The sequence below is a fragment of the Pseudorca crassidens genome, chromosome 13, assembly GCF_039906515.1.
Source record: "Pseudorca crassidens isolate mPseCra1 chromosome 13, mPseCra1.hap1, whole genome shotgun sequence".
Classification (NCBI taxonomy): domain Eukaryota; kingdom Metazoa; phylum Chordata; class Mammalia; order Artiodactyla; family Delphinidae; genus Pseudorca; species Pseudorca crassidens.
Window position 1 is genome coordinate 42,950,012 of NC_090308.1, and position 240,016 is coordinate 43,190,027.

Below are 240,016 nucleotides of genomic sequence, written 5' to 3' on the forward strand. Positions count from 1 at the left end.
CTCTACTACTCAAAACCTTCCAATAACTTCTCATTTAAAACCAAAGTCCTTGCAATGATTTGCAAGGCCCTCATATATGGTCCCTGTCATTTCTCTGATTTATCTCTTACTACCCTCCTCTTTGCTCCCTTTACTCCAAATGCACTGGCCCCCTCGCTATTCTGGGTGCTCCCTCTTCAGACCTTTGTACTCCTCTACCTGGATCACTCTTCCCTCCCATATCCATAGGCTTCTCTCCCTCACCTTCTTTAAATCTTTGCTCAAATGTTATCTTTTCAGCAAGCCCTTGAATAACCAACTTGCCTGACCAAAATTCCAGACTGACTCTGGAACTTCCTATGTCCCTTCACTGCTTCATTATTCTTTATAACCTTCTTAATACCTTCCAATATATTATAAAACATACATTTTGTATAATTATTTGCCTCCTTTATTAGAATGTAAGCCTCATGAGGGATGGTTTTTTTTCTGTTTTGTTCACTTCTGTTTTTCCAGCACCTATGCCAGAGACATAGCAGTAAGTATTTACTGAATATGAATACACTATAGGCGCGGTTTAATACGCTTCTTTACCAAGAAAGGAAAGAATCTACAGACAAATGAAAAGTAACTTTGATCAATTGCCAGGCACTGAGACTAATTTAGATAAAGCATGCCTTAGATCAGAATTGCAAGTATAAATGATCCAAGTTCTCTCTACATTTCCTCAAAAGCACTGAACTGATACATAATCAGTTTACCTTTGATAGTACCTCAGGAAATGGATAATAGTCTATCAGCACACATATGTTTATGATTCAACTTTATTTCTTGTTTCTAACTCTCATTCTCTACTTTACAGATTTAAAGAATTATATACATTTATTTCTACAGTATTTGAGGACAAATTGATGGATTCAAAGAGCTAAATGATGCTGGTCAATTGAGTCTAACCAACTAGGATTCTATATAGCAGTCATAAGTATATTGTTATCTTTCTAAATAAGTTACCTGTTACATTGTCTTTTGTAACCATAACAGAGGAGATTTTACCTGTTTGTTTTCAATAGCTCTGTTATCTCTTTCTATAAGTAAACTTTGAAAAAACCCTTCAGTGATTGCTTGCCAGCTGAAGCAGCCAGATCTGCAATAATTCACCAACCTGGTTTAAGCAAATTTGTCTGCCTTTGTTTGAGGGATTAAATCTGTTGATTATCTGGACTCTCAAGGGAGAAGAGCTGAGCTTGTCTCTTACATAATGTCTTATTTCCCACTCAAACTCACCAACCTCTTTATTCTGCCTATATTGATGTGAAACCTATAAAGGGAAATACTCCCATTCCTGAGCAATCTTGCAGTTTTTCCACTAATAACCTGTTCATATGACAGAGTTTCTGAGTTTGTTGTCTAATTACTTATCATTTACTTTGGCCTGTTCCTGCTACTGAACTGAAACAAACTGCTACATGTGAAGCACATATAAAAAGTTATTTATCCTTAAAACACAGACATGTGACATTCACAATGTGAACTGTGAACCCGATGGAGTATGTTGAGAACAAATAACAGGTCATGAACAGTCTGTTGGATCTATAATCAGCCAGGTGCTTACTATTCCACCTCATTAGGAGTAGAGGGTGGAGAATGAATAAATAGGGGAGCAGGTATCACTGATTCCCCAAACAAATCTTCCTTCTGAGATCACAAACCAGAGAAAACCAATGTGAACTTGGAGTTTCTGCTTTTAGCTTGTGAGTGGGATTTACCAATATTCAGCTTTCAGCGTTCCCCTGGGTGCTGCAGGTTCCTAAAGTTACACGCACCCAGCCGAGAAGGGCAGTCTAAACTGTAGCCACCCATTTTTGTGCTGTTCCAATGTACTCATTCATTTGTCCAAAAGCTTGTTATTGAGTGTCTACCATGTGCTAGGCCCTGTAAAAGATACTGGATATAGCCAAGTAACCCTATGGACATAATCTCTATCTTTATAGAGTTTTAAAATATAATGGAGCAGATGGGCAGTAAACAAATAACTAACTGTGAGAGATATTAATAAATGCTGTGAAGAAAATGAATAAGTTCTCTAAGGAAGTGACAGTTAAAGCCAAAACCCAAATACAAACAGGTTGAAAATACTCTAGTATCAACATCTGTAGGGTAAAAAAAAGATTATCTTCAGACTTTTTCAACTTTGAGCTCAACACAGTAACCTAAGAAGGAGTAGGTTTCTCACCAACATAAGCATCTGTTGTATGCAGAATACTTATTAAGGAATGTGGGGATACAGGAGCACAGTTTGCCAATTCCTGAAGAAAATTTATTTTATAAATTATGCATTATTTATTTACCATAGAGAAAAGAGAGCTAAGCACTTGTCTTGGACTATGTATGTACACATCAAAAAACTGAAAAGTAGGGCTTCCCTGGTGGCGCAGTGGTTGAGAGTCCGCCTGCTGATGCAAGGGACATGGGTTCGTGCCCCGGTCCGGGAAGATCCCACATGCGGCGGAGCAGCTGGGCCTGTGAGCCACGGCCGCTGAGCCTGTGCATCCGGAGCCTGTGCTCCACAATGGTGAGAGGCCCGCGTACCACAAAAAAAAAAAAAAAAAAAAATACTGAAAAGTGAGATGTTCACTCAATCAACTAATTGTATCAACAGCATGAAAGTAGTGATTCAGCAGATTTGTTTTTCCAATTTAGCTTGATATTGAAAATGGCTTTAAAGCATGTGTAACTTATACAAAAGATGAAAGCCTTTTAACTTTTTTATAATTCCACTGAAGATAAAATATAATTTGAAATTTGAGATTCAATTAATACATAAAAAGAAGTTGAGGCAATGATTGGATACTGAGGCAAATCCTTTGGGATTTTGATCTCCTTGCCTATTTTACAATTAGGGATGAGCTGGGTGACAGAAGTACTTTTATAACTGGAAGAGTAATATCAGAGCTAAAAGAGAAGATGATGAAATGCAACATTACCATTCCATGTGAGATTATGAAATGTAGATCTAAATGGTAACCTAAATTATTAAAGTTCTCCTCTTAAGAGGGAAACACACACACACCCTCAAATTACAACAAAATAATTGTTTTAATAACAGCATTTTTTGCATGATTGGTAGAAAAAAATAAAATGAAAATAGCTTTGAAAAATGAACATTTGGCCTGTTCTGTTCTGAACTAATGAAACAGTATAGACTGTTTCTGCTGCTTAACTTCACTGGAAAACAACAATCCTTCCCTTCATTTTGTGGCAAGTAAGGTAAGCAGGCCTGGTCTTCTTAGGGTGGTGAGCTAGTTGTGCTCTGCTTTGCGATGGATGAGAAGTACTTTGTGGGTCTTTTGACTGGTGGTGTTAAATGATGAATGGGTATCAAACAAATGATGAAGTTCTTGGTGGAAGATTAGTGGGGATGATTTGAGTTACAAATAGGTAACAATAAAGGCAGGATCATTATCTCAGGAAACATTCCTGTGTTTCCTGGGAAGCAAGGCTCAAGTTAGTCATAATAGACAGTAGTGCTTAACTTCTCTGGGGGAAACAGACTCTGATAATCTGATAAAAGCACTGAATGCTCTCCCCAGAAAAACCCATATATGCATGTTCACTCAAACTTTTTATGCAATTTTAAGGGATTCACAGACTTTTATGAAGTCTATCCATAGACATCCTAGGATGACCTGAGTAGGATAATATCCTCTATGTTGAACATTAAAGAAAATTAATTTCCTAATGCTAAAACTATATATTACATAAAAAAGTGCTAGGAGAGAAATTTCAGTTACAGACAGGAGTACAGCAGACAGGGTATGATGGAGCAGAAGTGTTGCAGTGATAACTGACAATTCAATGTGGAGTACACAGTGATGGAATACTGAGACAAGCTGAGTAAGTACAGGGGAACAGGGGACCCAACAGAGGAAAGATTGCAAGACGACCAAAACTTGACTCAATTGTTTTATAAGCTTCTTAAGAACCAACTCTAAAATTATTGATATATTTGAAACCCACCTAAACAAAATCAATTACTTAGCTATGCAGCCAACTGGGTCCACTGGGGATTTAGGCCTCTGCCATCTAATTTTACCTCTAGCTGAAGTTTGCTGAACTTTGTGACTTACAGTACAATGGTATCCCTCTAGCATTCAATGCTGCGTAAGCATCGTATTAATTGATAATTTGATTTTTGCAAGTGAATGATAATAGTAATAGGCCATCTAAGATGCTGATCATATCTAGTGACTACTGTAGCTCAGATTAGCTTACTGGGGCTGTAGTAAGTCATCCCATCGAAGTGCTACAAACTAATGATAGAGCAAAGCACCCTTACTCATTGATTTTACATCCCTTACTATACTTGTCCCAACAGGGCAATGGTGTCTTTATAAGAATTACTTGGGTAGTGCTATCACTTCTGTACTATTCCCTTTAAATAATATTAGGCAGATATCTCTTCATATAAAGATAGTCACAAAGAAATATAGAACCTTGAGATCAAAAGGAGGAGTAAGCTACTGCCATCAGTAATTCATCTCTCAAAACTTCTTCCAGTTTTTGTCTTTCAGAAACAGTTAAGGCTAAAAAAAAAAATCTTTTGAAATAGTAAGACTTATTGTTGTCATTTTTAAGTCTTTGTAAATTGCAGAAAATGTACAGTAACTGTAGATTAAAACTGATGGCTAAAAGTTTTGTCCCTAGTCCAAAATCAAATCTTGATAATAATAGAAACTACAACAATGAGGATAACGTGTCCAGTGAAATTCTGAAGTAATTAGTATACTCTGTATCTTCCTTCACCCTGAACTCAGTAATGGATTTATATTTTAGGGAGACAATAACCAGCTAATGGTTCAATTATAAACATCATCATTTCTACCAGGCATGCATTTAAGATGTTTGAGAAAGAGCTCTGAACAATGATTTAACCAATTGTGGAAAGCATTCCAAATTCAGGAATTAATAACTTTCAGTTTGATTTTGGGAAGGGGAAGGAGGGAACTGCTATGTTCTGAATGTTTATGCCCTCCCAAAATTCAGATGTTGAAACCTAAGCCCAAAGCTGATTGTATTAGGAGGTGGGGCCTTTGGGAAGTGATTAGGTCAGGAGGGCAGAGCCCTCCCAAATGGATCTGTGCCTTTATAAAAGCAACCTTGAAAAAGCTCCCTTGTCGTTTCCACCGTGTGAGGTTTATAGCAGGCTCTCGGCAGACACTGAATCTGCCAGCGCCATGATCTTGGACTTCCAAGTCTCCAGTACTGTGAGAAATAAATGTTTGTTGATTACAGGCCACCAAGTATATGGTATTTTTGTGATAGTAGCCCTGATGGATTAAGACAGGAGCTACTTATTGAGTGCCAACTAGAATATAGGAGCTTTACAAAGCAAGCCAGCTCAAGTTTCAAAACATATCCATGAGATAGAGTATCTTACCTATTTTATATATGAGAAAATTATTGCTCAGAAAAGTTCTCATTTTATATATGAGAAAATTATTGCTCAGAAAAGTAACTCATTCATGGTCACATTCATGGTCACCCAGTCTGTCAGCTTCTGAAGCTTGAGCACTTTCTGCCACATGACACTGAATTTTACAGGACAAAGGCTTTTGAAAACTTTTGTTTTCCTACTTTCAGAAGGCTCCTTTATAGAAACAGATTTTCCAACTTAGATTATAGTTATTAAAATAAGAAAGTCAGGGGCTTCCCTGGTGGCGCAGTGGTTGAGAATCTGCCTGCTAATGCAGGGAACACGGGTTCAAGCCCTGGTCTGGGAGGATCCCACATGACGCGGAGCAACTAGGCCTGTGAGCCACAACTACTGAGCCTGCGCGTCTGGAGCCTGTGCTCCGCAACAAGAGAGGCTGTGATAGTGAGAGGCCCGCGCACCACAATGAAGAGTGGCCCCTGCTTGCCACAACTAGAGAAAGCCCTCGCACAGAAACGAAGACCCAACACAGCAAAAATAAATTAATTAATTAATAAACTCCTACCCCCAACATCTTCTAAAAAAACTAAAAATAAAAATAAATAAGAAAGTCAGATAACAAAGACCCTAAATATTGTTAAAATTACATCCTAAGAGATCATGGGCATAACTTTTGTCACTGATTTTTCAAATAAATGTCAGGTCTGAGCAATATGGTCACATGAGGGTCATATCTTCCAAATCATTCTGAGTTGCTTAATACCTATTATATACTTTTGGTAGACAATTATCTGAATTTCTTATTTTTTAGTATATTTTTACCAAAATCATCTTTGAACTTATAATCATAGCAGATCTTGGAGATATCTGAGCAAAATAACTAAATTCATGAAAACATAAATTTAGCCAATTGCACACATACACAAATGAATAATAAAGATTAATTAGGTAAAATGCAATTGCTAAACATCTGAAGAGTCTTCAGACTCCTGTATATTAAACTTTCTGGACAACTGAAGTTCACTGGATTGGATCCTAAGAGGAATTCCGGCCGCTAGTAAAAATGGTAAGACTTAAGGAAACATGTGACACCGTGTGAAGGGCTGTGACTTCTCCACCCTTCAGCTGGCACAGGTCCACACGTCAATGGAACCTAAGGATAATTTCAATGATGAAAAATATCATAATTGCCACTGGACTCTTTTATTTTCTGAAATTCTTTTAAATGTATCTGCTACCCATCAAATAAACTGGATGTATTAGATTTGGAATTGCTTGCCCATGATATATTCCTCCTTAAACCAATGTTTGAAAAAGACTGATTTTAAAAAGTAAATTTAAAATTTTTTAACTTCTTGATAGTGCCAGTTACTGAGGCTTATCTATCTTCTGTTAAATTCTATAAGATATCCACAAAGTCATGTTAGTTCAGATTCTGAAGCACTGAGAACATGTAGCCTGAAGAGTTCCAAATGTATAAAAATAGAATCCACAAACAGCGTGGAAACGTCAATGATCTATGACAGAACTTTCTTGTTCAAAGCAAAATACTACTACATCAGACAAGTTTCATCTCATGTTTAGTTTTGCCCATCACCACAGAAACTACTTATTTCTAACACATGTGAACTCACAGTGATAAATACCTAAATATAACTGAAATTCATTTTTTACATAGAGCTTTTCTGGGGAAATAAATTTGGAATGCTATTTTTCTAAACAGTTTATAAGCTACTTTTCAGCTTTTGTGCCTTGAATGTGATACCTCGGAAAATGCAAAACTGTCCATTTCTTTTTGTTTTTTTTAATTTTTCAGAATTTTTTAAAATTTATTACTTCTAAAATTTATTTTTATTTTTTGGCTCGTTGGGTCTTCGTTGCTGCACATGGGCTTTCTCTAGGTGCAGTGAGCAGGGGCTACTCTTCATTGCGGTGCGCGGGCTTCTCACTGTGGTGGCTTTTGTTGCAGAGCACGGGCTCTAGGCACGTAAACTTCAGCAGCTGTGGCACGTGGGCTCAGTAGCTGTGGCTCGCGGGCTCTAGAGCGCAGGCTCAGTAGTTGTGGTGCACGGGCTTAGTTGCTCCACGGCATGTGGGAACTTGCCGGACCAGAGCTCGAACCCGTGTCCCCTGCCTTGGCAGGCGGGTTCTTAACCACTGTGCCACCAGGGAAGTCCCCAAACTGTCCATTTCTGAAGAGGGATAACTTTCCCAAACTGCTCCCTCTTGAAGATTCTATATCTTACTTCAAAAGAAATGCCAGCATGACTCAAAGCCTTTGACATGTCAGTTGAGTAAAAGATGCTTTCACAGTGAGGAGCTGTGTTTCTAATTCTATCAGCTTTACCTGGCATTACTGCCATCACACATCAACAACGGAGTGTGAGAAAGTCTGCTATGTTCTTATTGGTGAAGAACTGTTTTGACTGTCATCAAGGATGTGAACACTGAGTGTTTCTGGCCCTTGACACTATCCAATACGTTATATGGTGTTTACAGGTGAAATAAGAATGATGTTGCTGGCACTCTGTGAGCTCAGTGATTCCTCAGAACTCGCAAGAAGTGAGCAAATGAGATAGAAACATGGCACTACTGATAGTACTGATTACCTGTTTTGTGATTATTTTTGCTACTTCCCAGCCTTGCTAGACCCCTGGTGACTTTGTGGCTGCCACTTCTCCAGGGCACATCATGATTGGAGGTTTGTTTGCCATTCATGAAAAAATGCTGTCCTCAGAAGACTACCCCAGATGGCCAGAAATCCAGAAGTGTGTTGGGTGAGTAAAGCTTCAGAGAACACATTTAGATTTCAAGATTATGCAGTGAGATTAGGGCATGTAAATGTTTACTTGTATTAACATCTAAATTATTTTAACAAAATGTAAACTCATACATTTTTAAGTTGCATAAAGTTAAGTCTTGCTATTCTTCCTTACAAGAAAGATATATTAGCGCTATATGTATAATCAACCTCCAAGTACAGAGGCAATGAATGCTTCCATTCATATATTTATTTGGATTTTGCCTATAAAGAATAACCCCTGAAGTCACAGGAGAAAACCAATAAGACACAGTAGCCCGTCCACTACAAGCATAAATAGCACAATTATATTCCTATCACCCACAGATGTGGGTTGTTTCAAACATGGATCTTTATTTAATTCTTTGTTTAAAATAGACTGCACTTAAAATTTTTCTCCATACTAACATTTTTGTCAACACTGTATTTATTTCATTCTTGAAATCGTCTAATTCTTTCATAATGAATTAAGAACCCTACTTCAACTCAGAATGTTCCTTCTTCCTTGATGAACACTTTATATTGTGAAAGCTTGACTGTAGACATTTGTCACGGTGTATTATAGAAAAATAAAGCTGGATGGAGGATACTACAGATGGTTTTCTTTAAGGAGAACAGGCTATTTGAATTCTAATTTCAGTTTGGTGACAAAGTAATTTTGTAGATTTAGGCAAATCATTTAAACTCTCTGAGTTTCAGCTTCTGATTTTTCTCTTCTGTAAAATAAGGGCCTGGATAACTTTTAAAGACAGGCAGCATCAGCTTCTGTTGCTATAGCAATGTGATCCCAGTGCTTCCTTCTAACTCTCAAATCCTGATTTCTATCTTGATACTTTTGTATATAAATTTAGTCTCCTCTTTTCCCCTCCTTTTTTTTCTTTTTTTAATCACAAAGTGTTTGGCATGCCCTCTATAAATGCTTTCAGGTGAAATGTGATCCCACATCACTCTAAGATTCCTTCCTGGCATTAAGTTGGGTAATTTGAGCTACTGTCATCTTAATCATTGATTATCAGGAATACCAGTGAACACCCTGAAATAGCTAATGAGGATTTTTCAGAGCACTAAATAGACACTGCAGATTTAAGGCCCACAATCATAGGCCAACAAATAAGGATGGAAAATGATTTAAAAAAATCATTTGGTCTAATAAGCAAATTTATTCTGGAAAAAAAAAGTCACTGAACATCATTTTGCTTTACTGTCACTCCTTGAGAGAAACAGTATTCATTCAACATTGAACAACTATTTATGAAATGCCTACATTACCTAGGTCGCATTCTAGGCATAGGAGATCCTGAGGTAAACACCAAAGGGGTTCAGACTCTCATGGAGCTAACATGTGGGAGACTCTGAAAATATTACACATTTTATTTGCCAGACAATTCATTACTTTAACCTTTCTTCTTTGTTTCTTTCTTTAAATTAAACACTTAATGTTCATTGCCAAACTTCACATTTAGATAGTCTGTAATGACAAACAGCATTATCCAAATATTATTTAATTTATCATGACTAAATGAATTAAAAGAAACTTGAAAATATCAAAACCCTGAACAACAATATCCCCTTTTATTCATTCAAAAAGTATTTATTGAATTCTTACTCTGTATTAGGCACTGTTTGTAAACTTCTGTATAGAGTGGTGGGTGAAATAAACTTAACAGTAAATCAGTAATTAAACAACTCAATGCTCTGGAATAATCACAAGTCCAGAAACCAACTGGAAAAACCCGCTAAAAGGGGAAATACCTATGCCTTGGAACTGAAATAGTGCATGTTATCTAGGAGAAAGCTATTGTGCGTTTACCCAGAGCCTGTTTTATAAGTCATTCTTAAGAGTCTTATTTGTCTGCTTTCCAACCACAATAGATTAGCCTCACAAAAGTAAAAAAAAGGGAGAGTCTATAAAAGCAGATTCTTGGACAGCAATAAAATGCTGACATCTAACTACAAAAACATCATCATACTGTAGAATACTAAACTGAATATTCAAAATGATCCTGAAATTAACCACGAAAAGGTTAAATCCTGTTCTGTAGACTCCATTTGAGAAACTGTGGGATCCTATATACTCTTTTTTTTATTTATTTTTTATTTTTGGCCTCACAGCATGTGGGATCTTAGTTGCCCAAACAGGGATCGAACCTGTGCCCCCTGCATTGGAAGCACGGAGTCTTAACCACTGCACTGCCAGGGAGGTCCCCTTATATACTCTTGAGAAAGGTTTCCATCAAAAACTATTTTTAAATAAATAAAGTTTAGATCCTTCAAGAGATAAGTGTCACCAATTCATAAATTGTCTATTATACGGCAGAAATGAGAATAAAATAGGATATCATCATGTCTGTAGAAGAGTTATGTTCTAATTTCAAAAAAACTTGTTTCTCAACAGCTTTGAAATATCAAATTTTCTTCAAACTCTTGCCATGATACACAGCATTGAGATGATCAATAATTCAACACTATTATCTGGAGTCAAACTAGGGTATGAAATCTATGACACTTGCATAGATGTCACAGAGGAAATGGCAGCTGCTCTGAGGTTTCTAAGTTCAACTGCTCCAGAGAAATCGTGGAGTTTAAGTGTGACTATTCCAGATACATGCCAAGGGTTAAGGCTGTCATAGGTGCTGGCTACACAGAAATAACCATGGCTGTCTTCCGGATGTTGAATTTACAGCTCATGCCACAGGTGGGTTTTGTTCTACCTCCATACTTTGGGTTTGATCATATTCTTTATCATGAAAGGATCAGGGTAATCTGGGAAACGAGTGGGGGAGGTGCTTTTACTTTAACCTTTCTTTCTCTTCCGTAAAAGAAAAAAAGAATGTGCCCTATTATGGATAGCATAGTGATCAAAGCACTAAGGGAGTAGTCATCCCTCAATCTGTCAGGTCTAGTTTCTGACAGTTTTCAGTGTGATTTGGATAAGACAGAAACTTCTGATCACCTCAACTGCCTTGTTTCTAAAATAACATCAGTCAGGTACCATGAAGAAAACTGCAGGGGAAGTGAGGGGTAAAGGGGTGTGGAAGTCAAAGAAGACTCTCAAGGAGGTGACGTTTAGCCTGAAACTTGAATGAAAAGGGACAGTCAAGAGGAGAGTACCTAGGCTGAGAAAGCAGTAAGTACAAAGTTGAAATGTCCAAAGAATAACAAAAGGTCAGTATAGTTAGGTCAGTTTGAGCAGAAAGGAGCAGAGTAAGAGATGCATTTGTAGAGAGGGGTAAGGGCCAGGTCATATAGCATCTTGTAAGCTGTGGTATGGTTTGCACTTTGTTCTGAGTATGATGGAAAGGCTTTGAGCAGAGACTGTGAACTACTGAGCTTCCTATAATGCAAACCATTAACCAGGAAGTAAGCAAAATGGTCTCTGAAAGACCAAAGTGTGTATTAGACAGCCCTGCACTAAGTCCTTGCACATTACTCAGAGTCAAGCAAGCTCTCTTGGCTTTGATTTTGAACGAATTAATCTTCATATCACATCACTCTGTAACTCACTAGGTCATTACTTTCTAAGATCAAGGAAGATTAGAAGCAAAATGTTAGAAAAGGCTTATAGTCAGATTATCAAGAAATCACCATCTGATAGAAGTGAACAGATAGAAATATATACATGTATAATATAAGTACATAAGAATTCAAAATATATAACTTTCTGGAGCTAGACTAAGTAAGTGCATATACCCATATAAGACTCTGAGAGTTCCATTATATTATAGCTTAGAGAAGTTGATAATGAAAAGTTTAAGTCCAAAACAAAACAAAACAAAAAGAACTATTCCCCCAAATATCTCAGAGATAAGGCTTTGGCTCAAAATTTCTAGACTACATATAAAGTTAGTTAAGTGACAAGTAAGAAAAGTAGACTATTTTTAACAATGGTTGTTTAATGTGAAAATGTAATTTCCATGATAGACCACACAATAGGAGAGGGGACTCTCTGTGGTAACACGGATTTTGCAGAAGCCCGGGCGGCACAGTGAAGGTGAGCATAGTTATGTCAGGTACTGGGAAGGGAATTAAGGTTTAGTGAATGTCCACTGTGTGCCACTATCCATTTAAAACTTCTCCTTCAGTCTTCACAAGAATCCTGTTGTTTCACAGGGAAAGAAGTGTTAACTAACTTTGCCAAATTTATTGGAGTCAGGATTCTAACAGTTTGTTTGACTCCAAAGCCTATTGTCTTTCCCCCATACCATGTAGCTGCTGTAAATAGTAAAAAAAAAAAAAAATCACTGAAGAAGTGGCACAGTGCAATTGCAGCTGTGGAAGGTAATAACCCTCCCTAGAATAAAATCACCAAAGCTGTAAATTAGGCAAAACTTTGCACACATTAGGGAGGTCTCCTAAAATGCTGCTGCTCTTTTGAGTAGATTAGGAGTCCGAAAACTATTGAATGTATAGCCTGTGGGTCAAATGTGGCTCTCAAGCTCTTGAGATGTCAAGTTAAGCATGATTTTTAAATTTTTTAAAGGTTGTAACAAAAAATACAAAAATAATACATGACAGAGACCACACATGACCAACAAAGCTTAAAATATTTTACATCTGGTCCTTTACAGAAGAAAGTTTGCTGACCCCTGGACAGATGATTATTTGTCTGGATGATTTATTTTACCTAGAATAAAAATCATCAAAGTTGTCATTTATACACATTTTGAACAAACTAGGTGTCTGAAAATTCATTTTGCTTATTTGACTGGCTGCATTTTCCCATATTTATCTCTAAGTATTTAAAAAATATCCACTATTGGCCCTGGCCTGAGATATAAGATAGATATAAATGGATATAGGAGTGTAGATGGAGATTTAAGATAGAGCCTAAACCCTTGAAGGGCTTATACTATACACAGTACCAAATGATTGAAAAGCAATGACCCTCAACAGTCACCAGGTACTAAGTATCATGATTTAAGCCATTTATAAAGTAGTTCATTGAAGGGGAAGGATGGAAAGGATCAAAGGATTTAGAAAATGTTATGGAAACTCACAGAAATCAAAGAGAAGAATATCTACTATGAATAGCCACCTGCAGCTCATCAACACCGCAACTAAAAGTTTCTGTCCATTTCCAGGTGAGTTATGAATCAACTGCAGAAACCCTAAGTGACAAAATTCGCTTTCCTTCATTTTTACAGACTGTGCCCAGTGACTTCTACTAGACTAAAGCAATGGCCCACCTGATTCAGAAATGTGGATGGAACTGGATTGGCATCCTAACCACAGATGATGACTATGGACGACTGGCTCTCAACACTTTTGCAATTCAGACCTCAACAAATAATGTGTACATAGCCTTCAGAGAAGTTCTCCCAGCCTTCCTCTCAGATAATACCATTGAAGTCAGGATCAGTCAGACACTTGAGAGAATCATAGCAGAAGCTATGGTTGTGGTATTTCTGAGTCAGCTCCATGTTTTCAATCTCTTCAGTAAAGCCATTGAAAGGAATATAAATAAGACCTGGATTGCTAGCGATAACTGGTCAACGGCCACCAAGATCACCGCCATTCCTAATGTTAAAAGGATTGGCAAAGTTGTGGGGTTTACCTTTAGAAGAAGGAATATGTCCTCTTTCCATTCCTTTCTTCAAAATCTGCATATGTTTCCCAGTGATAATAACAAGCCCTTAAATGAATATGCCACGCTCAAGGCTCTGCCTGTGCATATACTAAGGACAGTGATCTGAGTCAATGCATTTCCAACTATTCTCAGGGGACTTTGGCCTACAAGGCTAACGAGGATATAGAAAGGAACTTCTCGCTGAGAAATGACTTCCTGTGAGATTACACTGAGCCGGGACTTATTCACAGTATTCAGCTAGCAGTGTTTGCCCTTGGTTATGCCATTTGGGATCCGTGCCAAGCTCGAGACAGTCAGAACCCCAATGCCTTCCAACCATGGGAGGTACTAACCCACATATCTGAGAAAATTCCCCTACCATCATTTCTCTCCTTTCTTTAATCTGCAATATTTACATAAACTGCTCTTAACTGTATTCCTTTTATAAGTAGATACTTGCAGTGTTTGAATAACCTGAATTTCTATCACTAGTTCTTTGTTCTTAAGGATAATAGAGTTTTTATTTTACCTTCACCTCCTACTCTGACCCACCAAAGTCGTGTTCTTTTAATTTCCAAGAAGACTCTGTTGATAGTGCTCTTTTCCTTTGGTTTATGTATTTGTATCTGATCTTGCAGTTTTTCAAAGCTTCAAATGATTATCTCTTTTGATGCTCTTAACAAACACAAGACCAGGCATGTTTAATGATCCCTTTTATTATTGCTAAATATTATGCATAAAGAAACTAAAGCTGAAAGTACCAGAAATACGACTCTCGTCTGGGTCTTCTGACTCCATACCCTCTGGTTTTCGTGGTGTCTCTGGTGGTTATAGTCCTAATGCCTCCAGTTATGACTCTTACTTAGGGCAGTCTCCCTAGGACTCCAGTCTTCTTCAAATGAATGTTGTTAGGTCAGTCGTAACAAGTCCTATGATATCTCAGGTTTAAATGAACCACTAATTGTGTAAAAGAAGTCTTTCCCTTTCTTCTCTTTGATTAGTTTGTAGAAACTCTAATTAAAGCATAATATGGCCCTATTTAGTGAAATTTTTCCATTGTGTTTTTAAAATGTTCATAAACAAGGCATTTAAAAGCAAACTGCTGCTTTATATGATAAATTTTACTCATTAGAAACAAATTTCTCACTAATGTGTATTCAAAGCCAAACGTGTCTGTCTTAAGGTAGAATCATGTTCCAAAAAAGATATTTATTTTACATTTGTTAGGGAAAAAAGGTAAAAGGGAATAAGATCCAATTCTTCTGATCACATAAGTGAATGTCCATGGCAAGCTGTTTCTACTTTTTTCATTCTTACTTTAAACACCCACAAACACAAGCTCCAAGTGATAGCTTACATCTGGGTGAATCATGTGATGGTCATAGGGTGTTTTAAGTTGCTCATTTTAAAACAAGTTTTCACCTTGTAAATGCAAGGCACGAAAAACCTAATGAAGAGGTAAGACTAGAGATTAGAATTTTTACTTTTAATTAAAACTCTCTTTAAAATCTGTGTGTATACACACACACACACGCACACACACACATTTATATGTCTAGTGATTTTTACTGTTGTGGCCTCTCCCATTGCGGAGCACAGGCTCTGGACGCACAGGCTCAGCGGCCATGGCTCACGGGCCCAGCTGTTCCGCGGCATGTGGGATCTTCCCGGACCGGGGCATGAACCCGCATCCCCTACATTGGCAGGCGGACTCTCAACCACTGCGCCACCAGGGAAGCCCTGTCTAGTGATTTTAAGATAACTGTTTGAAAGCATACTCTTTGTAATGTAAAACTTTAATGAGGGATTGGTTTAAAAAAAAAAAACAAAAAAACTCTAAGTGGACCAACATAATGAAACCACTACATGAAATTTTAAGAATGAGAGGTTGAGAAAGAGTAATGGAGAGAAAATAGACAATCAGAGACAGATGGGATAAAGGGGAGGAGCTATAAAAAGACTCATAAGAGAAGAGAAGTACAAATAGCAATAGCTATTTATCCTCTGGGAAAGTATTTTAAGTCAGGAGTAAGTCTCAAACATTCTGAGGAAAAATCTCGAGAAAGTATAATTGAAGCAGATCTTCTAAAATGTTTTATTTAAACACTAGGAGCCTGGGGTCATTGTTTATTGCCCCCCACCCCGGGAACATGGTAATCCAGAACAAACAGAAACAGACTGGGAAGGAGGAATAGGGGAGTGCCTTGCTCCTTTGATCACAAGTGAGCCATGTCTATGCCAGAATTAATTGGACAAATAATGCAAACAATTGTCTTTTTAGGAAGAAATCTCCATAGACATTAAATTTAAAAGATCAGCAACATTTAGGGTCACTAATCAAAGATATATTCCTAAAAATTATTTTGTCCCCTGGCAAAATTCACTAATATTTAAATAATACTTTCTGAATGATTTTAGATTCAAATAACTTTAAAGGAGTTAGTTTTTTCCAACATTTGAGGACAATCCTTACCTTGGCTCCACATTTGGTGATGTCTGTGAGCAGTACTCAGGGATAGCACAGTCATACTTGTTTTATCTCAACAGATTTTTTTTTATGTTCCTCAGATGTGTATGAGAATACCACCTCCTTGTTGTGAACAGCGATTTTGGTTTTCTTTTTTGTTTTCCTCTACTGTGGATGTATATATACAAGGTAGTGAGTGATGTATGTGGGATGAGAGAATGTATAATAGTCAAACTACTCTTTACACAATTATTTGGCAAATATTTGTTGGGTGTCTCAATGTTCCAGCCATTGTGTTGAGTGCTGAAAATATTATGGAGAACAAGACAATTCTCTCCCTAAAGGAGTCATGTGTCTAGAGGAGTAAACAATCAAACAATTAAGGAGCTGATCACAGTGCAGAATAATGCATTACGATGTTTCATATAAATACAAGATGGTAGAGAAGCATATAATTGAGGAAACTAATCCAGCATTAGCAATTCAGAGAACATTCTCCAAAGATCATGACATCTCTGGTGAATATGATAGATGGGTAGGAGTTAAGCAGGACAGAAATTCCCCAGCAAAGTCACAGAGAGAGAAAGCATGGCATCTTCAGGGATCAGAAAGTAGTGCCATAGAACTGGAGTCTTTTGTGGAAATTACAGGCAAATGAGAGTGGAGGGCTAGTGAAGCATCCATCATCAGGGCCTTATCAATCAGAGCGTCTCAAACTTGATTACCTGGTAATATGATTATCATGCTGATGCTAATTCAGTAGTTCCAGTGTGGGGAACCTGAAAGTCTGCACTTCTAACAATCTCTCAGGTGATGCTGATATTGCTGGTACAAAGACCATCCTTTCAATAGAAAGTCTGCAAGCTATGTTTAAAGGTTTGGACTTGAGAGAGCAAAGGGGAGCCAATTAAAGCTAGTTTTAGACAGAAGAGTGATGTGACCTGCTTTCCATTGTAGAAATAGTATTCCTACTGCAATGTAATTGACTAGAGGAACACAAGACTAGACAGAGAAAGACCAGTTTGGTAATCCAGGCATACAATAAGGATGCCTTATACTTCAGGTATAAGTGCTACAGGTACTAAGGGTGTGACAATGAGGATGGAGAGGCATATACTTAAGAGGAAAGACAAAGAGTATTTGGAGATAGATTGGATGTAAAGAATGACAGAGAAAAGCAAAGATGTCGCAAATGATTCTAAATTTGGGCAACTGGTGCCATTTATTGAGATGGAAACACAGAGAAAAGTGAAGGTCCAGAAGTGAGAAGAAGTATTAAGCATTCCATTTTGGACATGTTGAATGTGAAGAACTTATGAGACATTCAAGTGTAGTGGTCCAAAAGTCAGAAGAGACATGAGGACAAAAAGGGAACGATTGTGGAGCAATGAGGAAAATAATAACTAATAATTTTTAAGGCCTACTATACTAAGCATTGACACACATCATCTCTAATCTTTAAATATTATGGTAGAGTCACCGATTCTTGTTCATTACACTTCGTCCTAAAGAACTGGCAAGAAGAAGTGTTACTGGTGACTGAGAATTGCAGCAGTTTAGAGATGGAGGGGACCTCAGCCATAAGGGTCTGGCCCGTGGGCACTCATAGAGTTAGCGTGAAACTGTCCCAGCCTTAGTCATGTGCGTTTTTGCTACACCATGGAAAAGTTTACAAAAGAAAAAGACATAGGTTGGGTACCAGACAGAGATGCAAGGCTGCTTCCTTGCTAGTCTCTAATTCGCTCACATAGATACCTCTTTTCACAAGCACAGCTCACTTACGGAGATGTAGTGGACAGCAGAGAGGCTGGGGACATGGAAAACAGCATCAACCACAGCAGCTTAATTGGAGTGGTCTCCTGACCTCGTGTTTTCAGAAACAGGTCATTACCATACAGAGGTGAATTATATATAATCATGGAGATGCAAATCCTACTCTCTAAATATTTTAGAGTCAAGTTATGATGAGTTTCAGAGTCTTGATGAAAAATAAACAAATAATGGATGGAAAAGGCCTTAAATAGCTTAATAACTGTAAGCATTAATGTTCAAAATTACCTTAATCCAGAGCAAATGTTCGATAGAATATTTAACAAGTGATGAATGTACTGTTTTGTTTGCCTCCACCCTCTTTCCTGTAAGAACAAACATGGAATTGTGCTAGTTTATTTACATCATACAATGTTATCATTATTTACAGAACGTATATGTGTCAGAAATTTACCCTGTAAAACCTGATTAAATGGAGGAAAAAACTGGTGGAAATTATAGTTCAAACAAAAGAATGGAAGAGGATATGCTCTCTAAACAACTAAGTTCCTGGGGCTTACGTGTGTATATTGCTTAAGGAAGGAACAGAAGAAAAATCAATACACAGGTAGAGATGGGAACATTGAAGGCAGGGCTTTACTTGTTCTATTTTTGTTCCCTCCATATTTTTTGTTCCAGGCAATTGCTGGAATAAGATTTTGTCAGTTAATTCTACCACCTTAGATCTGACATCCTGCTTCTTTAAAGCAATACTAATTAATTTGAATTGATTAAAAGAACTAAGAAACCTGTGAGGACATATAATAAAATCAATATACATGCTTAGAGATTTTGCTAAAGTGATATTTGGTTATTGACATGACTACTGTAGCTAATATATTTACTTAAAATACAATTTGATTTTCTTATATTCTATTTGCCAAAGGGGAAAAAAACTGAAGGAAAGAAACACTCATAAAAGGTTAACTAAGGGACTTCCCTGGTGGTCCAGTAGTTAAGACTCCACGCTCCCAATGCAGGGGGCCCGGGTTCGATACCTGGCCAGGGAACTAGATCCCACACACCGCAACTAAGAGTCCACATGCCGCAATGAAGATCCCGCACGAGGCACCAAAGATCCCACATGCCACAACTAAGACCCGGCACAGCCAGACAAACAAATAAATAAATATTTTTTAAAAAAAGATTAACTAGGAAGAAATAGAATAAGAATAACTCTATTCAAATAGAATAATTTCAGCCTTGTTCCATAGATTTTGCACCCAACAAAAGCCACATAAACATCACAGATATAGATGCACGGGACCGTGGAGCCAGAACTCAAATGTTTCCCTCCCTCCCAGTCCAGTATTCTTCTCCTGCAGCACAAGCTCAATACGGCTGCCTCATTTGTCAGTAAAACATTTTCTGTTCTAGCTATATTGCATACAAGTTCTCACTGAACAAACTGGGTAACAAGAAAAGTACTTTTCCATTATATTTTTCTCAAGTTAAAAAAAATCATTTTCTGAACTAAATTGGAAATAGAATTTAGAGATCACTTTACTATACTTTCCATTACTGAAACAGACTTGAAAACCATTGGAGATGAGAAGATCTACACGTCCCACCAAACGAGTATGGACTTAGAAGGCAGACACTAGCAGTTACCTTGGGCTCACCAATTAAACTTCTCAGGTAGGGACGCCCCTCACCCTGCCCCAAGAGCAGGGTGCTGTTGTTACCGGACTGTTGCCCAGGTCTGTAGTTCTGTCCCCTCAGCCTTCATTTTGGGGCTGGTGAGCATGACAGCTACTGGCTTGGATTACCTACTCAGACTTGGCCAAAGGCCCAGGCTGATTGTGACTCTAGAAGGAAAGGACGAATTTCCTGCCTTCCATAACTCCAAATGGCACAGGGGTGATTGCTTTGAGTCAGAAGGAAAAAAACAATGAGGAGAATTTAAATGAATATATTGTTAGGTGCAATGGCAAGACCTCATAATGAAAGTCAAGATGTGTATCCTCAGATAAGGTCCTTCACCCCTTGGCTGGGGTCCTCCTCTGAGAAAAGAGGAAGACGATCCCTGCTCAGCTTGCTTTGCTGAGTTGTTATGGAGTAAAAGGGCATCACAGATTTGAGTATTAGCATGTAATGTATGAATGCCAGGTGACTTTATTAGTTGGTAGATGCAAAGTATTTTTATTTATTTGCACAACATCCCTATTAGCCAATAACAGGTACTTAAAGGTATTAAGCTAATCTCTATTAACCCTTAATCTGTGCCATATACTGGGCTAAAGTGCTTATATCCATAATTACATTTAATTCTTATAATAATCATATTAAGTAGGTTTCATTTACCTCAACTGTGGCCCAGAAAGAAATTGTAACTGCCAAGATCACACCACTAATGAAATATGGAACCAGAATTAGAGAGCCCAGGCATCTGCCCCAGAGGACCCATTAATTCTGCAACGTGGAGAAAGTAAAGATGGTCAGATTTCAATTTTGTAGGCTAGAGAAGCTACCTCCATAAACATTAACTTGCTTTCTCAAATTCACAGAGCAAGCCTTTGGCAGAAATTCTCAACATTTCTCAAATTGTTGCCTAGCAGTTAAGCACCTTCTCAACTAATTACCACACTCACTGATCCAGAATGTCCTTTTTCCAATTTTTAAGTGATATTCCTGTAAGGCAGTGTTACAGTTGGGATAATGGATACACTTACAATATTTCTATCAGTCTTCGCTTCTGTTTTTATTGTTCATAGTTACTTGATGTACTGAAAAAATGTGACGTTCACAGATGGAGGGAGTTCATTTCATTTTGATGCCCATGGAGATATGAATACTGGATATGATGTTGTGCTCTGGAAGATCAACAGCCACATGACTATTGCCAAGATGGCACAATACGACCTGAAGAATGATGTCTTCATTGTCACAGACCAAGGAACAAAAAATGAGTTCAGGAATCTTAAGGTAATTTTGCTGTTGGCTGCTGTGTAGCATTCAAATCAATTGGTACTTCAACTGCGAAAGTCCTTGACCCCGCCAGGACCTCCAGTGGTCCTACTGCCTGTTCTCTGTCCCCAACTTCCCTCCTTAAATTCCATAGTCAACTTGTATATCACTCCCTTGTACACACCCTCAATTTCCTTGCCCATCTCTCTCTTCATCTTATTCATTGGACCGAAGTATAATCCTGGTTATATTAATCAGTATAGCCCCCATGTAGCTGAACTTGGCAAAAACAAGCAAAAAAGAAAAAGAAAAAAACCCCACCTACCTTGCTGACTGTTCTCATTTAAAATTCATGATCTCTAACCTCCAGTGGGTCCTAAATGCTATTGGGCAATCAGACTATTACCCTAGCCCATAATCTGTCCACCTTCCTAGATGGCTTTTTATACTTTCTTTTCTCTCCTTTGACTCCAACACATCTTCCCCATCTTCACTTTCAGTGGACCCTGCTTCCTATTTGACTAACAAAACTGAGACAATCAAAAGAGAACTCCAGTGTTCTGCTGCCACCACATCTGTGCCTGTATCCCTGCTTTCCATCTGGCACTGTGGATGGACTGTCTATGCTCCTAGCCAATGTCAGCTCCTCCAGTTGACCTCTGAACCCCAACCCCTTTTACTTACTCAAGGACATTGCTCTGGCAATTCTCCACTCTCTTCTGCACCCTCAAGTATTTTCTGTGTTATTTAAACAGTGATACAAACATGCTGTTTTTCCTCCCATCTTAAGAAAAAAACCGAAGAACTCCATTGACCCCCCACTTTCCCCTCCATATACTACCCATTCCTCGATTTCTCTTTACTGCAAAACTCCTTGGAACAGTTGAATATATTCACTGGCCTCAATATCTCTCCTCCCATCATTCTTTTGAACTCTTTTCAGTCCATCAAAATTCTTTCTCTCTAGTTAATAAATACAAACATCATCTTACTTCACTTACTGGCTAATTATTCTCCCTTCTTTATTTGCTTCCACAACAGCACACTCCCTTGGTTTTCTTCCTCTGTTTCTGGCCACTACTTCTCAGTCTCCTTTGCTGTTTCCTTACCATTCTTATTGCCTATAAATATTGGTGGGCCCAGAACTCAGAACCGCTCCTCTTACTGGTCTGCACTTTTCCTTAGTGATCTCATCCAGGCATTTAAATAATGTCACTATATAGAAGGCAGATGACTCCCAGATTTTTATCTTCTGAATTTCAACTCAAGTAAATATACAATTGTCTGACTGACATCTCTACCTGGGTGTCTGGTAGTCATCTTAACTAATTATCTCCAAAACTGAGTTCCAAAAGCTACCCCCATTGCAATAAATGGCAACTCCCTTCTCCTAGCTGCTCATGGAAAAATCTGGTGGGATCCTTGTCACTTCTCTTTCTGTCACACTTCATATCCATCCTAAGTTATACTTTCAAAATGAGTCCAGAATCTGACACTTTTGTCCTCTACTCTGTTGCTACCACCCCACTCCAAGCTAGGATCACCTCTCACCCAGATTCAGAGAGTAGGTTTCTAACTGCTCCTTGCTTCCACTCTTAGCCCCTTCAGTCTGTTCTTAAGACAGAAGCCTGAGTCATCCTGTAAAATATCATGCTCTGCTCAGAACCCTCCCTATACATCCTATTTCTCTCAGAGGAAAAGCCAGTGTCTTTAAACACCATACATTACCTGTCACCAGCACCTCCCTGACCTCATCTCCCACTACCTTCCTACAACCCCACGGGCTTTCTCAATCTTCCATACATGTCTTCCCTTCTCCTAGCTCGAGGCCTTTTACCTGCTGTTTCCTTTGCCTATAATAATCTTCTCTGATGTCCACATGGTATACTTTCTCACTTCCTTTCTGTCTTTCCTAAAATGTCACCATCTCAGGGAGGCCTTCCCTGGTCACCTTATTTAAAATTGCATTGTCAACCTAATACTCCTTCTATACCCTCCTGTCTTTAGTTTTTCTCCTTAGCACTTATCACTATCTAGCATTCTGGACATTTTGCTTATTTTTATTTTGTTTATTGTCAATCTTGTCAACTAGAACAGAAGGCCTCTGAGAGCATGGAATTTTGTATTTCATTCCTTACTGTGGCCCCAGTAATTGCAACAGTGCCTGGCATATAATAGGCCCTCAAAATGTATGTGTTCAACGAAAGAATGAACATAGAAATGCTTTAAGCCACTATCTTATTCTAATTTTCCCTGTCATAAATTTCAGTTAAGTAAGGTACTTTTTCCTTGAAACACAGAAACGTAGCCATCCTTCTGCGTTCTCAAACTTTCATCATTGTCTTCGTTATCATCACTATCATCCTCACAACTACATTGTGAACCCAGCACTCTGCTAAACACCGTAACTCACGCTGGATTTTTTAAACCATGCTGTGACTCATTTTATTATTGAATATAGAGAGGATTCCCTATTATAATTTCTGCAAGAAGTGCTACTTTTAACCGTTACCAAGACATCTCCAGACTTTGTAGGGGAGACACTAAATGTGGGGGAGATGATAGGATGACAGATAACTGAGTGGGGCTTTTAGGGACTAAACGGAAGGGACTGACAACCATGAAAAGAGGGACAAGGCTTCCTTTCTGATGGAAACACCCATACATATTTCAAGGAGGTAGAGCCAGTGTGTACTGAGTTCCGGGGCTACCCCTAATAACCTAGTGTGCAAGGCCCCAAATCAGTGCTTGTAATGAAGCTCTAGGAAGTTGAGAAAACAGAAGTACAAGTTAGATGCATAACCAAGGCTTCCAGTGGTGACCGAGGCAAGAGGAAACTTGCCTATTTTATTTCCACTGGGCATGGGTGAGGCGAATTGCTATACAAAGGCAATGGCTGTCTAATAACTCACAGTACTTTTATCACGTACACATTTATAAATCACACACATATTTCTATTTTCTGGTAATTAAACTTTTCCCTATAACTGTATACAAAGAGTTTTGGTGGGAAAAGCGGAGGGAAAACAGTTGGTCACAGACTGGTCTTTTCCTCATTGTAAACATCCTCAGGAACGTTGAAGAAATGCCATACGTACACAGCAGTGCCTGAAACTATTTGCCAGGAACTCTTATGTAAGTGTTTCCTTGTCCTTGGTAGTAACATTAACTTGTCAAAGAAACGTTCCTTGATATTGTTACCACATCTTAACTGTGGCTTAGTTTTCTTATGTGAAAAAATGATGATAAAAATGCTTGTTCTGTCTACCATATAAGGTAGATCTACAGAGATAAAGATTTACAGAGATAATGCACGTTAATGTGTTTTGAAAGCTATAAATCACTATTCGAAAATATTATTACTATCCTCATCATAGTTGTTATTTGTTTTCACAACAATCTTGTGAGGTCAGTAACTATTACCAAGGAGGAATTTAAGGAACAGAAAGATTAAGTGTCTTGCCTAAAGTCCACAGCTTTTTGGTGGCCAAGTTGATGTGAATTCAGACACCCTAACTAGCTGCTATACCATACAAATCCATATACACTGCAAATTAGGGAGAAAAAAGGTTTCCAGAGTTGTATATCAACACTTATTTTCATGCCTTTGACCTAAAATGTTTAAACTTTTAAGGAGAGACATTAAATAATCTTACAGCCATCCAAGTATCAGGTTAGAATCATAAACCTGTTTCTCCAGTGGGTCAGTCAAAACACATACAGAACAAGAGGAAAGGGTATGTTCCACACAGTGCTTACTCAAGTAGAAAAAGATATTCTTGGACCTTCAAAATTTGTTAAATTTACTAGTTTGGAAATAGGAATTATTATATTCTGTAGATGAAACAGTAATTTAGAACACCTGGTTTGTCAGTATCTATCACAACTGAAGACAGTCTCTGACTTAGCAATTCTCCTGATAGAACATTTAGACCTCAGAAATAAATTCTCAACTACATAGAAATACATGATATTCCTTGTAAAAATCCTTATAAGAATAAAAAAATTTTAACTTCAAACAAGTTAAATGTCTATAAAGAATTCATTAAATAAATTATGGTACATTTGTTCAATAAAAGACTGTTCAGCCACTTGAAAAAGTGAAGTAAGTTTATACGAACAGCGACTAAAAGGCCCTGCCATCTATTGTGAATGATGGAAACCAGTTGCAGAATAGTATAATTTTTGTATACATACTATATATAAAGATTGGGAAGACAAGTATCTAACTGGTAATACTAGTTTCCTCTAAAGGGTACATGATTGAGCAGACTTTCACTTTCTGTGTTTTATTACTGTTTGAATTTTAATTACAATGAGCATGTTTTACTTCAGAATAAAAATTTTAAGAAAAATAATTTCTTAACCAGCCCATTTGCTGATCTGGTATTATTGCAATGAAAATCATGAAAAGCTGTTTTATATAACAAAAATAGAAAGTAAGTGGTAAAGAACATTCTAAAAGAGAATAATAATGATAAAGGTGGGAGAACTGCCAGGAGTCAGTAGTTCTTCCAGATAAAGTAACAATAATTAAATGATGCAATATTGAAACAAAAACAAACATAAATAAAATGGAATCTTAAAATCCAAATAAACCCATTTATATATTATATTTAAGCATTCAGTAAAATAAGAATCACATAATTCCAGGAAAGTGACTATTATTTAATAAACAGGGAGGGATAATTGTAGTGCTGTATAGGGAAAATTGATTTAGATCGAAAACTTATACCCCAAACGAACTCTATGTCAGTTATTTGGTCACAGAAATGCAAAAAGAAAAAAAAAGTAAAGCATTAGTTACCAAAAATAAAGTTATGCTAACATATGAAGAAACATCATAACATTGGATTACTTGGACATTTTGTGTGTGTTTGAACTATTTCCTTAAGTCAACTTCCCAGAGTAAAACTGTTGGTGTGCTCACGCACACACACACACACACACACACACACACACACACACAACACACATTTACATGGTTCTTGACAGGAGTTGGGAATAAAATTCAGAACACATGTTTTGAAAAATATGAGAGTACATATTTAGAGATAGAATTAAACAAAATATCTGAACTAAAGCCCATCCAGAACATCATATATTCTGTAATTAATTACAACAGGTAAAGTTAGAAACAACCTACGTCCACCATAGAAATAAAATAAATTATAACATTTCTTTATAACTAAATATTAAGATGCCACATAAAAAGATAAATATAAAGATTAGGCTGCAAAATGGAAATGGTTTATGATCTATAAGTGAAAAATTTTAGATGTTATGGGTACTTTACTTAATAAACATTCTAAGGAAGCATAGAGAAGCAGAAAATATTTGTGTTCAGGATGTGAGAATATGGGATAATTCTATGTTCCCTTTAATGTTATTTTAATAATATGTTATACATTTAAATATCATAATGGAGTATACTGAAATGTACAGATGATAAGAATAAGATTGTTCCCATCAACTTGCAATTCTATTGCCACTAGTTAGGGCGAAAGTAGACTATGAAGTAAATGTAATAAATGTGAACTGGATGCCCTAAAGCACAGCTGCTATCTAATCCAGTTTTAATTGTCTGGAGGCTGACAATTAATTTAATTGTCTGGAGGCTGAGAAAAATCATGAAAAAAAGCAATGCCTGAAACCACATATGTTTCTAGCAGAAAAACTATCATAGAATGTCTATTAGATTTACCTTTGGGGACTGGGGGTTGTGACACTAAGCTCATAATTTGCTTCCAGGCACAGCACATAACACTTGGTAGCTCAGACTCCACACTGGCAAAATGGCTATATTAAACCCACTTTTTCTTCTGATACTTGAGAATAGTCTATGCTTAGAATTTTTAACGACCAAAAAGAAATGAAAAAAAACAGAAAGTACGTATATTTGAGCTGCAGAATACAGACTGTGAGCTAGTTGAGGGCAGGAACAGAACTCATCCTCTTCATATGTATCATGAGAATTTAGGAAAACTTCCCTACTCTGTAGGTGTGTATTAGTAGAACAATTTGGAATACTGTTGCCACCTAGTGGGCAATTATATTTTTACTTTTTATTTATGGTCAATAGTATAACAGGAACTAGGACCCTCATGGAACACTTCTAGAACAGCTTCATGATAAACACTTATATAGATGTTCCTGCTTAATTCAATACTAATGAATACAAGCATTAAACTAAAATATATTTTTATTAGTTTACCAAATAAAGTAATTAAGAAATGGTAATGTAAAAATATATTCTTAGGAGCGAAGAAGTTACTTTTAAATTGACTCCAAAAAAATTACAACTTTTAATTTTGGCAGGGCAATAATCCCTCATTTTCAACTTATATACATTTTTTTCCTTGGGGAAAAGTATAGAAATTGCCCTTATAGAACTTGCTCTTTCTTCCTAAATATTCAAACTATAATAAATACATATGAACAAAATCTTCACAAAAAATTTAAAAACTTTTTCACCATTTATTCATTCATTTAATATTCCTTGTCGTAGCCTTTCCCTTTTCACTTAAGGAAGATCCTTTACACTTCTGTAAGGTCAGTTTAGTATAGATGAACACTTTCAGTTTTTTCCCGCCCTAGAAGCTTGTTCTCTCCCCTTCAATTATGAATGATAACCTTGCTGGGTAGAGAATCCTAGGTTATAGTTGGTTTTTTTTTTTCTTTAAGCACTTTAAATATGTCATGCCACTCCCTTCTGGCCTTATAACTCAATTTTTTAATAAAACACTTACACAACTATCAAGTGCTTCGATGGACTCTTAGAGCAGTCCAGCTTTTTATGAACTAGGTTTCAAGATTTTAAATGACTACTAGAGGAAGCTAGGAAACACTTCAAACTCAGAACATGATGTTTGTAACAGAAGTAAAGACTACTTAACATTTAGGTACCTATGCCTCCATTCCTATTTAACCTTTTTTGCATCATCTAAACAGAACTTTGTTATTGAATCAATGTTTCACCCTGTCAGTGTCATAAATTCTTTTGGTTTAGAGTTAGCATTTAGTCAAAGTACACATGGACCTTCCAATAACAAGTATATATTCAAGGAGACAGCTGTTTTTGATACTTTTAATGCTTTATTTTTGGACAGCCTAGCAGGGATAACTCTTGGATGTTTTGTAGTACTAAGCTTTTGAGAAAAGGTGTTTAATCTACACTTTCTGGTTGAATGAAAGAATGAAGGAATAATGAACAAATAATAGCTGATTTTTAACCTCTATAACATTCTCTCTCCTAGGCTATACAGTTTTAATCTTAAAAAATTTCGCTAGATTTTGGGTTTTTTACCCAACCCAGACCTCTTGTTGGAGAGCTCTGATAATTTAAATGATTTGTGGTATTAGTGCCCTGCCAATTATCCTTAACAAATTCTGTTGTTAATCTTCATTATCACGATCATAAATAGTAAATAATAATTAAGTGTCCATTTGTAGATAGTGGTGAAAGGAGAAATATGAAAAAAAAACTACCTGAGACTCTGTCATCTTAATCAGCTATGCCTAGATATTATTAGACTTCACCTTGGAAATTAGAAATCGGTATGAGTAGCCCCAAGTAAAAAGGTTCAGAAGAGAAAAAAGAAAATTATTTTGATAAGTTGATTTTTTAAATTCCTGAATAGGGAAAACATTCAAATAGGCCAGTTCTCTGTCTCCAAGAAAACATGACCATATAAACCAAGAGAGAGACAAGCAGCTGAGGGAAGCTGAAGAACTGTATGAAGTCATGTAGGACAAGAGGTAATTGTCTTAAGGGAATATAAGGTGGCATCATTCACATCATGATTATGAAATAACAACCCTTCTTCAATTGTAACTATAGAAGTAAGGTATTATATTGTACACTTATAATGGGTAGGATTAATTTTGCAAAACCACTTCCCTATACGTGTATGAGGAGGGTGGCGTGGGACACGGAGCTGGAGAAGCACTGGCAAGTCATCATAAAAGGCTATTGCAGGATACAGATTTGAAGCACATAAAGTCATAATTGTGCCTCAAGTGTGAAAAGTCTGTAGCAAATTCAGTGTTGGGGACCATAAAATCCTCACTTTTTCATACAAGATTATTACTAGGGGGCTTCCCTGGTGGTGCAGTGGTTGAGTGTCTGCCTGTCGATGCAGGGGACGCGGGTTCGTGCCCCTGTCCGGGAGGATCCCACATGCCGCGGAGCGGCTGGGCCCGTGAGCCATGGCCGCTGAGCCTGCGCGTCCGGAGCCTGTGCTCCGCAACGGGAGAGGCCACAACAGTGAGGGGCCCGCGTACCGCAAAAAAAAAAAAAAAAAAAGATTCTTACTAGGAATTTTGGAGTTTGAAATTGATCACGGGAGCCAGAGGATGCTCCACCAAAAATGATTAGCAATTACACACAATCTGACATATATGAGTCTTAACAGACATTCAAGTAGGCTACAAAAATAACCTTTCAGCCAACGAATGTGAGAGACATGATCATTGCAGATGCCTCTTCACCGTCCTGGGGGCAGTTTGCATAAATAGTACTTCATAAATATGCATATATTTCAGATTTGCTATTTCTAGAACGAATACAAGCTATGTATTATTGAAAGTATGAAAGGTTTTGATCAGTGCAGGAGCAATTAATCCAACCTGGTTTCTTCTGAATGTATTTTTTCAGACTAATGTTTAGAACAATGAGACAATAAGCAACTCAACCAGTCAGAACTCAGCCATGCCCTGATGAGCGCTGGTCACACACACAGTGCCTACCCAGCTATACAAGCCAGAACTAAACTGTGATGTCAATTGATAGTTGTTGTGCATCACTATTAGCATAGAGTAATTCAATGTAACCTACCTACCTGTGCTTAGTGACATTTTAAACATCTAGGGATATGACAAGGGCATAGATTTGAATCAGACTATGCAAAATATCAAAGCAGAAGACTTTGAAAGAGTCCTCCCTGCCTCATTATAATATTTTTTCAGGTCGTTTCTGTAGTCTGTGGATAGGGATGTAGGGTGCAGGGTTAGAAAAAAAAATAGGAAAGAGATTGGCGCCATGAAAGTTTTATACGATAACATCCATGTTTTAGAAAACTATCTCTGGAAGCTAGGCAGAGAAAGGATTGGAGAAAGAACTGACCAGAGATGAGGAAAATACTTTGGAGGTCATTACAATAGACGGTTGAGAGAGAATAAAATACTGAACTACAGCAATGAAAATGGGATTTAACAGGAATAACATGAAGAGCTGTATATAGATCTTTTTTGGGGGGTTGAGATCTCATTTTGAGCTTTTGCTGGTGTCCTCAGCACATGCTTAGTACCTAGCAGGTAATCAGGCGCTTGCCTGGACCACCCACTTGATAAGGTTGCCGGAACCACTGGAGGCCACTGTAAGCTGGGTCTGCAGGGAAACTGTCACTTTAGTAACTTTCCCTACAGAGAGACTAGTAGGGGATGGGAAAGCAAGTTAGTTAAGGTCCCTCCCAGCTCCTCCTTTGGAAGCAAGGCATTTTCTGATGAGGGAATATAGTGCCAGCCAGACTGGGAACTTCTTGGGGACTGCAGCAATCTTTGCATTTCCTGCCTTAGCCCAGTGCAGAGCACACACTAGCTTTCAACAATAAAAAATAATAATAATTTTTAAGTTACCACACTTTCCACTTAATCTATGAAATCACTTTATTTAAAAATTATTCCTAGCTATAGCAGTATACCTTAAGAAGTAAGTAAATTAACTGTAGGAAATGGGAACATAAACCATACTAATCAAAACAAGCCTTGAAGGAACAAAACTGTAAATAGTATATGCAAATTAGATGAACCATTGGACTGAGAAATAACATAGTACAGAACGTGTAAACTGAAACCACTGTGGATTAATAATAAACTCTGTGAGGAGCAAAGATTTTTGTATGCTTACCTGCTATGCTGTAACCTCAGAGCCCAAAACAGTACCCAGCACATAGGAGACATTTAATGAACATTTGTTCAATGAACAAACGAACTGTCCTGGTTTAAAAGAAAGAAAGAAAGGAATATAATTAGTTTTTCTTCTATTAGAAGTTGATTCGAGTTTTTGTTTTTGTTTTTTTTTTTTGGTTGTTGTTCCAATTCTAGAGCTAAAGAAAACATCTCTCATGCAACTGTGTTTTTTTTTTAATGTAGAACACTGCCGAATAGTGATATTTTAATTGCATCAGGAACAGAGAACAGAATGCAAACTGTTCTTTCTCTCATGACATAAGCCACGATTCTCTTGCCCTGTGGTTCTGCAATGCTAGAGAAGCTTGAGAGAGAAAATCATGTGTAGATACCTGATATTTGGTTCTCTCCAGGGAAATAAACTTATTTAGTTAGTTTAATATTCCTTGGTTATTATATATATAAAATTATAATATATTATAATATTACAGTAATATATAATATTACTGATTGGCTGTTTCACACAGATGTTTTTCTCTAGCTCTATGGGTATTTTCAGTGATGTGAAGAAAAATAAAATATTAAAGGAGAAAACAACACATTTGAATAATGGGAGAATTTTCAAGTAGCATATTCGTGCAACCATCAAATATTATCTATGGCAACGTACTTTTTCAGGTAGGAATTCATTCTGTTCATCATGCAGCATGTCCTCAAGTATTCAGTCTTTTCTTAAACTAGCCCAGATAGAGTCTATTTCATTATTGAAGATTTTCATTCATTTTTTCATCTATTTAACAGATTAAAATTAAGGATCTACTAAGTGCCAATGTTTCAGCTACACTCTTAGGGAGCTCATTGCCTCCTACAGTTCCCTACAAGAGATTTCATGAATTAAAATGCCCTTGTGTTTGGGGACTAGTTAAAGAATGTGAAGGGAAAGAAACATCTTTGAAGTGTTATGAACGTACCAGGCACATTTACAGGGGCATCTCTAACCATCCTTTTTAAATAGCGTCCACCCCCATGCCTGCTTACTTTTTTTCATCCTGCTTTTTTTTTCTTCATCTACTAATCCCCACTTGACATTGTTCACTGCTCTATACCCAGATCTGAGAAGTCGCTGGCATAGAGTAGGGTTTTTTTTGTAGTTGTTGCATGAACGAACTTGAAAGGAAGCAACTCTTATTTTACAAATGAGACCAAGACAAATGACTTAAATGATTTGCTTATAATTGTGTAACCCTTAAATCACAAATTAGGGGATTAAACCTTAGTGTGAAGGCAAAGCTCATGGTTCCTTCCACAATTGTGTCTCTAACTGCATATTTCTTTACTGAGATATGAATCTGTCCTCTTTTGTTAAAACGCCATTATGTGAAAGACGCAGAGTTACAGAGATCTTGCCTTCAAGAGCCTGGACAGTCTAGTTAGGAAGGAAAGAAATATGTGGGGATCCAACTAAAAGTAGGGCAGTGTCTGTGTTGGGAAGGGACCTCCGAGACAGTAAGGAGGAGGGTGCGGTAGCCTGGGGCTGGGTCCTGGAGAGCACTTTAACGTGGCTGGGGTCTGTTGTCCCTGGAATGTGAGGAAGTAGACTAGGTAGATTCCTTCGGAGTAGCCAGCTTTCCTACAAGCCCTTTCTCTGAGTCCCTGTTCCCATTTAGATACCAGAGAAACGTGGATTCTCCCCTCTTTTTGAGAGGGAAGATAGAAAAAAAGCTCATTTTGAAGGGAGTTTGAAGAGTTTGTGGTCTAAGAAATAAAGAGGTGGAGAAAACCAGTGGTAGGAACTGAGGTCGTTTTACCTGGAAAAGAGAAAAGGACGGGAGTGGAGAGTGGGGTGAAGAGCTAACTTCAAAAAACCTCTTCATGGGAAAATCAGAAGTTCGTTGAAAGTCCTGACACTTACTTGGTAAACATCTGAAGCGACCTGAACTTGAAGGCCTGACTGTTGCCCTTCTCTGGAGGAGAGAGTTTAGATTTATTCTCCTGGGCACCAAACAGTGGAACCTAAAAAGCTCTGACGGAAACTCGTTTCTACTCCACACCAAGAAACGCCTTTAACACGAGCGGCACGGAGCTGCCTCAGGGGGAAAGTAGTCCCGCCGTCAGGTCGCTACCGGGCCCCGCCTGGCGACCGTCTCAGCCCCCGTCCCGGGTCGCCGGCTGGGGCCGCAGTCCGGGAACCCAGGAGGCGCACGACAGACTCCGGCTGCGCATCCGGGGCTCCCCTGGTAGCTGCGCGGGGCGGGGCAGGCGTCCCGGGAGCTCGGTCCCTGGCTCCGGCTGGGTTTCGGCCGGGAGACCAGGGCGCAGCTTGCTCGCCAACGTCGGGCGCCTCCTGCACCTCCGCCTGGGGCGCATCCCCCGCTGCGCCCCGGGAGCGCCCCCAGAAGCCGCGCGGCTGCCCGTCACGTCTCTCCGGCCCCCCCGGTCACCCCCAGTACTCCAGCGGCTGGGCCCCCGGCGGCTCAGAGCCCCCAGGCTCCTGTGAGCAGGGACTGGGAACGGCCTGGGAGGGAGGGGTCCGCGGAGAGGCGGACGAGGAGCCGGGGCTGGGGGACGGAGGCGTGAGCGTGCACTGGTCTCTGTGCCGTCTCTCGGTGCCTCCGTACATCCCTGTCGCTGTCGCAGCAGGGAAGGCCCATAGGGTCCCCGCCGAGCACAAGCCGTCGCAATTAGACAGGGAAATCCTGCTGTGGACCGGGCGTTTCACAAAGATGGAGGAGATCCCGCCTCGGACTCCGTAAGTGTGGCCTGTGCCCGGCCCGGGTTGCGTGCGCCCGGCAGGGTCGGCGCCGGGCCTGGGGATCTCGGGGTCCATCCACTTCCCGACCAATGCGCACCCTGGAGCGGAGGCGGCCGCGGAGCCACACAGGTCTTCACAATAACACCTACCACCTTAAGGAATTTACCCACGCCCCCCGAGTGCGGTTAAATGCCAGGCTCCGTGATTGGGCTGTGGGAGCTAAGCTAAGCTTACAGAAAGATTCTTGAAGTCGGGTGAAAATCCAGAAGTTCAGTGGGCACTTCCACCGTCGCTTAGATGCCCGCCCCCAGCGAGCTCCGGGCCATGAGACAGTGGAGTATACTTAGGCCAAACGGAAGGCACCGGCCTTGCGTGCACCCGGGTGGCTGAGAGGGAGAAGGGCTCTGGCCTGGGAGGGGAGGGCGGCTCCCTGAAGCACCCAAGGAAGCATCATGGCTCGAGGGGTGGCTAGAGAGTCTCTGGGAAGAAGCCACATCCATGTGACCTCCTCTTCTGGGGTGGGAGATGTCAGGTGTACGCGGTCCTGCAGCCCTCTTGAGTACGGGTTTACTCGGACTGGGACCCACGGCGCATCAGCGTCGCTGGCCTCTTCCTCATCCCAAACCCAGGACAGAGATTCGCTTAATAAAACTTAAGCTGAACTTCAACTCCAGGGTAAATTTAATATTTTTTTTTTAAAAAGTAAATGTAACCTGTAAAAACCATCTTTCTACAGCTTCAGTTTATGCAAAGCCCAAAAATCTTCCGGGAATTTTACAAGGCAGTGGTTACAAGGGGAAGGAAGGAAACTAAGGATAACATCAATCTACTACTTTTTGAACTGATCTCAAAAAAAAACGGGAGACTAGAACTATAAAATCAAATAAAGATTTCAGATGTTCAAATATTATATTTATATGATGTAATCAATGCCTATTAGAATGGATAATGGAAACTGGGCCTACATCTTGTGCTGTGCATATTGCCTACACTTTTATTGATTGTTAATTTATTAGTCACCAAAAGCATCTCAAATAAATGGAAAACAAAATAAGGCGGGAAATGTTCATTCAATAATGAATTCTCAAACATTTTTATTCCTTTCTTGTATCAAATTATTTAATGAGGAATGGACATGGAATTTGAAATAACATGGAATTTGAATTCTATTTTCAGCATTTATTCAACCACGAAGATGTTTTTTAATATTATAAAGCAAATTTTGTTTTCCTTGAGATCTATAGCCTCTAAACTAAAGACTTAGCCCAAAGAAGAAATTAGCCCCAGAAAAGCTTAAAAAGACCATGCTCAGTGTTTTTGGATTTTGAATTCTAGTGCTACACAACAGAGTAATCAAAAATGTAAAGAACCTGCATTATTGTAAATTAATGCTTGTCAAGAGAACCTAGATCCATTTTAGCATGGCTGCATATGTGAAGAGACCCATTTTACAGAAATAATTTAATTTCCCCAGGATCACAGTCAAAAGAAATATTATAGGGCTTCCCTGGTGGCACAGTGGTTAAGAATCCGCCTGCCAATGCAGGGGACACGGGTTGGAGCCCTGGTCTGAGAAGGTCCCACGTGCCACAGAGCAACTGGGCCCATGCGCCACAACTACTGAGCCTGCGCTCTAGAGCCCGTGAGCCACAACTACTGAGCCTGCGTGCCACAACTACTGAATCCCGCGTGCCTGGAGCCCATGCTCTGCAACGAGAGAAGCCATCGCAATGAGAAGCCCACGCATCACAGCAAAGAGTCTCCCTGGATTACCACAACTAGAGAAATCATGCACGCAGCAATGAAGACCCAACGCAGCCAAAATAAAATAAAATAAAAAGAAATATTATAAACAGAAGAATTTAACTTTGAGCAAGGTGCCTAGAAAAAGTATTGTAGTTTTGGGTTGAAAACATGAAAGTATTTGAATATCTTATTATTTTCTATAATTTTTTAAAAGCATTGCTATTTAGGAGAGCTATGCCTCCTAAGCTAAGTGTTAGATTTACAATATAAACAGCTTTCATTTTTATGCTTTTAATGGACATATAATTAAGTGACCTATAATTTTTGGACCATACACTAATGATATTTAATAATAACTGTACTTTTTCTTTTCTTTTCAGTGTTAAACTAATTTACACTAATGATATTTAATAATGACTGTACTTTTTCTTTTCTTTTCAGTGTTAAACTAATTTGGTATAGCTGTTCAAAGCCAGATGGATGGGTAAAAAAGATCAGATCTTTCAGGTTCCATCTGGAACAAAAGTCAACAACAAGTATAATCTAATAATGTGCTAAAATTCATCTGTTGACAACTACCTTCAAACTTACATTAATCTGCCTAAAATCTGAGGAAAGCAGGCTAGATATTGGTTTTCTGTGTTCTTTCAACTAGTGGAAAGTTAAAGAAAAAAATTTTCATTTTTAAGAAGAATTGCAAATTGTCTTCCTGGAATTCTTTTTTTATGTGACTACATTCTATTTAAACTTGACAAAGATAAAAAATACTGCTGAATACATTCTCAAAAGTCATTCTTTAATTGTATGTATTTATAAACTGCCACTTCATGTTACTGCAAATTGTTAAAATTTATTTTATCATAAAGGCCTACAGGCATGATTACTTTTGTAACACTACTTTGCTAAAATCTGGATAACTTGCATATAACTTTATTAATAAATAAGACTATGCAGTATTCAAGTAAGCATATAAAATGTCAGAATAATAATAAGAAAATGAAGGTGTGTTTGTCTTTTCTTCAACAAATCATTGTGATTTTGATCACTTCTTTTGAAAACTTCATGCAGAAGCCACGAAGGAAACACCCTAATAGACATTCTCACAAAATATATAATGTATAATAGCAGTATAATAAGAGTCATCTTCACAAAATGTAAAATAGTCTCTTTAATGGAGTCAGGATGGGAGGGGGCAAGAAGAGATTTGGAGGCTAGTGAAAAACCAAAATGACGAAAATAAGTTTTCAGAAACAACCTGTTCAAAACTGAAAACAAAGCCCACTTAATAACACAGGGGCCAAATGAACATGAGTCACAGACATACATAGGCATTAATTCTTACTTTTATCCCAGTCAGTGAAACAAAAATAATGGAGAGTCAGGTCATAATCTCCAATAGTTATATTTTGAACAGTTAGAAACCAAATATACTGCATTGTCATTTCATAGTGGCTAACATTATTTAGGACCTGAATAAATACCTGTTAACTTGAAATCGGTAAGATAATGGGCTAGCATTTGGAAATATTTCACATCTGCCATTTGCATTCAGGGACACTTTTGGAATATTTACATAAAAAATCATTGTTTATTATGCCAGTCAGAAAATCATATTGCTTTAATATAATTAACAGAATACACATCTTGGTTTAGGCCAGAAACGATAGATGCTGCAAGAAACAAAGCGCGAGTGAAAGCTTGTTACATAATGATCGGACTCACAATCATCGCCTGCTTTGCAGTGATAGCGTCAGCCAAAAGGGTGAGTACCTCTTTAAAGTAAAGATAGACTTGTGAATTTTAAGAAGGATTATGAGCTTTGTTCTCCTTTGGGGGATTATTGCTGTTTTCTCAATGTAAGAACAATTTCATCTCAGACACCTTAAGCCACCTGCATATATTTATCATACTGGAAACAGCATTGTTCATGGAAATTTGAGTCGACAAATTAACTATATGGACAGGAGGGACGGAAGTTTGTTTCCATTTATAAGATAAGCAAAAACAAAAATAACAGTTTATAACATGGTTAAAATCTGCACAGGAAGAACTTTGTTGTATGAAAGTTATCCAGACTACATCATTCCTTAAATCATGAACTCAGTTAGCTATTGCATAGAATCATGAAATAGTTAGAAGTGCAAAAGTTGGAAATGATGACCAAGGCGGGCTAGTTTGCCTGTATCCTGTGTATAAGCCCTTTCCTTGTCATCTCCAATATGTAGTTTCTAGAGGGGAATTAAGAGCTAATTACTGTCTAATTTTGCTTCTTGCTTCCCCAGATTCTTTCATCTGCTGATCACTTTTTGCCATGAAGAGCAGCCCCACAAATATTGGGAGATACCTGATACTCCTCTGTGAGTCATCTTTTCTCTACTCTTAATTTCTCCATCCCTAACAGCTTTCCTCTATTTTGAGCTCTCCTCTGGACACACTCCACTTTATCAGTGTCCCTCTTCATTGTGATACCTGCAACTGAGTCCCTTAGCGTGCGATTATAACCTCTTTGTTTTTGAACACTGCATTTCAGTAACACAGCCAGAGTTGGAAATAGATTTTGGCAGCCACATCACACAGAATAGTTTGCCTGGATCCGTCTTCACTCTCTAGGCACATTTAGCCAATGACCATTCTGCCTAGACCTATGGTCCTGCTCTTCTTTACTTCTCAGGTTTTCAAGGGTATTTGAGCCCAATATTTCACACAGGGACTTGGTCTTCTGAGCTTACTGATGTTATATACATGTCTACTCATTTCTGTTGGCTCAGCAAAGAGCTTATGCTTTGAAATTATTCTCATCAAATGGAAAATTTCTTAAATGTTTGCTGGCTGAACACTTAAACATAGAAATAAAGAAATTCAGTCATCTCTTGTTTTTAACCTATCCTAGATAAAATGACTGTCTACCCAGTTGGTGATTCTCTAGCTCCTAAACGATAGATTGGATTTTGATACCACCTGGACCCTCCGTGTTTCATACCATCCTCCCTTGGTTCCTTATGCTTCAGCCACACTAGTTCTTTTTTGTTTTTTAAGGCGTCAGACCCTTTATTCTCTCTAGGCTTTCCTTCCTTCTCTTGGCCTTACTGTAGCTGACTCATTCTCCTTCTTCTCAGTGAGAGCTTCCGTGACCACCCCATCTGAAATGGCCTTGCTCAGGCACTCACTATTTTATTATCTTTCCAACTGCTCATGAGTAAGTCGTTATATACCAGCAATCCTGTTGACTCCACTTAAGACTATATGCACAATTGGACCACTCCTCACCATCTCTCTTGATATCACCCTGGTCTGAAATAACCACCATCTGTTGCCTAGTTTATTGCAGTATCTTTTAAATGGTCTTACTCTGTCTCTCTTGCCTCTCTCCAATTCACCTTTCATTTTGAATAATTAATGCATGTACCCTAAATAAGATGGTGTCATATAGAGATAGAGAAATGGTTAGCAATTTGAGATGTATTGGGGGGTCAAAAGGATAGAATTTTGTGGTAAATTCAATGTGGGAAGAGGAGAGAAAAAGGAAGAATGACATCAAAACTCCTGGGTTTTTGCTTTGAGCACCTAGGTGGATGGTGCTGCCATTTGTTGAGATGTCTAAGGCTGGGGAAAGAACTGATAGGCATGACAGGCAAAATATGTCAAGTCCTCTATTTCAGATATACTGAATGTGAGATGCATATTAGACTTCCATCACTATCTATTTTTATTTTTTCCGCTAAGGACTTTGTATGTTCTTCAGTCTGAGGACCTATAGCTTTCCTCACTTCTGAAAAAGTCTAAGCTGTTATCACTTCAAATATGGCCTCTTTCCCCATTCTGACTATTCTTCCCACCTGTTAAAAATATATGTTGGGGGGAGACCTTCAAGATGGTGGAGGAGTAAGACGTGGAGATCACCTTCCTCCCCACAAATACATCAAAAATACATCTACATGTGGAACGACTCCTACAGAACACCTACTGAACGCTGTCAGAAGACCTCAGACCTCCCAAAAGGCAAGAAAATCCCCACGTACCTGCATAGGGCAAAAGGAAAAACAGAGACAAAAGAATAGGGATGAGACCTGCACTTCTGGGAGGTAGCTGTGAAGGAGGAAAAGTTTCCACACACTAGGAAGCCCCTTCACTGGTGGAGACAGAGGGTGGGTGGGTGGGGGAAGCTTTGGAGCCATGGAGGAGAGCGCAGCAATAGGGGTGTGGAGGGCAAAGCGGAGAGATGCCTGTGCAGAGGATCGGTGCCGACCAGCACTCACCAGCCTGAGAGGCTTGTCTGCTCACCCCCCGGGGCAGGTGGGGGCCAGGAGCTGAGGCTCGGGCTTCGAAGGTCAGATCCCAGGGAGAGGACTGGGGTTGACTGCGTGAACACAGCCTGAAGGGGGCTCGTGCGCCACAGCTAGCCGGGAGGGAGTCTGGGAAAAACTCTGGAACTGCCTAAGAAGCAAGAGACCATTGTTTTGGAGTGCGCAAGGAGAGGGGATTCAGAGCACCGCCTAAACGAGCTCCAGAGATGGGCGCGAGCCGCGGCTATCAGCACAGACACCAGAGACGGGCATGAGATGCTATGGCTGCTGCTGCAGCCACCAAGAAGCCTGTGTGTGAGCACAGGTCACCATCCTAACCTCCCCTCCCGGGAGCCTGTGCAGCCTGCCACTGCCAGGGTCCCGTGATCCACAGACAACTTCTCCAGGAGAACACACCGTGTGCCTCAGGCTGGTGCAACGTCACACCGGCCTCTGCCGCCACAGGCGCACCCCACATTCTGTACCCCTTCCTCCCCCCCCCCCGCCTGAGCGAGCCAGAGCCCCCAGATCAGCTGCTCCTTTAACCCCGTCCTTTCTGAGTGAAGAACAGGCGCCCTCAGGTGACCTACACACAGAGGCAGAGCCAAATCCAAAGCTGAGCCCCTGGGAGCTGTGAGAACAAAGAAGAAAAAGGGAAATCTCTCCCAGCAGCCTCAGGAGCAGCAGATTAAATCTCCACAATCAACTTCATGTACCCTGCATCTGTGGAATACCTGAATACACAACGAATCATCCCAAAGTTGAGATGGTGGACTTTGGGAGCAACTGTAGACTTGGGGATTGCTTTCTGCATCTAATTTGTTTATGGTTTTATGTTTATCTTAGTTTAGTATTTACAGCTTATTATCATTGGTAGATTTGTTTATTGATTTGGTTGCTCTCTTTCTTTTTGTTTTTAATATATATATATTTTTTTTCCTTTTTCTCTTTTTGTGAGTGTATATGTGTATGCTTCTTTGTGTGATTTTGTCTGTATAGCTTTGCTTTTGCCATTTGTCCTAGGGTTCTGTCTGTCATTATTATTATTATTTTGCATAGTTTTTAGTACTTGTTATCATTGGTGGATTTGTTTTTTGGTTTGGTTGCTCTCTTCTTTCTTTTTTTATTTTAATAACTCTGTTTTATTTTATTTTTTCTTTCTTTCTTTCTTTTCTCCCTTTTCTTCTGAGCCCTGTGGCTGACAGGGATTTGTGCTCCAGCTGGATGTCAGGCCTGAGCCTCTGAGGTGAGAGAGCCAAGTTCAGGACATTGGTCCACAGAGACCTCCCAGCTCCACGTAATATCAAACGGCAAAAGCTCTCCCAGAGATCTCCATCTTAGCACTAAGAGCCAGATCCACTCAACGACCAGCAAGCTACAGTGCTGGACACCCTATGACAAACCACTAGCAAGACAGGAACACAACCCCACCCATTAGCAGAGAGCCTGCCTAAAATCATAATAAGTCCAAAGACACCCCAAAACACAACACCAGACGTGGACCTGCCCACCAGAAAGACAAGATCCAGCCTCATCCACAAGAACACAGGCACTACTCCCCTCCACCAGGAAGCCTACACAACCCACTGAAACAATTTTAGCCACTGGGGACAGACACCAAAAACAACGGGAACTATGAAAATGCAGGCTGCAAAAAGGAGACCCCAAATACAGTAACATAAGAAGAATGAGAAGACAGAAAAACACACAGCAGATGAAGGAGCAAGATAAAAACCCACCAGACCTAACAAATGAAGAGGAAATAGGCAGTCTACCTGAAAAAGAATTCAGAATAATGATAGTAAAGATGATCCAAAATCTTGGAAATAGAGAAAATGCAAGAAACATATAACAAGGACCTAGAAGAACTAAAGATGAAACAAGCAACAATGAACAACACAACAAATGAAATTAAAAATACTCTAGATGGGATCAATAGCAGAATAACTGAGGCAGAAGAACGGATAAGTGACCTGGAAGATAAAATAGTGGAAATAACTACTGCAGAGCAGAATAAAGAAAAAAGAATGAAAAGAACTGAGGACGGTCTCAGAGACCTCTGGGACAACATTAAATGCACCAACATTCGAATTATAGGGGTTCCAGAAGAAGAAGAGAAAAAGAAAGGGACTGAGAAAATATTTGAAGAGATTATAGTTGAAAACTTCCCTAATATGGGAAAGAAATAGTTAATCAAGCCCACGAAGCACAGAGAGTCCCATACAGGATAAATCCAAGGAGAAACACACCAAGACACATATTAATCAAACTGTCAAAAATTAAATACAAAGAAAACATATTAAAAGCAGCAAGGGAAAAACAACAAATAACAAAAAAGGGAAAACCCATAAGGTTAACAGCTGATCTTTCAGCAGAAACTCTGCAAGCCAGAAGGGACTGGCAGGACATATTTAAAGTCATGAAGGAGAAAAACCTACAACCAAGATTACTCTACCCAGCAAGGAACTCATTCAGATTTGATGGAGAAATTAAAACCTTTACAGACAAGCAAAAGCTGAGAGAGTTCAGCACCACCAAACCAGCTTTACAACAAATGCTAAAGGATCTTCTCTAGACAAGAAACACAAGAGAAGGAAAAGACCTACAATAACAAACCCAAAACAATTAAGAAAATGGGAATAGGAACATACATATCGATAATTACCTTAAATGTAAATGGACTAAATGCTCCCACCAAAAGACACAGACTGGGTGAATGGATACAAAAACAAGACCCATATATATGCTGTCTACAAGAGTCCCACTTCAGACCTAGAGACACATAGAGACTGAAAGTAAGGGGATGAAAAAACATATTCCATGCAAATGGAAACCAAAAGAAAGCTGGAGTAGCAATTCTCATATCAGACAAAATAGACTTTAAAATAAAGACTATTAGAAGAGACAAAGAAGGACACTACATAATGATCAAGGGATCGACCCAAGAAAAAGAGATAACAATTGTAAATATTTATGCACCCAACATAGGAGCACCTCAATACATAAGGCAAATACTAACAGCCATAAAAGGAGAAATCAACAGTAACACATTCATAGTAGGGGCCTTTAACACCCCACTATCACCAATGGACAGATCATCCAAAATGAAAATAAATAAGGAAACACAAGCTTTAAATGATACATTAAACAAGATGGACTTAATTGATATTTATAGGACATTCCATCCAAAAACAACAGAATACACATTTTTCTCAAGTGCTCATGGAACATTCTCCAGGATAGATCATATCTTGGGTCACAAATCAAGCCTTGGTAAATTTAGGAAAATTGAAATTGTATCAAGTATCTTTTCCGACCACAACGCTATGAGACTAGATATCAATTACAGGAAAAGATCTGTAAAAAATACAAACACATAGAGGCTAAACAATACACTACTGAATAACGAAGTGATCACTGAAGAAATCAAAGAGGAAATCAAAAAATACCTAGAAACAAATGACAATGGAGACACGACGACCCAAAACCTATGGGATGCAGCAAAAGCAGTTCTAAGAGGGAAGTTTATAGCAATACAATCCTACCTTAAGAAACAGGAAACATCTCAAATAAACAACTTAACCTGGCACCTAAAGCAATTAGAGAAAGAAGAACAAAAAAAACCCAAAGTTAGCAGAAGGAAAGAAATCATAAAAATCAGATCAGAAATAAATGAAAAAGAAATGAAGGAAACAATAGCAAAGATCAATAAAACTAAAAGCTGGTTCTTTGAGAAGATAAACAAAATTGATAAACCATTAGCCAGACTCATCAAGAAAAGAAGGGAGAAGACTCAAATCAATAGAATTAGAAATGAAAAAGGAGAAGTAACAACTGACACTGCAGAAATACAAAAGATCATGAGAGATTACTACAAGCAACTCTATGCCAATAAGATGGACACCCTGGAAGAAATGGACAAATTCTTAGAAATGCACAACCTGCCAAGACTGAATAAGGAAGAAATAGAAAATATGAACCAACCAATCACAAGCACTGAAATTGAAACTGTGATTAAAAATCTTCCAACAAACAAAAGCCTAGAACCAGATGGCTTCACAGGCGAATTCTATCAAACAATGGGAATAGGAACATACATATTGATAATTTCCTTAAATGTAAATGGACTAAATGCTCCCACCAAGACACAGACTGGCTTAATGGATACAAAAACAAGACCCATATATATGCTGTCTACAAGAGACCCACTTCAGACCTAGAGAGACATAGAGACTGAAAGTAAGGGGATGGAAAAAGATATTCCATGCAAATGGAAACCAAAAGAAAGCTGGAGTAGCAATTCTTATATCAGACAAAATAGACTTTAAAATAAAGAGTATTAGAAAAGACAAAGAAGGACACTACATAATGATCAAGGGATCAATCCAAGAAAAAGAGATCTCAAACTCTTCCAAAATATAGCAGAGGGAGGAATACTCCCAAACTCATTCTACGAGGTCACCATCACCCTGATACCAAAACCAGACAAGGATGTCACAAAGAAAGAAAACTACAGGCCAATATCACTGATGAACATAGATGCAAAAATCCTCAACAAAATAGTACTAAACAGAATCCAACAGCACATTAAAAGGATCATACACCATGATCAAGTGGGGTTTATCCCAGGAATGCAAGGATTCTTCAGTATATGCAATACAATCAACGTGATACACCATATTAACAAATTGAAGGAGAAAAACCATATGATCATCTCAATAGATGCAGAGAAAGCTTTCGACAAAATTCAACACCCATTTATGATAAAAACCCTGCAGAAAGTAGGCATAGAGGGAACTTTCCTTAATATAATAAAGGCCATATATGACAAACCCACAGCCAACATCGTCCTCAATGGTGAAAAACTGAAACCATTTCCACTAAGATCAGGAACAATACAAGGTTGCCCACTCTCACCACTCTTATTCAACATAGTTTTGGAAGTTTTAGCCACAGCAATTAGAGAAGAAAAGGAAATAAAAGGAATCCAAATCAGAAAAAAAGTAAAGCTGTCATTGTTTGCAGATGACATGATACTATACATAGAGAATCCTAAAGATGCTACCAGAAAACTACTAGAGCTAATCAATGAATTTGGTAAAGTAGCAGGATACAAAATTAATGCACAGAAGTCTCTTGCATTCCTATACACTAATGATGAAAAATCTGACAGTGAAATCAAGAAAACACTCCCATTTACCATTGCAACAAAAAGAATAAAATATCCAGGAATAAACCTACCTAAGGAGACAAAATGCCTGTATGCAGAAAATTGTAAGACACTGATGAAAGAAATTAAAGATGATACAAATAGATGGAGAGATATACCATGTTCTTGGATTGGAAGAATCAACGTTGTGAAAACAACTCTACTACAGAAAGCAATCTACAGATTCAATGCTGTCCCTATCAAACTACCACTGGCATTTTTCACAGAACTAGAACAAAAATTTCACAATTTGTATGGAAACACAAAAGACCCCAAATAGCCAAAGCAACCTTGAGAAAGAAAAACGGAGCTGGAGGAAGCAGGCTCCCAGACTTCAGACTATACTACAAAGCTACAGTAATCAAGACAGTATGGTACTGGCACAAAAACAGAAATATAGATCAATGGAACAGGATAGAAAGCCCAGAGATAAACCCACGCACATATGGTCACCTCATCTTTGATAAAGGAGGCAGGAATGTACAGTGGAGAAAGGACAGCCTCTTCGATAAGTGGTGCTGGGAAAACTGGACAGCTACATGTAAAAGTATGAGATTAGATCACTCCCTAACACCATACACAAAAATAAGATCAAAATGGATTAAAGACCTAAATGTAAGGCCAGAAACTACCAAACTCTTAGAGGAAAACATAGGCAGAACACTCTATGACATAAGTCACAGCGAGATCCTTTTTGACCCACCTCCTAGAGAAATGGAAATAAAATCAAAAATAAACAAATGGGACCTAATGAAACTTCAAAGCTTTTGCACAGCAAAGGAAACCATAAACAAGACCAAAAGACAACCCTCAGAATGGGAGAAAATATTTGCAAATGAAGCAACTGACAAAGGATTAATCTCCAAAATTTACAAGCAGCTCATGCAGCTCAATAACAAAAAAACAAATAACCCAGTCCAGAAATGGGCAGAAGACCTAAATAGACACTTCTCCAAAGAAGATATACAGACTGCCAACAAACACATGAAAGAATGCTCAACATCATTAGTCATTAGAGAAATGCAAATCAAAACTACAATGAGATATCATATCCCACTGATCAGAATGGCCATCATCAAAAAATCTAGAAACAATAAATGCTGGAGAGGGTGCGGAGAAAAGGGAACACTCTTGCACTGCTGGTGGGAATGTGAATTGGTACAGCCACTATGGAGAACAGTATGGAGGTTCTTTAAAAAACTACAAATAGAACTACCGTATGACCCAGCAATCCCACTACTGGGCATATACCCTGAGAAAACCATAATTCAAAAAGAGTCATGTACCAAAATGTTTATTGCAGCTCTATTTACAATAGCCAGGAGATGGAAACAACCTAAGTGTCCATCATCGGATGAATGGATAGAGGATGTGGCACATATATACAATGGAATATTACTCACCCAGAAAAAGAAACAAAACTGAGCTATTTGTAATGAGGTGGATGGACCTAGAGTCTGTCATACAGAGTGAAGTAAGTCAGAAAGAGAAAGACAAATACTGTATGCTAACATATATATATGGAATTTAAGGGGAAAAAATGTCATGAAGAACCTAGGGGTAAGACAGGAATAAAGACAGAGACCTACTAGAGAATGGACTTGAGGATATGGGGAGGGGGAAGGGTAAGCTGTGACAAAGCGAGAGAGTGGCATGGACATATATACACTACCAAACATAAGGTAGATAGTTAGTGGGAAGCAGCCGCATAGCACAGGGAAATCAGCTTGGTGGTTTGTGACCACCTAGAGGGGTGGAATAGGGAGGGTGGAAGGGAGGGAGACGCAAGAGGGAGGAGATATGGGAACATAGGCATATGTATAACTGATTCACTTTGTTATAAAGCAGAAACTAACACACCGTTGTAAAGCAATTATACTCCAATAAAGATGTAAAAAGAAAAAAAAATTGGAATGCTCAGAAAATAGTCATGCTGAAACCCTAAACAAAGAATATATTAAATTTTGCCATGCTTTTTTAGAACAGTTTAAGAAAACCACCATAACTGAAAGGGAACAGGAGGGATCCCTCAAAAGTAATATTGTCCAAAGTTTAAAACTCCCAGTTTTTAAATAACAGGTACTTTGGGGAATTGCACATTAAATTCCCTAAACTGCCTACTGTTTCCAAATTTAAATATTTATTCATAAACTAGTGAACACTCCAAGCTCTTTACTTGGTGGAGTTGCTCCCAATCAACATTTTAGTTCTGGTAGTGCTATAGAGCAGTGCTTGCAAGTGCAACTACTTGAAATTTTTATTTCAAAACAGAATGGAAAATTGAAATGTTAAAGTGCTACTAATAATGATATGATGTATGTATCTCTTAAAACTTAAACTACTGAAGCAAACATGAAAATCATTAGATGTCCTGAAAGGGGGGAATCATATGCTTATTTAATTTCAGTGGTAAACTGTTCAAATATGAAAGGAAAAAAATGAAAGAACAAATATACAACTGAGCAAACACATAATTAAAGGGTATACTTAAGGATTTCTGCGATGGGAACTCCACTGCGTGTGTAAATCTATTGTTTGACCTGTACATTATATTTTCATACATTTTCAGGAATTCATTTCCCACTAAAATTGCTGACCACTTTACTGGGAGCAAGAAACCCTAAAAATAATTGATCCAATTAGTTTCACTACTCTGTGATTAACATAGTTTCAAATACTGAAGGAAATGACGCCAGCCAAAACAAACAAACACCCCCCCCCCCACAAAAAAAAATGAACAACAGAAAACCATGGTAATGGAAGAAGAAAAAAATAAAAACAGTAAGCTAGGAGGGCCTAAGCTTGGCTACTGTGTGATTTTGTGTTTCACAGTATATTAAGGAAGTTAAATCAGACATTCCCTCGTATTTATGAGGTTTAAAACTCTAAGCCTTAAATAAATGCATTGTACTGCATTAAAATAACAGAAAAAGAAAAATAATCTCAGCTGAAACATGTGAATGTCCCACTAGCTGCCAAGACTTGAGCTACAAAGATAAATTGGATATGTTCCCCGTTACAGCTGAATATACAAGTTCTAAAATAAAAGCAACATACTACTTTATCAGATAATGCTACCAATGAAATCTTACTGGTTTTAGAAAGGGGATGGAATTTTAATGAATCAGGGCATCTATTTTTGCTTTATTAGGCATATACAATCATAAGTGAAAACAAATGAAACACATATAAATGCAATCGTAAAATAGTATTTTATTATTTTTAATATAGTGCTGTAACATTTCATAATATTGCATACTACTCAAATGTTGGTTTATTTAGTTTGGCAAGAATATCTTCCCCTCATCCCACTTCCCAATTAGAATTTAAAGATGCATTATCCTTTTAGAGATCCATCATATTGGCTCCTAATATGTTACATTTCATAAAACAGTAATGCTATGAACTAAAATGAGTAAAGGCTAACAACAATTACTTTGATTTCACAGTTTCACAAAGCAGCCAGTAGATTGCTGAATTTAGAACAGCAACAAAAATCCACGAAGACTTTGTATTATAATTACTTTATCCATAATGCTCCTTCTTGAGAGAAGAAAAAATATGAAGGCAAAGGTAATGCTTTGTCCAACAAAAGTCCTTTATCCAAAAAAATCAACCTTTATCTGCAAATAGGTTTTACAGTTACCAAATGATATGCTGTTTCTGTGCCAACAGATTTTATCACTTTTTTTTGGTTTTTATTTTTTGCTTGCTTGTTCTAGTGCTACCAGCAAGTGAACAAAATGACACTAAAAATTAAGTTCTAGGAACAATTTTCAAAATAAAACTTAGAGTAAAAAAACCCCCAGGGCATTGAGTCAAGTACTTACAAATATAAAACAAGTAAGCATAATTGCATAGATTAGCTAGTAAAAATTCAAATTCAGACAAAAATAAAACACCGAATTTAATTCAATAAATGTAAAGGACTCTTTCAAGTATTCTCTTGATTTTTACATTAATGTTGCATGCATTGCCCTTTTACAACATGTTTTCATTGTTTTTTTTTTTTGGCACAGTTTCTCTCGGATTAAAATATAATAAATCTTAGGAAAGCAAGTTGAAAAAAGAAAATTTTTCCCACAAGGGTCAGTGAAGATTAATGAAAATACATTTTGGAGCATTTAAAATAGTACATTTGAAAAGAGTAGTCATATTAAAAAAATTTGTAGGAACAAAGTATTTGCTAGTATTGGTTCAATAAAGTCATCACCACACCAACTATTACATATTACCCCTTGCATTCACATCTAATCAAATTAATTACCCAAGTAACAGATCCAATGAATTAAATATAATTTTATATATAAATGCTTAAAATATGGTCAAATTCTATACTTAGAGATATAATGCTTATTTCACTGGCAAAAATTTAAAAATCCTCCCCTCAAAGGTCATTCTATTATTTCTATTATTTTTCCTTCTGTAAGAACTATTTTGTTTGAAAGACTTAGCTTAAAGATTTATTAATGTGACTACAGGGTCCTCAAAAAAAAAAGCAGGCACAGCTGGTTAGTTTATGAATTATGCTGCATTAACAAGTTCAATTGATTAGAAAGAGTGGAACACCCTGTCACCTGATACTTATAAACTATCTGCATCACAAAAAAGTGTTTATCTGATAAATTCACCATCAATTTGGTGATCTTTAATATAACTACCCTGTTCTTTTGAATATACATATACTGAACTTCATAACTTCTACTACAATAAAAAGGGCACAGATACAATCTTCTACTTAACAATATAAAAGAGGTTTGGCAGATGCAGTCAGCACTGTGGACACCATTTAAACCTGTATTGTATAGCTTGTAGGTTTTTAAGTGTCTTGCCAAAAGCTTAGTTTCATGATATTTAATTTACAAAGTGTCATACTATTTAAAAGTACTCCTATATACATTTCCTTCTTGTAACATACCTCTGATTTCCAGCAGAAACATTATAAATGCTATCATAAATGAAATCTTCTTTACAGAATAGACTATGAATCATATCAAAAATGCTTTTAGTTCCCATCTTAAAACATCAGTAAACTAATTTTTAAACAAGTATTTTAGGTATACAATTGGAAATGTAAATAGCCTGCACATAACTATAATAATGAAAAGACTGATTCAACAGTACCATATCTGCTTAGAAAACTACCAAGTATAGTACTGTGAGAAAAACACACAGACACACACATATATATGTACCTGTAAATAAATATATATATATAATTTTCTATTGAAACTTTTTTTTAAAGTTTCACAGTATGAAGAGGTTTTTGCTGTTAATACATAAACACATACATTATATTGACAAATCTGATACAAATGTAATCTAATACGATGGTTCATTAACAAGCAGCAGTTTGACCCTTTGAGGATCACCAAAGGGGAAAAAAATCCTAATATAGGGTTCAACCAATTAAAGAATCCTTAGTAATTTTCATGAATAGCATCCTTTTGTGTCCAAACCATTAAGTCCCTTTAATAAAATTTAACACATAACAAGGTGATTTCTTCAGGAGAATTTTGCCATTCAAGTACCTAAGTTCATTATTACATAGAAAGTGAAACTTTTCAATTACTGCTCTGAAAAATCAGAGAAAGGAATACAGTATTATTTTTGCTATGCAGCACTACTTTAGATTCATGATGGCATCTCATGATGCTCTTTAAAATGAGCAGTGAAAAAATAATAAAACACTATTTCAAAAATGTTGGCATATTTGGTCAAAATACAAAATATACTAATATAATAGCATTTATATGTTAAAAACACAAACATTTAAATGTTGTGTAATCATTTTAATGTGTTCAACATGAAGAACAGCTTCTTTCTTCACAATTGCCACATTTTAATTGATTATCAGTACAATATTTCTTCTGTATTTTATAAGTAACTTTTACAGGTTTTCTGTAGTAATTTTTTTTTTGCAAAGTATAACTTACAGCACAGTGATTTATAATTTAAGGTAATAGCTATTTTCACATTCTAATTTAGCTTTTTCTCTGTTTCATGCTTCTGAAGCTCTTTTGTTTTGTTTTTGCTTTGAGAGGTAGATTTAGTAAAGAATGGGCATATCAAACTTACTGCCAAAATGCAATTATCGACAGCTGTACTGCTAATGTGCAGTTTCTAAGAATGCTAGAAAAATTCAGAACCATTATTGTAATACTTTACTAAAGTTTTCCTTTTCAGGCTTAAATTATTAAATAATCTCATAATGTATTTAACTGTTCACAAATAGATACAAAAAAAACAATGAAAGACATATATACAGGCACACCAAAATAACAACAAAACTATAATAAAAGGTTGCATATGGATGGAAACTTGTTTTGTTTTGCTTTTTAAAAGTGCATTAACGTCTCTTTTTTGTTCTACATAAAAACACATCAAATATTCCTAATGACATTACAAGAAAAGGGAGATATCTGAAGCTACCCTTTTTAGCCATTAATTTTTCCTCCTACCAAGTTAAAGTTGAAACCCTTCCATTGGTGCTTCCTGCTGCTGAAATACAAACTGTTGTTGGTTTTCATCCACGTGAGGTACAATACTGGAGTCGTCATCTTCTACACCAAAGTAATGTTCAATCAGATCAAAAGCCTTTTGGTAAATTTCCTGATTTTCATGACTTTGAAGAAATTCGATTTTATCCAGGCCTATTAACGCAAAGCATATGTCAAAAACAAAGTTGTTACTCGAATTTCAACATACATTTAAGTCAAAATAATGAATCAATAGCATCCATCAGTCCACTGGCAATTGGATTGTTATTTTTATCTAATTAAAAAGATGAAAATATAATTTTTAAAGGTTACTTTCCATTTACAGTTATTACAAAATATTGGCTATATTCCCTGTGCTGTATACTACATCCTTGAGCCTATCTTACACCCAATAGTTTGTACTTCCCACTCCCCCACCCCACAGGTAACCACTAGTTTACTCTATAAGAGTCTGCTTCTTTTTTGTTATATTCACTAGTTTGTAGTATTTTTTAGATTCTACATATAAGTGATATCATAACTTTAATCTAATTTTTGCACATACTGATAGCCAACACTTATGCCTTATACTTCAAGAATGAAAGAATGGGGCAATGTGGTATGAAGAATAAGCACAGGCTGGGGAGTAGGAAGATCATAGACTCCACCCTTCCAGTTGTGTGATTTTTCCCAAATAAGTTTGGTTCCTCTGTACTTTAGTTTCTGAATTTTAAAATGACAGTTTTACATTATGTAACTCCACAAGTTGTTTCCAGAGTAACTGTGCTAAATAAAAAGCACAAAAAGGGAAAGCAACAAAATAAAAAGAAAAAAACTAAAATACAAGCAAGCTACCACACAAGTTCTCTCACAGAATGAGCCAAAAGGTATCAATAAGGATAAATGAATACTATTTGCAAATCCAATACAGCCTATAAGTGAAACTGAAAAAGCTCATTTCAATAGTATAAGGAGAATCTACAGTGCTCTAGTTTATTGCTCACAAGAAAATAATCTACATACAAGTCTGGGTGATGCTAAAAATCTTTTTCACTTATTACAGATAAACCTCTTCAATTATATGATTGCAGGATATAAGGAATAAGCAAAGTAGTCATATCTATATACAATCATAGAATAGCCTAAACTCTAGTATAACTTGGGATCAAAATAATGATTGTAGTAAGGAAATATTCTTATATCAGTGATTGATAACTTTTATTTATATGATGTTTTAACCATTGACATTATATAATTTGAAATAAAGGCAAAGTGATCTCCCAGGCTTGGTTCAAGAATCACAAATAAAAGCTTGACTCAACCATATAATATAATAGGACTTAAGACAGAAAGTGAATATTTAATGGAAATATATTGAGAGGAAAAAATACTGACTTAGATTCATGTGTTATCCTAAAATAAATTCCATGTGAGTTAAGTTAAATATCTTAAGACTCCAATCAGAAAAATCTAGCCAATAAATAAAATAATTTTCATCAAATCTCTGTGAGGACAATGACTTTGTAAACTTTGAAGGAATAGAATATTAGGCTGAACCATTTATTAATTATAAAAGAACACAGTTTATCTCATTAAATTAAAAAGGTAAAAAGGATGGGAGAAAAGCTGTATTAAAATAAACTATAAAATAAAATTCAAATTTTTACAAAAAATGACAAGTTGGTAACTGGACAAAGTATAATAAAGATGTAATTGAGATAAGGAAATATACTAACACATGGAAAATACACACCACTTTCTACATGAAATAAAACAAGAAACACATAAAAACAACTTGGTGGTACCATTTTACATTGGCTAAATCAGCAAAATCAACAAAACAAGTAAGAGGCAGTGACACTGCCAAGTAACATGCCTTCAGAAAGCAAAATGAGAAAACATATCAAAAACTTAAAAAGAAGTTTGTGCCCAAGCTCAGCAATAATATCCTTGAAATTTTATCCCCAAGTATTAACTCAACAGAAGAAAAATATTAATAAATATTATATTTTTGTATATTTTGTATTATTTGTATATTATAAATATTAAAATATATTAATGATATATTTTTAATAAAAATATTAAAAAATAAGCATCAGAAAGATGTTTATTTTGGCATATGTAAAGTGCAAAACGAATTGGAAACAAACTAATGGTCAACTACAAGAGTGTGGCTAAAACCCCACATAATATGGCTAAAACAGCAGGCAACATTCTCTTTTTATAACATTATGTGGCTATTGCAAATCACAGAAAATTATGCAAATCATAGAAATTATGTATTGTTTGGAGAAAATGTAAAATTTCTCCAAAATGTTGAAAGTAGAACACCAAACTATACATGGACTGCAATTATATCAATGTAAACTAATTCTGCATAAGGACAATGTAAAAAGGATGGTAAATAATAAAAAGAAATTGTTAGGATAATAGAATTAAGGGTAACTAAAAAAGAGATATCAAAAATATTATACTGCTTTTACACAAAATATTTTTATAGAATTAGAGGGGCAAAATGCCTATGGTAGATAATTAAGAATTGACTAACTCTCAACAAAGTGGGTATATAGTGAATGTACCTTAACATAATAAAGGCCATATATGACAAGCCCACAGGTAACATCATACTCAACAGTGGAAAGCTGAAAGCTTTTCCTCGAAGATCAGGAACAAGACAAGATTGTCCATTCTCATCACTTTTATTCAACATAGTAATGGAAGTCCTAGCCAGAGCAATTAGGCAATAAAAAGAAAAGTCATTCAATTCAGAAATGAAGAAGTAAAACTGTCACCATTTGCAGATGACATATTATATACAGAAAATTGTAGACCCCACCAAAAAACTGTTATAACTAATCAATGAATTCAGTAAAGCCACAGGATATAAAATCAATATACAAAAATCTGTTGCATTTCTATACCCTAGTAACAAACTATCAGAAAGAGAAATAAGGAAAACAATCCCATTTACAATTCCATCAAAAAGAATAAAATGCCTTGGAATAAACTTAACCAAGGAGGTTCATGAAAGACCTGTACCATGAAAACTATGATGAAAGAAACTAAAGAAGACACACATAAACAGAAAGACATTCTATGCTCATGGATTAGAAGAATTAATACTGTTAAAATGTTCATACTATCCAAAGCAATCTACAGATCCAATACAATCTCCATCAAAATTCCAATGGCATTTTTCACAGAAATATAACAATTAATCTGAAATTTGTATAGAACCACAAAAGAACCCAAATAGCCAAAGAAATCTTGAGAAAGAAGAACACAGCTGGAGGTATCATGTTCCCTGATTTACACACTATATTATAAAGCTATAATAACCAAAACAGTATAGTATTGGCATATAAGCAGATCAGTGGAACAAAGTAGAGAGCCCAGAAATAAACCCACATATACAGTCAATTAATTTATGACAAAGGAGCCAAGAATATGCAATGGGGGAAAAGGACAGTCTTTTCAATAAGTGATGCTGTGAAAATGATAGCTACATGCAAAAGAATGAAACTGGACCACCATCTTACACCATACTCAAAAGCTAACTCCAAATGGATTAAAGACTCAAATGTAACACATGAAACCATAAAACTCCTAGAAGAAAATATAGGCGGTAAGCTCCTCGACACTGGTCTTGGCGATGGTTTTTTGAATTTTGAAGTTGATGCCAGAAGAAAAGACCACAAAAGTAAAGATAAACAAGTGGGACCACATCACACTAAAAAACTTCTGCACAGCAAAGGAAAACATCAATAATATGAAAAGATAACCTATGAAATGAGAGAAAGTACTTGCAAATCATATACCTGGTAGGGGCTTAATATCCAAAATATATAAAGAATTCATACAACTCAATAGCATAAAACCAAACTATCCAATTAAAAAATGGGCAGAAGATCTGAATGGACATTTTTCCAAAGGAGATACACAGATGGCCAGCAGGTACATGAAAAGATGCTCAACATCATTAATCATCAGGGAAATGCAAATCAAAACCACAACAAGGTATCACTTTACACCTGTTAGAATAACTATTATGAAAAAGACAAGATAAGCGTTGGCAAGGATGTGGAGAAAGGGAACCCTTGTGCAGTGTTGGTGGGAATGTAAACTGATGCAACCACTATGGAAAACAGTACAGAGGCTCCTCAAAAAATTAAAAATATAAGTGTTGTATAATCCAGCAATTCTACTTCTGGGCATTTATCTGAAGAAAATGAAAACACTAACTCAAAAAATATATGAACCCTCATGTTCACTTCAGCATTATTTGCAATAGCCCAGACATGGAAGCAATCTAAGTATCCATCAAAGAATGAATGGATAAGAAAATGTATATGTATATGTGTGTGTGTGTGTATATATATATATATATATATATATATATATATATTCCACACACAGTGGAATATTATTCAGCCATAAAAAAGAAGGAAATCTTGCCATTTGCAACAACCTGGATGGACCCTAAGGACATTACAGTCAGTGAAACAAGTCATAGATAAAGACAAATACTGTATAATATCACTTATATGTAGAATCTAAAAAAACAAACAAACAAACAAAAAACGAGCTCATAGATACAGAGCACAGACAGATTGGCGGTTGCCAGAGGCAGCAGGTGGGGGGTGAATTATATGGGTGAAAGGGGCTGCCAAAAGGCACAAACTTCTAGTTTGTACAATCTTTGGGGAAGTAATGTACAGCAATGGGGACTATAGTTAATAATACTGTATTGTATGTTTGAAAGCTTCTAAGACAGTAAATCTGAAGAGTTCTCATTACAAGAAAAAAATTTTTAACTATGTTTCATGACATGAACTAAAATTATTATGCTCATTTTGCAGTATATACAAATATTGAATCACTATGTTATATACATGAAACCAATATATCACTTGTATCTCAATTAAAAAAATTGATAGTAATTATAAATTTTTGACTGCTTACCATATGCTTCTTCAATGAGGGCACAGTATGGATTAATGCCTATTCCATTCTGCTTACATTCTTGTTCTCCAAGACGTAAAATATTTTCAAGTCCATTTAAAGCCACTTGGACTATTTTAGAGTCCATAACAGTCAATAGGTCACAAAGTGGTTTAATGCAGCCTAAGGCTACCAAATACCTTCAGAGTAATTAAAAAAAGAAAAGTGGGGAAAAAACATTTTAAAAGATTTAAATAAATATTATTTATAGCAATGACATGAAAATATTCTTCAGCGAAATGCTACATAAACAATTAAGTATTCCTATACAATCTAAAACATCAAAAAATTTAAATTTTTACTTACATAGGAACCTGAAAATTCTTACTCTCCTAGTTTCATAATTTAACATAATTAGCAATAAATGGTATTACAAATATTAGAAAAAAATACATGCAAGCAAATTGGTACTTACACCTGTTTTTGCATAGCATATGAGCACTAAGAATAATGGGCTCAAGGTTTATTTTTGGTTTTGATTTTTATGGTTAGTTGGCCCATGAAACACATGGAGTCATATGGGGATAGGTAGAAATGAAGATGGAGAAGACATCTAAATCAAACTTCAGGAAATTTCCCACAAAAACAATTGTAGTTAATGTTCTAAAACATCTGCTATGTTTCAGAAGCATAGACGGCTTCTAGGAGCAAAACAGGCCATGTTGTGAATAATTTTAATAAATAATGATCAAAAAACTATTCTACTCATTTCCTAATGCTTTTTTCCTTTTCTAGTTGTTATTAGCTCCTTAAAGTAACTGATTTGTTCACTTGGCAAAAAGTCCACATTAAGCATGTCCTGAAGTCCATATTAAATATGCTCTAAAGCCAGGCTGCATGGCTTCAAGTCCTAATTACACTCCTTATTAGTTGTGTGATTTTTGAGTAACTTCTCTGTGCCTCAGTTTCCACATCTTAAGTGGGAATAATAATAGTACCAAACACAGAAGGTTGCTGTAAGAATACTGCAGGTATTCAGTAACAGTTTCCATCCCCCCACCCCCTGGCTTTTTTAAATGTGCATACCTTCACTGGAGCACTCACTTGCCATATACTATTATTACTGTGACTGATCAAATATAATTGCTGAATGAATAACTATCTCACAGAGTTATAAAGTTAAAGAAAAGAAAATACTTGAAAGTATCTGATGCACTGCTGATGCTCAATAATTGAAACGACTTAGCACAACAACTGGCACTCAGTAAATATTAGTGATATGCATGCTGAACCTTATCTGAGATCAAGACTTCTTCCCATATATGTAGAGTTAATGAAATAGTGAAAACTGGCTAGAAAAATAATGATCTCAGTTTGGACACCTGATTCATACTAATACTTTTTTTTTTTTTTTTTGCGGCACGCGGACCTCTCACTGTTGTGGCCTCTCCCGTTGCAGAGCACAGGCTCCGGACGCGCAGGCTCAGCAGCCATGGCTCACAGGCCCAGCCGCTCCGCAGCATGTGGGATCTTCCCGGACTGGGGCACGAACCCGTGTCCCCTGCATCAGCAGGCGGACCCTCAACCACTGCGCCACCAGGGAAGCCCCATACTAATACATTTTAAGGAATAATATACGGAACAGACACAAAGATGAAAATAAATGGAAAAAAATACAACTGTTTATAGGTGGACAAACTTTGGGCCCCTAAGCACATAAAAATAACACCAGCATTAAAAAAAATACAAGTTAGAACAAATGAAAGACCTTGTTTTATTACTGCTTGTATTCATGACACAAATGAAATGGAAATAATACTAATTAAATCAAAGAAGAGGAATGGAAAATAAAAAGCAGACAGATGTTATCAACATGTAGAGATATGAATCTGAGAAAAGAAGATAACAGTAGAAATGAAGGCAATAATAGACAATGATCTCCCAATAAGTAGATTTCAAAATCCTCTACATGATTTGTAAAATGGCATAGCAGACTGACTTCTTGTTTTATAAATTAAGAAATAAATCAAATATGCATTAGAAAATATTTCCTAAATAGTCACTTCAAGAAACCTAAAAAGTCCTGAGTTTCATGAAGGGATCCTCAGAACAAGAAGATTCTGTAGGAAGTCAGGCTTTTATAGAATTGCAAAGTAGAATTTTGCTATCAAGGAAAAAAGAGTAAAAGCAGGGAATTCCCTGGCAATCCAATGATTAGGATTCTGTGCTTCCACTGCAGAGGGCATGGGTTCTATCTCTGGTTAGGGAACTAAGATCCCGAAAGCTACAAGGTGCAGCCAAAAAAAAAAAAAAGAGTGAAAGCAGAAGATGAAAAGAGATTTAGGAATTGATAATAAAAATTATAATAAATTATAATAATGATAATAGCTAATCTTAGTACAGACCTTAACGTTTAGGCACCATGCTAAAGCACTTTAAATGTACAAATTACATTTAATTGTCAACATACTACCACAAGGTACTATCCATTATTGAATCCATTTAAAAAATGAAGAAAACTGTGGATTAGAGAGACTAAATGACTTTGTAAAGGTCACACATCTTTTATTAAAGGAACAGGATTTGAAAGCAGGCTGACTTCAAAGCCCATATACCTATTATTTATATTGTTAGTAAAAGAAACAAATAAACAATAAAAGGCTAGAATCAAAAAGCTATCCTAAGAAAAAAAAAGAATAATTTATGGAAAAATAAAAGTGAGATACTATCCATAGGTAAAGCTAACAACCAATTAGGAATGTCTGTTTCAATTTTATTTTAAATAAGTGGATATTTAAATTTATTAGCCATTTTATAAAGTTACATGCATGCGATTTTAATGACCTAAAAAATACTTAATGCCTATGATAGTATATTTTTCAAATTAACACAGGCTTCTTCGATTTTTTTTTTTTTTTTTGCGGTACGCGGGCCTCTCACCGCTGTGGCCTCTCCCGTCGCGGAGCACAGGCTCCGGACGCGCAGGCTCAGCGGCCATGGCTCACAGGTGCAGCCACTCCGCGGCATGTGGGATCTTCCCGGACCGGGGCACGAACCCGAGTCCCCTGCATTGGCAGGCGGACTCTCAACCACTGCGCCACCAGGGAAGCCCTCTTCGATTTTTTAAACCTCTGATTTTTCATAAGTAGTCTGCCAAGGAGAATGATGTTAATTATACTTTAAATGAAAAAAATAAACCACTGTGAATGAATAACTGATATAACAAATGCTGTCATTTCATATTAGAAATGCTTAAGAAACTTAGAAATAATGTTTTAGTTTCATCAACAAATAAAAAATATGTATTATTTGAAATTTTGTCCTATTTACATTTATAAAACAGTTTAAAAAATCTGTTTCACACCTTATCTGTTCTGGAGTGCCTCCTGATGTCGCATTAGTTATCGCCCAAGCTGCTTCTTTCCTGGTGCGAAACTCTGCTTTCTGAAGAATCTCAATTAATACAGGAAAAATATTTGCATCTATAACACCCTGAGGAGAAAAAAATAATCATAATCAATGCAAATACTATTTTAAAAATATTAGGAAGTAGATGAATTTTGAAACTTGTTGGCTTTAAAATGACTTTTTGGAAACACCTTTGGAAATATTTTATTTCCAATCTTCCAACAAACTTTCACATACTTTCTTTTTAAGACTGGAGAATATATTAGCAGAATATAAATTTTAAAGATGATAAAGCACCAACATATGATTGATCAAAATGCATTAGTCATCACTGACTCAAGGAGCTTGATGGGACACTAATAAATCATTATTTAAAAGCTTTGAGAGGAAGATCATTGCCTAACTTATATTTAAGCCTAATAAAATTCAATCCCTTTTTAAAGACTAAACGTCAGGCACGGTACTAGAATGCCTACTACAAGTAAATGTTATTATTTTAAAGGAGGAAAGTCCAGTTTTTAAAACACTTTTCAAGAATCTTTTAAGAATCTTTTTTTAGTAACTCACTAAAAACAAATCACTGATAAAATGCTGACTTTCGCCCAAAATGACTCCTGAGATCTTCAGATCTGAAAGGTATTTACCTGAATCTGAGCTCTATTTCCAGCAGTGATGTTTGAAACAGTCCAGCAGGCTTCTTTTCTGATTGACTCCTTTGAGCTACTCAATAAGTGTAAGAGACAGGGTAATGCAGAGCAATTTAAAATTACCTAAAACAAACAACAACAACAAAAAATGGAAATAGAAAGTTTTATTGGAGAAAAACTACACAAAAATATACTAATTATTTGGTACAGATGAACCGGTTTGCAGGGCAGAAATAGAGACACAGATGTAGAGAACAAACGTATGGCCACCAAGGGGGGAAAGCAGGGGGTGGTAGTGGTTGGGAGATTGGGATTGACACAGCTACACTAATATGTATAAAATAGATAACTAATAAGAAACTGCTGTATAAAAAATAAATAAAATTCAAAACTTCAAAGAAAAATACTATTTAGAAACACAAAAATCATTCTGCATTAAAAATCATTAACTGCATTGAGAAAAAAGAAAAAAGCAATTCCTCTCAAAGTAAAACTTAAGCACTTGCTGTCTTCTACCCTCCCAATTTGCCAAAAGTTGTTCAATGTTGGTGTAGTGAGGTGCCCTGCTCTCAATCCACTCATCTGCAAATAAAAGCAGCATATTCAGAGGTGTGTCCTTCAAGTTTACAAATACATGCACAGTTCGACTGATACAACTACTTGAAGAGAGATTTAGTGATTGGTCAGCAACCATCCTCTAAGTTTTGCCAAATGAAAAAAATATACAGGGAAAAATATATCTGTCTATCAACATATCTCAAACAGTCTGAAAGTATCTAATTCCATAACTGTTACGAAACCTTAATGTGTATAAGTCTGTTTGTTTCATTAAAATGTTTACTGTTCCATTTTCCATTTTCCTTTTCTAAGTAAGTATAGTCTGCTTTGTCTCTTTACATTCTTTATTCCATGGCAAGATTAATTATGTTCCATTTTCACAGTACCCACAATGATTTACATTAAGTTTACTTGGTTAAAAACATATGAAGCAGTGCACCGAAATTCTGCTCAAAACAGTGTATGTTTAGAAGTGCATTTTATTTTAAAGAGCTATTTTAAATTAATAACTATCAATTTCTAAAGATCTGTTTGATAACTAAGGTAAGTATCTAAATATGACCTTAAAATATTAAAACTGAAAGAATGTAGATTAGAATAAAAAGTTTACTTTATGATGGCAAACAAAGGAGGATTTAATGTTTCAGAGTTTAAGCTTCTGTCTTCAAGAAAGACCACCCCACATCTGAAGTCAATCTGACAACACACCTTTTTTTCTTGACACCTCACCATCCTCCAAGATAGGCAGACAAAGACACACACACACACACACACACACACACACACACACACACACACACACACACAGAGTTAGTTACCAATCTGGAAATGTTTCCTTGCTATCATTCCTTCCATTCTCATAATCAGTCTTCAATTTACTATAAAAGGCCCTTCCATTTCCAACCCCACTTTTAACCTATTTATAACCAATCACCATCTCACTAGCAGTTTCTTTACCAGTCAAGTTTCACGCTTCTTAAACATAACTCACACGTCTGTCTCTGTACCTACAGTCACATGAATTTCTTCTAGTCTGCTGAAATTCTTCTCCACTTTTAAGATTTAGCTTTAGTTCCAACTCCTTTATGGAATCTACAGAGTTCTCAGCACACTGATCTCTTTTTTAAATTTTTATACTATTTACTGACAAATCAGTTCTCAGCAAACATACTACCTCAGGTAATTTGCTTTGTTTCAATATATATTTTCTCCTCAATTGAACTGTAAACCCCTCAAGAGCTGAACTCCTATCTTGTACTTCTTTACATCAATATAGGTCTAGGATAGTGCTTTCAGATAGAGGTATCTGAGATGGATTGCTTACTATCAAAAATATGCTTACTGTCACATTGTAGATGCCTGCATAATTATGGTAATGATAACATCTTGATTAATATGTAATCAAGTGGTATGAAACATGATAAACTTCTTAAAGTTCATTATGTCACCAGTTCATCACATTAAAGTCTGAACTCACCTGTGTTTGTATATCATCACCAGTCACAATATTACCAACTGCTCTTAATGCAGGTGATACAACTTTATAATCATTGTGCCTAAAAGTAATAAAAATATGAACTTACATACTATACTAAAATTTAAAGAAAATTTGCAAAAATTGTACAGAAAATTCTTGCATACTCTCTACCCAGAGATCCCATTCAAGTTTCACTAATTATCTCAGTAATATTCCTATAACAAAGAATCTAACCCAGAATCACGTGTTGCACCCATGTCTCTCTAGCCTCTTTCAACTCAAAACAGTTCCTTAGTTTTCCCTTTGACAATCACAAGCTAGTTATTTGGGAGTTTTTTTGTTCAGTGATTAAGACCAAGTTATATGCTTTTGGCTGAGGTCACAAAAGCTATATAGTCTTTTCATTACATAGTATTGGATGGCATATGGTATCTATTTTGTCCATTATAGTGGCACTGGCCTCTGGTCACTTAAGATGGTGTCTCCCAGATTTCTTCACTTTAACACTACTGTTTTTCCCTTTATAATTGTTTTGTGAAGAAATACTACTTTTAGACTATGTAAAATCCCATTCCTTAACCTACTTTCACCATAAGTTTTAGCATATCTTGATATTTATTGTCTGAATTATTAATAATTATTAGTATTGTTGCTCATGATGATTTTCTAATGCTATCACTTCAACTATGTGTCTTTTCTATCTATTGATCTATCTACTTATTTTAGTGTGGACTCATGGATTCCTATTTTATTCAATAAGTTATGTTACTACAATTTATTTCAATGCTCAAACCATCCCAGGTTTAAGCAGTAGGAGTCCCTTCAAGTGGACTTCTGTGGGCTTTTGACATTTCTCTATTCTTTGAGTACTCATTACTTTCTGGGTTCATCTTATTTTTTTCTCAGTCCCAGCCCTGGAGTTAGTCATTTCTTCAAGAACCTGTTAACTCTATGTGGTGGAGAATAGTGTTTAAAAACCAAGATTTATGCATTTGGTGTGCTCATCTTGTTAGTACAGATGTGTCACTGCTCTCAGGCCCCTAAGAGGACACATAACATATATACACATATATTTACATATACATTTTTTTCTATATCTATCTTTTTATGATGAAAGCCATGAGTTCACACTGATACCTCTATTTCAGATCTAATAACACAAGATTATTTTGGCTTTTCTCCTTTTCATATGTATATCTCCATTTTCTAAGAATAAGAAGCTGGCTTCCATGATCATAATCTCTCTATATATGACCAGTCTTCTGATCCAGCTAAGCTGCTATCCTATCCCATAGTGTGTTGGCTCCAACCCCTGTTCCAGCCTGCTTACCTGCTCTGCTCTAGTGGGTGCCATCCTTAACCTGGGTCCTGATCTGATCCCCCTGTTGGATCTGCCTTCCCATCCTCCTCAGATGCTGTCCTCAAGCTAGGGCTACAACCCCTTATCGAACCTCTCTTTTTCTACCATCTACCTTGTTTAGGCCTACCTAATGGTTTTCTGACAAAAGAAGAAAGGATGAAAGATTATACACTTTTTTAAAAGAAGAGGATGAGGAAACTACAATATCTTTCTAAAACAAGTTTTCTTACAACTTTTTAACTTCTTTGTAAAGCAAATCTGTTCTTTTTAAAGAAGGTAGCAATAACAGCCCAGCAAAAAGAAACATGATCTTTAATACAAGTGAAATACTAAATGCTTTTCACTGCACGGACTTAAACACAAATTAATTACTGTAATGAACAATTAACTAGATTATTGGTTCTGTGAGAGCAGGAACTGTATTCCATATATCACTAATACATTGCACAAAACTAGCAGGTAATAGGCATTTCATAAATACTTGTTGAATTAAGTCCCGCCCATTCCTGAAGAGATTAAAACTAGTAAAATTCATTAACAAACTGATTAGTTCCAAATAGAGGATATAAGAACTAAGTTTAAGGGTCAAATTCTCAGTATTATAGCTATTCTGCAGAGTGGACTTGGTAGCTTTTCAATCTTTCCTGAAGATAGTGATTCTTGAGATGTTTAGAAGGCCATTACTCTAACTGCTAAACTTAAAACACAATCATACACTTATTAACCATAAATTATAGTTACATCAAAAGTTCCACCAATCTTCGACAGACTCCAGAATCAATGACAGCTTGAATTTTATCATTGGATCCATCGGAGAGATAAGAAAGGGCCCAACACACATCTGCTAATACATCTGGGTCACTGCTAAACAACAATCGTGACAGGACATTTAAGCAAGGTGAAACCTGGAAGGGAAGAAAGAGCCAGTATTTAAAATTTTTCTCTATCTAAAACAAAGTTTCTTTAGGAAAATTGTTTCTACTCTGTTTAAAATGAAAATTTAATGCTACAAAAATACCAGAGAAACTAAGACATTCTATTGTTTTAAAATTATGATCATGAAAACTATATATAAATATGAAACTGATTAAGATTCCTATTTATCTTATATTGAATAAGATATGTGGTAATTTAAAGTTCTTAAAAATAATTAAATACGTATTTGGGATGCCCTGTCTATGTCCAAATCATACACACACACCCTCAATGATTTAAAAAACAAAGTCCTACAGAGTTCTAGTTTTAAGAAAGTAAAATAAAAGCATTTGTTTCTGGCTTCTCAGAAACAAGGAAAAGAAAAAATAGCAATACCAATCTCATCTTTGAGGAGTCCAGTAGACATTTATACCTGACCACAACTGGTGAACTACAGAAACTGAATTTTGGGGTATCAAGCATAGAGGAGGTTGAAATTAAACACTGGATTGGAAACTATAGAGATTAAGTAAAAGTTACATACTGATTGAATTGAAAACTTCCAGCCCTCTTGCAATTCCCAGCTCCCAGATCTCCAGTGGTATTACCTAGTCAACCCAATCTACCCACCTTCCAATAGGAGAGTGGAAAATCTGTCTCTAGAGAAACAAAACGGTTTTAGAAAACATACTGAAATTTTGAGTTCCTCATAGAAAATATGGTTTTGCTGCCCAATTATCCTACAATGAAGCCCATAAGATAACAAGCCTGTACACCCATCTTCCAATCAGCTTTTTAGTGCCTGCCTCCTGAGTATTTCCAGCGTGTCAAGGATCACCAGATATATGAGGAGAGCCTCCAGTAGGAAAGAGATCAAGACAAACAAACAATAAACAAAACAAAAATGTAGACAGACATCAGAAAAAAGAAAACTTCCAAAATTATAAATCCACAGATAAGAACATTTGCTGAAACCATAAAAGAACAAAATTCTACATGAAGATGAGCAATCAAAGAACAAACAAAATTATTGTTGAGAATATAAAATATGATTGTGGAAATAAAATTTCAAAAAAATCTGAATGATAAAGGAATCTGTCTCATAGAAAATCACAGAAAATTTACTTAACAAAAGTCTTAAGCCCTATTAATGTGATATTACACTGTAAGTTTGGAATATGTAAGTAAACAAAAAAGACCAAGATTCCTAACTCTAAAGAGTTTACATTTTAGAGGAAGATTTTTTTTTAAGTTAATATAAATAATAAACACATATTATGTTAAAAGGTGTTAAAAAATGAGAGTAAAATGTGGGGGTCTGTGGCTGGGGGATAGTGATAGATTACACTAAATACAGTAGTTAGGGTAGAGCTCATGGAACAGGTAACTTCTAAGCAAAGACTTAAAGAAGAGGGAATTAAGTAGATATTAAGCAGTGTTGTAGGGCAGTGGCTCTCAAAGTGTGGTCCATGGACCCCCTTGAAAACTTTAGGGGGTCTTTAATGCCAAAACTATTTTCATAATTATACTAACACATAATTGGCCTTTTTCATTTTGTTGACATTTGCATGAAAAATATAAAAGAAATGGTGGGTGTCATACAGAGTGAAGTAAGTCAGAAAGAGAAAAACAAATACCGTATGCTAACACATATACATGGAATCTAAAAAAAAAAAAAAAAGGTTCTGATGAACCTAGGGGCAGGACAGGAATAAACATCCAGAGGTAGAGAGTGGACTTGAGGACACGGGGAGGGGGAAGGGTAAGCTGGGAAGAAGGGAAAAAGTAGCACTGACATATATACACTACCAAATGTAAAACAGATAGCTAGTGGGAAGCAGCTGCATAGCACAGGGAGATCGGCTAGGTGCTTTGTGACCACCTAGAGGGGTGGGATAGGGAAGGTGGGAGGGAGGCACAAGAAAGAGGGGATATATGTATACATATAACTGATTCACTTTGTTATACAGCAGAAACTAATGCACATTGTAAAGCAATTATACTCCAATAAAGACATTAAAAAAAAAAAGAAAGAAACGGTGGGTAAAACTATCAGCACATTTGCACAAATCAAAGCAGTGATACCAAAATGTACCACAGATCTTTGTATTCTTCATGTCCACACACTTGTAGTTAAAAGTGGGGAGGAAGAATAACCTTGAAGAAGCAGTAAAAATTACTAATTTTATTAAATCTCAACCCTTGAATATATGTCTTCTGAATATATTGAGATAAAATGGGGAATACACATAGAACACTTCTGCATATCAAAAAAGTAAGATGGTGATCCCCAGGAAAAACACTCATTTGAGTTACAAGCTGAATTAGCTATTTTTTCCCATGGGAATATCATTTTTACTTAAAAGACTGTTAATCGTTACTCAGTCTTAGATATTTGGCAGACATTTTTTTTTGGAAAATAAAGTGAGCCTTTCCATTGTATATCTTTTGATTTTATGTATGTGCAAATATTGTCTAGTCAATAAAAAAAGTAATTACTAAAAAAAGAGTAAAGTCCCTTTAATCTCTAAAACTCTATAATAAGGAGACTTAAAAGTTTATGTAGACAGATTCCTTAATTTTTGTATTTTACAAATACCTTACTGAAGTTTGGAGGAGGATTTTTGCCTCTACATAAATTTGAGAGGGCCCATACTGCATTTCTGGTTGTTGTAAGTCTGTTTGAATTTGTTAATAACCTGCCAAGAAAAAGAAAAAAGGAATTGTCACTTTACATTCATTTTTCCTCTTTAGCTGTTTTCTACTATCATAACATAAAAATTCTTAATATATTTTAGAAGGAATTCAAACCGACCTGGTAAAATAGGAAAAGGAATTTTTAAAAATTCATTATATTTCCAGAAACAAAAATAAACATATCACAGCTCTATTTTGAAAATTTTAAAAATATGACCTGAATGGATTCTTATAAGATATAAAACATGTTCAAAATAAAGAGTGCTATGGTAAACTGACTTATTAATTTCTATATATTTTAAAAAGAGTATATTATTAGATTACTTTTTTAACCGTGAAAATAATACACTACACAAATTCATGAAGTAAGAACTACAGAGTCAAAGTGAATGAAGATCAGCTGTTGAGAAGAGATAGTTTGTTTTCTTCTGTTTTGTTTTAAACAGATTGCCTATCTTAGTATTTTCATCTGCAACCTGCTATCAACCTGCTAGAAGTACAGAGAACCTAGCTTTAAAAAAAATTCTTGTTCTGGAGTGACTTCAGCAAAAATGGTAGAGAAGGGAACTCTGGGGGCCTATCCTTCCCCAAAACACCAAAAAAATTTTGCAAACTCTGTCAGAATCAACTTTATCAGAACTCTCCAAGAAAGTAAAAGTTCACAATAAGCAAGTAAACTTTTAATCAGGAAGGGGCTGAAATGTGGTAGGAGAGCTTTCTGGCAATATAACTTGCCTTTGCCCAATACCCTCCCCAGCCTGGAAGCAGCCTTGAAGACAAAAGCTGGAGTTCCCACTGTGAGTTCTGGTTCCAAAAGGGGCTATGGAGACTTGTTTCCAAGGAATTGTGTTTCTCTGTTTTGACCTGTCTGGGTACTCCCTGAAGGACCAATGAAGGGCTTGCCTTTGTTTTGCCTAACCAGGAACTCTCTCATTAAGATGAATGTCTGATTTGTCATCAAAAACCATGGTGGACAGAAGGCAATAATATATTTGAAGGGCTGAAAGAAAACTGTCAAAGAAGAATTCTATATCCAGCAAAATTACACTTCAAAAATGAAGGAACAACAAAAGCTGAGGAAATTCCATCACTAGTAGATCTGCTTTATAAGAATAACTATAATACCTAAAATGTCCTGAAATAAAAGGACAATAAATAATGACTCAAGGCCATATGAAGAAATAACATAACTAAAAATAACTACACAGGTAAATGTAAAAGGCAGTATTATTTTATTTTTGGTTCATAATTTCTCTTTTTTCTATGATTTAAAAGATACATACATAGAGCAATAATTACAAATCTATGCTAATCTATGTTTAATAATGTAGCTTGTGACAACAGTAACTTATTGTACGACAGAGATGTAAAGGAACAGAGTTTTTGTATAATATTGAGACTAAATTGGTATAAATTCAAAGTTGTTGTTAGTTTAAGATGTTAGTTGTACTCCTTAACCATTAAGAATATAACTAAAAAATATACTAAGAAAGAAATGAGAAGTAAATCAATACAGTATATTACCAAAAAAAAGAAAAATCAATTAAACACAAAAGAAGGCAAGAAGGAAGGAACTGAGGAACAAAAAAAGATTTAAGCCATAAGACACATAGAAAACAACAAAATGGTAGAAGTACTTCCCCATCAGTATTTACACTGAATGTAAATGGACTAAACTCTTGACTTAGAATTAAAAGGCAATGACTGGCAGCATGCATTTAAAAAAAACAGAAATAAACAAAAACAATTCATGAACCATCTGTAATGCACTCACAAGACACTCCTTTTATTTATTTATTTATTTTAATTTGTGTGTGTGTGTGTGTGGTACGCGGGCCTCTCACTGTTGTGGCCTATCCCGCTGCAGAGCACAGGCTCTGGACTCGCAGGCTCAGCGGCCATGGCTCACGGGCCCAGCCGCTCCGCGGCATGTGGGATCTTCCCGGACTGGGACACGAACGTGTGTCCCCCACATCAGCAGGTGGACTCTCAACCACTGCACCACCAGGGAAGCCCAAGACACTCATTTTAGATTCAAAGATACAAACAGGTTGAAAGTGAAAGGGTGGCAGAAACATTCCATGCAAGTAATAATCCAAAGAGAGCCAGGGGAGCTATACTAGCATGAGAAAAATGGATTTAAGTCAAAAATTGTTTAAGAGATAAAGAAGAACATTATATATTGATAAGAATGACAATCCATCATGAAGTTATAACACATAGCAACAGAGCAAGCATACAAAGCAAAAATTGACAGAATTGAAGGGAGAAATAGACAGCTATAGAATCATTGTTAAAAACCTCAATATAGGGCTTCCCCAGTGATGCAGTGGTACACTCCATGTTAGATCACAAAGCAAATCTGATATATTTTCAAAGATTGAAATCATATAGAGCACAACGAAATGAAACAAAAAATCACTAAAAGAAGGAAAATTGGAAAATGCACAAATATGCGGAAATTAAGTAACATACTCTTACACAACCAATGGGTCAAAAAAACTTCCAAGGAAATTAGGAAATACTTCGAAATAAATGAAAATGAAAACCCAACATGCTAAAACCTACAGAATGCAGTGAAAGCTCAGAGGAAAAATTATAGCTGAAAACACCTACATGAAAAAAGAAGATCTCAAAAAAATATAACATAAACCTTCATCTTAATTAAGAAACTAAAAAAATTAGAGCAAACAAAACCCCAAGCTAGCAGAAGGAAGGCAATAATAAAGAGCAGAAATAAATGAAATAGAGAAGAGAAAAACACTAGAGAAAATGAACTAAATCAAAAGTTGATTCTTTGAAAGAAAAATCAACAAAATAAACTTTTACCTAGACTGACAAAGAAAAAAAGACTTAAATTAGGAATGAAAGTGGGGATATTACTACTTATCTTTCGGAAATACAAATAATTATAAGAGAATACTATGAACAATTGTAAGCCAACAAACTGGATAACCTAGAAGAAATGAACAATTTCTCAGAAACACATAAACTACCATGACTCAAGATGAAACAGAAAATCTAAATAGATACATAACAATAAAAGATACTGAACCAGTAATCAAAAACTTTCCAATAAAGAAAAGTCCAGCACAAGACAGCTTCACTGGTAAGTTCTACTAAACATTAAAGAAATCCTTCTCAAACTCCTCCAGGAAATAGAAGAGAACATTCCTACCATTTTCTTTTTTACATCTTTATTGGAGTATAACTGCTTTACAATGGTGTGTTAGTTTCTGCTTTATAACAAAGTGAATCAGTTATACATATATATATGTTCCCATATCTCTTCCCTCTTCCGTCTCCCTCCCTCCCACCCTCCCTATTCCACCCCTCTAGGTGGTCACAAACCACCAAGCTGATCTCCCTGTGCTATGCAGCTGCTTCCCACTAGCTTATCTTTTACATTTGGTAGTGTATATATGTCCATGCCACTCCCTTGCTTTGTCACAGCTTACCCTTCCCCCTCCCCATATCCTCAAGTTCATTCTCTAGTAGGTCTCTGTCTTTATTCCTGTCTTACCCCTAGGTTCTTCATGACATTTATTTCCTTAAATTCCATATATATGTGTTAGCATATGGTATTTGTCTTCCTCTTTCTGACTTACTTCACTCTGTATGACAGACTCTAGGTCCATCCACCTCATTACAAATAGCTCAGTTTTGTTTCTTTTTATGGGTGAATAATATTCCATTGTATATATGTGCCACATCTTCTTTATCCATTCATCTGAAGATGTACACTTAGGTTGTTTTCATCTCTTGGCTATTGTAAATAGAGACACAATAAATATTTTGGTACATGACTCTTTTTGAATTATGGTTTTCTCAGGGTATATGCCCAGTAGTGGGATTGCTGGGTCATATGGTAGTTCTATTTGTAGTTTTTTAAGGAACCTCCATACTGTTCTCCATAGTGGCTGTACCAATTCACATTCCCACCAGCAGTGCAAGAGTGTTCCCTTTTCTCCACACCCTCTCCAGCATTTATTGTTTCTAGATTTTTTGATGATGGCCATTCTGACTGGTGGGATATGATATCTCATTGTAGTTTTGATTTCCATTTCTCTAATGATTAATGATGTTGAGCATTCTTTCATGTGTTTGTTGGCAGTCTGTATATCTTCTTTGGAGAAATGTCTATTTATGTCTTCTGCCCATTTCTGGATTGGGTTGTTCGTTTTTCTGTTATTGAGCTGCATGAGCTGCTTGTAAATTTTAGAGATTAATCCTTTGTCACTTGCTTCATTTGCAAATATTTTCTCCCATTCTGAGGGCTGTCTTCTGGTCTTGTTTATGATTTCCTTTGCTGTGCAAAGCTTTTAAGTTTCATTAGGTCCCATTTGTTTATTTTTGTTTTTATTTCCATTTCTCTAGGAGGTGTGTCAAAAAGGATCTTGCTGTGGTTTATGTCATAGAGTGTTCTGCCTATGTTTTCCTCTAAGAGTTTGAAAGTTTCTGGCCTTACATTTAGGTCTTTAATCCATTTTGATCTTATTTTTGTGTATGGTGTTAGGGAGTGATCTAATCTCATACTTTTACATGTACCTGTCCAATTTTCCCAGCACCACTTATTGAAGAGGCTGTCATTTCTCCACTGTACATTCCTGCCTCCTTTATCAAAGATGAGGTGACCATATGTGCGTGGGTTTATCTCTGGGCTTTCTATCCTGTTCCATTAATCTATATTTCTGTTTTTGTGCCAGTACCATACTGTCTTGATTACTGTAGCTTTGTAGTATAGTCTGAAGTCTGGGAGCCTGATTCCTCCAGCTCCGTTTTTCTTTCTCAAAATTGCTTTGCCTATTCGGGGTCTTTTGTGTTTCCATACAAACTGTGAAATTGGAGGACGATGTTGGCTGTGGGTTTGTCATATATGGCCTTTATTATGTTGAGTAAAGTTCCCTCTATGTTTACTTTCTGCAGGGTTTTTATCATAAATGGGTGTTGAATTTTGTTGAACGCTTTCTCTGCATCTATTGAGATGATCATATGGTTTTTCTCCTTCAATTTCTTAATATGGTGTATCACATTGATTGATTTGTGTATATTGAAGAATCTTTGCATTCCTGGAATAAACCCCACTTGATCATGGTGTATGATCCTTTTAATGTGCTGTTGGATTCTGTTTCCTACTCTTTTGTTGAAGATTTTTGCATCTATGTTCATCAGTGATATTGGCCTGTAGTTTCCTTTCTATGTGACATCCTTGTCTGGTTTTGGTATCAGGGTGATGGTGGCCTCGTAGAATGAGTTTGGGAGTGTTCCTCACTCTGCTATATTTTGGAAGAGTTTGAGAAGGATAAGTCTTAGCTCTTCTCTAAATGTCTGATAGAATTCGCCTGTGAAGCCATCTGGTTCTAGGCTTTTGTTTGTTGGAAGATTTTTAATCACAGTTTCAACTTCAGTGCTTGTGATTGGTTGGTTCATATTTTCTATTTCTTCCTTATTCAGTCTTGGCAGGTTGTGCATTTCTAAGAATTTGTCCATTTCTTCCAGCGTGTCCATCTTATTGGCATAGAGTTGCTTGTAGTAATCTCTCATGATCTTTGTATTTCTGCAGTGTCAGTTGTTACTTCTCCTTTTTCATTTCTAATTCTATTGATTTTTGTCTTCTCTCTTCTTTTCTTGATGAGTCTGGCTAATGGTTTATCAATTTTGTTTATCTTCTCAAAGAACCAGCTTTTAGTTTTATTGATCTTTGCTATTGTTTCCTTCATTTCTTTTTCATTTATTTCTGATCTGATTTTTATGATTTCTTTCCTTCTGCTAACGTTGGGGGTTTTTTGTTCTTCTTTCTCTAATTGCTTTAGGTGCAAGGTTAGGTAGTTTATTCGAGATGGTTCCTGTTTCTTAAGGTAAGATTGTATTGCTATAAACTTCCCTCTTAGAACTGCTTTGGCTGCATCCAAAAGGTTTTGGGTCATTGTGTCTCCATTGTCATTTGTTTCTAGGTATTTTTTGATTTCCTCTTTGATTTCTTCAGTGATCACTTCGTTATTCAGTAGTGTGTTGTTTAGCCTCCATGTGTTTGTATTTTTTACAGATCTTTTCCTATAATTTATATCTAGTCTCATAACATTGTGGTCAGAAAAGATACTTGATACAATTTCAATTTTCCTAAATTTACCAAGGTTTGCTTTGGGACCCAAGATATGATCTATCCTGGAGAATGTTCCATGAGCACTTGAGAAAAATGTGTATTCTGTTGTTTTTGGATGGAATGTCCTATAAATATCAATTAAGTCCATCTTGTTTAATGTATCATTTAAAGCTTGTGTTTCCTTATTTATTTTCATTTTGGATGATCTGTCCATTGGTGAAAGTGGGGCGTTAAAGTCCCCTACTGTGAATATGTTACTGTCAATTTCCCCTTTTATGGCTGTTAGTATTTGCCTTATGTATTGAGGTGCTCCTATGTTGAGTGCATAAATATTTACAATTGTTATGTCTTTTTCATGGGTCAATACCTTGATCATTATGTAGTGTCCTTCTTTGTCTCTTCTAATTGTCTTTATTTTAAAGTCTATTTTGTCTGATATGAGAATTGCTACTCCAGCTTTCTTTTGGTTTCCATTTGCATGGAATATCTTTTTCCATCCCCTCACTTTCAGTCTGTACATGTCTCTAGGTCTGAAGTGGATCTCTTGTAGACAGCATATACATAGGTCTTGTTTTTGTATCCATTCAGCCAGTCTGTGTCTTTTGGTGGGAGCATTTAATCCATTTACATTTAAGGTAATTATCAATATGTATGTTCCTATTCCCATTTTCTTAATTGTTTTGGGTTTGCTATTGTAGGTCTTCCCTTCTCTTGTGTTTCTTGCCAAGAGAAGATCCTTTAGCATTTGTTGTAAAGCTGGTTTGGTGGTGCTGAACGCTCTCAGCTTTTGCTTGTCTGTAAAGGTTTTAATTTCTCCATCAAATCTGAATGAGTTCCTTGCTGGGTAATCTTGGTTGTAGGTTTTTCTCCTTCATCACTTTAAATATGTCCTGCCAGTCCCTTCTGGATTGCAGAGTTTCTGCTGAAAGATCAGCTGTTAACCTTATGGGGATTCAAGGGAATTATTTTTATTTGTTTTTCGCTTGCTGCTTTTAATATGTTTTCTTTGTATTTAATTTTTGACAGTTTGATTAATATGTGTCTTGGTGTGTTTCTCCTTGGATTTATCCTGTATGGGACTCTGTGCTTCCTGGACTTGATTAACTATTTCTTTTCCATATTTGGGAAGTTTTCAACTATAATCTCTTCAATATTTCCTCAGTCCCTTTCTTTTTCTCTTCTTCTTCTGGAACCCCTATAATTCGAATGTTGGTGCGTTTAATGTTGTCCCAGAGGTCTCTGAGACCGTCCTCAGTTCTTTTCATTCTTTCTTCTTTATTCTGCTCTGCAGTAGTTATTTCCACTATTTTACCTTCCAGGTCACTTATCCGTTCTTCTGCCTCAGTTATTCTGCTATTGATCCCTTCTAGAGTATTTATAATTTCATTTATTGTGTTGTTCATTGTTGCCCGTTTCATCTTTAGTTCTTCCAGATTCTTGTTAAATGTTTCTTGCATTTTCTCTATTCTATTTCCAAGATTTTGGATCATCTTTACTATCATTATTCTGAATTCTTTTTCAGGTAGACTGCCTATTTCCTCTTCATTTGTTAGATTTGGTGGGTTTTTATCTTGCTCCTTCACCTGCTGTGTGTTTTCCTGTCTTCTCATTTTGCTTATCTTACTGTGTTTGGGGTTTCCTTTTTGCAGGCTGCAGGTTCATAGTTCCCGTTGTTTTTCGTGTCTGTCCCCAGTGGCTAAGGTTGGTTCAGTGGGTTGTGTAGGCTTCCTGGTGGAGGGGACTAGTGCCTGTGTTCTGGTGGATGAGGCTGGATCTTGTCTTTCTGGTGGGCAGGTCCACGTCTGGTGTTGTGTTTTGGGGTGTCTGTGGACTTATTATGATTTTAGGCAGCCTCTCTGCTCATGGGTGGGGTTGTGTTCCTGTCTTGCTAGTTGTTTGTCATAGAGTGTCCAGCACTGTAGCTTGCTGGTCGTTGAGTGAAGCTGGTTGTTGGTGTTGAGATGGTGATCTCTGGGAGATTTTCGCCGTTTGATATTATGTGCAGCTGGGAGGTCTCTTGTGGACTAGTGTCCGGAAGTTGGCTCCCCCACCTCAGAGGCACAGCTCTGACTCCTGGCTGCAGCACCAAGGGCCTTTCATCCACACGGCTCAGAATAAAAGGGAGAAAAAGAAGGAAGGAAGGAAGGAAGGAAGGAAGGAGATAAAAGAAAATAAAGTAATTAAAATAAAAAAATATTAAGAAAAAAAATTTTTTTAAGTAAAAAAAACCAAAAACTGACGGATAGAACCCTAGGACAAATGGTGAAAGCAAAGCTATACAGACAAAATCTCACACAGAAGCATACACATACACACACTCACAAAAAGAGGAAAAGGGGAAAAAATAATAAATCTTGCTCTCAAAGTCCACCTCCTCAATTTGGGATGATTCGTTGTCTATTCATGTATTACACAGATGCAGGGTACATCAAGTTGATTGTGGGTATTTAATCCGCTGCTCCTGAGGCTGCTGGGAGAGATTTCCCTTTCTCTTCTTTGTTCGCACAGCTCCCGGGGTTCAGCTTTGGATTTAGCCCCACCTCTGCGTGTATGTCGCCAGAGGGCATCTGTTCTTCGTTCATATAGGACGGGGTTAAAGGAGCCACTGGTTCGGTGGCTCCGGCTCACTGAGGCAGGGAGAGGGAGGGGTACGGAGTGCGGGGCGAGCCTGTGTTGGCAGAGGCCAGAGTGACGTTGCACCAGCCTGAGGCGCGCCGTGTGTTCTCCCGGGGAAGTTGTCCCTGGATCCCGGGACCCTGGCAGTGGCGGGCTTCACAGGCTCCTCAGAAGGGGGTTGTGGAGAGTGACCTGTGCTGGCACACAGGCTTCTTGGTGGCGGCAGCAGCCCCCTTAGCATCTCATGCCCATCTCTGGGGGTCCGCGCTGTTAGCCGCGGCTCGCACCCGTCTCTGGAACTCCTTCAAGCAGCACTCTTAATCCCCTCTCCTTGCGCACCAGGAAACAAAGAGGGAAGAAAGTCTCTTGCTTCTTTGGCAGGTCCGGACTTTTTCCCGGACTCCCTCCCCGCTAGCCGTGGTGCACTAACCCCTTCCGGCTGTGTTCACACCACCAGTCCTCTTCCTGCGCTCCGACCGAAGCCCGAGCCTCAGCTCACAGCCCCGCCCGCCCCAGTGGGTGAGCAGACAAGCCTCTCGGGCTGGTGAGTGCTGGTCGGCACCGATCCTCTGTGCGGAAATCTCTCCACTTTGTCCTCTGCACCCCTGTGGCTGTGCTCTCCTCTGCGGCTCCGAAGCTTCCCCCCTCCTCCACCCACTGTCTCCGCCCGCAAAGGGACTTCTAGTGTGTGGAAACCTTTCCTCCTTCACGGCTCCCTCCCACTGGTGCAGGTCCTGTCCCTATTCTTTTGCCTCTGTTTATTCTTCTTTCTTTTGCCCTACTCAGGTACGTGGGGAGTTTCTTGCCTTTTGGGAGGTCTGAGGTCTTCTGCCAGTGTTCAGTAGGTGTTCTGTAGGAGTTGTTCCACGTGTAGATGTATTTCTGATGTATCTGTGGAGAGGAAGGTGATCTCCACGTGTTAGTCTTCCGCCATCTTTCCCCGGCCCGCCATCTCCACAACTGTCGCAGCTTTGGCCGCTGGGACCCCTCCAGATCCGGCAGCCTCAGTGAGGCCGCCCTCCCCTCGGGCTCCGGGGCAGTTCTGTGACAGTGGAGGAAAGAGACACCAAGCTGCGAGTTCCAGCTGTGCCCTACCTTGTTTTATGAGGCCAGCATTACCCTGATATCAAAGCCAAAGACACCACAAGTATGTATGTATATTCCTAGTAGATACGAAAGATCTTTAACACAATTCTAGGAAACTGAATCCAGCAACATATTAGAAGGATTATACACTATGAACTAATGGGATTTATCCCAGGAATGCAAAGATGATCCAATGAACAATAGCAAACAATATAATACACCACAGTAATAGCATGAAGGAAAAAAACATGTGATGGTGTCAACTGACACAGAAAAAGCATTTAACAGATCCCAACACCTTTTCATGATAAAAACATTCAACAACCTAGGAATATAAGGAAACCACCTCAATGATAAAGGTTATTTATGAAAAACCCACAGCTAACATCATTCTCAATGGTGAAAGAGTGATAAAAAACAAGACAAAGATACCTGCTTTTACCACTTTTATGCAACGCTGTACTGGAAGCTCTAGCCAGAGCAATAAGGCAATAAAAATAAATAAAAGGCATCCAAATTGGAATGGAAGGACTATCACTATTCACAGGTGACATGACCTTATATATAGAAATCCAAAAAAATCCACAAAATAACAAATAGTGCTAATAAATGAATTCAACAATGGTGCAGGATACAAGATCAACACACAAAAATCAACTGTATTTCCATACATTGGGTACTGAACAAGTCAAAAAATCCAAGAAATAACTGCATCTAAAATTGCATCAAGGAGAATAAAATACTTAAAGATGAAATTTAACCAAGCCCTGTACAATAAAAACTATGAAATATTGTTGAAGAAATTAATGAATACTTAATTATATTAAAAGATATTGCATGTTCACAGATGGAAGACTTGATTTTGTTACAACAGAAATACTCCACAAAGTGATGTGATATACAGCTTCAATGCAATCGCTATCAAAATGCCAATGGTATTTTTTAGAAATGGAAAAGTGAGGCATCAAATCTGCATGGAATTACAAGGAAACTTGAACAGCTAAAACAACATGGAAAAAAAATTTGAAGGTAAACTGAAGGACTCACACCTCCTGATTTCAAAACTTACCATAAAAGCTACAGTAATCAAAACAGTTACTGGCATAAGGACAGACGTACAGATCAATGGAACAGAATGTAAGAATCCAGAAATAAACTCACACATGGATGGTCAACTCATATCCACCAAGGGTGTCAAGACCATTCAATGAGGAAAGAACAGTCTCTTCAACCAATCATGCTGGAACAAGTGGATGTCCACATATACCTCATGTCATATTAAAAAAATAGCTCTAGATGGATCAAAAATGCAAATATAAGAGATAAAACTATAAAACTCTTATTAGAAGAAAACAAAAGGGTTTCATGACCCTAGATTTGGCAATGATTTCTTACAAATGACACCAAAAACATAAGCAACAAACGAAAAAAATAGATAAGTTGGACTTCATCAAAATTAAAAACTTTGTGAATCAAGGAAATTATCAAGAGTGAAAAGGCAACCCAGAGAATGCAAAAAATATTTAAAAATCATATACCTGACAAGAATCTATCCAGAATATATGAAGAATTCTTATAACTCAACAACAAAAAGACAAATAACTGAATTTAAAAATATGCAAAGGAGTTAGATATTTCTCCAAAGAAGATACACAAATAGCCAACAAATGTATGAAAAGATGTTCAGTGTCATTAGGAAATGCAAATCAAAACAAAATGAGATACCACCTCACATCCACTAGGATGGCTTAAATCAGAATAACAGACAAATGTTGGTGACAAAGTGGAGAAACTGGAACCCTCACACACTGCTGGTGGAAATGTAGAATGGTGCAGCTACTGTGGAAAAAGTTTGGTGGTTCCTGAAAAGTTAAAGATAGCGTTACTACATTACCCAGCAATTCCACCGGTAGGTAATATGTAAAAAGAATTGAAAACTGGTGTTCAAACAAAAACTTGTACACGAACATTCATAGGAGTACTATTCACAGTAGTCAAAAGGTGGGAATAATCCAAATGACCATCAACTGACGAATGTACCACAAAATGTGGTACATCCATACAATGGAATATTATTTAGCTATAAGAAGAACAAAGTATTGATACATGCTACCATATGAATGAACCCTGAAAACCATATGGTAAGTGAAAGAAGCCAGACACAAAAGGTCACACACTATAATGATTTCATTTATACGAAATATCCAGAATAGGTAAATACATAAAGACAGAAAGAAGATTAGTGATTTCCAAGGACTGAGGCACTGGAAAAAGGGGATGTGACTGCTTAATGGGTATTGGGGTTTTGTCTGGGGTGATAAAAAGTTCTAGAACTAGACAGTGGTTATGATTGCAAAACACTATGAATGTACTTACTGGCAGTAAATTGTATACTTTAAAATGGCAAATTTTATACTGTGTATATTTTATCACACACACAAAAAATATGTTCTAAAGGTTTTCCTATAAACAGTCTTTGAAGCCTCCTAAAACCATAACTCATTTAGAAATAAATTAGTTACACTGATTTTCTATATCAGGGGTTGACAAACTTTTTCAGTAAATACTTTTGGCTTCACAGGCCTTTCTCTGTTGCAACTATGAACTCTGTTGATGTAGCATGAAAGCAACTATAGACATTAAGTAAGCAAACTGATGTGACTGTGTTCCAATAAAATTTAATTTTCAAAAACAGGGGACAGGCCAAATTTGGCCTGAACACTGTAGTTGGCCAAGCTGTGATGTATACTATTTTTCTTCACTTGTATTAATGGGATTATTATGAGAAATTGCAAATCTTTTCTTGTCCAGATTTGCTGTATTGTAAATTAAAGTTGAATTAAATTAAAACAACAAAGCTATATCAGTATAGAATGTCCATAGACGCAAAAGGCTTATATTTACTGAGAATAAAACAAATTGAAACTCCCCAAGGCAGAATTGATAAAACCATATTATATTAATAGAAATTTTATGTATACTTAAGCATTAGCTAAATGTGAATTTTAGTGTGAACTACAGATTATCCATCATCTTTTTTAAGTTAATACCATTTTTCCTTTTGACCAACTACAGTGAGAACATCTGGCAGCTAACTTGACATTACTTCCTTTTTACGACCTTTCTCAATTTTTTAATGAACCTTTGAAACTTTCTAAACCTACTCTTTTTCTGAAATTTATTATGTTTATAACCAGGACTACATAGCTGGGTACTATTTGTCATTAGTTTTTTTTTTTTAGTTTGGTTTCTTTATTCATAATTAAAAGCTCCTTAGAACATTTAAAGGGATTAGAACTAATAAATACTTACTGCTTAATAAACCATTACCAACTTGAGATATTAACAAATAATAAAATGACCTAGAGACAGAGAGCAAAAGTGAAAAGAGAAACAAAGTGCTCACAGTTAATCTACAAACCATATAATCAGGCCAAAAAAGTCTCAAATTGAAAATTTAAGAGATGTTTTTAATAGTATGAACTTCAAAATAACTCTGATATTGAACCCTGAATCAGTGTTTTCCTTCATGGCTCAACTAAATTCTCAAATACCATAAAGCTTAACTCTGGATAAGCCCAAAGTAAATGAAATCACAAGTGGTTCAGTGGCCTCCACATAGTAGGTACTCAATGTTAGCTGAGTGAAATGATGCTGAGAAATCCATTTTGTCCATGGAAAGTTATACTCCCTAAAATAATAAAATATCTTTTACAAAATCATATCTAAAAATTTATTCTTCCTATCCAATTTCTCAGTTTGGAAAGGATGGAGAATGGGCTAGAAATGATAAGAGTAAAATTTTCCCTTTCAATTAGTTTTTCCTTTTTCACTATTTACCACTGGCATTTAGCCTAAATAAAAATCCTCTTAGTAAATGATAACCAACATAGATAAAGAAACCTATCTTTCAAATAATTTTATGTCATTTCTGTAAAGAACCTTACATTACAGGGTAATGTCTTTTTTAAAAAAAGTATAAGGTATTTGAAAAAGAAACCACTAGCTAAGTCATTTTAAGTAAAATTCTAATTCTGAAAGAAAACTCTGTTCTCTGAACATTTCAAAATCAAATATGAAAACCTGACACCCTCAATACATCATCTGTTCATGTATTAAATACTCCCTGCTTTAGCAACTTTTATTGTATTAAAAACTACTACTTATCCTTGTTTTGTAGAATAATTATATTAGCAGAGTAAGCATCAAGTAAGCAAGGACCACTGTGAAGTGTGGCTTAAGAGAACATAAAAGACAGATATGATACAATTGGAAAATTTTTGTTGTTGTTAGTTTTACGTACTTTCAAGCTCTTTCAGGCTTGGATAAACATAAGCGAAATTTAAAAGTATCATTGAAGAACTTAATTGTGTATGTAGTAATATAGTGTAGAAAACAGTCTGCTTTTCCCAAAGTAGTATTTAATCATGATAACTTAAAGTACTTACTCTAAAAGAGGTGGAAGTATTTCACAATTCAAAACAAAATCTCTGCATTCTGCATTGTCACCAGCAATATTACCAAGTGCCCAAACAGCCTTAGAAAAATAAGAAAAAAAGATTCTTTTATGACAATATCTTAAATAAGATGCTCTCTCTTAAGAATGAGATTTTAGTGTAGAAGGAAAAAAGTGATAGTTTTCAAGATGTTAAAACAAAACATGCTAGTAGGAAACAAGAAAGGAAAACTTTAAAAGTACCTTTAGTAATATTTTTAGTCAAATTGAAGCATAGGGCATTTAAAAACTTTTTCTTACATTCTAGTGAAATGTTTATTCTGTTCAACAAAGTGATAGTTTGTCTACTCTGAATCTACATGGAGAGACAAAATAGAGTTGACCCTTGAACGATGAGGGGGTGAGGGGCACCAAGCCCTGCACAGTCGAGAATCCATGTATAACTTTACAGTTGGCCCTCCTTATCCAAGGTTCTGCATTTGCAGATTCAACCAACCTCAGACTGCATAGTACTGTAGTACGTATTTATTACAAAAAATCCATGTGTAAGTGAACTGCACAGTTCAAACCTGTTGTTGTTCAAGGGTCAACTGTATATCTATATTTAGTGAATCTTCCAATTACCTATGCTAGAGGTTTGCTCCTATGCCAAGGAATCCACTCACTGGGAAGGGACTGACTTGTAAAAGAAAAAAGGACAGACAATGCATAGGAAAGGAAGGTAAAGCTAATGTGAGAATTGGCTTGAATTGATGCTTGAAAATAAGTTTAGAGTTAGTCCAGCTTAAATAAATGGTAGTAAAAGATTATTCAAATATTAAATTTCAATTAGATGAGAAATTACACAGATGCAAATGATCATTATATTCTCATTTCAAGCTTTTCATATAAGTATAAAAGTAGACATTAAGTTACTTTTTCAATTGGGAAAATTTTATTTTAACATCTAAAATATGCATTAATATTTTTAACATCTACTCCAGACCTACGCTTATTGTCTATTTTTTTAAGAAAAATTTTTTAAAGTGATGATATTTTGCAACCTGTGAAGTATTTTGTTGGTGGGGATATAAATTTGTTAACATTTTTGGAAGTCTACTTTGAAATATGTAATAAGAAATTTTAAATTTTTTCTTTGACTGAGTAAAGTCATTTTTCCCTAATGAAATAATCGCGGTACATATATATGTCAAGTCATATTAATATCAAGACCGATATACAATGATGTTCATCACAATATTATTAACACTAATAAGCTAGAAATAACTCAAATGTACAACTATTGAGGAATAGATAAATTATGGTACCTACCTGAATGGATAATGAGTAATCAGTAAAATTTTCTTGGAAGAATAATTAATGCTGTATGCAAAGGCTCTCAATACTAGTGTTAAGTGGGAAAAAAATATACACATAAAAATATAAATATAAACAAACAGATGGAATGGTAGAGAGATCTACAGATCAATTTGCATGAAAATGATCCAAAACGAAAATATAAAAACATTCGACTTTCTCTGGATGGAACAAATTATATGTGATTAAATTTTCCCTGTTACAACAACTATGAGAAAGTTTAATCTAAAATGGTTCATTCAAAATAATGTGATATATTAAAAAGAAACAATGAAATAATCTACATACATGCAAAGAACAAGGAATCAGACTGGCCCAGGTTTAAAACCTGGTTCAGCCATTCACTGTGACTTTGGGTAGATTACTAACTTTTCTGGGTCTCACTCAGTATGCTCTTTTATAAATGGGAATAGTAATTCCCAATAGCTGAGATCCCATGTTTACAAAACCCAGGATTATGCCTAAGACAGTTCATTCTTCCTTCCTTCTAATTTGACAGTAAATAGAAATTATTGTATTCTAATAAATGTAAAACACAGGCAACTTGGTAAAACTGAATTTCAAACCATAATCGCAAATGGTACTTTCAAGAGAAAGTTAAAATCTAGTAGATATAATAGGTCAAATTAGAAACGTTACCTGTTCTTGAACATCTTCATGCTCTGAATTAAGAAGTTTGATAAAAATTGGAACAGCCCCAGTTTCAATCACTACTTTGGTATGTAGAAAAGTTCCAGATGCTATATTAGTTAATGCCCATGCAGCTTCAAACTAAGGAAAAATAAAAGTAGAATAAATGAAAGCACCCAAAAAATGTCAGAAAGGGGAAGAAAGGAAGAAGAGAGGGAGTAAAGACTTAGCTGAACAAATCGGAGAGAAAGACTGACTTACGATTAATAAGATTTAATGTGAAATCAGATTTGATAGGTAAAAATGCTTTATTTTTAAAAAAGGACTCTTCAATCTGGAAAAATAAGAACTGAGAAGAATATAATAAAATTTACAAATCATGAGCAATAAATGAACACATTTGAATTTATAATTCATAAAACTCCTAATGTTTACAATTAGGGAGCCAGGTATTCTAAAGCAAGCAGTGCAAAAATAAATGAGACACTACTTAATAGAGTAATAGTATACCTATGGAACTTAGAATCATAAAAGGTATTTTTGTTTCCCTAGGCATCATCTAGTCCTAACCTCCTCACTTAAGAAATAAGAAAATTGTAAGTCCAGACATTTAGGTGATTTGTTCAAGGTCAAAGAGTTCATTATTAGCAGATATCTTTTAAAACATGTGCAGGCCAAAGAAAATTTGTTTGTGGGCCAATCTGGCATGTAGGCCCCCAGTTTGAGGCCTCTCTATTAGATCAGTGTTTCGAACTAGCATATTTCATATGAACTTGGATGATATGGCACAGCATATAGCTGCCCCAAGAGCATACTGCTGAATTTCATTAGGTTTCAAGTGTAATGATTAATAAACACTCAAATCACCAATATTCTTCTTGAATACTGCATGCTCTCTGCACATGTTATTCTCACAACCTGAAATTAATTTTCCATTTTTCAGCCTATTAAACTCTCATTCACCCTCAAGACTAGCCATGCGACACTACTAAACCAAAAAAACCCCAGATAAGTTGCCATGTTCTCTGTGCTCCCAAAGCACTCTGTATATTGTTTTGCTAGCATTAACTGTACTATGGTATCACAGATCTGTTTGTGTGTTTGTCTCCCCCAACAGAGTGAAGAATTTCTGCAGAGAGGGACAATATCTTACTCAATTTTTTAACTACAATGCCTTATACAATGTATTGCTTAAACTAACACTCAATTTTATTCATTCATATTCACTCATTTCTTCTTTCAATCACTTAGAATTAAAGAGCCAAATAAAAAACTAGTTATCAGGAGGTTTAGGTTTTAGTCTGGACTCAGAGCTTATGAATAAGGCAAATGGACTAGATCATGATCTCCCGTCCTTTCAGCACTATCACCTAAAGACTCTGAATGCTAATTGACAATAAGACTATACTATGGATAAAAGGGTCTTTTCCTCAGACACCCTTGTAAACATTCTCAACAATTTTTCAGCATAAAGCTCATGATGGTTAATAGTCACAGGTTCAACACATTCCTTTGCTTACAACTAGATGTGAGGACCTTTCCCAAATTACTCAGATAAGTGGAACACAATTCTAAGTTGTAATTTCAACAACTATTACTCAAATACTAGTAAAAGTCCTCCATGACCAACAAGAGCATTGAGAAATTAGGTGTAGGTCTTGTGCAATTCCTGATAGATATAATTCCACCCTGTACACTTACTTAAGAATATTTATAGCAATGAAAGTCAGGAAGAACAATCTTAAACAGTAAAATACCTGCAAACTTCAGTAATTTACTATTAGTAGCCAATTATTTGGAAGACATCTTACAATTTTCACTATAGTATAACTGAGAAACAATGCTCTTTAGGACAAACTTAACGTTGGTCACATTTTAAGTAGATTATACTGATTCGTTCTTTTTTCAAAAAAAGAACTAATCAATCAGATTAAAATGTTTTAAGAGGTACAAGAGTTTATACTAAAAAGTTACAACTTTAGTTAGCTAAGAGCCAAAAAAATTTAACCATTAAATTAACATTTTGATTTATGGTTTTCTAAAACAAAAGTTATTAAAGGTTGACAACTACAAAATTTTTCTTAACATTAGGAATGATTTTATATATTTTTCCCAAAATTGTTTAATAACAGTTCCTAGAAAAAATTAGCATTGCAACCTTGACCAAGGCAAGACAGGTAGCACCACCTTTAATTGCCAAGTATTTACTGAATGCTTACAATATACTCAGTACTGTAGAAGCTGCTTTCACTAGACACATTAATCCTATGTCATTTCTGGAAAAAGATTAAGAAAGTAAACTACAGAACTCACTTGTAATGTACAATTTTCATTTCTTTCAAGAAATTTTACAAATCTCTGCACAACTCCTGGTTTCTGTATAACTTGATCAATTGGTGGATTAGGTTCTGAAAATTAAAAAATAATTAAGTTATTACATAGACACAAAAACACAATGATCTGGACCCTATGCCAATTAACAGGGCACATAAAATAACTCTTTCCTAGGTTTCACTGATCCAGTTTAAAACCCTTAGCTGGATGTAGCTGAAGAAAATAAACGTTCTCATAATTGCAATGTTTACTGCAAAAAAAAAAAAAAAAAGCAAATTGTTTTTCATTACCATAATGATAAGAAAATTTTAAAATATTTCCTATACAAATATTTATAATTCATAAATTGAACGCTACTTAGGAGGTCACCTTCACAATACGGGAATATTTCAGTCCAATACTCAAAATACCAATCGAAGGATAAAGTGTCTTCTAATTCTTCATAACTATACTCCAATTTCCAGGGATGTCTCTTTCACTATCAACCACGAATTGCCTAATGTCTTTCAGCTAGATAGGTTCTATTTTGTCAGGGTATTATTTATTATTTACAAAAATGCTATTGAAGTACCTAGAATTCTTGATAAATTCTCATGAAATGCTGAGGACTTTTGAGAATCATAAAATCTCTAAGAAATTTTAAAACAAAGATATGTAAATTGAAAACAAAGATATTTCTGGGACTTCCCTGGCGGTCCAGAGGTTAAGACTCTGCGCTTCCAATGCAGCGGGCACGGGTTCAATCCCTGGTTGGGGAACTAAGATCCCACATGCTGCGGGGCACAGCCAAAACAAAACAAAGATATTTCAGCTCCCAATAATATAAGTACCAAGAATTCTTTCTCCTCCCTTGGCTTCAGCAACAAATACACTCTTGTGGTTCTCCAGGAACTTCTTCACTGTTGTTCCTTCGGGTTAGTTTTCTCCGTTATTTATTCTCCTCCTAGAAAATGTATTTCTAGGAAATCCCCTCCTAGAAAATCTGTTTCTATTTTATTTCTATTTTGCTAATTCAGTTATCACTTATCATTCACAAATCTAACCCCCGTAAATTCTTTTTTCCTAGATTCTGTCCCACATTTTTAAGTGCTTATGGTTACATTTTTCCCCCACAGCTTCTTTAAAATGTAGCATAAACAAAACCAAACTCATAATATCACTATGCTTATTCCTTCCCCTTGCCCTGTGCCCACCACACAAATTTGTCTGAGCTATCTGTCCACCTGGTTACACGAGAGAAATCTCATTTCCACTTTTGACTCTTCCTTTTCTTAATTCCTGTTTGAGTATGTTACTGATCATAAATAATGTTTAATAAGTAGAATTAATAAATGAATGATAACCATAAAAGGTCTACAAATCCTGCTTGTTTGATACAGAAAAACCTTATTATTAAGTTTTAAGTCAGTTTAAATCTTAGAAATTGTGTTCTCAACTGTTAAGAAAGATTTATTTAGGAATGGACTTCTTGGTAATTCCCTGGCGGTCCAGTGGTTAGGACTCCACGCTTCCGCTGCAGTCCGCACAGGTTCCATTCCTGGTCGGGGAACTAAGATCCCACAAGCTGCATGGTGTGGCAAAAAAAAAAAAGGAATAGACTTTTTTCTTCCTTTTCTTCTTTTTTCTACAAATCTGCTATCTTTCTAACTTGCTCAAAAATTGGGAGATTTCTGCAAAATTAGTAAAGTTAAAACTATAAAATTTTGTTTGGGTGTTCTAAATGAAAAGTCTGGATTCTTCAAAATGTAAATTCCAGACCATAGCTTAAACTGTTCTTATAGTTATAAAACATCAACAAGATAAAATAATATATATTATTAATGCCTTTAGTCCCATCTTAAAAAAAATCAAAACAAAGTTATTAGGTTGTGGTTACCATCTTTACCTTCCAGTTCTTTCTCTTTTCCCAAAAGAAAATTCTAAATCTATTTCCCCTTATTTTTGTAAAGGACAAAATTTTGTCTTGCTCTTTTTGAGCAGAGAAGAAAGGGGAGGTTGAGAAAAGGAAGTAAACATAGAAAATTGGTTTTCTAGTTAGAGGGTGGGGAGAAGTGGGTATTGAGACTACCTGAATATGTAGATAAAGAAATATAGACAAAGACATATATATAGATTTAAGAACCCAAATATGATCTCTTCCTGGGGAATTACTTTACAGTTACTTTCATCTAAAAGAAAGCAATTAAAGTGTGCTTGGATCATCAAGTAATCTAACAAGTATCATGAACTTTTAACTTTTACATTGATATTATACTGACAGAATAATAGCCTACCTTATCTTATAAAGGTGATGAACTATTACAGGGAAGACAATATGGCAATGTAAACATAAGTAACATAGAGGAATATCTGCTTCAGCACTGAAGACTAATCAAGAGTCATCCACAACAAAAAAGCCTTGGAGAAACAAAACTGGGATTGAAGAAAAGAATAATTTGTGATTTACATCTATAAGAGTGGCCATAATAGGGAAGTAAATAACAGATTCTAGCAAAAGGTCACTATCATGACTTAAATCAGAGGAGTTCTATTTCTATTTCTAGCTCCAGTTCTAGTTCTAGCTCCTTCCCCATATTTCCTACAGTGATGGATCAAGGAAAATTATAGTAAATCTAATATTCTTCTAGACCTAAAATATTTGGCAGGAACTCACACCAATCAGCAAAAGAAAGTATCTATAATTGTTGACATATGCCCAACCTGGGCAAGCATAATCCCACTACAAGAAACAGAAAAATCATTGAATCTATGAAAAAGATACTATATTTTAAAAGACACAGAACACCCTGAGGAATTAAGAATGAAGATAAATTCAATAATGGGGAAGTTGTGGTGTAAAAACTGGTGGCAAACTCTAACATTCTTAAATACAATTAAATCTAAATTAATTCTGTTAATTGGTTATAACATAATACATATGCCAAAAAGAAATCTTAAAAGAGAATATGGTAATATAAAAATTATTGATGTGTTACTATTAATACATTTAACCTATTTTTTAAATTAATGTTTTAATTTATAAATATTAATCTGACTAAAAAAATCCAAATTAAAAAACAAAAACTGTGGAATATGGTGAGGAAGAGGAAGCTACTCTTGATTTTATAGGGTCTCCTAACATTGCTAAGCTACTTTTGCTTGGAAGATAAGGGATGGAAAAGGAAAATTAAAGGTACTTATGAAAAAGAACTACAATAAGAAAGCAAAGGTAATAGCCTGTAATCTGTGCTGAACTGAACACAAGATTTCTTTTATTCCTCGTACGTTACTAAATTTTGTCTTGCAGGAAGATACGGCAGCTAGCCAAGGGCAATTTCAAAATCTTATCAGTTCATGTATACAGCTCAATAAAATTAGAATTACTAATCCTATAAATTCCATGTATGAAAGATGAGATAGACTAAGGGTTAAATTTTTATTTAATAAGGAATTTTTATAAACTCAATATAATATTGGATAAATAACATAAATAGGCAAATTATAAATTATAATGGTCAATAATAAAAAATATTCAACTTAGGTACTCAAAAACTGCCACACTATAAGCACTATTATATAACCATCTTTTTCTTTTTTAAAAATAGCTGTGTTGGTAAGAATATAGTGAAATGAATATCTGCACAAACTAAAGATGGGAATGTAAATTAATACACTGTTTATTCCCTTTGACCCACGATTTCACTTTTATAAATTCATACTAAGGAAGCTTTCGGTTATACAAGGATTTATGTAGCTTTGCTTATGATAATCAAAATTTGGTGAATCACTTTGCTGTATACCTGAAATTAACACAACGTCGTAAATCAACTATACCCCAATATAAAATACAAATTAAATTTTTAAAAGTTTAGAAAAAAATATCTGATTGATTGATTATTCATTTTACAGTCATGCTCTGATGTTAAAAAAATGTCTGAGGGCTTCCCTGATGGCACAGTGGTTAAGAATCCACCTGCCAATGCAGGGGACATGGGTTCAAACCCTGGTCCGGGAAAATTCCACATACCACAGAGTAACTAAGCCCGTGCGCCACAACTACTGAAGCCCACTGACTGAGAGCCTGTGCTCCACAACAAGAGAAGCCACCGCAGTGAGAAGCCCACACACCACAACGAAGAGTAGCCCCCTGCTCCCTGCAACCCAACACAGCCGAAAATAAATTAATTAATTAAAAAAAAAATCAACTGATTTTGACCACAGATGTATGGGTTTATTTCTAGACTTTCAATTTAAAAAAATAAATAAAATAAAAAATTTTTAAAGTCTGAAAAATATTTCTACAAGAATTTAAAAATATGTATTTCTAACTTTCTTTCTTGGCAATGGGACTAATTTGGGACTATATTTGCTTCTTTAAATCGTTTTATATTTGCAGATATTCTACAATCAACATGCGTTACTTTGATAATATAATGTTTAAAAAAGAGATGTTATTTTAAAATATATTTTAGAGAAAAATTAAGACCTACTGGCAAAGAAAGTGCCTTGAAATAAAAAAATATAATAAATAAAACTGTACTACAAATTCTTGTAAGATCAAATAAGCATACTGAAAATAATTCTTGCCTTTAGAAAGCAGCTTTCTAAATTTCTGTGTTGCTGTTAGTTGTTGATCAGCATTATTAGAAAAAATCATCTGAACCATATCTGTGGTAATAACTTCTTCCTAAAACACAGAAAATACAATTGTTATTTAAATATTTTGCATTAGTAATTTTGCTGTATCATCTCTGTAATACTGTTGAAATATAATTTGAAATACGTTTTTGTAATATCTACCTCTGGAATGGGTACAGTGGAACTGATATCCGGATCCTGGATAGGATTTTCTAACATAGATTCATCATTTCTGGGCAAAGAGACATTTCGGCGTTTGAATAACTATAATAAAGAGAAATAACAATATATTGAGCTTTCCATAAAACAAATTCCCATAGAATTATATTTTTCCTTTACTGAACAAAACAATAATTTTATCATTCAAAATTCTGAATATTTTAGTATTTCTTAATCATCACACCATAACAAATTTATGAGTAGTTTTGGGGCTAAATTAGCTCTTGTCCTGTAGACTGCTTCTTAATCTCAGGTCTTTTACCAAAGTCTAGTAGCATAAGCAGAGTACACATTTATATTTTACAGCACTTGGAAAACCACATATGCTTATACTAAATTATGAGATGTCTAAGAAGAAAATCTTAGTTAAAAAGCATATGTGTTATATGAGTGAGATAATGTGGTATATTAACAGAGTTAGTATATTAGATTAACAAGGAATAGAGAGCAGCTCTCAGGAAAGAGGACCCTATGCTTATTAACTCAGGAGTGAATATAAAGAAAAAAAACAGAGGAGGAAAGAGACATGGTCAGGTCACTGAGAAAGATTTATAGGTACATCTCATAAATCAAAATTGATGAAAAAAATCTGGTATCACATACTTTTTGATAGCTAAATAAATTCTGCTGTTCCTCAGTCTGTACACAGTTCTCTTTCTATTCATTTATTCAAGAGATTTTTTTTTTTTGAGTACCTACTGTAATATAGTAGAGACTATGTTAGCTACTACAAATAGGGGAACGACAAATAGTCATATTTCCAAAACAGGCCTTTTTCTACTTTCTTCATTGCTAGTCCTTTTTACACATTAGTTTTAATTCATGTATGTGAGGACCATACCCTCCTAATTATTTATGAATACTCCTAAATTTAGGTATATCCTGGAATGAAAAATGTTGAGATGCATTCTTTTAATTTTTCTATTCCTTATGTCACATATATAAAGTTCAAACAGAGAAGGCTAAGAGGTCTGCCTGATAACTATAGGAGGAACAGTATGAATAGCATAGGAAAACGATTATAATTAATTTAGGGGCAAGAGCTATGAAAATCATAAAGCAACAAATGAATACAATTAACATTTTTTTAAGAGGCAAATTTTACAATGACAAGTGGAAGTGATCTAAATAGGCTCAAGAGTAAAAATTACTTAGCACTGGAGCAGAAATATTAATGTAAAAGGTTTATCAATGGAAAGGAGAAGCCATTCTTGTTGGTGATTAAAAATAGCACAGGATTCTGATTCGTGAATTTGCTAATATTATTACTGGAGCCTAATAAACTAAAATATATATTTACCCATATTCAATTTCCTAAAACACTTTTTTCATTTAAAATTATCTAAAAATTAGCAGCAATAATAATACTACTTCTAAACTCTTTATATAATGTTTTTACGTTAACAGAATTAAATATTTTAAAACACCTACCTGTTCTTCCCTTTTTTGTTTTCGAAGTTGTATTCCTTCTTCTTCTCTTCGTCTACGCATCTCTTGGGGATTTAGGGCTTTATTCTTATAACTTTTCATTCTATAGTTATCTTTCCCTGGACAAGCCATGGCATCTTAAGATTAGGAGAGAAGAAAACAGATACTGATAACTCTCAAAACAACACAAGATGTTTACTCTAGGGCAATTAAATTCAGGCTCATGGATTAAATAGACCAACAAAACCCATTCTGAAAATTATGTACAAAGAATACATTTCTTCACCGCCATATCAAAATTGGAGCAAAATGACCAAATATTTTAGAACTTAACTATCAAATAATAGATTTTGGTCTAAACACAAAGTCATTACCCTAATTCCACTGATTCTGAGATGCACTCCCCCATCCCTGGTATTTTAAACTTTCTGTAAGTGAGATGCATCTTAAAATTACTGTCAGCCAGGAACTAATCATGAAATAGTTGGGTAAAAAACTTCTAAATTACAGCTGATGGAAAGATCAAGAAATAACCAGCAATGAATTATCTTATTTTCAATAAAATATGGTATCAGGCTTCAGTAAGCACACCTCACGTATTTATTGGGGTCTGTCTTCTTTCATTTACTTAAGGCACTGCCTAAAGAACTAAAGCCACACAGATCATGACCTGAGTTATGGCTGCCTTACCAGTTTTCAGTACTAGAGTATAATTAGTTCTTTTAAAATACTGAAATACTTCTACTTTATTTTTAAGTAGTTTTATTATAAATGTTTTTTTAAAATTAACATTTATATAAACATTTTAATAAGTATATTTAAAATATATATTTTATATAAATATAAAATTGTATATTTGAATATATATAATAGTTTTAGAATAAGAATTATAAACACTTCTTAGTATTATATTAATATTTTGGTATTATTGGAAACAAATACAAAATTACTAATACTATAACCTATCCTGCATTTACACATTAAAAAAAATCAGTCTAAAGCAGGGTTTCAATTTGAATTTAATATGAGAGATATTTAATACCTATCTAGAATGTTATTCTGATAAATTCTGATGACATACCCATGTATAGCCAGAGAGAATGCTGTAATCAATTAGCACTTATGAAGTAAACAGGAGAGAAGGAGAGATGGGCATTTATATGCTGTCCCTGATATAGAAGAGCTAGATTAATGAACTGGCAAATTATATTTTAAGTAGTAAAGTACACTAAAACATAAGCATTAAATCCTGCAGGAGCACAGAAGACACAGAAACTAACTGTGCCTTAGGGAGTTCTGAAACTTTTCCTAGTTATCCTGTCTTAAAGAATGAGCAAGAATTTGCCAGGGAAGAGGATGAAAGGGGAAAAGGAAGGGAACAAGTATGTCAGACAGAGGGAATATATGTAAACACAGAATTCATGAAGAAGCCTGGCATAAACATGGAACAGTAAGAAATCAAGTGTACCTGAACAAGAGGATGCATGGGAGAAGGGGCAGGAGATAAAGCTGGAAAGGTAGGTAAGAAAACATATGCTTCCTGCAATCTGGTTGAGAAATCTGGACTTGATCCTAAGGAATAGAATTAAAGAAATTAAAGTGAAGGTTGTTTCAAGCTTTGATGATAAAGACCTAAACTATATTAGTAGCTGCGTTGAAAAATATAGAAGACAGATTGATTCCAGAAACATTTCAGAAATTGATTCAATAAGAATTAGAGGCCAAATGAATGTAAGGAATATGCAGTAAGGAAGAAAAAGGAGTTGAGTATGACTCCATGGTTTTTAGTGTGAGCCATTTCAGTATAAGGACAAAATAACCCAAAATAAGGAATACCGATAAAGGAACAGAGTGGTGGTTTTGTTTTCTTGCCTCCATGTTTTTGAGATGAAAATAATGCATTCAATTATACAGCAAAAATCACTCTTTCAGTACTATGAATTTGACAAAATGCACAGGCATATAACCAACACAGTAAGATACAGAACAGCTTCATAACTCCCCCCAAAACTTCCTCACGCTGCTCCTATTAGTCCTTCTCCCACTCTTAAAACCTGACAACCACTGATTTGTTTTCTACTTCCATAGATCTGCCTTTTCCTGAATTCCACATACATGAAATAATAACAGTATGTAGTCTTAATTGGCTTCTTTCATTTAGCATAGTGCATCTATAAGTCATCCATATTGTTGGCATGTAACAATAGATTATTCCTCCTTATCGCTGAGTAATATTCTATTGTACAGATATACCACAGTTTATCCATTCATTTACTGAAGGACATTTAGGTTGTTTCTAGTTTAGGGCAGTTACGAATAAATCTGTTATAAACATTCATGTACAGGTTTTTGTGTAAAAGTAAGTTTTCATTTCTCTCGGGTAAATACCTAGGAGTAGGATTGATGAATAATACGACAAGCGTATGCTTCGCATTTTATAAGAAACGGCCAAACTACAAAGTAACTATAACATTTTGCATTCTCATTAGCAACATATAAGAGTTCCTGTTACTCTGTATCCTGGCTATACACTTGGTATTGTTAGAATTTTGTTATTGTTAATTGTACCATTCTAATGGTATACAGTGACTTTTAATTTTAAATGTATTAAATTTACAGTACATAGGGCACAAACAGAAAGTTTTTATTTATGGATGGTTAAAAATGAGTCAAAGCTCAGGAAAAGAGTGCTGAATGATAATCCAAGAGCATTAGAGATATAAAAGAAAGATGCCCAAAGGAGAAATCTTAAGGATATTCACATTTCAGTGGAAAATGGAAAGAACAAAGGAAACCAAAAATAAACAGGAGGATCAGAAGAAAATAAGAGTCATGAAAAAGAAGGGAATTCAAAAGATAAAGGAGTATTTCAGTTGTAGTAGCACTAAAAACAGGTCACCCAATTTGTTCATTCATTGATTTATCCAGCAAGTTTAAGTGCCTACAATAAGCCAAGTACCATAGGAAGGAAGCAATAGATTTGATAATTAGGTCACTGGTAAAGACATTGAGAGAAATTTCATTAGTGGTGGAGCTAAAGGGCGAATGGAATGGGCTGAGGACTTCACAAGGATTTAAAACTTTGTGCTTCTGAACTTTTATTATTAACTTTCTTAATAATAACAATGTTTAGCATTATTCTCTACTTCATATACAAAAATTCTGTCACATTAATAAAAGCTTAGGCTCTTGGAAGGGAAAAACAGAGATCAGAGTTCATGACAGAGCAAACTGGGCTTCAACATTAGCTGCTCAATTATGTTCAACAGTATAAAATATCTTAGCAAAATGAACTGTTTGCAGCAATAAACCTCTTTAATATACTTACCACCTATACATTAGGCATCTTCTAGGCCACTGGCCTCTAAACTTTTTGATCACATATCCTATGTACACAAAATACATTTGGGAATTCATCCTCAACATGTTTATTTATATACATGTATTACCAGCTTAATAAACTATCCCATTATAAATTCACAGATAGAAAAGTTTTTTAAAAAACAGAGTAGTTTTAAAAGGTAAACAAACAGAAGTTCTAATATTTTCTCCCCACATCTGATTGAATCACCTTGTGCCTCCCAACACACACAGCAGACACTACTCCTTAATACCATCAGTCTAGGCAAAGCTTTCAATATAAATGTTAACCAAATAAAATCTAGCCCCAACAACTCATACATCATTTGTTCCTTTTTCTTCTGTAGTACGAACTTCCTGTCTCTTATTTAACATCTGCATCCTCACTGCAGTTGCTTCAAAGGGGATGTAAAGTTCAAGGAAAATGATCTTTAAAGGGGCCTCACCCAAGGGGATTTTTTCTTTCTCTGGATTATAGCTTTAAAAACTACTGTACTTCAAAGGCTGCTGTCTCATACAAGTTATTTTAAATATAAGAAATGCTATTCAAACACTGTAAAGTTGCCAGAGGAATTTTTTTCAGTCATAAGCTTATTTTTTCACTCTCCTCTTTGAAAAACTGCTGACGTTGGGCAAACAACTGGAATCCGAACTTTTTCTAATATATATTAACGGAATTTCTTGTCTCCATAAAGCCTCATTTCCAGGGGCTAGGGTGGCTGTTAGTAAAATTACAAGATCAGTACAAAGGGGAAAGTGCACCAACCAGAAGATCTAAAGGACAGAGCCGTTTCTTTACCAAGAGGGAAAGTCATTTTCTTACAAAATATAAATCACTGAATGTTGTAATTAAGAGACCTCAAATCAGAAGGCTTTTTTTTTAAAAGGTGTTCAAAAAGCCGAAGAGTTAATGCCCATGTCATATTCTTTTGAAGTATCACTATCCCGTTTAACAGCTTTCAACTCCTTTCATCTCTTATGCATTATCGAGGAGACACGATTAAATTTTCATCTTGGAAGTGAGGTGGCCGACTATTAGAGAGAAGCATCTAAGCCACGCTCGCCCGCGTCCAGGACTGAGCCCTTCCCGGCACCTGCATCCAGGTGGAGGGCAGCTCGTGGAGGTAGAGGGTGCGACCTAACATGTGTAGGCCCCTGGGACCGAACCTACCTTGTTCTGGACACGGTGAAACTTCTAATAAGCTGAGCCGCGGGACAGATTGCTGAGCCCCAGAAATGACAGGCAACGTTTGACAAGACCATGTACCAAAAAATGGAACTACCGAGAAACAGTGGAGCAGAGCGGCGATAGGATGAGATCCTCTGCCTGAAGCTCCTTCAGAGGACCAGCCCGGCTCTCGGAGAGGCTCAGTGCTCCCTGCGACTTCGCCTCCTCAAGAGAAAGGTCCGGCTGCCACGCCCCCGCCACCGCTCTCTCCTTCTGGGGAAGCTGAGAAAATCAGGGCTTGGCCTGGTTCTGAACCCTTTGTAGGGGAAGGGGTAGATCAAAACAGTGGCCTCAGGAACTAGTAGCTCCCGAAGGGACCAAACCCGAGGCTCACCCAACCTGTCCAGTGTCACTCCTACTTACCTATTAATGTGGCACTAACCGGCGCTCTGACTTTCCAGTCCCCAGCTGCGGCGTCTGCTGCGGTAACAGCGGGGTCACCACTCCGCCCCTAGCGATGAGTCTGAAGACCAGGCTCGCAACTCAAGATGGCGGCCTCCTGCGCCCCTCACCCGAGACCCCAAGGCTCGCCTCCCAGAAGCCCTTGCACGCGGCGGCGGCGGCGGCGGCGGCGGCGGAGGCTGCGGCACTGACCAGCAGAGGGGGCGGAGAGAAGCGGAAGCCCCAGCGACACCCACCCATTGGGGAGCCGGCTCCTGCCCGGACTCCGGGATTTTAACCCGGAGCGGTTGCCGTTGCAGGAGTGTGTCCTACTGCCCTAGTCCTCCGTGCCAGCTCTCAGTCTTTCATTCACTCATTCGTTGGTTTGCTCACCCATCCATCCATCCACCCATTCATTTGTTCATTTTACAACGTGGTATATTGATGGAGGGCATAATCTGTGCCAGGCATTGTTTGATATTGGAGGTACAATAGTGTACACAACGGATAAAAATCTTAACCTCGGGCTTCCCTGGTGGTGCAGTGGTTGAGAGTCTGCCTGCCGATGCAGGGGACACGGGTTCGTGCCTTGGCCCGGGAGGATCCCACATGCCGCGGAGCGGCTGGGCTCGTGAGCCATAGCCACTGAGCCTGCGCGTCCGGAGGCTGTGCTCCGCAAAAAAAAAAAAAAATCTTAACCTCATGGAGCTTCATTTGTTTCAAGCGTTTCAGTTATCTATTTATTAAAATTTTTGTATTCTGTAACATCTGTGGATTTTTGACAAAAAAGTAGTCACTGATATATGAAATAAATAACTCCAGATAAAGTACTCTAAATTATTATAACACATATATAGACTTGTAATCCACCCTGGGGTTGAACAAGCAGTATTGAAAACAGACTGTTTTCTACATGTAGTGTTAGGCACAGAATATGCAAGATAAATAACACGATTCCTTCCCTGAAGAAACTCCTGTTTTCCATCTCTTGTTCTTTTTGTTCTCTTTTCTGAGAAATTTTTTGGGCTATACTACAGCTCTCCATTGATGTCTTTTTAAAAATGCTGCTATTGTATTTTTTAATTCCCAAGAGCTGTTTCATATTTTTAATTCAGGGATCAAGATAGCGTTATCTTGTAACCTTGAGGCAAGAACGTGTCTTTGTCATCCTCCATAGCTCTGAGTTTGGCACGCTGTAGCATTATAAGCCCTTTATTGATAACGTAATAGAGTGCTACTCAGTCAGGCCCTGGATAGTGGGTATTGTGGATTCGTGTAATGCCCTGGGACTTGCCCTCTCCTCGTAAATTAGGCGTTGGAACCTTGTCGGGAAGATGCAAAAAGACTACGACTCCCAGAATGCACTACAACCCAGATTGGCGTGAAGCGGTGCATGCTGGGAGTCCTTCCCTTCCGGGGAATAGAAAAAGAGCTTTTTTGAATTCGTTCCTGGAGGCTGAAGCTTTTCGGAGTCCCTGGTTCTCTTCTCGGTTCACCGTGAGTCTCTGGGTAGAAAGAGGGCCTGCCTCAGTCTTTTAGGCCGGGAAAGGTAATCGACGCCGCGCACGAACTCCTCTGCCCGCAAGCCAGACGGCGTCAGCCGCGGGATCCGAAGAGGAAGCCAAGCACAGGGCAGTGTGGCCGGCCTGTGGCCGGCTGTCCAGGCCAGTAGGAAGTGACCGTCCAGCCCAGGTTCCCTGGGCCCAACGCTTTGACCCAGTTAGTATCGGGGCTGGTTTCCTGTCCTGGCCCGGGATGCTGGCATGGACCCTTGGGTAGGCTCCGGCACCTCTCGCCGGCCTCCGTACTTCTCTCATCCCCTTGTTGTGATCTAAGTGTTAGGGAGTTGAAGCGCATCATTGTGCGTCCAGCTGTGTCCCAGCCCAGGGAACGTAGAAACTTCTCTGCGTGTGACGTTCTTCCCACTGGGGGTTTGGGAGAATTTTCATCTAAAATCAGAGACTATTTTCACTTACCTGAAGGGAAATGGAAAAAAGGACAAAGTTGGGAGTTCTTAGAAAGCTACATTTATTTAAATGATGGGAATAATTTTCTTATTTTTCATTTCCTGTTTGTTTTCTGAATAGTTTTTAGCTGAACGGTAGTCTGTAGTAGAAAGGTTGTGATGGTGATTGCTTTTTGAAAATTACTTTTAGCAAAATCACCTTTGTGTCAGTAGCCAGTACATTATTTGTCCGTAAAACCCAGAAATGACTGCTGATTTAGTACAACTCGTTTTGTAGACCGAACCTCAAAGAGGTGAGATGTCTCACCTAAAATTATGAAACCTGAGATTATAATCCAGTTCTCTTTGACTCTGGAATCAGTGCTGTTTTCTATGATGCTCACTCTGCTTTTATTTCTTTGGGTGGAGAGTACAGCCTCTGGAGAGTGACTGGGTTAGCATTTTGGCTAACCATTTTCTGGCGCTGGTGACATATCTGAGCCAGGGTTTCCTCCATATAGAATGATAATAATGATGCTTGAATTGGTTTGATACATGTAAAGCTCTTTAACTGTTAACTGCTATTATAAAGATTTATTTACCCAATTCATTGTTAATAACTTTAAAGTTTTTTATTTAGATATATCAGTTGGTAAGGTTTCTTCTCTTTGTTTTCTCTTACTTGACTTATTTTACCTGGGCAAGTTTATAAACGTTATTTTTTCTCTACCTCAGTCCAGATACACACTTTTTGGAATTTTTGAAAAATTATTTACTTTAATTTGCATTATTATTGCCTTTGTTTTATCGAAACCATAAACTTGAAATACAGTAGTGAAATTTTGGTTGTGATTTATAAATAAATTTGTGTATTTGAGGAACAGTAAGTACATTGAAAATTTCTTTATCTAAATAATCCAGTTATAAATAACAAATATAATTGCTTGAAATCATTTTATAAAATGTATTTTCTTCAACTTCTACTTTCTAACTTAAAATAATATTGTATTCTTTTCTAGTTACCTGCTGTACCATGCTATCTTGCAATATATGTGGTGAAACAGTAACCTCAGAACCAGACATGAAGACTCACCTCCTAATTGTTCACATGGAAAATGAAGTTACATGTCCATTTTGCAAGTTGTCAGGTGTGAATTATGATGAAATGTGTTTTCATATTGAAACTGCTCATTTTGAGCAAAACGAACTAGAAAAAAACTTTGAGAGGATTAATACAGTACAGTGTGGAACTTCCAATAGCAGGAAGGACAGCACCCTACAGTGTAGAATGGAAGTTAATTCAAGTATTCATTCAGCTTGTGCATCTAATCATCCGAAAATTTCAGCTCAAGGCCCGCCTAACAATGGTATTTTAAAACATAAAGGCTTTCATTCAGAGAACTTAACTGAATCTAGAAAATTCCTGAAAAGTAAGGAAAAACAGTCTGACCGAACCAAAATTAAAGGATCAATTTATGAAGCAATGTATAGTCCTCCTGAATGTCCATTCTGTGGAAAAATAGAAGATTGTAGTCAAGATATGGAAACTCACGTGAAAACAGAGCATGCCGATCTTTTAGACACTCCATTAGAAGGTAAAGTATTCGTTTTATATAATAAGTAAGTAGCAGTAGTCTCAGTTTAATATGTGGTGTCCCAAAAGTTGATTTGTAAATGAGATCACTACAAATGTGTTTTCAATTTGTTTATAACATTGTTCATTTGCCATTATTGCAATATGAAAATACAATAATGGAAAAGAGTTTTGATGCAAATAGTAAATGTTTCAGCTACATTGAAAATAGTTTTAGAAACTTTCTGAGGAGAAATACACTCAGAGTCCAGTTTGCAGAGGCCATTTTTTTTTTTTTTTTTTTTTTGTGGTACGCGAGCCCCTCACTGCTGTGGCCGCTCCCGTTGCATAGCACAGGCTCCGGACACGCAGGCTCAGCGGCCGTGGCTCACGGGCCTAGCCACTCCGCGGCATGTGGGATCTTCCCGGACCGGGGCACGAACCTGGGTCCCCTGCATCGGCAGGCAGACTCTCAACCACTGCGCCGCCAGGGAAGCCCTGCAGAGGCCATTCTTTTATTTACCACCAGCCCAGTGGCATCTGAACTGTCTGGAACTCAGATTTTGTTACCAAGTTCTAGTTTGATTCTGTTATGATCAGAGAACAAACTTTATGGTTTAAGTTCTTTTGAATTTCTTGAAACTTGTTTTATGGCCTAAGGTATGGTATATGGTCTATCTCAGCACATGTTCCATAGACACTTGGGGAAAAAATGTGTGTTCTGTGGTTGTTGGGTCGAGTGTTCTATATTTGTCAATTAGGGTATGTTGTTTGATCGTGTTCAGATCTTCCATGTCCTTGCTGATTTCCTGTCTAGCAGTTCTACCGGTTTTTGGAAGGGAGTTGAAGTCCCTAATTATAATTGTGTATTTGTCTGTTTTTCCTTTCAGCTCTATTAGGATTTGTTTCATGTATTTTGAGGCTCTTTTATTGGTGCATACACATTTAGAATCATGTATTTCTTTGATACCATTGAGTTTTTAAGAGTAATTTATATATTTTGGATGCAAGTCCTTTATCAGATAATGTTTTATGCAAATATTTTTTCCTGGTCTGAGGCTTGTCTTTTCATTCTCTTAACAGTGTCTTTCACAGCACAGAAGTTTTTACTTTTAATGAAGTTCAACTTACTTGATTTCTTCTTTCATGGGTTGTGCTTTTGGTGTTGTATCAAAACTCCTTGCCAGACCCAAGGTCACCTTTCCCACGTTATCTTCTAGAAGTTTTAGAGTTTTGAATTTTACATTTAAGTCTGATTCATTTGAGTTAATTTCTATAAAAGGTTAAGGAGAGTGCATAAATTCATTTTTTGAAATCTAATAAATGCTATTTTTTAGGGAAGTTTCAGGTTCACAGCAAAATTGAGTAGAAAGTACAGAGATTACCCGTATACCTCCTGTCCCCTTATCCTCACAACCTTCTCCATTATTCAACAACCCATACCAAGTGATAGTTTGTTAAAATCAGTGAATCTACATTGACACATCAATATCACTCAAAGTCCATAGTTTACATTAGGGTTCACTCTTGGTGTTATATATTCTACAGGGTTTTTTTTGGGTTTTTTTGTTTGTTTGTTTTGCGGTATGCTGGCCTCCCACCGCTGCGTCCCCTCCTGTCACGGAGCACAGGCTCCGGACACGCAGGCCCAGCGGCCATGGCTCACGGGCCCAGCCGCTCCGTGGCACGCGGGATCCTCCCAGACTGGGGTCGAACCCGCATCCCCCGCATTGGCAGGCAGACTCCCAACCACTGCGCCACCAGGGAAGCCCTATTCTACAGGTTTTGACGAATGTATAATTACATGAACCCACCATTTAGTATTTAGTATCATACAGAATAGTCACACTGCCCAAAAATTCCTCTGTGCTCCACCTATTCATCCTTCCCTCCCCCTGGCAACCACTGATCTTTTTACTATCCATATTTTTGCCTTTTCCAGAATGTCATATAATTGGAATCATACAGTATGTCGCTTTTTCAGATTGGTTTATTTCACTAAGTAATGTACATTTAAGATTCCTCCATGTCTTTTTATGGCTTGATAGCCCATTCTTTTTTTTTTTAAGCGTTGAATAATATTCCTTTGGATGTGCCACAGTTTATTTATCTGTTCACCTACTGAAGGACATCTTGGTTGCTTCCAGGTTTTGGCAATTATGAATAAAGCTGCTATAAATGTCCATGTACCGGTTTTTGTGTGGACAGAAATTTTCAATTCATTTGGGTAAATACAAGGGAATTCATGATTCTGGATCATATGGTGACAGTGTGTTTAGTTTTATAAGAAACTGCGCAACCCTTCCAAAGTGGTTGTACCATTTTGCATTCCCACCAGCAGTGAATGAGAGGTTCTCTTGCTCACATCCTTGCCAGCATTTTGTGTTGTCAGTGGTCCAGATTTTGGTCATTCTAATATATGTGTAGTGTTATCTTGTTTTAATTTGCAGTTCCCTAATAACATAATAACATTTTCGGTACCCAGTATCAGCCAGGTCTTGGTCTTGTAGAGGTACCATTTCTTCTGTCTTGGGCATGCTCCCAACTAGGGCATTTGATCCCAGTGTCCTGCTTTTTTGCTGAATGCTTGAATTCTGCATGTCACCACGCAGTTTGGAGGGTACTGAGAATCCAGCCCCCAAAGTCCATATCTGAACTGGTCTCTACTTACCATTTGATTTTCCTTTTTCCTTTTCTTTTCTTGTTTTGACTACGGAGCTAAATGTTTATTATTAATATTTTCCTTTATTGTAAGAGGTTTGTGCTTATGCTCAGGCTTTCATCTTGACCCTAGAAGTAGAAAAATTGCTTTAAATCCAACTACAAAGAGCTTTTACTTATTTAATAAAGTTAGTGGGTAGTAGAGTCTTTGACTTGGGGTGAAAAATTTTAAGGTTTTAAAAATCAAACCAACTAAATTATATCTCTAATACAGATTGTAATCAACCACTCTATGACTGCCCTATGTGTGGGCTCATCTGTACAAATTACCATATTCTCCAAGAACATGTTGACTTGCATTTGGAAGAAAGCAACTTTGGACAAGGTATGCCTATATGTTTAAAGATAAGAATGTCATGATTTAATTTCTACTTCCTAGGATACTATCTACTTTTTAGATTAGTGTTATAGAGGGAAAAAAAAACCCACACTGGTTAAAAATAAATCTGTCCCTTAAAAAATTCTAATACCGCTTCAACTTTTTAAAGAAGTTCTTTCACAGAAAAGTTATAAAGGATGAACTATTGTGACTAACAACTGAACTAGGGGTGTGAATCCAGGGTTTTGACCTAGAACATCAGTATTTAGAAGACAGTGAAATATTGTACAATTTAAAAAATCTTTTTGATTTATAAGTTGAGACCATTCTTTCAGCAGCTGGAAGTAGTTGAATTTAGCATCTTGTCAGTAAAAATTGTTTATGAACTAGGAAGCTGCCATATGGCACATATAATTTTAAAAAGAATATGAACTATGAGACTTAAAAGTTTTTCAAGTGCATTTTCAGATACTCTTCTAGTTTCTTTATTACCACCTACTAGTTTTATAAGAGATTCTAAAGTTTTCCTCTGTCCCCTATTTTTTTTAATAGTGGTATTGATTAAGTAATCATGAGGGTGCCTTAGAAGTGGAAAGATCCTATATGATTTTCACAATTCCATTGAAACAAAATGTAATGTAGACCTAAAGAGAAACCAATTGTGTTCTACTGGATTTCAGTTTCTTAGGGTACATAGATATCTCCTGTTAATGCAGGGGTTTTTAGTGTTCATTATCAATGATCCTAGCACCACTTAGTGATGTCCAGGGACAGCATTACCTGCTCACTCAGCCTAATACGAAGATGAGAATTACTGGAGTAAAGATGGAACAGTTCTCTACTGTGGTGGTTCTTTACTAATTACTATGGAAGAATAAATCTCTGAAGTTGAGAGTCTAATAGTTCTTACTTTGTTTATGATAAGCTTTGTATGGGTACATAAATTATTCTGTAAGCCTGTAGTGGGTAATGAGAGAAAAATATGGTCTGAGTGAATCACTGTTGATAGCTTCAGAAGTATGCTAAGCATCAGTTTTGAATTGCATATTTCTACCAGTGGAAGTAGGGACAAATTAGGAAGATGTACCAGAGGCTGAGAGATTTGAAAGGAAAGAAAGAATATTCAAATACATAATTAAACCATCAAATTGGGAGGTCAAGGAGATGCTGGCCAGAAGACACTCACTAATGGATCTGTGGGACACTGGGTAGAGAGGAAAAAGGGCAAGATGTTCCATAGTTGTACTATTTGCTTAGGGGTCAGACTGTAATTAAGTTACAATCTAATATCTGTACTTTGCAAACTTACATTTTTACCTTCTTTATTATTTCCTTCCTCCCCCTAGTATTTCTTTTAAAAACCAATATGCCTTATTTTTGTTAATGAGGGGCACTGCTCAAGGGTGCTACTTAATTTCTCTAAGTTCTGGTTTCCTTAGTAGATAATAATACCTAACTTCCTAAGGTTGTTATGAGGATCCAAATGAGATAATTAATAAGAAGTGCCTGTCACAGCCTAAACACTCAGCGAGTATTAGCGATTTAAGTGGAGGTTATACCCTTACAGAAGCAGTCCAAGTTCTGCTAGATTTGTTCTCAGTGTTTCTGTGACATCGTAGTCATGAATAAATGGCAAAATAATAGCATTTACTCCTTTTAAAAAATATGTATTAACATATAAGTGAGCCTTTATTTCAGTAGTTATTTTATTCTAAACATTAAAAATGTATAATAGGTATGGATAGAGTCCAGTGTTCTAGAGATCTGGAATTGGCTCAACAGCTTCAACAAGAAGAAGACAGAAAGAGGAGATCTGAAGAATCAAGACAAGAAATGGAAGAATTTCAGAACCTGCAGGTACAAAGATTAATAGCAATTATATTATTTTGGTTTGGTTAGAGTTCTTATTTTTCAAACATGCTATCAAGCCTTCAGCCTATTATTTTTGTCTTTATTATACAAAATTTTTTTTTACATATATTTTTTATAGTTCATAACAGCCACCATTTATAAGTACTCATTCTGGTCATGTACTAGGGTGAACACTTTGTATAAAGTATCTTAAAATCTTCACTGCTCCATGAAGTTATTTTAGACTTTTTTTTTTAACAGAAGATGAAGAAATGGAGACATAAAGTACTTAAGTAGCTTAACTTGCTCAGGGTTTGGCAGTATTAAATGGTAAAGCCTGGATATAAACCTATGTCAATGGGAAAAATTAGGAAATTGAGACTCAGAATTTTAAGTGTTTGTATAGGTACTTAAAACAGAAACTTAGAATTAATGTCTCCTGAGTCTTAAATTCTTTTAGTGATTGCAATTCAGGCATTTAGAAAGAACCATTTTTAATGGAAAATGCTTTTTGATGATGTTTGAGACTTCATTTTTTTTAGGTGAGCGGTGGTATCTGTTGAACTAAACTGGTAGCATCTATTATATTTTTAATGCATTAAAAATTTTAACATCTTTTTCTACTTTTTTCAGACCTAATTTGCTGTAGACTATGATGTCATCTGTGTTAATAATGCTCATATAGTTTTTGAGTGTTCTTTTTCTATGTGCTAATAGGGTAATGTATGAGTAAAAAGGGTTTATGATTGAATAGGTTTGAAAGTGTCCACTTAAACAGGTTTGTGTACTTGGGGTCTTCTCAAAGCCTTTAAAATACTAATATGCATTGTACATATCATAATCTTCCTGATCTTATTTGACCTCTTACTTTTTTTTCTCCAGTATCTTAGACATGGCTATTCTTCCTTTGGAATATCTAATTTAGGCTATTTTTCTCATTCATGATTCATTTATTTGCAAAATTATTTTCCCACCAGGATTCAGAGGAGAAAAGAAAGTTGGCTTTTCCTAAGTCGTCTTTGCCTTATATAATTTTGAAACATTTATCAATACAAAAACTTTTCGGTGTTTAAGGGAGTTTATTATGTAAGTTTGCAGGTTACTTGTTCAGATCTCAGAAATGTTTTCCATAGGGGCTGTTTTAACATATTATTGTCAGTGTGCAAAAACATAGTTCATTCACTACATAGAATGAATACCTGAATGAATTATGGATTAAGTAGGCCTTTGTAGGCTAGCCTAGGAACCAAATAACAAGTACTGACAGGTTGTCTTGAAAAAATCAGCAGTATGGTCAGAACTCATCTGCCTTTCACAGTACCATTAGTAGGAAGACAGGATTCTCTACTTTCCCTACTACAAGGAAAACAAGTCTCTTACCATGATGGTTGTTTGTAGAGAAAGGCTGCTATTAACTTAGGGATTTTTTTGTGTGTGATTTATTTTTCATAAAAATCTTTAAGTTGACTTGTATAAATGTCTATAAACCAGAATGTTTCAAAATATATTTCCAGATATAAAAAATAGTGGGAAGTTTCCATCCTCATTAATGTAAAGGAACATAAAAATTAAGTCATTTGTTTTTATGTTCAATAGAGACAATATGGTTTAAATAATTCTGGAGGGTACAAGCAACAGCAGCTACGAAATATGGAGATAGAAGTAAATAGGGGAAGAATGCATCCATCTGAATTTCATAGAAGAAAAGCTGATATGATGGAATCACTAGCTATTGGTATTGATGATGGAAAAACAAAAACTTCTGGTGAGTATTTAAACATCCAAATCATGGTTTTAATATTCCATACACACTGAAGTAATAATCAGAATTATTTGAATTTCGTGTAATTTTCATAACCCATAGTTTATATAGTTTTAGGTGAGACTGTGTGTTCAAGTAATTTTTTGTTTGTTGTTTTAAAACTCCTGAACTTTTATTTTTATAGTAAATAATTCACTTAAAAATAATTCACTTTTATATTGTGTCAATTTATTTGACATTTGGAAACAAACCTTTTAGAAAAGTTTTTAAGTGCTTACTATGTTCTAGACAATTGCTGTCTAGTAGAATGTGAGCCACATAAATAATTTTAAATTTCCAGTAGTCACATTAGAAAAAGTAAAAAGGACTAGGTGAAATTAATTTTAATATTTTTCCAGCGTGTCCATAATATGTCAACATGTAATAGGTATTAAAAACTGTTAATGGGATGTTTTACAATTCTTCAAAATCCAATGTGTATTTTACTTTGCAGGGCATCTCAGTTTGGACAAGCCACACTTCAGGTGTTCAAATAGCCACCTGTAAATAGTTTCTACCGTATTGTTCAGTACAGTTTTAGATACTAAGACCTTTATATATATTGTATCATGTAACTCTCAAAAGAAAAATCTTGTGTACTCTTCGATTTTTCTGGATGAGGTCATTGTGACTTAGGTTAAATTACTTTCCCAAGGTAAGGTTACATAGCTAGTTATTGGCCCAGCTGGTATTCACAATCAGATCTGTCTTGTTGCAAAGAATGCCATTTTTCCTGATGTTTTTAACATTTTTTTTTAACATGTCTGTTAGTATAGTTTAAAAAAAAACCAAATTATATGGAAACAGCTTTGTTCCCACCACCCAGTTTTTATGAAATTTAATGTTTTAAACCTGTAAACCCTTTCATATGTATTTTAAACCCCTTGCGTACCCCTCATTCATTCTGATTTCTGTCCTCCACAAAGGGAATCATTATCCTGAATTTGGTATTTATCAGTCTCATATATGTTTTAATAATTTTATCTTATATGTAGGTTTCCATAATAATACATAATCTTTTATATTTTAAACTACGTGTAAATTGGTATACAATATGTATGCTTTAATTGGATTTGCTTAAATATATTGATTCTTATAACTGTACTTCATTCATTTTGATTGCTGTATAGAATTTCCTTGTATACTTAGGTTGTTTCCAGTGTTTTATTCTTACAAATTGTGAACAGGTTTCCCCCTCAAGAGTTTCTCTAACATCCAGACTGGAAATACTAGATCAAAGGGTATTTGCATAATTAACTTTGTTAAGGGTATTATGGAGTTGTTTTCTAAAATGGTTGTAATCTACATTAGCATCAGTGTGTTCTGACTTATACTTTGTATCGTGACACTTTTTAATTTTTGCCATTTAATAGGGCATGAGAGGAGGATACATCTCTTAATTGTATTTCTCGGATTACTCCTGAGTTAGTTTCTTCTGTAAATAACCTAGTCCCTTCCTTTTCCCCTTCTCTGTTGGGTTGTTTGTCCTTTTCTTATTGATTTTTGGAAGTCCATTAAGTATTCAGGATACTAATTCTTCATTGATTATATGAGGAGCAAATATCTTCTTCAAATCTATAATTTGCCTTTAAATTTTGTACATGGTGTCTTCAATTAGACAGAATTTTAAATTTGAATATAATTGAATTTCTTAATCTTTCCCTTTATTTGTTTTCTAAGTGTCTTGTTTAAGAAACCCCCCCATCTTTGAGATCATAAACATATCCCTTTATATTGTCTTTAAATATTTATACCCTTAAAATGGATAACCAACAAGGACCTACTGTATAGCACAGGGAACTCTGCTCAATATTATGTAACAACCTAAATGGGAAAAGAATTTGAAAAAGAATAGATACATGTATATGTATAACTGAATCACTTTGCTGTACACCTGAAACTATCACAAAATTGTTAATCAGCTATACTCCAATATAAAATAAAAAGTTTTTAAAAAAGTATATATTTTTTTAAAAAGATAGTTCCTTCACATAGATCATGGTATTTTTTTATGCCAACTGGAAGTGATTTTAGCACATAAAAATCAACTCACTGTGATAAACCATAATATGGAAAAGAATATTATATGTATAACTGAGTCACTTTGCTGTACAGTAGAAATTAACACATTGTAAATCAACTGTACTTCAATCAAATAAACTAAAATTAAAAAAAATAGAACAAAACAAAAGAAAAATTTATGCCTGCTTTTCATATTCAGGAATTCCCTGGTGGTCCGGTGGTTAGGACTCCGCACTTCCACTGCAGGGGGCACAAGTTTGATCCCTGGTTGGGGAACTAAGGTCCCGCAAGCGGCACTGCCAAAAATATAAAATAAAATAAAGTAGCCGTTACTAAAAAAAAAAATTATACCTTGCTTTTCATATTTTGACTTTTAATCAACTTGGAATTTATTTGTGCATATGTCTGTGTGAGAGAGAGGGAAGGAGGGAAAAAGTTGAGTGAGCGAAAGAGAAGGTATGGATCTAATTTTTCCCCTTATTTGTAGTGATACTTATAATACTAAGTTGTTATTGCTTGTTTATCTCAGTACCACTTAGCAAATCTGTACTGTCTCCATGTATTTGTAACACATATGTCATATTTTCATATATCCATACGTCTGTTTCTGAAGGCTGTCTTTATACTTCAAGGGTCTCCCTGCAGAAAGTTTCCATACAGGATAGGACTTCCCAGCAGATGTGTAATATGATGCATTAGGGTATATAGGAAGAAAATATTAGAACTTCTACTTGTCTTTAATTTATGGTATCCTTTAATTTCTGTTTATACATATGTTTTAGAGTTACTGGAGAATATAGTAGTGTATGTATAATTTAAAATAAATATATCTGTAAAAGATTGAAGAACACTGACCTGTAATGTACTGTGTCCTTTTTATTTAGAAGTAATCGATTTAGTGCTAAAGATTTTTTTTTACTCCCTTCACTCATTTCTCCCATCCCCCCACATCCTGCCTCTGGCAAAGACCAGTCTGTTCCCTGTACCCATGAGCTTGTTTTTGTTGTGGTGGTGGTTGTTGTTTTGTTGTTGTGTTTTTAGATTCCACATGTAAGAGAGATAATGCAGTATCTGTCTTTCCCTGTCTGACTTACTTCACTTAGCATAATGCCCTTAAGGTCCCTCCACTGTTACAAATGGCAAGATTTCATTCTGTTCTGTGGCTAAGTAATATTCCATTGTATGTATGTATGTGTGTGTTATCTCTTCTCATTTTGTTTTTTGTTGTTGTTGTTACATTAATTTTTTTTTTACTGGGGTATAGTTGATTTACAATATTATATTAGTTTCAGGTATACAACATAGTGATTCAGTACTTTTTAGATTAAAGTTATTATAAAATATTGGCTATATTCCTTGTGCTGTATAATATATCCTTGTAGCTTATTTATTTTATACATAGTAGTTTGTACTTCTTAACCCCCTACCCCTATTTTGCCCCTTTTTCCTTCTCTCTCCACACTGGTTAACCACTGATTTGTTCTCTATATATGTGAGTCTGTTTCTGTTTTGTTACATTCCTTTGTTTTATTTTTTAGATCCCTCATATAAGTGATAACATACAGTATTTGTCTTTCTCTGACTTATTTTACTAAGCGTTATTACCCTTCAGGTCCATCCATGTTGTTGCAGATGGTGAAATTTCATTCTCTTTTCTGGCTGAGTAGCATTCCTTTGCGTGTATGTATGTGTACCACAATTTCTTTATCCATTCATCCTTCAGTGGACACCTAGGGTCTATATCTTGTTTATTATAAACCGTTATGCAGTGAACATAGGGGTGCATATATCTTTTCAAGTTAGTATTTTTGTTTTCTTCTGAAACAGATTGGCTTGCTGTGTCATATGGTAGTGAAATTTCTGGATCATATGGTAGTTCTAGTTTTATTTATTTGAGGAACCTCCATACTGTTTTCAATAGTGGCTGCAACAGCTTTCAAAAGTATGCAAATATATACAGTCCTGTTGGACTGCTAGTATAAGGCCTGCTGACCAGGTGATATGGCAGTGTCCCCTGGGTGACAATCGCAAAAATCAGGGTTGCACACAAGTGTATGGGCTCTTTTCTGGAAGTTACTGGTAAGCTGGAGTAAGAGGGAGAATGCCAAGGTGGCATCCACAGCCTTCGTTCCTTGAGAGCAGCTCCTTAGTCCACTAGATATATGCCAATCCTGAAGCTTGCCTCCCAGGCTGAATCTCTAAGACAAAGAAAGAGGCTGCCTTCAGAGAAAGACTTGGGGATATGCCTCAGTTTTTTGTCTGTGCAGTGCCCTGGAGATGGCGGCCTTCTAAGAATTGTCTTCCCGATTGCCATAGTCCTGTGAGACCCAGGAATGCAAGCCCTCCTGGCCACCAGAATCAGGCTGTCAGGGTGGCAGCTGTGAAAGCTGGGGTACCAGGCGTAAAAACCAGGACACCAGCCGTGTGTAAGGCTCCCCTCCAGGAGACACTGGCTCTCTGAAAACTTCCCTAACCTTGGGAAGGAAAAAGAAATCCAGATCCAGGAAATCCGGACTTCCAAATAAAATTTGTATTTTTTGTTAGTTATGCAGATGTTTATTGAAGCTGCTCTCATTTGAAGAGTCTCATTATTTTAACATTCTATATTCTATATAGAATAGAATAGAATTTAACAGAAGGTACATTCATCTTGGAAAATATCTAAAGACATTTAGGTGCGAAGAAATAAAGAACTTTAATTATGAGGAAATTTTCCTTTAAAAGCAAGTGCTATGATGTGGTTACTAGGACAGTATTACATACACAATGAGGCATCATTGAGTTAGTAGTAACTATGCCAAAGTATATTAGAATGTACATTACTTTTTTTCCCTATTTTTCTATTATTCCACCTCACTCTTAAATGTCTCTCAAATCTTGATCTCTTTATCAAAGTCTGTGATACTAAATCTCACATTAATTTCTCTGAATTCCTAGAGTACCCATTCCATGCTACAACATTTAGTACTCAGTTATATAGCATTTTAATTGTTCTTTTTCTTGACGGTGAGTCTAATCTTTTTAAGTTCCCTGGAAATGGTTATAATGGTCTATATTTCTGTCCTTCATAGTGTAGGCACAGCTACAACTCTTGGTTCCTTTAATTGTTTTGATTTATTGACTCTGCCTTCTTAAAGACAAAAACCCATTTTCCTATAGGATAATCTTCATTCAAGTAAAGTATTTAGTGATTGCCTTTTTGGTGCCATGTTCTATGTGAGAAAGTATGGGCTATCCAAATAAGATTTTCCTGCCAATAAGCTTCCCAGAGTCTGTAAAGTATACACAAAGAACTGTAGAATTCTGCCATGAAATATGACCAGTACCTAGGAGACACAAGTAAAATGTAGTGATTGTTCAGAAAAAGAGGACCTTTTTGTTTGGGGTTATGGAATCAGGAAAAGTGTTTACAAAGACTGTAACATTTGCTTCTGAAGGGATCAGTAGGATTTTGAAATACAGGGAGAGTTACTAGAAGGAGGAAAGGGATAGAATCAGATGTACCCTGTCCTAACACCTTGTTATTCATGCTATAGCACTTATTATAATCTGGGTCCAGGAGGTTTTAAGGAATATTGTCATAATACTTTGTATCCTCAATGCTTAGCATAGTGCTAAGTATTTTAAAAGTGCTTAGTAAATATTGTGATTGAATGAAAACTCCATGGTCAAAATCATGTTCAGTTAGGCCACAGCCAAAATTGTGGCAAGAAGAGTGGTTTGAAATAAAGATAAGTTAGAGGATAGCCTGCTGTGGGCTTCATATACCATGGATTAAAACTATTCCATGGGTAATAGGAAGCTATTGAAGTTTTTAAATTGAGAGCAAATTGACTAGGACTGAGCTTCAGAAAGAATGATGTCCAGCAGAATGTATAATAAAATGGGGGGTCAAGAACATTCATTCAGCAGTGTACTTTTATGTGCTGGCCCTGCAGATGCAGAAGTGAAGGAAGCAAACAGTTTCAATTCAGCATAATAAGTAATATGCTAGTATTAGGAAACTCCCATAGTAGTAAATAAGCAGGACAATAACCAAGATTATATCAGTAAAAAGATAAAGAAGATGGAATCAACAGGATTTAGATGTGGCCCTTGAGAAAGAGGTTGATATTAGAAATATATGAGACAGCCATAGAAAGATGATATCCCTCTAAACTTTCTAAATCTCTTTTTCACTTTAGGAATTATGGAAGCACTTTATAGGTATTATCAGAATGCTGCCACAGATGTGAGGCGTGTGTGGCTTTCTACAGTAGTGGATCACTTTCAGTCATCTTTTGGTGACAAAGGTTGGGGTTGTGGTTACAGAAATTTCCAAATGCTGCTTTCATCATTATTGCAAAATGATGCTTATGATGATTGCTTGAAAGGTATGTGAAATACGATACCCTGAACTTATCATCTGATAAAGTACATTTGATGTGGAATGAATTAATATATAGTAGGCACAATTAATAGCTTTAATAAAGATGTATTTTAGTGGATATTTACATTAAAAACCTGAATTCTGGTTGAAGGAAGAGAAAATGATATGGTAGAAGATGTCAGAAATAATGGCATAAAAACTGTAGGTTCCTGTAGAATGTATGGTGTACTGCTAAATGATATTATTCAGTACTTTACTGTCATATTACATATTTGCTTTGTATAATTTTAGGTATGTCGGTTCCTTGCATTCCAAAAATTCAGTCTATGATTGAAGATGCATGGAAGGAAGGTTTTGATCCCCAGGGTGCCTCTCAACTTAATAACAGGTTACAGGGAACAAAGGCCTGGATTGGAGCATGTGAAGTATATACACTTCTGACCTCCCTAAGGATAAAGTATGTACCTAAAAAACCAAGTTAATGTTATTGTCATATCTGGGAAATTTTTGTTATTGTGGTTTTTTTTTTATCAAAGGGATAGTTAAAAAATAAAATTTAAGTAGCATTAAAATGAAAGACTTACAATGAAAACCAGCAACTCATTCCCCATTTCATGCTCTTATCTATTCTCAAGTCCTGTCTCTCAGAGGCAGCTGTCACTTCCATTGTTTTTTTTGTTTGTTTGTTTGTTTGTTTTTTTGCGGTACGCGGGCCTCTCACTGTTGTGGCCTCTCCCGTTGCGGAGCACAGGCTTGGGACGAGCAGGCTCAGCGGCCATGGCTCACAGGCCCAGCCGCTCTGCGGCATGTGGGATCTTCCCAGACCGGGGTGCGAACCCGTGTCCTCTGCACCAGCAGGCGGACTCTCAACCACTGCGCCACCAGGGAAGCCCACTTACATTGTTTTTAAATAATATGCTTTCATGGCCTTTCTTGGTTTGTCACTTTTAGACATTGTCTATTGCATTCTCCTTATATCTCCCATCTGTTTCCCCTCAATTTTTGTAATATGGTTAAATCTCAGTTTTTATTAAGTTAAAGTCAGGGTTTACATCATGACTGTGTAAATATTATTCATTGCTGATTTTATATCTTTCCTGAAAAGCTTTTTAAAATTTTCTTTGAGTTAAGAATTGCCTTTCCTTTTCCGTTTTACAGTTTGGCTGCATCATGGTCAAATTTTTCCAAAAACTCCATTTATCATGAAATCTGAGGTGCTCCTTATTCCTGGACACCTTTTTCTTGAAGCTGTCTTTCCTCTGCTCTAGTCTGCATTATTTGCCTTCTAGATCCCTTCCACAGCTCTAATCATGTTGCATTTCTTCACTGTTTTCTTGAATTGGGTCCTGGATTTTTCCTGGATTCCATGTGTCTCTCTTTTTTGGATTACTCTCTTTTGCTTGAACACTTCCTTTATTAGCCTTCTAAGAAATGGTACCTAGTCTTATTACGTAAGTGATAGTTTGTGTGGCTGTATTATTCTTAACCCAAAATCATTTTCAAATCAGATCAAGTTGTTACTCTGTTGACTTCTAGCAATCAGTATTACTAAAGAGAAGGTAAGCTGCCATCTGATTTTTGTTCCTTTGTGTATAACCTATTTATTTTCTCTGGAAGTTTTTTTGCATCTTTTCTTAGCCCCGATACTATGAAAATTCACCATTGGATGTGGGGCTTTGATTCATTGTGTTGGGCATTTGTTTTTCCTTTTGAATCTGGAATTGTAGGCTATAAGATCTCAGTATAGTGGTTAAGGGCTTAGACTTTTTGAAGTAAGATTGCCTACAATTGATTCTAGCTTTCTGCCTACTAGCTCTACGACTTAACTTGTCCTAGTCCCACCATTGATAAAAGAACATGTAAATAGTTACTGCTTCATAGAGTTGTAGTGATAATTAAATGAGATAATAATGTCCTTAGGACTATGACTGACATGTAGTAAGAGCTTAGAGGTTAAATGTTGTTTGATAATTATGATCCCTCCATTTTCTTTATTTTTCTTTCTGGAACTCCTGTTAGTTGGCCACTGAACTTCTTTGACTTTCTTTGATTTTGTTTTACTATCTAAATTTACTCAACGTTATCTCCCAGCTACTCTATTGAAATTTTTATTTTAACAATCATGTTTTTAATTTTAAGGGGTAATTTCATACCATCGTATTCTTTTATGGTTGTAAAATTTTTTTCCAACATTTTCTTTTTTTCTATTCCTTGCATTTTTCTGTATCCTCCATGTTAAATTGCTTTCATGTCTATTTATTTTAGTCTTTTCCATTTGGAAGGCTTTCTTGTAACTTTTAAAAATCCTTAGCTGTCTGTTCCTAAAGTGAAGAATGAGGCACTAAAAAGCTGACTGGCGGACCTCGGCTTTCAAGAGACATCGGAGATAGATGCTTATGATCATCTTTAATGGAAAGTTTGCCTTAAGCTTCATGACTCTATATTAATTGCTTTTACTTATATTCGACCTTTTTTAAAATAGTTGTTGAGAAGTGTAAATAGTGCTCCTGTTTAAAATAGTTTGGTTTATTCATGGTTGACTTCCTCTTGAGGAAACAGTACCACCATGGTCTGTTGCCAAATAGGAGATAGATAGATAGATGTATAGATGGGGGTACATACAGGTTTTTTATGATCTTTACAGGTATTCTTTTCTTGTCTATTATTGAAATTTGAGAGAACTGACAGGAAAAATATTTAGGATATTTTTGATAGCTTCAAATGGCTGTTGAGGAATTATAATTAGAGGTCGGCTTCTAATTGATCATCGGGTTTAGAGACTTTGGAGTAAAAGTCCCTATGTCTCAGGTTATAGGTAGACTTTTAAAAATCAAGTATGACCCTCATTTACTACTAATGGAAGTTTTATATGTCAGAAAATTTTTGTAACTTTTATATCTGTCATCAACCTTAAAAGTTATTTAAATAATTTCCTCATAAAATAAGTTTTCCGATAAATAATAAAATTTTTATTTCTTCTTAAGAAAATGATGATGAAATAAAATTAATTCTAAATTAAGAATTTTTTGTATTTTATAACTCCATTGATGAAAAAATTTTTTTTAATATTTTTCTAAATAATCCATTTTGTCAATTTTTTTTATAGGTGTCGTATTATTGACTTTCACAAGTCAACTGGCCCTTTGGGTACACACCCTCGCTTATTTGAATGGATATTGAGCTACTATTCTTCAGAGAGAGAAGGGAGTCCGAAAGTACTGTTTACATCTAAACCTCCTATCTATCTTCAACATCAAGGTTAGTATAACTTACAGATACTAAGTATAACTTATAAGACAATTTATTTTTATGAGACAGGCAATTGGCTTTTGCTTTAGGATACGTTAAGATTCTGATAATTAATGGGAGGAGAGGAGTATTGTGACATTACTCTTATTTTTAGAGCTGTATTGTCATCATGACACATTCTAGTAATGGATGATGTCCTTGGTATTTTCAGGGCCACCTGGTTCACTCTCCCTTTATTGTTCATCCTTTACATTTTCCAAGGCTTTACCTCACTTCAGTGAGGCCTTCCCTGACCATCTTTTTAAAAAATTCATCTTGTTATTCTACCCCCCTCCAACAATGGCATTTCCTATCCCTCTTCCCTGCTTTATTTTTCTTTATCTAACATGATATATATAAACTTTACCTATTTACCTTGTTTGTGGAGAATTCCTTCCTATTAGAATATAAGCTCCATGAAGGCAGAAGTGTTTGTTTTGTTTGCTTTTGTATCACTAACTGCATGGAATAGTGCCTGGCATATGGATATTTCATAAAATTTGTCAAATGGATGATTTGGATTGACAGGAGGAAGGAGAAGTAAATATTAGGAATTTCATTGTTCAGGATACAAGCTAGAAAGTTTAAGCCCTTCCCATTGAAGTTCTGGTATGTATAAATTGACTCTTGTTTACCTTTTGGAACCATGAGACTTTTTGTTCTTCAGTAGGTAAATTTCAAATCCATTCATCTGAGATAATTTGAATAAGAAGGACTATGGGATTAGGAAAGAAAAACTAAAATATACGGCATAGTGAAAGTAGAATTTTTTGCCATGAAGCCTTTAGAAAACTAAAATTGAACAAAGAAAACTGAAAGTGTCTTAGAACTGAAAGAACTCAGATAACCTATATGTCAGAGGGACTGACTGTATTTATATTCTAAATACACATGTGCACACACACTATATATAGAAAGTGTATATAGTGTGTCTATATGTGTGTGTGTATATATAGTAACATATCTGTATATAGCTACATATAAGTAGATATCACACACGCGCACACACACACATATATATATATATATAGCTCTTACTTGATTTTTTGATAGGTCATAGTCAAACAGTTGTTGGAATTGAAGAGAGAAAAAACCGAACATTATGTTTACTAGTATTTGATCCTGGATGTCCTTCTCGAGAAATGCAGAAACTCTTAAAACAAGACATGGAAGCTAGCAGTGTCAAGCAACTTCGGAAATTTGTGGGGAATTTAAAACATAAGCAGTACCAGATAGTGGCAGTAGAGGGTGTTCTTTCTTCAGAGGAGAAAATTGTAAGTATCTAAATATTTATTATGTGAAGCTTGGACAGGTTGGACTTCAGAGTATAAAATTTTTAGCTAACTCCTAACACCTCATTCTGTAACATTAGGTTGGCAAAGATATTTTGTATGTCATTTAATTTCTGGAATGAACATCTTTAAATTTCAAATGGTACCTAATTTTGTCAAATATTTTACTTAGAGCTTCACAAAAATATTTAATTTTATAATACATAATTTAGTTTTTAATGTCAGGGGAGTAATGAAAAATGGCAACATATATGGTAAGAAAAAGCTAACTTAATCCAAGGAGTTCTAACTCATATTGGTCTCATAATTACTGTTTATTAAATGTGATTCTAGTGATTCCTGAGGCTCTGTGTTAGGCACTTGGATATGTTGGATGAACTATTGGAGATACATATATCACACTATTGAGAGAGTGAAGTACTCTAATAGGACACATACACTTACTTATTGGATATATACAATTCCAGAAATTAACTTCAATACAGTTACCTCTTTATCCCTTGCATTTAAGTGATGAGTAGTACATTATAGAAGAATTCCTAGGAATTGGAAACCCTCCACTTGTATAAACTGAAGCTATGTGGTAGCATATCAAGTCTAGAAAATACACAGTTCTCAAATCTTAAAGAAAAAAAAAATGTCCCTATTAGAGTACTTCACATTTGTTTCCCTCTAAAGAGAGAAGAGATAGAGCAGTAGAAAGGAGCGTTTATGAAGAATAATAGGATCATGAGGGAAAGGACTAAAATTGTTTGAAATGAGAGATAGAGCTAGAGTAATCTTTTCAGCATCACAACTTGGGATATACAGGCAAGGACTGTTTAAGACGTTCTTCAGTTTAATTACGATACATTAGAGGTTTCTTTGCAATGACTTAAATACCAAAATTGCATTCATTTTTTTCACCCTATCATTAATTTGGCTGAATAAAGTTAGAGGTTCATTTTAACTGTTACAAAATACCAAGATGCTTGTTCACCAATATACCGATAACTTTTGACATCATAGGTGGGGTTAAGATGTTATGGAAAAGCCCGAGTGAACTTTTTGGCCTACCCAATATCATGGAGGCTAGCTGCACATTTTATTTAGCTGTTAGCTTTCTGGTCTTGGAAAGTGAGACCTTGGTGGTGGTTCTCTGCTTGTAGCCCCATCTCTATCTCTCCTTCTCTCTGTTTTTACCTCTCTCTGACTTTGAGCCAGGATTTTTAATTTTGATTCATTATTCCATAAAAAAGGTGTTATTTTCTTTTTAATCCTTTGTGTTTTGTCTTTATCTGGAATTTTCTTTAATTTTTTAATGGCTTGGCTTTCAAAATGTTTTTCCTAATTTCCTAAATTTGAAGTTGTAATATTCCTTAAGGAATTTTCATTATCTTGGAAAAAATTCCAGATTTTTTGTATTATAAAATTAATACATACTTTAATTAATTGACTTCTCCCTTACTACTAATATTTTTTAAAATTTCTTTTCAAGGCCAGGAGACAAGCTTCTCAAGTCTTTACAGCCGAGAAGATCCCTTGAAGAAGTAAGCATTTCAGTGATTGTGAAATTTTACTTTATTTTCCAAATTCAGATATTAAACTTTTAATACAACATATGAATTCTCTAAATACTCCATTTAATTTCTAAAATTCTAAATTATACCTTTAGTACTCCATTGTTTAGTAGTTATTCCAATAAAATATCTTGTTTGCATTGTGGGTTTTATATTTCTTATCCATGTTTCAGAAACTGGTTTTGTATTATAGTCATATGACTATTTATTGGGTTCTTACTTGCGTTAGGTATTCGCAGTATTTTGTGTGTATTAATTAATCTCCAAAATAGTTCTGTGAGACAGGTACTGTTATTAGCTTGTGAGGAAGCTGAAACTCTGAGAGATTAGTAATTTGCACAAGAAAGTGGTCATCATCCAGAGTGTGAACCCAGACTGCTCACCTCCAGGCTCTTACCATTATAGCATTCTGCTTTCTTCTGTATTATATATGTAATGAAATTCCCTCCTCACTACTTAGAAATAACCTTAATATTTAATAGGCATAGCTCTAAAAAGAGGGATTTGCTTTTGTTAAATATTTACACTCGTACTTATACAACGGTGATGTAGAGTGTTGTGTTTAATGTGTCCTGCAGGAAAGAAACTTTCAGATTCTGTTGGATTTGCCATGTAAGGTTGCAAGCTAGAATCCTACTCTGGCCAATTTAAGCAGAAGAGAATTCATTCAAATTATCAGAAGCTCACAGAATCCATAGGTAACTAGGGAACTCTGCTAGAACAAAGGCAACAGTAGGGGCCGGAATATGGCATAATTTACAGCAGGGTCAATCAGGTTAGGAGCAGAGGTAGAATGTCTGCTCAAATTTCAGATTCCAGAGAGGGCACATCTGATCAGCATGTGACTGTATGCCATGGGACAGAGGCAATTTCTCAAAAGGAAATCCGGGCAGATGAAGAAATGGATATTAAATAACAAAAAAGAAAAGCAATAAGTGTCTACTGCCCCATGAAAAAATGAACAAGAACTTATTTGAATGAAGTTCTATAAATATTATTTATGGCATCAAATACAGAAAGTTGCACTCCAAGAATGAATAATATGTATAGCTGATTCACTTTGTTATACAGCAGAAACTAACACACCATTGTAAAGCAATTATACTCCAATAAAGATGTTTAAAAAAAAATAGTGTGTATTAACAGCAAGAACTGACAAAACCATAACCTTCATAGTCTTAAAAAATAATATTGCCAGCTGGAAAATTCTGGAAGCTATCATTTCTAATATTCTGTCATCCAGGCTGGTAAACAGGTTTCTACTCTATATTCCCATGCAGTTACGCTCCTTCATGCCATCATTATCTCTTACCTAGACAATGTAATAACCTCCTAAATGGGCTCCCTGTCTTGATCCTCTGTCAGTCCATCTTCCACACGGAAGGCAAACCGTTCTAAAATACACATGCGATTTTGTGACTTCCAGTTGAGTCCTCTTCATTGCTCATTGTTAAAATCCAAACATCCCACACAATCTGGGCCCTGCATACCTCTCCAGTTTCATCTCTCCCCACTCTCAAAGTTTCACTCCTTTCAGCCTAAAGACCTTTGCCAAAATACAGCTGGTGCTGCCTAGGGCCTTTACCCCCTTAGTTCTCCTCTTAGAAGGGCTTCTGCTTAGAAATGCTTCCTGAACTGCTCAAGTTTGGATTAAATGCACCTTCTAAGTGTTTGATAAGCAACGTTTCTCAAAGTATAGATTGCTGAGCTGCAAACCGCCAGTCTGTGACAAGATAATTATAGAAGTTACAATTGCTGACATACTTTTATTCTATTTTACACAGATAATAGCCATGGATTAGCAGTTGTTTTTTTTTAATTGGTTCTTCACCACAGAGTTTGACAGACACTGTCCTATGGTGTAATATTTGTATCACAATACCTGCTATTCGAATTATCTACCTTTATATGTTTCCCTCCTTGAATGTAAGCGTGAAGATTTCAGGAGCAATGTCTAGTTTTTAACAGTAGCCCCACAGTGCCTGGCACATCACATATAGAACTTAAAAATACTATTTTGGTTAATGGAAATAACTAATTTTAGAAAAGCAGTGGTAGAAGATATCAGTTTGAAGTCTTCGGATGTCCCAGCTAGCCGTCTCTGTGCAAATTGTTTTCCCTGAAATCAGATAAAACCAGTTTCTATAGGATGAAAGAAGAGTTACATTGAGACATTTCTTTAAGAAGCAACAAGCAAAAGAGTTAAAAAATTTGAATGTTCCCACAGTCTTTGAGCAGGTGGTGGAGTTACGTACCCTCTCCCCACAGGGGGGGAATATATATATAGATGTATATACATACACACAGTATTTGCATATAATATCACAGATTGCTTAAGAACACACGCTCTAATTTAGTTATTTTCAATATTTTTGGTCTCAGTATTCCTTGATGCTCAAAAGATATTTACGTTCCCAAGGAGCTTTTGTGGGTTATGTATTTCCATGTTTGCCATATTAGAAATTCAACCTGAGACTTAAAAAAAAAGAGAAAAAAATATAGAGGCACATATGCCATTAGCTGCAGCTATCGAAACAGTAATGTAAGAAAATGTCATTTAGCCTCTGAAAAATCCATTGAGTATCTTTCTAAAAGTACTATTAATAGTTCTACATACAAAATTCCGAATTTTATATTTTCAAGGAATGGTATTTTGCACATCAATAGTTGCCTATATATATACATATATATATATATATATGTATATATATAGGCAACTATATGTATATGTGTATGTGTGTGTGTGTGTATATATATATATATATATATCAGTCCCAAATAAGGAGTATGTGTGTATCAGTCTCATAAAACTGGGCTAATTTTATTTTTATTAGTCATAGTCATCTTCCTCATCTTCATCTTCCTCAGTTTCTTCATTTTCCTCTGTTGAATTTACAGCTGCTTCTTGTGCAGCCCTGAAAGCCTGCTCCTCTTCCACACTAGGGTCATCCATTTCTGTAATTTCTGGTCCACTGAGGTACTCTTCATAAACTGGTGGTGGAACTGGAGGTGTATAGCTGTCTGGACTGTATTTATGACCCCAGCCTATATAGAAATTTTCAAACTTTCTGTAAGTTAAAAAAAAATGTAGATCATTGTATAATTTTTCAGTAAGAAAAATTGAACCTTCTTTTCTGTAAGGATAAGGTACTTAGAGTATCATAGTCCCATAATGTTAAAACAGTACAGTATATTTTAAATGCATTAGAGATGAAATATCCCTAAATGATTCTTTTACCACAGGGAATTACTATGATCCAAACTGCTTAAGCTGGTTAAGAAAACATTGGGCCAGACCCTGTCAAAATGTACCCTACACCTGGACCACAGCCTTTCATCTTTTAATTACTTTCAGAAAAACAAAACAAAGCAATGAAGTTAAAAATTACATACCTTCCTTAGAGTTAGAAAGAATTAAGAAGTTGCCAGCCTTGAAAACTCTTGGCTGGGTGAGAAGTCGGACTTGTGGTTAACAACCTATGTGTGTTTTTTCAGGTCCATCCTTGAGCAATTACAAAAGCTTTACATAGTTAGGCCTCACGGGGGGGGGGAAACTGCCCTCTCCACCCCAGACTTGGTGCATAGCCAGTGCACTGCAATCTCTAAGAGAGCGTTGTGGTCAAGGATTCTGGCCCCTCTGGCCTGTCATGCTCTTAACACAATTGTGTTCCTGGCCCAGGTGCCTTCATTCCCAGGCCTCTTCATCTGAGGCCTTCAGCAGAGGTCTTCTTCAGGCCCCTTTGCCAAGGCTTCCTAATGAGGGTTGGGTGAGAGAACGGGAGACCTTATAGACACTTCCCCTACTCTTGACTCAGTACCCAGTACTTTTCCCTAGTCCTCCCCACCTTTCTCTGGTCACAGGTCCTTAAAACTGCAGGAGCCTTATGTGGGGACTTGCTTGTCATTGAGATGACCCCACAACTCTGCTGACCCATCTGACCTTCCACCAGTGTGCCATTCCATGGGGGCAAATGGAACGGGGTTGGGGTGGGGGGAATCAGTCCTTCAACTTGGTTATACCATCACAGTAAGTGATTAAAGGCTTAACATTTTCATTTCTGACTTGTTGCTTTAATGGCTACTCTGACATTTGACCACTCAGCTCTCCAGCTCAGCCGAGCTTCTGACACTAGGTTATTAAGTAAGAAATGGAAGCATAAGACGAACGTGTAAGCTCTGGGTGAGGAATTAAAGGACGTTTACTGTCCTCTTATCCTAACTCTTTTGAAAATGATAGCCTAAATCATACATATTTTAAATTATCTTTTATCAAGATATCCAACAAAAATGATGAGATTTAAACTAAATACTGCTTAGAATTACCTCCATGAAATGAATATCAATTAATCAAATAATCATAGAAGAAAAAACATATTTTAGCCCCATTAATTGGATAATTCAGATGAAAAGGCAGAAGTCTGAATTACTCTAATGTTCTAAATTTGATGCTTTGTTGTATAAGATGGATGTTGTTTGAATTAATCTTATGCCATACACACTTGACATTCCAGTGATAACTTATAATTTCCAGAAGTTAAATAATCAAAATAATAGCCTTGTAAGTTGTCACATACTTACTTGCCATTGGAAAAGGCATATGCTCCAGTCCAAAGGTTGGATCTAAGGACTGCAATAGCATATTGAGGAATGAGATTTGAGGATAACCGTGTTGTCCAAGGCGGTATATTCTGCATCTCTGTAAACCAAAGAGAAATTCAAAATAGACTTAACTGCTAAATAGACAAGGATATACTGTGTAACAGAAAAGCTGTATTTATAAATCTTAAAATACACACTTGACATAAAGTTAAAACGTTAGCAGCTTAACATAAGAGCAGGAGGGTATTATATGAACGTGTAAAAATGAAATTTGAAAAAAATGTGTGTATACATTTATATAGATATATATATACACACGTGTATATATATATATATATTTATGTGTGTTTATATGTGTGTGTACATTTGTAACGCAGAGAAAATAAGTTTTACAAGAGGAGACCTATGTGGCGGAGGGAAAAATACGTGATGACCAAATCATTATTACGAAAGAGAGCTAGGGTTATAAGCATGAATGCTCCAAAACTGAATAGGAAGAAAAAAAGAATATGAAAGCAATAGTAGATCAGAAAAAAACCAAAAACAGTATCTCATATTTTAGCTGTGTCATGTGTTTATGATCTGTAGAATGCAAAACAAGAATGATAAAAAAGATAGCTATCAGCATTTCCACTAAGAGGTAGAGCCACCTTATACTTCCTCTGCAGTGCACTCCTGCAACCTCTGTCCTAGGCAGTTCTCAGTGGGGCCAGCTACATTACATTCTTTATTCCTACCATGTACTGTAGTGTGTGTGTGTGTGTGTGTGTGTGTGTGTGTACACAGGTTTCTCCCGCTATCCAAAAGTAGAGCATTCCTATGAAACCTTTTTTAAGCTGAAATGACATAGAGTGAAGAAGCTATTACCTTAGGACACATCTTGCTAATGTATTGACGAGATTAACTGAGATAAAGCATAGAAGCTCACAAGCACAGTTCAAAGCTATGGCAACTTGATGCTGAGATGCTGAGTGTAGTTCCTGGAGAAGGAGCTTGGAGGTGCCCCTCTGACAGATTGAAGTGTGTGCTGCTTCTATAACTGCTCACTGCAAAACAAGTGCTGAACGCTATTTTTGCCTTTTTTTTTTTTCTTCGTAAAAGAGAAAATCCTCTGGATTTCTATCAGTGAAAATAGGTACTAATGTAGTTCTCTCATAAAAGCAAAGTGGTGTAAGTCTATCTTTTGAAAAGCAGGAAATACCTGTGTATATATACATATAGTATCAATATAGAGAGAGTATTTGGTATATATATAAAAATATATATTACATTGTATACATACATAGTACGGCATACCTTGTTTTATTGTGCTTAACAGGTATGGAGTTTTTTACAAATTGAAATTTTGTGGCAACCCTGCATCAAGCAAGTCTGTTGACACCATTTTTTCCAACAGCATTTGCTCACCTCGTGTCTCTGTAACATTTTGGTAATTCTCTCAGTATTTCAGACTTTTTCATTATTATTGTATTTGTTATGGTGATCTGTGATCTTTCATGTTACTATTGTAATTGTTTTGGGGTACCACAAACCATGCCCATGTAAAACAGAGAACTTAATTCTATAAATATTGTGTGTGTTCTGACTGCTCCAACAATGGTGAATTATGTTGTGCACCAGGAACTAATATTGTGCTGTAGGTCAATTATACTTCAAAAACAAACAAAAAAGCTCATAAAAAAAGAGATCAGGTTTGTGATTACCAGAGATGGTGGGTTGTCGGAGGGGGAATTGAAATTGAAGGAAGGTGGTCAAAAGGTACAAACATCCTAATAAGTAGGTACTAGGGATGTCATGTACAACATGATTAATATAATTAACACTGATGTGTGTTATATATGAAAGGTGTGAATAGAGTAAATCCTGAGAGTTCTCGTCACATCACAAGGAAAATTCTTTTTCATTTTTCTTTTTTAACTATATGAGATAACGGGTGGTGACTAAACTTATTGTGGTTATCATTTTGTGATGTATTTTAGTCAAATCATTATGTCTTACACCTTAAACTTATACAGTGCTGTATGTCAATTATATCAATACAACTGGAAGGAAAAAATAAATGGAGAATTTAACAAATAAAATTTAAAAAGGAAAACCTGGAAAGGATTCACCTTTCTAGATGCCATTAAGAACATATATGATTCATGGGAAGTGGTCAAAATGTCAACATTAACAGGAGTTTGGGAGACATTGATTCCAACCCTCATGGATGACTTTGAGGGGATCAAGACTTCAGTTGGAAGAAGTAATTGCAGATGTGGTGGAAATAGCAAGAGAACTGTAATTAGAAGTGGTGCCAGGGCTTCCCTGGTGGCGCAGTGGTTGAGAGTCCGCCTGCCGATGCAGGGGACACGGGTTCGTGCCCCGGTCCGGGAGGATCCCACATGCCGCGGAGCAGCTGGGCCCGTGAGCCATGGCCGCTGAGCCTGCACGTCCGGAGCCTGTGCTCCGCAACGGGAGAGGCCGCAACAGTGAGAGGCCCGTGTAACACACACACACACACACACACACACAAAAGAAGTGGTGACTGAACTGCTGCAATCTCATGATAAAACTTGAATGGTAAGGAGATGCTTCTTATGGATGAACAAAGACAGTGGTTTCTTGACATGCACATGGAATCTACTCCTGGTGAAAGTGCTGTGAAGATTGTTGAAACGAATACAAAGGATTTACATATGACATAAACTTAGTTAATAAGCAGTGGCAGAGTTTGAGAAGATTGACTTCAGTTTTCTACTGTGAGTAAAATGCTATCAAACAGCTTTGCATGCTACTGAGAAATCGTTTGTGAAAGAGTCAATGTGGTAAACTTCCTTGTCGTCTTATTTTAAGACCCCAACCTTCACCAACCACCACCCTGATTAGTCAACAGCCATCAACATCAAGGAAAGACTCTCCACCAGTAAAAAGATTATGAGTCGCTGAAGGCTCAGGTGATGGTTAGCATTTTTTAGCAATACAATATTTTTTCTTCCAGTTTGATCTGTTTTTCTTTGAGTTCGCATGTATATTTGTTTTTTTGTATAATTGACCTACAACACTATGTTAGTTCCTGTTACACAACATAGTGATTTTTTTCTATACATTTCAAAATGATCACCACGACAAGTTTAGCCACTTTGTATGTCACCATACAAAGGCCTTTTTATTTGGACTATATTCCCCACACTGTACATTTCATACCCTTGACTCATTTATTTTGTAACTGGAAGTTTGTACCTCTTAATTTCCCTCACCTAATTCTCTCATCCCCCCACAATACAGTATTTTTTAATTAAGGTATGTACATATTTTGGGAAATAATGTTATTGCACACTTAATAGACTACAGTAGAGTGTAAACAAAACTTTTATATACACTGGGAAACCAAAAAATTATTGACTCACTTTATTGCAGTGGTCTGGAATTTATCCCGTAATACCTCCAAAATTTGCTTGTATGTACATGTGTACATACTTATGTATGCCTATACACACACACACACGCACACACACACATATAGTGTGTAAAATTACCTAAATCTTCAGAGATTGGTGTCAAGAGAGGAGGCCCTACTTCCTGTTCTATGTAGTCAGGCTCTTCTCTTTCTTCTTCTTCTTCTTCTTCTTCTTCTTCTGCTTCTGCTGCTTCTTCCTCCTCACTTTTTTGTATGGGGTTGAACCAATTACAGCGACCCTGGGTATAAATATTGGAAGATTTAGTAGTCTAACAAGGACCTTAAAATATCAAAATATTCTTTTGGATTGAAGTAATTATCTGCATGACATCCCATTATGTGGCATGTTGATCATTCATTCGACATATATTTACTAAAAGCTGTTTTGATCAATGTTATTTTAAGCAAAGACTGTACTATTTATTTCAAGAATCTGCCCACTTCTTGAAGTTACAGAACATTTATATATTAAAATCATTAGAACCTTGGTGAAGAAGGTAATCACTTTACTGATTTATGTGAAGGTAAGGTACTATTATTATTATTAATAACAAAAATGTGATAATAAGATTAGGTATGGAGTTTGGGGCTTATAATTTCTCATTTAATTAACTCATCTAGAGGTATTTAAGAATATCTCTTATGTACATCAAAGTATAATGAAGATTTTCTACCTGCAGATGAGACAGTTTAACAAATTGATTAAGAGTATGGACTCTGGATCCATTCTGCCCATTCACATCTGACCCTGTTGTTTATTAGCTATATTCCCCTTGTGACATTTCCTAAACCCTCTGCCTTAATTTCGTCATCTGTAAAAAAAAGGATATTAGTCTTTCATGCAGTTGTGAGTTTTAAATGAGATAATACATATAAAGTGCTATTAAGAACAACTGGCAGAATAGGTTCTATATAACTGTTATAGAACACTGTTTTTGTTAGAATCTTTTATCATTCTTGGCAAAAAAAAAGTTCCTTGTATTATAAAAATAGAATAAAATAACTCCTACCAAAATTAATGTACCATCTCTATTTAACATATAAAAAATAATTTCACAACACACCTAAATCTAAATCCTTATGTAACTTGTCAAATACTCCATAGAAATATTTATTTTATTTACATTTGGATCACAGGTTTATACTACTTGGCAATTATACAGTACTCTGTGTTTTCACTAGGTTTTTTAATTGTCTCTGGAGTCTGAAGGCCTTTGTCTTGTATATATTGTATGCATTGTAGACAGAATTTAATAAATATTTGCTGACTAGATGATAGATTGAGAATTGCAAAGCCCCTACCTGAGGGAGTATATGTTGTACATGATGAACCCAATTGGATAGGGATTCCACTAGATCAATCACTTGGATTCCTTCAAAATCAGGGTTTTCTTCAAAGCTATCTCGCCTGCCTTCTGTTTCTTCCTCCTCTTCTCCTTCTTCTTCACCAAAATGATAGAATCCTAGAGGGCTGACCTGAGTCCCTGCTGAAATTCTGGCAATTTGTGCTCGTAAGTAATTACTCTCATTTCCTGGGAAGGGTGGGTAGCTTACGATGGGGGTATCCAATCGCCCAGTGAAAAATTTCTTGATTTTTCTTGCAATAACAATTTGTGCAGGTGTAACTGCTGGTAACTTCACCCATGGTCTTCCTGGTTCATTGCAAACAAAATAGACATATTTGTTGGCACCTGTTCTGCTTTCTTCCTTTGGAATAGACTGTGGGGCCTTGTAAAAGGACCTTGGTAATTCATCTTCATCAGCTTCATTGTCTCCATTGTCCCTCTCTTCAGGTACATCTTCTTCTTCCACCTCCTCTTCATCTTCTCCCTCACGGAATTCCACTTCAGCTACAATGTAATTCATTTCCAGACCTAAGATCTTACCCCAGAAACGACATTTTTGGATTGGGTGGGTGTCAGTAAGCTGCTTGAGGGCAAGAAATATGCGATAAGTCTCATCTGTGCCCAAACCGACTCCAGCTTGTTCAAAATAAAAAGCTGACTCCATTACATTTGGAAGAGAGTGTTCTGCCTGGGAATACAATTGCTGTGATTAATATTTTATCCATAAGAGAACTGCTTGCAGTCTACATTAATGTGATCCCTATTTTTAAAAACCATGACATTTTTCACAGAACTAGAACAATTAATTCTAAAATTTATATGGAACTACAGAAGACCCAGAATTGCCAAAGCAATCTGAGGGGAAAAAAAGCTGGAGGTATAACCCTCCCAGACTTCAGACAATACTACAATGCTATAGTAATCAAATCAGCATGGTTTTGGCACAAAAACAGACATATAGATCAATGGAACAGAATAGAGAGCCCAGAAATAAACCCACACACCCATGGCCAATTAATCCACGACAAAGGAGATAAGAATATACAATGGAGAAAAGACAGTCTCTTCAGCAAGTGGTATTGGGAAAGCTGGACAGCTACATATAAATCAATGAAATTAGTACACTCCCTCACACCATGTACAAAAATAAACTGAAAATGGCTTAAAGAGCTGAATATGTCACAACACCATAAAACTCCTAGAAGAGAACATAGGCAAAACATTCTTGGACATAAATCATAGCAATATTTTCTTAGATCAGTCTCCCAAGGCAAAAGAAATAAAAGCAAAAATAAATGGGACCTAATCAAACTTACAAGCTTTTGCATAGCAAAAGAAAATATTAACAAAACATAAAGACAACCTAGGGAATGGGAGAAAATATTTGCAAATGATGCTGCTGACAAGGGGTCAATATCCAAAACATACAAACAGTTTATACAACTCAATATCAAAAAACAAACAACCTAATCAGAAAATGGGCAGAAGACCTAAATAGACATTTCTCCAAAGAAGATATACAGATGGCCAACAGGCACATGAAAAGATGCTCAAAATCACTAATTATTAGAGACTACAAATCAAAACCACAAACCTCACGCTGGTCGGAATAGCTATCATCAAAAAATCTACAAGGAGAAAAGGAACTCTCCTACGCTGTTGGAGGGAATGTAAATTGGTGTAGCCACTATGGAAAACAGTATGGAGGTTCCTTAAAAAATTTAAAATAGAACCACCATATGATCCAGCAGTTCCATGCCTGGGTATGTATCTGAAGAAAACAAAGACACAACTGCAAAAGATACGTGCACCCTGATGTTTATAGCAGCACTATTTACAATAGCCAAGACATGGAAACAACCCAAGTTCCCATCCACAGATGACTGGTTTAAGAAGATGTGGTATGTGTATACAATGGAATACTACTCAGCCATAAGAACGGACTATTGCCATTTGCAGCAACATGGATGGACCTAGAGAATATCATACTAAGTGAAGTAAGACGGGAAGACAAATATTATATATCACTTACATGTAGAATCTAAAAACTAATGTAAATGAATCTATATACAAAACAGAAACAGACTCACAGACACAGAAAATAAATTTATGGTTACCAAAGGGGAAAGGGAGTGGAGGGATAAATTAAGAGTATGGGATTAACAGATACAAACTATTATACATAAAATAGATAAGCAACAAGGATTTACTGTATAACACAGGGAACTATATTCAATATCTTGTAATAACCTACCATGGAAAAAAATAGTCCAACATTCTCTCCTTATAAGAAATATTTAAGTGGCCCCTTTACTATCTTGAAATAATAAAATGTAGCATACAGTAATATGTATAAAATAGATAACCAATAAGAACCTGCTGTAGTAAAAAATAAAATTCAAAAAACATTAAAAAATTTTAAAATGCCATATTTGCCAAATAAATAAACAAATATAGCAAAACCTACCTACAGATATTTAGAAAATAATTTTTATAAATATATGTTTATATATGTTTTTAATATATTATCATACATTTACTAAATAAATATTTATGATATGGATATGGTAAGATATAGAGTAAATAAAAATCAATATGGGTGTAATATACAGGATAAATAAAAGGAACGTATAATAAGGTAAACGCTCAGGCATGACTACATTCGAAGACATAATTTAGTTAGATGCTTGCTTCTACTTATGATAAATAATTTTGGGTTTAAAATGAGAAAAGCAGAAATAATTCTGAAAAAGAAATACAGGAAAATAAAAAGAGTCTCAAGTGAACTCTAGAAAAACATTTTTGAGAAAGTAGAAAATAACCTTAACTGAGCTAGGGATAACTTGGCAAGACAAACTTTAGACCCTGAGAAATTAAGAGCGCTTTGCTATTCTCACAAATGATCTGCTCTTATTTGTGTTATAACTTGAGTTGAAAAATAGAGTGTCAAAATAAGCATAATGACTTTTTTCAATCCTAATCTCATCTGATTGTAAGACTGTTTCTTTGGGATCTATTGCACCACGCGCTCTGATCCTACTCTGTCTTCTATAACTATTTCTTCTTAGTCTTTTTAATTAATTGAGGCCTAAATATCGGTGTCCTCAAAATTTCAGTCATCTCATCACTCAGCACTTTATGCCTAGAAGATTTCTCCCACACCAACCCAAGTGATATGTGGTTTTTAAAATCTACTTCTCTCACTCTGACTTTCCTCCTACATTTCACACCCTTATTCCTAGCCAGCCACGAGAACTTTCAATCTGAATATTTTCCAAAGATATCACCATCACTCAGTTTCCCGAACTAGAAAGTTCAGTCATCCTTGCTCCCTCTGACTCCCTTGACTCTCATATTTAGTTAAGGTCCTATTGATTCCACCACCTAAAGAGCTGTTGGCATTATCCCCTCCTCTTTAACATGCTAGTATCCACCTGGACTACTTGTCCTGTCACAGAAGTCTTCTAATACTGTCTTCCTTGTCCCCATTCAAACCCTTCTTCTTTCATTCTGCTCCACATTACTACCAAAGTTATGTTCCTAAACCATAAGTCAGACCATGCTTTCTCTACTAAAAGCCTCTATTAATTTCCCACTGTACGCAAGAGATCAATTTCTTATCAATACACGGTGAGCAGTCTAGCTTTAAAGCACCTTGCTTGCTTCATTTCCTTCACTCAAAATCCCTCAAATCTGAAGTCAGTTTCCCAAATGCTAAATAATCTCTCTTGACATTTTATTGTGCTTTTGGCCCAGAATTTTATGCCTTATAGTCTTCACCTGGTGAACTTCTACTTATCCTTCATGATCCAAGTGAAATATCACTGCCATTACAAAGCATTGCCCAGACCCTAATAGCAGTTAGTTGCTCATAGCTTGTCGAAACAACGCAGTAGTAACTGCTACTATTCATTAAGTTTCTAGGATGTGCCAGATCCTTTATATATAGGACCTCTACCCCTCAAGTTGTTGCCATGTGATTATCCCTGAGGCTTGGAAAGGTTTAGTCATTTAGAGTCACACAGGGAATAAGTGATTGAACTAGGATTCAAATTCAGATCTAATTCAAAAGCCCCTGTTTTTTCCACCATATCTCTATTACTGCAGTAGTCAAATAACTTTAATCTTTTTTTACCTCTTTCACTAGACTGTGACCAACGTAAAGTTAGAAAAGTCTTTTTTATGTGTATGTGTCAGTACCTAGCATGCAGTAGGTATGTTTGCAAATCAATGAGTGAAGGAATAAATGAATGCTGAAGACTAAGAACAGGAATTCTGGTGTGGTCAAAGACATGAATAGAAATATTAATACTCTAAACATACCAGTCTGGGACAGAGTTCCAAGAGCTACGTGTCTTCCTGTTCCTGAATCTTTCTACTCTCTGAAGTAGAACTTTTTATCTTCATCTGATGACTTGGTTCATCCTTTCTCTAAAACCAATCCTACTCTTTATTAGGAGGAATTGATGGAATCTGGTTAAGAGGCTCAGGTTCCAGCATCAAGACAGCTTATCTGTATTCTCATCCCAAAACCTAGTTCAGAACACAGATCCCTGCTTTGTAATACTGTGCCTATAGATAGTGCAGTGCCCTATTCTCATACTGGAGTTGAACCTTCTTTGATAAACTGCATGAGACTGCCTGCCTTCTGTTTGATCCCCACATGCTGTTTGCCGCCAGACTTGTCAATACTATATGTGGCTACATAAACAAGTGTTTGGAGTAAGATATTTTTAGAAAAGGTCAGCCAATATCAAATCCTTGACAGCTATCACTTGTTCCTTCTGAGTATTCTATATCTCACTGTCAATTTGTGTCTCCCTATAACAGCTAAGGAGCTCTAGAGGGTAAACCTATTGTGCATATCCCTACTCCTCCTCTTTCTTTGACTGAACTCTATGTTCTTTTCTGAACATATGTTACTCCAAACATCAAATTAGCAGGTATGAGGACAGTTTTAAATAGTCTAATAGTAACAGAACATAGAAGCTCAGTAGATGTACAGTATAAATTACTCAGTAGAATAAATTGCAAATATGCAGGCATTTAGGAAACAGTAGCGTATACTGATTTGAAATATTTGGAGGTAAAATTTCAATAATACAGCTGATTTTATTCTCAAATGATACCTTTTTATCTCTGTCACCAACTTTGTAAATATTTTCAGCAATTTATCTATGAGGATTAAAAGAAATATTTTATTTCTCTCCTCTTCTGTCTCATTGACATAATATATATACTGTCAAGACACAATATGAAGATGTAGCCTTGGAAGAGAATGCAAATGACATTAGAAGTTCTTTTAATTTTTCCAGTAAATTAAAGGGGAAAATATGCAACTTGATTTAAAGCCTAATTTTAAATTATGTGACATTTATTCATTCATTCAGCAAATATTTAATAAGAAACAGCTGCACACTCAGATCTGTACCAGGTACTTTGGAGAATATAAAAGATGAAGAAAACATTTTTTCTGATATCAAGCAGTTTAACCCTACAAACATATAAAACAGCTAAGCCTCTGAAATACTAAAACACTGTGTGAAAACGTAAGAAACTCTAACCAAGGAAATGAGTGGTGTGAAATGAGGCTGCAATACTATTTAGTACGCTATAAAAGGCAGTGGATATGAATTTAAAGCCACACCCCACTAACCTCAAAACCCTAAGGTTGACCTATTCAATTTTACAGGAGTGACTTACTATTTCATCTTCCATTTCTTGGTCAGCTCCTTCTAAATTTCCCTGGAGAAAAAGAGCTTTTTGGTTCTCTGCTATTTCATAGGCTGGAAGCATCTCATTCTCATTTTGGAGTGTATCCAGTTTTATACTAAAATGTTCCATCTTCACATCTTGGCTAACATTTTCAATGATGTCCACAGCATTTTCAGGACGCTTATCTAAGACCTTGGTCAGCATTTCAGAAAGATGATCATATCTACCCAAAAAGAGAAAATTCCAGATAATAACCGTGTCAAAAGCATTTGGAAAACATTTCATGCATTCTCAGTGGGTTTTTAGGAAACTTCAAGAACTCGAAGACTTTAGATATTTTTAGTGGAAAAACACAGTAATTTCTACCACTGCCAAGAAAAACTTTGAGCATAAAATAAATCAAAGCAAGTTCTCTCTTTTTTTTTTTTTCTGGCAGTGCTGCGTGGCTTATGGGATCTTAGCTTCCTGACCAGGGATTGAACCCTCACACCCTGCACTGGCAGGTGAAGTCTTAACCACTGGACCGCCAGGTTAGTTATTTTATTTTTTCTTTAATATCTGTATCTATCTCACGGATCTTAAGAATGTCAAAGAAAAATATGTAGATTATATGGGCAACCAATGTGAAGGCCAGTTTACAAATATTATACATGAAGAATATCATATTCTTTCTCAAAATATTGCTATTTTTATAAATGAACAGAAATATTATGACTGGCAAAAAAGAAGCAAGCAATTATTTTCTGTAGGCTTTTTATTCAACAATGTGAAATTTTATATTTTAGGCAAATATTGTTTTAATTGCGACAACAACAAAAAACAGCTTTCATGGCTGTCATAGGTCAGCATATAGGAGATGGAGTTAAAGTTGTCCTTTACTAAAAGCCATTTTTAACTACAGGCTCTAAAGCACTTAGAAAATAATAGTGAATATTATGGAAGGTATTCATTTGTTACCTCAGAGACTTAATATTTGGAAATTAAATTAAATTTAGCTATTTAAGTAATGTCAGTTACAAAATCATTCAGTAAACGAAATTTTCCCATTTTTTGTTTTGTATTCAGTTTTAAATTGTGAACTTTCAAGTGTTTATAATGAGCTCTTTTGGCATTTTATCAAAGTTTGTAAATTCATGCTTGTTATTTAACCCAGGGAATTGTGACAAGAAGTTTATATCAGTAATTCAAATAGAATCCACTGCTAAGCAGCAAATCACATCCCTGAAACGTAAGTAAATTGTAGTTAAAAACAGTAATTTATAAATAATATTTTAATTTGGGTTTTGTGAAGATTTCTCACATGGAATATTCATTGGTTTCTTATTCTTCAGACTTTAAAATTATACCTCATATTTTTAAAAGCCAAGTAATGGCTACAAACATTTGCCACATACTGTATATTGAATGGGCATTCATTTAATGTTTGCTGATTAATCAGGAGGCATCTCAGCAAATTACGTGGTGGATTAACTAGATTCGAAAGGTCCGGGCTGTATTTCCTGTACTTCCATTCATTAATTCATTCTTTATTCAGTAAATACCTGATAGCACTGTGCTAGGCATTAAGTATATAGTGGTGTACAAAACTCACATGGTCCCTCACTCTGAAGGCCTGCACTTAAGTGGGAGAGTCAGACATTAAATATAAGTCTATAAGTCTATGTACAATTATAAATGGCCTTACGTGCTATGAAGGAAAGAACAGGCAGTTATAATAGAGTTCTGTGGAAGTTGACTTCTAAAAGATGAGAAGCCAGCCAGGCAAAGACTTAGAAAGACTTAGGGCAGAAGCCTTTCAGGCAGAGGGAGCAGCATGGGAACTGAAGAGGACACGTGGCTAAAGCATAGGGAGGGAAAGGTAAGAGTCAGTGAGTGCTGTAAGCCAGAGAAATCTTGAGCAAATTAATTTTTCCATGACTCAGTCCCCTCACTTAGAAAACAAGTGGATTGTATTAGATGTTTTCTCAAGTCCCTTCTAGCCCTAAAATTCTGTTGATTCTATTGTTATGTAACCCCGGCAGCAAGAATCTCTAGAAAATTATACTCAACGATAAGATCTGAATTTTAGCTATAATGGGATGGTCAGAACATTCCTGGGCCATTGATCACCACATTTTAAGAGATCTGGATAAAATGGCATGTATTTTTGGGTGGCCTGTATGGCGACCAATTCTCCTGGTTTGCCTAGGACTGAGAGGTTTCTCAGGATGCAGAACTTTCAGTGCTCAATCAGGACAGTTCCAGGTTAATGCAGGTAATCTATCACCCTAGCACTGGCCTGGGTGGGGACTCAAAACCAAGCCATATAAGCACTTAGAATGCTTAGATTTTGGTAGACAGTCCTTTTTTACAAGCATCTTGGAGAGATGCTTGGACTTCACTGTCTTTATGGTTTCTTTCAAACCCGACTCCACAATTCCTAGATTTTATTTCTGTGCACCTAGGGTCTTTAAAGAAGCTAGAAGAATCTCCACCAGTGACCTATTTTGAGTCCTATGATACAAAGAGTTATTAAGTCACTCTCTCACTCATACAGATATTTCAGATATATTTCCATTCACCCACAGAAACACATCCCCACACAGAGATACTTTCCTTTGCCAAATTTCTCCCCCAACCCCCTTCCTCCAAGACTTACAGATTTAAGCCCGACTTGCTACTGGACTTTAGTAGGTAAGCCTTAGCATTCTGAATGGCAATCTCAGGCATGCTGGGGGCCACTTCAGAAGCCCCAGACTCAGGCTGATCCAGATCATAGTTACTGTTTGAGTCTTCTTCTTGAAAAATATCAAATCTCAGCTCTTTCCGTTTAGAGTTGTTGTAGCTCACATCCCTCGGTCCATACAGGTGACATTTGCTTTGCTGAGATTGATGAAAAGTGTTTCCCTCTGATTGGCATGTTTGATGAGGAGTTGATTCTCCTTTATCAGATGATTGTTCCAAATGGTCAAAGTGAGGTGTCTCAGCTTCAGAAATCACACTAGTGGTGTTGTCTGACTGCCATGGTGCCATAAGGTCCTGCACGGCCGGAGCCAGGGGAGAAGGAGTGGAAGAGGGCTCCTGAGATGGGGAAGGTGGAGATGACACACCTGGTCCTACGAGGTCATCCGCAGGCGTGCTGGCTCCAGATTGGGGGATCCCAGGAGGGCTGCTCCTGGGCTGGGGTCCAGTTTCCGGCCCCTGCTCCGACTCTGAGGCCTCGAATAACCCACGTTCAGGATCTTGGGAGGCTGTTACCATTTCTTCCCACGGCCGCCCTGTTTCCCCAAGTTCTTGGTGTTGTATTTTTTGTTTCAGGGGGGTCGAGTCTTCCATGGAAGGAGTCAAGAGAAAAAAAGTTCTGGATGAAGGGGGCGTGCAGATATGGAAGGAGGCAACGCAAGGCAGTGGCTTTGCTAAGGTCTGCTCGGCGATTTCTGGGTCCTACTTGCTCTGCAAGTCGCAGCGTCCTATCTCCATAGCAACCCCAGGCAGGGTTCCCCTAAGAGAAATAACACACATCTGTTGCCAGGATTCTAGGGAGGAGACCAAGAAAGATGAAAATCCTAGATCTGTGATTTGGTGGAGCCTCTGCTCCTCTACCTAGCTCAGCCAATCCAATCTGCAGTCCATCAGTCGCGGTTGGAAACCTGAGAACTGGTCCGACGCAGAGAGGAGGAGCCGCGACCCGGCGGGATGATTTTCAGGGTCTGATAGTTTGATTCAAGTTGCACGTTGAGGAGTGAGTCCTGCATTAGTGGAGGGACAATACATTTACAGAGCTTGTGTGTGTGTGTGTGTGTGTGTGTGAGAGAGAGAGAGAGAGAGAGAGAGAACGAGAGAGGGAGGGAGGGAGAGAGAGAGAAAGGAGGGATGGAGGGACGGAGCGAGGGGGAGACCTTGGTAATGTTGAGGTACAGGTGACAATGAGACTCTCGTGTGCAGAACATCAGAGTCCAAGACTCAGAGGGCAAAGGTTTCTCATCTGTGCCAACCAAACTTGGGCAACTTTTGAACAATAAACAAGGAAGTCCTGATTTTTGCTCTTCTCCCTCATGTGGAATCTGCCAGATGAGTAGGCAGAAAATTACCTTCAAGGAGAAGGCAGTGCAGAAGCTTACCCTATATAAATAGACAATTCATGGGTTACCTGTTTCCTAATAATTGAAATTCAAATTAACCCTAAAGCTATATTAGTATAATGTAACCTTTATTTGATAATATGAATGTGAATTCATAATTTTGCAATATTTAAGATCATGACTATTAATTCATATTATTCCATCTCCAACATAAAGAAGGTATAGAGGATGGAACCATATCTGGCCTTGACTAAAAACTGTAAATGAAAGTCTTTTTTTTAAGATTATAATTAAAAAAAATTTTTTGGGCCACGTGGCTTGTGGGATTTTTAGTTCCCTGACCATGGGCAGGGAAGAGCAGTGAGAGCAGAAGAGTCCTAACCACTGGACCACCAGGGAACTCCCTAATTAAAGTCTTTAATGTTAATTTGTTCTGTATCTCTCTCTCTTTTAAAATAAACCAATTAATACTTGATATAACTTCCAATTAGCAACATGTTGGTCATAAATTCTAATTTCATGAAAGAGCATCATACTTACCTCCCACCCCCAATTTGGTGGGAGAAGCACAGAACTCTTCAATCATTTGTTCAAAGCTGTGGATATTTACCCTTCCCAAAATACACATGGGTGTGCACACACCAGATGTTGCATGTAATTTCTTCTGGTTCAGGGACTCCTTGAAGTCAGAGTCCCAGATTAGAACTCTTGGAATAAGACTCGGAAAAACAAAATGAAAGGTAAACTGGAATTATAAATTGGAGATTTTTTGTAATTGATACAAAGGTTGAAGGGGAGATAGCATTTTTTCCCCATCATAGTTCTATTTTCTCCACCCTTGAAGCTGACAAGATATGATGGAGGATTTTTTCTTGGACTGACAAACCAGAGCAGGGTGGTAGGACCAGAAAAAAGGCATGATAAGGAACAGTTTTTTGCATCTATATTCATGAGAGATCTTAGTCCGTAGTTTTCTTTTCTGAAATGTCTTTGTCTGGTTTTGTTATTAGAGTAATTCTGGCTTCATAGAATGAATTAGGAAGTATTTCCCCTGCTTCTATTTTCTGGAAGAGATTGTAGAGAATTGATCAAATTCACCTGTGAACCCATCTGGGCCTGTTTTCAAAGATTATTAATTATTGATTCAATTTCCTCATATATATGCCTATATATGTGTGTGTGTGTTTTGGCAGACTGTATTTTTCAAGGAATTGCTCCATTTTATCTAGGTTATCAAATTTACGCGCATAGACTTGTTCATAGTATCTTCTATTATCCTTTTAATGTCCATGGGATTTCTAGTGATGTTACATCTTTTTTTTTTTTTTGCGGTATGCGGGTCTCTCACTGTTGTGGCCTGTCCTGTTGCGGAGCACAGGCTTCGGACATGGCTCACGGGCCCAGCCGCTCCGCGGCATGTGGGATCTTCCCGGACCAGGGCACGAACCCGTGTCCCCTGCATCGCAGATGGACTCTCAACCACTGCACCACCAGGGAAGCCCCCCTTGGAACTTTTTAATGATCAGTGAAGTTTTAGTTTTCTAAGCTGTTGGAGGGGATGCCCTATTCCAATAATGATCTGCCCAAAATTTTAACTAAAGGTGAAATGGAGAAACATTTTAGAAAGACCTGTATAATTGTGATGTCGTAATTTGTTCCTCTTCTTCACTCAAAGTAATCAATTCATTTTTTTCATTTTGTCATTTGGATCTCAAAGAATTGAAGTAATTGGGAGCACATCATATCATCACATGAAATTGTACCATGTTATATTACCTAGGTCTGTCTGCTGAGGGACCTGGAAGCAATGAGAAGTCAGAGCAATGAGCATACCTAAAGCATACCTAAATCAGTCACAATCAATGACTGATTGCAGTGGAGCGGCAAGGAAAGTACAAATGAGCCTAGAACATCTTCCTATATCAGAAAGAACTGAAAGAATACTGGAAGCATGTCAAAAGCACACCAGAGCCAACTTGGACTTATTGCAACTGACAAATTCTGGTACATTTTAAATATTAAAATAAATAAAGGTAGTACAGATTGTACTGTTTAAATAAAAAAGAAGACATGAGCCTAATACGAGGCATAGGCAAACTTTTCGGTAATGGGCCAGTAATTGTTTTAGTTTTGCGGCCCAAATATTATGTGTTTATATAACAAGAAAGAAAAAACTTTCCACAGCTTTTCTATTATATTTTATTCAAACTAGATTATAATTTAAAATAATTCTTTGTAATATATGTCTACTAAAGACAAGGGTAGACTCACAGATGTTGGGAGACAGTTTACAGTCTTAGGTATGTTTATTTTCTATAGACATGTTTCTTTAGATGCTTTACTCAAACTCTAATCAACCCAACATCAATAAATAACTTATTTTGCTTGGCTAAAAAATGAATCGCTGCATATCTATTTTGATTGCAGCCTCATCTTTTACTTTTGTGAAGCGACTTTGTTGAGATGAAATACTCTGTTTAAAATTTTATATTTTTTCTGTCCATTTCTTTCCTCTGAGTTGCGAGTATTGCGATTACTGCTTAGTGTGGTTATATTCATGCATATCGTATTCTTTTAGGTTAGCTGTAGTGTCATTGTGTAATAAACACGATGTTTTACCTGTTCTTCAATAAAAGTAATCCATTCTCCACTGTGCCTTAAAAGCATGACATTCAAATCTACTTTTCTTGTTTCTTCATAATGAGCATGTACTGGTAATAAAAAGTAAAATATTGAAGTATGGCCATACATACTCTGAAAGGCTGTTTCTTTATAATGACATCATTGTAATTATGCTTATTATTTATGTTTATGAATTATTTCATCAGTTTTATTAATATATGACAAAATACATTGAAAATCATTAATCACCTGCACACAGCCTGATAAATATTCACAAAGTGACCACACCTATGGAACCAGCACTAAGATGAAGAAACAGAGTATTACCAAGACCACAGGAATTCTGTCATTTGCCTTACCAGTTACTATACCACTCCTATAGGTAACTTCTCTTTTTCTAAACCCATAGATTATTTTAACTTATTTTTTTTATCTTACGTAATGTTTCATGCAGTAAGTGTCTAGCCTTTTTTCCACTCAATAGTACGTTTCTGAGATTCGTGTATGTTTTCAGTGTGGTTGTAATTCATGCATCCTTAGTAATGTACACTGTACATAAACATTGAGTCCTTTCCTTTGTTGATTGCTGTGGATAGTGGTGCCTTGAAATGTTGATGATTGTAAGTTTACTAATTTTTTCCTTTAAGTTTCTTCCATTGATTTATGCTTCACAAGTTTTTTCCCATTTGGGAATTATGATCAGATTCACTTATATTTTTCTAGTTATTCAAAATGATTTTATCTTAAATTATTTAACCAGTAAATACATATGGAATTAGTTTAGTGACTTAAATGTTATGGATAAAAGTATTTTTTCAACCAATAGTTAAATGATAGAACCATTAGATGATTATTTCACCTTTGAACCTCTGCTCTTTCATGTAAACTTTGTGATCTGGTAAATTATTAAATAGATGCATGTGTTTCATGTGAGTTCTCTATTTTGACATTCACGTTTGGTTAAAACCAAAGAATAAAGTTCACTAAGAAGGATAAAGGATTTTTACTTTTTAATCCCACATTTATTTGTAGATAAAGGAAAAGTACACACTACAGAAAACTCTCTCAAGGGATTTACAATTCATGCTGCATGCTTTCTGTTTTTCCCTTTATCTTACAGGCTACTAATGCAGAGAATCTCCCAAATCATTTTAATGTTTGAAATTTCAAAGTGTTTACAAAACTCACGGCAACGAATGTAAGCACTGTTCACTAATTTTGTTTCATAATAAAGTTTTATAATCAACATTAGCATGAGAAGTATGTATTAAAATATATATTTAAATATGCCCACAAATTTAGTAGATTTTTTATGATTCTTTTGCATTGATTCTACTCCTCATTTATGTCCCAGATAAAATTCAAGGGAAAATATTTCATTTTCCTTTGGAATACTCTGTCAAATGTTTCATTTTGCTCCACGGTCAAGTGATGTTTCCAGTCTCCGATGGTACCTAGTGGGACAAGCACATCAATAACAACTGGGTAAGAAATAGCACTATGAGGTCAAAAAGTTCCTCCAACCCACTTTAATCTCTTCTCCAACTTACTTCAGGCTGTTCTCAAGCCAGCTAAATATCTGTTAGTTCTCCATAGGCTTTGATACTTCACTTTCCTTTTACAGTTATCAGCTAAGAAACAAATTTAGGACGTAGTAAGGCTGAAAATAGGATTATAGTCCACTTCATTATCAGTTAGACTTCCAACAGCCACTACCATTAAATTATAACATTTCTTTAGGGAAAAAAACTCTTAAAATATATGAAGAGATTTGAAAACTTAAATATGTTTTACTAAATGCCAGGTACCATACTTGGCAAACTACATCTATCATGTAATATTAATTCTTAATACAACCCTTAAAACAAACCAGCAACATATTAAAAGGATTATGCACCATGATCAAGTAGAATTTACTTCTGGGATACAAAGATGGGTCAACATATATCAATTAATTAATGTCATACCACATTTACAGAACAAAGGGAAGAAAACCTCATGATAATCTCAATAGAGAAAAATCATTTTATAATATCCAACACCTTTTCATGATTAAAAAAAACTCAAAAAATAAAGAATAGGGAGAAACTAAACATAAAAAGTCATATATGAAATAGCTACTGCTAACATCATAATCAATGTTTGAAGACTGAAAGATTTTCCACTAAGATCATGAACAAATTAAAGATGCCTATTCATGCCATTTCTATCTAACATAGTACTGGAAGTCCTAGCCAGAAAAATTAAGCTAGAAAAAGAAATAAAAGGCATCAGTTGGAAAGGAATAAGTAAAATTGTCTCTGGTCACAGACAACATGACTTTATACATAGTAAAACCTAAAGATTCCACACAAATATTATTAGAAGCAGTAAACAAATTCACAAAGTTGCGTGATGCAAAACCAGCAGACAAAAATCAGTTGCATTTCTATACATGAGCAAGGAACAATCCAAAGAAAAAAATTCATAAAACAGTTCGATTTAACATTGCATTAAAAAGAATAAAATATTTAGGAATAAACTTAGTCAAGGAGGTTAAAACCTTGTATACTGAAAACTACAAAATAATGCTAAACAAAACTAAAGAACACAAATAACTAGACAATATCCCTTGTACATAAATTGGAAGATATAATAATGTCAAGATGTGAATACTACCCAAAGTGATCCACAGATTCAATGCAATCTTATGCAGTAGTCCACTAATATTTTTTGCACATAGAATAATTTACTATCAAATTCACATAAAAATCTCAACAGACTCTGAATAGCCAAAACATTCTTGAAAAAGAACAAAGTTGGAGGCATTAGATCTCTTGATTTCAAAACTTACCACAAAATCAGTTATCAAAATATTGTGGTACTGACATTAAGACAGACAAATAGATCAATGGAACAGAATACTGAGTCCAGAAAGAAACTTCCACAATATCAAGCAAAATGAATTTTGACAAAGGAATCAAGACCATATGATGGGGAAAAGACAGCCTTTTCAATAAATACTGTTGAGTAAACTGGATATCTACATGGAAAAGTGTATAAAGTTGGGCTCCTACTTACACCATATCGAAAAAATTAACTCAAAAAAGGAATATATTTAAACATAGATATTTTACCAAAGAAAATATGCAGTAAATCAAAAAGCACATGAAAAGATACTCAACATCACTAATCATTAGGTAAATACATGTCAAAAACCACAGTGAGCTACCACTTCACACCCATTAGGACGGCTAGTTACAAAAAAATTAAAATTAAAAAAATAACAAGTGTTGGTGAGAATGTAGAGAAATTGGAACCATCGTGCACTGTTTAGTGGGAATACAAAATGATGCAGTCACTATGGAGAGTAGTTTGAATAGTATGGTGGTTCCTCAAAACATTAAAAATACAGTTACCATGTAATACAATAATTCTGTGTGAGGGGAGGTACTCAAAAGAACAGAAAACAGGGACTCAAACAGATAGTTGCACTCTTATGTTCATAACAGCATTATTCACAATTGTCAAAAAGTGGAAGCAATCCATGTATCCATCCATGGACAAACAGATAAATAAAACGTGGTATATAAATACAATGGAATATTTTTCACCATTCAAAATGTAGGCAATTTCACAACATGGATGAATCGGGATGGTGTTATGCTAACTGAATTAAGCCAGTCAAAAACGTTTAAATACTCACATGAGACCTTAGTATAGTAAAATTTATAGTCACATAAAATAAAATGGTGGTTGCCAGGGGATAGGAGGATGGGAGAATGGGGAGTTACTGATTTGGAGTACGAGTTTCAGTTTTGCAAGATGAAAAAAAAAAAAACCTGGAGATGGGTAGTGGTAATGGTTGCACAACAATGTGTAGTTAATGGCGTGGAACTGTATGCTAAAAATGATTAAAACAGTAAATTTTATGTTGTATTCTGATACAAGTTTTAATAAAACTATTGAGGGGGAAAACTGGAAAGAGAAACACCATGAACAATGGAAGTTCATAGGAAAGAGAGATTTAAGTTATCTTGTAAAAGAGAGAAATTTTCAAGGAAAAAAGAACATTTCTTCCAATTCAAGTGGAAAGATAAGAAATGTCCCTGAAAAAGCTGGAAAATTCCTTTGAAAATGTGAAAGTAAGTCCCAAACTACAGAAACTTGAAATATTTTCCATATTCAGCAAAAATTAAACTTCACTGTCCTTGGTACTTGATAGACTCACAAGAAATTTACCTGGAGATGCAGGTTGGAGACAAGATGAATCGTCTTCTACACCTGATGAGTACCTTAGTATTTATATTTTAAGTAAATTGTATTTCCCTTGTAGTCAGTGGAAAAGGTTGAGTGTGATGGGCTGAGTAAAATAACAGGACTCTCGTTATCAAATTATTTCTTCAAATAATGTTTGTATACAGTAACTAACATACAATCAAGAACTGCAAGTATTTGAAGATATAAGAAAATGTAGCCAAAAACAGCAAAAATTAAGACAATAGAAATGAATGAAGATATTACATATACTGCAATTATCTGAAATAATTCAATTACTATGCTATGATATTCAAGGTATCAAAGACAAAAATTAAAATTTGACAGAACTGGAAACTATAAAAAATAATATAGCAGATTTACAAGAGATCCCAATGCATGAATAGAAATGAAGAACTTGGTGAGATTTACATTCTAGCCAAAAATATTGGGTTGAATATTACTATATAAAGTAAATCTTATTATCTGAACAGTAAAAATGTATACAGTTTTAAAACATAAAAATCGAAGTGACTGCCTAGATGAACTAAATCAAAATTGCATACCCTGAATGCTATTTTTTTTTTCACTTGAACGATGGTTGCATTGGTGTTCACTTTGTAGATTCATTATTATGTACACATATGGTCATGAACTTGGATAATTTATTTTACTTGATAATTTAAGCCAAGTTTTTTTTTTTTTTTAAAAAAAGAGAGAGCTAGCATAGGAGACAACAGAAAGACTGGCTTATTCACAAATATGAGTTTCAGCAGTAAAATCCTGAAGATTCCTGCTAAATATTGCCAGAGATCTCTGACATGTGCCTGCCAGGCTTTCTGCCTGCATTTTAGGAAAAGTAGAAACTCCATGACCCACTGTAAGGAGTTCCTCAAGCATTGCTTGTGTTCTGGAGAGAATCTGATGGGAAATTATGTTGTTTTAAATAAGGATCCAGATAATTTAACGGCGACCAGAATAATGCTTATAAATTAGCAATAATAAACAAAAGATTCACTTATCTGCTTATTCAAAAGCAGATCATCTGAGGATATGGTGGTAACTGGCCAATTAGCCATGACTGCCACATGATTTTTCCTCGACTTTTACCAAGAGTTAATAAATAATACTCTCCTTTGTTATTTTTTTACAGTACTATATCCTCTCTCAACAACTTTCTCTTCATATCATTAAAAAATTAAAGTGATACTAGTTTATGTTAATATTTACTTCTTTAAGTAAATTAATCATTTGAGAGTGCTTTACAGCTACATAGTCAGTATTTGTTGGCCCAAGCAATACATCTTCCCATTGTGGTCTGTCTTATTTGTATTTAAATCCATGACTGTTTTGTTATATGGTCAGTGGCAATTAAGCTTTCTGATGAATTTTTGAAATTAAGCTTTCTGATGAATTTTAAAGGCCAAAATTCTTGTAATGATCTTTTCAGTAAATTAGCATCCATGTAATTCTTAGATTGCAAAAATAAAAACAGGTTTATTCTTGGGGATTATCCCAATAAAATTTAAAATCTTGATATCACTTTAGTAAATAAGGCAGCTCCAATTATACTTTGTGCTTTAAAAGGAAAGTTTCTCAGACTCACAGGCATAGACAGACTTGTAGCTGCCAAGGGGGAGGGGGCTGAGGGAGGGATGGAGTGGGAGGTTGAGGTGAGCAGATGTAGGCTATTATATATAGGATGGATAAACAACAAGGTCCTACTGTATAGCACAAAGACCTATACTCAATATCCTATGATAAACAATAATGGAAAAGAATATTTTTAAAATGTCTATATACATGTATAACCGAATCACTTGTTTTACAGAAGAAATTAACACAACATTGTAAATCAACTCTACTTCAATACAAAATTATAAATAAGGCTGTGATAAACATGAAAAAATAAAGTTTCTGATCTTTCTATTACTATTTTGTGACTAGTTCAAGATGAAATGGCTATTATACTTGAGAATATAGCTAATTAAAACATGCTTTTTGGTGAGACTGTTATTTATTTGCCATCATTGTATCCAAGTCTTGTTTTTTCCCTCCATTTGAGGCCTAGGAGTGGAAGAAATAATAAAAGGAGAATTTATTAATGAGACAAACAATATGTGATTGAACTGAGAGCTATCATGTTAAAATTTTAGAGTAAGTGACAACCTTAGGCTAAATTACAGAAAGCTCTTACTTCCTTATACTACACTTACTTTGGTGTGGAAGGCAAGGGGGAAAGTAATTTACCTCTAAATTTAGAATTTATATAGGGACCACATTAGTGTGAAATGGTTGTTGTATTCTGAATTGTATATCACATGAACTTTCTCTGGGCTCTTTTAACAGCTTTATTGGGAGAATATTTATTTAATTTTAAAAAATTTTCTTAATTGAAGTATAGTTAATTTACAATGTTGTGCTAGTTTCTGGTGTACAGCAAAGTGATATATATATTCTTTTTCATATTATTATCAATTATAGGTGATTATAAAATATTGAATATTGTTCCCTGTGTTATACAGTAAGACCCTGTTGTTTATCTCTTTTATATATAGTAGTTTGTATCTCTTTTACATATAGTAGCTTGTATCTAACCCCAAACCCCTAATTTATTCCTCCCCTATCCTCTTTCCCCTTTGGTAACCATAAATATGTTTTCTAAGTCTGTGAGTCTGTTTCTGTTTTGTAAATAAGTTTATTTGTATCATATTTTAGATACCATATATAAGTGATATAATATGATAGTTGTTTTTCTCTTTCTGGCTTACTTCAGTTAGTATGATAATCTTTACTGTAAATGGCATTATTTCATTCTTTTTTATGGCTGAGCAGTATTCCATTCTGTATAAATGCCACATCTTCTTTATGCATTCATCTGTTGATAGACACTTAGGTTGCTTCCATGTCTTGGCTATTGTAAGTGCTGCTATGAATGTTGAGGTACATGTATCTTTTCAAATTAGAGTGTTCTCTGGATATATGCCCAGGAGTGGATTGCTGGATCATACGGTAATTCTATTTTTAGTTTTTTAAGGAACCTCCATACTGTTTTCCATAGTGGCTGCACCAATTTACATTCCTTTCAACAGTGAAGGAAGCTTCCTGTTTCTTGGGGGAATATTAATATACCATAAAATTCATCCCTTTTGTGTGTATGATTCAATGATACTTAGTCATTTACAGAGTTGTGCAACCATCACCACAATTCAATTTTAGTACAATTCCATCAACTCCCCAAAGTCCACATGTCCTGTGATAGTTAATCCCCATTCTCATGCCCCAGACCAGGCACATACTCAACTACTTCTGCACCTATTGATTTGTCTTTTTCTGGACATTGAAGTTCATTCATGCTGTAGCATGTATCAATATTTTGTTCATTTTTATTCCTGAAGCGTATACCAAGGTATGGATACACCACATTTTGTCTATCCACTAGTTGATAGACATTTGAATTGTTTCCACTTTTCACTACAGTGAATACCGTTGCTATGAATATTCATGGGCAAGTCTTTGAGAGAACATATATTTTCACTCCTTTTGGGTAGACATCTAGAAGTAGAAATGCCAAACTGTTTTCTAAAGAGACTGTCCATTTACATCCCCACCATATGTGCGGATTCCCATTTCCTTATATCTTTGCTGATGCTTGTTATTATCGGTCTTTTCTGTTGTAGACATTATGGGCGTATGAAATGGAATGTCTTTGTGCTGCAGAAGATTCAAGAATATTGTAAAGGATTATCAAATCAAAATATTAAGTAATAGTGCTGTGCAGACCCACACTGAGGCAAGAAAGAACGTCAGTACTTATTTAAAATTTGGATATTTGTTTACCATCAATTTTACATTAATTTTTATATTTTTAAGTATTGCATTAAAATAGTATTTATCTGGATTGCTGAGTTTTTGGTGCCTCTTTCAATCTTCACCTAAGGTAAGTGCCTCAGTCACCTCCCTGTACTCCATGGTAGTTCAAAAAGGCTCTCAGGGTTACCTGACATCCATCACCAAGATCATTAGGTAGAAAGGCCTGGAGGTGGCATCACATGGAGCTTCCAGGTAAGGAAACGTTTTTGCATAAATGAAGGTGCTCAATGGACAAGTAAAATGAAGCCACATTATTGACAGCCTCAACCAGATACTTAATATAAATAATAAGAAACCTGAAAAATTATTGGAATGTGAGCTGCTACCACATGCCCAAGATGTTAAAAAATAGGTAATTGGCTTTGACCATAGCAGTGTAAACATATTTAATGTGATATAATCATTAAATGAATATGAAGTATACTCCAACTTTGGTGGTATCTTTTTTCATTTTAAGCATTTTATTTGGTTGTTTCTTTAATATATCAATTCTTGTGGAACCCCATTTTGAAAATATGGATCCAGAACATTTACTTTTTACTATACTATACATTTTACATTTACATTTTACTATAACTTTTGAATATATATTTTTTAAACTTCTTAATATTAATTTGGATGTGTCTTCTAACATTAAAATTTCGTCCTTATAGCATGTGATGAATTCATGCCTATTTATCTAAAGGCCCTTAAGAAGTTAAGACCTGTTACCAAATGTGTTTGCTTTAAAAGGTAAAGATTAATGCTAAGGTCTTTAAAACTGTCACAAAAGGAAAGGGTTAGGCACATTCTCAAAGGTATGTATTTAATGTCTTGTCTTTTTTTTTTTTTTTTTTTGCTATTATCAACTAGTTTTGTGGGATTCTACTTGAGATAGGAAGTGTCTCTGTGTACACGTAATTTTTTACATTGGGAGGTTGGGATTTCTCTCTTTCTGACATTGGTGCTCAATTCATAATGAATCAACACACTTTGAGGCTGCCCGAGGGAGCTTGAGCAGAAGGGGGGACATTTGAAGATTTAATATTTAATCCTGAATATTTTAGTCCACCACAAAATTTAACACATTTCTCAGTATGAAAATGTATGAGGTGGTTCTGATGAAACAGAGGTGAAAATTAGAATAATAGATTCTTCTACTAACGGTGGGAGCTTGAAAAAAATTCACATAACCTCTGATCCTCAGTTTTCTCACCCAGAAGATGATAGTCCTGTATATGAAAAATATATTTAAAAAGGAAACTTAATAAACAAATTCAAAACTGGTCAGTTAACAGTTTCCCTTATTGTATAGCATAGGTCTTCCTATAGAATGTTGAGTAAAAGTAGTGGTAGCTGGCATCCTTGTCCTGTTCCTCACTATAAATGTCTATTGCATTTGATATTTGTGGTAGTTTTGGTAGGCTCTGTTATCAGGTTAAAGTAGTTCCCTCATCTCCCTAGTTTATTAGTAGTTTCTATTATGAATTGCTGCTGAATTTTATTGGATGCTTGTTCTGCAGTAATGAGATGATAATTCAAGCTTTCTCTTATATTCTAGTAATAAGAGTGAACCACACTAATAAATGTTTAAAACAGTCTTTATGCTTGAAATAAACCCACCTTGGTCATGGTGTATTTTTTAACATTGCTGTATTTGTTTTGCTTATAATCGGTTTATGATTTTTTCGTTAATATGCCATCAACGTTCTGAAAGAGGTGTGATGTCAACAATCTTACAAATGTCACTACTCAACTGATTTACATCCATGATAGATTTGATACAGTTTATAGTGAATCCAGGGGAGACTCACTAATCTCCCCTCCAAGATGAGTAAGAACTCAGCAGGCCGGACTGAGAACTGGTATGCAATGTCTCAAACACCTGGGCAGTTTTAAGGGTAAAGAAAAGATTTAAGATTTTATGGTTGCAATGCTTGACCTAAAACTAAGCAAACTGAGATGTCACCAACTTCTAGGCAGAAAAAAAACAATATTAGATGTGCTAAGAATTTTACAGAGTAAAAGACTCCAGGGATAAAGCAATGTATTACTACTTTGGGGAAAGTAAACAAGGTCATAATTTTCAAACTAGGTGGCAAAAATAGGGACTGCAGCATATTCATGAAAATCAGGAATAATCTTTTTTTTTTTATATTGACTTAAACTCCAGTGTACCTTTGAGCAACATTAACCACTCAGTACAAATTACTTCAACGGCACTAATCAACCCATGTTCTAAAAAGCACAATTTAAAAATAAGGGTGTTTTTTTTTTTTTGCAATGTAAGATTTGAGGATAATTAATTTTAATTTAAAATTATTGCATTATTATAGATAAATATAAAGCAATTAGAGTAATTGAAAGACATATTAGGAATTAGTTCCGACTGAGATAATCTGATGATAAAAATCTTGCTGGGTTTTCAAACATATTTTGTTCCATCTCCTACTAAACATTTATGAAATATCAGCTGTTGGCTCAGTATTTGGCTTCTTCATATGTGCCAGCAGAAATGACAGCATATGCATTTCAAATGGCCTTATATCATAGAAATTCAAGATATATTTAACTCTTTTCTGATCCTCAAAAGTTCTATAAATGTGGGTAGGCTACTGTCAATGTCTAGAACAGGCACGTCTGTTCATGTGTATTACCAAACCAGAGTGAAGACTGAAACAGGTGTCCCACTCTTCAAACTTACCAGATTTTAGACATGTTATAGTAAAGACATTATCATCTCTAATTTCAAAATCATCTAGATTTGTTAATCCCTTTGAATTTTCTACATAGACTATCACGTCATTTGAAAATGACATGATTTTCCCATCTATATACCTTTCTTTGCCTTTTCTTGCTTTATTGTCCTAGCTAGGCTTTTCCAGTACTATGCTGAATAGGAGTGTTGAGAATGGACTTAAATATCCAATTACTATTACAGTTTTGCTGACATATGTTTGGATATTTATCTCATGCATCAAAGCTACTGAGCAGTATGCTACCTTACTGACCCCTTTGGTTTTGCTCCAGAACCTGCCCTGATGGCTGTGGTTTAGACTAGCAATTATTTAATTGAGTTGAGGTATTGTATTAGTTTCCCAGGGCTGCTGTAACAAAATACTGACATACAGATGGCTTAAAGCAAGAGGAATTTATTGCCTCACAATCTGGATCTAGAAGTCCAAAATCAAAATGTCAGTAGGGACATACTCTCTTTAAAAACTGTAGGAGAGAATCCTTCCTTGCCTCTTCTAGGTTCTGGTGTTTGCCAGCCATTTTTTTGTATCCTTTGGCTTATAGAAGCATCATGCCAAACTTAGCCTCTGTCATCACATGACTGTCTTTAACCTAGTGTCTTTCCTTTTCTCATGAGCACATCAGTATTATTGGATTAGATACCCTTCCTCCTCCAGTATTTGAAAAACAAAAAAACCTAATTACATCTACAATGACCTTATTTCAAATAATGTCACATTTGAGGTAAGGGAGTTTAGGACTTACACATACCCTTTGAGGATAATTCAGCCATAATAAGTATAATAGATTTTTTCCCCTGTCCATCTCATCCTCTCTAGGACGTCACAGCTTTCTATATGCTGTGTTTGTACTCCATGGCTATTTTGCTTGGACAACAGGTTGACTGCTCAGGGAAGCCTAGTGACCTAACCTACGCCATTCAGTTTCTCTTCCTGAATTTGAATTCAACAACTGCTATCTTTTTTTGTTGTTTGAACTGAGAAAATTTGTGTTGCAGAGTCCAAGCTCATACCGCTCAACATAACAAGCCAATAAATGGAGAGGAGGTGTTGGGACAAGGAATAGCAACTTTATTCAGAAAGCCAGCAGACTGAGAAGTTGGCATACTAGTTAGTGTCCCAAAGAACCATCTTACCCAAGTTAGAATTCAGGCTTCTTTTATACTAAAAGGGGAGGAAGGGCAGCTGGTTATTGCAGACTTCTTGGTGCTCACCCGACCCCAGAGAGGATGTGATAATCCTTTGATCTTGCAGCTGTCCATATATGTCTGGTCACATGTTCCTATAAACCTTCAACAAGACAAATGTTATTTTCTGTTCTGCATCTTTTTATCTCTATATGAATGAAAAGTGTTTTGTGTTTAAATGTCACATCCTGGGATGCAGAGCCTTGAGAAAGGGCTATTATGTATACTCAGGCTATAGGCAACATTCTTTTAGACAAAGGTGCAGAGCCAGCATGACTAAGCATGGGCAACAGAGCACAAAGTTTAGAGGTAAAAGAATACTTCCAATGTGGAGTCAAGTTTGTTCTTCTCTGCTACTTTTGGACATAGTATATGACTGCCACCATGCTGAAGCAAAGCCAGTCTTCAGAAACAGAGAGAAGAATGTGTCCTTCACATGCAGAACAGAGATGAGAGACCATGAAGTTCTAAGACTAGAGAGAGAGAGAAAAAATGTCAAAAAGATATGAATCCCTGAGAGCTTCATATTTCTTGGTTCTAGATCTTCAAGAAGTTCAAGAAAATTCTTATTCTGTTGTTCTGTGAATCATTTTAACGAACTACCCTATTTTGAATAAGCTGCTTAGAAGTAGCTTGACCGAGATGCAAGGAGAAAGAGTTTCAAAAATGAGAGAAAATCTCAGATTTAATGTTCTTCACAAAGATGTAAATAGATGTTTTACCTGTGCAATAAAAATAAGCTAATTGCATGCACATGGAAAAGTAGTTAGTTGAAAAAAAGAAATGTAGTGAAAGTGAAATTTAAACTGCAGAAAATTGACTTAACAGATAGGAGTTTGGAAGTTTCCTAGAAAAGAAATTACAGGATTATAGAATGTGACCATTCTTAAGACTTTTGATCCTGTTTCAAAATTGCTATAAAGAACACTTGAACTAGTTTTGTCACAATTTATATGAGACAACATTCATTTTGCCTTAGTCTAACATTGAGCATTCCTAGGGTTTTAAACTTTTGCCAGTTATGAATCCCAATGTTTTATCTTTTCTCCAAACTGCAAGGGTTTTGTTCATCTAGTAGTCCAGAAAATTTTCATGCCTGTGAATTATTTCACAAATTTTATTAATATATGAAAAAATACAGAAAACGTCACAAATTATACATGCACAGTGCGATGTATAGTCACAGTGTCTACACCTATGGAGCCAGCACTAAGATCAAGAAGCAGAATATTACCAACACCCTAGGAATGCTCTCATTTGCCTGGCCAGTTATACCATCTCCCAAAGAAAACCAACGCTCCTTCTAAACCCATAAATTAATTTTACTTATTTTTTAATCTTATATAATGAAGCATGAAATCAGTGTCTGGTTTTTTCCACTGAGTAGTATGTTCCTGGGATTCATGAATGTTTTCAAGTACTGTAATTCACGCATTCTTACTGTTTCTCCTTTTATGAAATGTCACAATTTACTTATTCATTTTACTGTCACAAACATTGGATTCTTTCCATTTGTTGGCTATTATGGACGATGGTGCCTTCAAGTATCAATGATTGTGAATTTACTAAATTTTTTCTTTTCAGTCTCTTCCAATTTTTTTAAAAGGTTTAAAGTTTCATTAGAAAAATCATATGCAAAATAAAAAATATATTTATCAAGAACAATAATGGCATTATTTCATTCAGCAAATTCATTTAAAACATGGGTTACAGTATAGAAAGAGAAATGACAACATAAAGTCTCACACAACTAACTGATCTGGAAAACCAGTCCCTTAAAAGGCAACTGTAGTTCCATTTTCCAAGCTCTCTTCTTAAGTTGAGGGTCTTCTGTAATTGGTTTTACATTATTTTCTCCATAACAAGTTTAAAGATGCATGTCATTTCCTCATCACCAAGTACTTTATTCCCCAAAATGTTTAAACCAAGTACCTGATAACCAGATGTCTCTGATGCCTCCAATTCTTTTATTTTGTTAAGGAATATGAAACTGTTTTGAAAGTCAATCCAAGATCAAGTCCATACCAAAGTTCTAGCACTTGGATATTTGTCCTTGTTCACTTTTTAGGAAGTATGATTAACAGTCATCAGTAGCTGTGCAACTGAGATTATAATGAGCATTTTTTTTTTCTCTTTGTAAAGTCTGCCTACTAGGTTCTACCTCTTCCCTGCTCAACCCTGGGAGCTCCACCCCCCCCCAATCAGATTTAGATTTGGGAGGAGGTGATTTTGTTCCAAGTGTCTCAATTTCTTCTGTGGTCAAATTATATGAGTTATTTAAGATTTTTCAAAAAGGAAGAAAAAAGAAGTCTCTTTTTATTGTTTCAACAAGAAAATATTAAAAGCCTAAGAGAGGGCTTCCCTGGTGGCGCAGTGGTTGAGAGTCCGCCTGCCGATGCAGGGGACACGAGTTCGTGCCCCGGTCCAGGAAGATCCCTCATACCGCAGAGCGGCTGGGCCCGTGAGCCATGGCCGCTGAACCTGCGCGTCCGGAGCCTGTGCTCTGCAACAGGAGAGGCACAACAGCGAGAGGCCCGCGTACCAAAAAAAAAAAAAAGCCTAAGAGAAGTTTACCAGCTGTCCCAACTCCATTCCATCAAGGCTGTCAAACAGCTTCCCACTTGCTGTGACAGCAGTGGCAGGATGCCCATTATCAACTACTGTCAGCACTAGTATGATAATCCAGATTGGGTCTTTTTCACTGCTCACTTTATTTCTAAAAGCAAAAGCCTTTGTAATTAGTTGAAATCTATAAATTCGGTCTCTGAAAGTGAGGGTATTTGTGTTGTTCCATTCTGTTTGGTTACATGCACATGACAAAAGACAGGATGACTCATTTATTCTGGACAAAACCAGACAGTGACAGCTGCAACAGAGGTTGGCTAAAATACTCCTGCAGCTTGGAGAAACTAAAGCAAAGTGCTTTAGTTCCACCTCTTCCTCCTCCTCTGGGAGCTCCACCTCCCCGATCAGATTTAGATTTGGGAGGAGGTTATTTTGGTCTAAGTCTCTCAATTTCTTCTGTACATCCAGTCAAGTAAGAATTTGGGGCACTGAAGTAGGATGCCTATGTTTCTGCATACGTAGTTGCTATTTGTAAGAGTTGGTCCAGCTGCAAGCCAGCCTGGTGGAATTGTACTATCTCTTCCAAATAAATGAAGGCGTCTTCTACCAAGACAAAAAAGTTCAATTATATGAAAAATTTCTACGGGCTTTTCTATATTGCCAATTTCAGGTTCTTCTGTGATAATCAAGTCAATGTCAACAATAGCATGAATGAAGTCCCATCTGTGCTACGCTCAACAGGTCCTTTGATCCCCATAAGGCAGTGTTCCTTTGTTCTCTGGAAGACGGCCTTTGGATCTAAAGTCTTGGTCTTCCCAGGATTGTTTTTATTGGTTTTAATCCAACAAATATCTTCACATCTGTATGTTTACTTGCATAAACACACTCTTCCAAGGTCCAATCCTTCCCCAGAACCACACCAGAGAAAAATAAATGATCGAAGTGCTGCAATCTCATCAATTTCTAACTTCATAATGTCACCCCAAGTCCAGCATTTTTCATTAGCAGTGATGCCAGTCTCTCTGTAATATTCTTCTAAAGGGGGTTCAAGAAGAATCACATCGAATTTGGGTGTTAGTTCTCTGATGTCAAAGGCTTCTATATCTGCTTGTAAGTACATAGGAGGAGTGTTAGATTTATCTGTTAACATCCTTCAGCCTGATGAGCTCCCTCAGTTTAGGGTATTCTTCAAATCTGTCAGCCAAACCTACATCTCTGATGAAATTTTGAGCTCTATGTCCAGTGTCTATAAAATGTTGGCAATAATCATTATGGGGATTTAAACTCTGTGTTCCCTTAAGAAAAGTACTAGAATCTTTGTAAATCTCTTCTTCATATGGCAAAATCTCTTCCTCCTGTTGCATTTCTTCTTTTTTTTTTTTTTTTTTTGCGGTACGCGGGCCTCTCGTTGTTGTGGCCTCTCCTGTTGCGGGGCACAGGCTCCGGACGCGCAGGCTCAGCGGCCATGGCTCGCAGGCCTAGCCGCTCCGCAGTATGTGGGATCTTCCCGGACCGGGGTACGAACCTGTGTCCCCTGCATCGGCAGGGGAACTCTCAACCACTGCACCACCTGGGAAGCCCCTCCTGTTGCATTTCTAATTCATCCTTATATTCTTCCATTTTGTCTTCATCTGTCTCTCCTTCATCCTGATACTTAACGTTTTGCATTTGGAGCAGAAGTATCATAGGAAGCCCTGCAAGTTTCTCTTGTTTCAGCAATTTCTCTCTGCTCGTCTTTGCTATTTAACACAACATCAATACTGGCAGCACTTTCAGCTCCCAACTGCTGCGCGAGAAGCTGTCGCGGTAACTTCTGCCGCTCCCGGATCTCCTGCAAGTGGCTCTCCATGTCCTAACCCTTGTTTTCCACTATCTCGAAAACTTGGCAATTAGCGGATGAATACCCGCCCAGTTTTTCTTCGGAGACCGTGGAACACAAAATTCTCCAGGAGCTTCAGGCGACGGGTACCCAGTATTTTTTCAATAGGTGTTTCCTCTTCCAATGTATTTATGCTTCACAAGTTTTTCTCCATTTGGGAATTAAAAACTCATTCAGCTATATTTTTCTAGCTCTTCAAAATGATTTTGTCTTAAATATTTAACTATTAAATACACTTTGAATTAGTTTATTGAGTGATATGTTATGAATACATCTATTTTTAATCCAAATAGTTAAATAATTGCACCATTACATGAAGTAATCCACCTTTGAAACTTCGATCTTTAGTGCAGATTTTCTTTTTTTTAATGTATTTATTTATTTATTTATGGCTGTGTTGGATCTTCGTTTCTGTGCGTGGGCTTTCTCTAGTTGTGGCAAGCGGGGGCCACTCTTCATCACGGTGCGCAGGCCTCTCACTATCGCGGCCTCTGTTGTTGCGGAGCACAGGCTCCAGACGTGCAGGCTCAGCAATTGTGTCTCATGGGCCCAGTTGCTCCGCGGCATGTGGGATCTTCCCAGACCAGGGCTCGAACCCACGTCCCCTGCATTGGCAGGCAGATTCTCAACCACTGCGCCACCAGGGAAGCCCTTTAGTGCAGATTTTGTGATCTCATAAATTATTCACAGATGCATGTGTTTACATGTGTTTTCTTTATTTCAACACTCATACTGATTTTAAACCAAAGAATTAATGTTTAATTAGAAGAAATAAAGGACTTTTAATGTTGATTAATTCTAAATGTAATTATAGATAACGAAAAAAATACACTCAACAGAAATCTCAATCATTTGAGAACTCTCAATCTCAAATCAAAAGACATGCAGAATTCATTGTGCATGCTATTTTTCCTTTTGTCATATTGGCTACCAATGCCGAATATTACTCAAATCATTTTAATTTAAAATGTTCAAAATGTCCATCAAACTCATGGCAACTAATGTAAGTACAGCTTACTCATTTTGCTTATTAATAAAGTCGTATAATTAACGTTTATGTGAGCAGCACAAATTAGTATGTATATTTAAAATATGCTTTCTGGCTAGTAGATTTTTTATGTGATTGTTTTACACTGATTCTACTCCTCATTTATATCCCAGATGAACTTCAAGGGAAAATCTTTCATCTTCATTTGGAATATTCTGTCAAATCTTTCATTTTGCTCCACAGTCAAGTGATGTTTCCAGTCTCCGATGGTACCTAGTGGGATAAGCACATGGACAGCACTTGGTGAGGAGATAGCACTATCAGGATAAAAGTTTCCTGCAACCCACTCTAATCTGTTCTCCAAGGCGAGCTAAATGTCTATCTGTTAGTTCCCCATGGGGCTTGATACCGTACTTTTTTCTTATACAGGGATGAGCTAAGAAAAAATCTTAGGATGCAGTAACACAGAAAATAGAGTTATCGTCCACTACCTTATGTATTAGACTTCCACCAGCCACTGCATTAAATTATAGCCTTTCCTTAGAAGGAAAAATAAAGCCAAAATACATGAAGAGATTAAAATATTTAAAAATATTTCAGTAAGTGCCAGGCACCACACTTGTCAAACTACATCTATCATGAATATAATTCTTAACCAACACTTCAAGATAAGTACTACTTCATTAAAAAAATTGGACCCAAATGTTTTCAGGTAATGAAATCAAAGTCACAGAGGTTGGCCAGAGCTGCCATTGCTGCAGTTTTATATGACACAAGTTTGAAACCATCATTATTCAGACAATTTTACAATGAAGATTAATAATTTGGCATTTTTAAGGTATCAGATTTTCTTATGTAAAGGCTATTGTTGGAATGTGGAATAGTAAGCAAGCTTTTATGGGCTTGAAAAATGCTTTATATGTAATCTGATTGAGCAATGAGAAGTGAAAGCTGATAATACATGGGACAAAAGAAGAAACAATAACTTTTTAAAATATCAATATCTACATCAATTTCAATAAGATCTTTAGATAATTAAGATCAATCAATGCCCATCACATAATGCTAACATATGAAAATTTTAGGGAATAAAATATGAATAAATTAGAGAAGTACCCATTATGTTTTAGAATGGTGTACCTTAAAAGATTAAATTAAAAAATTTTTGAGCTTAAGGAGTATCAGAAGGAAAATATTTTCTTTCTTAACAACTCCTGGCATGTTATAGGAGCACAATAAAAATGTATCACACATTGTTGAATAATTGAATAGCAGATTAGGTTAATGAGGTATCAGTCTACTTTTGACAATGAAGGAAATCTAACACATGAGGAAATTACAAAAGTTCAAACCCCGTCTCTCAAAACAAAATACATGTTAACTTTACTTCTAGGATGTTCTAGGAAAAATAAAACAAAGACTTGCAGCTATTCTGGTCACATATATCCTTTGCCTCCAGATAAGACTTGTTAACCAATTTTCAAGAGTAGGGTCACTTGTACTAGAAGGAAAGAATCTAATATTTATAAGTCAGAATGGTTCTGTTTCCAGGGATACTTTTAGAGGCTATTTCAGTTAGAATCTTTGGTCCTCTCTAGGACCCAGATGGCAGTGCTCGGAAAGAAATGTTGGAAGCACTCCTTAATTAATCTAGGGGCCAAGGAGTCAAGAAAACGTTCAACATTTTGCTCCTCTTAACCACTGAGCATCACCTTTGCGCAGGAAATCTCCTTCTTTTGTTCTTGTCCAGTTTTCAGCTTCTAGAATATAATCATAATTCGCTTGTGGATCAAGTTTCATGTTCTGAAATGTAGCCTGGTTCACAACAACATCCAAATCCTCTTCACTCAGTTCTTTTTCAAGAAAACTGCTGATTTTAAGCACAGAACTTCTGAGATCCTGAAAAAATTGTGTGTATAAGAGTCTATTAAGCCTATAAGGAATACATGAGTTACAGACCAACATCTTTATCACATATTGGAAAACTGAAAGTGCTTGGGGTTATTCTAAGTCTAAAGTTTGACAAGAATATATTCCTACCTTATTTGTTCTTTGAAAATGAGTGCTCTGGTTGTCAGCTCTGTTAGAGCATCCTACTGTTTGATTTTATAAGGAGAACTCACCTCAGTTCATTCAAATAACCAACACTATTAGGATACCTAATAAGTTTTAAAAACTGTGCAAGATGCTGGAGAAGGTTAAGAGAATAATAACATGCTATCTGGGTTCATTAAGAATCCACAGTATCATGAAGAGTAGAGTCAAGCAAGTAATTAAATACCATGGGCACAAGAAAGAAAAGCCCAGGTTTGGATGGCTTCTTTGGTGACTGCTACAAAGCATTTAAAGAATTAACACCAATACTCATCAAACTCTTCCAAAAAATTGAAAAAAAGGGAATACTTTCAAACTCATTCAATAAGGAGCATTATCCTGATACCAAAGCCAGAAAAACACTATGGGAAAAGAAAATTAAAGACCAATATCATGAAAGATAAAAATGCAAAAATCCTCAACAAATTACTAGCAAAATAAACCAACAACACATTAAGAGAATTATATACCATGATCAAGTGGGATTTACTCCTGTCATGCAAGCAAGTTTAAACATATGATAATAACGTAATGCCACATTTACAGAAAAAAGATAAAGAAACGGCATGATTATCTCAACTGATGAAGAAAAAGCATTTGACAATATCCTTCACCTTTTTGTGACAAAACACTGAATGAAGGAAGAATAGAAGGAAACTACCTCCACCTAAAAGGTCATATATGAATTACCTACTACTAAAATTGTACTCAGTGGTGACAGACTGGAAGATACTTTGCAAAGATCAAGAACAAGACACTTTTTTTCAACATAGTACTGGAAGTCCAAGCCAGAGAAATTAGGTAAGAAAAAGAAATAAACAGCATCCAAACTAAAAAAGAAGTAAAATTATTTCTCTTCACAGACAATATGATTTTATACACAGAAGACCCTAAGATTCTGCAAAACAAACTGTTAGGACTAATATACAAATTTTAAAATGTTGCACAGTACAAAACCAACAGGCAAAAGTCAGTCACTTTTCTATATAATAACAAAGAAAAATCCAAATGGAAATTTTTTTAAAATTCCATTTACAAGTTCAGCAAAAAGAAAAAAATACTTAGGAATAAACTTAACCAAGAGTGAAAGATTTGTGTAGTCAGAACTGCAAGCCACTGCAAAAGAAATTAAAGAAGACACAAATAACTGGACCAACATCCAATGTTGATGAATTGGAAGACTTAATAATGTCAAGATATCAATACTACCCAAAGTGATCCACAGATTCAATGCAGTCTTTATCAATATCCCAGTGACATTTTCTTCTACAATTTATGTGGAATCTCAAGGGACCCTGAAAGTCTAAAGCAATCATGAAAACAGAGAGGAAAGTTGGAGGCATCAGACTCTTGAGTTCAAAACTTACCAGAAAACCACATTTATCAAAACAGTGTGGTGCTGACATAAAGTCAGACAGATAGGTCAATGGAATAGAATGTACAGCCCAGAAAGAAACCCCTACATATAAGATCAAATGAATTTTGAGAAGGGTACCAAGATCATTCAATGGAGAAAGGACAGCTTTTTCAATAAATAGTTTTGAGAAAACTGAATGTTTACACGCAAAAGAATAACTATGGTATGCTATTTATACCATTGACAAAAATTAACTCAAAATGAATTAGGCTTAAATATATTTCTCCAAGGATAATATATAAAAAATGTATAAGCACATGAAAAGATACTCAACATTATTAATCACTAAGGAAAAATAAAACAAAAACCACAATGAGATACCTCACAAGGACTAGAATGGCTATTATTTAAATAAATAAAATGAGTGTTGATGAAGATGTGGAGTAATTAGAAATACCTCGTGTACTACTAGTAGGAATAAAATGGTGCAGTCAGTATGGAAAATAGTATGAATAGTATGGTGGTTCCTCAAAAAAATAAGTATATAATTACAATATCATCCAACAATTCTACTTGGGGGTATAAACCCACAAGAATTCAAAGGGGTACAACAAAGGGGTACTTCCCTTGCTACGTTTCTGATAGTACCTTTTGTTACCTGGGTAGGCTTTCTCTCCGTACCCAAACTATTTGTCTTAATGTCTCTCAATTACAGATTCTAGTTCTTTTTTTTCTCTCTCCTCTTTCCCCCTTTCTTTCTTCCTCCTCTTTTTCTACCTTTCTCCCTTCCCACTCTCAATTTTATGCATAATCATAGTTTCAGTTATAGTGTATACAGTGATACAAAGATAACTAGGAGAATGCAGTTCATTAACCAAGATAAGAAAAGGTCTCAAAGGAATAATTTTAAAAACAAAACACTCTTCCTACCTTCTTCATCTCCTCATACATCATGAACAAAATATTGAAGTCATGTCTGTGTTCATACCAGCCTCTGATGTGATCAAACCAAAGGCTTCCCATCACTGTGGAAAATTAATACATAAGAAGGTAAAAATGTTGCACTTATTGAACAGCAAACTACAGTTTTTCTTTTCTGTTCTGGATCATCAAGACAAATCAAGCACCCACCACTGGACTAGATCTATGCTACCTTTTTAAAATGGTGTTTGAGCAAACAAGTAAATGGTTTTCACAGAAACCTGCCTTTGCAAGGTACTCTGTGTATGTAAGGAATAGGGAATTCAGAAAAAACAATCTCAAAGAATTCATTTTGAAGATTTCTTTAAGGTAAGCCCCTTCCTTTTCCTACTTCATCCACCTGAAAACATAAGTCTTTATTTCCCCTCTTGTTGCCTGTTTTAAGATCTGTTCAGAGCAAGTTTAGCTATCTATTTATATTGGGCTGGCCAAAAAGTTCCTTCGGGTTTCGCCATGTTACAGAAAAACCCGAAGGAACTTTTTGGCCAACCCAATATTTAGCTAACCTGAATATAATTTTTGAAATGAGTGAGAGCCCTGATTGCACATTCCACAAGCCTCTTGCATCAATTAATCCTCCTCAGTGCTGGAATGAACATTTCACAGCTGCCATATAAAGCCTACCCAAGGGCCATGACAGAGCACAAAAACTTCACCCAACCTAAACATTAGCTATATTGAAACACCTGGATCTAACTTTGGATCTAGCCAGTTTGAATTGCTAGGCCATTTGTAGATCTCTTTTCATTTGGTCAAAATATATCTTTGCAACCTTGACAATCCCCAGAGTGGTCCTGCTGAGGACAGAAAAACCTTTGGGTGACAGATTAAGTTGACAGACAATAGTGACCGCTTATGTGCAATTCCTCCTTCTATGATTACCCTTCTCCATCTCCCCAAACTTTTTTCCATGGGTTTGAGAATTGTTGACTAAACAGCAACATTGCCTCATAAAATGTTGCCTGAGAAATGAATTAATAGTTACCTTTTCCATCTAGAAACCTTTTCATGAAATGTTCTATGTTATCGGAAGGTTCAAATGTAACTAACCAATTTGAAAAATGAAAATATGAAGTCAAAACATCCTTGGGGTTTCTATAGACGTAAACAATCTGCAGGGGGAAGAGTGAAACAATTTTAACAATTCTTGGTCATCTTAACAGATATTTTAATATCTACATAGTATTACATCATATGAATGCATAATAATTTATTTTATCTAGGAAAATCATAATACTGCTTTAGGGAAAGACAACTAATTTCGAAAAAAGCATAAGAAAAAGGAAAAATGTTGTGGAATTATGAAGGTAACAGGGTCAGATATACTTATAATGGGCTTTAATTAAAACTTCAAAAAATTCTGTTGATTTACATTTATAACTACTTGATAACTTAGCAAAAATACCAAAAGCTTCTAAACTTATTTACAAGACTAGAATAAAAGCAATACTAAAATAAAGATAGAGCAATCGCAAAAAATTAAAGTATATATATATATATTTTTTATTATTTATTATTTATTTATTTTTTTTGCGGTATGCGGGCCTCTCACTGTTGTGGCCTCTCCTGTTGCAGAGCACAGGCAGGCTCAGTGGCCATGGCTCACGGGCCCAGCCGCTCCGCGGCATGTGGGATCTTCCCGGACCGGGGCACGAACCCGTGTCCCCTGCATCGGCAGGCGGATTCTCAACCACTGCGCCACCAGGGAAGCCCTAAAGTATATTTTTAAATAATTACAGATAAAAATTTCTGAGTAAAAGAAAACAAAACTCTTCTTGCAGTATGTTAAAACAAGTACTAAACTATAAACAAGTAGGATTTATTCCAGAAATAGAGTATTAGTAAATTATTCATGAATTTCATTTCACTATAAATTGAAGGGAGGTTTGGGGAGGAGGGGAGACGTGGTACTGTCAGATTTGTCAAAAAAGGCATTTTATGTAAGTAGACCTTTTCTGAACAGCAAAAAGAAAAAAAAAAAGTAAAATTCCAATTAAACTAAGAACAGGAAAAAATTATTTCTCAGCATCATGTGCCTCAAAAATCAATTGCAAAACAAAACAAAACAAAACCAAGAAAAGATATTAAAAATGCTACAAAGACAAGAGAACAACATTCATCATCACCTCCATTATTCTGTTTTTTTCTGCAGATTTTAACTAAGGAAATAGAAGTGCAAATATTTGAAGGTAAAGGAATACAAAATGTATTATTATTTTAAGAAGAAATATATTCCAGAGAATATAGGGAAAATTAATAAAACTAATAAGAGAAATTAAGGAAGCCAAATATAATAGTGTACCAAAATCAGTGCCATTTACTTTATAATTAAACAGAAAAAACAATTGTGAAAAAATTACCTGTTCATAATATCCATAAAATAGGAATAAAAAACTGCAACTTCAGAAAAAAAAATGTGTAAAAAGCATGCAGAGAAAAACATAGCACATGAGGTGGGTTTGAAAGTAGACCTGATAAATAGAGCATCAGAATAATGCAGGATGAAATGTTGGAGTACTGCCATGCTAATGATTGTCCTAGAATTAATCTATATAATTGATCAATTCTAATCAATACCTAAATATTATTGAGGGAATAAACATATTAAAAATAAAGTTGATGGCAATTTGCCTTCTCAGTTATAATATGAAGAACTATCACATATTAAACAGATCGTACCAATTTTGGTATGAAGAATGCAGGGTCAGAGGGAGGAACTATGGAAATGTAGTATATCAAAGTGCAGACTTCAAATTAGTTGGAAAGACTAAATACTTAACAACTCATAGATGGTCAACTGGCCAACCCCCTAGCAAATATCATGCAATAGTCATATTTCAGATCACATGTATGCCAGATATAATTTACAGTGAAATGTAAAAAAATAAATACATAAAGTTAATTAGAAAAAATCTGAAGTGTATTTGCATATATTTTCTTTTTTTGGTGAGGAAATGTTTTCTTGGCAAGACACAAGATCCAGAAACTATGAAAGAAAGATTGATAGGTTGATTCTATAATATTAGAATCATTCAACAATTTGTAAAGGTAAATTGTTAATTGGGAAAATATTTCCCCCATATAAAGACTTCTGCAAAACAGTAAATAAAAGACAAGCTAGAGAAAAATGGGCAAAGAATATAATAGATATTTCAAGATCTCAAAATATATAAAAAGATGCTCAAAATTATTAAAAACAAAAAGGTTGCAGTTACTTAAGAATGAGATTGTTTTACCTAACACACAATCTCTGGTGAGTGTGTGAGGAAAAAATCATTCTTGCTGTTTGAGAAGTGTGAATTGATACATTATAGAAGGCAAATAGATAATAAGTACCAACACAAAACTTTTGGACACTTTAACCTGAAAATTCTACTTTTAGGAAATCATTTCATCAGAACAAAAAAGTGCAAAGATCTATGAGAATGTTTATTGCTATATGATATGTTCATTGGCTGCCACCTACCTGTCCATCAATACACATTCAATATTGTGTAGTCATACAGCAAAATCCTACTAAACATTAAAAAATAGAACTATATATGCTGATATAAAATTATTTTTACTATATGTTACATAATTATACTGCAAACAATGATGTATGGTGACCCAATTTATATATATACCTATAATTTTGTATATATTTTTATTATGTAAAACAAGATTATAAAGACTATAGTAATCACATTTGAAAAGATGTGGATGAATGGGGCTGGAAAACAATATCTGAATAAAGTAATTTTGTCTGTGAAAAATGTCTATAAGCTATTTCTGTGACTTACTTTAGCTTTTCGGTTCTTGAGACCTTTCGGTGCTAAATAATATGGGAGGTGGGAAGTGAAGAGACGAGGGGATGGTCTGTTGACATGGTCCACTTTTTGTGCACTGCATTCCAGGAAGGGAACTCTATCACATGTGTTCACCAGTTCACTTCTGCTACGATGTCCTTCAAAATAAATCAAGCTTAATATCTGCTGAGTCCAGATTGTACCTGTGAAAACAAATAATCTTGTTTTCAACTGAGTTAATTTTTAATTATAAATGTCAACAGTAAGGCTGTCCTTCTTAAAATGATTTGGAACTTTTATTTCTTTTAATCACTCTAAGGATGTCAATAATTTGCCCAATTTTTTGTTTGTCTGCATTTACATTAAAATTAATGAAGATAAAATCAAGGACTCAGTTTCTTTTCCACTCTGAAGAGCTGTGATGGTTCTGACTCCATGATAGCAGTGATTCAGATTAATCTTTCAGCTCCTCTCTTTCCTGTACTTCAAGTAAAGTCTGTTTCCACAATTTTCTCTGGCTACCTTTGTTTCTCTTTCCTTAGTCTCCTTTCTTAGAGTGTTATCTTTTAGAAGACAAGTTAAGGGCTTCCCTGGTGGTGCAGTGGTTGAGAGTCTGCCTGCCGATGCAGGGGACACAGGTTCGTGCCCCTGTCCGGGAGGATCCCACGTGCTGCGGAGCGGCTGGGCCTGTGAGCCATGGCCGCTGAGCCTGCGCGTCCGGAGCCTGTGCTCCGCCACGGGAGAGGCCACAACAGTGAGAGGCCCGCGTACCGCAAAAAAAAAAAAAAAAGTTAAGAACTCAAGTCCTCTTTTACTTTTTTTGTTTACTTATTGTGTGGCATAAGTCTTCCCACACAATATTGAATAACAGTAGTGACAGCAGGCATTCTTTTCTTGTTCCTGATTTTAAATGTAATATTTATTTGTATCACTGTTGCACACGATATTGTGGAAATTTTGGTAAACTCTATCAAGTTGAAGAAGTTCCCTTTTCTCCTTAGTTTGCTAATGGTTTTCATTATGAATGACTGCTGAATTTTTTGAATGCTTTATTGAGATGATAATTCAGGCTTTCTCTTATACTTCAGTATTGTGGGTGAACTACATTAATAATTTTTTAAACCAATCTTGATTCTTGAAAGAAACCCACTTTTGTCATAGTGTATTTATGATTTAACATTGCTAAATGTGTTTTGCTTATATTGGGTTTAGGATTTTTGCATTTTTGTCCATGAATATATCATCAATGTTCTAAAAGGATGTGTGATGCCAAAAGTCTCACAATGTCACTATGCAACTGATGTACCTACGTGATAGATTTGATGCAATTTATAGTGAATCCTGGGGAGACTCACTAATCTCCCCTCCAAGATGAGCAAGAATCCAGCAAGCTGCACTGGGGACTGGTGTGTTGTGTCCCAAACACTAGGCTAGGATTAATGGGAAAGAAAAGACTCTTTTATGGACAGCTGTGCTTGACCTAAAACTAAGCAAACTGAGATACCACTAACATCTAATGCAGGAAAAAAAAAGCTCAATCAGATGTGCTCATAAGTTCTGAGAGTGGAAGAATTCAGGGGTAAAGCAACGTGTTACTAATTTGGGGAAAGTAAACAAGGTCATGATTTTCAAAGTAGATTAAAAGGGAGGGACTGGAGCATTTTCATGAAAATCAGGAACACTTTTTTTTATTGCCTTAGACTCCAGTATATCTTTGAACCACATTAAATACTCTGTACAACATTGCTTCAGTGGCGCCAGTCATCCTATCATCCTATGTTCTGAAAAGTGCAATATAAAAAATAAGGTTGGGGTTTTGTCTTTTTTTTTTTGGAATTTAAGATTAAGAGCAATTAATTTTAGTTTAAAATTATTGTATTATTCTAAGGAAATAAAAAACAATTAGAGTAATTGAAAAGAATATTAGGAATTAGTTCTGACTGAGATATGATGGTAACAAAAATCTTCCTAGGTTTTTAAATATATTTTCTTCAATTCTCAGACCAAGCCAACAGGTCAGTATTTACCAAGTACCTCCTCTTGGTTCAATATTTGGTTTCTTCATATATTCCATCAGAAATAACAATATATGCATTACAAATGCATAGAGATTTGAGATTTATTTAACTTTTTGTGATCCTAAACAGTTCTGTAAATGTAGATGGGTTACCGTCAATGTCTGGAAAAGGGCACATTTGTCCACATGAATTACCAAACCATGGTGAAGACTAAAACAGGTGGCCACTCCTCAAACTTACCAGATTTTGGATATGTAATTATAAACACATCATCATCTCTAATTTCAAAATCATCTAAATGTTCTACAAGGTCAACATCAACTAAAGAACGTTGAAAATAACAGCCTTTAAAGTTCAATAAATATGTGTCTGTGTTGTCCATAATTATTCACCTACAAGTAAAAACAGATACAATTATTTCAAAGTTCTGAGTATTTCATAATAACGACTAACACTTCCTGAGTGTTCAGTATGTGCAAAATGTCCCATGTGTATCAACTCATTTAGCATACAAACCACCTTCTCTATATTAAATCATTTACTCTTCACAGCAACCCAAAGTTGCTAAAGGTATTGTTATTACAACTACTTCAAGGATTAAGAAACTAAGACACTAAGAGGTTAAACATCTTTTCCTAAAACCCCATGAATAAGTTATAATCATGATTCCAAACATACAGATAAGAAAATTAAGGCACAAGAGGTTCGGCAAACTATTCAAGGTGGCCCAGCTGCAAAAGTGATGCCAATTTAGCCAGAGTCCATGCTTTTAATCACTTTATCATATTTTCTTAATACTTTATATTTTTATTCTTTTTTGTTGTTGTTGTTGTTTGTGGTAGACAGGCCTCTCACTGTCGTGGCCTCTCCCGTTGCGGAGCACAGGCTCTGGACGCGCAGGCCCAGCGGCCATGGCTCATGGGCCCAGCCGCTCCGTGGCATGTGGGATCTTCCCAGACCGGGGCACGAACCCGTGTCCCCTGCATCGGCAGGTGGACTCTCAACCACTGCGTCACCAGGGAAGCCCTATATTTTTATTCTTACATTTTTTTTCATTGTTCCAGAAATAGAAAATTCTTTAATTAATACAATTTTTATTTCTTTTTTTTTTCTGGAACATAAATAATCTGCTATCTGTGAAAGAAGCTTCTGAGGCTTTGAGATCTGATACACTGTTTGAAATGAATTGTGGGAAATGTTTTGCATGAGAAATACTTATTGCATTTCCTTTGGAAATGTTCCCTCATATAGTTGCAAGATGTTTTATGGTAATCGTCATATTTTCCAAAAGGAGTTTTTTATCAGAATTCTGAAATAAATCTAAAAATGAAAGCCAAAAATCAGAAGCAAACTGTCTAAAGATACACCTGTTCAAAAATTGGACCAGGGACTTCCCTGGTGGCTCAGTGGTTAAGAATCTGCCTGCCAATGCTGGGGACACGGGTTCAATCCCTGGTTGGGGAAGATCCTACATGTTGCAGAGTAGCTAAGCCTGTGCGCCACAACTACTGAGCCCACGTGCCACAACTACTGAAGCCCACGCACCTAGAGCCCATGCTCCACAATAAGAGAAACCACCGTAATGAGAAGCCCGCGCACCACAACGAAGAGTAGCCCCCACTCACCACAACTAGAGAAAGCCTCCACGCAATAATGAAGACCCAACACAGCCTAAATAAATAAGTAAATAAATAAATAATTTTTTAAAAGTTTACAATTGGACCAGGCAAGCATTTCTTTATTAGCCATGCCTGAGAAATGTTGAATGTGAAATAGGTGAGGGATCCCAGAAGTTCTAATAACGTTAGATTTAGAATAAGCATATATTTTCATTATGCACTTTTAAAAATTTCTGTGAACACCAAGAAAATGAATTTGTTAAAAAGCTGCACATATGGTTTTGTCTAAATTGCATGTCAAGAAACAATTAATCCCTTTACAAACAATCAAACTTGAAGTGAAAGCCAAGGATGACAGTGTGAGTCACTGTCACATACCTCCTGATGCCCCACAAAGCCACCCCAAACATGCCCTAAAAAACACCACTTTCAGAAACTCAGAATGCTGAGAAGAGAGGAAAGAGTGCCAGGCATTCCACAGAAACCTTCTGAGCATCACTCTTTTTTGCTATTTGTAAGCTTAGTCTCTCTTGCACTGTCTCAGAAGAGAGAAAATTAGAGAGCTTTTTGTTACAGAAACAAGAGAAAAAGAGTGTAGATTCATATAGGATCTCAGTATTGGCAAATCATATATTGTTTGTATCTCCTTGATGAATATAGAAGAAAGTGCTTGGATAAAGAGATAGGACATCTAATGTCTCCCTCTTATTCTTTCACTGAAGTCTGAAAGAAGAGAAGGAAAAACAGAAAATTGAGGAGAAAAAAATAAATACATTTGTATGCTGAAGAGACTTGAAAAGGCTCTAAATCTACCCTTTTTCTACTCACTGTTACAGATAAACTGAGGAAGCAAAATCCACTTCTGATATCACTTTAAGGATGATAGCGATCCACTTGTGGTTGAGAAAGAAATATTCCCTGCAGAGTTTGTCTTGGCCAATGAGTAGTGTTCCAGGGTGTAAACAGCTAGCTCAATCTGGAAAAATAAATTGGGTAAGATTTAGTTGGCATTAACATTATCTGTTTACTCCAGAAAAAGCAAAGGAGTTGAATACTAGAGAACTTCAGGTACAAAGTAGTCCTGCTTACTTAATTTTGGCATCCGTACAAAACACAAATCAATCTGTGTGATACACCACATCAACAGATTGAAGGATAAAAACCATATGATCATCTCAATAGATGCAGAAAAAGTTTCTGACAAAATTCAAAAACACCCATTTATGATAAAAAAAAAAAAACTCTCCAGAAACTAGTTTACCTAGTTCTCCACATTGGGGGGGAATCAGATATCATGAACTGGCTCAGAGGTATGCTAATGGGGAAATGCTGTGTGGGCTATACATTTTATCACTTGTACTTAATTGCCACACAAGCATTGTACATGTGCTTTTAGCAATACACTTAAAACAAGCAGTGATACATGTCATGGATAGTTATACTCTGTGACAACTCCACTAGAGGATTTTCTTTTCATCCTGAACATTGGGGTCAAAAGTATGGTTAGAAGTAAAACAATAAATTTCCATTTTGATAGGAAGACAAACACTTGGTAACAGTGCAATTGAATTAGTTGGATGGTTCTTACAGCTCTGGTCCAGATTTTTATGTCAGCTGTCTTCCACTGCTATTGTCTCCTTCTCATCCCGCTGTGAGTGTCATTTGGGGTCAGCGTCTTTTCTATAGACAGTCCAATGCAGAGGCCCTTCTTAAATGGAAATACGAATTCAGGAGTCAATTCCCTTCACTTCTGTTGTACATGTGCTAGTTAAGAGTACCTGATAAGAGTCCTTTTATTTAGTTTGGAGACAGTCCTTTAAATGATGTCTTTTCCAGTATGCATATCCTCTTAGATAGATGTAGGTCACAGGGCATCTGATCTTCAACCAAAGATAGATTACTGTGATCTGCTTTAGAAACAAGCTTAGAATATTCTTTTACTAATTCAATTAAACTTTATAATAATGTAACATAGCAACAAGGACACATCTTGGACTTAGATAATAAATGCAAAGCCTCAGTAAATACAAAACTTCAATATCCACAAATGTATATTATTGAAACACAATTTTTCTCTCTGGATTATCCTCATTTTTACTAAATCCAGCTAAATTAAGGCTGATTTGTTCAAAATAAGTCTGGTTTCAATAAACATGGCCTGATTATTCATATAAATGTAATTGCTCATATAGGCTCTTTTAAATTGGCTGCACTGGAACTTTTCATTAGGAATCTCAGATTGAACTTTTAAAAGGCCTTTCAAGGCCAGGAAAGCCATGCCAATGGCTTGCCTTCAGATTCTGCCTGTGATATACATATATTGGTCAAATTTGTCTCTTTTCCAGGTCACCAGAATATCTAGATTTCTGCACATGCCAAGAGACAGTTTTTTCCATTCACCTGATAAGGTTGCTCTGGACCCAAGAGTCTCCAATTTCTGGAGGAACCAGGCAGCAAGAAAAATATTTTAATTTTAACCACAAGTGTAAATTACCAAATTGTTGTAAATCATGAGTAGCTTGAGGAAAAGTGCTTTTTTATATCTGAAAAACAAAGATTAGAAGCCAGTAGTGTGTCAGACAAGTCATAAAAATTAGTCATATTTAGTAGTTCATTTAATCCCATATAATTAATCTTTGTTCTGTTTGAGCCCAGTTTTTCCATTAGTTTCATTGACCTTGGCTGATGATTGAGGATGATAGTGACAGTGATAATTTCAAGAAGTTCATGAAGTTTTTGTTAAGGCTTGTATGATTTGTCCAGTGAAGTGGATGTCTTGATCACTGGAGATTGTAGAAAGTACACTCCAAGTGGGAAACACATTTTCTAACCTTTTCCTTTTCATTGTGAGGGTATCAGCCCTGCAACCAGGGAAAACTTTAACCCACCGAATAGAAAATGAGGTTTGTCAGGAGCCAGGAAAAGTCAAGTGGCCATCTTGGACTTCCCATAGCCCTGATTTTAAAAAATATACAGCTATTGTTTATTCATTTTAAATTTCCTGATTTAGGAGTAGACTGTTTCCATGTTATAAGGTCACCAGAATGGCAGAAGTCTGACAATGAGGAGCTCAGTCTTAATGATGTACAAAATTCTTTTCTCAAAGTGCCTTTTTCACAACACTTTTATCACTTTCTGGATTCATATTAATTTGTCCCTTATTTTTTCCATCCAGAAACAGCCAACTGTAGGACAAAATTATTGGCATCATTATTTTCCTCAACAAAAATATTTCCAGTCTTTATATCTTCTCTCGCTGGCAATGTATCTCCTACTTGCATTACACATTGAAATGTTTCCTATATCATTTTAGTAGTTTTAATTACATGTTATAATTTTTAACCCTTAAAAAAAAAAACCTTGTTCTCTAGTGAGAACTAAGAAGAAAGCAATTGTGAATTGTTTGTCATATTGGCATTCTCTGATTTGCAAATTTAAGAATATATTCTATAACCTCTAAAAACATGCATTTTCCCAAAGCACAATTTCTTTTCTCAAAGTGGCACAAGACATGTGTCTAATAAACACAAACATCTTTAGTTTCCCTCTTGCAAGAAGATAAAAGTAGGTAAATTTAGATTTGTTTCATTTGTAAGCACTTACCTTTCTTTAAGCCAATTAAATAAAGCTCATTTTCAAATTAACCTCAGCAATATTATCCAAAGACAAAGACACATACTGAGACATACATACATCCAAACAAACAGAGATCTCTTTGTTTCATCTTTTTATAGTTCATGAATCAGCCATTGCAATTAAACATACCAGTTTACAAATAACAGTCAGAATAGTCAAACTTACACATTTGATTTTAAAACGCTTCTTTTTCTTCCCTTTTTTCCTCCCTTGGCTTGAAGTTCTACTAATTAACCCAAGGCTGAAGTCCCAGGCAAAGTGGGCTGTGTTTTTACTTCAAGGACATGATAAGAGTTAACTTCAAGTTTTCTCCTAAGAATATTTTTGTTCTCTCAGGGTTAGTGTTCTGAAAAAAGTATTTTATCAAGCCAACTTTCTATAACTGCACATGGGAAAAGGGCCAGTTTTGGAATTTCCAAAGAGTTTCATCTCAACAAGTTTTCTCCAGAGTCTAAAGAATATTGTGACCACAGTGTTAAATTATTCTTTCCTTATTTATAGGTTTATAATTATAGGTTGACCAGTCTGCCAAAATATTCCCTAGAGGGTTGTCAGTTGGAAATGAAGAAGCACTTCCCATGTTGAGTCAGATTAAACACTGCCATACTCCCTCTGAAGACTGTAGGTGAGAATCCTTCCTTGTAGCTTCTAGATTATGGTGTTTGCTGAAAATCTTTGCCATTCCTTGGCTTACATCACTCCAAACTCAGCCTCTGTCATCACATGGCCATTTCACTCCGTATCTTTCTTCTTCTTATAAGGACACCAGTTTTATTAGATTAAGGACACACACCACTCCAGTGTCTGAATATAATTAATTATATGTACAATGACCCTATTTCCAAAAAAATGTTACATTTTGAAGTAATGGGGGTTAGGATATTAACATGCCCTTTAGGGATAATTCAAGCTATAGCAAGTTTAATAGATTTTTTTTTCATGTCTATCTCCTCCTTTCAAGGATGCTACAAGGTTCTATGTGCCGTGCTTATACTCCATGACCATTTTCCCTTGACTGTAAGTTGACTGCTCACAGAAGCTAGATGACCTAACCTATACCCTTCAGTTTCTCTCCCTGGAGTTTTCATGTGAATTCAACAACACCAGCCTATCTCTGTTTGTTATTTGAACTAATTTCATTTGGATTTAGTGTCTGACTACAATCATGCTGAAGCACAGCTAGTCTTCAGAGACACAAAAAAGAATGTCTTCTTCACATAAAGAACACAGAAATGAGAGACCACGAAAATCCAAGACAAGAGAGAGAGAGAAAAAAATTGAAAAAATATGTGAATCCCTAATGGCTTCATACCCTTTGGTTCTAGTTCTTCAGGAAGGTATGACAATTTCTTCTGATTTCTTGAATCGTATCAATCATAATCATATTATGCATAAACTGGTCAGAAGTAGATTATTCTTATTTGCAACAACGTGCTTGACCAAATGCCAGGGAAATCATTTTTAAAATGAGAGAAAATCTCAGATTCATATTCCCACAGATATGTAAATAGATGTTTTAACTGTAAAAAAATAATCCAATTGTATGGACGTGGAAAAAAAATATTAGTTTAAAAAAACTGGAGTGAATGTAAAATTTAAATTACAGAAGACTGAGTTAATTGAAAGGAGTTGAGAAGCTTCCTAGAAATGAAATTACAGGATAATAGGACGTAACGATTTTTAAGACTATTGATCCTGTATCAATATTGCTATAAAGAAGATTGGAAATGATTTCCATTTCCACAAAAATATATGAGAATGTTTTTTTCATCCTAGTCTTTCTAACATTGAGCATTCTGCATTTTTAAACTTTTGCTAATTATGACTAAATGTTTTGCATTTTCTATAAATGGCAAGATTTTGGTTGTCTGGTCTCACAAAATGTTTGCATGTTCAGGAATTATTTCACAATTTTTATTAATTATGACATAAATACAGAAAAATTCACAAATTCTACATGCACGTCCCAATGAAAATTTTCAGTAACAACACCTAGGGAACCAGCACTAAGACTCAAGAAAAGAATATTACCAACACCCCAGGAATTCCTTCATTTACCTGTCCAGAGGTAACAACTCTGCTTCTAACCCATAGAGTAACTTTGCTGTTTTTTAAATCTTACATAGCAAATCATTCAACAAGTGCCCGGTTTTTCTCACTGAATATTACGTTTCTGAGGTTCATGTATATTTTCCATGTAGTCGTAATGCATGCATCCTAATTGTGTTTCCTTATTTGAAATGCCATAATTGTTTTTTTAACTGTACGTGGACACTGAGCTGTTTCCATTTGTTGACTATTAAGGACAGTGGCGCTTGAACTGTTTATGATTGTAAATTTCCTAAATTTTTTCTTTTAAGTTTCTTCCACTGCTTTTATGCTTCACGAGTTTTTCTCTATTTGGGAATTATAAACAGATTCACCTATATTTTTCTAGTTACCAAAATAACTTATCTTAAATATTCAAATATGAAATGTGAAAATTAAATTCCACGTGGTGGAATTAGTTTAGTGAGTAATATGCTTTGGGCACAGTTACAGGTACAGCTGAAACGGAGCAGTACCCTAAGGTCCTTGCTCGCGTCCTCCATCTGCCTTTAGTCTGTGGAAAAACTTTAAGTTTCTTACTTCTCTGATAAGTTTAATCGGAGAAGTGAGAAAATGCAGAAACAAAGGAAAACAGTCAAATGAGACCACATAATAATGTAGTCATTAAGCAAAGTCAAGGCCCCTTAGTTCTCCCTCAAGGGCTGTAGATAATATTCTGAGCCATGTCCTCTGAGCTGTCTTATAGAGACCGAAACCCCTACCAGGTGGAAGAAGTTAACTACATGATGACCAGGCTGTAGCCATGACACAGGCTGCCACAGTTCCGAGAATTGGCCTCAAAGAAATGGAAACAAACTGACCTTGGAACTGAAGATTAACTGTAATCAAGATGACCGATTTCAAGATGACGTCAGAGCTGACTGTGCTGTTTCTGCATGTAGCCACCTCGCGCCGTCTATAAAAGAAAGGTCTTGCCCCCGATTGTCAGTGGGGGGCAATTGGCCTGGCACAGACATTCCCCCCACCCCGGTTGCAGGCCTCGGAAATTTCCTTTCCACCAACCTTGCCTCTTTATTGGCTTTTGAGCGGCGAGCAGCCAGACCCCACTTTCGGTTACACAACCGAAACTATTTTCAAACAAATAGTTAAATAATTGAACCATTAAATAATTACTCCATTTTTGAACCTTTGATTGCCCTTCAGACTTTGTGATCTGGTAAATTATTAATAGATGCATTGTGTTTACATGAGATTTCTCTATTTTGACATTCACAATGATTTTAAACCAAAGACTTAAGGTTTAAATAAAAGAATAAAAGGATTTTTAATGTTTGATTGATCCTAAATTTAATTGCATATAAAGAAAATATACACGCTACAGAAAACTCTCTCCATACATTTACAATTCATGTTGCATGCTTTTTGTCTATCCCTTTATCATATAGGTTACAAATGCAAACTATCTCTCAAATCATTTTAATTTTGAAAATTTCAATGTGTTCATCAAACTCATGACAACTAATCTAAGCACAGTTTAGTCACTTTGTTTTGTAATAAAATTGTATAATTAACATTTGTATGAACAGCACAAATTAATATGTGTATTAAAATATGCTCCCTGGTTAGCAGATTTTTTTATATGATTCTTTCACATTGATTCTACTCCTCGTTTATATCCTAGATGAACTTCAAGGGAAAATCTTTCATCTTCCTTTGGAAAATTCTGTCAAATCTTTCATTTTGCTCCATGGTCAAGTGATGTTTCCAGTGTCCAATGATACCTCGTGGGACAAGCACATGGACAGCACCTGGGTGAGGAGGTAGCACTAACAGGACAAAACTTCCTACAACCCACTTTAATCTCTTCTCCAACCCAAGCCAAATATTCATTAGTTCTCTGTGGGGTTTGGTACCTCACTTTTTCTTACAGGGTGATGAGCTAAGAAACAAATATAGGACGCAGTAATGTAGACAATAGGGTTATAGACCAGTTTCTTATCTGTTAGACTCCACCAACCACTACACACTATCTGGTTTGGAACATAACTCAAGCTCTTCCTAACACACTTCCCCTCACTCCTGTCCCGTAGCCACTGCACCAGGCAAGGCCACATTGTATTTCTCACTTAGAACAACTCTTAGTAGCTTTGGAGTTCATAGTTTCATCTTTCCTATTGTCACCTTTCATTAAATAAAAACTTAATCCAAGGAAGGCTTCAATCCCTTTTTACCGAAGAAATCATTACTGCTAAGAAAATAAGAGTTTAATGTGACAGACACTTGACCTTATAATTATTCAGACTGCCTTTTCCCACGATTTCTAAATGTTAAAAAATAAGCCATTTCTAGAAGACAAAGTATGTTAATAGAAGAGAAAAATTATGAGATTCCAACTAAAGTGAATAAATTAAGGCAAGTAAACTGAATCTCATGGTTGGTGAACTTTCTAATTCATTTCCAGTCTTATAAGGGTGAAAAGGTGGAAAACTTACTAGCTTAAATTATTTAAGCACAGACTCTGACCTATTATTGACTGACCACTAAGCTATGCTGCTATGCAGGCCCATATGTAAATATAAAACTGCAACTTTTAATTTCTTTTAATGAGTGGAGACATCAAAGTTTGCATCCTGCTGGGGAAACAGCTTCCATAGAGTTAATTTTATTCTTAAGTTCATTAAATTGCCTTTCTGAGTTATCTTGTACCTCGTTGAATTTCTTCAAAACAGCCATCTGAATTCTTTATCAGTTAGATTGCAGCATTCTGTGTCTTTCGATTGCTTTGCTGAAGAATTGTTTTCTTCTTGTGATGCCGTATTACTGGGCAATTTCCTAGTGTGTGATAATGTTAAAATGCACCTTTACCATCTCATTTGAAATGGCAAACACCTTTCTTATTTAGGGAAGGCTTTGTTTACCTTGATTCAACAGTTCAACAGATCGACAATTAGAAATCTTTCTTTTGTTTTCCAGAAGCTGGCTCTTAGCACAAATTTTTGGTTTCTTTTAGTGGAGCTGACTTGCAACTAAAGTTGGGAGTGACCCTAAAAAATATGGCTTGAAAAGAAGGTGGTGGCAGCGTGGGAGAGATATATGCATAGCACTGGGGCTTTGGCTGTGTCTAGAGCCCGTAGGGAGTCCCAGGGGACTGTGGGTTGTCCTCTTGCTGAAATCATGGGGTGGACAGCAGGAAATGTGATCCGTTATTCTCTTTGTCTGCCTTCTTCCCTTTCCTTTCCCTCCTCCCGGTCACTGAGGTCTCTTCACAGATACAGGTGCTGCTGGAGAGCAACAGGTCTCTCCAGCTGCACCCGGGGGAGCCAGACAGATTTTCACTAAACACCTTTCCACCTCCTTGGCTAGAGAGGCCACCACTGCCACCTTTGCCTCTATAGCAGCCGTGACACCCTCGGCTCCACAGTCTCCTTCGAGGTCCAACCCACCCACTTTCAGATGCACAAAATGGATGTTTCTCAGGTGTCCTGGTGTGCTGTGCAGAGTCACTTTTGTTTGGTTATGGATGTCCAATTAGTTATAAATCAAAGGAGAAGAGTAAAGGAATATCTTACGCCACCAAGGTGCTGATGTCATTCTCTATTTCTTTTATGTCAATGGGTGTGATTGAGACTTGGAAAAAAGAAATCTCTTCTCTCTGAATTTTTTCTAAGTGGGCGTTGATTTAAGGTTTAAATGCAGTTCAATTGTTTCCTGGGAAAAACAGGGATGCAGGAAATTTTAGGCAGGGAACCTAAGACAGGCCACATTCCAAGGAACAACTACAGGTGCCTATTTTTCTGTATAAAAATCTTACTCATACTAGAAGAGAGAGAATCTTATCTGGCAGTCAGAATTTTCTCTGAGAGCAATCCAATCTAGAGGATAAAGCCAATGGTCATCCAAAGCTCCATAAGATTCTAGAATCAAAACCCTATCACTCGGGGCTTCCCTGGTGGCGCAGTGGTTGACAGTCCGCCTGCCGATGCAGGGGACACGGGTTCGTGTCCCGGTCCGGGAAGATCCCACATGCTGTGGAGCGGCTGGGCCCGTGAGCCATGGCCACTGAGCCTGCGCATCCGGAGCCTGTGCTCCGCAACGGGAGAGGCCACAACAGAGAGAGGCCCGCGTACTGCAAAACAAAACAAAAAACCCTATCAATCACTCAAGTTCTTGTTCTGGGATGGTGGCATAACTCCTTTCAGCCTATCTTTCAAATATCTATAAACTCTCTGGACAAGTGACTTAAAAACCCACGACTAGTTGAAGATACCGAAGAGTAAACGAAGGCAGACATTGCGTGGAGGGGATGCAAAACTTGAATAATTGGTCATGACGGGGATGGTCTCCTATTTTTTGTTTGATAAGTTTTGGGTTTTGCCCTCTTTGTCCCTGGAGCCAGCCACTGTTGTCCAAAAATACTGGTGGTTAAAAACGCAATAGATTCCTTAACCACTAGATGACACTTGCAAACCCAGCATTTTCAAGATAATTTACTCATTTTGGTTGACAGATGGTGATACAGTCCTCTTCAAGATCAAAAGAGGTATTTAACATCATTTACAGAGTGAACAGGCAGTCTCAGGAATACACTCTGTGCTTAACAAAAAGGACTCTATTATGAACAAAGAGTTTTTTCTGAAATGGTAATAATGTATTGTATCAGGTGGTAATACAGAATAAAACTGACTTCCCCATTCACAACCATGCTTGGGCATGTGCTTATCTTTGCTTATTTTTTCATCATAAAAATTATGAATAATTAAAGAAACTCATCTCACTTGCTACAATACAAGCAGTACCGTCTTTCTGATATAGCTAGAACCTAACATTCTTGAAGCATAACTGCAGGACCTGCATGATTTTCATACCCACAGGGATTTTCAATAGATTATACTCTGTGCTTATTTATTAACTAAGCTATTTGCTACCTTGAAGCTGCCTTCTGGCACTGAGTCAAATTGAAGACAAGGCTCTAATTATATGATCTCAATTTAATTCTCCTATAACAAAATTAATGACTTATACTCCATGACTAAGCCCTGTGTGAAAAAGTATACATTTTCTATTTTCTATACCAATTCATCTTATTCACAAATCCTCCTTCCCACTAACAAAATAAATAAATAATAAAACGATAGATTAAGATTATATGTCTCCTCCAGTGTTGAACATGGACCTGAGGTAAATTTAATTAAGACACTTTAAACTCCCTGTCAAGCTGTTTCACTCCTCCTAACTTATCTTTCCTCCTACTTCTCCTTCTCAAAAGGGTCTGCATACTGGTGGGGGGAGTCTCGTCTAGACTGGCCTATGCTCTGTCTTCTCAAGCTTTGCAGACCTCCAGGGAAACGTCTCTCCTTCCACCGCGGCCTCTGGCACAGGTGTGTGTTGCATGAAACTGGCAGCTACTGCTGGTGACCGTGGACCTGCTTTGCCTGAGGTCTCAAGTTCCTCCTACTCAGGAGCCTCTTATCCCCCCTCCCAGGTTTCTTCTTGTCCGATTCTATTATTCCTTCTTCATCCTTTATAGAGCTTGGTGGAACTTAACGTCCTAGAAAAATAGTTCTCAGCCCTATCACATCCCCACATCTTTGGGGGTTTTCCCTCTTTTTTTTCATAACACTTTTTGTTTAAATTGAGGTGTGATTTACATCCTATAAAATTCATGAATGTTAAGTTCGTAGTTGATGAATTTTGTAAAATATATACATTTCCCTCAACCCAGGAAGTTCTCATGTGATCTTTTCCAGTTAATCTCCCATAACTCTGAGGAAACCATTGTTTTGATTTTCTTAATCAACATTGATTAGATTTCCCTGTCCTAAAACTTTACCTAAAGCGCATCTTTTGCTAAACAGAAAATTGTTGATAGTCATCCATGTTTGAATGTGTACCAGTAGTTTGTTCCTTTTTATTGCTGAGTATAATTATATTGCATAAATATAACACAATTTGTTCATTTACCTATCAAGAGATATTTAGGTTGTTTCCATTTTAGGACAATTATGAATAACGCTGCTATGTATATTCTTGTACACACTTTTTGGACATACATTTTACATCTCTTGTACAAATACCTAATGATAAAATTACTGGGTTGTAGAATAGATGTACTGTTTACTTTGTAAGAAATATCCAGTTTTCTAAAGCGCTCGTGCCATTTTTCACCCCAGCATCAGTGTGAACAAATTGCAGCTGCTGCACACCTGCACCAACATTCAGATTGTTCGGGGGGTTTTTTGTTGTTTTTTTTTTTTGCGGTATGCAGGCCTCTCACTGTTGTGGCCTCTCCCGCTGCGGAGCACAGGCTCCGGATGCGCAGGCTCAGCGGCCATGGCTCACAGGCCCAGCCGCTCCACGGCATGTGGGATCTTCCCGGACCGGGGCATGAACCTGTGTCCCCTGCATTGGCAGGCGGACTCTCAACCACTGCGCCACCAGGGAAGCCTCAGAATGTTCGTTTTTTAAAAAATTTTAGACATTCTAGTGAGTGTAAAGTATATTATTGTGATTTTTTCATTGTAATTCCTTTACTTTCCTAACATAAAATCCATAAACAACATGACCTAACTACATATGAAATTTGAAAAATAAATCAATATAATACCGATTATAAAGAAATACAAAGAAAGTTACAAATAAAAAATAACGTGTATTTACATACGAAATACTCAAGTATTCCTGCAGTATAAGATGTCATAGAGTAGGCCAGTCATTTCACCTACAAGCAGAATCACCATAGAGGCAACAACTCTAATGAATGCAATATATACATCGCCTTGGTAATTCATGTTGAATATGAGGAGTTGTTACCTGCAATGTTTTGTTTTTTTTTTTTTTGGCTGCGTTGGGTCTTCGCTGCTGTGCGTGGGCTTCTCACTGCAATGGCTTCTCTTGTTGTGGAGCACGGGCTGTAGGCGCTGGGCTTCAGTAGCTGTGGCTCACGAGCTCTGGAGCGCAAGCTCAGTAGTTGTGGCGCACGGGCCCAGCTGCTCCACGGCACGTGGGATCCTCCCGGGCCAGGGCTCGAACCCGTGCCCCTGCATTGGCAGGCGGATTCTTAACCACTGCGCCACGAGGGAAGCCCCCTGCAGTGTTATTTTTTTGATGTTGAAATTTTTTTTTATAAATTTCTGGAAACAAAATACAATCTTTTCTTAATTTGCATGGTAACAATATTCTGAAGTTCTTAAAATTATGCAAAATAAACTTTGAGTTCACACACAACTGGAATTAGTTCAACTCTAAGGTAGTTAGACAGGTTTTTCACAGCCATGAATGTCCAGAGGAAGGTGAGAAATTTGTGCAAGATTCAGAATAGTTTTTCTTGTTGTGAGAACGTCCTCCCACCAGAAAATGTCTAGTATCTCTGGCTTCTAGCCACCCTGATATATTGTGACAGCCAAAAACGCTCCCACACTTTAACCCTGACCCAGAATCACTCCCGAGCACCACTTAGGGTATGGGCAGCCAAGGGCACTGACTCAAGGTCCATCCCACCAAACTCTGCCCTCATATGTTCTGATCTATCATTGTTCTGCCATTGAGTCACCGTGCTGCTTTAATTTAATTATTACTGTAAGACATTTATTGTAAAAATTATTGTAAGACATTTTAGGTTGGGTTCCCCCAGGAAAGAGACGTGCCTGCAGACTGGGAAGAGCTCTCAGGAACACCACCTGTGAGGGAGTGAAGGAAGCAAGACTGGGCACAGGGAGAAGTTGAACTGCAATGCGGTTTAACAGTATCCACAGCGGGTCACAAACACGGGGCTAAGGAGCTGGGACACCCGTCAGAGCTGTTCTCACTTGAGGCACTTTGGCTGCTACAGATGAAAATGCAGGGCAACAACTGGAGCTAAAGGAGGTGCTATCTCCGCTGCAAATATATCTTTTGTTCTTTTCCAGAATTCGATTTTTTGATGAAATACTGGCAGAAGGAAGATGGAGGAGTATTTGTCTGAGTCTACTCAGACTGCTCTAACAAAATACCGTAGACTGGGTGGCTTATAGACAATAGAAATTTATTTCTCACAGTTTTGGAGGCTGGAAGTCCAAGGTTATGACAGCAGCACATTCTTGTCTGGTGAGAATTGGCTCCCTTGGCTGTCTTCTCACTGTAATTTCACATGGCAGAAGGGGCAGGGAGCTTTCAAGTCCCTCTTTTTACAAGGGCAATTATCCCATTCGTCAACTCCCAAAGGCACTACCTCCTAACATCATCACCATGGGGGTTATAATTGCAACATCTGAATTTCAGGGAACTCAAATCTTCAGTCCATAGCAGTAGACGTCTTCATTATAATTTGATTGTGTAGGGCAGGTGGAATGGGAAAGGTGGGAGAGATTTGTAGACAAAGGCCTGTGAAGAAGTTCCCTGTTAACAGCCCAGTTTTGATGTTTAAGTTTCCTTTTTTTAACACCTTTTTCATGTTAAGGAACTATTATAATCCCCCACCTTACAGATGAGAAAGTTGAGGATCAGAGGTTATGTGAATTTTCTTCAAGCTCCCACAGTTAGTAGACAAGCCCATTATTCCAATTCACACCTCTTTCCAGCAGAACCATCTCAGATATTTTCATATTAAGCAACACATTAAATTTCAGTGGTGAACTGAAATATCAAGTATTAAATCCTTACTTTTTTCCTTTTCTGCTCAAGTTCCCAGGGGCTGGCTCAAAGTGTGCTTGGTTTATTATCAATTGAGCACCAATGTCGGTGAGAAATCTCAGCCTCACTATGTAAAAAAAAACCATATGCACAGAGACACTTCCTATTTCTATTCTACTCTCAAATAGAATCCCATAATATCAGCTGATAATAGCATGGAAAACATTAAATGCATACCTTTATTAGCATCAATATTTACCTTTTAAAACAAATACCTTTAGTAACAGATCCTAATGTCTTAAGGGCCTTTAGATCAATAGAGATGGATCCCTCCGATACTTTAAAAGCAAAATTTACATCAGAAGATACATCCAAATTAAAATCAATAAGTTCTTTTAACTTTCTCTCAAATGTACAGGTGGAGAATGCTCTAGATCCATATTTTCAAAACAGAGTTCCACAACAATAAATCTATTAATGATACCAAATTATAATGAAGACGTCTATCACATTTAAATAAGCTTGGGCTGGTATGAGTAAAGCCAGTGACCTATTTTTTAATGTCTTGGGCATGTGGCAGCAGCCCACACTCCAGTAATTTCATGTCCTTAATTACTTTACCTTAACTATTTGGCCGGTAGTAATATGGCTTCATTTTGTTTGTCCACTGAGCACTTTCATTTATGCAGAGAAGCCCACTTTACCTGAAAAAGTAGTTTCTTTTCCTGGTCTTTCTACCTAATGTTCTTTGGGATGGAGGCCATAGGACCCTGAGAACCTCTTTGAAACAGCAAGGACAATGGTCAGGTGAGTGAGGCACTTACCTTGGGTGCAAAATTTAAGGAGATGCATAAAATTCAACAAAGATAAATAATATTTTAATGCTGCATTTAAAAAATAAAAATCAATGTAAAAATCCATGATAAATGAATTATCCAAATTTTAAATAATCATTGGTTTCTCCTTTTAGCTCAGGTGCCATTATGGCTTTGCACAGCACTGTGAAATTTTTGATTCGATAACCCTTTACAATATTCTTGAAACTTCCCCAGCATTTTCCCATCTTTTATTAATGGAGGGGATTTAGTACATTTGGAATTCAACTCACCCCCCTTCTTTCAAGTCCTTTGATGAGTTTGCCCAAGAAAGGTGACATGAAAAAGAAACCTATAAACTTCACAGTACAACTTTTGGCAACATTCTGTCATCTCTGTTACTCAGACACAGGTCCTAAGGCAGCAAACAAACTAGTGTCATTCACATTTACCTATCTACATAAATTCACACTCCATGTGTCGTTTGTGGAAAACTTTCCCTGTCACTTTAGACCTCAATGGTCTCTCTAAAATTACTCCCTACAGTTCTTGAACTGTGTGACTCATTTTGACCCTTAATCATACAATCCCTACGATTGCTGCCTGTCATGTATGTTCTCTGAAAGACAAACACTAGGAGCTACTTGCAGTCTTTCACTTACTATCTGTTTGCACCTTCATAACACCTAACAACCAGCTAGCACATAAATATTGAAAACCCACAACTTCCTTTCTTCTGGAATCCAAGAATGCATCTCTTTACTTCTTGGCACATATATCTTGGGAGTTTGGGACAGTACAATCAATGATCTCATCCTTTTCACTGATAAGAGATGTTACTGATATCTTTCTTGGTTTTACCTCAACTAGGAAATGTTCCTGTAACCTTTTAGATGTGTTACCTTAGGTTAATATTTATCCACTTTTTTTTCCCTAAGGCATGCTTGCTGCCAGGAGAATGTGATGTAAAGCAGAACCCAGAAGCATTACTCAAAGTTGCAGACAGCAAATAGAACATTTCTTTGAACCCTTATATTTTATCTTTAAAATGCATAAGCATCTTGCATACTATTCCTACAATTAGGTGCCTACTCAGCACCATTGTTCCAGGGATACAGCAATGAATACAAATATCTGTGTATGTTTTTAACTTAATAATACTGTATACAAGTTAACACGAGTAGAAAAACCAAAACAAAAATTTTCCCAAATCCAAGAGCAAAACTGATAATTCAGGACGGGCCAATTATTGCTTCAAATACTACCAGTCATGCTGTTACACAACCAGGAATTAAGTGTGCTCCAGTTTGAGAAGCAGAGTCTTTGGTTAATTCCCAGAATACAAAGCCAACAGTAAAGTTAATTTTTACTCCGGGTGAAAATATTTGGGATTATCATTAGAACTAACCAGGTTGTCTTTATTTCCATTTCATTAGGGTCTGCCTACATTCTGAAATGACAAAGGTGGTTATTCAATATCTGTAGAAAATGTGTAAAACTTAGACTTTAAAAAATTATGTGAGGGGCAAGTGTAATCATTCTTGATACTTCAAGGTCAAGTCTTCATTGACCTCATACTACACTGCTCACGACTGCTTTTCTTAACTGAACCACTCCTTCAGGTTCTTATGCAACTGCTGATCAGCTGCAGAAAGGATCTCTCCTTAGGAAAAGCAAAATCTCACGTAACAAACTTTTGGACTTCTCTCTGCATAGAAATACTGAACATTACTGCTATTCCTCTTTATTGGTCAGGATCAAGGTGGGTGAAAAGCATTAAATTCCGCAATGATAGTTCTGTCTTAACTTTATTTTAATCATAAGGTCTGACTTCAAAAATAAACATGGATTGATATTGCTGTGTTTGTGGGTACATAGTATTTCTGAATTGAGGAAGCCATTTGCAATAGCACAAGTGATTTCCTATTGCAGTTAAGATTCAATCCTCCAGAACTGCAATGACTGGATAACTTGCACGAAGCCTGGCTCTCCTGCCTGGAGCCCCCAAGTCGATCATTCCAAATTATCACAAAGGTCTAATGTGTGCATGAATGTGGATGTGTGGTACTCTTGCAGACAGTGTACAATCCCAAGAATTCAAACCACTTCAGACTGGTTAATTAGAAAAGTGGGGAAAATCACAATTTATAGACTTGACAACTGTAGGACAGTAGTTCTTCATCAGGAGTGTGCATCACAATCACCTGTGTCACAGGTATGAGATTTCACTGTTTTAAAACTCAGAATGAGGCTCAGTGTTTATTAACCTCCACTGAGAAGGGACCAGGAGTGCACACTTTTTAATAACTCAAAGATGATTCTGATGCAGATACTACTATATGACTAAAGTCCATTTTACTCCTGACTATTATATGGGCTTCTGGTTTTGTTAAGACTTAAATTTATTATGCCCGAAGGCTAGAATTCAGAAGGTTTAATGCTCTGTTCACCTCAGTCTTCTAATATTTTATATGAATGACAAACCTTAGAATTCAAACGCCACCAGTCTCTAGCACAGAAATTCCAAGTTATTCCAATTCCTTGCATGTAAACCCACACCTGGGTACAGCAACAGCTGACCTTCCAGTCTTGGTGTTTTAGGCAGAATTTCTCTCCAACACTAAATGATTTTAAACATGTGGCCTTCTTCCCACCAATAAGAGGAATTGAACATTTTATATCTGAAATTTTAAGATCAGTTTATTAAGTTCAATGATGAAAGCCATCAGAAGAATATTCTCCTGAAAATTATTTTTTCTTAGAAAAAAGAAAGGAAAATCAACACCCTCTTAGCACAGCCACAGATGCTATGGCAGTCAAGCCTCTCTGGAGACGGGCTAGTCCATTAGTCGGTCAAGTCACTCTCCCGGTCAGCAGGATTGTAGTCTGGGTCATCCTCATCATCCTCCAGCTCCAAGTCATCCATTTCCTGGAACAAAGACTCATCTACCTCCACGTTGTTTCCAGCTGCAAAAGACAGAAGATTTCCCCTGCAGTCTTACGCTCAGAAATAAAAGATACAACCCAATGGCAGTACCAAACAGAGACTTCTTAAATGTGCATCTGAGGTGCAAGTGACGAAATCCTGAACTACTACTCATACCAACAGTGATCTGTATTGGTCAGCAGAGACACATTTTAAGAGCAACTTCATGGTTCCAGTTCATAGTCTAAAAAATCCAGCTACAAAAAAAGCCAATCTAGAATGAATTATTTATGATCTGGCATGTTATAAGTTGAAGACAATGATGATACAAAGTTGATTATCACTGACCAGGAGACCTGTACCAAGAGTTTATCTCTTCCAATACTGGAGATATATACATCATTAAAGCTCAACCATACTTATAATTAATTGACAAATTTGATCTTCACTCTCACCCACTTCCCCTGTAACCAGTGGTATGCCTTTCTAAGATTCCAAATGTCTAAGCTCTATAGGAAGTAACACCCAGGCTTTGTATGAAACATCTTCACTCTTCAGTCTATCTGTAGTAAATAAAGTAGGATATCAGAGTACTCTTAAATCACCAAACATTGTTTACCTTCTTTCCCTCTCAGACTCTAGTCCACTGACATTCAACTTAATGAGAAGGAGTCTTGCTTCATGCCTAAGAGCAGTTCAGTAATAAAATACAATTTGTCAAGTCCAAGCCGACGAATAACTGACTCAGCCTGGGAGAAGCAGTAAAGCCCTCACAGAGCAGACGACATCTGAAATATCTTCATGATAAATTTGAACGCAACCAGAAGAAAAGGGGCCAGGATGAAGCAATTCTAGGTAGGTTACGCAAAGGCAGAGAGAAGAGCTAAGACCTTGAATACTTCTAAGTGGAACACAAGATTCTTGAGGAAAAACATCTGGAGATAACACAGATGAAGGCCAAACTGAATGACTGTGCAGGTCAACCTCTCCCTCTAAGCAGCAGAGGACCGTACGGAGAGAAATGGCATCATTACACATGGCTTTTAGAAATACCACCTCAGAGGTGGTGACTACAAGGTAGGAAAGGGCACCAGGAGGAAGAGACTGAGGCAGGGAAATAATTTATGAAGCTATTACTAAAGTCCAGTTGAAAAATAACAAAACTTTCAAATTAGGAGGAAAGAGCTGAAAAGACATTTCAGAGGCAGAATCAACAGAGCTTTTGGTAAGTTACTGGATATAAGGAGACACTTGATCCATTAGACAAGGAAAAGAGTCAAAAATGAGTAAAGACAGTAAAACTTTTAAAGTTCAAGAGAGAATGAGACTCAACTTTCTGGATCTAAAACTTATCAACAAAATAGAAAGGAAAATAAGCTCCTAAAATGAGAAGGAGGATAGATGAAGATATCCTTGTTTTCTGTTTCACGGTTTTTGGTTTTGGAATTTTTTTTTTGAGACTAAAAATCTTAGAACAAGAATGTAATAAGATATTAAAATTAAAAAAAATTGCTCAGTGTCAGTAGGAGCCCAGCTCAGGTTAAGAAGGATGATTTAGCAGTGGGCCACCTCAACAGATAGCTGATTCTGAACCTTCTTAACCTTTTCCAGAAGGTAGTCCAGGAACAAGGTCGAAAGGCCAGATGCTAGAGGATCCCCAGCTGGCATAATGGGCATGACAGAAGGACGATGAAGTACAGAACCCAGGGAGCTACTGGAGGGGTGACTGAGTAAGGAGCTCAGTTTAAGAGATACACATAGGGCTCAAGCTCCATGAGGGCAGGGAAATCTGTCTAAATTGTTCTCTGCTGTATCCTCAGCGGCCAGGACAGTGCCTGCCTTACAGGGATGCAATAAATATTTGTGGATGGATGGACAATGGATGGACAAAGGCAGCAAGAGCATAAGGGTCAGGATAAAAAAGAAAAGGAAAGCACAAGGGACTAGAGGTGCCAAAGACAGTGAGAGTGATATAAAATCTAAGACTTTTGGTTAGTTCTACGCTTGAGGTTTTTATAAAGCTCCATGATAGACCATAGACTTGTGATACTAGAAATTTGAAGGAAACAGGTCACTTGAGTCATAGTGACCTGGTTTACTAGTTGTTAGAGGCAAACGTGACCACATTGTTTATCTATTGCTATCTTTGATACTGCTTAAGTTATCATAAAACTTTAAAAAATACATTGCTGGGGGGAGACCTTCAAGATGGCGGAAGAGTAAGACGCGGAGATCACCTTCCTCCCCACAAATACATCAGAAATACATCTACACGTGGAACAACTCCTACAGAACACCTACTGAACACTAGCAGAAGACCTCAGACCTCCCAAAAGGCAAGAAACCCCCCACGTACCTGGGTAGGGCAAAAGGAAAAAGAATGAACAGAGACAAAAGGATAGGGACGGGACCTGCACCAGTGGGAGGGAGCTGTGAAGGAGGAAAAGCTTCCACACACTAGGAAGCCCCTTCACAGGTGAAGATGGGGGTAGGGGGTGGCGGAGGGGGGGAAGCAGCTTCAGAGCCACGGAGGAGAGCGCAGCAACAGGGGTGCGGAGGGCAAAGCAGAAAGATTCCCGCACAGAGGATCGGTGCCGACCAGCACTCACCAGCCCGAGATGCTTGTCTGCTCACCCGCCGGGGCGGGCGAGGGCTGGGAGCTGAGGCTCGGGCTTCGGAGGTCGATCCCAGGGAGAGGACTGGGGTTGGCTGCATGAACACAGCCTGAAGGGGTACTCCCCCACAGCTAGCCGGGAGGGAGTCCGGGGAAAAGGTCTGGAACTGCCTAAGAGGCAAGAGACCATTATTTCGGGGTGCAAGGAGAGGGGATTAAGAGCACTGCCTAAACGAGCTCCAGAGACTGGCGCGAGCCACGGCTACCAGCGCGGACCCCAGAGACGGGCATGAGACTCTAAGGCTGCTGCTGCCGCCACCAAGAAGCCTGTGTGCGAGCACAGGTCACTATCCACACCTCCCCTCCTGGGAGAGTGTGCAGCCCGCCACTGCCAGGGTCCCGGGATCCAGGGACAACTTTCCTGGGAGAACACACGGCGCACCTCAGGCTGGTGCAACATCATGCTGGCCTCTGCCACCGCAGGCTCGCCCTGCATTCCATACCTCTCCCTGCCCCCAGCCTGAGTGAGCCAGAGCCCCCGAATCAGCGGATACTTTAACCTCATCCTGTCTGAGCAAAGAACAGACTCCCTCAGGCGACCTACACGCAGAGGGTCCAAATACAGAGCTGAACCCCAGGAGCTGTGCGAACAAAGAGAAAGGGAAATCTCTCCCAGCAGCCTCAGGAGCAGCGGATTAAATCTCCACAATCAACTTGATATACCCTGCATCTGTGGAATACCTGAACACACAACGAATCATCCCAAATTGAGGCGGTGGACTTTCGGAGCAACAATATATATATTTTTTTCCTTTTTCTCTTTTTGTGTGTATGCTTCTGTGTGTGATTTTGTCTGTATAGCTTTGCTTTTACCATTTGTCCTAGGGTTCTGTCTGTTTTTTTTGTTTGTTTTATTTTGGTTTTAGTATAATTTAGCACTTGTTATCATTGCTGGATTTGTTTTTTTGGTTTGGTTGCTCTTTCTTTCTCTCTCTCTCTCCTTCTCTCTCTCTCTCTCTCTCTTTCTTTCTGGCTGACAGGGTCTCAGTGCTCCGGCCGGCTGTCAGGCCTGTGACTTTGAGGTGGGAGAGCGGAATTCAGGACATTGGTCCACCAGAGTCCTCCCAGCTCCATGTAATATCAAACGGTGAAAGCTATCCCAGAGATCACCATCTCAACGCTAAGACCCAGCTCCACTCAATGACCAGCAAGCTACAGTGCTGGACACCCTATGCCAAACAACTAGCAAAACAGGAACACAATCCCATCCATTAGCAGAGAGGCTGCCTAAAATCATAAGGTCACAGACACCCCAAAACACACCACCAGAGGAGGTCCTGCCTACCAGAAAGACAAGATCCAGCCTCATCCACCAGAACACAACCTCTAGTCCCCTCCCCCAGGAAGCCTACACAACCTTAGCCACTGGGGGCAGACACCAAAAACAAAAGGAACTACGAACCTGAAGCCTGCAAAAAGGAGACCCCAAACACAGTAAGATAAGCAAAATGAAAAGACAGAAAAACACACAGCAGATGAAGGAGCAAGATAAAAACCCACCAGACCTAACAAATGAAGAGGAAATAGGCATTCTACCTGAAAAAGAATTCAGAATAATGATAGTAAAGATGATCCAAAATCTTGGAAATAGAATAGACAAAATGCAAGAATCAGTTAACAAGGACCTAGAAGAACTAAAGATGAAACAAGCAACGATAAACAACACAATAAATGAAATGAAAAATACTCCAGATGGGATCAATAGCAGAATAACTGAGGCAGAAGAACAGATAAGTGACCTGGAAGATAAAATAGTGGTAATAACTACTGTAGAGCAGAATAAAAAAAAAAGAATGAAAAGAACTGAAGACACTCTCAGAGACCTCTGGGACAACATTAAAAACACCAACATTCAAATTATAAGGGTCTGAGAAGAAGAGAAAAGGAAAGGGACGGAGAAAATATTTGAAGAGATGATAGTTGAAAACTTCCCTAATATGGGAAAGGAAATAGTTAATCAAGTCCAGGAAGCACAGAGAGTCCCATACAGAATAAATCCAAGAAGAAACACACCAAGACACATATTAATCAAACTATCAAAAATTACATACAAAGAAAAAATATTAAAAGCAGCAAGGGAAAAGCAACAAATAACATACAAGGGAATCCCCATAAGGTTAACAGCTGATATTTCAGCAGAAACTCTACAAACCAGAAGGGAGTGGCAGGACATATTTAAAGTGATGAAGGGAAAAACCTACAACCAAGACTAATCTACCCAGCAAGGAACTCATTCAGATTCAACGGAGAAATTAAAACCTTTACAAACAAGCAAAAGCTAATAAGATAATTCAGCACCACCAAACCAGCTTTACAACAAATGCTAAAGGAACTTCTGTAGGCAGGAAACACAAGAGAAGGAAAAGACCTACAATAACAAACCCAAAACAACTAAGAAAATGGTAATAGGAACATACATATCGAAAATTACCCTAAATGTAAAGGGATTAAATGCTCCAACCAAAAGACATAGATTGGCTGAATGGATACAAAAACAAGACCCGTATATATGCTGTCTACGACAGACCCACTTCAGACCTAGGGACACGTAAAGACTGAAAGTGAGGGGACGGAAAAAGATATTCCATGCAAATAGAAATCAAAAGAAAGCTGGAGTAGCAATTCTCATATCAGACATAATAGACTTTAAAATAAAGACTATTAGAAGAGAAAAAGAAGGACACTACATAATGCTCAAGGGATCAAGCCAAGAAGAAGATATAACAATTGTAAATATTTATGCACCCAACATAGGAGCACCTCAATATATAAGGCAAATGCTAACAGCCATAATAAAAGGGGAAAATGACAGTAACATAATAGTAGGGGACTTTAACACCCCACTATCACCAATGGACAGATCATCCAAAATGAAAATAAATAAGGAAACACAAGCTTTAAATGATACATTAAACAAGATGGACTTAATTGATATTTATAGGACATTCCATCCAAAAACAACAGAATACACTTTCTTTTCAAGTGCTCATAGAACATTCTCCAGGATAGATCATTTATTGAGTCACAAATCAAGCCTTGGTAAATTTAAGAAAATTGAAATCGTATCAAGTATCTTTTCCAACCACAACGCTATGAGACTAGATATCTTACAGAAAAAATCTGTAAGAAATACAAACACATGGAGGCTAAACAACACACTACTTAATAACCAAGAGATCACTGAAGAAATCAAAGAGGAAATCAAAAAATACCTAGAAACTAATGACAATGAAAACACGATGACGCAAAACCTATGGGATGCAGCAAAAGCAGTTCTAAGAAGGAAGTTCATAGCAATACAATCCTACCTCAAGAAACAAGAAACATCTCAAATAAGCAACCTAACCTTACACCTAAAGCAATTAGAAAAAGAACAAAAAAATCCCAAAGTTACCAGAAAGAAAGAAATCATAAAGATCAGATCAGAAATAAATAAAAAAGAAATGAAGGAAATGATAACAAAGATCAATAAAACTAAAAGCTGGTTCTTTGAGAAGATAAACAAAATTGATAAACCATTAGCCAGACATATCAAGAAAAAAGGGAGAAGACTCAAATCAACAGAATTAGAAATGAAAAAGGAGAAGTAATAACTGACACTGCAGAAATACAAAGGATCATGAGAGATTACTACAAGCAACTATATGCCAATAAAATGGACAACCTGGGGCTTCCCTGGTGGCGCAGTGGTTGAGAGTCTGCCTGCCGATGCAGGGGACATGGGTTCATGCCCCGGTCCAGGAAGATCCCACGTGCTGTGGAGCGGCTGGGCCTGTGAGCCATGGCCACTGAGCCTGCGCATCTGGAGCCTGTGCTCCACAATGGGAGAGGCCACAACAGTGAGAGGTCCACATACCAAAAAAAAAAAAAAAAAAAAAAGGACCACCTGGAAGAAACGGACAAATTCTTAGAAAAGCACAACCTTCCAAGACTGAACCAGGAAGAAATAGAAAATATAAACAGACCAATCACAAGCACTGAAATTGAAATTGTGTTTAAAAATCTTCCAACAAACAAAAGCCCACGACCAGATGGCTTCACAGGCGAATTCTATCAAACATTTAGAGAAAAGCTAACACCTATCCTTCTCAAACTCTACCAAAATACAGCAGAGAGAGGAACACTGCGAAAGTCATTCTACGAGGCCACCATCACCTTGATACCAAAACCAGACAAGGATGTCACAAAGAAAGAAAACTACAGGCCAATATCACTGATGAACATAGATGCAAAAATCCTCAGCAAAATACCAGCAAACAGAATCCAACAGCACATTAAAAGGATCATACACCATGATCACGTGGGGTGTATCCCAGGAATGCAGGGATTCTTCAATATACGCAAATCAATCATGCAATACACCATATTAACAAACTGAAGAAGAAAAACCATATGATCATTTCAATAGGTGCAGAAAAAGCTTTCGACAAAATTCAACACCCATTTATGATAAAGACCGTCCAGAAAGCAGGAATAGAGGGAACTTACCTCAACATAATAAAGGCCATATATGACAAACCCATAGCCAACATCGTTCTCAGTGATGAAAAACTGAAACCATTTCCCCTAAGATCAGGAACAAGAGAGGGTTGCCTATTCTCACCTCTATTAACCTAGTTTTTGAATTTTTTAGCCACAGCAATCAGAGAAGCAATAAAAGGAATCCAAATCGGAAAAGAAGAAATAAAACTGTTACTGTTTGCAGAAGACATGATACTATACGTAGTGAATCCTAAAGATGCTACCAGAAAACTACTAGAGCTAATCAATGAATTTGGTAAAGTAGCAGGATACAGAATTAATGCACAGAAATCTCTTGCATTCCTATACACTAATGATGAAAAATCTGAAAGAGAAATTAAGGAAACACTCCCATTTACCATTGCAACAAAAAGAATAAAATACCTAGGGATAAACCTACCTAAGAAGACAAAAGACCTGTATGCGGAAAACTATAAGACACTGATGTAAGAAATTAAAGATGACACAAACAGATGGAGAGATATACCATGTTCTTGAATTGGAAAAATCAACACTGTGAAAATAACTATACTACCCAAAGAAATCTACAGATTCAATGCAATCCCTATCAAACTACCAATGGCATTTTTCACAGAACTAGAACAAAAAATTTCACAATTTGTATGGAAACACAAAAGACCCCGAATAGCCAAAGCAATTTTGAGAAAGAAAATCGGAGCTGGAGGAATCAGGCTCCCAGACTTCAGACTATACTAAAAAGCTACAGTAATCTAGACAGTATGGTACTGGCACAAAAACAGAAGTATAGATCAATGGAACAGCACAGAAAGCCCAGAGATAAACCCACACACATATGGTCACCTTACCTTTGACAAAGGAGGCAAGAATGTAAAATGGAGAAAAGACAGCCTCTTCAATAAGTGGTGTTGGGAAAACTGGACAGCTACATGTAAAAGAATGAAATTAGAACACTCCCTAACACCATACACAAAAATAAACTCAAAATGGATTAAAGACCTAAATGTAAGGCCAGACACTATAAAACTCTTAGAGGAAAACACAGGCAGAACACTCTATGACATGAGTCACAGCAAGATCCTTTTTGACCTTCCTCCTAGAGAAATGGAAATAAAAACAAAAATAAACAAATGGGACCTAATGAAACTTAAAATCTTTTGCACAGCAAAGGAAACCATAATGAGACCAAAAGACAACCCTCAGAATGGGAGAAATATTTGCAAATGAAGCAACTGACAAAGGATTAATCTCCAAAATTTACAAGCAGCACATGCAGCTCAATATCAAAAAAACAAACAACCCAATCCAAAACTGGACAGAAGACCTAAATAGACATTTCTCCAAAGAAGATATACAGATTGCCAACAAACACATGAAAGTATGCTCAACACTGCTAATCATTAGAGAAATGCACAATCAAAACTACAATGAGGTATCATCTCACACCAGTCAGAATGGCCATCATCAAAAAATCTACAAACAATAAATGCTGGAGAGGGTGTGGAGAAAAGGAAACCCTCTTGCACTGTTGGTGGGAATGTAAATTGATACAGCCACTATGGAGAACAGTAAGGAGGTTCCTTAAAAAACTACAAATAGAATTATCATATGACCCAGCAATCCCACTACTGGGCATATACCCTGAGAAAACCATAATTCAAAAAGAGCCATATATCACAATGTTCATTGCAGCTGTATTTACAATAGCCAGGATATGGAAGCAACCTAAGTATCCATCGACAGATGAATGGATAAAGAAGGTGTGGCATATATATACAGTGGAACGTAACTCAGCCATAAAAAGAAACGAAATTGAGTTATTTGTAGTGAGGTGGATGGACCTAGAGTCTGTCATACAGAATGAAGTAAGTCAGAAAGAGAGAAACAAATACCATATGCTAACACATATATATGGAATTTAAGGAAATAAATGTCATGAAGAACCTAGGGGCATGACAGGAATAAAGACAGGGATGTAGAGAATGGACTTGAGGACACAGGGAGGGGGAAGGGTAAGCTGGGATGAAGTGAGAGAGTGTCATGGAGTTATATATACTACCATATGTAAAAGAAATAGCTAATGGGAAGCAGCTGCATAGCAATGGGAGATCAGCTCGGGGCTTTGTGACCACCTAGAGGGATGGGATAGGGAGGGTGGGAGGGAGACCTAAGAGGGAGGAGATATGGGGATATATGTATATGTATAGCTAATTCACTTTGTTATAAAGCAGAAATTTACACACCAGTGTAAAGCAATTATACTCCAATAAAGATGTTACCAAAAAAATACTTTGCTGTAGTTTAATGTATAAATTGATCAAACATTTGAATTTATTCTTCAAAATGTGTTTCTTTATAGCCTTGGGAGGAAAAATTTACATTAAGTTACCACTATGATTTTCATGGTTTAATAAAAACAGCACATTATGTACATGTGGAATTCTAACATTATCTTACCATCTTCCAAGAACTGAATATCAGATGTGTCGAGATTATGATCTGTTTCAAATAGCTGTCTCCCTAAAAGAAATAAACATATTTAACTCGAATGGCATACTTTTCCTCCATCTCCCCTACAATGCTTTAAACAGTAGAATAATATAAACAAGTTATAAAAAAAACAAGTCTTAAAACCTGTTTTTTCTGTGAATTTCAATCAATTTATGAACTCAGTGAGTAGCTAAGAGGCATATGAAATGTATTTGCATTAAAATGGAAGAAGTGAAAACCTAATTTGCCTCAGAGTCCTAGAAAAACAAACGGTTTGATTCTATCAGTCCTAAGGCTTGTGATCCTAAAAGTCATGGTAATTATATCTCAACATCTATCCACTCCAATATTTAGATGAAAGATAAGCCATAAAAATTAATTATAATTATGTGTGAAGAAACATCACCATATGGAGAGAATGCTTTCTCTTTTTGTCCTAGATGCCTAAGTATATTATTTTCTTATAGAAATCTGTCCAAATGATCCTCTTGCTATGTAAGAAATAATATAGGAGGGCTTAAAGGAACAGGATATGAGGGGTCATACCACTTAATTTATTTTTTCCTGCTTGTTCTTCTTCTTTCATTCGTTTCTTTTTAATTTCCAAGAGTTCTGCATCAAACTTGGCCTTCCAACTTAAGAAATTCTCGATTGTAACAGGAGTGCCATGGAATAATTGCTTAGAAAAGAAGAAAGACACACCACCAGATAAATGATACAACAGTTAGAAAATAAAGCCTAATGATCTTCTAGACAAATGAATACAGCCACTCACAGGAAAAACAGAGAAAAATGGTTTCAAGTTTAAATATTTAGTCTGATTTCTGCCTGCATTGGCTACTCTAATTGGTTTTGGCAATTTACTCTGGAAAAGTCCTTTTTTAATTTTTATTACAAAAAAGCAAAGATAATACGTAATGTGTCCCCATTGCTATTCACTGTTAAGAAGAAAGTTGCTACTGTCAATATTAATATGTTTAAATACACATCAATTCATAACACTAACATCATTGCTTATCTTTTTTACTTCATTTTAGAATCTAAGGTTTTCTTTACATTTAGTAAATATTTAAATCACTCTGGTGGAGGCTTTATAATTCTAAACTCTATACCGTAAGTGAAATAGTTCATATTTCTTGATTTTACCTGCATAAGCTTTAATAACCTTTAACTAACTGATTATTAATCATTATTGTGCCATGTGCATCAACTAAATGAGGGACCTTCTAAAATTTTACTTAGTAAAGCTTTATTAAAATTTACTTGTGCTTCTTTTTGTGATTCCCCCCAAATTACTGAAATTTCCAAAAGCAAACCCCCCCAAAAAATACAGATTTAAAGAATAATGAAAGAAAATCTGACTTTTAAATATACCTTTTCAGCTTCTTCTGCTTCTTTTTCTTTTTGTTTTTTTTCTTCTTCTTGTCTAGTTTTTATTTGATCTACTATTTCATTTAATTTTTCTTGCACGGCTGTCACTAAAGTAAAGATCATCACCATACCAAGGTTTTCTTCTGTCTATGTAACCAAAAAAGAAAAAACGGTTGTAGTGAGAAACACAATTCTCAGAAAAATAAAAACAACTAACTAACCAGTGGGGGGAAAAAAGGTGTTTCAGCATAATCACTACACTTCATACATTTATAACATGATCACTAATTCAGTTACACCATAAGTTTGGACTCTTGGATCACTTAAGAATTAAGCATATATATAAAAATAACATTTTAAAAGTCTTGTAATTTGCCATATTAAACCTAAAACAGAGAAAAAAAGAAATTTCAATAAATTCTATGTAATAATCATAAATATACGTAGAATTCAGAAAACGTTTTTCTGCAGTAGCTAGCAACATCAGTTCTCCAGCGTGTTTTCATGATTTTAGTTTTAAACCATTACAAATAGAAAGAAAAAAGGATACATAAAGATAAATCATAAAAGTACCTACATTCTTTATTGTTGTATTATATTAGAAAATCACTTTGCCCTCAAAATTCAGTCCATTGTCAGAGCTCTTAAGATACCCTCAAAGAACTAAAATAATGATAACATACTGGAGAACTGATAGTGCTAGCTACTGTAGGAAAAAGTTTTCTGAATTCGTACCAAAATGTTATTAGGCATTTATACCTGACTGGTGAGATTAAGGGTAATCTTTATTTTCTTCTTCATTATTTTCTGTATTTTCTGAGTTTTCTATAATATAAATTTATTATTTTGATAACTAAAAATTAATATAACTACTTTTAGGGGAAAAAATACAAATATGTGCTCTATCTCTGATCTCAGGTTAAGTATCAGAAAGAAATCAAAACTTTCTTTTTGAAAGAAAGGAGTCTGAGTATAAATGAAATATAAAATGCATATTAACAAAATCACTCAGATCAAATAACTTACATTAATATATGACTGACTGAATACAGTATATTGTTCCAGGCTCTCTGCAATGTTTTTACAAGAAGAATGTTAAACCAAATATAGAGAATTAATATAACTTCACACTGGGTAACAGAGTGAACAGGGCCCAGATCAGCATCAATTAATGTTTGATATATCCCTTCCCTCTTCATTCTCTAATAGCTCCAGATATTTTTAAAATGTCAGCATTTAGAGCATCTATAGTCTTTGAAATATACAAGTCACATTTATGATGGAGACATGTTTTATGTCAGTTCTTCTTAGAAAACAAACAAAATCAGGACTTCTGTTTTAAGCTGGTGGAGTAAGATTTTACTTGCCCTCCCTACTCCCTACTCTTAAGATCCCATGAAAACTCTCTACCCAAGCAAGAGAGAGCTTTAAATATCCCCCATGCCCAGACTGTGAGTAGCCCATCCCATCACAGAAATAGCCAGGTAAGAACTTTCTGATATCCATTTTCCACCACTTCTCTTACCAAATTATAGGCAACTAGCCTGCAACAGGTCAGGGGGGTTAGGAGTTTTAATGTTTTTTAAGTTGGAATTTTTAAGTTTACATGGGACTAGGCATTCTGAGAACCAAATTTTAACTGTGTTTATAACTTAGAGTCCCTAATCACATTTTTATCGCCTACAAGTCACAGGGTTAACTGAGTTTTAAACAAGGGTATAGGAAGAACTTCTCTTACTCAAATTTTAAAGGTACAGTGGGAAACAAAAATAAAGATGCTTTGTGAATATATATACACACACACACATCATGAATTTTGCTTGTTCAAAACACTGGTTATACATATTTAATAGCATTTTCTGACCCTTAACATTACTGTATAATATTTAAGGCCAATAAAATAATGCCATTACAAAACTTGTTACTTCCTTACCTGTAATGCTAATAATTTTAAAATGTCTGAGACATCATTATCATCTAGATTTAACTGAGAGAATATTTCATAAAGGGGAGCTTCATCTGGGTATTTTTCACTGTATGTAAACTTGAGGGTAGTCTGGACAGCTAAAGACACAAGATAAGAGATTGATATGAACACCTTAAAATGTAAAGTACAGAGAGGTCAACATCTTTGTTGAATCATTAATTAATTTACAATGTGTCAATGAAAAGTAGCATAACAGATTTTCCTACAAAGAGAAACAAGGTTACCATGAGACCAGATAGATAATTACTACTAACATAAACAACATGTACCACAAATATAAGTGAAAACAAATCACAGGAATACCAAAGATCACTTCTAACACATCTACTACTTATGAGTATTTTATCATGTTGCACATCAGAGAAAGAGGATGAAGAACACATTCTTTTTAAAACTCTCCTTAAGATGAACAAAATGCACTGAATATGACATACAGAAAAAGTACTACCTTAGGCTCATTTTCAGGCCTCTACCAGAGCCAGCTCCAGTGCAGGAGTCCATACTGCTATCTGCACAATGCCAGCAGGGTACTGCTAAGGGGTTGCTAGAGTACACAGCTGTGAACTGGACAGTTTGAGAGGCTATCTGAGAAACTTTTAACCTGACTCATCCATACATGCTCCCCCAGTCTTTTGGCCTGTGCCAATTCACAGATCTGACACTGGTACAGGTGTGAGATTCTTACAGGCGCATTAGTGCAAAGTATCTCTCTGCTACCTAGCATGATGAATTCTCAATTTCGCCAACTAAGCAGTAGGGCTAAACATTTTCTGTTAAAACTTACTCATCAAAATGACCCTTTGTCTAGATTTTGCCTTTCCTGTAACTCACATTTTAATTATTAAAACTTCCTGATATTGATGATTTTAATTGAAATCTAGATTTCTCTCCATGGGAATGGAAAAAAAAACACCTCAAAATGTGCTGGCTTGATATTTTGTTTTAATTTTTATGTATGACGTTAACAAAGAAGTTTATATAATTATATATAAATATATATAAATATCTATCTATATAAATATATGTAAATAACTGTATTCAACAGCTTTTTAATTCAGATTTCAGTAATATCAATACTAACCTCATTTTCAATTCTACAAGACAGATTTAGAGTTATCAAATGACACCACTAAAACGGTATTACTGAATACCCATGACAGAATTTTAGTTGATAGGAAAAAAAAAAAAATCCTTGGGGTTAACACCAACTTATACAACATTCTTATCAAATTACAATATTAACTGAACTGGACTAAAAGCAGAAAAGAACTTATGACACTCTTCCCCCAACATGTATCAAATTTAAATTAATTTTAATTTATTAGTTTTATAGCTCCTTTATTTCAATTTGTATATTTGTCTTAGTTCTACACTTGTACAATATTGGTTTTTATTTGGTTTTATGTATACACATACTTAAATAACAGTACAATATCCATTCTAAAGAGAGAGGGGAAAAATGCAGAGAGGTATTTATCCAGCCCAATTTATAACAGCAAATGTCCAGTAAACAATCTAAATATCCGAAGAGGAAAAAGTCCATGCTATGCCAAGGAATACCACACAACCACTAAATTACGTGTGCATGCCAAGTGTTCTTGACAAATATGTCCTACCCTTTTCTTATCTGCTGTATTGTTAATGTTTCTGTTTCACTTTTAAGAATTAAGCTTACTGTCAGAATACATCTCCTTGACTTCCTCTCTGTTTCTCTAGAAGTCATTATTCCATAGTAAATACTGACAAGAAATATGTAACATTCATACTAAATTCTTAACAGCACCTTAGCACCTCCACACATGCAATGCCCAACACAATGGCTGCAGAATGAATAAAATTCCCGAGAGAAGGGCTTAGAAAAACCTAAAGTATTTTTGATTAGACTTACTTTCATCATTTTCTCCAGCCTCAGATGTCACAGTAATGGTGAAGCTGGGTGGATTTTCTGATAATACTGCAAGAAATTATACACAGAGATTAAGTTATTAAGATGCTTCCTACGGCACATGCTTTTCCTTATTAGCAAAATATCAATATCCAGTCCTGGAAACTGATTCCTAGCCTGTATTTCCATTTCCATAAATACAGACTGAATAGAACAATTCAAACGATAAAACGTCCATCAATTTCTATTTAAATCTAGGGTTTTCTTTAATCTGGGGAAAAAAATACCTATAATAGATACCCTCTTTGAGTTTTATCAAATCAATTAAAATAAGTAATTTACTTTTTAATTCAAAATTTCCACCTATACATGGAAAATTACATTCTAAAAAATTTCCAAATGAAACGGCAAAAAAAAAAATTGATGTTTCTCATCAGAACCTACCCTCATAAATACTCAGTATTATCACTAATTTTTATACTTATATATTCTGAAATATAATTCAGAATCTCCATGACAAACAGTAAATATTAATTTGTTAGAGTTTGTGTCTTCTAGCTCTCTCATTCTTCTATATCATCTCTAGAACCAAGCTTTATTCTTTCAGAAATTATTGAAAATCTACCATCTTCCATGGAATTACAAAATTATCCATGAATCCAAGTATCAAATTACTTATAATTTGTTAAGCAAGACATGTCAATCAACATTTACATAAATAAGAAAGCTTTATATGCTATTTTGAAGCCTGATGTCTATCTGATACTATATACCTGTTTATGATCTATTCCCCCACAAGAATACTGTAAAAACTCTGAGAACTCCTACATCAGTGCCTGGCAGTATCTAGAAACTCAATAAAGTTTGGCTCAATGAAAGAGCTGAACTAATATTCAGAACCATTAGATGATTAAACAAGGAAAATTCAAGTCACCCTTGATTGCTGCTGAGTCCAAAAGAAAAGTCTGTGCTTCACTTCAGGCCTGGGAAGCCCTGACCCCTGTGCAGCTCAGCAGCCTCTTTCGGACATGAAAGAGTAAGGGGATCTCTGAAGAAGTCACCACAAAAACTACTCAGCTTTTCCTATTCGAGAACTTCTGAAGTCTTCATAAATAAATGAATTATCAATAAAATGAATTATCAATAAAAGTTTCAGGGGACTTCCCTGGCAGTCCAGTGGTTAAGACTCCGGTGCTTCCACCACAGGGGGCACAGGTTCGATCCCTGGTGGGGGAACTAAGATCCCACATGCCCAGTGGCACGGCCAAAATGTTAAAAAAAAAAAAAAAATCAAGACATATTCCCTCATTTTAATTGAAGTTTGAAAGTACTTGAAGCAATGATGAACATCTATGGTTAGTACAAAGGTGTTTGTCAGGAAGATAAGAGACTCACTGGACTCATATTTTAATAGGCCTCAGGCAGTCCAGCCTATGCAGAAAAAGTCCCTAAAAGGTAATTATAATAAAGCTTTTATAATATGATTGGCCCTACCTTTTTTCTAACAAACGTGTGTAAAATATATTTGATGTACTTCATTCCTATTTCTTTTCATGACCAACCTTAGCATTTACATGTCATGAAATATAAACATTGCAACTATAGAAATAAGGGTTCAACTCAATGACATTCCAACTTATTATCATTTTCTAGGGCTCCATGAGGCTGTAATTTAGGGGTTACCTATAACCAGTAACAACAGCTAACATTTATTGAGCATTACTTTGCACCTGTGCTGTTCTATGCATTTACACAAAGATCCTTTACTTCTCACACCAAAATCCTGCTTTTATACTGTTACCATATTTCACCAAGTTTAAGATGCCATCAATTATGTGATGCACCCTACTTTATGTACCACTAAGAAAGAAACTACCAATTAAACTATGATATGTAATCAATTATAAGACAAATTCATATTTCAGAAATGTTTACATGTAAAACTATGTCTTTGAATCAGTTAAATATAGTATCATCCCAATTTTAGAGATGTGGAAACTGAGATAAAAGAGTTATATAGCCAGTAACTGGCAGGACTGAATATAAACTGTATAGAGTTTCATTCTCTTTAAAAAAAAATTTTCCAGCTGAGAAATTCCAGGGAAGTCATTTGAGCTAGGCTGTGAATAAAGGCATACTGGTAAATAGAGATGGAGAAAAGGAATGCAGAATAGAGTAACACGGCAAAGGGTATAATGGTGTGAAAGCTTAAGGACTATGCAAGGAATTAGAAATTATTCCACTAGAGAATGTACATGCGGTGAATAAAACAAGTTGAAAATATACAGCTGAAAGTTTAGTGTGGACAGTGATAGCTTTCTTTAGCAGAAGTAATAAGGTCAGAATTCTATTTCTAAGCATAGAAGATAAATCTAGCAACAGTGCATAAAGTGGAAGGGGAAAAACAAGACTAGATGCAGGATGAAACTTGATAGTTACTGAAATCGTTTCAGCAAAGTTAATGAGGTTCTGAACTAGGCTGGGAGCAATGGGAACAGCAAAGAACAGGGACAAATCTAAGATGGTGATGTGTGACAACTTGAATTTGTAGGCAGTGCCAATAACAAAAACCAGAAATAGAAAAGAAAAACCAGATGTATTTGAAGAACACAGAATTTCAGTTGGAGGTTATCAAGTATGCAATTAGAAATGGGCAAATGGGGCTAAAGAGAGTTGGGCCTGAATTTAATTTGGGATCATCCACAGAGGTGACAGCTAAAGCCATTCGACTAAATGAAATCGCCAGAGAGAATACAGAGAGAAAAATAAGGGCCAATGTCAGCTATGTAAGGGATCCTAAATTTGCAGAACAAAAGTAAGAGGAGGAAAAAGTGCCAAAGGTTAATAGAAAAGTAGCAGCCATGACAGGTAAAAACAAACTCAAGAGAAGCCTATTTTATTTGTGAATCCACCTAAGTACCGAGAGATCCAGCTCTGACATGGCAGTCTCTATGTGCTGTATGTGTCTGAGCAGCTGTTGGTAGGGGGAATGGGGAATGAACCATTGGCCTGTAAGATCATATCTAAATCCCTAACAAGGCCCTTCGTGATCTGGCCCCTGTGTACTTGTCAGTCTCGTTTTCCGTGACTCTCACTTTACTTTCTAGCCATACCCAGCTACTTGTCCTTTGAACACATTTGGCTCTCACAGAGTCATGCTTCTGCACATATGCCCCATCCCCCAGTCTCATTCACATAACTCATCACCCCTCAGCTCTCCAAAACAACTCAGACCGTCCCCTCTCCCTTTGCTGTGGCTGCATTCTATGTGAACCTCCATGAAAGAATCATCACATTGTGTTGTAAATTATTTACCTGATGTCTTTTCCCAAGAGATTGAGCTTCTAACAATAAGTATACTAAATATATGGTAAATGAGGACCCCATGTGGTAAATGAGGACATGGGAATGCTAGCAAGAACATCCCTGAACTGCCTGACCTTGGGAGTTAGACAGGAGAGGGAGGCAAGATGAACAAGAAAGAAGCTGATAAACTAACAAACCATGAGAATTCATGATGAGAGGCATGTTCACTAAAAGCATGGGAATGAAAAACCGTAGGGCTACAAAGCTTATAGACAGAAAGAGGAATTTCAGAGGCCAAAATTTTAAAGATGGCCCATCCAAGCTGTGGCTATGGCCCCTGCAGTTGGAGGAAACAGAAATCAAAACTGTTCGTTGATAAAGACGGGAGTTATGAAGCCATGTTATTAGAAGAATCCACAACTAAGATGGTAAATTTCTAGTAAAGAGTATCTTATATTTGTTTAACAGTTATAAAGTTTTTACACTTACATTATTCCTTATTAAATAGATATGTAAACTGAGGCTTGGAGAGGTTATATGATTTGTCCAAGGACAAAGAGCTGATACGCATTCCACCAAACTGCCATTACAGAGAGAAAATTGTGAACCAGGAACAAACAAAAAAAAATATTGGAGAACACTGCTAATATCCACTCTCCCCTTCTTCCAGTTATACCATTTTTAACTGAGCGTATTGCCCACCCAGGATGAAGACTATCTTTCCCAGCGTCCCTTCCAGTTAGGTCTCACCAAATGACCGAGTTCCAGCTAATGGGATAGAAAGAAATAAGCCCTTTTATAGTTTTGAGGAAATTTCCTTAAGGAAATTTAAGAAATATTTAAGAAATTTCTTAAGAAACTGCTGTCTTTTACTTCTTCTTCTTCTTCTTTTTTTCCCTTCCTTCCTTTATCTATCCTACTGCCTGGAAAAGGAATGCTGCCATCTTCACCATGAGCATGAGACTACATCTTAGCAATGACAAAGAACTAAGAAGAAGCCTGGGTCCCTGAAGAATTCTTGCACCAGAGCTACACATCTATCATTTATGTGCAAGAGCAATAAACTTTTACCTTTTTAAAACCAGTTATTTGGGGGTTCGTATCATAGCTTAATCTAATTAAAAAAAAATGGAAAAGGGATTATATTCCAAAGCTTGGAGGTTACTAAAATAGGGAAACTTACTGAATTGAACTTGAAAAGATGAATTATTCCTGAGTTCTCATGAAGCAATAATCCTATCCCAATGCATTACACACTGTGAGTTGGGGCGAGTTGAGGAAAGATTAACTTTCACTAGAGACCAGACTTCCACCACTGTGAGTGGATCAAAATACTTTTGAGAAAAAGAATAAGGTTGGTGGGCATTGCGGAAGGAACCAGCGGAGGAGCATAAGTGTTAGGTGATATAGGGGCAGATGATGGTAAACTAGACAGAATTTAGGATTTTGTAAAGAGTAGAGAAAACGGAGGTAGTAGCTGAAAGGTACACTAACAGGACACACAAATGACACTAAGGTTTTCACAAAGAACCAGATCAGCTCATGATAAAATAAGTCTCTTTGGATCTTAGAAAGTGACTGTCCTAGAAAAACTGCTTTCACAAGATGACTTCTGCCCCATCTCTAAGATGCAATTTTAACTGTTAAGCTCATGGGTGTTACTTAGAGGTACTAATATAAGCAAATACAGGATTACGTACCCCTCTCTGTAAGATCAAAGAGAATTAAGGGAACCTAACTTTTGATTAGCCTAAAGCTAACCAATTTGTTCCAACAAAACACCCGATAGCCAGGATTTTGACACAGAAATGGAAATAACCAAATTCAACTACCTTAGCAGGACCTTGTCAAGTGAAGCACTGAAGGAGAATGTGGTATCAGGAAAGTCCATTTACATTTTGGGAGACTAGTTGTTAGGAGAATTGGATCAATGTGCAGTCAAGCTACAGAATAGGCACAGAGAAGAAACTGTATTATGATCTGTCATATTTCACAACAAATGCAACATCAGGCCAAAAGTTCTCTGCAAATAGTCAAGCAACAATTCTAAAGTCAGGTTAGGTCTATGTGCCTAGGACTATGGCTGGCTGAATTGTGCCTCTTCAGCATCCACAAGGGGGTCATGATGTACTTAACAAAGGCTTCTCTGTCAGCACTCTACCATGTACTTAAAAAAAAGTATTTACCAAATCTAATATTCAATGTGATTCAAAGTGACGTTTGAAAACTACCAATTAGTGTTCCTTGGCAAACTGACACAAACAAGGTCTCTTTCTGAAACCTGGTATGAAAATATTAAAGTATGAAATCATCAACACGAAAGAAAGCTGTAAAACAGTAAACCTTGCAAATCCTCAAAATTTCAAAAGACCAAACATGGAAATATATGATTCCAAAGCCCTCTGCCTTTTCCTTGAGGCATCATACAGAACTTGATCAAAGTTCCTAAAGAACTATAAATCAAGACATGTCATTTTAATTTATTTAATGCAATTGTAGGACTGCTGATAGGAATTAGAGACAGGTGGGCTCAGCTGACACTGCAGAATACTTGATGCGTCAAAGATTCACATATTGTCCTTCATTACCCTGGCTCGGAATCCTCAAGCACTTTTGCATCTGACAAGAATTTCACATACTGAACTACATCAGAGCTTAGTACAATTTGAAAGAACCATCCAATTATTCTAGGGTTAAAAATGTATCACTGTCATAAATGCTTATGTGCACAGTACTTAATGAGTGATACCTTATGCCCAAAGAAATGAAAACAACAGCACATCTTATGCTTTCTTAACTCTGCCTACACTGTGTTCATGCCTGTTACGTTTCCAATATACTAGAAATGACCAAACGTCATGATTAAGAATATATCCAACAACTGACCCTATATTCTATTTTATTTAGACATTGATATATAAGCAAGGATAGATAAGGGAGCCAGACTCCATACACACTCACCCAGTTAATGACACTCTCAAACCCCTCTTCACTCATCCCCTTAACATCCTCACAGCACAGCTGTACTGCTGTTGACAGAGAACATGAACAGGACTGGAGCTATACAGGGATAGCTGAGAGACATCTGCCTGTTGGCAAAGCAGAACAAAATTTGCTACCATTGCAAGCAGTGATCAAAGGGTAGAGCTAAGAAAACTAAGCTAAACAATGAAAAGGGAGTTTATGAGTTAAAACAACATTACCTTACACTCTGAATTCTGACAATCAGTGATGGACAACACTCAAAGGAAGGGATAGGGAAGGTAAATCCCACAAACCTAGGCTATACTCGCTCATGTTCGCTTTATTAGATCACCTCTCAAAAACTGAGTGTAAAGTGAGAGAAGCCATATTGATATGGTTATCTTGCAGCATTTTCAGAATCATCTGAAGGCTTAATACTGAAGAATTCTCTTCCTTTAAAATATACCAAATGAACTTCTCATTAATATTTCACATTAGCCCAACTTCCCAAGTAATCTTCTGCTCCCCCTCATCCCAGCTGGAGCTGGATCCCAAGCCCCAGACCTTACTCTTATTACCAGTCCTGCCACTAACTTTCTGGCCAACCCAGAGCAAGCACTTACCTCTCCTGAGCCTCCACTACCTTGCTTCTAGCAAGAGGAAGCCAGGCCTGATGATATCCTACTATTGGTCTAATTACCTGTGATCTTACAGTGGACCTGAAATTTGGGCCACCTCATTCATGGGGCATTCTGCAGAATATGAGAATGTAAAAAAAGAAGAAGAACGAAAGAAAGAAAGAAGAGAAAAGAAAAACGACAAACTTCTGGGACAACACTACTCTCAAAACGGATTCTGGGTAACTGAGAATTCTGAATCCCACAAACTTTAAAACGCCATCGTCTGAAAAACAGCTTCTACCTGAATAGAGGTGAAAATGTGAAAACTGACACTTGTGCGGCACTGGAAAGACTACTCCCACTTGGAGTATCTATATTCGTGTATTTCACTAAACCTCGGGCTGCTGTTAAGTCACAATGGAACTCTCTGGTTTTGCCCCCGACTGAATTCCAGGCCCGAGACTCCAGGGACCTCGCCAGCCTCGCCCGGACTTTCAGATTTCAGGAAACAAGCGAAGAAGAGAAAACAGCCGTAGAGTTACTCGTAGATGCCTGAAACCTTGAAGAGAAGTAGAGAAGAGGGCGCGGTGGCCACACGGCCTCTCCGTTCCCTTCTCCATCCTGGCCCAGGATGCCGAGGGCCGTGGCGGTGGCGGCCGGTCCCACTCCACCCCGAGTAGCTGCGGGCCCGCGGCCGCGTAAGTCACCTGTGAAGGAGTCAGGGTAGATGGACTCCAGAGCCTCCAGCTCGTTGCGCTGCTCCTCGCCGTAATCTGTCATCGCGGCCCTCGCTGCAGCCCATGGATCGCCCAGACACCCAGGCGGCGCGCGGCAGCCGGGACCGCGGCGCACTGGGAGAGCAGGCAGCTGCCGGGCGGGCGCAGGCGCAGAGTCCCCGGCTGAGAGGCCGGAGGCCCAAAGCCAGGCTAGGCCTGCTGAGCCACAGCCCAGCGCCTGCCTCCGCCTGCTCCCTAGTTCCGCGTTCGACTCGTTGGGCCTGGCCGGTGGGCCGCCTGTCCCACGCCCGCTCGGGATTTGCAGGGATAGTGAAGACACCCGGTCTGGCATTTGCCATGGACACCTAAGGATTGGTTCCTGGGCTTTGCAGGGCCTGAGCCTGAGAAGCCCCTCAGCGGCGCATCCTTGCCCGACTTGTCTGGGCTTAAGGCCGGCCTGGCGTGCGGGGGCGTGACTATGTAGCTGGAGGCGGGACTCTGGGGGAGTCGGGACCGGAGGCGGGACCAGGTTTCCGGGTTAGGACGCTGTGGCAGCGGCAGACTGGGCAAAGGCATGTCCTGGTGATGGCTAGTGGCGGGTCACAGGTGATTTCTACGTTCCTGGAACCTCCAAGTTCTTGGCATCCCACGAGAGTGTAAGATCCAGTGGGCAGGGCTTCCCTGGTGGCGCAGTGGTTGGGAGTCTGCCTGCCGATGCAGGGCACGCGGGTTCGTGTCCCGGTCCGGGAGGATCCCACATGCCGCGGAGCGGCTGGGCCCGTGGGCCATGGCCGCTGAGCCTGCGCGTCCGGAGCCTGTGCTCCGCAACGGGAGAGACCACAGCAGTGGGAGGCCCGCGTACCGCAAAAAAAAAAAAAAACAACAACAAACAAAAGATCCAGTGGGCAGAGATGCAGAAGCTCTGTTAGTGCATCGGGCGAGTCCAGAAGGATCGGCCCAACTGCAGAATAGCCAGAGTGAATCCGGGGGAGAAGTCAACTGGAAGGCCTGAGATCTGGGTTCTAGATTCGGATTCCAGGCTTCACTTTTGAATTTGTAAAATGAACGCGGCAGGATGCAGATCTAAATATTTCTGTGATAGCAATTTATGAACTGATGAAGGGTGTGTAAATTTGGGTAACAGTTTTGATAAGTAATGTGAAAGTAAGTATAAATACTCCGAAAAATATTCAGAATTTTTGATTTGGGAGAGTGAAACTGAGGAAATAATAGTACTTAACGTATATATATATACATCTGTTATCTTCAAGTTCATCGCAGCAGTTACAAAGAGATATAATGGCAACAAGTATATAACCTTGTTGCCATATGTGGCAACAAGCTAAGAAAATGGATAAACATGGTACTTTTATGAAATGAATGCTGAAGTACCATTTATGTTTATAATAAAGGAAGATGCTTATGTTGTTTTTAATGCAGAAAAAATGTAAGAAAATATTCAAACATTAAAAGATTTTTCACATTCATTTGTGTTTTCCTTTGTTTTGTTTTTTGTATTAAAGCTGGTTTCACTTGTGTAGTGGGGGAAACAGTTTTTAAATAGGAAGTTCCCTAACGATAAAGGCTCTAAAGTTTTCTCTTGTTAAAATGATGGTCCCATGGACCAGAAGGCATCTTGATCTTTTGTTGGGAATTGTTGCCTACTTATAGCAGAAGGATACGTTAAAGCAAACATATTCAGGTACACTTTGGTACTGATTCCATGTCTTCAGTATTAAGGGTTGATTTGGGACATTCTTTTAAACTTTCAGGAAAAATGTGGAAACTCTTCTGATGATGGTAAGAATCAAATAAAATACAGGAAGTAACTTTGCAAATACAAGGTGCTTCTTATTCTGGATATCCGCAGCTTAGAGAAATCAATGATTTGTTATTGGAGAAGGAGCTTCTGTGCAGAGGGAACAGCCAGTGCTGAGGTCCTAAGGTGAGAGCCCACTTGATATTTTGGAAGCCAGTGTGGCTGGTGCACAGTGAACTGGTGTGGGAATCCAGATCATGTGGGATCATTGGAGGGTTTAGGTGGAAGAGTGACAATTTTAGAGGGACAAAGTCTGAAAGCATGGAGACCAATTAGTCCATGGCAGTAACCTAGGCAAAAAATAGCGATGACTTGCACCAAAGCTATAGGACTGAACGAATTCTGGATATACTTTGAAGCTGTCAGGATTCGATATGTGTTGTACGAAAGGGAGAAGTAAGGGGTGATTTTTGGCTGGAACAACTGGAAAGATGAAGTTCTTTTGACCACAGTGACAGGTGAGGAAGACAGAATGAGTATGGCAAGGAAGCTGATGCACCTTTAATCCATGGATCAAAGAAAAACATCAAGTAAAATTTTTTTTTAATTTCCTAACTGATAATAAAAACACAACTTATCAAAATAGGTGCAGCAAAGCAACCAATTTAAGGTTTATATTAGAAAGAGAAGGTTAATACTGGTTACAAGTTTAGGTAAATGGAGTGCCCCTTTATTTGCTTTACTCTTTTATTAACAGAGTTTTTGTTAAAACGTCCTTTTCAAACCTGTTGTTTATCCACTGTAAAAAGCCTTCATATTTCAGAATGCTCAAGAGTTGTTCTTTAGTTTTTTACTACTAGGGAGAACTTTCTAAGAGACTTCCAATGCTAATGTAAGGAAGAGAACATACCTCCAAATCTTTGTCACACCTACATGGGCATCATTAAGCATTTTTCGTTGATCTCTAATTTCATTTTGACACAGAGACACTTCAGCAAACACAGGGAAGTCCTTAACTTCCTGAAAATGGAGAATTTTTATGAGGCAGATTGGCTTGCTTTCAGTGTCTCATTTTTAATTTGTAGTTACAGATGTTATCGGATAAGTGTGTTTCAAGCTCTGCAGGGATGTAAATGATTTGGTGGGAATAACCATCATGGGATCTGGAGCCAAAAATGAGAAGCCCAGCCTTAGCCATTTACAGGTTATGTAAACTTACAAGATCATTCGAATAACATGAAATAATGTATGTGAAAACACACTGCAAATTCTCAAATAGGATATCAGTGTTATTAGTGATTAGTAATATATATACATACACATATATATATTCCTCTGAAGCAGTTCTGTTCTCCCTCTTCTCTGTTCATCTTCATTGCTAAAGAAAAATGTCCCTGAGAGATTCACCTTACTCATTTGTATTTAAGTTTTTTTCTGCAAAGAACGCAAAGTCACAGTTGCTGCTTCCTAATATTAGCAGTCTTTAAAGTGTGTTTTGACGTTTATTTTTGCTTTTCTGTCCTTATGAGTTTTCTAGGCAATCTCGCCTCTCTCAGAGGTGCAGAATTGAGAATTCCCTATTTAAAGGTTAATTTCCTCAAGCACAGTTCATGTGGCTAATTTTTATTTAGTCAGGTGTCTCAAGAACTCATCACCAGTCACAAATACAGCCATATGAAATTCTAATTCTGTGAGTTCCTTTGAAGGGTAGTGAATTTCAGTATCACTTCTTCTAGCCTAACTGATCTCCCTGACTGACTCAACACAGCAGCCAGATTGATCCTGCTACAATGTAAATTAGGTCATGTTACTCCTTTGCTCATAGCTGCCCCCTCCCCGTCTCAGATTAGAGGCCCATGTATTTACAGCGTAAACTCTATAGAATCTGGCTCCCTGGCCATCACCTGCAGCTCTTGGGACCTCTCTAACCTTATCTCCTATTACTCTGCCACTTATTCTGTGCTTCAGCCACACTAGACTCCTTGCTGTTCCTCAAACCCACAAGGCAGGTTCTCCTCCTAAGGAGGGACTTGCTGTTCCCTCCTTCTGGAATGCTCTTTCTCCCATGCCCAAATGGCCTACTCCCTCATCTCCATTTTTTTTTATTCGATTAGTATTTCTTTATTTGTGGAATTTCTCCCAAAGTGAGGCCAATTATATTGTCATTCCTGAAAACAAGCTACAGGTTTTATAATATGTATGCAATACAAATAAAATTCCCTTTCTTCTCTGAGCAGACTCATCAACTTCTCAGTGGGTATTGAACTTGTTTCTAAAGAGTACATGCACTAATTTCATCTGGAAATTGTTATTACATGATTTCTATTGATTATTTGTCTTCTAACATTGAAGTCCACCATTTCCTCTATCTGTAACAAAATCTAGGCCCTCTGATTTCCTCCTATTGAAAATCTTCTGTCCCAACTTTTTTTCTTTTTTTTGCCTTTTTTTTTTAACATCTTTACTGGAGTATAATTGCTTTACAATGGTGTGTTAGTTTCTGCTGTATAACAAAGTGAATCAGCTATACATATACATATATCCCCATATCCCCTCCCTGTTGCATCTCCCTCCCACCCTCCCTATCCCACCCCTCTAGGTGGTCATAAAGCACCGAGCTGATCTCCCTGTGCTATGCGGCTGCTTCCCACTAGCTATCTATTTTACATTTGGTAGTGTATATATGTCCATGTGACTCTCTCACTTCGTCCCAGCTTTCCCTTCCCCCTCCCCGTGTCCTCAAGTCCATTCTCTAGTCTGCGTCTTTACTACTGTCCTGCCCCCTAGTTTCTTCATAACCAACTTTTTTTTGATTCCATATATATGTGTTAGCATACGGTATTTGTTTTTCTCTTTCTGACTTACCTCACTCTGTATGACAGACTCTAGGTCCATCCACCTCACTACAAATAACTCAATTTCGTTTCTTTTTATGGCTGAGTAATATTCCATTGTATATATGTGCCACATCTTCTTTATCCATCCATCTGATGATGGACACTTAGGTTGCTTCCATGACCTGGCTATTGTAAATATAGCTGCAATGAACATTGTGGTACATGTCTCTTTTTGAATTATGGTTTTCTCAGGGTATATGCCCAGTAGTGGGATTGCTGGGTCATAGTTTTTTAAGGAACCTCCATACTGTTCTCCATAGTGGCTGTATCAATTGACATTCCCACCAACAGTGCAAGAGTGTTCCCTTTTCTCCACACCCTCTCCAGCATTTATTGTTTGTAGACGTTTTGATGATGGCCATTCTGAGCGGTGTGAGGTGATACCTCATTGTAGTTTTGATTTCATTTTGCTAATTATTAGTGATGTTGAGCATCCTTTGATGTGTTTGTTGGCAATCTGTATATCTTCTTTGGAGAAATGTCTGTTTAGGTCTTCTGTCCACTTTTGTATTGGGTTGTTTGTTTTTTTGATATTGAGCTGCATGAGCTGCTTGCATACTTTGGAGATATTTATCCAAAAGAATTGAAAGATATTAGCATGCCTATATTCATTGCAGCACTATTCAAGATGTGGAAGCAACCTAAAATTCGATCAACAGATGAATGGATAAAGAAAATGTGGTCAATACATAACGATAGCATACTATCCAGTCTTTAAAAAGAAGGAAATTCTGCAATATGCAACAACATGGTTGAAGCCAGTTACAGAATGACAAATACGGCATGATTTCACTTATATGAAGTATCTAAAATAGGCAAATTTGTTGAATCAAAGAGTGGAATGATGGTTGCTAGCAGCTGGGGGGAGGGAGAAATGGGGAGTTACTAATCAAAGGGCACAAAGTTTCAGTCAAGCAAGATGAATGAGCTCTAGGGGACTTCCCTGGCGGTCCAGTGGTTAAGACTCTGCCCTTCCAATGTAAGGGGGCGGGTTCAATCCCTGGTTGGGGAACTAAGATCACACATGCCTCGTGGCCAAAAAAAAAAAAAAAAAGAATGAGCTGCAGAGGTCTGCTGTACAACATTGTACCTATGTACATTAACAAAAATGTACACTTAAAAAATGTGTTAAAGGGTAGGTCTCACGCTAAAGTGTTCTTACCACAATAAAAAAAAAAACTTAAAAGAAACAGGTCTGTTTGTTATAAAACTAAGAATGTACACAACATCCACTTTCCAAATATCTCTTCTCTAAACTTTATGTCTTTCTGACCTTTCTGATGTCATGTAAATTCTTGTCTGCCCCTCCTGTCCTCAATGAACTGGGAAAAGATCCACTTCCACTCCTATACAAAATTCCTTCTTATTAATGAAGAGAATATTCTGTCACCCTCACCCTTCTCTTGTGCAAAGGGGCTGTCTCTTGGCCTTTGCATTTTCCTTCAAAGACCTGATTTCCTCCCTCTTGATCAATTTCACTTCACCAGCAAAGTGTTCTTTTACATGTGGGAATGATGTCACCCAATTCAAGAGCTTTTTAACACAAATGAAGGGTCAGACTTTATACTCACCCTCTGATGCTTTGCTTATAATTAGTAGCTTTTGTTAAAAGGTTTGGCCTTCAGCAGCGTTATCTCATTAGGCAAGTGTAAAATGTTCTATAGCTGGTGTTATAGAGAAGTGGGGCAAGGTTAGAGGAAGTCCACATAGTCACATGCTGCCCGTGGAGCACAGAAGAATCAGGAACAGAACCTAATGGTGTGCCTTTCGTTTGGCTGCCCTCTCAGACCATGCACTTGTACAGAAAACCATCATCATCCTTCCCAAGTACCTACTGTATACCTACATACCGTGGCTTCCACAGAACTCATGACTGTTTCCTGACTCCAGAGAAGGAAAGAGAGAAAGAGGATGCATTTGAAGGGAATTGACTAGATGAAGAAATCTATACCCATATGAGTTAAGTGATTCTTACAGAGCTGATCAGTGAAAGGCTGCACATAGGAACAGGTCTCCTGACTTTATGCCCTACTCGACACTCCTTTGTCTCTGAGAGGAGACAACTATGTGACTTAGGGTACTAATAACATTCTCCTCTCTCTTGTTTTCCTCATTTTGCCTTTTCTACAGGGCAGATTGTCACTCTATCACTAGGCTTCTGACAAATTCTTATGACAGGCTTTAACCTTAAATTGCGCCGTCTAGCGATGTGAAAAGAAATCTCATGCCGGAGACCAAATCATTTTTGACATGTACAGAAAATTTTATTCAATAACAGAATATACATTTTTCTCAAAATTACATGCAACATTCACCAAAATATACCACATTCCAGGCCATTAAAACACTTCCTTTTTTTAGATTCCGCATATAAGCCATATCATACGATACTTCTCTTTCTCTGTCTGACTTATTTCACTCAGTATGCTAATCTCTAGGTTCATCCATGTTGCTGCAAATGGCATTATTTCATTCTTTTTAATGGCTGAGTAATATTCCATTGTATATATATACCACATCTTCTTTATCCATTCCTCTGTCTATAGACATTTAGGTTGCTTCCATGTCTTGGCTATTGTCTTGTTGCAGTAAACAGTGGGGTGCATGTATCTTTTCGGACCATGTTTTTCTCCAGATGTATGCCCAGGAGTGGGATTGCAGGATCATATGGTAGCTCAATTTTTAGTTTGTTAAGGAACCTCCATACTATTCTTCATAGTGGCTGCACCAGTTTACATTCCCACCAACAGTGTAGGAGGGTAGTCAGCCTTACATTTTAAATAAAAAGGAGATAGGTTACTTCTAATGTCAACTTCCTGCAACATTAAAATATATCCACTTTAAATGTGATTTTGTCATATACAAGTGTACTTTTTGTGGTTATTGACTCAAAATACAACTACAAAATTTAAATAAGGCATTATTTATGAAAATTGTCAGCAGCATTGTAACATATGATATACAGCAGCACATGATATTTTATTTTTTTATAAATATTATTTATTTATTTTTTTAATTTTTGGCTGCGTTGGGTCTTCGTAGCTGTGCACGGGCTTTCTCTAGTTGTGGTGAGCGGGGGCTACTCTTCGTTGCGGTGCGCGGGCTTCTCGTTGCAGTGGCTTCTCTTGTTGCGGAGCACAGGCTCTAGGCAAGCGGGCTTCAGTAGCTGTGGCACGCGGGCTCAGTAGTTGTGGCTCACAGGCTTAGTTGCTCCGCGGCATGTGGGATCTTCCTGGACCAGGGCTCGAACCCGTGTCCCCTGCACTGGCAGGCAGATTCTTAACCACTGCGCCACCAGAGAAGTCCTGATATTTTAAAACATGAATAATACAGAGCGTTTCTTCAGAAAAGCTCAAAGTAATTCCCACCTATTATCTGTTTTTCCATTACAAGAGCCTTGTGAAATAAAAAGGGCATCTGCCATTAGCCTCATTTTACATCTGTCATTAGCCTCATTTTACTGATGCTGTAATTAAGACTTAGGTGATGTCACCACGAACATAGTAAGAAAAGCCAGTTTAACTTTTTGTAGGAATGTAAATTGGTACAGCTACTATGGAAAACAGTATGGAGATTCCTAAAAAAAAATTAAAAGTAGAACTATCATAAGATCCAGCAATTCCACTCCTGGGTATTTACTTGAAGAAAACAAAAACAGTAATTAAAGAAAAGATATATGCACCCCTATGTTCATTGCAGCATTGTTTACAATAGTCAAGATATGGAAGCAATCTAAGTGCCCCTTAATAGACGAATGGATAAAGAAGATGTGGAATACGTATACATATATAATGGAATATATATATAAATATATATTCCATTTTATATATATATATATATATATATATATATATAATGGAATACTACTCAGCCATTTAAAAAAAGAACAAAATCTTGCCATTTGCAATAACATGGATGGACCTAGAGGGTATTACGCTAAGTGAGATAAGTCAGACAGAGAAAGACAAATACTATATGACTTTACTTATATGTGGAATCTAAAAAGCAAAACAAATGAACAGACATAACAAAACAGAAACAGACTCACAGATACAGAGAACAAACTAGTGGTTGCCAGAGCAGGGATGGGAGGAGGGGTGAAATAGTTGAAGGGGATTAAGAGGTACAAACTACCAGTTATAAAATAAACAAGTAACAGGGATATAATGTACAGCACAAGGAATATAGACAATATTTTTAATAACTTTGTGTGGTGTATAATCTATAAAAATATCAAATCACTGTGTTATACACCTAAAACAAATACAGTATTGTAAGTCAACTATACTTCAATTTTAAAAATGTATAATTTTCAGAGGAAAAAAAGCCAGCTTAGAATTTAATTCTTCTGACTTTATTCTAGTGCTTTTTCCAAAAATTAATTGTTTCTTTAAAATATAACTTTGAATAGAATATATATATGTACAACTGAATCACTTTGCTGTACACTTTAAACTAACACAACATTGGAAATCAACTATACTTCAATAAAAAATATATATATAAAATATAGCTTTGAAGATTTTCTCCTATTATGATCATCATTCTGAGAAAAATGAAAATGTGGAATTTGCAGTAGAGTTACCATAGTTGATTTTAGTTGTAGTAATGAAATATTAGAGGGTTTAACTTAACAGGCATAAATCCCTGTGTTTATTATAAGAGCAAGGCGAAAATAAAGTTGTACTTCTCTCCTGTCTAAGGTCTAAAAGAAAGCTCCTTAGATACACAAAAATATATTTCATGGTTTCCAAACACATTTATGATAAAAGTTTTATTATTAGGAGAAGCTAATCAGAGATAAACTTGATCATTTAAATCAAGATCATCGTAAAGGATAGGTTTGACAAGAAATATTATGATGTTGCCGTTACGAGTTAAACATGAAGAGCTCTGATCCTCCTCAGATTCAGAGCGGTAGTCTAACCAAGTCCAATGTAATGGAGATTAAATATGAGTACAGGGCTTCCCTGGTGGCGCAGTGGTTGAGAGTCCGCCTGCCGATGCGGGGGACATGGGTTCGTGCCCCAGTCCAGGAAGATCCCACATGCCGCGGAGTAGCTAGGCACGTGAGCCATGGCCGCTGAGCCTGCGCGTCCGGAGCCTGTGCTCCGCAACGGGAGAGGCCACAACAGTGAGAGGCCAGCGTACGAAAAAAAAAAAAAAAAAAAGAGTACATATCCTGCTCCGCCACATTCCCACTGTGTGACCCTGAGCAAGTAAGTCATTTAGCCTGTCCAGACCTCGTTTTCCGTATCTGTCAGGTGAGACCTCTTCCAGCCTTAGTTCTCCTGATTTTCAGGTATTGCTTTCCCTAGCTAAACTCTGGACACAGACTAGATCATAAATAGATGAGTGTGTTGATTGTAGCTTCCAAAGCCCCCCTTAGGGCATCCGGGCCTTCTAGTTACAGATAGTGTTTACAAATACTTGGCCTGGTGCAAACTCTGTTCATCAAAGCTGGGAAAGCTTTTTACTGTCAGGTCGATGTCATTGTGATGGTTGTTCTGAGGGGTATAGGGGGAATGTATGATTTTTCAGTAAAAACATCACATCATTGGTGGTGTCACAGTAAGATGAAATTTTTAAATAGAGAAAAATATGATATAAAATATATAAAAAATAGAAACAGACTTATAAAACTTGAAATTCTGATCCTTAGGTTGAAAAATTGGAACTCCATATATTGTGCTTGTTAGAAATTCTGGAAAGCAAAAATGAGATCTTTTACTTTGAATAGTATAAATTGAAACCTTGGAAAGGTAAGGGAACTCATGATCAACTTTACTGAGAGCATCTTTATTATGAACATAGAGCTGTATAAATCTGCCCTTTAGTTTAATGTTTTAATCAGTATGTGACACACAGTTTTACTGTATTTTGTGCCTGTTGATCTTCTAAGAACTTGCTGCTGGCCAGCTTCTTTTGTATATATTCCTATTCTCCATCCAACTAGAGCAAAAATGTTTTACAAAGAACGAAAATCATATGAAGTTTTCTCGAGTTATGTTAATAGACATACAATTTGACTTGATACTTTCTTAGATTATCCAGTGAAGTTATAGTTCATTTCTGGGAAATTTCATTTCCCCATCACGTCTGTAAGCTTTTCCAAAGGAAGGGAAATTTCAGACATTCTTGGGGTTTGGACCACCATGCCATGGCAAACCAGTACATTGTAGACATTCATTAAATATAGAAGTGAATTTACAAAATATTTGAAGATTTTTTTTTTCACACATCTACACACTGTTGCTCCTCCTATTCTGTCCAGAAGAGGGCAGTGGGCAACATTCATCTCCAAATTAAAGACTCTTTCCTATCCCTTCCCCCTTCCCCTAACTCTCACTACTGGCAAAAGCCCCCTTATTTCAAGCAATATTTACTACAGTGAAAATTCAATGCTCCAGAAATGTCTGGTTGCTCACAATAACAAAATTTGAATTACAATAGGATCCTGGACAGGAAAATAACTGTCATTAAATAATAGTAAACTCATCTTGATAATTTTATAGAAACGTTTATTTTTTCCATGATTTATATGAGTGTAGAAAGTTTCGGGGCAAGATTCGTTCTTGCTACATTGATGTCAATTGTAATTACAAAATGCAAACATTAAAGAGGTAATCAAATCACTAGATATTTTGTATCACTTAACTTACTTAATGGGCTCATATCTCTTCCAGTTTATTACAAGCGCAAATAGAAAATACAATTGTACCTTTCTCTGGTCTAAGATCTAGAAAACATCTCTTTAGTTACACAAAAATATATCTCATGCTTTCCAAACATACTTATGGTCAGTTTTATTATCAGGAGATGCTAGAGACAAAAATGATCATTTAAATAAATCATTCTCATTTATTGTGGAAAATATTTGAAATGTATCCTAAAACTCATCATGCAGCCAAATTGTGTTAGGTGGGCTTCTTTATGTTGCTGGCATTTGGGTTGTCAGGTCATAGGGGTTTATTGTGAGGATATTCTGGGACACGACAGCTAAGCCTCATGGAAGAACAGAAATTCAGTCTGTCTTGTCATCTCAGTAGCAGGCATTTATGGTTCCCTACTTCAGTCTTCTGCCATTTTGGTGACTCAACTACTCTCTGGTTATTATGCTCTTGCAGCTACATATTAATATCATTCTATTCTTCTATATCTTCTCTCCATCTCCGTGATTCTGCTGCCTCTTGGTTTCTGCTTACTCTCTTTTCCCCAGGCATTTTTTGTCTTCTGCCCAATCATCCAAACTGTGACTCTCTCTGTGTGTCTCACATTCAAAGTCCCAAAAAGAGTCTCTAGCCTGTGCAGCCAATCACTAGCCCTCTGCTGGGTAGAGTTTTCATGCTAAGCCACTTTCAGGCCTACAGCCAAACTATGGACTGACAGTCCGGGTTCTCAAATGCCCATCCTTGTCCATTATCCGTGGCCAAAACAATAGGGTAATGAGACACAAAGCATGGCCATCGTAGGGAACCCCTCAGGAAGGGCATTTGGTTATGAAAAACATCCTGAGTTTTCCCCAAATGGGGAAAAGTAACTGGCAAAGACCTTGTTCTTCCTGTCTAGGAAATTAGTAGCAGTAATTTATGAGTCTTACTTCACCTATGAATGCTCTGCTCACTTTCTTCATCTTACTGTTCATCTTGATGCTGTTGTTTGTTTTCCTTTGTTCCAGAAGCTAGAAGTCCTGTAGAGAATAGTGTAGCAGGCTCCATTTAGCATGCTAACTATAAGGTATTGAAGTAGGGAATTGTCATTGTTATGCATTTTGGAGATAATAATCAAGTAAGCAAACCTTTCGCCAAAAAAAAAAAAAACTTCCCCCATGAAGCAGTCCAAGTGAAACTACATTGTTAGTTGAAAGTAAATATTTTAGACCATTAGCAAGAGTGGGGCAGACATTTCTTAGAACAGTAAACTCAGAGGGATGCTTTGGTGGAAGGGAGACAACCAAGTTCTCCTAAGAAAAATGATTTTGTACTACAGTAGATAGTATTAGGTTTTTCTTTTGAATTTCTTATAAAGGAACCAATCATAAAAGTTCTGGTCCTCTAATCCTATGGGGCTTTTGCTTTTGTTTCTCTTTTTCTAAATCTCTTGCAGTCCTTTCTCTTGGCAGTCTGTGTTTTTTCAGAGAATGTTACCAGAGATGACCTGATTTTTTTATGTGAATAGAAAAACTGCCCAGGTGAAGTGAACTTGAACCAGGCCATTCAAGTCAGAGACATCAGCATATCTTAGGATATTGTTTTTCTCTTAAAAACAAAACAAACAGTTTTGTTCCTTATGTTTCTGTATTTTACTTTCTCTTCTTCCCCCCCCCATATTTGGCTCCTTTCATTTTCTAAACAATGTACATTTTTAAAAGAAGTACTTTCCCTGAAAATTACCATGTTTCACAATTCTGAGTATAAGCCTAAATGGAATGCACCCAGTACCAGGCACAACACGCAGGATTATGTTAACATCATAACTCTGTGCACAAAATGGAGAGGCTGTTTTCAGTGCTTTGAATGTTGTTTTTTTTTTTTTTCCTTTACCAGGATGAAAATTTAAATCTTAATTTTAAAGTTGCCTCCATTCCCACACCACCCTCCCACCCAACACGCAGACACACATAGACAGACACATACCCCTTCCTTTTACACACAACTTACTTAAAGGGATAGACGAAGAAATGCAGCCTGAATGGCACGAAATAGAGGGAGACTTGGAACATTTTTATTGCTAGGCAATGCTTGCCCTTTGTTGAAATCTCTCACTGATGCGGAGGACTGTATTTTGCCGTGATGTGTCTTGCTGTTACCTCATCAGGGCTGGGAGCGTGTCATTGCCTCTGCCTAGTGGTCAGCACCACCAGATGATAACATGCCCTGGCCCAGCCTTCCTTCTTCTGGAACATGTGCTCCCCACACACATACTACTTGAGGCCAACTTCCACTCAGCTCAAATCTATCCACGTCAGGCAACTCAAAGATAACCTGCCAGGAATCCCAACAGTGCAGTGTGGGAAGGGGGAGAAGGGGCAGCGTGGCTACCACTAATGTCACCTCCATCACACAGCCAAGCATTGTGACTCTGTCACAAAGATTCCCCAATCCTAAAATATTTAGGTATCTTGCCACTGTTTTATAATAGAATCATTTGTAAATAGAATATTGAGCATTTAGCCATGATGGTATGGGCCTCTAACCCCACCCAAAAGATTGAAGTGGGAAACTGAGGTCCTCAGAGTCTATGTTGCATTCGGGAGCCAGGCATTCCTTACCTGTGACTCATGCAGGGAGCTGAAGGGTGGGAAGAAGCCAAGTGACAGACTCGGTCACGCATCAGAAGGGTCTGGGCAGCCCTGGAGGGTCAGATTCACAACCGACAGGGTGGACTGGCGACCAGGTCAGAGGGCAGTTCTTAGCACAGTGCAGGCAGAGGTGGGTCCCAGGGTTAAGGCACAGTGTGTGCCTAATTCCCAACCCCCTTCCTAGGACTACTGCTTCCTTTCTTCCCTCCACCAAGCAATGGAAGCTAATCAGATTAAGCCCAAATAGAACATCTTTCTTTGCTACTACTTACTATTTTTCAAAGGCTAACTCACAATTTAGTGGTAGAGGTCTATTGAATTACTTCACTTTTTCCAACATATGATATTAAAATAAGTGGGAGCCCTTGGTAAACAGGGATTGAATTCCATAGAAGCCACAGCACGGCACCAGACAGCATTCCAGAGAAGGATGGCCTCACAGTTAGCTGAATGTCAGGCCATTTTCCTTCTTAGTAACCTTTTTGAGCAAGGAAGACGGGAGTGGAAAAAATTATAAGGATAGAAAAACCCTTTATAGTCATAAAATTCTCAGTATTTAAAAATGGTGAATATTAACCGCAAAAGGAACGCACAAAATATTTTGAAAATTCTTACCATTTGGTCCAGAAATATGGCGGAGGAATTATTAAAAATAAGAAACTTGTTTAAACAAACATAACCATTTAGGCTTAATTTTCCCCTCTGAGTAAGCAAGAACTGCCTTATATAAACACCCACGCACTTGCTCTGTTCCCCTTTGTACTTCTGGGAGGGGAGAAAGAAGAAAAACGTAGAAAGTTTTCATTTGTGGACAAGCTTGTGTGCATAACCACAAGATCTGTGGGTTCTGCAGACTGATTAGGTCTAACCCAGAAGACTGCATCAATTACTTAAGGCAGATTCCCGATATGAAGGCAAAGCATCTGCAGGAAAATTACGCTTAAACTTTTATTGTTACTACGTTTGTGTAACATTATTTTTCTTTTAGTCACAGAAAAGTATCTCTTAAGGCTCAATTCTCAGTAAATTCTGCAAGTTATCTCCCCTTACTCATGAACGTCCATCTTCCACTCCTGTTTATGATCCAGCCTTACAAGCAAACTGGCTTTCTCTAGGCATCTTGTCTCCTTAACACTATTACCAAAGATGTTCCAGAAGGAAGTTTTCAATCTTCCAGATATCTCAGTCCATGAAAATCTAGGCTGTCCTAAGTTTCCATTGGAGATTCTTGTTTTTATTCCTATTGCTTAACTTATTTGGAAGAAACTCATGAGAGACTGACTTATGAAACAAATCTAAGTGTGTGGATTGAAAATAGCAATCGCATGGGGAACGTTTCATTAATGTAACTATTTACAATGAAACTCCTTACCGAGAGACGAAAACAGTTGAGGAAATACTCTGGGAAACAAAACCCCCAAGGCTCAAGCAACCTTTATCTGAGCCTAAAGGTTCAGGAACACATGGGGAAGGCCAGCCACACTCAGAGACACATGGAAGGCCAGCCACACCCTTGGTCAGCCCTGCATGGTGTGACTCTTTGTTTGTGTCAGAAGTAAGATTTTGTCCAGACTTGCCCTGACCTCTCAGTGAGGCTCCAGGGTAACGGTTATGAATCCTGACTCCCCCATAGAATCTCCTGGAACTTTCCCCCCCAAATCCTGATGCCCAGGCCCTAATTTTGACCAATTAAATCACACTCTCTGGGAAAAAGACTCAGGCATCAGAACTTTTTTAATGCTCCCCAGGTGATCTTACTGGGCATCCAGTGCCCTAGAGCAGAGGTTTTCAAACTGCGTTCCTTGGCGCTCTAGGGTGATCACTGCAGAGGCAAGGTGGCATGTGATGACTGCTACCCTCCCGTCCCTCAGTCCAAATTCTTCCAGAGTTACCACTCATTTTGTCTCCTTTAAGTGTTTCAAATAAAATAAAATGTCATTGGAAAAAAAGTGGAAAACATTAGAGAGATGTAATCAAGGATAGTCTCGATTAAAACAAAGCCCACCTAGAGATAACTAGCTTATCTCTCGCAGAGGAGGTAAGGAGAGAAGTTTTGTCTCCCAGGTCCTTCACTCCAAAGAAGATGGATATTGATCAAACACTAGTCTGTAACTCTATATTTGTCTGCATATTTCTTTAACCACTTTACTTCCTATATAGGGTCAGTGAAACTCACTCATAGCCAATTGTTTAAGGGAGCAAGCGTTTTAAAAGCACTATCCCTCGTGTTTCCGCTCATGGCACAAATACCAACAAAACTCCTGGGAGAATCATCTTGATCTGTTGATATCATCAGCAATTATTATTATTGCAGAAGCACATCCTTTTATGTTAAAATGTAGGAATAAAACGTTGTTACAATGCAACTAGTAATCATTTTATAGGTTATGTATTCTGCCAAAGGATGCATATATTCTGAGGTATTTTCTAAAGCAAAATTATTCAATGTTCACCTGAGTTGATAACTTTTCTTACTTTATCCTATTCCTTGAAATGATCTAGAGAATGTGATTAGGTGAATTGATTAATTCATTTTTCCCAATTTAATCTCAGTTGTCATTACAATTTAAAACGTTTAAAGATTTTTCTCTGGCATTGGTGTAGCTGTAGGGTCAGGAAATTTGAAACTGTGAAGAGAGAGCTATGCACACAGACAGACAGAAAGTTGTGCTCTAAAAGGTATAAAAGTTAAAGTTTGGGGACTATTCTAAATCTTTTATGAACTTTCCCTTGCTGAAAATTCCTTCTTTATCAATTGTCTTTTTTTTTTTTTTTTTTTTCCGGTATGTGGGCCTCTCACTGTTGTGGCCTCTCCGGTTGCGGAGCACAGGCTCCGGACGCGCAGGCTCAGCGGCCATGGCTCACGGGCCTAGCCGCTCCGTGGCATGTGGGATCTTCCCGGACCGGGGCAAGAACCCGTGTCCCCTGCATTGGCAGGCAGGCGGACTCTCAACCACTGCACCACCAGGGAAGCCCTCAATTGTCATTTTTACCTAAGGAAATAAAATGGGAAGTTGACCTTATCAATATAGAGAACTAGAAGCATAGTTAGAGCATAACTGTCTCAAATATCTAGAAACCCAAGGTGGAAAAGCTGTGCTGAAAGGGAAAGGGGCCAGGGACCCAGACAGAGGCCAAGAAACTTGGAGATAGGCATCAATTCCCAGGAGTATATCAAGAAGCCAACTGACTGGGAATTCATGTGCTACTGGCCTTAAGATTTAGGATGACAGAATTGAAAGAAATTCTGATGTATTAATCCAACACTCTAATATTACAAGTGAAAAAACTTGCTTCAAAAGATTAAATAAACACTTGAGAATAAACGAACATGAGGCAGCATTTGTGTGATGGAAGTTAGGAATCAGACTAATTCAGGTGCAAATTTAAGCTCTATCTCTTACCTGCGGCTTAAACTTAACCTTTTTGAAATTTAGCGTTATTCGTAAAAAATGGAAACAATAATCCTTCTCAGTATGCTTGTGAAATCTTAAATATAAATCTTATGTAAAGTATCCAGCACATAATAGTTTGTTAATAAATTTTAATTCTGCCTTTCCTCTTCGGTGGAATAGCAAAATTTAGAATATGATCTCTCTTACAGCTGGGCAAGTATTCTTTCTGCATAACTCAATTTTAACAAACTACTGAACTTTGAAAATATTATTTGAAGCAACCTAAAAGCAGTTTTCTTCCAGACTCAAATATGACATTTTATGTTTGTAATAAGAATCTTCTGAGCTCCCTGGTGGCGCAGTGGTTAAGAATCCACCTGCCATTGCAGGGCACACGGGTTTGAGCCCTGGTCCAGGAAGATCCCACATGTCATGGAGCAACTAAGCCCATGAGCCACAACTACTGAGCCTGTGCTCTAGACCCCGCGAGCCACAACTACTGAGCCCGTGAGCCACAACTACTGAAGCCCGCGTGCCTAGACTCACAACAAGAGAAGCCACCACAATGAGAAGCCCACGCACCACAATGAAGGGTAGCCCCCTGCTCACTGCAACTAGATACAACCCGCACGCAGCAACGAAGACCCAATGCAGCCAAAAATAAATAAATAAATATAATTTTTTTTAAGTTTAAAAAAAAAAAGAATCTTCCAATCTCCAAAAGGGATTAAACTAACCTAATGCTCTTGACCAAAACCCTACTCCAATAGGTATAAGTACAAAGCCACTGACACTTGCCTTGCCTACAAGTAACCCCAGGCCTCCTTCTGGGGTTACGCTCCATGCTCAAGTCCAGCCTCAGTAGCTCAGCTTGCCCTTCTACCTCTCCTTAAGTCTCATTATGTCCCAGTACACATTTGGGGCTTCATTTAGGTTTAGTCAGAAACCACTGCTCTAAATGATTAGAACTGGAGCCAGATCCTTCCTTGTGTCATCTCCTCAGGGCAATCTAGGTTCCCCTGGGAACTTTGGGCAATGATGGGATTGGTTGAATACAGGACAACAATCAAGGCAGCAACCACACAAACGAGAAAAGTCTTCATCCTTGCAGCTGCCATATAAAAGGTACATGTGCGGATCCACTGCTCCTTGCTATTCATCTCATAGGTGAGGGGCTGCAAGTATTGACTTTATGCTGGTTGCATGAACGGGCAAAGGAGAAGGAGAGGGTAGGAATGGGTTAAACAAGAATCAAGACCACAAGATAACTTAGCTTTTTAAAATTATTATTAAATTAATGAGATTCCAATAGGAACATAGCAGTGGCTTAGTTCTGAATCTAAAACCATAAGGTTTCTTAAAAGTCATATAGAGCAACAAGGAGAATAATGGGAAACTCGCCAACTCCATTTTCTTGAAACAAGAGAAAATATTTCTCTGTAATGAAAGAGTGTAACTTGTAGCAGGGAAAATTGATCCAAAAGACCTATCTGAAAGCATATTTGGTACTGTTTTTGGACTTTAAAGATAAAGAAAGAATTTTGTGAGAATATAGGTTAAAAACATCATGTGAGTAATAAATTAAGATGGCATCGGATGTTTCCTTAACAGAATTCAATGACAAAAGACAGTGGAGTAACACTTAAAATATACTCAAGTAGAAAAAGTGTGAACCAGCTAAACTGTCCTTCAAGTATAGAATAGGTCAATAACTTGAATATGTAAAAATTCAGGGAATAGGATTCCTGAGAACTTTTTCTGAGAATAATACTGGAGGGTAAACTCCAGGCAAGCAGGAGTTGATTGACAGAACTTCAGCAAAAAGAACTGAGGTGAGCACATTGTTTATTTCATTATACAACTATTATGAAAAATTTCAAACCTACACAAATATAAAGAGAATATGTAATAAGTCCCAAGTACCTGCTAGCCAGCTTCAATAAGTGTCAGTATTTTGCCCTTCTTGTTTCAACTATCAGCCCACCCTTTTTTTTGTGCTGAAATATTTTAAAGAAAACTCTAGACATTCTGGTAATTCACATATAAATATTTCAATGTGCATCTCAAACTGGTAAAGCATAAACCAATGTGCTATTATCATACACATCAAAATGAACAATTCCTTGAAATTATCTAATACCCATTTAATACTCATTCATATTTCCCTAAATATCTCAAAGATATCCTGTGTCAATGGTTGTTTGAAACAGGATACAAATGAGGCCCACATGTTGTTTCTGGTCATTACATCTCTTAAGTCTTTTATTCTCCTTTTTTTAATGCCATTGGTCTACGGAAAGCTGGGTCATACATCCGATAGCATGTCCTATATTCTATATTTACTTGGTTGCTTCCTCATGGTGTTAATTAACTTGTTTTCTCTTGCCTACATTTCCTATAAACTAAGAGTAAGATCTTGATTAGAGTCAGATTTAGTTATTTTAGGAAACAATATTTCACAAGTTGTACTGTGTACTTACTCTTACACTGCATAACATAAGGAGTCACATAATGTGTGATTGTCCCATTTTTAGGGATGCTAAGACAGAGGAGTGGCTTCAAGTTGCATGTTCCTCACCCATCCCGCCTTCACCTGGTAGTTCAGAATTCATTATTTGTTGTCCAGATCCATTATGTCATTAGGGGTTGCAAAATATTTATTTTCTAATTCTGAAAAGCTCTACGAAGAATAAGATAATTTGAAAATCAGTAAGGTATAGTGGTATAAAACTAATATGCATAAAGTAATAGCTTTTTCATGTACTCAAATAACCATCACTTAGAAAATATCACAGGAAAAAGAAACCATTAGACTAGCAGCAAAGAAGTTACCTACAAATGCACAGTGCTTGCAAAACTTATGTGAGGAAAACTTTAAAATATCATTAAGGGATAAAAGGTCACCTTGAATAAACAGAAAATACATGGAAAGTTACCCCATGTTCTCAGGTTGATAACAGCATAAAGTCTAATTCAGTAGGTCTGGGGTGGGGCCCAAGATTCTGAAGTTCTTCTAGGCTTCCTTCCTTGGTGTGGCCTGCTTTGTGCTTTAGAGCAGTGGTCTCCAACCTTTTCGGCACCAGGGACCGGTTTTGTGGAAGACAATTTTTCCACAGACCGGGGTTTGGAAGGGATGGTTCAGGCGGTGATGTGAGTGATGGGGGGCGATGGGGAGCGGCAGGTGAAGCTTCGCTCGCTTGCCCGCTGCTCACCTCCTGCTATGCGGCCTGGTTCCTAACAAGGCACGGACCGGCAGTTGGGGACCCCTGCTTTAGAGCAGTTGTTCTCAAGATGTGATCCCTAGAACAGCAGCAGCAGCACCTGATAACTTGTTAGAAATGCAAATTCTCCCCCCAAACCTACCAAATCAGACACTTGGGCTCAGCAATCTACATGTTAACAAGCCCTCTGGATGATTTTGTCATGCGTTAAAGTTTGAGAACCACCACTCCAGCACTTCTAAAATTTAAGTTGCGTAGGAATCACCTAAGATCTCGTTTAACAGCAGGCTTGATTCAACAGGTCTAGGATGGGGTCTGGTTCTGCATTTCTAACAGCTCCCTCGTTTACTGATGCTGTGGTTTGAAGGCAACACTTTGAGGAGCAAGCCTAGAAGACCAATCTGTTTCTAGCTTTTACTCAAGGCCAACCTATCCTGTGCCTTCTACTGCCATTTTCTTCTAGGTATTAATGATAATAGTATGTTTCTCCTCTCCGTTATTTATTTTAAACTGAATTAACTCACATCAGTGTGTTCCTTTCAAACCAAAATCATTAAAAATGAATTTCAGGCTTTGGTGCAGCTAGTTTGGAGAGGTACCTATTCAGCATCTATCAAATCATTCCATAGAGGATATACTGCTTCCTGAAATCAAGAGGAAAAAATTATTAAGGAAACACCTATACATAGGGAGAATTTTGGTATAAATCTATGTATAAATTCAATTTACCTCTAATTTCTCTCTTTTAATAAATTCTGATTTTCACATATTAGTGTTCAGGCTATCTTACTTCATAGCGCCCCCAAATCTGATGGCTTAAAACAACAAATATTTTTTTAAGCTCATGATTTTCTGGATCAGGGATTTGGACAGGACATAGTGGGGACCCCTTTGTAATGTCTGCAGCCTCAGATGGTGTGGCTCGAAAGTCTGATGGCTGGAATGACTTCACTCAGACCATAGACCTGGGACCTTTTTTCTGGCTGTCGGTTGGGTCCCCTGGTTCTTCTCCATGTCTTGTCTGCTGAGGCTGGAATGTCCAAAATGACTTCTTCACTCAGATTCCTGGTACTTTACCTAACCTATCAATAGAATGACTCAAAGTGTTGGAGTTAGCCAACTAACTCTTTTTAATCTCTCTCTCTCTCTCTCTCTCTCTCTCTCTCTCTCTCCATTTGGCTAGCTTGGCTTTCTTCTGAGCTTGGCGCTCTCAGGGTAATTGGACTTCTTACATGGTGGCTGGCTTTTACCAGGCTGAGCATTGCCAGAGACCATGGCATAAGCTGCAACAATTCTGCAATCTAGATTCACTTCTGCTACATTCTATTGGTTCATTAAGGTCAGAATCAAGAAGAGAAAGAGACTCCATCTCTCAATTGGAGCCACTGAGCCAAGTTTAATTTCCCATGGTTAGGTTTTATTACAGTGAAACTCAGATGCACCAAAGTTGCACGGGAGATGGTCTGGCTAGAGTCAAAGTAAATGCAAAAAAAAAAAAATACTAGCTATAAAAAACTTCTTAGAAAGTTCTGGCTCATAGAGCCCATAGTTAGCATCTCTTCTTAACTCTGCTTTCAGTGACATCACCTTGGTAACTTGAAATTACATCATAGAAATTGGCAAACACTTCAAATCAGGGTTGTTGTTGTTTTTTTTTTTTTGAGAGCCAGTTGTTAAACATTTATCACATACCGTGTTTAAAACCCAAACAATATTTCAAATAGTGCAACATCACAGCCCCCACCTCCCACTCTCCCACCTACACACACACACACACACACACACACACACACACACACAACCTGACTCTGCACCTCCAAGTTCCCAAGGATATGTTGTTTCAGGTCTTATACCTATAGGATCCTTTCCCCAATTTGGGATAATGTTCCGTAGTAATAAGGAGTTCATCCGCAGGATTCTCCAACTAGGAGGCAAGGACTCTCTGTGGTATAAGATGTGAGCCACAGCATAGAACATGGTGCCTCTCCCTTAAATATCAATCCCACTCAGAGATTTAGAGGGAATTAATATATCTGTATAGTTAAACTAATGTGGATATATTACATAATAGAATGCAAAATTTGCATTCTGTAAGTGCCCACAAAAGTGTTTTTAGTTTCTTATAAAGTCACAGGAAATAAATGAACTTCAAGGTTGAAAAAAAGTTTTAACATGTAATAGTAATATGTGTCTATATCAATAGTCATAAATATATATATGTATATTTGTGCTTGTGTGTATGTGTATTTTTTAATGTAGAAATGGTTTCATGAAGGCAAAAGTACCTAGAGCCCACAAAAGTCATAATACAGCCCTGACCGTAGGGGTCTACTTTCAGTGCATAGTGGAGACATGTGAAAAGCTCTGAATTTTATGCATCATATTCTTTTAATGTGTTATTTTGAGAACCGGTGTCTTCAGATTCCAAGGAAATGAATTTCAAATGATAGAATTTCACACATCCTTGAAAGGCAGTAGGATAGATTTACTGAGTGAGGATTTCTACCAACTACACTGCAGATCCCACTGTACAGAAGTCTGTTAAGAGTACCACACTCACTCCCAAGTCACCACTGCTACCCCCGGATGCCATGACCATATTTACACAGAGTGGCAGACCTTCTTGCATGAGTCTCACTGTCAATCATAAAATCTTAGAACTTGAAGCCCCTGAGCCCAACCCCCGACAAATGCGGCAGCACCTCTGTCACCATCCTTGGCCGGTCACTCAGCATCAGTTTGAGCACATGACACTGTCTGCAGCTGGGAGCTGCAAAGCTGCTTGCCTTTGCGTTATTGTCTTATAAAGAAACGCTAAATGTGAGAAAACGCAGAGATGCTCGGGTAGCTGTTGACGCAGTAGGAAGATGTCTAGACACCACGAGTCAGTGATGGTCGGTGAGCTGCACATTTTGAGAAGCATCCACAAGCACCATTTTACTCTCATCATCCTCAGGGCGAAGTTCCAGACCATCTTCCACCACCCTGTGGAGGGCGCTGTAATGCTGCTGGTTTGGGTGGAAAGAATGCAGCTCTGAAGCAGACTCCCAGGCCGCAAAGGTAGGCATGGAGAAGACCTCTGGCCTCTTGTTTTCGAAGAAGCATTTTAGGTTCCTCTCACTCAGCTTTTTGGCATAGTCCAGGAGCGTATTTTCCAAGTACTCCTTCTCCGTTTGTGCATACGTCTTCCAAAACCTCAGCTGAAGGTAGCTAACTTTTGATCGGCAGCGAGCATAACAAGCAGTGAGCAGAGAGAAGAAAGCTGCTGAACAAATCAGGAACCAGCCTAGAATCTTAGAAAGAAAGAAATATTGAGGACCTCCAAAGCAAAGCCACTTCTCCGGGAGCCGGGGTAGTGTTATGGGGAAGTGTATGGCTAATTTAATATCAGACCTCGGTTGCAATCCTTCCTCTTAATTACTAACGACAGGTTCTTTTTTACAGTCAAATAAAGTTGGGGTTTACCTAACCTCTATTCTCCATCCTACCCACCATTGCTGGTATGCAAAGAAAGACCCAGAAGGTAGGCAAATGGAAATGAGCAAAAATATAGATTATCCAAGAACTGGGAAAACCAAGCCCTCAAACAGTACTAGCTATTAGAGGGAAGAATTCTGTGCATGAGTAAATGCGCTCATTTGAGCAAATGACCAGTTCCTTAGCGGAGTGCTTTCAGGCGTTGATACGTGCATATTCATGACCCGTGACTGATTTTTCCCATGTTACATTGTTTGCAGAGAACAGCAGACCCTCCCTGACAGAAGTATCATCACTCATTATCCAGGATAAAGTGAGACAAACGTAACACAATAAGGAAACTGAAGCTATAAGAATTGGAAGCCTGCATAAAAGCCAAGAAAAAAAAAAATAGAGTCATTGCAAACCTTCAGGATTTGCTGGTTCTGAATTTGGGTAATTGGAAAAAACAAATTCCACTTTGAATACGAAATGGTTCTGCTGGGGGTTTTTTCTGAACTTTAAAAGCAGAAGTCTAAGCAGCTCAACTTATCTTCTAAACTTTTTGGTGTTCTAATTATATTTTTCACAATTGGAATTAATTTCATATGTGGACAGCTAACAAAGCTCTTTCAAAGTTTCTCTTGACATTTTAGTTAGATGGCCCTTAGTATTTCTCAGCAGATGGGCCTATCTGAACACAGAAACAATCTGCAAATGAACCCATTCAGACCGTAACAGAACCACAAATATGCTCCAATGCTTTAAACAAGTGTTTCCCAAACTCCAACTCCAGACTATGGAGGTCATTGTACAGGGTCCCAGACCCCACATGAATGTTAATTCTGGGTTGCCACTAGTTGGGTTTAAATCTCAACTTTCTCCTTTCTGTTGTAGGAGAAATTCCATGCCTCAGGATTCTCAGTTGTAAAGTGGGGCTTACCTACCTCAGAGGGTAATTTGGGGCATTAAAATGAGACGATGTAGACATACACGTGACTCAGTATCAGCCATTGTCATGTGCTGCTACTTTTCCAATGTATCCATGTCTATGTAAAAGCATTACTGAACACAGGATATCTTTCTGATGTGATTTAACAAATGAAGCACAGCTTCCATCGTGTGAAAAGTCCTCACATTTACTTTAGTCACTTGTGCTTAGCTCCCTTGGATCTTCCTCTTTTCTTTAACCCCTACCTTTCTTTTTCCACACAGGTTCTCCTGTAGGCCCGTAGGCCATCCCACCTCAGTATCTGAACCAATGCTGCTGTGTCGTCAACTGTTTGATCAGCTTCAGACTCCCCCTCCCCCATTGCACGACCTTACCTTCGACTCGCTCTCACCTGAGCGCTGAGCACTGAGCACTGAGCCCTCTGTTCTTCCCAAATTCATGGTACCCAGGGTCTACCTAGACATGGTGGATGCTCCCACCCCAGCCCTCAAGAGTGTCCTGTTCTGCACGAGTCTTCTCCCTGAAACCCTGGCGTTTTTCTCGTCAGTTTAGAACACTTACTCCGTGCCAGCAGCTTTATATCCATTTATGTCCATCATCTACTATTCCTTCTGGCACCCCTCCCAGGTAGGAGGAAACTATGAGGAAACTGGGACCCTGAGGGGTCATACCAGTAGCTCTGGGCCACATAGCTGGTAAGTGGTAGAATCAGTATTCAAACCCAAGGAGAGCGAACTCCAAGACGGAGTTCTTGCCACTGCTCTACCCTACCTTCCTGAGGAATAGCAAACCACCCAGCTGGATTCACTTCTCTGCTCCACCCATGGACGCGGCACCTTTTACCCCCAGCCGCACACCCAGCTGTTGGTCTGGACTCTTTGTCGCTCCTGCCTGTTGGAAGCACTGTAGTCAGCACCTGCTGTGACACAGCTCCCTTTGTCCACATCTCTTATGCCTCTTCTAGGAATCAGCCCCAGGCCCCTCTCATTCCTCTGAAAAGTAAACAGGTCAGCGTGCCCAGGCTAAGCTATGGGAGGATGTGCATGATTTCCTTATGTCTCTGTTTAGAGAAGAAAAGTTCACACAGTGACAAGTGTTTGGATCTACCTGAATGGAGCCTGGTGCCCGAGGACACAAATCATACATCACTCATTGTATCATAACATTTGTAATTAATACCTTCCTTCAACCAAAGAAGGGAGCCTGGCATGTTTTTATCTAAGATGCGCTTTATGCATGAAACAGAAGATTTTGTTTGGGGAGCATTTTTAGGCTTAGCAGTTTATGAAGAGAGTATGACTATATCACCAACCAGTTTTGGAAAGTATGATTTTAGAAAAAGATTTTGCCTTGATGTGTTGTTGAAAAGGCAAGTCTATGCTGAAAAAAAGTAAAATTACACTATTTTCAGCACATTTATTCTTAAACAAATAGCATTCCTGACAAAACTGTGGATCTATTTACCTACTCTTATTGCTTGTTTTGATTTGGGGAATGTCATTCCTACTCCTCACAAGTAGGAATTCAGTCTTTTCCTGAGGCCAGGGCCAGGCTCACATCTGGATTTGTGCTCACGTACCTGGAAGGATGACAAGCTACTTCCTTGTGTCAATTAGGTAAAGCTACAATTTCCTGCTGTTAAATAAAACAGTGCCCCAAATCTTGAGCTTCTAAAATAATGTAAGAACTTTTTTAGCTGTAGAGCACAGAGCACAGGACGAAACCTCCCTGGAGAATATGGTCCCGTTTCACTGAAGGCTATTGAGAGACTGCCAACCCCCACTTTATACAGGAAGTTCTCCTCCATCCCGACAATATTTATACATAGAGATAGCAGTTGCCAGAAATCATGCAAGGGAATCTCTACACTCATTGTATTATGTGCGGCTTTGGAAAGTATTATCTTATTTCGTTCAGCTATATTTTAATAGATACGTGTGTTTTCTGAGAAACCAGTTTGAAAATAATTAATAGAAGCCAGTAACTTCTAATTACTCTGCCATTAGCACTCTATTGTGAGTTAGTGTCATGCATTATTTACAAAATCAACCCAGAGAGATTGTCTTAAAATACATAAGTATTTACATATGTACAACTCAGAGGAGATTTCTTTTCAGAAATGGAAAAAACAATCCTATCAGCAGTATTACTAGCCAAGCAACCACTGAAAAGCTTTTCCTCAGATTGTCTTAATGCTGCCCCGTGTTCCAATTTCCATTTAGTTTCAAAATGTTTTAGGAGGATTCAGACTCAGCCCTGGCTCAACAGAGTACAGAGAGAACACTTCAAGCTCACTCTGGGGAAAAAAAGAAAAAAAGTCATGTTTGTCCTTTCTTACCTGAGACTGGGCTTGCAGGGACAGTTTCAGTTCTTCGTTGTCTGTATGGGTCATGCTGATTTTGCCGCAAGGTACCTTGTGAAGTTCGTCCCAGCACTCTTCGGGCTTGCCCTTGCAAATCAGCCCCAGGAGTCTGGAATTTTTGGTCCCACTCATGGCACATTCATAAAACGTCCCATTGAGCAAAGCCACAGAAAGCCACATTACTGGAGCCACCAATGAACTCAGAGTGATCTGACCGAGGACATAGAAGAAGCGGCAGCTGTGGCCCCTGGGGAAGATTTTCCTGGGATTCACACAGCAGCCTGTGAAGAGTCTCCATGACCTGTTGTTCAGAAAGAATCCCAGGATCAGTAACACCCAGGCAGGAGCAAAAAGGAAAACCAATCCGTACACCACGTTCTCAGTGCTGCAGGGACACTTAAAAGCCACGAGTGAAAAGAGACGCTCACCTCCCACAGTCAGCAGAGCCAAAAAGCTGTAGCCAATAACAGTTTTCCGGTTGAGGATGAATCTTAAAATCCCCTGAAAAGCATCCATGATGGAGATACACAAAGGGAAAACGCTTTGCTCTTACTTATTGGCAGAGCAGCTGTGGCAGTGGCCGAGGGTGGAGCTCTTTCTTCGTTAGAAGCAACAGTGCTCAGACTGAATTCAGCCAGATAAGGAAACAATGTCATTCCCTAGGAATGAATATTTCCCAACAGTGTTCAGATAATGCCTCCTACTGGTGGATATTAGGCCATGAAACTAGAGCCAAAACACTGAGAATTAGAGTAAATTGAAAGTGAACAGCCTCCATTTTTGTGTTATTTCCATGTGGCTTGGATTGAGAATCAGAAAGAAATTGCGACTCTGCAGATAGTAATAGTCTAGGAATTTTCCAACCAGAGGAATCAACATTAGCAGAAATAGGGTTTCAGCCAATTGATTGAGAGCCATTGAATCAAGCCTCCTAGCCTAGACTTTCATGATGGTATTTTTCTCTTGTTGCTTAAGACTTTTGCACTTTGACTTAAGATCTGGAAGATTCATTTTACATCCTCTTTAACTGACTAGTGACTGAAACCAAATTTTAGGAGTTGGGCTATTTGAAATTTATATGGAAAAGTTCAGGGAGAGTTTGAGTTTTGAATGAAAGACAAAGTGAGAAGA

At 36.9% G+C, this 240,016-nt stretch overlaps 8 protein-coding genes, 2 long non-coding RNA genes and 1 pseudogene across 16 annotated transcripts; 4 read left to right on the top strand and 7 right to left on the bottom strand.

Moving 5' to 3' along the window:
- Positions 1 to 7,993: 7,993 nt before the first annotated feature.
- GPRC6A (G protein-coupled receptor class C group 6 member A) lies at positions 7,994 to 21,004 on the top strand. Its single transcript, XM_067702896.1, is given in 6 exon segments — positions 7,994 to 8,187; positions 10,606 to 10,757; positions 10,760 to 10,905; positions 13,292 to 13,858; positions 13,861 to 14,133; positions 20,780 to 21,004. Coding segments are annotated over 6 exon segments (1,557 nt in total).
- LOC137204991 (uncharacterized) lies at positions 14,966 to 19,800 on the bottom strand. The gene is made up of 4 exons (XR_010933943.1): positions 19,664 to 19,800; positions 18,302 to 18,378; positions 16,250 to 16,411; positions 14,966 to 15,223 (listed from the first exon to the last, which is right to left on the bottom strand). It is a non-coding gene; the product is annotated as an uncharacterized lncRNA (long non-coding RNA).
- A 7,514-nt stretch (positions 21,005 to 28,518) lies between the features above and the next one.
- FAM162B (family with sequence similarity 162 member B) lies at positions 28,519 to 39,503 on the top strand. Its single transcript, XM_067702897.1, is given in 5 exon segments — positions 28,519 to 28,532; positions 32,924 to 33,293; positions 33,295 to 33,617; positions 37,020 to 37,128; positions 37,649 to 39,503. Coding segments are annotated over 5 exon segments (849 nt in total). The 3' UTR covers positions 37,682 to 39,503.
- An 8,544-nt stretch (positions 39,504 to 48,047) lies between these two features.
- Positions 48,048 to 97,339, bottom strand: KPNA5 (karyopherin subunit alpha 5). The gene is made up of 14 exons (XM_067702280.1): positions 97,137 to 97,339; positions 92,189 to 92,322; positions 90,701 to 90,802; positions 90,488 to 90,587; positions 85,901 to 85,995; positions 83,597 to 83,728; positions 81,594 to 81,682; positions 67,243 to 67,342; positions 64,470 to 64,633; positions 62,369 to 62,447; positions 60,331 to 60,456; positions 59,643 to 59,770; positions 56,300 to 56,478; positions 48,048 to 51,511 (listed from the first exon to the last, which is right to left on the bottom strand). The coding sequence occupies exons 2-14, from the start codon at positions 92,315 to 92,317 to the stop codon at positions 51,324 to 51,326; spliced, it is 1,611 nt and encodes a 536-aa protein (XP_067558381.1). The 5' UTR covers positions 92,318 to 92,322; positions 97,137 to 97,339; the 3' UTR covers positions 48,048 to 51,323.
- Positions 97,340 to 98,541: 1,202 nt separating this feature from the next.
- On the top strand, positions 98,542 to 120,034 carry ZUP1 (zinc finger containing ubiquitin peptidase 1). Of its 4 annotated transcripts, none has more exons than XM_067702285.1 (10): positions 98,542 to 98,929; positions 100,119 to 100,694; positions 103,608 to 103,718; positions 105,448 to 105,569; positions 107,160 to 107,328; positions 113,571 to 113,759; positions 114,047 to 114,212; positions 116,862 to 117,013; positions 118,097 to 118,317; positions 119,813 to 120,034. In XM_067702285.1, the coding sequence occupies exons 2-10, from the start codon at positions 100,133 to 100,135 to the stop codon at positions 119,858 to 119,860; spliced, it is 1,740 nt and encodes a 579-aa protein (XP_067558386.1). In that variant the 5' UTR covers positions 98,542 to 98,929; positions 100,119 to 100,132; the 3' UTR covers positions 119,861 to 120,034. The 4 variants fall into 4 exon arrangements, with proteins under 4 accessions (XP_067558386.1, XP_067558388.1, XP_067558385.1 ...); XM_067702284.1 differs by having other exon boundaries at positions 98,543 to 98,873; XM_067702286.1 differs by lacking the exon at positions 98,542 to 98,929 and adding an exon at positions 99,040 to 99,413.
- A 2,536-nt stretch (positions 120,035 to 122,570) lies between these two features.
- RSPH4A (radial spoke head component 4A) lies at positions 122,571 to 138,543 on the bottom strand. 2 transcript variants are annotated; one of them, XM_067702281.1, is made up of 6 exons: positions 137,632 to 138,540; positions 134,982 to 135,216; positions 129,235 to 129,966; positions 128,012 to 128,171; positions 124,473 to 124,590; positions 122,571 to 122,962 (listed from the first exon to the last, which is right to left on the bottom strand). In XM_067702281.1, exons 1-6 carry the CDS (start codon positions 138,306 to 138,308, stop codon positions 122,725 to 122,727), a joined length of 2,160 nt encoding a protein of 719 aa, XP_067558382.1. In that variant the 5' UTR covers positions 138,309 to 138,540; the 3' UTR covers positions 122,571 to 122,724. The 2 variants fall into 2 exon arrangements, with proteins under 2 accessions (XP_067558382.1, XP_067558383.1); XM_067702282.1 differs by lacking the exon at positions 128,012 to 128,171 and having other exon boundaries at positions 122,811 to 122,962; positions 137,632 to 138,543.
- Positions 135,122 to 142,993, top strand: LOC137204614 (uncharacterized). Of its 2 annotated transcripts, none has more exons than XR_010933757.1 (4): positions 135,122 to 135,523; positions 136,147 to 136,221; positions 140,835 to 142,058; positions 142,797 to 142,993. It is a non-coding gene; the product is annotated as an uncharacterized lncRNA (long non-coding RNA). The 2 variants fall into 2 exon arrangements; XR_010933758.1 differs by having other exon boundaries at positions 140,835 to 141,058; positions 141,936 to 142,993.
- Positions 142,994 to 156,253: 13,260 nt separating this feature from the next.
- On the bottom strand, positions 156,254 to 158,700 carry LOC137204615 (N6-adenosine-methyltransferase non-catalytic subunit pseudogene; annotated as a pseudogene).
- A 146-nt stretch (positions 158,701 to 158,846) lies between these two features.
- On the bottom strand, positions 158,847 to 171,972 carry LOC137204617 (amine sulfotransferase-like). Its single transcript, XM_067702291.1, has 7 exons — positions 171,825 to 171,972; positions 169,618 to 169,769; positions 167,354 to 167,562; positions 164,557 to 164,683; positions 163,521 to 163,615; positions 160,852 to 161,038; positions 158,847 to 159,412 (listed from the first exon to the last, which is right to left on the bottom strand). Exons 2-7 carry the CDS (start codon positions 169,757 to 169,759, stop codon positions 159,291 to 159,293), a joined length of 882 nt encoding a protein of 293 aa, XP_067558392.1. The 5' UTR covers positions 169,760 to 169,769; positions 171,825 to 171,972; the 3' UTR covers positions 158,847 to 159,290.
- A 16,804-nt stretch (positions 171,973 to 188,776) lies between these two features.
- RWDD1 (RWD domain containing 1) lies at positions 188,777 to 211,796 on the bottom strand. 2 transcript variants are annotated; one of them, XM_067702289.1, is made up of 8 exons: positions 211,534 to 211,673; positions 210,204 to 210,331; positions 203,940 to 204,005; positions 201,998 to 202,128; positions 200,068 to 200,211; positions 199,240 to 199,372; positions 198,661 to 198,723; positions 188,777 to 189,070 (listed from the first exon to the last, which is right to left on the bottom strand). In XM_067702289.1, the coding sequence occupies exons 5-8, from the start codon at positions 200,191 to 200,193 to the stop codon at positions 188,949 to 188,951; spliced, it is 444 nt and encodes a 147-aa protein (XP_067558390.1). In that variant the 5' UTR covers positions 200,194 to 200,211; positions 201,998 to 202,128; positions 203,940 to 204,005; positions 210,204 to 210,331; positions 211,534 to 211,673; the 3' UTR covers positions 188,777 to 188,948. The 2 variants fall into 2 exon arrangements, with proteins under 2 accessions (XP_067558390.1, XP_067558389.1); XM_067702288.1 differs by lacking the exon at positions 210,204 to 210,331 and having other exon boundaries at positions 211,534 to 211,796.
- A 20,811-nt stretch (positions 211,797 to 232,607) lies between these two features.
- Positions 232,608 to 239,526, bottom strand: CALHM5 (calcium homeostasis modulator family member 5). The gene is made up of 2 exons (XM_067702292.1): positions 238,862 to 239,526; positions 232,608 to 235,408 (listed from the first exon to the last, which is right to left on the bottom strand). Exons 1-2 carry the CDS (start codon positions 239,399 to 239,401, stop codon positions 235,001 to 235,003), a joined length of 948 nt encoding a protein of 315 aa, XP_067558393.1. The 5' UTR covers positions 239,402 to 239,526; the 3' UTR covers positions 232,608 to 235,000.
- Between the last annotated feature and the right edge of the window lie 490 nt (positions 239,527 to 240,016).

Bases quoted from the DNA above. Each gene is read 5' to 3' on its own strand.
- KPNA5 (XM_067702280.1), bottom strand. From the start codon at position 92,317: ATGGCTTGTCCAGGGAAAGATAACTATAGAATGAAAAGTTATAAGAAT. The intron at 81,683-83,596 runs GTAACGTTTCTA...TATTTTTCTAAG, and splicing joins ATGAAGATGTTCAAGAACAG to GCTGTTTGGGCACTTGGTAA. The intron at 64,634-67,242 runs GTATTTGTAAAA...CTTCCCTTCCAG, and splicing joins CTCCTCCAAACTTCAGTAAG to GTTTCACCTTGCTTAAATGT.
- ZUP1 (XM_067702285.1), top strand. From the start codon at position 100,133: ATGCTATCTTGCAATATATGTGGTGAAACAGTAACCTCAGAACCAGAC. The intron at 100,695-103,607 runs GTAAAGTATTCG...TCTCTAATACAG, and splicing joins TTTAGACACTCCATTAGAAG to ATTGTAATCAACCACTCTAT. The intron at 105,570-107,159 runs GTACAAAGATTA...TATGTTCAATAG, and splicing joins AAGAATTTCAGAACCTGCAG to AGACAATATGGTTTAAATAA.
- RSPH4A (XM_067702281.1), bottom strand. From the start codon at position 138,308: ATGGAAGACTCGACCCCCCTGAAACAAAAAATACAACACCAAGAACTT. The intron at 135,217-137,631 runs GTAAGTCTTGGA...CTTTTTGGGTAG, and splicing joins AGCAAGTCGGGCTTAAATCT to ATATGATCATCTTTCTGAAA. The intron at 122,963-124,472 runs GTAAGTATGTGA...TTTAACTTACAG, and splicing joins TATGCCTTTTCCAATGGCAA to AAAGTTTGAAAATTTCTATA.
- LOC137204617 (XM_067702291.1), bottom strand. From the start codon at position 169,759: ATGGACAACACAGACACATATTTATTGAACTTTAAAGGCTGTTATTTT. The intron at 167,563-169,617 runs GTAAGTTTGAGG...TTGTTTTCACAG, and splicing joins AATTACATATCCAAAATCTG to GTACAATCTGGACTCAGCAG. The intron at 164,684-167,353 runs GTAAGTCACAGA...TTCCCCCTGCAG, and splicing joins TCAAGAACCGAAAAGCTAAA to ATTGTTTACGTCTATAGAAA.
- RWDD1 (XM_067702288.1), bottom strand. From the start codon at position 211,606: ATGACAGATTACGGCGAGGAGCAGCGCAACGAGCTGGAGGCTCTGGAG. The intron at 200,212-201,997 runs GTAAGGAAGTAA...TTGGTTACATAG, and splicing joins TAAAATTATTAGCATTACAG to ACAGAAGAAAACCTTGGTAT. The intron at 198,724-199,239 runs GTATGACCCCTC...TATTTCTTTTAG, and splicing joins AGGAAAAAATAAATTAAGTG to GGAGACAGCTATTTGAAACA.
- CALHM5 (XM_067702292.1), bottom strand. From the start codon at position 239,401: ATGGATGCTTTTCAGGGGATTTTAAGATTCATCCTCAACCGGAAAACT. The intron at 235,409-238,861 runs GTAAGAAAGGAC...TTTCTTTCTAAG, and splicing joins CCCTGCAAGCCCAGTCTCAG to ATTCTAGGCTGGTTCCTGAT.